Source organism: Hemitrygon akajei, chromosome 9 (genome assembly GCF_048418815.1).
Source record: "Hemitrygon akajei chromosome 9, sHemAka1.3, whole genome shotgun sequence".
In the NCBI taxonomy this organism is placed as follows: domain Eukaryota; kingdom Metazoa; phylum Chordata; class Chondrichthyes; order Myliobatiformes; family Dasyatidae; genus Hemitrygon; species Hemitrygon akajei.
This window is the reverse complement of record NC_133132.1, coordinates 148,568,843-148,842,762: the sequence shown is the minus strand read 5'-3', so window position 1 is coordinate 148,842,762 and position 273,920 is coordinate 148,568,843. Positions and strand designations below refer to the sequence as shown.

Below are 273,920 nucleotides of genomic sequence, written 5' to 3'. Positions count from 1 at the left end.
CATTTTTTAAAAATTCTATTTTACAGTGGGAAGAAGGTGAATATCTGACAAGTCATTTTCTTACAAGCATACAAAATAAATCCAATATCCATATTAGAATCAATGAGAGACTGCACCAACGGGGCAGACTGCCAGTGTAAATACAAAATGAAACAAAAAATTAATAATACTAGTGATAATGATAAATAAGCAATAAACAGTGAGACTATGAGATGAAGAGTGCTTGAAAGAGATAGTGATTTGTTATGGCTAGACTGTATTGCTGCCATAAAACAACAAATTTCACAATTGATATCTGTGACAATAAACATGATTCTAATTCTGAGTGTTTAATTTGTTCAAAGGTCTTGATAACAGGTGGGATACAAGCCATCCGGGAACCTGGCGGTATGTGTATCCTCTGCCTGATGGGACAGAGGAGAAGGGAGAATGACTGGGGTGGCAGAGCTCCTTGATTAGCTCTGCTGTGGGAGGTGTAAACAGTGTCAGAATCGGAATCAGGCTTAACATCACCGGCATACTCTATGTTGTGAAGTTTGTTGTTTTGCAGCAGCAGTACATAGTAATGAAATCTATAAATTACAATAAGAAGTATGCATATATTTTAAAAAAATAAATTAGTAGTGCAAAAAGAGAGGGAAGTAAATACTGAAGAAGTGTTCATAGGTTCATTGTGGATTCAGAAATCTGATGGCAGAGGGGAAGAAGCTGTTCCTGAAATGTTTAAGTGTGTGTTTTCAGGCTCCTGTACCTCCTCCTTGATAGTAGCAAAGAGAGGAGGGCACGTCCTGAGTGATGGGGGTTCGTAATGAAGGCTGCTGCCTTTCTGAGGCATCACCTTTTGAAAGTGTCTTGGAACTAGCACCCATGATGGAGCTGGCTAAGTTTACAACTTCCTGCAGCTTTGTCTCATCCTGTGCCGTGACCCCTCTATACTATACAGTGATGCAAACCAGTTAGAATGCTCTCGGCGGTATATCTGTAGAAATATGCAAGTGTCTTTAGTAACATACCAATTATTTCAAGCTCCTCATGAAATATAGCCATCCATGCCTTGTTTGTAATTGCATCAACATGTTGGGCCCAGAATAGATGTTGACACCCAGGAACTTGAAACTGCTCGCCCTTTCCTGTTCTGATCCCTGGAGTGTGTTCTCGCGACTTTCCCTTCTTGAAGTACACAATCAAATTGTTGCTCTTACTGACAATGAGTGCATGGCTGTTGTGACACCACTCAACTATCTGATCTGCAGTATCTCACTCGTCACCATCTGTAATTCTGCCAGCAATAGTTATGCCATCGGTAAATTTGTAGATGGCATTTGAACTGTATCTAGCCATACCATCATGGGTGTAAAGAGAATAGAGCGGTGGTCTGTGCATACATCCTTGAGGAGCACCAGTGCTAAGTGTCAGTGAGGAGGAGATGTTAATTCTGATCCACAAAGACTGTGGTCTCCTGCTGAGTAAGTCAAGGATCCAGTTGCAGAGGGAGGTACAGAGACCCAGCTTCTGGAGCTTATTGAGTAGAGCTGGAGGTATGATTGTGTTAAACACTGAGCTGTGGTCAATAAACAGCAGCCTGACGTAAGCATTACCATTGTCCAGGTGATCCAAGGCCGAGTGAAGGGACAGTGAGATTGCTTCCTCTGTAGACCTATGGTGGTGATAGGCAAATAGAAGCGGGTCCAGGTCCTTGCTTAGGGAGGAGCTGGTTCTGGCCATGATCAACCTCTCAAAGCACTTCATCATGGTAGATGTGAGTGCAACTGTGTGATAGGCATTGAGGCAGTTCATCCTGCTCTTCTCGGACACTGGTACGATTACCCTTTAGAAAAATGGAAAAATCTGACTACAGCAGTGAGAGATTGGAGATGTCCTTGAACACTCTCACTAGTTGGCTAGCACAAGTTTTCAGAGCCCTATCAGGTACAGCATCGGGGCCTGATGCCTTGTGAGGGTCCACAGGGTCAGCGGATGCTGCAGGGATTTGCATAGATGTAATTTTATTCTCCCTTTCAAAGCATCCATAGAAGGTGCAGAGCTCGTCTGGGAGTGAAGCATCACAGACATTCGCAATGTTACGTTTTGCTTTATAGGAAGTAATGGCCTGGAAAGCTTGTCAGAGTTGACATACATCTGATTCCTTCTCTAACCTAAAGTAGAATTGTTTCTTTGCTCTTAAGATTGCCCTCCATAGGTCAGACCTGGACTTCTTGTATAGATCTGGATCACCTGTCTTAAATGCCACAGATCTACCTCTCCACAGACAATGAATCTCCTGGTCCATCCACAGCTTTTGCTTTGGGTATGTCCAGTGTGTTCCAGAAGGTGCACACTCATCTGTACAGGTTTTGGTGAAGTTATTGACAACTGTGGTTGATTTATTCAGACTCAAAGATGAATCCCCAGATATTGTCCAGGTCCACTGACTCGAAACGGCTCTGTTAATGCTCCTCTGGCTTCTTCTTCTTCACCACTGTTGTGGTCTTTAGTCTCTGCCTATACACTGGGGTAGAAGTACAGCCCAGTGATTGGACTTGGGGGGGGGGGGGGGAGTGGGGTAGGTCTTAGGAATACCATCGCACTCAGATACAGAAGGATTCTTTGCTGTTTCTGTAACAATTTTGTTTTACCAGTCAGTGTTTTTAGCTCTGAGCTGAACCCCCGAACTTGGACCACTCTTAGTCTGGCTTCTACCTGTTGACCTGTTTGCCATAGGCGGCCCTATCAAGAGCCAAAGCATAAAGCCCTGACTGGCCAAAACAGTCCTCCAGATCATTGAGGAATGCAAGCCTTCAAACCATAACGGTTCTGGTTTCTATGGTACTCCACCCTGCTTCCTGACGTCAACAACTAGTTCCTTTGTTTTAGAACTGAAGAAAAGGTTGTTTTGACACCATGTCACTAAGGTCTCTGTGTCCTTACTCATCATTGTTTCAGACTCATCCCACTATGGTGGTACCTTCCTCAAACTTGCAAATGAAGTTAGTGCAGAATCTGTCCACGCAGTCATGAGTGCATAGGGAGCAGAGGAATGGGCTGAGAATGTAGCCTTGTGGGGCAAAAATGTTGGATAAAATCTGACCAACCTGCATGCAGTGGAGTGAATGGCCTTCTGTGTGTAAGCTTATGATTCCCTAATTCAAACAAAGTCCTTGTAATTTTATTTTTACAGCATGCATATCAAAATAGAATAATTATCATTCAAATAGATATTTGTGGTATTTTTTGAATTAAAGAAAGCAAAATCTAAGTAGACCATAAGACATAGGAGTAGAATTAGGTCATTCGACCTAGTGAGTCTGCTCTGCCATTCCATCATGGCTGATTTATTATCCCTCTCAACCCCATTCTTCTGCCTTCTCACCACATCCTTTGATGCCCTTAACAATCAAGAACCTATGGACCCCTGCTTAATCTCAATTATTTGATTTCCACAGCCGTCTGTGAAAATGAAGCCCTCTGTTGCTCAAGGTCAGCTATGGATGTTGTGTCCTAGCTGTCTACGTGAAATGCAAGCCAGGGCAGTATGACGTGGAGAGCAAGCTGTTGCCCATGCAGCTGACTTCCTCTCTCCACGCAGCTGATGAATCCAAAGGAACGGCAGAAACAGATAGTTCGGGAGTAGCAGCCTCACAAGGTTTGCCAGTCAGCGTTGAACTCAATTTAAGACTGCCTTAGGGACTCCAGCTCCCGATTTTCCCTCAGCATTTACACCCAAAGCTTTTCCCATGAGTGGGTATGGCCACAAGAGAGTGGAGGCTTGAGATCAGAGTTTTCCTTCTCTGGAAATGAGCTACCAACCACAGCTGATGAGCCCCATATGCCGAAGCGTCTGGTTCTAAGGTGCCAGTAACACAACTTTGCACTTTCTCCTGTCAGTAGAAATAATTCCACTGGGTTTAGTAGTTAAGCCATATCTGAAGGCCAGGAGCTGGACTTGATTTGTCAGAGGCTATTTGAGACACATGCCATTGGGAGCAGTTAACAAGCTGAGGGTGTTTATCCCACTACCTCTGCTGACTATGACAACCTTAAAGAACTGTGGTAATGATTCACCACCCTGTCATCTCTGTTCTAAAGGGACATCTTTGTATTCTAAGGCTGTGCCCTCTGCTCCTAGACTCCCTCACTATATAAACGGTAATGAGTAATAAGTAAAAAATAGTACAAACCGCTCAATTTCTGTTTGAAAAACTGTGGAAATACAAAGGATAAATTTAGAACATATGACCATGAGATACAGGAGCAGAATAAGGCCATTTGTCCCATCGAGTCTGCTCTGTCATTTCATCATGGCTGATTTATTTCTCTCTCAGCCCCAGTTTCATATCTTCTCCCCATATCTCTTCATGCCCTGACTAATCAAGAATCTCTCCACCTTTGTCTTAAAAATACATAAAGACTTGACCTGCACAGCCACTTGTGGCAATGAAATCCACAGATTCACCACTCTCTGGCTAAAGAATTCCTCCTCATCTCCATTCCAAATGGATGTCCCTCTATTCTGAGGCTGTGTCCTCTGGTCTTAGGCTCTCCCACCATAGGAAACATCCTCTCCACATCCGCTCTATCAAGGCCTTTCAATATTTGATAGGTTTCAATGAGATCCCCCCCTCATTCTTCTGAATTCCAGTGAGTACAGGCCATCAGACGCTCCTCATATGATAAGCCTTTCAAACCCGGTATCATTTGCGGGAATCTCCTTTGAACCCTCTCCAATATCAGTAACTTAGGTATATTTAAGCTAAGTCAAAACAGACTTGTTCAGCTTGGTATGTCCTGCAATAATAATGCTTTCTGTGCATTTTCTTGAATTAATTAAAAACAGACATCAGCAAAAGTTTTCACATTTGTAGGGAAACTTGCCAGTAGGATACATAGGGCATCCCAATACGTGTGACCATCAGGCAAGGCTCCAAACTTGAAAAACAGGTTTGTAATTCTATAATACAATCTCATCCTTTTCCAGCAAATGAGAAACGTTTTGCTAATGTGGTCATTTCCATGCTTCCTATCTATCTCATTGCATTTATTTGAATGAAAAAATCGTAGAGTGAGTGTTTGAAATTGCCGATACACACTCTAAGATTGAATTTTGAGTTTTGACATAATGGGTGGGTTCCTTTGTAAGCATTATGAAGTTTTTCATTCTAAACCCTACTTCCTGTTTTGATAGAGCTTCAAAGATAAGCCACTTCTAAAGAGGAACTTGTTCTATATTTATGTAAATACCAACTCATAACGTTAGCAACATACCGCCAATGAAGCTGAAAAATGATAAAATAACCAAAAAATGTTGAAATGTTGTCAATACATTGAAATATTTTTATCAGCCTCTGCAATCAATAAAGCCAATTTTATCAGTCTCTACAATCAATAGTCCATTTTTTATCAGCCTCTACAATCAATAAAGTAAATTTTATTGCCCTCTACAATTAATAAATTCAATCTTTATCTCTCTACAGTCAATAAAGTCTATTTCTCAGAATCTAAATGCTGTTAGTGAAATTTGTGTATTTTATGAGTCATGTTTGTCAATAGTTATTCTGTGCGAAAAATCTGAAGGTCTTTCAGAAATAAATTAAATTTGACTCATTAGTTTTTAGGTTTTCACTTCACATTTTGAAAAAAAAAATTAGTTAAATACAGAAAAAGCCAGAAATAGCAGCTGTTTGAAGAATGTGAAACAGGAATGGAGAGAAGTTTGAAGTTCTATTTTCTGGCACAAAGATGCCAATAACTTTGCAACTTCTGTGTTGTAAACATACATATGATTTCATAATTTAAACATAAAGGCTTTGTCATTTTATTCTCATGGCCTAAACATTAAAATATTAGTTAAATAGATTTTTCACACTTTTTTAAATTAGAAAAACATCCCTTTTCCTTTGATTTTTATTTTGGAAACATTTTATTTAATGAGCATTAGTTTTGCTAACACATGTATTTTGAAGGAAATGATGTAACCTGTATTTGAGATTGCATCAGTGACACTAATATCTCAGCGTGTTAAGGATTCATAATTAAACACAGCAGTTCGCATTGCCATTCAAGATTCATGATTGTTTAATGTCATTTCCAGTACACAAGTGCAAAGCAAAACAAATAACTGGAATTATTATTCCAGATCTGATGCCACACGCAAATAAAAATCAGATAAAGAACAATAATAGTTTGAAGATCATAATGAATATAAATACATATGATAGGTTATATACGTAGTGACACGAGGCACGGGAGTGTCCATACATGAGGAAATGATAAAGTAGTGGTGGTTGTGAGTGTGGAAGGTTTGGTTACTGGGTGGAGGTGTTTACAGCCTTATTGCTTGGGGAAAGTAATTGCTTTTGAGTCTGGTGTTCCTGGCATAGATGCTATTTAGCTTCCTCCCTGATGGGACTGGGACAAAGAGTCCTTGAGCAGGGTGTGGATAGGATACTTAATCATAATCGGCAAAACATAGTCATAGAAACATAGAAAATAGGTGCAGAAGTAGGTCATTCGCCCTTCGAGCCTGCACCGCCATTCAGTATGATCATGGCTGATCATCCAACTCAGAAACCTGTACCTGCTTTCTCTCCATACCCCCTGATCCCGTTAGTCACAAGGGCCATATCTAACTTCCTCTTAAATATAGCCAATCAACCGGCCTCAACTGTTTCCAGTGGCAGAGAATTCCACAGATTCACCACACTCTGTTTGAAGAAATTTTTCCTCATCTCGGTCCTAAAAGGCTTCCCCTTTATCCTTAAACTGTGACCCCTCATTCTGGACTTCCCCAACATCAGAAACAATCTTCCTGCATCTAGCCTGTCCAATCCCTTTAGAATTTTATACGTTTCAATAAGATCCCTCCTCAATCTTCTAAATTCCAGTGAGTATAAGCCTAGTCGATCCAGTCTTTCTTCATATGAAAGTCCTGCCATCCCAGGAATCAATCTGGTGAACCTTCTCTGTACTCCCTCTATGGCAAGAATGTCTTTCCTCAGATTAGGGGACCAAAACTGCACACAATATTCTAGGTGTGGTCTCACCAAGGCCTTGTACAACTGCAGTAGAACCTCCCTGCTCCTGTACTCAAATCTTTTTGCTATGAATGCCAACATACCATTTGCCTTTTTCACCGCCTGCTGTACCTGCATGCCCACCTTCAATAACTGGTGTACAATGACACCCAGGTCTCGTTGCATCTCCCCTTTTCCTAATCGGCCACCGTTCAGATAATAACCTGTTTTCCTGTTCTTGCAACCAAAGTGGATAACCTCACATTTATCCACATTAAATTGCATCTGCCATGAATTTGCCCGCTCACCTAACCTATCCAAGTCACCCTGCATCCTCTTAGCATCCTCCTCACAGCTAACACCGCCGCCCAGCTTCGTGTCATCTGCAAACTTGGAGATGCTGCACTTAATTCCCTCGTCTAAATCATTAATATATATTGTAAACAACCGGAGTTCCAGCACTGAGCCTTGCGGTACCCCACTAGTCACTGCCTGCCATTCTGAAAAGGTCCCGTTTACTCCCACTCTTTGCTTCTTGTCTGCCAACCAATTCTCTATCCACATCAATACCATACCCCCAATACCATGTGCTTTAAGTTTGCACACTAATCTCCTGTGTGGGACCTTGTCAAAAGCTTTTTGAAAATCTAAATATACCACATCCACTGGCTCTCCCCATCCACTCTACTAGTTACATCTTCAAAAAATTCTATAAGGTTCATCAGACATGATTTTCCTTTCACAAATCCATGCTGACTTTGTCTGATGATTTCACCTCTTTCCAAATCTGCTGTTGTCACATCTTTGATAACTGACTCTGGCATTTTCCCCACCACCGATGTCAGACTAACCGGTCTATAATTCCCTGGTTTCTCTCTCCCTCCTTTTTTAAAAAGTGGGGTTATATTAGCCACCCTCCAATCCTCAGGAACTAATCCAGAATCTAAGGAGTTTTGAAAAATTATCACTAATGCATCCACTATTTCTTGGGCTACTTCCTTAAGCACTCTGCGATGCAGACCATTTGGCCCTGGGGATTTATCTGCCTTTAATCCATAGCAGGAGCAGCTATGGGATTGCTTTGAGTCAATTGTCTGGGCCATGTTCAAGGGCTCAAATAGGGATCTGAATGTTGTTCAGATCCATGATTGTAGCTGACTCTGGATGAATCATGAGATCCAAAATCTGCTGAGAGCCAGATCAGAGGTAATCAAGTATGGAGACCCAAAAAGTTACAAGGGGCCAGGTACACTCTCCGGAAGGCCATCTCACTGGTGCGGTAACAATTCAAGATTATACTTGAATCAAAGAAGAATGCTTGATAGTTGTGGCTGGACTTAAATACTATCACCTCTTATAAAGTTAAATCAAGCGACATAGGATACAGCAGGGCTTTGCTTCCAGATGAGCTCAATAACTTCAATGCTCACTTTGACCATCAAAACATGGAGGAACCCTCACAAGTTTCCATATCCCCCAATGATCCTATGATTTCAGTCTCTGAAGCTGACATGTGAGTAGTCTTCAGGAGGGTGAACACACAGAAAGCTTCCAACCCAGATGGCGTGCCTGGCCAAGTTCTTAAGACTTGTGCTGATCAACTGGCTGGAGTATCACCGATATCTTTAACCTCTCGGTTCAGCTGTCTGAGGTATCCAGGTACTGTAAGCAGGCTTCAATTATTCCGGTGCCCAAGAAGAGCATGGTGACCTGCTTCAGTGACTATCACCCTGTAGCACTTACATCCACAGTGATGAAGTGTCTTGAGAGGTTAGTGATGAAACATATCAATTCCTGCCTGAGGAGCAACTTGGATCTACTCCAATTTGCCTACCAGCACAACAGGTCCTCAGCAGATGCCATCTCATTGGCTCTTCACTCAATCCTGGAACATCTGGACAGCAAAGTGGCATTACTAGGATGCTCTTCATCGACTCAGGTTCCTAAGGTTGGCATAGCCAGGGTGGTAGTGGGGATAAGTTCCCACTACCTATAAAGTGCTCCAAATGGCGTGTGTCTCTAACAGCCTCTGACAATCGTCCAACTCTTGGCCTTCACATGTGGCTTAGCTACTAGGCCTGGCGGAACTGTTTCTACTGACAAGAGAAGGAGTAAAGGCTGTCCACTGGCGCCTCGACACCAGTTGCTTCAGGCAGGTGGGGCCCGCGTAGGAGAAGGAAAACACTGATTTTAACCCTCCACAGCCTTGCGGCCATGCCCCCCCATGGGAAAGGCAATGGGAATAAATCTCGAGGAAAAAATCCGGCGCCGGGGTCCCTAAGGCAGTTTGATGTTGTTTACAACTTCACTCTGGCAACCTCTGCGATGACCCTATGCCAAGCTGTATGGGCGCTTGCCCTTCCCTTGGACTACATCAGTGAGATGGAGAGGGGGAATCTGCTGCATGGGCAACAGCCGGTTCTTCAAAGTTTCCTGCCCAGGCTTATGCCCTGGAGAGGACACAGTCCACCAGAGGCGCAAGCCCACGATCCCCTGGGATCAGCGGCTGGTTACTACTTTATCGACAATGGCTCAGCAATATCTGCTCAGAACCTTTCAATACATTCCAAGACCTTAACCTCAATACCGCCTTGTGCAAGTAGATCCTGGATTTCCTCACTTGTCAATCCCAGTCAGTTCAGATTGGCAACAACATCTCCTCCGTCAGCATAGGTGCACCACAAGGCTGTGTGCTCAGTCCCCTGCTCTGCTCATTTTACACTTATAACTGTGAGGCTAATCACCGCTCCAATGCCATAGTCAAGTTTGCTGATGACACCACTGTCATAGGCCAAATCAAAGGTGGTGATGAATCAGCACATAAGAGTGAGATTGAAAATCTGGCTGAGTGGTGTCATAACAGCCACTCACTCAGTTTTAGCAAGACAATGAGCTGATTGTAGACTTCAGGAGGAGGAAACCAGAGGTCCATGAACCAGTCCTCATTGGGGGATCAGAGGTGGAGACGGTTAGCAGCTTTAAATTCCTCGGTATTATTATTTCAGAGGACCTGTCCTGGGCCCAGCACATAAGTGCAATTATGAAGAAAGCACAGCCATGCCTCTACTTCCTTAGGAGTTTGAGGAGATTTGCAATGACTCTAAAACTTTGACAACTTCTATAGATTTGTCGTGAAGTGCATATTTATTGGCTGCATCACAGACTGATATGGAAGCATCAATGTTCTTGAACTGAAAATCCTTGAAAAAATAGTGGATATGGCCCAGTCAATCACAGGTGAAGCCCTTCCAACAACTGTGTACATGTACAAGAAAGCACTGTCGCTAATGAGCAGCATCCATCATCACCAACCCCCACCACCCAGGACATGCTCTCTTCTCACTTCTACCATAAGTATAAAAGGTACAGGAACAATTACTACCCTTCAACCATCAGGCTCTTGAACCAAAGGGGATAACTTCACTCAACTTCATTTGCCCCATCATTGAAATGTTCCCACAGTCAATGATCTCACTTCCAAGAACTCTTCATATCACGTTCTCAATATTTATTACTATTATTGTTTCTTCTTTTTGTTTTTGTACAGTTTGTTGTCTGTTGCACTCTGATTGAACACCCTAGTTACGTGGCCTTTCACTGAATCTGTTATAGTAATTATTCTACAGATTTGTTGAGTATGCCCATAAGAAAATAAATCTCAGGGTTGTTTATGGTGACATATATGTACTTAGATAATAAAATTTACTGGAAACTTTGAACTGTAGAAAAATTTGCCAAAAAAAATCAAAGTTGAGGACCACAATCACCTACGTCATTCGACAGGGCACATAATGAATAAATGAATGAATGAACCCAGTACTGATCATTACCCTCTGCCCAGGATAGATAGTATCTTTGCAAAACTTTCTGGAGGGGAAGACTTCAGTAAAGTAGACTTAGCTAAAGCCCACCTACAGATAGAGATGGAAGAAGAGTCCAAAGTGATCATAAGCACCTACAAAGGGCTTTATCACTATAATAGAGTTATTTTTAGGTTTGTGTCTGCACCTGCACTCTGGCAGAAGGCTATGGACCAGGTACTGCAAGGCTGGCCAGGCACTCAGTGTACCTGGATGACATCATCATTAGTGGTGAGGAATGACAAGCAACATCTCCAAATCTCAAGACAGTGTTAAAAATATTAGAAGATTATGGGCTCAGTGCACAATGCAACAAATGTGAATTCTTTAAACCAAACATCATTTAATGTGGTCATGCCATTGAAGCAGAAGATTTACACAAATGTTCTGAGAAAATCCCATAAGGACTCGAGTGTCAAAGTCGGGTTCAGATGGAAAGCAGATACTGATGTGTGTTTTCTGCTGCAGGATTTATGTGCAGTGACCTCACAGCTTTCTGCTGACATTTGTGCTATAAAACTCAACTGGAACTACTTTCTGGGCCTACAGTCACTTTCACTATCTTTTATAGAAGGCCACTTCCATCAGTCCTTTCACTCCCTTCCTCTGCATCTGTTCTTGTACCTCACAAATCTCTGCTCCTTAATACGTACCTGACACTGCTCACTGCCACACCCCCCACCCACACACACACACACACACACACACACACTCTTTATTGGCACACATGGTCCTGTACCCTGCAGTGCTTCATCCCAGATTTAGCCATATCCCATCCACATTCCTTTCATGCTCCCAACCACAATATGGACCAGAGCTCTTGCAGTAGACACATTAGGTTTTGAAGGCAGCTGTCACTAGCCTGCAGAACATAGTAAGGATATAAACAATGCTCTGGTCTTGACTTCAGCAATAGTGAAAACAGAAAACATTGAAAACATTCAGCTGATCGGATTGTACCTGCTGAAAGAGGAACAGAGTTCCCAATCAGAATCAGGTTTAACATCATTGGCATGCGTCATGAAATTTGTTAACTTTGTGGCAGCAGTACAATGCAATACATGATAAATATAGAGAAGAAAACTGAATTATAGTAAATATATATATATATGAAATGGTTAAATGGAAAATAGTGCAAAAACAGAAATCAAAAAAGTAGTGAGGTAGTGTTGATGGGTTGAACATTCATTTAGAAATCGGATGGCAGAGGATAAGAAGCTGTTCCTGAATCACTGAGAGTGTGCCTTCAGGCTTCTGTACCTCCTTCTTGACAGTAACACTTGTGAAGAGGGTATGTACTGGGCAGTGAGGAACCTTAATGATGGACACCGCCTTCCTGAGGCACTGCTCCTTGAAGATGTTTTGGATACTAGTGCCCATGATGCTTTATGTTAATGTTTCTTGTTGAAGATCCTCTGTCACAATATTTACAGTTTGACAGTCTTTAACTTGAAACATTAGCTCTGTTCTGTATTCCTCAGATGCTGACTCACCTGGTGGGTATGAATTCCATAGATGTTGCCTAACTTGTTGAACAACAGAAATCTTTTTGTTTTGGCCTTATCAGCAAAGTTTCTGCTCCTTCAAGATCATAGAAGAGAGACTAAAACTGGGTGAAGCAATTTGTGCAAGTCCGTACTAATATGCACACAAGCACAGGGTTGAAGTCTAAAACTGTCGCAGACAATCCTGTAATAAAATTACAGCTCCAGTAAATAATTGACATTGTTAAAGTGTTGCACATAATAAACAGCTCATTCTCTGAGTTACATCAATGGTACTGATACATCTATGCATGCTGAAAGAATGTAAAAGCATTTATAAAGTTATTAAAACATTCTGTAAAAATTAGTCAGGATTAGCAAGCATACTAAAAGTTCATGCTGTTCAAACTGTAAAGGTCAATGTGATTATTGAAGTTCATTTCAGAATTCTCAGCATGCTTGTTAGTATGTATGAGACAGGATGTTCAAAAACACAAAGACATTGAACAGATATGATCAGAGATGTCTATAATGGTTTTTCAGGAGACTTTAGATATTAAATGATATCTCTGCATATCATGCATATCATTCAATATGCAGAGATATATTAAATTTTATTTAATATATATAGAGAAACATAGACATAGAAACATAGAAAATAGGTGCAGGAGTAGGCCATTTGGCCCTTCGAGCCTGCACCGCCATTCAGTATGATCATGGCTGATCATCCAACTCAGAACCCTGTACCTGCTTTCTCTCCATACCCCCTGATCCCTTTAGCCACAAGGGCCATATCTAACTTCCTCTTAAATATAGCCAATGAACCGGCCTCAACTGTTTCCTGTGGCAGAGAATTCCACAGATTCACCACTCTCTGTGTGAAGAAGTTTTTCCTCATCTCGGTCCTAAAAGGCTTCCCCTTTATCCTTAAACTGTGACCCCTCGTTCTGGACTTCCCCAACATCGGAAACAATCTTCCTGCATCTAGCCTGTCCAATCCCTTTAGAATTTTATACGTTTCAATAAGATCCCCCCTCAATCTTCTAAATTCCAGTGAGTATAAGCCTAGTCGATCCAGACTTTCTTCATATGAAAATCCTGCCATCCCAGGAATCAATCTGGTGAACCTTCTCTGTACTCCCTCTATGGCAAGAATGTCTTTCCTCAGATTAGGGGACCAAAACTGCACACAATATTCTAGGTGTGGTCTCACCAAGGCCTCGTACAACTGCAGTAGAACCTCCCTGCTCCTGTACTCAAATCTTTTTGCTATGAATGCCAACAGACCATTTGCCTTTTTCACCACCTGCTGTACCTGCATGCCCACCTTCAATGACTGGTGTATAATGACACCCAGATCCCGTTGCATCTCCCCTTTTCCTAATCGGCCACCGTTCAGATAATAATCTGTTTTCCTGTTCTTGCAACCAAAGTGGATAACCTCACATTTATCCACATTAAATTGCATCTGCCATGAATTTGCCCACTCACCTAACCTATCCAAGTCACCCTGCATCCTCTTAGCATCTTCCTCACAGCTAACACCGCCGCCCAGCTTCGTGTCATCCGCAAACTTGGAGATGCTGCATTTAATTCCCTCGTCTAAATCATTAATATATATTGTAAACAACTGGAGTTCCAGCACTGAGCCTTGCGGTACCCCACTAGTCACTGCCTGCCATTCTGAAAAGGTCCCGTTTACTCCCACTCTTTGCTTCCTGTCTGCCAACCAATTCTCTATCCACATCAATACCATACCCCCAATACCGTGTGCTTTAAGTTTGCACACTAATCTCCTGTGTGGGACCTTGTCAAAAGCCTTTTGAAAATCTAAATATACCACATCCACTGGTTCTCCCCTATCCACTCTACTAGTTACATCTTCAAAAAATTCTAGAAGATTCATCAGACATGACGAATCTTTCACAAATCCATGCTGACTTTGATGATTTCACCTCTTTCCAAATCTGCTGTTATCACATCTTTGATAACCGACTCTAGCATTTTCCCACCACCGATGTCAGACTAACCGGTCTATAATTCCCCCGGTTTCTCTCTCCCTCCTTTTTTAAAAAGTGGGGTTACATTAGCCACCCTCCAATCCTCAGGAACTAATCCAGAATCTAAGGAGTTTTGAAAAATTATCACTAATGCATCCACTGTTTCTTGGGCTACTTCCTTAAGCACTCTGTGATGCAGACCATCTGGCCCTGGGGATTTATCTGCCTTTAATCCCTTCAATTTACCTAACACCACTTCCCTACTAACATGTATTTCCCTCAGTTCCTCCATCTCACTAGACCCTCGGTCCCTTACTATTTCCGGAAGATTATTTATGTCCTCCTTAGTGAAGACAGAACCAAAGTAGTTATTCAATTGGTCTGCCATGACTTTGTTCCCTATGATCAATTCACCTGTTTCTGACTGTAAAGGACCTACATTTGTCTTGACCAATCTTTTTCTTCTCACGTATCCATAAAAGCTTTTACAGTCAGTTTTTATGTTCCCTGCCAGCTTTCTCTCATAATCTTTTTTCCCTTTCCTAATTAAGCCCTTTGTCCTCCTCTGTTGGTCTCTGAATTTCTCCCAGTCCTCAGGTGTGCCGCTTTTTTTTGCTAATTTATATGTTTCTTCTTTGGACTTGATACTAGCCCTAATTTCCCTTGTCAGCCACGGGTGCACTACCTTACCTGGTTTATTCTTTTGCCAAACTGGGATGAACAATTGTTGTAGTTCATCCATGTGATCTTTAAATGCTTGCCATTGCATATCCACCGTCAACCCTTTAAGTATCATTTGCCAGTATATCTTAGCTAATTCATGTCTCATACCTTCAAAGTTACCCTTCTTTAAGTTTAGAACCTTTGTTTCTGAATTAACTATGTCACTCTCCATCTTAATGAAGAATTCCACCATATTATGGTCACTCTTACCCAAGGGGCCTCGCACGACAAGATTGCTAACTAACCCTTCCTCATTGCTCAATACCCAATCTAGAATGGCCTGCTCTCTAGTTGGTTCCTCGACATGTTGGTTCAGAAAACCATCCCGCATACATTCCAAGAAATCCTCTTCCTCAGCACCCTTACCAATTTGGTTCACCCAATCTATATGTAGAATGAAGTCACCCATTATAATTACTGTCCCTTTATTGCACGCATTTCTAATTTCCTGTTTAATGCCATCCCCAACCTCACTACTACTGTTAGGTGGCCTGTACACAATTCCACCAGCGTTTTCTGCCCCTTAGTGTTATGCAGCTCTACCCATATCGATTCCACATCCTCCAGGCTAATGTCCTTCCTTTCTATTGCATTAATCTCCTCTCTAACCAGCAATGCTACCCCACCTCCTTTTCTTTCCTGTCTATCCCTCCTGAATATTGAATATCCCTGGATGTTGAGCTCCCATCCTTGGTCACCCTGGAGCCATGTCTCTGTGATACCAACTATATCATATTCATTAATAACTATCTGCACATTCAATTCATCCACCTTGTTATGAATGCTCCTCGCATTGACACACAAAGCCTTCAGGCTTGTTTTTACAACACTCTTAACCCTTATACAATTATGTTGAAAAGTGGCTCTTTTTGCTTTTTGCCCTGGATTTGCCTGCCTGCCACTTTTACTTTTCACCTTACTACTTTTTGCTTCTACCTTCATTTTACACCCCTCTGTCTCTCTGCACTTGTTCCCATCCCCCTGCCACATTAGTTTAAAGCCTCCTGAACAGCAGTAGCAAACGGTCCCCCTAGGACATTGGTTCCAGTCCAGCCCAGGTGCAGACTGTCCTGTTTATACCGGTCCCACCTCTCCCAGAACTGGTTCCAATGCCCCAGAAATTTGAATCCCTCCCCCTTGCACCATTTTTCAAGCCACGTATTCATCTGAAATATCCTCCTATTTCTACTCTGACTAGCACGTGGCACTGGTAGTAATCCAGAGATTATTACCTTTGTGGTCCTACTTTTTAGTTTATCTCCTAACTCCCTAAATTCACCTTGTAGGACCTCATCCCGTTTTTTACCTATATTGTTGGTACCTATGTGCACTATGACCACTGGCTGTTCACCCTCCCATTCCAGAATGTCCTGCAGCCGCTCAGAGACATCCTTGACCCTTGCACCAGGGAGGAAACATACCATCCTGGAGTCTCGTTTACGGCCGCAGAAATGCCTATCTATTCCCCTTACAATCGAATCCCCTATCACTATAGCTCTCCCACTCCCTTTCCTTCCCTTCTGTGCCGCAGAGCCACCCATGTTGCAATGAACTCGGCTGCTGCTGCCTTCCCCTGATGAGACATCTCCCCCAACAGTATCCAAAACAGTATATCTGTTTAGGAGGGAGATGACCTCTGGGGACTCCTGCACTACCTGCCTACTGCTACGCTGTCTAGTGGCCACCCCTTCCCTTTCTGCCTGTGTAGCCTTTACCTGCGGTGTGGCCAACTCACTGAATGTGCTATTCACGATTTTCTCAGCATCATGGATGCTCCAGTATAAATCCAATCGCAGCTCCAGATGCTCAATGCGGTCTGCCAGAAGCTGCAGTTGGACACACTTCCTGCACACATAGTCGTCAGGGACACTGGAAGTATCCCTGATTTCCCACATGCTGCAGGATGAACAAACCACGGGGCTGATCTCAGCTGCCATGACCTACCCAATACTTGCCTCAACTTTTGAAACTTTCTCCTTTGAAAGGAACTTACCTGGCCTTACCTCACTTGGAGTGAAGCTCGTCCTCAGCCTCTCGAGTCAAAGCCTCAAATCTCCATTCCTTCACTGGCCCACGCACTCACTGGCCACTTTCCACTTTTTATATATTATAATTTCTTGTGAGTAGCTCGACATAGGTTGAATACTTGGCAAGATTTCCCTCAGATGAAGAGAATTGGAAATAGATCCAAAAATAAGTCCCTGTATTCTTCTTTCAGGACCTCCTCCCTTTTTCTACCTATATCATTGGTACCAATGTGTACCATGACTTCAGGCTATGTTAGTATTGGGGCCGCTACTTTTCACATTGTTTGTCAATGACTTAGATATTGGAAGTGATGGCTTTGTGGCAAAGTTTGTGGATGATATGAAGATAGGTGGAAGGGTAGGTAGCACTGAGGAAGCAATGCAATTGCAGCAGGACTTAGATAAATTGGAAGAATGGGCAAAAAAAGTGGCAGATGGAATACAGAGTTGGGAATTGTATGATAATGCATTTTGGTAAAAGGAGCAATAATGCAATTGATAGGTTTCAATGAGATCCCCCGAAATTCTTCTAGATTTCAGTGAGTACATGCCCAAAGCTGCCAAATGCTCCTCCTATGTTAACCCTTTAATTCCTAGAATCATCCTCATGAACCTCCACTGGACTCTCCAATGACAACACATCCTTTCTGAGATAAGGGGCCCAAAAATGTTGACAATACTCTAAATGTGGCACGACTAGTGTCTTGTAGAGCTCAGCATTATCTCTTTGTTTTTATATTCTATTCCCTTTGAAATAAATGCCAACATTGCATTTGCCTTCTTTACCACAGACTCAACCTCTGAATTAACCTTCTGGCAGTGTTGCACAAGGACTCACAAGTTCCTCTGCACCTCTGATGTTTGAATTTTTTCCCTATTTAGATATTAGTCTGCATCATTGAAACCTTTTTAAGACCAAAATTGGACCATTGAAGACAGAAACGGGTGAATTTATTATGGGGAACAAGGAAATGGCAGATGAGTTGAACAAGTACTTCAAATCTGTCTTCACTAGGGAAGACACAAACAATCTCCCAGATGTAATAGTGATCTAAGGAACTAGGGTAAAGGATGAACTGAAGGAAATTTATATTAGGCAAGAAACGGTGTTGGATAGATTGTTGAGTCTGAAGGCTGATAAGTCCCCGGGACCTGATGGTCTGCATCCCAGGGTACTTAAAGAGGTGGCTCTAGAAATCGTGGATGCATTGGTAATCATTTTCCAATGTTCTATAGATTTAGGAACAGTTTCTGCTGACTGGTGGCTAATGTTGTCCCATTTTTCAAGAAAAGAGGGAGAGAGAAAACAGGGAATTATAGACTGGTTAGCCTGACGTCAGTGATGGGAAAGATGCTGGAGTCAATTATAAAAGATGAAATTACGACACATTTGGATAGCAGTAGAAGGATCAGTCCGAGTCAGCATGGATTTATGAAGGGAAAATCATGCTTGACTAATCTTATGGAGTTTTTTGAGGATGTAACTATGAAAATGGACAAGGGAGAGCCAGTGGATGTAGTGTACCTGGACTTCCAGAAAGCTTTTGATAAAGTCCCACATAGGAGATTAGTGGGCAAAATTAGGGCACATGGTATTGGGGGCAGAGTACTGACACGGATTGAAAATTGGCTGGCTGACAGGAAACAAAGAGTAGCGATTAACGGATCCCTTTCGAAATGGTAGGCTGTGACCAGTGGGGTACTGCAAGGTTCGGTGCTGGGACCACAGCTCTTTACAATATACATTAATGATTTAGATGAAGGGATTAAAAGTAACATTAGCAAATTTGCTGATGACACAAAGCTGGGTGGCAGTGTGAAATGTTAGGAAGATGTTATGAGAATGCAGGGTGACTTGGACAGGTTGGGTGAGTGGGCAAATGTATGGCAGATGCAGTTTAATGTGGATAAATATGAGGTTATCCACTTTGGCGGCAAGAACAGGAAGGCAGATTACTATCTAAATGGAGTCAAGTTAGGAAAAGGGGAAGTACAATGAGATCTAGGTGTTCTTGTACATCAGTCAATGAAAGCAAGCATGCAGGTACAGCAGGCAGTGAAGAAAGCTAATGGCATGCTGGCCTTTATAACAAGAGGAATTGAGTATAGGAGTAAAGAGGTCCTTCTGCAGCTATACAGGGCCCTGGTGAGACCCCACCTGGAGTATTGTGTGCAGTTTTGGTCTCCAAATTTGAGGAAGGACATTCTTGCTATTGAGGGAGTGCAGCGTAGGTTCACAAGGTTAATTCCCGGAATGGTGGGACTGTCATATGTTGAAAGATTGGAGGAACTGGACTTGTATACACTGGAATTTAGAAGGATGAGAGGGGATCTGATTGAGACATATAAGATTATTAAGGGATTGGACACGCTGGAGGCAGGAAGCATGTTCCCGCTGATAGGTGAGTCCAGAACTAGAGGCCACAGTTTAAGAATAATGGGTAGGCCATTTAGAACTGAGATGTGGAAAAACTTTTTCACCCAGAGAGTGGTGGATATGTGGAATGCTCTGCCCCAGAAGGCAGTGGAGGCCAAGTCTCTGGATGCATTCAAGAGAGAGTTAGATAGAGCTCTTATAGATAGTGGGGTCAAGGGATATGGGGAGAGGGCAGGAACGGGGTACTGATTGTGTATGATCAGTAATTGTAGAACTTTAATACCATCACCCAGAGAAATGGAGAAGGTGTGACTGAGTGCACAGCATGGAAGTACAGGGTATTTGAAGAATTCTCATGGCTCCCAATCCTGGTAGGAACAACGTAGTTCTCTGGAAGAAGAGGGTCTTGGTAGTACCCTTTCTGCTACCTAGGAATTAGCATCTTATTTAGAAACACCAAATTTGCCAAAAGTGGGCAGAAGTGGACAGGTCAAAATCAAAGTCAAGTTAATTTTGTTATCAAAGTACGTATATATCACCATATACTCCCTTGAGATTCATTTTCTTGCAGGCATTTACAGGAAAATAAAGAAATACAATACAATTTATGAAATACATTATACATAAACAAAGACTGACAAACAACCAATGTACAAAAGAAGACACATTGTGCAAAAAATTAAATAGATGGATAGATCGATAAGAAGGAATGAAATCTGATGAGAAGGCTGCAGTGGATGGAGTAAAAATAATTCTGGTAAGCCACCAAGACACATGGGGCGAAATTACTGCAGTACAAAAAGCAAAGCAGGGCAGTGTAAAGGAAGTGCACAGTGCTCTGTACAGCGGAGGCAAACCCAACTGCTGGCAGTCATGGCAACAATACAAATACCAAAAAAAAAATGAATATAGGATGTGGGTGACCTCATCCATGAACATTATCAGACCTTGATAAATTGACTTGAGTTACACAATTGACATTTTAAATGGCTGCTGCTACGGAAACTCTTGATGAAGTAACATGAATCTCTATTCACTTGTGTGCGATGTTACCTTTGCATTCCTTGCTTGTGTTACGTACCCTGTAACTGGGTCACTTACCAGCAAAGATAGAGAGGTCCATTGAAGTCTGATGGTACTATATTTTAACAGTATTTATTGATAAAAATACACAAAAATAATATCAATGCAAACATACAGATAATATACGTCATCAATACTAAATCTAAAAGCATGGGTATAATAATAATCAATAAGGAATAGCTCTATCGTTGTCTAGGGGATAATGTATTGTCCGATGGAAATATAAAAGTCACTTTAGTTCATTCAAGCTGCAGCTTTTTGGTTGGAGAGAAAGACGGGTTAAAACTTGCCCATTCCTTTTATGATGTCAATCCTTCGAGAGTCGTTGGGAGTTGATTTCCCCATTGTTAGCTAAAAACCGTTCTTCCGTGGTAAAGGCCCACCGATTCTGGGGCAAATGGAAAAGGACGCACGTGGCCTTCCCACCGGCTTTCACTATTACGGGATCGCTAGCGTTTCTTCTGGTGCGTCTGAAAGGGCTGTTCCTCAGACCCTCTTTTATCCTGACTCACAGGGTCTCAGATGTCAATCAGGTTAGGATGATGCAATCCCTCCACCAATCCCCCCTTGGTTCATTGCCTGGGGGCTTCGATGCATCGTACAGTATTCAATACACAATCCCGTCTCCAAGAGACAATAGCCGTTATCCATGGTTCCGCCTTTCGGAGGCCAGGACACATTCCAAACTCTTTGTGGATTCTGCATGTCTTTCTCTCATTTCCTGGGTCTCCTGAACTGACTTAATAGTGATCTTGCGATTCTCAAAAAGGAGGGGGCCACGGACGTTACACTTGCAAGCATCCACTCTTTGTGCTCAGTATCACTTCTGCTCTGATGGAAATTGAAAATTATTAACCTTTGGTACTCTGGCTTATGGTATTGGAATTTTTCATTTCTGTAAGCTTACATTTTAATATTAGAAACATTTAAATGATGAGAATATGTTGCAGGTTTATAACCTCAGATGTTCTTGAAGCCATTGTGAATCTTTAAGCTCCTTTACCATTATGTTGACCAATGCAAAAGTAAATACATATGGATATCTTTTAGCCAAGTAATAACTTTCAGACAGGGAGAGCTGAAGCCAAAGGAGAAGTAAGAATTATGCAATGATCAACCTTAGGTAGAATCCATTTAACAAAAGTATTGAAAAATCTTTCATGTTTTTAATTTTCAAGGAGATTGGGATTTTCTTTGTCTAGAAGTATTATTTATGGCAAATAATTGAGGAATTAAGGTAGCAAACACATGAGCTAAAATGCTTGTGTTTGCTACGAACAGAGACTAACAAATTGCATACTGTGCTGATGGTAATCATGTCCCTCATGTCAACTGCACCACTGACACATATAGGAAAAGGAGACCATCATGTGATTTATAATAAATATCAAACTGATTGAGGAACTCAGTAGGTCAAAAAGTATTTGTTAGGTGATTGGAATCAGAATCTTGATCCAAAACATTGACAACTCATTCACCATCCCACCTCCATCCCAGCCCACAGATGCTGCTCAACCAACCTAGTTCCTTCAGTAGTTTGTTTTGTGCTCCAGATTCTACCCTCTGCAGACTCTTGTGTCTCCACAATATTTACTGTGTCTGATTCCTCCATTCCCCGTTCAAGTTAAGTCGCTGGATGTCCAGCGGAATTACACAAGAATTACAAATTATCAAGGGAGGTGAATAGAATAAAGGACATGGTGTCCACAGCAGCCAGTCTAGTGTATGTTTTGAATGGTCCTGTCAGCTGAGGGTCCCAGTGTAAATTTGTGTCCACCTGGTAAAATCTGGGCAGGAGCCAAAGGGAGAGATTGGTGGGGAGAATTTTTTTTTAAGTTAGTGTAATGTAATTTAGTGTATTCTGTTAGTCATTTGTCAGAGTTAACAAGGTTACTGATATATACTCTGTTAAAGACATTTGTCAGGATTTAACTAGATTACTGATTTATTCTATTAAAGTCATTTGTTTTCCATCACAGTTTCTTAGTGTGCTTACAGTATGTGTGAGCCAGAGTGAGTCACAAAGACAATTGACACAAATGGGCATAGTTCACTTTATCAATTTCCGATAAACCACTGGATTTGTTGTCCTGCTGTAACTGATATTTTTTTGAGAGTTTGAATAGTAAAAGTTCCCTCTGTGGTTTGTGATGAAGCTTTTCTGCTTCCATTTCACTCCCTACCACAATGAATGTGTAACACCTCATGTTTTTGTTGCACTTAACTGTCACTCAGTGTTACACATTCACAGTCAGCTCTACAGACTGGAGTTCTAAAAAATATTAGGCCTAAACCCATATGGTCTCAAAGTGCTCATACTTCCGGTGTTTTATATTGGATTTTCTAATGCAGTTTCATAGAGTCATAGAACACTACAGCACAGAAACAGGCCCTTTGGCCCGTCTAGTCCATGCCACATTATTAATCTGTCTGGTCCCATTGTTCAGCAACAATTATAAATGGATTGAGTAAAATTTCTTGTTACCTACTACACATGTTGGTGAGGTTACTTTTTTCCCCTCAAGAGGCTTCCTGACATAATGGTTCTGTTTTTGGCATAACATGTTAACCAATTAACTTGATGTGTCTTGTCAGTTATTACAGAAGGAGATGGGAGGTTTCCTGACTCATCAGTGGCAACATGGCTGAGTCATTCATCAGGATGTTGCACTTTGCCTGTTTCAGATGAGCCCCACCACTTTCACCTGTCCTCATAATCCTTAATGGCTTCTGTTGATTGGTTTTCAAGATGCCTGTCATCCATTCAAGTTCTATCTTTCATTATAGGGCTATAACATTCTAGTTTTCTCTTTCTTCTCTCTTTAAGAAGTGTACTCAAATTCACAACCATCAAACCCACAAGAAAAAAATCCAGAATCGACAGAACCTTGAAAACTGATAATTATAACTTCCACGTATTCTGGATACACAACTTTCACAACTAATCCTTGGGAGTTTTCAGCTTTCAAGATCACCACCTTCATTTTGCGACTTCTTTGGTTTCTCAGTCACTTGATTCTCAAATATACCTGGCACATTACATGTGTGTCTCCCATAAAGACAGACACAAGATACTTTTTTAAAAATTCTGTTGCCACTTCCTTCTCCTCCACGATAATTCTTCTATTTCTATAAGGGATCCCACTCTTGTAAGGGATCTCCACTAGCTCAGTGGCTCCTTTAGTATTGCTTGCATTTAGCTTTCAACCAGTAAGAACCACAAGCAACATTTCTTTTGCCTTCATTTTAGGACTTCCAGACATTCTGCTTCAAAACAATTTTTCATTGTTTCATGATGAAAATTTTGTTAGTACTTTAGCGACTATCATTAGTTTTTTAATACAATTACAGAAACAAATGAGATGGGTGACTACCAGGAAGGGCAGTAAGTGTTGTCCTTCTCGTTTTTCCCCTCTCAAACAGGTTAATAAGTTAGTCACATGGGTGTAATTGCACAGTGCAGGCTCATTGAGTCAAAGGGCCTGTTACCATGCTGTATCTGTAACTTAGTTTGGAAGCATGGGATGGTTGGCAGGATCAACTGTATTTATTTTAAAGCAAATTGCTTCATAGATAAATCAAATGAGCTGAGAGCTTGGATCAGCATTTGGAATTATGATGCAATTGTAATCATAGTTTCGGTAAGGGTAGGAGTGCTAGCTTAATCTTCCGTGGAGTGGAAGTTTTGGATGTAACAGAGGTAGAAAGGAAGATGGGGCTTTGCACTACTGATTAGGGAGAACGTAATGGCAATGTTTAGGGAGGATATCCTGCAGGGATCATCCTATGAGACCACTTCGGTTGAATTTAGGAATAGGGAAGTGACAGCCACATTGCTGAGGTTATACTATAGGCCTCCCAATTGATAGAGGGTATTAGAGGAATAAATACGTAAGCAAATCACAGAAGGATTTAAAAGCAATAAGCTCATATAGTGAGGTGAAGTGGGGGGGTAGTAGGTGCTGGTGGTTAACTTGTTAACTTTCCAGATATAAACTGGGATTAACCTGGTTTGGGGCTTAGATGGGGCAGAATCTGTTAAGTATGACCAAGAATGTTGGCATGAATTATCCTTGCCAAGTAAGATTAAAGGGAACCTCAAGACATTCTATAGGCATACTCAGAACAAAAGGTTAGCCAAGGAACGAGTGTGTCACTTCAGGAACCAAAAGGTAAATCTACGTGTGGAGCTAGGTGATGCAAGTGAGGTCCTCAATGAATACTTATTTGTATTCTTCAAACACAAGGATGTGGAATGTAGTGAGTTCAAAGAGGCATCCATGAATAATATGGGGCACATCAGCATTAAGAAGGAGGAGGAGTTAGATATTATGGGATTTAGGAAGGTTGATGAATCCCCAGAAATGGCACAAAAGCATAGTAGTTAGTGTAATGCTTTACAGTGCCTGCTGTAAGGTTGGGGTTCAATTCCTGCTGCTGCTTGCAAGGAACTTGTAAGTTTTCCCTGTGATTATGTAGATTTCCTCTGGGTGCTTTGGCTCCTCCACATTCTAAAGATGTAAGGATTAGGGTTAGTACGTTTTGGGCATGGAATGTTGGTGCCAGAAGTGTGGTGACACCTGCAAGCTGGCCCAAGCACATTTTGGACTGCATTGGTCATTGACACAAAACAACACGTTTCACTGTATGTCCCGACATACATGTGACAAATGAAGCTAATCTTCAATTTTTATGAGATATATCCCAGGCTTTTTTCAGAAGCAAGAGATAGTTTAAAGATCAAACGTTGAACTCCATTGAGCTGGGGCCCCAACAAATATTTTTGTATCTTCATTGGCCACAAGTGAGGTGCCAGAGACTAGAGAATAGCTAATGTTGTTTCTTTAGCTTTCTTCCCCTGCTGTGAAGGCGGCTAACAGAGGTATATAAAATTATATGAGGAGTAGATAGGGTGGATGGGAGCATAAAAACAAGGAAGCTTAGGTTTAAGATAAAAAGAAGTTGTTCTAAAGTGATTCCTAAACAGAGAGTTGCTGATTTCTGGAGTTTGCTGCCACAGAGGACACTGGAGTCAGATACAGTCACATTTGAGATACATTTGAGAGATATTTAGGCAGGTACTTGGATAGGCAAGATCTAAAAGGAATCAAACCTAAAGCAGGAAAATGGGGTTGATGTAGATGTGTAAAAGAGTTGGAATAAACATGATGGATTGAAGGGCCTGTTTTTGTGCTTGCACAAATTTATGACTCAAATGAATAGCAAATTGTAGCTCATTTAAAGTGTTCTTATTGAATTTTCAGTCATCCAGTCAAATGTTTAATAGGGCAAGCTATCTGAAAAATGATTACTTGTGCCAGTAAATTACTTACATTAGGTTTTAAGACTCACCTCAGATAGATTGCGTGCTATTACCACTAATAAATCTATAAATGAGTCAACTTAAGCCATTTATGCAGGCTCATATGTTCCCTGCGATAGTGTGGCTGTGCAGAACTTGTGGTTTAGAGGCATGAGCTCATATTCCAGCACAAGTCAATGGCCATCTCACCACTGCATTAGAGCAATGGTTTTATATGCTGTACACTACTGCATTATGAAATCTGATGTCAGATTCGGCTGTCCACTATCAAGGAAAACCACCAAAAGTCTCATGATAAATTGTTGTTAATCTCAAAAGGGGATTTCCATGTGTTTTTTTTTGCATGGGTGGATTATTACATTCAACCAAAAACACTCAAGATAAACTGGAAAAACCCATAGTTGTACAATATTTATCTTGTTCGACTGTATGCAAGACAGGCTGCCAAAAACTCACAACTTCTTCGGTATTTCCAGACAGTATAAAATACTTTGCAGTATGAATGCTTATTTCAGGAAGAAAAATATTCTTCTACCAGATGTATAGGTGTGGTATCTATTTATTAATTGAATTTCCTGTTAATCTATATCAGTATTGACTTAATATCTCCACCACAGATTCAAACATAAATGTGACGCATGGAAGAGTTGAGCAATGGGATATTTGGTTTAATCAATAATGAATTTGAATCATTATGTAAAGAGTTCCCCCTTGTGGAATTCATTAGCAATGAGCAACTATTTTCCAGATATAGAATTTTCTTTTCCTTGCGATACAGTATTTAAACATTCTGGGCCAAGGTATTCATGTTTTGTTTTACATAGTTATAGTTTCCTAAAATCTGTTTATTTTCTCAGAGTATTTGCAAAAGGCGTTCTAAATTAGTTCACTCTGTTCAATAGAAAACATTACAAAATGTCTCAAATTAAACAGAAGTCAAGATGCTGTCAGGATTGTTTTTAGAAATTTCTGGAGTAATTTTTAACAGCTTTTTAATAGCATGTCAATTTTAGCTTGGTGAGTAATTGTATGGGTTAGAAGCTAGAGTAAAGTTTATGGTATGTTTACTTTTATTCTTATGAATAGCTTCCTTGTACTTCAGAGTTAGAACTTTATGCAGGGTGTTCAGTCAGAAATGGGTTTGAACACTATAAAATATGCAAAATGTGAGATCGACACATAGGTAGCAGTGCCGAAGGGAGTTTTTTCATTCAATTTCTTGGCTTATTTACTTAATTGCGAGTCCAGTGCTTGGATACACAGTCTAAGGTTTCACCTTTGATTGGACTTCTTTTAGAAGCCATAAAGCACAGAAACAGGCCTTTGGCCCAACTCATCCAGGGTGTCTTTTGCCTGCATTTAGCCCATAAACCCTATCTATGCCTTGATCTAAATGTCTCTTAAACATCAGATCTACATCTGCTACTTCGTCTAGCAGCTTAGTCCTTATATTCACCACTCTCCGAATGAAAATCTTTCCCCTTAGGTCCCCTTATAGTCTTTCTCTTCTCAAACTTCTTCCCTCTGGTATTAGACTTCCCTACCCTGAGAAAAATATTACAACAATCCTATGTTATAACAGGGCCCTATGTCCAGCCCTGGCTTAACTTTCCAAAAAACATCTCTTCACCTTTGTTCCATCTGTCATTCCTTTACCCACTTTCCCAGTTGGTTCCTGCTGTATTAATCTTGTCACCTTCATTCTCATCCAAATTATTTATGTGTGTGTGTATATATATATGACAAACAACAAGGGACCAACATAAGATCCCTGTGGCAGCCCACTGGTCAGAGGCCTCCAATCTGATAAAAATAACCCTCCACTACCACCCTCTAACTCCTTTCACCAACTCAATTTTGTATCCAGTTGAGTAGTTCACCCTGGAACACATGTGATCTGCAGGACCTTGTCAAGAGCCTTGCTAAAATCATGTGGACAATGTCTATGATGCTATTCTCATCTAACCTCTTGGTCACATTTACAAATAACAATCAAATTTATGCGACAGGATTTCCCATGTACAAAAGCCATGCTGACTATCCCTAATCAGCCTATACTTTTCCAAAGGATCCATCCTATTTCTGAGAATCCTCCCACTTTCCAAAGATATGCAGATTAGTAGGTTGATTGGGCACATGGATGCAATTAGGCATCATGGGCTTGTTGGGCTGGAAGGGTCTTTTACCGTACTGTATCTCTAAATTAAGAAAAGTGATTAGAAATGAGGAGATGGTCTGAAGTTGTGTATCACCTTATTCTGCAATGATGTGTGAAATGTAATAGTTGAGTGACAAACCTATTTTGTTTCAATAGCTAGTAGAGTATACAAGTTTTAGAAATTGCAGTATTTAGGGTTGCAGCAGACCATGTGAAACATAGATCCAAGCCCTAATCAATAGAGATTGTCGGATGCAGAAGAGATGACAGATGCTGGAACGTGTAGCAATGATCAGTCTGCTGGAGGAGCCCATTGGGTCAAGCTGTATTCATAGAGGAAAGAAAACATCAATCAGTTGGGTCAAACAGAGGATGGAAAGAGGAGATGGCCCAAAATAGAGGAGATGGGGAGTGGTGAGAAGGGGCCAGTGGCGATCGGTAGACTGAGGGGTGGGGTGGGTGTGGGTGGGGTTGAAGCAAGATCAAGCAAGGTAGGTGAGGAGGAAGGCTGAGGTTGGGAGATGATGAGCCATAAGGATACTAGATGCAAACTGAGGCAGACGGAGTGAAGTGGGGGGGGGAAGGGAGGGTGAAAGTGACAAGAGCTGTTTGAGGGTGATAAGCAGGAACACAAAGGCTCCTGATGATTGAACCTGTTCAGCAGGAAGGTGAAAATGGGAATGATAGGGGAGCTGTGAAAAGCAAATGGAACCAGAACCAAATGAGGGAGAGGGAGGGAGCTGGCAGATGAAATGTGGGTTGATGGAATGAAGAAGTGGAGGGGGTGAAAATGGGTAATTCAGAGGGTTGGCAGTTAGGAGGATGTATGGAAAAAGGGAAAAAAATGGGAGAATAGAAGAGGATCCATTAGGATTGGGAAACTCAGTGTTCATACCATTGGGTTATAGGCAGAATATGAGGTGCTGTTCCTTAGGATTAGCATTGCGCCTCAATTAGGTAGTGTCAAAGGCCATCTCATAGATATTGCTTAACCCAGAATTCATAGAAACATAGAAAACCTACACCACATTACAGGCCCTTTGGTGAACAAAGCTATGCCGAACATGTCCTCACCTTAGAAATTACCTAGGGCTACCCATAGCCCTCTATTTTTCTGAGCTCCATGTACCTATCCAGGAGTCTCTTAAAAGACCCTATTGTATACACCTCCACCACCGTCGCCGACAGCCCATTCCACGCACTCACCACTCTCTGAGTGAAAAACTTACCCCTGACAGCTCCTCTGTACCTACTTCCAAGCACCTTAAAACTATGCCCTCTCATGCTAGCCATTTCAGCCCTGGGAAAAAGCCTCTGGCTATCCACATGCCTCTCATCATCTTGTACACCTCTATCAGGTCACCTCTCATCCTCTGTTGCTCCAAAGAGAGAGGCTGAGTTCACTCAACCTATTTTCATAAGGAATGCTCCCCAATCCAGGCAAAGTCCTTGTAAATCTCCTCTGCACCCTTTCTATGGTTTCCACATCCTTCCTGTAGTGAGGCGACCAGAACTGAGTTCTTTGTCCAACAGATTGTCTATTGCACCTGACCTTTCAGCTCTTCTCTTCCCACCATCCAGTGACTCAAGTAGTTTTTCCAGTCTTCTCCAATGTTAGATAACACACTTGATTTCTGTTTGTATGAGAACTCTCTATTGCCTACCATCGGGTTTGTCTCACCTACTGACTATCCAACATTAGCAATAAATTAGACAAAGAAGTGTAATCTGACTTTAACTGCCCCTTACCAGCCACATCAGTCAATCCAGATTCACTCGATCAGAAAAACTCCCTTTTTAAATTTTTTACCTGCCTCAATTTCTCTCTAACCCAGATGAACTTGTTTCTCTATTTCTACTTCTGACTGAACTGAATTGACTTTTTTTTTTACATATTTCATATACATGAGGAGTAATAATCTTTGTTATGTCACCATCTAAATGCACAATGTGCAATTTATAGTAATTTATCATAAATAGTATGTACAACAGGACAGTCAATATAACATAGAAATACAGTTGTGTCCGCATGAATTAATCAGTCTGATGTCCTGGTGGAAGAAGCTGTCCCAAAGCATGTTGGTCCTGATTTTTATGCTGCGGTACCATTTCCCAGATGGTAGCAGCTGAACGGTTTGTGGTTGGGGTGACACAGGTCCCCAATGATCCTTCAGGCACTTTTTACGCAGCTGTTACTTTAAGTGTCCTGAATAGTGGGAAGTTCACATCTACAGATGTGCTGGGCTGTCTGCACCACTCTCTGCAGAGTCCTGCGATTGAGGGAGGTACAGTTCCCATACCAGGAAGTGATGCAGCCAGTCAGGATGCTCTCAATTGTGCCCCTGTAGAAAGTCCTTAGGATTTGGGGGTCCATACCAAACTTCTTCAACCACCTGAGGTGAAAGAGGTTCTGTTGTGCTGTTTTCACCACACAGCCAGTATGTACAGACCACGTGAGATCCTTGGTGATGTTTATGCCGAGGAACTTAAAGCTGTTTACCCTCTCAACCCCAGATCCATTGATGTCAATAGAGATTAGTCTGTCTCCATTCCTCCTGTAATCCACAGCCAGCTCCTTTGTTTTTGTGACATTTGAGGATGAGGTTGTTTTCTTGACACCACTGCGTCAGGGTGATGGTTTTTTCTCTATTGGCTGCCTCATTATTATTTGAGGTTCAGCCAATCAGTGTAGTGTTGTCAGCAAATTTAATTAGCAAATTGGAGCTGTGGATGGTGACACAGTCATGGGTATACAGAGAGTAAAGGAGGGGGCTTAATACACAACCCTAAGGAGCACCTGTGTTGAGGGTCAGAGGTGCAGAGGTGAGGGAGCCCACTCTGACCCCCAGCCAGCGATCTGACAGGAAGTCCAGGATCCAGCTGCACAAGGCAGGATCAAGACCAAGGTCTCTGAGCTTCTTGTTGTGCTGGGATGGAACTGTGGTGTTGAACGCTGAAGTGTAGTCCAAGAACAGCATCCTCACATAAGCATCCTTCTTTTCCAGATGTGTAAGATCAGTGTGTGGAGCTGTGGCTATTACGTCATATGTGAATAAGTTGAGTCGGTAGGTGAATTTGTAGGGGGTCCAGTGTGGACGATAGCATGCTGAAGATGTAGTTCTTGAACAGCCTCTCAAAGCATTTGCTTGTTATTGAGGAGAGTCGTTCAGACATGTGACCTTGGTGATGAAGGGTCCAGAGCCTGAAACATTAACTGTGTCTCTTCTCATAGATGCTCTCCAGGTTGCTTTCTCAGCATCTTCTATTCTTATTTTTCAGGTCAATATTTCAGTTGCATTTCTTAGCCAGCTGAGAACAACAACATAAGTTAATAACCTTATTATATATTGCTTTGGCTGGACCATGTAATCAGAGTGGGTGGCAATGGTGAAACTATTTCAAACAAACCTATAATGCTGTCTGATTTTTATTCAGAATCTTTAATCAAATCTTGAAAGGATCAAACGCTGCACCTGAAATGGCATATTTCTGAAAGGGCAAATTTGTGGTATAAATCTTTGTAATTATCTGGAGTATCCATCTCTTAAAACAGTAAACAGCTTTCTTTGAAAATATTCAGTTGGCAATTTTTCATAGAGCTTCAAAGGACTGAGTGGTGTTAATCAAAATAAATCTAATAGACCTCTCTCGCGACAGATTTGTTTCTCTCTCTCTCTCCCACACACGCACACATGCGCAAAGTCTTGTTACGCTTCTTTCCTTCTTTGAGCACCTTTACAGGAATTAACTGGAAGTTTTGTGATTGTAATTACTAAGTGAAGCTATTCGAAACTGGAAGGCCAGATAGTTTCACCACATACAGTATTCTTTATATTGTGTTTGAATATTCACAAATTCTCCATTCGTCACCACGTATTCTTTTTGAAGAAGTTTTGGTTGGATGAAAATTGCACCAGAATAATTAAAATAATTTAAAAGTAATGAAGGAACAAATAAAAATCAAACAGAAAATGTGTGCATGTAGATTCGGTGTGGAGATTTCTGTGAATGCCATTGCATTTTGTAAAGGTACTTCGGATAAAGCCCTATCTACTCCCGGCAGAGGATTGTTGCATCAGGCCTACCTGAATGTTGTCAGTGAAGGCACGATTATCTCTTGTATATGGTTACCTTTGCTTGCCATGGGACGATCAATATTTGGCAGCAACCAATCCCAGGACAAAATTGCTGGAAGGAGCTCATAGGAATTGTGGTGATCCAGATGTTAAGTTTAGGGACACAATGAAAAGCCTTGGACAATGAAGCTTTGAGGAGGGTTGCTCATACATTAGAATATACAGTTGAACATAGTACATTGTAACACCGTACAGACTCTACAGCCCATGTCAGCACCCCTGGCAGGGCTTTCCATGCACCTCTACTCTTGGTGTAAAGAGCTCACCTCTGACATCCCCCCTCCTATTCTCTCCTCCAATCACTTCTAAGTTTTGCCCACTTGTATTAGCCTCTTTCACCCTGGGAAAAAGTCTTTGTCTATCCACTCGACCTTTGGCCCATCTTGTACACCTCTATTAAACCACCTCTTATTCTCCTTCACTCCAGTGAGAAAAGCCCTCACTCACTCAAGCTTTCCTCATGAGACATGCTCTGCAATCCAGGGAGCATCCTGGTAAATCTCCTCTGCACCCACTCAAAAGCTTCCCCATCCTTCCTACAATGAGACAACCAGAACGGAACACAATATTCCAAAGCAACACAGGACTGCTGAAGGGTCTTGGCCTGAAACATCAACTGTTTAATCTTTTCCATAGTTGCTGCCTGCCCTGCTGAGTTCCTCCAGCATTTTGTGTGCATTGCCTTGAATTTCCAGCACCTGCAGATTTTCTTATGTTTGTGACAATACTCCAAGTGTGATCTAACCTACTCCTTGTCGGCCAATCGTAAACAAAAAGTACACTGCAGATGCTAGGGTCAAATCAACACGTACAACAAGCTGGAGGAACTCAGCAGGTCGGGCAGCATCCACGTAAACGAGCAGTCAACGTCTCGGGCTGAGACCCTTTGTCAGGACTGAAGAGGGAGGGGGCAGGGGCCCTATAAAGAAGGTGGGGGGAGGGTGGGAAGGAAAAGACTGGTAGGTGCCAGGTGAAAAACCAGTAGGGGAGAAAGATCAAGGGGTGGGGGAGGGGAAGCAGGGCGGGGATAGGCAGGAAAGGTGAAGAAGGAATGTAAGGGGAAAGCACTAAGGGTAGTAGAAGGCGGAATCATGAGAGAGGTGATAAGTATCTGGAGGAGGAGGCAGAGTGAAACTGGGATGGGGGAAGGGAGGGGAAGGAAATTACTGGAAGTTGGAGAATTCAATGTTCATGCCAAGGGGCTGGAGACTACCCAGACGGTATATGAGGTGTTGCTCCTCCAACCTGAGTTTGGCCTCATCATGGCAGTAGAGAGGAGGCCATGTATGAACATATCCGAATGGGAATGTGAAGCAGAGTTGAAGTGAGTGGCAACCAGGAGATCCTGACTGCTGTGGTGGACGGAGCGGAGGTGCTTGACAAAGCGGTCCCCCAATCTGCGTCGGGTCTCACCGATGTAGAGGAGGCCGCACCAGGAGCACCGGATGCAATAGATTACCCCAACAGACTCACAAGTGAAGAGTTGCCTCACCTGCAAGAACTTTTTGGGGCCCTGAATGGTGGTACGAGAGGAGGTGTAGGAACAGGTGTAGCACTTAATGCTTGCAGGGATAAGTGCCAGGTGGGAGATCTGTGGGGAGGGACATGTGGACCAGGGAGTCACAGAGGGAACGATCCCTGCAGAAAGCGGAGAGGGGTAGACAGGGAAAGATGTGCTTGGAGGGGAAGAAAGACAACCTAGGAGGTAACAATGGGTGGAAAAGATAAAGAGCTGGAGAAGAAGGAATCTGATAGGAGAGGAAAGTGGACCATAGTGTTGGGCTTGAAATTCTGCCCTGTGTTCGTTTAGGAAGAGAGACAACCAACACTGGAATATTACAAAACTTTGGTTTATTGCAGAATTCGTAACTGGCACAGCGAATCGACGGAGTCGCTGGAGAAGGCGCGTTCTGACCTCCCCTTACAATCTGCTCTTATTTATATCCCTTTTCCCCCCAGCACAATCCCCCGCTACATATTAGGTAATATCGGGCACTTGTGTCCATCTTATTGGCCCGCAGCCATATGCTCACGAGTTACCTGTTTCTTTTGTTTACTGAACCGCGTGACACTGTTAGTTTCAGTGTAGCGGGGTCCCCAGTTTCACTCCCCCCTCGCTCTCATTACGTGAGCCACTCCTGACCTGTAATGGCAGTCTCGAATTAACCCTAACATTCCCTCCCTTGGCCTCCCAGAGGCCACACCCCTTACAAGCTTTTCCGCGGCTGCCGGGATCAGGCAGGGAGGTGAGCGTCCCCCGGCACTCTTTGGCGTGTCCTCCCTATTTGCTTATCCTGATTTGTCCGACCTAGGGTCACAAAATATGGGTAGGGGTTCCCTAAACATCCGCAATTTTTACAAGTAGCATGCAACATTTCAGAAAACTTATTCAAGAACAAATTCACAATCCCCCCCTTGCCATGGTCCATTTCAGTCCGTGTGCTCCCATAGCGCGTCCGCTTTCCGGGAGGGCCGTGTCCTCCCCTTCCACCGGGAACAAGGGTGCCTGGTACGCCGGTGGAGGTCCATCCTTTCCGCTCAAGGCTCGATCTATAGTCCCGCAACAACAACCACACGTAATAAAGATAGCAATTGAAATAGACAGTCCTAGAGCCGACTGTCCCAGAAACGCTCCCCACTTACCAAAGGTCTTATTTGGCCAGTAGAAAATGATGCCAGTTATTGTCCCCCTCCCTTCTTACCTTTTAATGCCCTGTTGGAGACCTCGGTGACAGGGTATGGACCATGCCACCGTTTTCCGTTCCAGGTGAGCTTCCCCGGGCCTCGGAGGAACACTTCCACTCCTACCTTGATGGTGTCCGACCCCTGCGGCTGCTCACTGTTAGATTATTGAACTCGCACAGTTATCAATTTTACCATATTTCTAAAAACTCTCATATACTGTTACTCAACACACAAATGTCTGAGTTTTGGTAACTCGAAATTGAAGTGCTCCATGGCTCCCTAGTACACAGAGAGGATCAAATGTGGGACGGTCGCCTTTCAAAACCTGACCTTCGCGTGGGAGATTTCTCCTCTTAACAACCAGTCTAAGGTAGGCGCCGTCAGTATCCCTGTGTACTACGGTGTACCGCGACACTTTTCACTCCTGAGACTTTTATGCCCATCGTGGGCGGCGGGTACCCTCACTCAGAAGACTTTTCCACGGGCGGAGGATCTTCCTAAAAACAGATAAGAGTTAGTACTTACCAGTCACGATTCTGCACCGGGAATGATCTCTCCCAGGGTAATTTGGGGTTGGTGAGGATCTGTCAGCAGACAAGATCTAACTCAGTGATTTAACTATCTAGTGGAAGTCTTCGATATAACAGGCACTTCCTGACCTTAGTCGAGCTTGCGGCCGCAAGTTGTCTGCTGTCGGACCCGCCAGCCTGTGTTGTCTCTCCCTCCCCACGTCGGGGTCACCAAATGTTGGGCTTGAAATTCTGCCCTGTGTTCGTTTAGGAAGAGAGACAACCAACACCGGAATATTACAAAACTTTGGTTTATTGCAGAATTCGTAACTGGCACAGCGAATCGACGGAGTCGCTGGAGAAGGCGCGTTCCGACCTCCCCTTACAATCTGCTCTTATTTATATCTCTTTTCCCCCCAGCACAACCCCCCGCTACATATTAGGTAATATCGGGCACTTGTGTCCATCTTATTGGCCCGCAGCCATATGCTCACGAGTTACCTGTTTCTTTTGTTTACTGAACCGCGTGACACTGTTAGTTTCGGTGTAGCGGGGTCCCCAGTTTCGCTTCCCCCTCCCTCTCATTACGTGAGCCACTCCTGACCTGTAATGGCAGTCTCGAATTAACCCTAACAATAGGGAAAAGGGGAGAAGGAAAGGCACCAGGGGAAAGTGATAGGCAGGTGACGCAAAGAGGTTGTAGGCCAGAATCAGGAATAGAGAGAAAGGGGGGAGGGAAAAGAACTACCAGAAGAAGAAATTGATGTTCATCCCATCAGGTTGGAGGCTACAAAGATGGAAAATGAGGTGTTGCTCCTCCACCCTGAAAGTGGCCTCATCATGGCAAAGGAGGTGGCCATGGACTGACATGTCAGAGTGGGAAATGGGATAGAAATTAAAACAGTTGGCCACCAGGAAATACTGCTTTAGGTGGATAGACTGGAGGTGCTCGAAAAGGCAATATACCAATTTACATAGGGTCTCACCATTGTAAAGGAGTCTGCATTGGGAACACTGGATACAATAGATGACTCCAACAGATTCACAGGGGAAGTGTTGCATTTCTGTCATGTGCATTCATATGTTCCAGGAGGGAAATTAGTGTGGATGGACGAATGGACAAGAGAATCATGGAGGGAGCAGAGAGAGGGGTTGAGAGGTAAAGATGTGTTTGGTGGTAGGATCTCATTGAAGATGGTGAGAGTTGTGATGAATGATGTGTTAGATGTGGAGTTTCATGGGATGGTAGGTGAGGACAAGAGGCACTCTATCACTGTTAAAGCAGTGGGAAGATGGGACGAGTGCAGATGTCCGGGCAATGGAATAGATGGGAGCAACATCAATAGCAGAAGAAGGGAAATCCCATTCTTTGAACAATGAAGACATCTCTGATGTCCTGGAAAGGAAAGCCAGGGAACAGGAGTGGTGGAGACAAAAGAACTGAGAAAAGGGAATAGCATTTCTGCAGGAAACAGCATGGTTTCAGGTATAGTTGAGATAGCTGTGAAAAGCAGTAGACAGTTTGTCTCCAGAGATGGAGACACAGCGATCAAGAAAAGGGAGAGAGGTATCTGAAATGGACCAAGTGAATTTAAGGGCAGGGTGGAAGTTGGAGTAAAAATTTACTGAAACTGATAAGCTCAGATTGGGTACATGAAGCAGCACTAATGCAATTGTCAATGTAGCACAGGAAAAATTGTGGAGCATTACCGGGGAAGGCTTGGAACATGGATAGTTCTACGTAGCCAATGAAAAGATAGGCATTGCTGGTGCCCATGCTGTTCTGTATTTAATATTTCAATAACAATTGAGTAATCATGTATATATGTTGTTCGATTAGGCATTCTTGTTCGTATAATAATTAATTATGGGTTATATGTAAAAATATATGTTAATTGCTTATGTCATCACACTGCCATGTGATAAGTGCACACCTCACTCAAAGTAAAGACAAAGTTACACCTGCATTCCCAGACTCCCGCATTTTCCTTTGAATTAGCTTAATTTTTTAAAGTCACAAAATATAACATTGGCGGCAAAGAATTTTAAAAATAAACCCAACACAGCTACCAGCTGGTTAAAGTGCGGCAACACATTTGAAATAAAATAAAATGCAGCAACGAATTACAAAAAGGACATGTTCTTTGGAAGAGAAGATGCAATCAAGTTTAGAAAAAAGGCCATAAATTGAAGAGTTCAGGTTTCATAAACCCACTGATAATAATCATTTTTAAAAAGTCAGAAATGGCTGGATACATCAGAAAGATTGATGAGCTTGATTGATCATGATGATGGCATCTGTTAGTCTCGTGAGACTGTGGATCTGCGCCTGGAAAGTCTTGCTTCAGTCTGTGTTGGTAGAGCAGCGTCTGTATAACCGGTAGACTGCTGCTTTCCATATTATGCTGTCATGGTGAGGCGACGCTGGAGTGTCCTCTCCAGGGTGCAGGCCTGGGCAAGGTTGTATGGGAGATCGACAGTTGCCCAAGCAGCAAGTCTCCCCTCTCCATGCCACCGACGTTGTCCAAGGGAAGGACAAGGGTCGATACAGCTTGGCACCAGTGACGTCGCAGGAGTTGCCAGAGTGAGGTTGAAGACAACGTCAAACTGCCTTAGGGACTCCAGCTCCAGATATGTCCTCAGGGTTTACCCCTGATGCCTTTCCCATAAGTGGGTATGGCCGCAAGGCAGTGGAGGTTTGAAATCAGAGTTTTCCCTCTCTTAGATGGACTGCCTTCCCCCACTGACGAGCTCCATCTACCCGAAGCACTGGTTTTAAGGGGCCAGGACCCACCTTCGCCCCTTCTGTCAGTAGAAACAGTTCTGCCGGGCTTAGAGGCTAAGCCACACGTGAAGGCCAGGAGTTGGACTTGGTTGTCAGAGGCTATTTGAGGCGCATGCTGTGAGGAGCACTTCTAGGTAGTGGGAGCTTGTTGCCACTACCACTCCTCGACTTGACAACCTTGGAACTCAATGGCTACTCAACGGTTAATGGCTCATATATACTGAACTGTGGAACAGTATATTGAAGCAAATAAAACAACCAATGAGAAATGAGTGCCCAGTTTACTAAGTGAATTGAATTTAAAGGCAGATAGTTTGCTTCAAAGTTTGACTGGTCCAACCAAACAGAAATGAGCTTACCTGCTATTGTAAAAGTAATGCAGGAACTTTTCGAGTCAAAGCCTTTGTGGATTACAGAATGCTTCAGGTTGCATAAGTGGAATCAAAAAGAAGGGGAGTCCATTTCAGCGTATGTAGCTGAATTGAAGAGATTATCTGAGCGTCATCAGTTCAGTAATGGGCCTGATGGGCCAATAGATTGTTTAGCTTGTGGAATCTTAAAAGAAAGCATTCAAAACAGGCTCCAAGCTGAATCACAGCTTACATTTAGAAGAGCAGTGGAGGTAGCTGTTTCAATGGAAACCAGACAGAAACTCATTTGACGTGCAGTCAGATGTAAAAGTAAGTGTGAACAAAATTGCATCAGCTTGGCCAAATAAATTGTGTTATCATTGTGGCTGGGGCTCATGTACACCAAACAAATGCAGACTTAAAGGCAAAACTTGCAGAAAGTGCAACAAGGTAGAACACACACAAAGAGTATGTCAGACAGGCAAAAGCAAATGGACTGCTCAAGGAAGCGAAAAAGCTAAAAGTTCAAGTTGCAGTTTCAAAAAGAGCACTAATTTGCACTCCGTTGATGAAAAATCTGATAATGATGAGAGTGACACAGGATTGTGTAGCCTTGATATTTACAATGTGAGAATTAACAATAAACAAGCAAAATGGCTTACAGCAGAAGTGAATGGCAAATTAATTAAAATGGAATTAGACACTGGTTCAGCTGTTTCATTCATTACACAATATGAGATTTAGAGGTGTTTGAAACATACCAAACTGAAGCCTGTAGATTTCCAACCAAATATTACTGGAGAAAACATAACTTCTAGAACATAGAAAACCTACAGCACAATACAGGCCCTTCGGCCCACAAAGTTGTGCCAAACACGTCCCTACCTTAGAAATTACTAGGTTTGCCTATAGCCCTCTATTTTACTAAGCTCCATGTACCATTCTGTGAGAATAACATTCATAACCATGAAGTACAACAACCAACAAGTCACATATGTGGTAAAAAATAGGACCAGCATTGTGGAGTTGTGATTGGCTGAGACAACTTCAACATCCCCTGTAATGAATCCAACTGAAAGCAAATTAAGAAGAGTACTGGATGATGACAAACTATCTCTATGCTGTACACCATGAACCATTGCCCAACAGAGGACAAACAGCTATTGGTGCCAACCTCTGTGCCTTTGGTTGGAAAGCATATTGAACCAAGGAAGGACCATGCTGCTCAGAGAAAGCATGAAAGTGACCAAAGCACTGGTCAAACTACAACAGTTTTTGTAGGCAACATATCTGAGAAAGCTTCTGATATGTTAATTGGGCAGTTACTTGCAAAATGTGGCTTGGTTTTAAGCTGGAAGAGAGTTCAAGGAGCTTCAAGAAAGTTGCAAGCATTCGGCTTTTGTGAGTATATAAAATCAGAATTTACTTTGCTTGGTTATTTCTTGGTCTTTCAAGTGGGAGACAAAAGCTGCATGTCAAAGTAAATGTAAAGACCAAAACTTTGCTGGATGAATGGAAAGCCAAAAAGAAAGGAGTTAATGGAGATACAAAAACAAAGGATTTATCAGATGATGTTGTGGATGAAGAAACCTACAGGAGAGATCAGGTCCTAAAGGGAGCAATAGAAAGATTAATAAGAGAATTCTCCAGTGAACTATTGAAGTAGATCCAGAGAGAGAAAAGGAGAAGAAATTTGTCCAGAACTGTCAGAACCACTTCCTACAGTTTTAGAGTCAACTCCTATGACCTCCATGGAGGAGGCTCCAGAACCTGAGATTGTTTTCACAACCATAAGTCTCAACTGCCCCTTGTCAGGAAAGACATTATCCCACAGGAGTAAGAAAGCCACCACAGAGCTGAAATCCTATTGCCTAAATGGGATAATTTAAAAACTTACTGTGCTTGTGGATGTCTGTATATAATAGTTGTATCATATGGTGTACTGCGTATACTGTTGAGATACATTCTCTACTGAGTTGGAGTTTATAGCTAAGCAGGGAGGAGTGTTGTGTATTTAATATTTCAATAGAAACATAGAAATCTATAGTACATTACAGGCCCTTTGGCCCACAATGTTGTGCCGGCCATGTTGTACTCAAGAAACTGCCTAGAATTTTCCTACCACATAGCCCTCACTCCATGTACCGTTATTCCATTTGAGTAACAATATTGAGTTACAAAGCATAACACATGTGGATGCCCATGGCTACATCTTAAGATTGTAGGTGTAGAAAGTAGATATAGGTGTAGAAAATGGAAGGAGCCTAGGTAGAAATTGTTGAAGGTGAGGACCAGCTCTGCCAGACAGAGGAGGTGGTGTTGGAGAGGAAATGGTTGGATCTTTTGTTGAGAAAGAACTGAAGTACTTATCTAAGACTTGATGAGTATAAGGATGTTTCAAAGCACAACCCAACCTCCTCGCTTCTAAATGAATTAGAATGAACTGGATAAATACCTGATGGCTACTGCCAGACAAAAGTTCAGTGATTCTAATCCCCTCCCAGACAAAATTGTCATAACTTTGTGCAAGCCTGATTGCAGAATTTTCTGTGTCTCTTTAAATAAGTTTTGTGAATGGGTATCCTTTCACTTCAACAGTCCAAACAACTTACTCGTCATTCTTACAAGAAACAGAAAAGACTATTTAAAAGGGAAGCTGATTAATATTTGAACATGGTGATGTTAGATTACAAAGAAATAAAAGGAAATTGAGACCAATTGAAGATTTGTAAAGGAGGCACATATTAAGACCTAGGATACTAGGGAATTTGAACAAGAAAACTAAATTGAAGTAAAGGATCAGATCAACCATGAAATTATTGAATGACTGAGAGATTTCTTACTCTTACTTCATTAAGTTTTTGTCACTGTGTTTCAGCTTCAAAGTTCAAAGATTTTTTTATCAAAGTACATACCACAATTAGATCAGAAGGCAGAAGTTGATAGATTCTTGATGAGTCAGGAAATGAAGGAATACAGAGGAGAATGAAGCTGAGAGGGATGACACAGTGGCACAGACTAAATGGGCCAAATGGCCTAATTCTGCTCCTATATCTTGTGATCTTATACATTACCATATACAACACTGAGATTAATTTTATTTTAATGGGCAGTCACAGTAGATACAAGAATCAGTGAAAGGCCATACCCAACAGGACAGACAACAAACTGTCGATGCAATGCTCCTCAGACAGGATGAAGAGGTCAATACTCCCCAGTGCCATTAGGCTTTACAATTCAACTGCCAGGACCTAAGAACTTTTTTTTTTTTTTTTTAAAGCTATTATTAATGCTTTTTGAGTTAGTGATTTAGATGCATATCATATTATTACTGAGTTAATTATTGTATGTAATGAGTTTTTGCTACAACAAGTGTATGGGACATTGGAAAAAATGTTGAATTTCCCCATGGGGATGAATAAAGTATCTATCTATCTATCTATCTATCTATCTATCTATCTATGTGCAAAAAAATACCCAAACAAATTGTGTGAATAAAAAAAGAAAAAGAATAATAATAATAATAATAATAAATAAACAAGCAATGAATATTGAGAACATGAATGAAGCGTCCTTGAAAGTGAGTCCATAGGTTGTGGGATGGGCTAAGTGTAGTAAAGTGAAGTTACCCCCTTTTGTTTCAAGAGGCTGATAGTTGAGGAGTACTAACACTGATTTTCAGACATAGTTAACCCCTATTGTGTTTTCTATAATGGTGCCCAAAATAAAACATGGAAAATGTGTGCAATGTTCAGCAGGTCAGGCCACCATGATGGTCTTCTGATTAAGTGTATTCATCCTGATACTCTAAATCTGTTTCTTTTCCTACAGGTGCAGTCTGACTTGCTGGGTATTTCCAGCATTTTCTGTTTTTATTTTAGTCTTCCAGACATTTTGATTTCCATATACTGATTCCAGTTTTACTTAGACACCATGACAAACATATTTTCTTCTTTCTTCGTGGTTTCCTTTCACGGGGTATAGGGAGAAATACTCAGTAAAAGACTCAGCATAAGGGAGGATGAAAGCAGAACTTGAATCAAATGAATAACAATGAAATTTGAGACAATTTACAGCACCATGAAAGACTTCCACTAATTGGATACCCTCTTCATATCAAAACTTTAGATATAGGAGCATAAGACCATTAGAAATAGGAGATTTAGGCCATTTGTCCCACCAAGTCTGCTCCACCATTTCATTATGGTTGATCCAATCTTCCTCTCAGCCCCAATCTCCGGTTTTCTCCCTGTATCCCTTCATGCCCTGACTATTCAAGAATCTATCAGCCTCTGCCTTAGATATATATAAAGACCAGGCCTCCACAGCTGCTTGTGGCAAAGAATTCCACATATTCACCACACTCTGGCTAAATACCTCCTCATCTCCATTCTAATAGACGTCCCTCTATTCTGAGTCTGTGTCCTCTGGTTTTAGACTTTCCCACCATAATAAACATCCTCTCCACATCACTCTATCAAAACCTTTTATCATTCAATAGGTTTCAATGAGATCACCCTTCATTATACTGAATTCCAGTGAATTCAGGCCCAGAGCCATCAAATGCTCTTTATATGACAAGCCATTCAATCCTGGAATCATTTTTGTGAACCTCTTTTGAACCATCTCTGGTTTCAGCACACCCTTACTAAGATCAGAGGCCCAAAACTGCTCACAATACATCAAGTGAGTCCTCACCAGTACTTTAAGAAGTCTCAACATTATATCCTTGCTTTTATATTCTAGTCCTTTTGAAATGAATGCTAGCATCACATTTGCTTTCCTCACCACAGACTCAACCCACAAATTAACCTTCACAGAATCCTGCACAAGGACTGCCATATCCCTTTGCACCTCAGTTTCTTTGTATTTTCTCTCCAGTTAGCAATGTTCTAACAATGTTAGCATTTGTTCTATCAAGGTGCATGACCATACACATCCTGACATTGTATTCCATCTGCCATTTCTTTGCCCATTCTGCTAACCTTTCTAAGTCCTTCTGTAGCTCCTATACTTCCACAGAACTACCTGCCCCTCCACCCATCTTCATATCATCTGCAAACTTTGCAACAAAGCCATCAATTCCATCATCCAAATCTGACACATAACATAAAAATCCAAATATGCAACAACAACAGGTTCTCCTTTATCTATCCTACTTGTTGTTTCTTCAAAAATCTCCAACAGATTTTTCAGGCGAGATTTTCCCTTGAGGAAAACATGCTGACTCCAAGTACTCTGAGACCTCATCCTTGATAATTGACTCCAACATCTTCCCAACCACTAGCCTATAGTTTCCTTTCTTCTCCCTCTCTGCCTTCTTGAAGAGTGGAATGTCATTTGCAATGTTCCAGTCTTCTGAAACCATTCTAGAACCTAGTGATTCTCGAAAGATCATTACTAATGCCTTCACAATCTCTTCAGGCATCTCTTTCAGAATGTTAGGGTGTACACCATCTGGTCCAGATGACTTATCTAGCTTCACACCTTTCAGTTTCTCAAGAACCTTCTCTCTAGTAATGGTAACTTCACACATTTCATGATCCCTAGAACTTCTGCCATACTGGTGGTGTCTCCCACAGTGATGACTGATGCAAAGTACAAACATACTTATTTAATTCATCCATTATTTTCTTGTCCCCCATTACTACCTCTCCAGCATCATTTTCCAGCAGTCTGATATCCACTCTCACCTCTCTTTTATACTTTATGTATCTGAAGAAACTTTTGGTAACCTCTTTAATATTATTGGCTAGATTACTTTCATATTCCATCTTTACCTTCTTAATGACTTTTCCATTTGCCTTCTGTTACTTTTTAAAAGCTTCCCAATCCTCTAACTTCCCAGTAAATTTTGTTCTATTATATGCCCTCTCTTTGGCTTTTATGTTGGCTTTGACTTCTCTTGTTAGCCATGGTTGTGTCATCTTTTCTTTAGAATACTTCTTCCTCTTTGGGATGTATATATCCTGTGTCTTCTGAATTGCTTTCAGAAATTCCAGCCATTGCTGCTCTGCCATCATCCCTGCCAGTGTTCTTTTCCAATCAATTCTGGCCAACTGCTCTCTCATGCCTCTGTAAATCCCTTTGTTACTTACTTGGATTTCCAGAAGGCATTTGATAAGCTGCCACATAAAAGACTTATCCATTAGATAAGGATGCATAGAGTTGGGGGTGATGTATTAGCATGGCTAGAGGACTGGTCAATAAATAGAAAACAGAGAGCTGGGATACATGGGTGTTACGCTGGTTGGCAATCAGTGGTGAGTGGTGTGCCACAGGGGTCAGTGCTGAACCTGCAACTGTTCACGATATACATTAACAATCTGAAAGAGGGGACCGAGTGTTTGCTAAGTTTGCGGATTACACTAAATTTAGTGGAAAAGCAAATTGTGCACAGGATATGGGGAATCTGTAGAGAGATATCGATAGGTTAAGTGAGTAGGCAAGGGTCTGGCAGATAGAGCACAATGTTGGTAAATATGAGGTCATCCATTTTGGAAGGAAAAATGGAAGATCAGATTATTATTTAAATGGTAAAAGATTGCAGCATGCTGCTCTGCAAAAGGACTTGGGAGTGCTTCTGCATGAATTGCAGAAGGTTGGTTACAGACTATCAAGAAGGCAAATAGAAATTGGCCTTCATTGCTAGAGGGATTGAATTTAAGAGCAGGGAGGTTATGTTGAAAATATACAGGGGACTGGTGAGGTTGCATCTGGAATACTACGTGCAGTTCTGGTCTCCTTACTTGAGGGAGGATATACTGGCTTTGAAGGTGGTGTGGAGGAGGCTCACCGGGTTGATTCCAGAGGTGAAGTCGTTAGACCATGAGGAAAGATTGAGTCACCTGGGACTGTACTGCTGGAATTCTGAAGAATGAGAGGAGATCTTACAGAAACATATCAAATTATGAAAGGAATAGATAAGATAGAGGCAGGAAAGTTATTTCCACTTGGCATGATTTACTTATTATTTAATTATTTATGGTTTTATATTGCTATATTTCTTCACTATTCTTGGTTGGTATGGCTGTAACGAAACCCAATTTCCCTCGGGATCAATAAAGTATGTCTGTCTGTCTGTGAGACTGGAACTAGTGAGCATAGCCTCAAGATTTGGGGGAGTAAATTTAGGATGGAGTTGAGGAGGAACTACTTTTCCCAGGAGTGGTGAATCTGTGAAATTCTCTGCCCAAATTAAGCAGCAGAGGCTGCCTCAGTAAATATGTTTTAAGACAAGGGGAATTAAGGGTTAAGGGGAAAAGGCAGGTAGGTGGAGATGAGTCCATGGTCAGATGAGCCATGATCTAATTGAATGGTGGAGCAGGCTCGGTTGGCCAGATGCCCTACTCCTGCTCCTATTTCTTATGTTCTTTTGTTCATTTTCTCCTCAGGTTTCTTTTACTTTTAAGCTCTCTAATCAATTCCAGTTCATTGCACAACACCCAGAATAGCTGATCCTCTAGAGGGCTCAACCATGAACTGCTTTAAAAAGCCATCTCATAGGCACTCTAGAAATTCCCTCTCCTGTAATCCAGCACCAACCTTATCCATGATTTTCCCAACCTACCTCCATATTGAAATTCCCCCTTGACTATCATAACATTGCCCTTTGGGCATGCATTTTCTGTCTCCCATTGTAACTTGTGGAACACATCCTTTGGGGGTCTGTAATACATTTCCTATCAGGGTCTTTTTACCCTTGCAATTCCTTAGCTCTCTCCACAAACTATATTAATATACTTCTTGCTCTACTTTATAAAAATCTAAAATAAATTGAAAATTCTACAATTTTAATATTTTGTTAAAATATTTTAATAATACCCTTTAATATTCTGAGGACCTCAAGTTTTCTACTACTTTGCAGAAATCTAAATTTCTATTGCAGTGCTATCAAAATGCTAATCCTGCAGCTCATTATGGTCGACTGTTGGAGATAGCAATCCCAACTTCAGGTAGAGTCCAATTCACAACACTAGCCTTGGGTAGGCTAAATCATCATTTTGAGAGAATCCAATTGGTCAGAGTCAAAATCTTCAATATGGACTCATGTCCTTTGCTGTGAGCTAATATATAACAGAATAAAACTATGGCAAGACAGCTACATTTTATGGTAATATCCATTACACTTTGGGTTTCAGCCCTCTGATCGATTAAGTGAAGTACACATTACAAATGCATGGCTTGATTCCAAAGTGTAAACAAAAGTGGAAATGATGTAGAGAAGTGCAGCGTCACTTCAGTGGCACCTCAGTATGTTTCTTACAAAGAAATGTGTTGATGTACCATTGAATTTGACAATGCTTTGAGTTTGGGTCTAATGGCAAAAGGCTCATTACCACAATTAGATCATAAGACCATTACATATAGGAGTAGGATCTGTCCATCTGGTCCATCATGCCTGGTCTGCCATTTGATCATGGCTGATTTATTTTACCTCTCCTGCCTTCACCCCAAAAACATTTGATATCCTGACTAATCAAGAGCCCATCAACCTTCACTTTAAGTATACTGAATGACTTGGCTTTCCACCCCTTTTGTGGCAATGAATTCCACAGATTCACCACTCCTGGCTAAAGAAATTCCTCTTAATCTCTGTTCCAAAGGGATGTCCTTCTATTCTGAGGCTGTGTCCTCCGGTCCAAGACTCTCTCTCCATTGGAAATATGTTCTCCACATTCAGTCTATCTAGTCCTTTCAATGTCTTGTTAGTTTCAATGAGATTCACCCCCACCCCCATATTCTTCTAAACTCCAGCAAGCATAGACCCAGGATCATTAAACATTCCTTATATGTGAACCCTTTCATTTCCAGGATCATTCTCATAAACCTCCTTTGGATCTTCTCCATCCTCATTAGATGTGAGGCCCAAAACTAATCACAATATTGCAAATTTGGAGTATTGCTTACGGTTATGGTCACCCCACCATCGGAGGGATGCTGAGACTTTGGAGAAGGTGCAGAAGAGCTTCACCAGGATGCTGCCTGGTTTAGAGGGCACGTGATATCACTTGAAGCTGGAAAAACTTTTTCTCTGGAGCATTGGAGGCCAAGGGGACATCTCACAGAGGTTTGGAAGATTATGAAAGGCATAGATAGAGAGAGTGTCTGTTTTCCAGGGTTGAAATATCTAAATCCAGAGGGCCTGCTTTGAAGGTGGGTGGGGGAGGGTGGTGTAGGTTTTTTTAACTCAGAGAGCTGTGGACGCCTGGAATGTACTGCCTGGTATGGTGGTAGAGGCAAATACATTAAAGGCTTTTAAGAATATTTGGATGGGCACATGGACATAAAGAGGATGAAGGTTTACGGACATGGTATAGGTATGAGGGATTTGTGCTTGCATGGTTTTTATTTGCTTTTTCGCTGGTTTGGCACAACACTGAGCTCAAAGACCTGTTCTTATGTTGTACTCTTCTATTCTATTCTATCCTATCCTATTTGTTCTGACCAGTGCCTTACAAAGCCTCAGCATTACTTCCTTGCCTTTATATTTTGGCCCTCTATATCCTATCTCAGGATTCTCAATTTCCTTTTAAGATTATGTTGTTGATCGCCAATAGATCAGCAACACTAGCACCGTTGATCACAGATAGTGTCACAGCTGCAGAAAAGGAGGAAGTCATGGAGGAATTGTCTACAGTCTCTGTGGGTGGAAGTTAGGAACAGGAAGGGGTCAATAACTCTACAGGGTGTTTTTTTATAGACCACCCAATAGTAACAGGGACATCGAGGAGCAGATAGGGAGACAGATTCTGGAAAGGAGTAATAATACCAGGGTTGTGTTGGGAGATTTTAATTTCCCAAATATTGATTAGCATCTCCTCAGAGTGAAGGGTTTAGATGGGGTGGAGCTTGTTAGGTGTGTTCAGAAAGGTTTCTTGACACAATATGTAGATAAGCCTACAAAAGGAGAGACTGTACTTGATATGGTATTGGGAAATGAACCTGGTCAGGTGTCAGGTCTCTCAGTGGGAGAGCACTTTGGAGATAGTGATCACAATTCTATCTCCTTTACAATAGCATTGGAGAGAGATAGGAACAGACATGTTAGAAAAGCATTTAATTGGAGTCAGGGGAAATACGGGACTATCAGTCAGGAACTTGGAAGCATAAATTGGAAACAGATGTTCTCAGGGAAACATACAGAAGAAATGTGGCAAGCATTCAGGGGATATTTGTGTGAGGTTCTGAGTAGGTACTTTCCAAAGAGACATGGAAAGGATGGTAGGGTACAAAATCCGTGGTGTACAAAGGCTGTTGTAAATCTAGTCAAGAAGAAAAGAAGAGCTTACAAAAGGTTCAAAAAAACTAAAACTAGATAATGATATGAATCTAGAAGATTATAAGGCTAGCAGGAAGGAGTTTAAGAATGAAATTAGGAGAGTCAGAAGGGGCCATGAGAAGGCGTTTGGTGGACAGGATTAAGGAAAACCCAAGGCATTCTACAAGTATGTGAAGAGCAAGAGGATAAGACATGAGAGAATAGGACCAATCAAGTGCGACAATGGAAAAGTGTGTATGGAACCGGAGGAAGTAGCAGAGGTACTTAATGAATTCTTTGCTTCAGTGTTCACTACGGAAAAGGATCTTGGCAATTGTAGGGATTACTGGCAATGGACTGAAAAGCTTAAGCATGTATATATTAAGAAAGGGGATGTGCTGGAGCCTTTGGAAAGCATCAAGTTAGATAAGTCACCAGGACTGGACAGGATGTACCCCAGGCTACTGTGGGAAGTGAGGTAAGAGACTGCTGAGCCTCTGGCAATGATCTTTGCATCATCAGTGAGTGCGGGAGAGGTTCCAGAGGATTGGAGGGTTGTGGATGTTGTTCCCTTATTTAAGAAAGGGATTAGGGATAGCCCAGGAAATTATAGGCTAGTGAGTCTTACTTCAGTGGTTGGTAAGTTGATGGAGGAGATCTTGAGAGGCAGGAGTTATGAATATTTAGAGAGGTCTAATACGATTAGGAACAGTCAGCATGGCTTTGTCAAAGGCAGGTTGTGCCTTACAAGCTTGATTGAATTTTTTGAGGATGTGACTAAACACATTGATGAAGGTAGAGCCATAGATGTAGTGTATATGGATTTTAGCAAGGCATTTGATAAAGTACCCCATGCAAGGCTTATTGAGAAAGTAAGGAGGTCGATAATCCAAGGGGACATTGCTTTGTGGATCTGGAACTGGCTTGCCCACAGAAGGCAAAGAGTGGTTGTAGACGGGTCATATCGTGCGTGGAGGTCAGTGACACATGGTATGCCTCAGTGATCTGTTCTGGGACCCCTAATCTTTGTGATTTTTATAAATGACCTGGATGAGGAAGTGGAGGGATCAGTTAGTAAATTTGCTGATGACTCAAAGGTTGGGTGTATTGTGGATAGCGTGAAGGGCTGTCAGAGGTTACAACAGGACATTGATAGGATGCAAAACTGAGTGAGGAGTGGCAGATGGAGTTCAACCCAGATAAGTGTGAAGTGGTTCATTTTGATAGGTCAAATATGACGGCAGAATATAGCATTAATGGTAAGACTCTTGGCAGTGTGGAGGATCAGAGGGATCTTGGGGTCTGGTCCATAGGACACTCAAAGCTGCTGCGCAGGTTGACTCTGTGGTTAAGAAGGCATACGTGCATTGGCCTTCATCAATCGTGGGACTGAGTTTAAGAGCTGAGAGGTAATGTTGCAGCTATATAGGACCCTGATCAGACCCCACTTGGAGTACTGTGCTCAGTTCTGGTCACCTCAGTATAGGAAGGACGTGGAAACCATAGAAAGGGTGCAGAGGAGATTTACAAGGATATTGCCTGGATTGGGGAGCATGCCTTAAGAGAATAGGTTGAGTGAACTCGGCCTTTTCTCCTTGGAGCGATGGAAGATGAAGGGTGACCTGAGAGGATGTGTACAAGATAATGAGAGGCATTGATCGTGTGGATATTCAGAGGCTTTTCCCCGGGGCTGAGATAGCTAGCACAAGAGGGCATAGTTTTAAGGTGCTTGGAAGTAGGTACAGAGGTGATGTCAGGGGTAAGTTTTTTTACGCAGAGAGTGGTGAGTGCATGGAATGGGCTGCTGGCAACGGTGGTGGAGGCAGAAATGATAGGGTCTTTTAAGAGACTCCTGGATGGCTACATGGAGCTTAGAAAAATAGAGGGCTATGGGTAAAGCCTAGGTAGTTCTAATGTAGGGACATGTTTGGCACAGCTTTGTGGGCCAAAGGGCCTGTATTGTGCTGTAGGTTTTCTATGTTTCTAGATTTCAATGAAGTAGTGGCATTGCAATATATAATCAAAATTTGACATTTATTACGCCACAAAAATTGATGGGTTTTGAAGCTTAGCCCTCACTACACTATAAAATGAGCATCACACAAACCATGAACACAGTCTTTCAGAAGAATCTGAATGCAGCCCTAAATCCAATCAGTAACTGATCAGTAACTTTCTTCTTTAATTTACTGCTGAAGATGGACCATAAGGTACAGGAGCAAAATTAAGCCTTTCAGCCCATCTTGTCTGCTTCCACCATTCCATTTTATAGGTGATATCTCTATCAATTCAGAACAGTGAGATCAATCTTCCTGGTGAGTCAGAGTCATCGAACAAACACCTGCTCAGAGACTGATACCATGTGTACTTCAGAAACTAGGTCCAGGGATGGGTCTTCCCATGTTGAATCTGACTTTTCTGCAGATTATATAGATGAGTTTATGTGTATGGTGTAGAATGGGTTCAGCTACGGAGCAAGGAGATCATTGTGCCAAACATGGACCAAGTGATTGATTCTATCAACAAGATAGTGGCTTTCAGCTTCTTGAAGACTTAACTGTGAGAAGGAGACATCTTGGCTTTGTAAGTCAGTGTTGACTTTATTTTTCGTGCCACTCCTTCCATCCAGCACCAGAAGCAGCTGCAGCAGTGGTAGTATATTTATGCTTGCAGTCCAACAGCTTCAATGGTGAACCATCACACAGTGTTAGGTGCAATAGCATGCTGGTTAAGTGGTTGGACAGGCAGCTTGAGTACAGGACTGAAGCAGCAGAAACTATAGTTTAAATTTCATCGTAGCAGCCAGGGAATTTAACTACAAGTAATTAAGTGAATAAGTAATTACTAGAAGCTGTTAGATTGTTATTAAGAACCTCTCATGAAAGAAAATCTGCCAGTTTTACCCATTTTTGTCTATATGGGACGCCAGGCTCACCAGTGAGGTGAACTCTTAACTGTCTGACCAGTTTATAAATGATTGGGAATAATAAATGTAAGCACTTCTAATGATATCCACATCCCATAAAGGAAGAAGTAAAATTAAAGCAGAGCTTCTTACTAAAACCATAAACTGATTTTCAGGTAAGGAAAAACATGACAGGATAAACAAGAAGTGCAGTCGACATTTCGGGGCAAGACCCTTTGTCAGGACTAACTGGTTAGTCCTGATGAAGGGTCTCAGACCGAAACGTTGACTGTACTTCTTCCTATAGGTGCTGCCTGGCCTGCTGCGTTCCACCAGCACTTTGTGTATGTTGCTTGAATTTCCAGCATCTGCAGATTTCCTCGTGTTTGCGAGGATAAACGAGATATTTTAAAAAGTTTTATTTTATGAGCAGTATCTTAAGTAGGCAACTAGTTTTCATGAATACCTCTCACGTGCACAGAGATATTTTGTACACTACGCTGACAGTGTATTATCAAATCAATCCTGAAATTCTTAAATTGCCTCCTCATCTTCCCCTTTTCTGCAATGCCCTCTCAATAACTCCACTCTCCAACCAAACTTTTAGTTGCTCTTCCATATTACAGCTTCCACTACTTGCACCATTCATCGTTTCCTTCAAACAGGGGTTTTCAACCTTTTTTTATGCCAGGGACCCCCTACCATTAACTAAGGGGTCCATGGACCCCAGGTTGGGAATGCCTGAATGGAATGGAGAACTAGAACTGGAGCAGAGTGTTTAAACCAAGCACAAACCAGCCGTGAGGATGTGAATAGTCGGGCAGGCTGGAGGGGCCTCAGGCCTTTAACTGCTCCTATTTTCATGCGTTCCTTTGATTAAAAAGGCAGTCATTTCTCCCAGGCAAATGATACTAATCTTTTAACATTCAAGTATACTGGATATTCATTATAAAGGATTTGTTTCTAACCTATTTATATAATGCTGAGTACTTTGTGTAGTTCCCTAAATAATCACTCATTTTAAAAACCATCACACTTTTAAGCAAGTTTCCTCTTTAACTAACTTCAATTAGGAATTCCAGTTGCTAATTTTAGAGTTCAAAATGTGAGAAGAATGACTGCATAAGACTCTAAAGATATATATGTAAAATTTCCCTTCACTGTTCACAAATCTGTCCAATGCACTTACAGCCATTTACAAACTACTTACCAAAAGCATTCAGGGAGCTAGAAGATACCCTGGCATTCTAGGTTTACAGCCCTTGCCCTCACCAGCTTGATTCCTATCCCACATTTAAACTGAAACTGTTTTATGATGATTATTTTAACATTAATTTTCATCATTAAATATTTGTCAGAAAACAAATGTGTGAATTATTCTATTGTAGTAAGGCACATTGATGGCTCATTTTGACAGTAACCATGCGAAGGATTGCCTGCTTTGAATTGTCAGTTTCCAAAAAAAAAAATTGATGTAATCATTTTCTGCTCTTGTTGTAGGAAGTATTCTTGCCCTAAAGCTAAGGTTTAATATATCTTTTTAGCTTACTTGTCAATTATATGAGAAGTTAACTGTGGTTTTCACTCTCTGCATGCTGCCTGTTTGCAGAGTCTCAACATTTTTGTTTGCAGGTTATATGCCTTGATTATTTAAAGTTTTTGAGTAACTGTTGATCAAACCTTTAGGTGCATTGATAATTGAGATAGAGTTTTATTAGACCATAAGACATAAGAGCAGAATTAGGCCACCTGGCCCATTGAGTCTGCTCCACATTTCAATCATGGCTGATCTTTTTTGCTCTACTCCTCAACCCCAGTTCCCAGCCTTCTCCCCCTAACCTTTGATGCCATGTCCAATCAAGAACCTATCAATCTCTGATTTAAATAGACCTAACGACCTGGCCTCCACAGCTGCATGTGGTAACAAATTCCACACATTCACCACCCTCTGGCTGAAGAAATTTCTCCACATCTCTGATTTGAAAGGGTGCCCCTCTATCCTGAGGCTATGCCCTCTTGTCCTAGACTCTCCCATCATGGGAAACTTCCTTTCTACATCTACTCTGTGTAGGCCTTTCAACATTCGAAAAGGTTTTAATAAAATCCCCCCTCATCCTTCAGAATTCCAGTGAGTACAGACCCAGAGCCATCAAATGTTCCTCATATGATAATGCTTTCATTCCTGGTATCATCCTTGTGAACCTCCTCTGGTCCCTCCTCCAATGCCAGCTTATCTCTTCTAAGATGAGAAGCCCAAAACTGTACACAGTATTCAAGGTGAGGTCTCACAAGTGCCTTATAAAGCCTCAACATCACATCCTTGCTCTTGTATCCTAGACCTCTTGAAATAAATGCTAACATTATATTTGCCTTCCTCATCACTGACTCCACCTGCAAATTAATCTTTAGGGTGTTCTGCACAAGGACTCCCAAGTCCCTTTGCACCTTAGATTTTTTGGATTTTCTCCCCGTTTTGAAAATAGTCCGCACATTTATTTCCATTACCAAAGTGTATGACCATGCATTTTCCAACATTATATTTCATTTGTCACTTTTTTTGCCCATTCTCCTAATCTGTTTAAATCCTTCTGCATCCTGCCTGTTTCCTCAACACTACCTGCTCCTCCATCAATCTTCATATCATCTGCAAACTTGGCAACAAAGCCATCTATTTCATCATCTAAGTCATTTATACACAGCATAAAAAAAAGTGGTCCCAACACCAACCCTTGCAGAACACCACTAGTCACTGGCAGCCAACCAGACAAGGATCCTTTCATTCCCACTCACTGCCTTCTTCTAATCAACCAATTCTCTAACCATGTTAGTAACTTCCCTGTAATACCATCAGCTCTTAACTTGGTAAGCAGCCTCATGTGCGGCACCTTGTCAAAGGCCTTCTGAAAGCCCAAATATACAACATCCACTGCATCCCCTTTATCTATCCTACTTGTAATCTCCTCAAAGAATTCCAACAGGTTCGTCAGGCAGGATTTTCCCTTAAGGAAACCATGCTGACTTTGTTTTATCTTGTCTTATGTCACCAAGTATTCCATCGCCATGTCCTTAACAATTGACTCTACCATCTTCCCAAAAGAAGAGGGCGGAGCTTAGTTATGATGGTGCTAAGCAGCGACTCCTTTGCTTGCATCTTTGGAAGCAGATCTATTTCCATCTTTAATGTTTCTATTTTTCCCTTTCAGGGTTCTTTTGAAGACCCTGACCTGGAGTTACACACTGACTTCAGTTCTTTGTTGGAATGGGACCAGCTCTCGGGATTTCATGGCTGGCTGTTATCCGACATGCCAAGGATGCGGCCTAAGAACTCAGCTTGCCTTTGGAGTTCCAAGATCTCATGGCTCTGGAGACAGGTGGACCAAAGGTCGGTGTCACGTCTGGAGATCGGTGTGTCGTGGGAGTCGGAAGATCTCTGGCTGTGTGCCCAGAGACCTGAGATCTTTGGGCACAGAGCTTGGAAAAAGCGACACAACAGATTTTTAACATTGTAAAACAGCGAGTTGTTTGTTATGTCTCCCCTCTCACTGTGAAATGGAGACACCTCTTTCTCCCTTATTAGGGAGAAAGAGAGGGAGCCTATAGTATGTTGAATACCGGGTGAATGAGTAGTCTTTGGGGTACTGCAAGTCTGGGTCTTGGCTGTTGCTTTGCTGCACACTTGTGATGCATTTTTTTTTGCTGTGGGGGGGGTGATCGTTGCTTGCTGCTGTTTATTTGTGGGGGAGGGGAGCTGGGGGTGCTTTGGGGTTCTAACATTTAACCGTCGTTCATTCTTGGGGGCACGCCTCTGTTTTTGTGGATGGTTGTGAAAGAAAAGCATTTCAGGATGTACTGTATATTATATACATTTCTCTGACCTTTTAAACCTTTGAAACCACTGAGGTCAGGCTAACTGGAATATAATTTCTTTTCTGCTGCCTTCATTCTTTCTTAAAGAGTGGAGTGACATTTGCAATTTTCCAGTCCTCTGGCACCATGCCAGAGTCCAATGATTATTGAAAGATCATTTCTAGTGCCGCCACAATCTCTAATGCTACCTCTTTCAGAACACTAGGGTGCAGTTCCTCCAGTCTGGGTGACCTATGTACTTTTAGGTCTTTCCACCTTCTCCCTTGTAATAGTAACTGCACCCACTTCTCTTCCTTCACACACTACAACATCTGGCATACTGCTAGTGTCTTCCACAGTGAAGACTGATGCAAAATACTCATTTAGTTCATCTGCCATTGCCTTGTTCCCTGTTGTTATTTCTCCTGCCTCATTTTCTAGCGGTTCTATATCCACTCTAATCTCTCTTTTATTTTTTACATACTTGAAATAGCTTTTACTATCCACTTTGATATTATTTGCTAGCTTGCTTTCATACTTCATCTTTTCCCTTCTCATGATTTTTAGTTGCTCTCTGTAGGTTTTTAAAAACTTCCCAGTCCTCTACCTTCCCACTAATTTTTGCTTTGTTGTATGCCCTCTCTTTCATTTTTACATTAGCTTTGACTTCCCTTGTTAGCCACAATTGTACTATTTTTGCCATTTGAGTATTTCTTCATTTTAGAATACACATGTCCAGCACCTTCCTCATTTTCCCCAGAAACGCACACCATTGCTGCTCTGCTGACATCCCTGCCAGCAGCTCCTTCCAATTTCCTTTGGCCAACTCCTCTCTCATACCACTGTAATTTCCTTTACTCCCCTGAAATACTGCTACATCAGACTTTACTTTCTCCCTATCAAATTTCATATTGTGGTCATTGGTTCCGAAGGGTTCTTTTACCTTAAGCTTACTAATTGCCTCCGGTTCACGACATAACACCCAATCCAATATAGCTGATCCCCTGGAAGGCTCAATGAGAAACTGCTCTAAAAAGCATGGGCATTCAACAAGCTCACTCTCTTGAGATCCATTACCAACCTGCAATTGACGTGCATGTTAAAATCTCCCATGACTATCATAACATTGTCCTTTTGGCACACCTTTTCTACTTCCTATTGTAAACTGTGGTCCACCTCCCAGCCACTGTTGGGAGGCCTGTATACAACTGCCATTAACGTCCTTTTACACTTACAGTTTCTTAATTCAACCCACAAGGATCCAACATCTTCTGATCCTATGACACTTCTTTCTATTGATTCGATGCCATTCTTTACCAGTAGAGCCACGCCACCCCCTCTGCCTACTTTCCTATCTCTCTGATTCAACGTGTAACCTTGGACATTTAGCTCCCAACTATAACCATCCTTCAGCCACGATTCAGTGATGGCCACAACATCATACCTGACAATCTGCAATAGTGCAACAAGATCATCCACCTTATTTCTTATACTACGCACAATTAGATACAACAACTTGAGTACTGTTTCATTTCTTCAATGAAATATTTGAAATCAATTTTAAGTGGGTCTCCACTGCTTTTCAGAAAAACAATATAAAGTAATTGTTTTCATTGTATCTCAATGAAAATTTCCTAGCTTACAACAATGTATCTTGCTTGCACGAAGATGGAAATTGGTAACACAAGAAAATCTGAAGGAGCTAGAAATCCAAAGCAACTCCACACAATGCTGGAGCTATTCAGCAGGCCAGGCAGCATCTATGGAAAAATGTAAACAGTTGACATTTTGGGCTAAGACGAGTCCTGAAAGGGAATTAGTTTTTCATAGAATACTCTGCTGCAAACGTCATTGCAAAGTCAATACATCGTTCTCATATTTATCTTTATACACTGTATATTTGGATATATCAAATTAGAATGTCTGGAAAGTAACGAAAATGTATTCACCATCTCAGAATAAAACAGGAGCAAGTTTTATTTGGATATATTTTGGATTCCCAGGATAAGAGAAGCCTAATGGAAGAATTAATCAGAATTTGCCCAATTCCACCCTACCCTCAACCTATTAAAATGTTGGCATATATTTTAGTGGACTCTTCCTTGCTCAGTATTTTTATGTGTGTTACTTGTAGACAATAAACTTGTTGAAATGCTACAAAAGGGAAAATGGACACAAATTTCTGGAATGAAATATTTAATCACACTTTTTTATGATGGCTATTATTAATTCTTGTCTGTGTACTTTAATTTGTTATGTTGCTGCTTATGCTTAAAATGAGACATTGGTAACAATGAGTTAAAAGTGATTGCACTTCACAGTGACTTACCAGAACTTCCCTTTCAAACTTGAGACAGAAAAAAAATCATTTTTAATAAATTGCTTCCAGACCCCTCCCTGCAGAGTTCCAAACATGGCATAGGCCACCTGTGTCTTGCTGGCAATATATGCACCAAAGACTAACAAGCCATTTCTTCCTGTTTATAAAAGTTGCTTGCGGGGAAATATTCACAGGAATAACATGCTGAGTGAGATTAATTTAAGTTTCTGCAGCAATGCAGTTGTTTTTCTTATAAATTCAACTTCTCCTCTGAAAATATTCCACCAACAAAAATTAGAAGTTAAAAGAAACGGAAGTTTAGAAGTTCCATCATGGAGTACCAGTATAATATGCCATGTACTGTTAACCATAGCCATCAAAAAGTTAGCTACAGGTTTCATCTGTACCATTGAGCTGAAGCCAAACTTTTCTCTACAGGAAGCTGAAGAAAATTACATGTCACATTGGGCCATTCTCGTGTAATTTCGGAGTGTCTAATTATGCTACAGTTTTGGCAGAGGTCTGACTCAGATTGTCTCGCCTTTCAGTCATTAATTGTGGCAGGAAACAAAATCTGAAAATAATGGTGCCAACAAAAGAATTTGAGATCCTGACACTGAGTTTCAGTGCACGATTTATTCTTGGAGCTAATTTGTGCTTTTCTCAGGATTCAGTATTATTCTGTAACTGTGTATGATTTAGATGAATGACCTGGATTTTCAACCTTCCAGCTCATTGCCATTATTTCAGTAGGTCTTCCAGTCTGGATATCAACTCCTTTAGTAATTGCCTGACACACCATTGTCTAATGCGATTTAGACTGAACATTTTCATTACATAGCTGCAAATTTTATATTTATTACATGAGCTGCAGTACTTGATTAAAATAATCAGTATGGCCGTGATCCTCAGTGTCACTGCAAAGTTTTTGTGCACTCTCTTTTCACTAACTCCACTCTTTTCATTAAATACTTTAAATTGTATATCTTTCAGTCCCAGGGACTTGGCACTAAAATTTATCTCCTCACCTTGTTACCTTACTACCTCTTCATAATCCAAAAGCCTTCTCCAACTCCTACGCTAAATCTGATTCTCACCATTGTTGTGCCTAGCACCAGGTTTAAAAATAACCTCATTAGTCTCCAGGGAATATGGAAAAAGTGCAGTTACTACATCGAGAATCCAGTAAATCATGGAACCTTTCAAGCTTATTGAAGTTTCGTCTTTATGTAGCAGCATTCTATCCTAGAGGGTCATGCCAGACTGTACATACATTTGCTAACCCAAGCAAACTGAATTTCCCTAAGCTTTACTGTCATTGAAAATAAATCTGTGTGATTTTATTGAGTGCTATTGATTTTATAGAGGGCATCAGCATCTTAGAGTATCTATCATGGGCCCAACATGCTGATGCAATCACAAAGAAGGTACGCCTGCAGCTCAATTTCATTAGGAGGCTGAGGAGATTTGCTATGTCATCAAAGATTTCTGGAAATTTCTGAAGTTGTATGGTGGGAAGTATTCTAACTGTTTGCATCACAGCCTAGATTGGGGCCTCATAGCAGGAGGCCACAGAGGGTTGTAGACTCAGCCACTTACATCATTGGGCACAAGCCTCCGTGCTGTTGAGGATGTCTTCAAGAAGCAATACCTCAAGAAAGTGGTATCTATCACTGAAGACCCTCACCATCCAGGACATGCCCTCTTCACCCTAGTACAACTGGGGAGGAAGTACTGGAGCCTGAAGACCCACACTCAATGTTTTATGAGCAGCTGCTTCCATTCTGCTATTAGATTTCTAGAATGGTGCATGAACCCAAGATGCCACCTTGTTATTTGTCTTCCGCATGATTTATTTATCAATGTTCGAAGTTTAAAGTAAAAGGAGGAACTGAACAGGTCAGGTAGCAACTATGGAGGGAAGTAAATAGTCAATGTTTTGAGCTGAGAACATTATTTGAAAAGATAGTTAAAGATGATTTCTTACACATTCAGTTTTACACTGAGTGTCCTCTCATACAGAAAAACAATGAAGAAGTGAATACATGAGGATCTGGACAAAGCAATGTTGAGAAAAGTTCAATCAACAAATTGATTAAAGATTTAACTATGGTCAATAGGCCACATTCCCTTTGATGATGAAGTAATGGAGGGCAAACTTAGAACTTTGACTGAAAGATAGTCAGGCTGCTATTAACTTCTAAAGAAGATTTTATATGATTCATGGAAAAAAAGTTGCAACACATTTACAATACAACACATTTCAAATAGACCATAAGATTTATAGGAACCAAATCAGACCATTTGGTCATTGTGTCTGCTCCACCATTTCATCCATTTTTCCTCTCAGCCCCAGATAAGACAATTCACTGCATTTCTTTATTTTGTAATTTATTTTTTTTATTGAAGTTCATCAAATATTTCCATAAGATGTATTTCAGACATTGTACATATATATCATATAATTATATATATCACAAAATCTCCACAAAGTATTTATCTGGGGTATACAGGAAAGAGTGGAAAGAAAAAACAAGCAAAAAGAAAGAACTATGTACAAGTAAATTTCATTGGAAATGCTTATTGCCATCAAAAATGTAAATGTACTGAGGGCTACAAGTGTGGTTAAAAGAGGGAAATAAAACCAGCTCACTTAAGGTCAAACTTTCATCTGGTAAAGCAAATAAAACACCTTCATTTAAAGGAATTGAAACATCTAATTTTTCGGTACATTATTTCAGATTAACAGAGTGTTTTTACATGATGTTTGTTCCTTGCTTCAGTTTTTACATGATGTTTGTACCTGCAGTTAAAGGACATACTAGATAACACTATGCTGCTACTGAATGACATCCCTTCCCATCCTCACAATGCCGTTTTACAGAGGATAGAAATAATTAATTAATTTATTTATTGAGATACAGTGCAGAATAACCCTTCTGGCCCATTGAGCCTCGCTGCCCAGTAACCTCTGATTTAATCCTGGCCTAATCATGGGACAATTTACAATGACCAATTAACCTACCAGGTGGTATGTCTTTGGACTGTGGGAGGAAACCGGAGCACCTGAAAGAAACACACACAGTCATGGGGAAAACGTACAAACTCCTTATAGGCAGCAGTGGGAATTGAACCAGAGTCTCCTGTTCTGTAAAGCATTGTGCTATCCGCTACATTACTGTTGTGACAAGAGTCCTTAATGAGGATGGCTTGGATCCAAATGCTGTAGTATCTGAAGCAGGGATTGATACATGATATCAAACTGGATGAGAACCGAGCACAAAATAAATGCTGGACGATATCATTTGTAGGGCTTATGATTGAGCCCTGAGGCGCTGTTCAGGTGCTCTTTAAATACTTAATTCTTGGTGGCCAAGACATGGTTGCCAATTAGTGGGAGGGGCTTGAATCTTTAAAGAGACAGTGCCAGCTATCCATATTCCAGAGAGTTAGGGTGTCTGACCCCAGAAGCTGACGCGGTGGGTACGTTTCGTAACACCATGCCACCCTTTACCACCACTTGTGACTTTTGCAAACTAACCTACACATCAGAGTCTGCATCTGCTCAAAGGAAATATCAAAAGCATCTTAATGAAGGAGACCATTTGCAACATCTATGGATGATGGCCACCATCCTTAATAAAGTGGCCAGAGTATTGCATGCTCTGAAACCAATCACAGGGTAAAATCAAACCAGATGTAAGCAGTGATAACAAGTTAAATGAGGAAGAAATTTCAGTTGCAGGCCCAGCAGAAATTGGATAGAAAATGGATGGAGGTAAAAATGTTGAGGTGGAAAACATTGAGGGATGCTGGACATTGATTCTGATAAATCAGTTGGTTTATGACAATGTCATTCCACAGTGTGTACACAAGTAGCCAACAATGTTGAGTTACAGTGAAGGAAAGCAGAAGAGCTGACTTCCACAGTGTGAGTCTTCTCAAATTTCAGTCTGCATCGAGGCACTGCTTGGCTACGCAGGGATGGAAGATGCCAGATAGTTCATTGAAAGTGTATCTCCACTTGTGCAACATATGTTGTTAAAAATTGCAAACCAATTGATTTATCAAATATGGCCGAGTATTTTAATGAACTATAAATATGTTTTGTACTTTGCTTTTGTTGCCTTTTAATCTAATTTGTGTTACTCTTATTTCTTGCATTCTTTCCATTATGCAAAATAGTTGGGAATGAACTGTAACTTAAAGCACCATTCTAGTCATCCTTTCATAATTCCTAATCCTTAAGTCGCTGGCTAAAATGAATGTGGATTCACTTTCCTCCATTGGGAGGAAGAAGAAGGCGTTGGGAGCATTCTTCTCTAATTTTTCTGGTGGCAGAAATTTGTTCTCATCTTGCATCTGCTTCCTGATAGCATGCAAACCACGATGTTAACCAAGGGACCCAAAACAGACCCCGTCTCAGTGCAGCCAGGTATCAAGAAAGCCATCACCTTGATGATAATTTAAATCTATCTCATTGTATTGCTGCAACTCACCTGTAAGAAGCTGCTCACCAGGACAGAGCTAATCCTTGGGACAAATGTGAGAACATCCTCCCTACATCCCTCCAATCTACAGCATAGGTGACACAAACTTCATTCACAGAGCTGTAGTCTCCAAGTCATCCTTGAGGAACAGGCAACGACTGGCCTTTAACTTAAGCCCATGCACAAAACAACCTGCTGGATCAACAAAGATCCAAAAAAAACCCGAAGAGCTACGAGACCATCTCGGTGGGGGATGGAGGTATATAGGGACTGGACGTCTATGGTGAAAATAAGACGGAGGGGGCCAGGGAACTTAAAATCATTGAAAAAATTCAAAACATGAGAAGTGTCACGAACATAGGTGGGAAGGGATTGAACAAGGGGGGATAAGACAGTGTCAAGGTATGCAGAAATGAGTTCAGTGGGGCAGGAGCAAGCTGAGACAATAGGTCTACCTAGACAGGCAGATTTGTGGATCTTGGGTAGGAGGTAGAAACGGGAAGCGCGGGGTGTGGGAACTATGAGGTTGGTGGCAGTGGATGGGAGATCCCCAAAGCTAATAAGGTTGGTGATGGTATAGGAGACAATGGCCTGGTGCTCTTTAGTGGGATCATGATCAAGGGGTAAGTAAGAGGAGGTATCAGAGAGTTGTCGCTGTGCCTCGGCCAGGTAGAGGTCAGTACGCCAGACAAAAACAGCTCCCCCCTTATCAGCAGGATCTCCCAGTGGCCACACATTTTAATTCCACGTCCCATTCCCATTCTGATATGTCTATCCATGGCCTCCTATATTGTCAAAATGAATCCAAACTCAGGTTGGAGGAACAATACCTTATATACCGGCTGGGTAGCCTCCAACCTGATGGCATGAACATTGACTTCTCTAACTTCCGTTAATGCCCCTCCTCCCCTTCTTACCCCATCCCTGACATATTTACTTGTTTGCCTGTTCTCCATCTCCCTCTGGTGCTTCCCCTTCCCCCCCCCACCCCTTTTCTTTCTCCTGAGGCCTCCCGTCCCATGATCCTGTCCCTTCTCCAGCTCTGTATCACTTTCGCCAATCACCTTTCCAGCTCTTAGCTTCATCCCACCCCCTCCGGTCTTCTATCATTTCGCATTTCCCCCTCCCCCCACTACTTTCAAATCTCTTACTATCTTTCCTTTCAGTTAGTCCTGACGAAGGGTCTTGGCCGGAAACGTCGACAGCGCTTCTCCCTATAGATGCTGCCTAGCCTGCTGTGTTCTACCAGCATTTTGGGTGTGCCAATGTGTTTTGATATAACTTGCACAACTGGCTGACTTTTAGTAGTTTTGAAAGCCATGGCCTACGTTGCTTTTTCATAATAAATCTCTTTTTATGTTGCAGGAATTTCTCTATGGAAAAAAATCTTGATAAAAGAATGGAACAGATTTGATCCTACCAGAAAGCACATGGTGAAATTCCTTGATATTAATTATTTACTCTTTCTGGTGCCTTGACTCACCAGGTCAACCATTCAGATCAGGTTATTTTAACTTAGATTGCTGGTCTCTTTAAACACCAAGTGATTTGATGGCCATCATTTAAATAGGAAGGACTTTCCAGTTGTAGCCAGAACTGATTTACAGGAATCATTTTTGCCCATTCACCTCCTTCTGGTACTTCTTTTCTTTTTTAAAATTTTCCTTCCCTCTTTCCTCTTCTTCTGTTCCTGACTCTAGCTTTTTACTTCTCCTCCTCAGCTGCCTATCAACTCCCCCTACTGCCCCTCCTTCTCTCCTTTCTCCCATGGTTCGGTCTCCTCTCCTATCAGATTCTTTCTTCTCCAGCCCTATACCTTTCTCACCCACCTAGCTTCACCAATCACCTTCTAGCTTGTCCACCTTCCCCTGCCCACCTTTTTATTTTAGCATCTTCCCCCTTCGTTTCCAGTTCTGATAAAAGGCCTCGGCTTAAAACATCAACTGTTTATGCAGTTCCATGGGTGCTCAGTTCTTCCAACATTTTGTGTAACTTACAGAATCCTGGCGATGAGATAGCATTACATTTAAGATGCTGAAGGTTTGAAAATAATTTTCTATTGTTCAAACTTAATTTCTTGAGGAGAAATATTTATTAATATTTATTTTGGAATTCGCCACCCTCAGCTCCAATCTGATAATTAAATTTGCTACATTGATTGGCCTTATCTCAAACAATAATGAGGCAGCCTACAGAGAAGAAGTAATCACCCTGACACAATGTGCCAAGAAAACAACCTCTCCCTCAATGTCAAAAAAACAAAGGAGGTACAGAGTTAGGCTAACCCCTATTAACATCAATGGATCTGGGATTGAGAGGGTGAGCAGCTTTAAATTCCTCAGCTTACATATCACCGAGGATATCATGTGGTCTGTATACACCGGCCTATTGGTGAAAACAGCACAACTGTGCCTCTTTCACCTCAGATGGTTGAAGAAGTTTGGCATGAGTCCCCAAATCATAAGGACTTTCTACAGGGGTACAATTGAGAGCATCTTGACTGGCTGCATCACTGCCTGGGATAGGAACTGTACTTCCCTCAACAGCCGGACTCTGCAGAGAGTGGTGCAGACAGTTCAGTGCATCTGTAGATGTGAACTTCCCACTATTCAGGATATTTACAAAGACAGGTGTGTAAAAAGGGCCTGAAGATGCATTGGGGACCCGAGTCACCACAAACTGTTCCAGCTGTTAACATCTGGGAAATGGTACCGCAGTATAAAGGCCAGGACCAACAGGCTCCAGAACAGCTTTTACCACCAGCCCATCAGACTGATTAATTCATGCTGATAAAATTGTTATTTCTATGCTATATTGACTGTCCTGTTATACATACTATTTATTACAAATTACCCTAAATTGCAGATTGCACATATAGACGGAGATGTAGTGTAAGGATTTTAACTCCTCATGTATGTGAAGGATGTAAGAAATAAAGTCAATTCAATTATAGAAACACAAATCTAAAATTTCATGGGAATATAAAAATTAATCCACAAAAGTAAGAATAATTTTATTTTGTATCCTAAACCTGAAATAACTTTCATTGGATTCTGTCTGATTTTAATGTATTCATAGTGTCCAAAGGTGTAGAAGCTGGGAAAATAAAGATATGGCTATCTTTACACTAAAACTGTAGATACTTAATGTTATCACTTGGAATGTCCATTTACTGCAGCACATTGAGAGAGAGAAAAACATACACAGTTCCTGCTGAGTTTCCTTGGCATTTTGCGTGTGTTTCTTTGGATTTCCAGCATCTGCAGACTTTCTCATGTCTATGATTTTCTTATGGGTTGAGGTTCTGGTCAGATGCCCAGTGATTGTACGTAATTTTGGCTATTTAATTTAAAATCTTACACACAAGTAAAGGAATGAAGGAATAGTGTAATATTTCAATTCCGGCCTCTCAGTCATTACCTGACTTTAATCACCCTTCTCAGTGGCCCTCACTTCTTGTTCTTAGGAAGTCCCAAAGGGCTGAGGATAACAAATCTCAAGTTTTGTGAGGTGACTGATGAGGGAAATATATGACCTGCAGACTGTCACGAGTGGTGAAGGAGATGCTTGATAAATGGGTGAAGAGGTATTGTGGGGCAGAATTCCTTAATCTGTTTTCACTGGGCTTCTTTGCACTTCTTTGAAGAAATTCAAGGTTATCTGTCCTATGGCAGACGCTCCTTCTCCTTCTCAGGCCAGGGATTGTTGCAAGTTCAGTGAGGATGTTACACATCTTCAGGCAGACTTTAACAGCATTCTTGGATCTAGACCATGATAGATATTGCAGAAGAGTGCCGGTTCCAGTTGTCCAGTGTTGGGTAGGCAAATGACATGACGCACACATCAGACACAGCTGAGGGCAATTAGAGCAAAGTCTGGTGAAGTCATGTGGGGCTGGTTTGCTTCTCCTGACAGTGGATTTGCAGGATTGTGTGAAGACAGTATTAGTGCACCATTTCCAATGATTTGAGATTCCTACAGTTCATTGTGTATCAGAAGTACATTGGAAGGCAGAGGACAGTGCTAACTTTGAGTTCTGAGGTTTGTGCAGAATTTCATATCCTGATTTATAAAATCTTTCTTTTCTTTAATAGATATATACTGGACTGGTGCATTGAAAGTGCTGCTGAAGTCCATCATTAATGTCTGCCTTCCTGAGAGATGGCTCCCCAGAGATGCAAAGTGTTCATATTTTCAAGATTCAAGATCGCTTAATGTTATTTTAGTGCACAAGTGTAAATGAGAATGAAATAATTGTTACTCTGGATCCAATGCAGCATTAAAAATTATAAAGAACATAAATATTAATAAGATATATATCTTATATTTATATTAATATATAAATATATTGAGAGTAGGGGAGATTCAAACAAGAGGACATGAGAGTTAGGGGGCAAAAGTTTAAGGGTAACACGAGGGGGAACTTCTTTACTCAGAGAGCGGTAGCTGTATGGAACGAGCTTTCAGTAGAAGTGGTAGAGGCAGGTTCGATGTTGTCATTTAAAAAAATTGGATAGCTATATGGACAGGAAAGGAATGGAGGGTTATGGGCTGAGTGCAGGTCGGTGGGACTAGGTGAGAGTAAGCGTTTGGCATGGACTAGAAGGGCCGAGATGGCTTGTTTCCGTGTTGTAATTGTTATATGGTTATAAGACCATAAGATATAGGAGCAGAATTAGGCTATTTGGCCCATCGAGTCTGCTCCACTATTTCATCATGGCTGATCCATTCCCATCTCAGGCCCAATCTACTGCCTTTTCTTCATGACCCTACATGCCCCGAGTAATCAAGAACCTATCAACCTCCACCTTAAATACACCCAATTACTTAGCCTCCACAGCTGCCTGTGGCAACAAATTCCACAGATTCACCACTCTCTGGCTAAACAAATTCTTCCTCATCTCCATTCTAAATGGAAGTCCCTCTATTCAGAGGCTGTGTCCTCTGGTCTCAGTCTCTTCCACCATGGAATATCCTTTCCACATCCACTCTATCCAGACCTTTCAACATTCAATAGGCTTCAATGAGTTCTCTGCACAATGAAGCAGTTGAAGCTACCTCAGTAAATATCCGTAAAATAAGGTTGGATAGACTTTTGCACAGTAGGGGAATTAAGGGTTATGGGGAAAAGGCAGGTAGGTGGAGATGAGTCCATGGCCAGATCACCCACGATCTTATTGAATGGCGAAGCAGGCTCAACGGACCAGATGGCCTACTTCTGCTCCTATTTCTTATGTTTTGCCTTCTTTCTTCTAAATTCCAGTGAGTACAGACCCAGAGCATTCTCGTGAACCTCCCCTGAGTCCTCTCCTACATCAGCACATCCTTTCTTAGATAAGGGGTCCAAAGCTACTCATAATACTCCAAGTAAGTGAATAGGCTGTTTCCATTGAGAGTAGGGGAGATTCAAACGAGAGGACATGATTTGAGAGTTAGGGGGCAAAAGTTTAAGGGAAACACGAGGGGGTATTTCTTTACTCAGAGAGTGATAGCTGTGTGGAATGAGCTTCCTGTAGAAGTAGTAGAGGCCAGTTCAGTTGTGTCATTTAAGGTAAAATTGGATAGGTATATGGATAGGAAAGGAGTGGAGGGTTATGGGCTGAGTGCGGGTAAGTGGGACTAGGTGAGATTAAGAGTTCGGCACGGACTAGGAGGGCCGGAATGGCCTGTTTCCGTGCTGTGATTGTTATATGGTTATATGGTAAGTGCATTATAAAGCTTCAACGTTACATCCTTGCTTTTATACTCCAGTCCTCTCAAAATGAATGCTAACATTGCATTTGGCTTCCTTAACACCTAGTCAACCTGCAAATTAACCTTTAGGGAATCCTGCACAAGGAGTCCCAAGTCCCTTTACACCTCAGATTTTGATTTTTTCCTCCATTTAGTCAATAGTCTATGATTTTATTTCTTCTACCAAAGTGCATGACCATACACTTTCCAACACTGTATTCCAACTGTCACTTCTTTGCCCATTCTCCTAATCTGTCTAAATCCTTCTATAGCCTCTGTTTCCTCAACACTACCTGCCCCTCCACCTATCTTCGTATCGTCCGCAAACTTGGCTACAAATCCATCATCCAAATCATTGACATATAACGTAAAAATAATCAATCCCAACACAGACCCTGTGGAATAGCACTAGTCACTGGAAGCCAACCAGAAAATGGTCCCTTTATACCCACTCTTTGCCTCCTGCCAATCAGCCAATACTTTACCCATGCTGGTATCTTTCCTGGAATACCATGGGGTTGTGGCTTGTTCAGCAGCCTCTTGAGTGGTTCTTTATCAAAGGCCTTTTGAAAAGCCAAGTACTCATAATGAAGTGGATCTGTGTGAAGTTGCCTCTTCTTCCTGGGCTCCCATTCACTGATTGGACACATTCCAAATATAAATACCTATATAAAGTAGCTGATATTTATTGAGAGATTGTATGTCCATAAAGTGACACCAGGCACAGAAGGTGACTCCGACAGGAAATGATAAAGCAGTGGTAGTGGGGGAGAGGGTGGAGGTATTGATCAGCCTTAACTGGAGGGGAAAGTAACCGAGTCTGGTTTACCTTTAACAACTTATACCCTTTAAAAAAGTCTGAAATTAAGCCAGTCAACAAATTTACAAGCTGTGCATTCTACTCTTACTAACTTAAAGGGTAAAAGATCTTCTCTTCACATCGATTTCCAATTATTTTAACTTTTTGTCTCAGAGTTTAATTTTAATTTGATACACTTTGAAACAGTTCAACATGGTACCATCTTGAAACTGGAGTCAGATCAAACTCATTATCTTGTTGAATTTTTGGTGGCTTTATTTTGAGTTATTTTTGGAAGTTCATCGTACATATCATGAAGATGTATAAACCCCTTAAGTTCTTCGCAAGTATAATTTTTATGAGAAGCGAATTATATTACTTCTTAGCATCGTCTGTGCTTTAATGATTTGCAGTTTATTTTAATTACACCTTTCTGAACGATCTTTAAAATCCATGGGCGTTTTTGAATGCGCCACTGTGTTTACAGAAAATTGTTTCGCAAATCTCTATTCTGTATTTGCAAACAAAACCACATGATGGCATAATTGGGGTCTCAATTATAGCTTCGCGTCACTAAATTGCTCCCAGGCGCTGCAGCTCACTGCAATTATGCAAATTACTTGAGTAGTATGCAAATAGAAAAGTTTTGCAAGTTGTTTTCGGAGATATATTGCCCATTAAAAACTCGATTAAGAGCCGTATCCGAAATTGTTAACACTATGCGTGGCATCGTTAGCCTACTATGGCTTAGATCAACGCTTATCATGGTATCATTGTAAACTTGCAAGTTTTTCTGCGCGATCAATAAAACGCAAACAAAGCAGACTTCACAAGCGACTAAAGGAAAACAACTGGAGACTAACGTCGGCTTGCTTCCTTCTCACACTACTTCCCCCCACTTCTCCTCAAGTCTCCCGCAAACAACTCTTTCGGCCGGAATCCTTCAGCCGGCGGCTGGCGCCTGCTACTGTCAATCTCGCCATTGCCACTCAAGCGGGCGGGCAACAGAGGAAGAAAGGGGAGGAGCGAGAAAATCGCTCCCCACCCACTGCCACCTCCGTTCCCTTTCGTCCCAGCTCGGACTGTAGTGGAGCGGGTCGCGGGGGCCGATGCTGGGACCATTGTTAAATCCTCCGCGCTGATCGCTCCGAACCGTGCAAGCAGCGGTTTGCAGCTGGATACGTTTTGCCAATTCCCCCTCCCACCTCAACGAATGGACAGCGCCGCCTGCGGATAGCGAGACGGGAAGGAGAACGAGTGGAGCGGAGCACCGCCATCAGCCATGGGTGAGGGCACGGCACCCGAGGGTGCGAGGTCACGGGGAGGGTGGGTGGGGAAGCTCCCGGGGGCTCGCCGCGCGACCCTTTGGCCGGGACGGTGCCGGGCGCGAGCACGAGCCGTGCGCGCGCATGGTGATGCCTGACCTGCTTTCCCAGGTAATGGGAGCAGCAGTCCCACCCCACGGTCTCGCCGCTGAATTATTCACAGCCTGCTGCACCTCGCCCGCTTCCCTCCTAACAGCTAACTCAACGCCACCAAACTCTGTCCTGCTGCTTCTATTCATGCTACTTTCCAGCTTTTTAAAAAAAAACTCTGCCTGTTCCAGGACTTCCCCCACCCCCCCATCCACTTTCAGCAGCGCTGGAGGTGTCGCCAAACTCCTGAAGGAGGCGGCCGCAACGTTTGGCCAAATGAAAACGGGGCGGTGGAGTCCAGTTGGGGGAAGGGGAAAGGCTTAGCTAACTAGGGAATGAAGTGAACGGGTTTCCGGTGGAATTTACTTACTTTGCCCATTAACCTGTTCGAATCTAACTTTTATATGACCTCCAATTCATGTATTGTATGCTGCCGTAATAATGGAATTTCCCTGTTAATGATTTACTTTGATAAATAGTTGTAGGCTGCGCCGCTGTTGAGTCATTGTAGAAAACAATGGCTAAATAATTACTTGTCCTGGTTGAGCCATTTAATTCGTATGACATACTTACATATATGCAGCTCTAAACTTGAAATAAATGAATGGTCCCACCAAATGAAATGTGGTTGAATACTCAATTTTTAAATTTACAACTTTTCAATATCACTAAGTTTGACAGCAGGAAAACCGGCCATTCAGCACATCGTGGCCATACTAGCTGGCCATGAAATACCTGGTTATGCTGATCCCATTTTCCAGCACACAAGTTAGTTTCAAGTGTTTGTTTAGGCACCTGTAAACATTCTGAGAGTATCAAGTTCCAGCAGCTTCTCAGGAATATCAGTTAGTGATAGATGATGCTAGCTTGTCCTTAATGTTGGGGTCTAATCTGCTCATTAGATGATATAAATTCCTTTATTTTCTCTTTGCATGTTGAAAGATGTTTAAAGGGCCTTCAGGGCTTTGGATAGAGATGGAAACCAAGTAGAAGGAAGGAAAGAGAAAAGCTATGCCTGTGTATATCAAAATTGAATTGAATGATCTTTATTGTCATTATACATAGGTACAATGAAACTCTGACTTCCTCTCAGGCAATCAAACAAAGCGGTAGATAAAAACAAGACAGTAATAGAAAAACGGTATTAAATAGTTAAGTAGCAGAAAATAAGTTACATCAGCACCAGAATATCACAGTAATGCACAAAGTGCCATTAGTGCAAGTATTTGAATCCTTGTGTGTGCTCACAGTTTCAGTCATTGTTCTGTGGGAGTGGTGTGATGGAGGCTACAGCTCTGGGGTAGAAGCTGTTCCTCAGTCTATTTGTTCTGGCTTTTCGTGTCCTGAACCTTTTGCTGGACGGCAGCGGGTCAAACAGGGAGTGGCCAGGGTGTGTGTTGTCTCTGGTTATGCTGATTGCTTTCCTCCTGAGTCTGCTGGAAAAGATGGTGTCCAGTCTTGGGAGCTCCATCCTGACAATTCGCTGGGCCGCCTTCACCACGCGATGCAGGTCTTGTCGCTCAGCGGCTGTGCAGCTGGCATACCACACTGTGGTGCTGTTAGTCAGGATGGTTTCAATTGCTCTTCTCTAGACATTAAGCAACAGCTTTTGTGGGCATTTGGCCTGTTTCAGCTTTCTGAGGAAGAAGAGTCTTTGTTGTGCCTTTTTTTTTTACAAGCAGCGAGGTGTTGGTGGTCCATGTCAGCTGCTTTAATTTCCCTCGGGATCAATAAAGTATGTCTGTCTGTAACAACATAACTCCAAGGATCTTTAGGTTTTTCACACTTTCCACTACCTCTCTATGTATATGGGGGGGGGGGGGGTGTACTCTCCTTTGATCTCCTGAAGGCAATGATCATCTCTTGGTCAAGAAAATACTGGTAGATGGGAAGTTTTTGTGTACCTGATGGAGAACAGGTGTAAAGATGGAAGAATAGAAGTTTCTCTGAATAGCAGTAGTTGTGAAGAATTAAAGCCACAAAATGATTGGAATCTGGAAGAAGATTGGCTTGAGGACATGGGTGATAACCACAAGAAAGATGCATTCATAACTAATAAAGACTAAGTTTTAGGTATATAACTTGAAATATTTAGCCACTAGAAAGCTAGAACAGAATGAGTTTAATCAAATGCGTTCCACAACCCAAGTGAATGTGAATGTTGTGATGGAATTCTAGTTATGAAATCGCTGTTTTGATTTGATGGGTTTAACTGTTAAATTATGTTTGCTGTTACACTGTTGACCTCTGTTTATTATGGGATCAGTGTCAATTAGCATTCGATCCATTTGAGAGTACTAAAGGACAAAAGGTGATGTACTTCAAATCTGTCTATTTTGTCGTCTTGTGCATATTATAGGTAAATTGATGTGTGACTTCACTGTACCGTAAAATGATGTCCCATTTCAGATTGCGTTTTGGAAGGTAGTGTTTATGATGTCAGAACTTTTTCCAAGGAAGGAACTGATTCATTTTCCCCCTCCTCATGTTGCTGGGGCATTGTACTTTTGTTTGACCCTGATAAGTTTTATCAAGATTAAATGCTCCAAAAAGATAAGTTGCTTTGAGACCAAACAAAAGGTGGGTGGCTCAATTTGATGTACAAGTTGTGCAATCAGTGTGGCAATTCCCTCAGTATTCACAACGTTTGTAGAAAGTACTCCAGCATATTAAGGGATATACACTTGAAAGGTGTCTTGCATATTCAGTATTTGACTAATTTAAAAACTAATTCTTTGAAGTATAAAGAAACCTTCCAGTTAAGGCTGGCCTGATTGTGTCCCTTGTTCCATTGTTTTTGACATGGGAGCAAAGTAGTTCGAGATGGCACCATTTATAGAAACGCAGAAAACCTACAGTGAAGTACAGGCGCTTTGGCCCGTAATGCTGTGGCAAACATGTACTTGCTTTAGAAATTACCTCAGGTTACCCATAGCCCTCTATTTTACTAAGCTCCATGTACCTAACCAGAAGTCTCTTAAAAGACCCTGTTGTATCCGCCTCCACCACTGTCACCAGCAGCCCATTCCACGCACTCATTACTCTGCATTTTAAAAAAAAACAACTTACCACTGACATCTCCTCTGTACCTACTTCCAAGCACCTTAAAAATGTGTCCTCTTGTGTTAGCCATTTCAGCCTGGGGAAAAGCCTCTGACTATCCACATGATCAATGCCTCTCATCATCTTGTACACATCTTGTATCATATATCTTTTTTAATGGAGGGGCCAATAAGCCAGCACATTGTAGAACAGAATAGCATTTACAGTATTTAAATCTTACATCCATTCCACAATGTGAAGGAGTAAAAAATCTTTGTTATGTCTCCATTGCAATATACAGGGATGTGAATTTAAAAGTCTAAAGGCTTGTAGAAGGAAGCTGTCCCATGGCCTGTTGGTCCTGGCTTTAATGCTGCAGTAGCGTTTGCCAGATGGAAGCAGCTGAAACAGTTTGTGGTTGGGATGACTGGTGTCCCCAATGATCTACCAGGTCTTCCTTCTGCACCTGCTGCTATAAATGTCCTCAATGGAGGGAAGTTCACATCCGCAGATATACTGTTTTCCATAGCACTCTCTGCAGTGCCCAGCGATCAAGGTTGTTGGTGTGGTTTATGCACCAGGCGGTGATATAGCCTGTCAGTATGCTTTCAGTGGTACCCCTGTAGAAAAGTCTTGAGGATCTGGTGCCCCATGCCAAACTTCTTCATTCACCTGAGGTGGAAGAGATGCTGTTGTGTTTTTTTTTGCCGCAAAGCCGGTGTGTTCAGTCCAGGTGAGATCATCAGTGATGTGTATGCCGAGGAACCCGAAACTTACCCACTCAACTGCGGACCCTTTGATGTTGATTGGGCCGAGCCTATCACTGTTATTCCTGTAATCCAAAATCAGCTGTTTTGTTTTTTTTTGGACATTGAGGGAGAGGTTGTTATCCTGACACCATTGTGTCAGGGTGTCAACCTCTCCTCTGAAGGCTCTGTATTCTCTGTAGAGAACACAGTTAACTGTGGAAGCATAGAATTCTGAAGTTGTTCAGTACTAAAGATTAAGACCCCAAACGGCATGTTATTGGCTTTGATATAAATAGAGAAAATTTGTTCTTAGGATTACGAAGACTTGTGTTTTCGCTGAATCCTTCTAGTGTGGTTCTTTGATTTGTACTACCAGATATAACACTGCACATAAGCTTCTGATTCACTCTGCTTCAAGCATCACTCCACAAATTTGTGTATAATAATAGTTGATGGATTCTTCATCATAGACCAGTGAGTGCTGCAGTGGAGTATGTGCTCTTCAGATGAGACATTAATTCAAGGTCTTAAAGCCTATTGGATATAAAAGATCAATAGTTCTCAAGTGTCCAAGATGATTCATTTCTTGATGATATAAAAGCTGAGTTATTTGGCTATTTACCAATTCACTTGTGAGATTTAGCTGACAGCTTTTGTAACTTTCACACCTATGAAATCAAATTTAAATGTTAGTCGAATGAGATTTTAGTTGCTTTGATTTTTATTTGCAATTTAAAACTTGTTTATAAACCTCATTCTTTACTAATCTTTCCAATTATTGTGATCTAGTTCTGCTTCATACATAATTAATACTATTATTCTTGCTGATGCATGTTTGTTCATAGATATCTACTTTGCTCACTCAATTAGTAATCCCTTTGCATTCAGTGACTAAAGTCTGTGGTGAATTTTGTTGAAATATATCTTGGAACTGATCTACTTTTCAATCAATGGACCAAAACATTTCACTGAGGTTTACATTTTCCTGATAGTTCAAATAGACTCTAGAGTGTTTAAACTTTTTTATTCAACAATAGAAATTAAATTGCTTCCGGCCTTCTTTGCCTTGAGTTTTCTTCTTGATTGATTTATTCTGATGTGTAAATCTGTTTCTTTCTTCCACTATCATATAGCATATTGTACTCAATAAATGTTCAAACTTGTCTTTCTCCTGCCTCTGCCTGCTCTGTTGTTCCCTTTTGACTTGCTGCATATTATATATTTTTCTCTTTATTCAGACTTCAAAGCTTCAGTTAGGCAAGTTTTGGTTGTCTCATGTCTTGCTCAATTGAGTGCTGCATTTGCTTTGTCTGCTGTTATATGGGTCCCTGGTGAGACTGCACCTGGAATATTGTGTACAAGTCTGGTTTCTCTTACTCAGCATGGTTATACTTAAAAAGATTTGATTCACCAGACTGATTCTTTGAATGGGTGCTGTTTGGCATTTGTGTTTTTAAAGAGGTTAACAGACTGGGCCAATGCTCAAGTTTAGAAGAATGAGAGGTAAACTCAACAAAGCGGACACAATTGGCAGGGTAGATGCAGGGCTCACGTGTTCACTGGCAGGAGTATGCTCAAAATCATCAGAAGGCTAGTTAAGGTGGGGAACTGAAATTATTTCATCGGGAAGATAGTGAAACTATCATCCTCTGTCTGAGGGGGTTGCAGAGATTTAGTCCTGTGGTCATTGTAAGGTTTGATATCATTGGCACATATCGTGAAATTTGTTCTGTGGCAGCAGTAACGTGCAAAACATAATACTAAAAATTGTAAATTATACGTGTATATATAAAAAGAAAATTAAATTAAATGGATAGTGCACAAACGCTGAGGTAGTGTTGATGAGTTCATTGTCCATACGGAAATCTGGTGGTAGAGAGGAAGAAGCTGTTCCTGAAACATTGAGTGTGTGGCTTCAACCTCTCGTATGATGGTAACAATGAGAAGAGGGCATGTGATGGGGTGGGGGGGGGGGGGGGGGAGGTGTCCTTAATGATGGATGATGCCTTTTTGAGCCATCACCTTTTGAAGGTGTCCTGGATGCTGGGGAGGCGAGTGCCCGTGATGCAGCTGGTTGAGTTTAGAACTTTTAGCAGCTTTTTCAGTGCTCAACAAAAGTATATTCCAGTCAAAAGTAAGGACAGTAAGTGTGGGGAGAGCCCAGCCTTGGATATCTATGCAAATAAAAGTTAGTATCAAATTAAAGGCTCATGTACAAAATCGCAAAGAATAGTGGGAGACTGGAAGATTGGGGAAAACTTTAAAAAACACCAGAGAACAACTAAATGAAATCAGGAAAGGGAAGATAGAGTATGAAAGTAAATTAGCACAAAATATAAAAACAGATAGCAAAAGTTATTATAAATATATAAAGCGGAAGAGGGTGGCTAAAGTCAATGTAGGTCCCTTGGAAGACGAAAAGGGGAAATTAATATTGGGTGATAAGGAAATGGCTAAGGCATTGAACAACTATTTTGTGCCGGTCTTCACAGTGGAGGACACGTCTAATATGCCAAAGAAGGATGTTATGGACGAAATGGGAGGTGAGGATTTTGATAAAAATCACTGTCACTAAAGAGATAGTGATGAGCAAACTAGAGGGCCTGAAGGTAGATAAGTCCTCTGGTCCTGATGGGATGCATCCCAGGCTGCTGAGGGAATTGGCAGAGGTTATAGTAGGCGCGTTGGTAATCATTTACCAAAATTCTGTGGACTCTGGGCAGGTCCCGGAGGATTGGAAGACAGCAAATGTCCCATCACTTTTTTAAAAAAAAGGATGTAGGCAAAACACGGGCAACTATAGGCCAGTTAGCTTAACATCTGTAGTCGGGAAAATGCTTGAAGCTGTTATTAAGGATGAAGTAGTGAAACATTTAGAAAGGAGTGGTTCCATTAGAGAGACACAGCATGGATTCAGAAAGGGCAGGTCTTGTTTGACAAACTTACTGGAGTTCTTTGAGGACATCATGAGTGCAGTGGATAGAGGGGAACAGGTGGATGTGGTATACCTGGATTTCCAGAAGGCGTTCGATATGGTGCTGCACAAGATACTTATAAATAAGATACGGATGCATGGAGTCGGAGGAAGTGTATTGACATGGATAGTGGATTGGTTAACTAATGGAAGGCAGAGAGTTGGTATAAATGGGTGTTTCTCCGGTTGGCAGTCAGTAGTGAGTGGGGTGCCGCAGGGGTTGGTGCTGGGCCCGCAGCTCTTTACCATTTACATTGATGATTTGGAAGAGAGGACTGAGTGTAGCGTAGCAAAATTTGCATATGACACTAAACTGAGTGGAAAAGCAAATTGTACAGAGGATGTGGAGAGTCTGCAGAGGGATATAGATAGGTTAAGTGAGTGGGCCAAGGTCTGGCAGATGGAATGCAGTGTTGGTAAATGCTAGATCATCCACTTTGGAAGGAATAATAGAAGAGCAGATTATTATTTAAATGGTGAAAGATTGTAGCATGCTGTTGTGCAGAGGGACTTGAGAGTGCTAGTTCATGAATCGCAAAAAGTTGGCTTTCAGGTACAACAGGTTATTAAGAAGGCAAACGGAATGTTGGCCTTCATTGCTAGAGGGATTGGATTCAAGAGCAGCGAGGTCATGCTGCAACTATACGGTAAACTTTGGTGAACCTCTCTGTATTAGGATCTTGCTCCTCTAACTTTGCCATCCCTGCTTCAATGAGCATTGCACATGTCCTTGAGGTGTGTCAATGTTTATGGTCAGGGATCCCCGCAGGCTGTGATCTCCCTATGTGGAAATCAAGGATCCAGTTGTAGAGGCCCTGATCTTGGGGCTTGCTGATCAATACTGAAGGTATGATTTTTGAACAATGAGCTGTAGTCAATATATGGCAGCCTGAAGAAGGTGTTGCTATTGTCCAGGTGATCCAAGGCTGAGTGGAGAGCACTTAATCACAGTAAATGCGAGGGTCACAGGGTGACGGTTGTTGAGGCAGCTGTCTCTGGCATGATTGTCCCTTTGAAGCAGTGGGAACCCCCGATGGCAGCAGTGAGAGATCGAAGATGTCCTTGATAGTTGGTTTGCACAGGTTTTCAGTGTCCTACCAGGTACACCATCAGGGTCTGATGCCTTCCAAAGGTCCCCCGCTTGAGGGATGTTCTGATGTTGGCCTCTGAGACAGAGATCATGGGGTCACTAGGTGCTGCGGGGATTTGCGCAGTTGTAGTTTTAATTTCACTTTCAAAGTGTGCAGAAAAGGCATTGAGCTCATCTGAAATTGAAGCCATTCATGTTAGATTTTACTTTGTAGGAAGTAATGGCATGCAAACCCTTCCAGAGCTGATGTGGATCCAATTCTGCCTCTAACCTCAATTGGAATTGTTTTTTTAGCCCTGAAAGTAGCCTTCCGTAGATTGTACTAGACGTCTTGTTATGTTCTGGATCACCAGTCTTGAACGCCACAAATCAAGCCCTCAGCTCACTATGAACATGCTGGTTCATCCACAGCTTTTGGTTTTGGTGTATCTGGAATGTCTTCGAAGGCACATACTTATCCAGGCAGGTCTTGAAGGCCAGTGACAACTGTGGAATCTTCATTCAGACTCGAAAGATGAATTGCTGAAATTTTCCAGTCCACCAAATCAAAGCAGTGCTGTTCTGCCTCCCTTGACCGTACCTTCTTGGTCTTTACCAAGACTGCAGATGTGCTGGGAGCGGAGGAACAGCCAGATGATTGGACTTACAGGTTATGTGTTGGTGGTAGTTGTTCAGAGACTTCTTCAGGCTGGTTGATTGAAATCTCCAGCAATGACAGGGAAGGCATCAGCATGCACAGTTCTATGCCTCCTGATTTTGTTGCTCAGCTCCTCCAGTTCATTCCTGACATTGGCATGAGGTGGAAAGTACACCGCTATCAAGATAATGGTGGAAAACTTGCTCTGCAGATAAAATGGTTGACATTTAACCACTGGATGTTTTGGGTTGGGTGAGCAGAACTGAGACAACCACCACGTTTGTGCATCATGGTGAGTTAATCATGAAACGCACTCCACCTCCTCTGCCTTTGAGAGACTGTGCAATCCTGTCTTTGAGGAGAATGGTGAAGCCATCGAGCAGTAGTGCTGCGTTCAAAATGGTGGGGGATAGCCACGTTTCTATGATGCAAAGTACGCAGCAAAACCTGATGTCCCTCTGGTACAGCAATCTTGCTCTGAGGTCTTCAGTTTTATTTACCTGAGACTCTACATTCGCCAGCAGGATGGTTGGGAGTGGAAGTTTAAGACCTCTGTTTCACACATTTCTCCAAACCAGCACAGTGTCCCTGCTTCCATTTTCTTAAAGAGAACTTTCATTCATGACCTGTCTGCTGTCTGAGGTTCGTCGATTTTGAGTATCGATAGATTCTTTTTTAGATGTCTTAAAGGGATGCTGTTTACTGAAGTTTTAATGGTTGTGACTGGATTTTTATGTAGTGGTCCTAAATGGGAGTATTTGATGATTCCCATCAGAGCTGCATGCAAACTGTTGCCACTTAATGGTGCCATCTTCATAGAATAGAGATCCATAGAACTTTTGGATATCAAGGGGCAAGAGGTTAGGGCAATTTAGTGGAACTGAGGTAAAATATGAACTATAATCTCAATAGCAAAGCCAGTGTGTTCAACTCATGGTCTATTTCTGTTAATTTCTCTTTCTATTGTAGCTTTATAGTCTGTTTACTCTGCAATGTCAAATCTATTTGGCTTATTTTCTTGTTGTATGTTACTTGCACTAGTCTTTGGTGATCCATGGAATGAATTAGAGTCCTCTTGGAAATTTTGATCAACCCTCTGCCTCCACAGATACTAATTCCTTTAGCAGATTTTCTTTTTATCTCTTGTGTGTCCATTCTGTTATACCAAATGTCTTTCTTGCAGATCTCCTCTATTTTTCCTTGTGTTTATTAGCTGTCTAAATTTCAATCTTCAAAGATTCAAAGTACATTTATTGTCAAAGTATGTATACAGTATACAACCCTGAGATTTGTCTTCCTGCAGACAGTCATGAATCAAAATCCATTCAAAGAAAACTTCTAAACCCAATGTACAAAAGAGATATGCAATCAGTAAAAAAAACACAAGCGGATAACAGAGTCTTAAACATCAAACTGTGGAGTTCTGGAAACGAAATGCTCGGTTCCAGTTAGCTCTGGGTTGTCCTTTGTCCGTAGGCTGCAAAGCTTGTCTGCATTTGAAGCGCCTCACTCGAAATTGTGCAAAATAGAAATTTTAAAAAAGAGTAAGCAGAAGCACATGTAACATGACCTATCCCATTTAGTTTAGAGGCTCTCCATCATACCAGCTGCTAAATCTCTGCATTAGAGTTGCTTGTGCCCTGTTTTCTGCTGCCCTCGTTACTCTCCATGATTTTCTTTGGCTATCAATTCTTCATGGAGCTGGGAGCACACTTTTGAAGAGATGAATTTGAAGCTTTGGATCAGAAACTTGAACTTGTTTTTTTCTAAAGTTAAGACGCATTCTTTTAATTTTTGCTGAATAAAACCTGAGCAGATTTGCACCTTTCAGTGCAATTTATAGCTTAGGGTGGAACTTCCCAGAGCTTTATAGCCAATTGATGTATACTCAGTGATATAATGTGGTTGGCATTTTGCATTTAAAATTCTCTTCTTTCCACCCCCCTCCCCCTGAAAAATAAATATCTTTGCAGATGAGAGAATTGTGAAGGCACCTGTCCCACCCTGAAAAGTGGCATGGAATGTATTGCATCCACTAAAGAGGCACTGGGTCCTTTGTTCAATCTTGTCTGAAAGATTCCTAATACTTGCTAAAGTAGAGAGTTGAATTAGCTTTTTAGCCCTTCATTTACTGTGTTTTCGACAGCAAAGCCCAGCTGCTCTGATTCATGTGACTTTTGATTTTTGAACTGACTTTGAGCTTTATAAAGTCTTTATTTTATGCTGTTATTTTATTTATGAATAGTTGACAAAGTAAAATCTTGAAATGATAAACTATTTAATTGGAATGTCAAGACATTAGATACTACATTTAATATAGGAAGTAAGCTGTTTTTGCGTTTCTTTGCTTATGGCAGAGTATTTGACAACAATTTCATATCCAGAACAGTTGATCTCTGTTCCTTTTGGATTTAAGTGGATTTTCACATGGCTTTAACAGACGTGATCATAGTTAGCTTTAAAGTTTATTCCTGTTGACAAAATGTTAATTGCAATGTTGTATGTTTTACTATTCTAAAAAAGGTGGTTTCTTAACCTTTTTAGATAGATTTGGGACGGGTGGGATAATAACTACTCTCTCACTTCATCATTTCTCGCAGTCAATAATTTGCATATTGATCCCAAGTACAACAATTAAGACTTTCTACCATTCAGAGCTAAGGTTCGAAATACTAATTTATTGATAGTCACAGCAGAGAACACTTCAGAGACTGTGATTTAAAGTTGGCTTTTGATACTGGTGTTTACCTGTACATTGTAAGTTTAAGCTGTTTACTTTGCAAGTAGATTGCATTTACAATTTTGAAAGCGGGTGTCAATGAATTTTCCTTTTTAGTTGTGAATGTTCTGTGTAAGCCCCAGCTCCACTGTGTGATTCAGTGCCTTTGTTAATGAGGAACAGTCTTACTGTGTTACATCCAGGCCTCTTTTGCCCTTGTGGACAAAGGCAGAGCTCTCAGGTTGTAAGAGTAACACTTCGTATTCTGTCTGTGAAACCTCCAACCTGATGACGTGAACATTGACCCTTTTCTAACTTGTGGTCATTCTTTCCCCCTCCCCTTTCCCTCTTCCATTGCCCACTCTGGCTCCCTCTTCTCCACACCTTCCTCTGGTAACCCCTCCTCCTTTCCTTCCTCCTATGCACTCATTTGTGTTTGCCGACACACCACTGTTGTGGGTTGAATGAAGGGTGGTGATGAATCAGCATGTAGGAGGGAGATTGAAAATCTGTCTGAATGGTGCCACAACAACCAGCTCTGACACAATGTCAGCAAGACCCAGGAGATGATTATTGATTTCAGGAGGAGGAAACCTGAGGTCCATGAGCTGGTCCTCATCGGGGGAGAGGGTCAGCAGCTTTAAATTCCTCGGTGTTACCATTTCAAAGGGTGTGCCCTGGGTCCAGCACGTAAATGCCATTACAAAGACGATGCGGCAGCATCGCTATTTAGAAGTTTGTGCAGATTCAGCATGTCGTCTAAAACTTCGACAAACTTCTTTGGAGAGTATACATCACGGCCTGGTATGGGAATACCAATGGCATTGAATGGGGAAAAAAAGTAGTGGAGACAGCCCAGTTCCTCGTGGGTAAAGCCCTCACCACTGTTGAGCACATTTACAAGCAGCGCAGTCGCAGGAAAGCATCTATCCTTGAGGATTTTCACCATCCAGGCCATGTTCCCTTCTCCCTGCCGCCACAAGGAACCAGGTGCAGGAGCCTCACTGAACTGATTCCACAGCCTATGGGCTCACTTTTATGGACTCTATAACTTGTGTTCTCAATACTTGTTAACTTATTTTTTTCCTCTTTTTGTATTCACACGGTTTGTTGTCTTTTTGCCTGTTGGTTGTTGACCTGTCTCTGTTTCATTGAGTCGGTTGGTTTCTTTGTATTTACTGTGAATGCACACAAGAAAATGAATCTCCAGGTAGTATATGGTGATATTTACTTTGAACTCCTCTCCTGTTAGATTCCTCCTTTGGCCCTTTACCTTTGCCACCTATCACCTCCCAGCTTCTCACTTAATTTCTCCCATCTAGTTTCACCTATCATCCAGTTTGTACTCCTTCCCCTTGCTATTCCTTTCCAGTCCTGATTAAGGGGCTGAGCCCCAGATGTTGACTGTTCATTCCTTTCCAGAGATGATCCTGCTGAGTTCTTCCAGCATGTTGTATACAACAAGAAACAAATAAATGCTCGGGAGATTTTCAGCTGCTTTGGTTTTGTTGCTTAGTGGAAATGTACATTGCTTAGGGTTTTTGAAAGTTTTATTTTCAGTAGCATGCTTTTTAAGAATAGACTTCTGTCATGAGAGAAGGCATCCTGCTTACTTCCCAAAATTTGACGTTGTGGTTGATCTACAGAATAAGACCAAGTTATTGTTAAATTTTTTTGACTAAGTTATTCTCTGGCAAGGTGAGGTTTGATTTCGCTGGTGTCTTTGAGCCAGTATATATGAAAGCACCAAAGGTTAGAGCCAATTGACTTCATAATTGACCAGCAATTTGAATGAAGATTTCAGTAACTTAAGTTGTGTAATGTTGTTTTGAGGTGGGATGAAGTGTTGGTCTTAAAGAGGTTGCCTGATTCAGGAAGTGATGGCTTTAAGTTCTACTTTGGCATTCTGAAGACGTAGTTGAGGTTAACCATGACTGCATTTTTTTCCCCCTTATTCAGTGGAAAAATAGTGAACATTCAGACAGAAAGAACCTAGATTTATAGGGATAGTTTCATGACTTCTGGGTATTAAGTGCTTCATGGCAATGACATGCTGCATCAGGTACGTGGATCATCTTTGTGTGAAATCCGGTAACACGTAGAAAGTGGCAGGCAAGTTTATCCTGAATTACTTTTTAACCTCAGTAAAATTGTGTTTGATTACCCTGTGTCCTTGGATCTGGGCCTGTTGTAATTAGTCAGAACTTGTACAATTAATGATCACCAGAACAGGGAGAAAGTGTAATTCAAATTGCAGCAGGTCCACTCAGAAAATCCGTATAAACTATGTCAATACATTTAAAATCAGACTGGCTGTGGAAATCTCTGTGCATACTTCAAAATTAAGGAAGGGTGAACATCCCTGCTTTCTTTTGATGGTGGCAAGGAATCCTTTACACTGAGGGTCTGAATGAAGTCTTGGTTCTGCACCTGGAAGAACTTTTCTACAGTGCAACACTGACTCTGGCAAATGAGAAGCTTTTAAAAGTGTGATTGGGAGAGTTCAGGCTCATCACGTTCCTGTTAGAGTGAAGGTCAAGGCTGGTAGGACTGACTGCTGAGGAGGAGGTATAGCAAAGAGAAAGGACATGTCAGGTAAACTTATGAAGAAAATCAGGAGGGCAAAAAGAGGAGATATCCTTGACAGGTAAGATAAAGGAGCATTGCAAGAGATTCTATATCGGGAGATTGTGGCGACCCACTTCCTGGCACACTCGAACCGGCTCACAAGTAGCCAGCGGGCAGGCACAAAGGCCAGGTCCGCAACAAAGGGAGAAAAGCCTGGGGGCGTTTGTGAGTACGTGTCTCTTGGAGCATCCGCGCCCGGGGGGGCGGGATGAGGGAGGCTTTAAAACAAGGCTGTGAAGTTCGAATAAAATTAACTTTGACTGCAGTTTACCGACTCCGTGTCGTTATTTTAGCGCTGCGTGTAGCACACCGCTACAATTGGTGACCCTGACGGTCCAAACGATTTTGGACCGGAGATGACCGACGCCGCATCTGTTCATGCAGTTTCGTTGAAACTGCCAAGCTTCTGGACGCTACAACCTCACCTGTGGTTTCAGCAAGCAGAAGCCCAATTCCACGTTTGGCAGCTGACCTCAGAGGACACCCGTTACTACTACGTGGTGAGCTCCCTCGACCAGGACACAGCGGCCCAGGTTGCGGAGTTCGTACAGTCTCCCCCGGCGGACGGCAAGTACACAGAATTCAAAGCCCTGCTCCTAAGGACTTTCGGACTCTCATGCTGCGAGCGAGCTGCCCGGTTACTGCACCTGGATGGCTTGGGAGACAGACCTCCATCGGCTTTAATGAATGAGATGTTGTCTCTGGCCGACAGACACACATCCTGCCTCATGTTTGAGCAAGCATTCCTAGAGCAGCTGCCCGAGGACATACGCCTGCTGCTGTCCGACGTGGATTTCAGCGACCCCCGGAAGGTGGCAGCCCGGGCGGACTTGCTGTGGAATGCCAAGAAGGAGAGTGGGGCGTCCATCGCACTGATCACCCGGCCACGCTCCCAGCAGCAAACCACTCCAGGCCCGGCCGCAGAGCCCGCTAAACCCAGAGGCCGGGGTGGGGAGCCCAACGAACAATGGTGTTTCTACCACCAGCGGTGGGGCGCAGAAGCCCGCCGTTGTAGCCCGCCCTACCAGTTCCCGGGAAACGCCAGGGCCAGCCGCTGCTGATGGCTACAGCGGCTGGCCTTCGGGATAGCCTCCTGTATGTGTGGGACAAGCAGTCGGGACGCAGTTTTTTGGTCGACACCGGTGCTGAGATCAGCGTCTTACCTCCGACGAGTTACGACACCCGCAACAGGGCACCGGGTCCCCCCCTGAGGGCTGCAAACGGCAGCACAGTAAGGACCTATGGCACCCATCAGGTGCAGCTACAGTTTGACTCCAGCCGGTTCACGTGGGACTTCACACTGGCCGCCGTAGCCCAACCGCTTCTGGGTGCAGATTTTTTGTGGTCTCACAGCCTACTGGTCGACCTGCCCAGGAAGAGACTGGTCCACGCCGAGACCTTTCAGACGTTCTTCCTGGGTGCAGCCCAGTTGCCAGCCCCTCACCTTGGCTCCATCACGCTGTCCGACAACGACTTCACCAGGGTCCTGGTGGATTTCCCATCGGTTCTGGCACCGCAGTTCGCGGCAGGCATGCCCCGACACGGCGTACAGCACCACATCCCGACCCAGGGACCACCCCTCCACACCCGTGCTCGGCGGCTTCCCCCGGACAAGCTCCGACTGGCGAAGGAGGAGTTCAAGAGGATGGAGGAATTGGGGATCATCCAGCGGTCCGACAGCCCATGGGCCTCCCCCCTGCACATGGTGCCCAAAGCGACAGGGGGCTGGAGACCGTGCGGCGACTACCGCAGGCTGAACGAGGCTACCACACCGGACCGCTACCCTGTGCCGCACATTCAGGACTTTGCAGCAAACCTGCACGGCATACGGATCTTCTCCAAGGTAGACCTCGTCCGAGGATACCATCAAATCCCGATGCATCCGGACGACGTCCCCAAAACGGCACTCAGCACCCCGTTCGGCCTGAAGAATGCCGCACAGACGTTCCAGTGGTTGATGGACGCGGTGGGACGCGACCTGGACTTCGCATTCATCTATTTGGACGACATCCTCATAGCCAGCAGCAGTCGTCAGGAGCATCTGTCCCACCTCTGTCAACTCTACGCCCGACTGAGTGAGTACGGTCTAACGATCAACCCGGCCAAATGCCAGTTCGGGCTCGGCACCATTGACTTCCTGGGCCACCGGATTACTGCAGATGGGGCAACCCCTCTGCCCGCTAAGGTACATGCAGTCTGCCATTTCCCCCGACCCACCACGATCAAAGGCCTTCAGGAATTCGTAGATATGGTCAATTTCTACCACCCGCTTCCTCCCTTCAGCTGCCCGGATTATGTGCCCCCTGCTGTCCGGTCCGGGCTGGGACATTACCTGGGACGAGGAGTCCACCGCCGCTTTCATTCAAATGAAGGAAGCCTTGGCGAATGCCGCGATGCTAGTGCACCCCAGAATGGACGTCCCTCCCGCCCTCACAGTGGACGCATCTAACACTGCAGTCGGTGGGGTACTGGAGCAGCTCATTGCGGGCCGCTGGCAACCTCTGGCATTTTTCAGCAAACACCTGCGGCCACCCGAGCTCAAATACAGTGCTTTCGACCGGGAGCTGTTGGCGCTATACCTGGCAATCCGGCATTTCAGGTACTACTTAGAAGGTAGGCCCTTCACCGCGTTCACGGACCACAAACCCCTTACCTTTACATTCACAAAGGTGTCCGATCCCTGGTTGTCCCACCAGCAGCGCCATCTGTCCTACATCTCTGAATACACGACGGACGTCCGGCACGTCTCGGGTAAGGACAATGTCGTGGCTGATGCGCTCTCTTGCCCTAACATTCACGCCCTTTCCCAAGGGGTAGACTTTGAGGCACTGGCAGAGGCACAGCAGGCAGATGAGGAGATCCCGAGTTACAGAACCGCAGTCTCCGGTTTGCAGCTCCAGGACCTCCCCGTAGGCCCAGGTGAGAGGACACTACTCTGTGACGTCGCCACCGGCCAGCCCTGTCCTGTCGTCCCGGCACCTTGGCGGCGACGTGTTTTCGACTCCATTCATAACTTGGCGCACCCCTCCATCCGGACAACCATCCGGATGGTCTCCAGCAGGTTCGTTTGGCACGGACTCCGCAAGCAGGTCAGTGAATGGGCCAGAACGTGCATGCACTGCCAGACGGCCAAGGTGCAGCGGCACACCAAAGCCCTGCCACAGCAGTTCCACCCCACCCACCGGCGTTTCAACCACATTCATGTGGATATCATGGGTCCCCTGCCAGTGTCGCATGGAGCGCGGCACCTCCTGACTATCGTGGACCGGTTCACAAGATGGCCAGAGGCGATCCCGCTCACTGACACCACCTCCGAATCTTGCGCCCGGGCACTGATCGCCACCTGGGTGTCCTGCTTTGGTGTACCGGCCCACATTACCTCCGACAGAGGCGCCCAGTTCACCTCCGGCCTGTGGTCAGCTATGGCCAGCCTGTTGGGGACACAGCTGCACCACACTACTGCCGACCACCCACAGTCGAACGGACTAGTGGAACGTTTCCACCGTCACCTAAAGTCGGCTCTCATGGCCCGCCTGTGAGGAGCTAACTGAGCGGATGAGCTTCCCTGGGTCCTACTCGGCATCCGCACGGCGCCCAAAGACGATCTGCATGCCTCGTCGGCTGAGTTGGTGTACGGCACACCCCTGGTCGTCCCCGGGGAGTTCATACCAGCCCCAAGGGGGCAAGAGGAAGAACCCGCAGCAGTCCTGGGCAGACTACGCGAGAGGCTCGGTGACCTGGCCCCCATACCCACTTCGCAGCATGGGCAGAACCCGACCTGCGTACCCACTGACCTGCAGAACTGTAAGTTTGTGTTTGTACGAAGGGGCGGGCATCAGCCACCGCTACAACGGCCCTACGAGGGGCCGTTCACGGTGCTCAGGAACAACGGGTCCACGTTCGTGCTGGACGTTGGGGGGAGAGAGGAGGTTTTCACGGTGGACCGACTCAAACCGGCCCATGTGGACCTGGTGCAACCAGTCGAGTTTCCGGCACCGCGGCGCAGAGGCCGACCTCCCAAACAGGGTCCAGCCCAGACTATGGACATTGGGGGGTGTATCGCCGGTTCTGGGGGGGTGGGTTATGTGGCGACCCACTTCCTAGCACACTCGAACCGGCTCACAATTAGTCAGCGTGCTGGCACAAAGGCCAGGTCCGCAACAAAGGGAGAAAAGCCTGGGGGGGGTTTGTGAGTACGTGTCTCTTGGAGCATCCACGCCTGGGGAGGGCAGGATGAGGGAGGCTTTAAAACAAGGCTGTGAAGTTTGAATAAAATTAACTTTGACTGCAGTTTACCGACTCCGTGCCGTTATTTTAGCGCTACAAGGTAAGTGGTAACTTGGGGGAGAGAATTGATAGTCTTAAGGTCATCTATGTTGAGCTACTGGAGATGTGAATTCTTAAATGAATCTATCCATAAGGCATAGCAGAATTAGGCCATTCAGCCTATCGAGTCTGCTCCACCTTCCCATCCCAGATCCCCGATCCCACTCAACCCCCCACATACCTGTCTTTTTGCCATATTCTTTGATGCCCTGACCAATCGGGAAACTATCAACTTCCACCTTAAGTGTATCCACAGACTTTGTATCCACTGCAGTCTGTCGCAGAGTCACCACTCTCTGGCTAAAAAATTTCCTCCTTACCTCTGTTCCAAAAGGCCACTCCTTAATTTTGAGGCTGTGCCTTCTAGTCCTAGATACCCCATCATAAGAAACATCCTCTCCTCATCCACCTTATCTAGTCCTTTCAAGATCTGGTAGTTTTCAATGAGACACACCCCTTCCCTCCATGAATACGGGCCTGGAATTTTGAAGAATGCCAGGTATCTTGTAGGTATTTACTGTAGAGAAGGTCATGGAAGTTGTGGAATTCAGACAAAACAGTAATAGTATGAAAGCAGAGGTGTTCATGGTCTTTAAGTGCAAAAAGGTGTATAAATCATCAAGGCTTGACTGTATTGTTGGGAAGAAATGGGATTCTGATAAAGTTTTTTTTGTATCATTTTTATACATGGGTGAGGTGCTGGAAGACTGGACTGTAGTTAATGTTGTGCCCCTTACATCAGTGGTGGGAAAGTTATTGGAGAGGGTTTTGAGAGACATTTAGAAAGGCAAGGTGACCTAATGAGAGGTTTATAAAATCGTGAGGAGTAGAGAAAAGATGTGGGGGCTTTGACCCAAAATTTTAACAAATTCTTTCCTTTCATGGATGTTGCTTGACCCATTTTCTTCCAGCAGAAACCATTGCATGGTTAAGATTGGATTGTTGTGGTCTCTACTTTAGGGCAGAGGAGTCTAAAGTTAAAGGGCATAGGTTTGGATGAGAGGTGAAAACTAAAAAAAAGAATCTGAGGGGGGAAGGTTTCACATGTTTGGAACAATCTGCCAGAGACTTTTGACCAGGTTCATGGACGGGAAACGTTTAGAGGGATGGGGTGAAATGCAGGCAAGCGTTCTCAGTAAGGCATCTTGATTGCCATGTTGAGTTAGGTTGAAGGTCCTTTTTCTGTGGTATATCTGTTAGAAACTCAGGACTTTGAGCTTGAAACCACAACTTTGAGTAAAGAGGGTCTGTTAATATAAATTAACACAAGACACTTTCATGTTGTTATCTTTAAGTTGGAAAAATTTGACATTTTGGGAAACGTAAGAAAAACGGTATGATCAGGTTTTTCTAATGTTATCTATTGTACACCAATGCAAGAGACCCATTGATTTTGAAGAGATATTGAAGTATTTCAAAGTCATGATGATGAGTGATTTGGGAAGGAAAACTAAAGGTGGTGATAGTCTTGTATGTTTGCTGCCACTGATTATTTTGCAGTTGGAGTTTATGGATGTTGGAGATACAGTCACTTGCAGCTTTGCAAGTAATCAGTGAAATTTTGTGGATTTTATGGGCTGAAACCCTAACAGGTGCTGAGATAAAAATGTATGATAAATTTATATTATTCAATTTTTATACGAAAAGTTTTTCTGCCTTGGAACTTTATTTTTGTTTCAACTTTGTTATGAATAATGGTTAAGGATGAGTAAAAAGAATTAACACTCTCAGGGTGGAGGAGCAACACCTCGTATTCTATCTAGGTAGCCCCCAAGTTGATGGCATGAACATAAATTTCACCTTCCAGTAAAAAAAAATCCTTCCCTTTTCTCTATTCTTCTATTCTACTTTCTAGCTTCATACCTCTTCTCATCTGAATACCCTGGTACCCCTCCTCCTTCCCTTTCTCCCATAATCCACTTTCCTTTCCTATCAGATTCCTTCTCTGGTCCTTTAGCTTTCCCATCTACCTGGCTTCACCCATCATCTTCTAGCTCGTCCTCCTTCCCCTCCCCCACCATTTTATTCTGGCATCTTTCCCCCTTTCTTTCCAGGCCTGCAGAAGATAGTCAGTCAAAACATCGGCAGTTTATTAATTTCCATAGATGCTGCCTCACCTGCTGGGTTCCTCCAGCATTTTGTATGTGTGTTGTTAGACTGCAGACCTTATTATTTGGAATCAAGTGACAAATGTCCATCATAAGAGAAGATGGGTTGTTTCTTGATTTGTACTGGTACAATGAGCCAAAGACGGACTTTGTGAGTACTCATTGGAGATCTAGGTGGAGTACTATGTGTAACTAGCCACCAGGTTTGCAGAAAAAAAGGTACTTTCAACAATCTTTACACCAAGGGAGTGCACTAAGGATCTAATATTGGATGGAATTGTTGTTTCCTGTAGAATTGGACATTTTTCTAAAGTCAGAACTCTTCACATAAGTTTTGAATAGCCCTTCAATTTTCATGATTTAGAACACTCAAGTTTGTAGCAATATCCAGAAGCAATTGAAACAAAATTGTTTTGTTAAAATTAATTATCATGGATCTGAATATAGACTCCAGATTGACTACAGCAGGAGAAAACCTGAGGATGTTGAGCCAGTCCTCATTAGGGGATCAAGTTGGAACGTCAGTAACTCTAAATTCCTTGGTGTTATTTTAGAGTGTCTTGGAGTAACATGTAAGTGTCATTACAAAGAAGGTACAGCAGTGGCTGTACTTAAAAGTTTGTGTAAATTTGACATGTCATGTAAAACCGTGACAAACTTCTGCAGATGTACAGTGGAGGATATCCTGACTGGTTGTATCATGGCCTGGTATGGAAACACCAATGCCCTAGAATGGAAAAGGCGACAAAGTACTGGGTAAAGCCCTCCACACCAGTGAGCACATCTATAAGGAGTGTTGCCACAATAAAGCAGCATTCATCATAAGGGGCCTCCACTGTCCAAGCCATGCTCTCTTGTTGCTGCCTTTGGGAAGGAGGTATAGGAGCTTCAGGTCGCACACCACTATATTCAGGAACAATTGATAAAAATATATATATATATTTTTGGGTTTTTTTGTGTTTGCACTTTATCTTTTGCACATTGGTTATTTGTCAGTCTTTGCAGTTTTTCATTGATTCTATTGTATTTTTTTATTCTATCGTGAGTGCTCACATGAAAATAAATCTCTGGATAGTATATGATGACATATACATACTTTGATAATAAATTTACTTCGAACTTTGTGACTTAGTAAGCTGTCATGTATGAGTCCAATGCCTGCATTGGAAAAAATGTTTGATCTGAGATCAAACCAAAAACAGTTAAGCCAGAAGAAATGAGTAAAGTTTGTGTGAAGTGCCAATTTAGAGATGGAGTATGTTGTCTAATTTTGTTACGGATTCAAGCAACAATAAATATATGAGTGAGGCAGGGGTTTTTATAACAAACAACACGTTTATTAAACACTGAAAACAAACCCCCCCAAAAGTAAACAAACCACTCACATAACCGGAAATCAGCTGCTGTGCGGCAGCTTAAACAGTTCTTAAAGCAATGAAGCTTAAACAGTTCTTAAAGTGATGTTGCAAAAACAGTTCTTCAAAGTAGTATTGCAAAAGTTCAAAATGCTTACAGTCAATTTAAGGGAGAGACTTTTTAAGACGATTTAAATTCTCTTTCACGTTGTGTTGCTTCGGTTCCCAAATCGAACTTTTCCCACGAAGAATTTACGGAGATGGACAAATGAAACGGCTTAAAGGCACTGACCTTTCCTTTACAACACTGTTCCCAATCCTTTCTGCTATTCACAGGGATTAACACGGGGACAGTCAATGAATTCCTTCTGAATGAGGATCAAAATTTTAGATGACACTAGTGGGCCGCATCTCAAGTAATGATGAATCGGAGTGTAGGAAAGAGATAGAGCCTTGTGACATAGTGTCATGACAACCTTTCCTCAATGTCAACAAAACAAAAGCTGGATATTGACCTCAGGAAGTGAAGTGGGGCAGTGCACACTGTTTTCACTGTACCACAGTACATGTGAAAATAACAAACCAGTTTACCAGATGGTAAAAGACAAGTTTGGAAGAACTTGCACTGATTCACCGTCGAAATCAACTTCCCTCGATCTTTTAACTCCCGAACTCTGATCTTCACTCTCCACTGATTCTCAACTAGCAGTATTATAAAGAAACTGTTGGCAATGACCTTTTAAACTTTAGGCATTAAATAAAACTCCATCTTTCAACTAAACTGCGTCATAACATTAAATCACGCAGTGGCATGAAGTCAACATGGCAAATCCAGCCACGAACTGCCCCTCCTCACAGGGAGGGGTCCTCCTTTTATACCCTGTTTTTAAAAAAAAACAAAAACCTGTCACATGACCTCTACTGGCGGGAAAATGACATCACTCCACCATCACAAGACCATTACCTCAAGTCCAGTATAGCTTCAACACCAGTCACGTGACAAGTACACCATTGTCACGTGTCACGGGTACGTAACAATTTGTTTTTCCAGAGTTTTGTGAACCTAAATGTTGCCGCATCATTGATGAATAAATCAAAAATCCGAACGCTATAAGACATTACCTGCAACTTGAAGGGAAGATTAGTTGTAGAGTTAGAGAGTCGTACAGCGCAGTAACGGGCTCTTCGGCACACAAAACCAGTTAAATTGCCTGCTCCCATTGACCTGCACCAGGGCCATAGTCTCCAATAACCCTACCATCCATGTGTCTATCCAAATTTCTCTTCAGAGTTGAAATGAAGCCTGCATGCATCACTTGCGCTGGCAACTCGTTCCATGCTCTCGTTGCTCTCAGAGTGAAGAAGTCCCTTCAACTTCGCACCTTTCATCGTTAAACCCATGACCTCTGGTTGTAGTCCCACCCAAACTCAGTAGAAAATGCCTGCTTGTGTTTACCCTATCTAGTACCCTCATAATTTTGTAAACCTCTATCAAGTCTCCTCTCAATCTTCTACATGCTAAAGAATACAATCCTAATCCAGTCGATTTTATAACTCGGGTCCTCCAGACCTGGCAACGACCATGTAAACTTTTTGTACTCTTTCAACCTTGTTTCCATCTTTCCTGTAGGTAGGTGAGCAAAACTGCACACAAGACTCCAAATTAGGCCTCACCAACATCTTATACAAATTCAACATAACATCCTACCTCCTGTACTCAATACATTGACTTACGAAGGCCAATGTATCAAAAGCTCTCTTTATGATTCCATCTACCTGTGATGCCATGTTCAAGAATGATGGACCTGTATTCCCATCCCTTTGCTCTACCACATTCCTCAGTGCCTTGTGTAATTTAATTGTGACCTTCAGTGATCCATACCATACGCATTTGCAGATCAGCAAGATGTGAATGTTGGGTGGACTCACTGCAGATACAACGCAGTTGGTACACAAGTGCAAGTTCTTCCAAACTTGTCTTTTACCATCTGGTAAACTGGTTTGTTATTTTCACATGTACTGTGGTACAGTGAAAACAGTGTGCACTGCCCCACTTCACTTCCTGAGGTCAATATCCAGCTTTTGTTTTGTTGACATTGAGGAAAGGTTGTCATGACACTATGTCACAAGGCTCTATCTTGTTCCTACACTCCGATTCATCATTACTTGAGATGCAGCCCACTAGTGTCATCTAAAATTTTGTAGGTGGAATTGGAGCAGAGGGTGGCCACGTGGTTGGGTGTATAGTGAGTAGAGAGAGGGGTCTGAACTTATGACCTTGTGGGGCACTTGTGTTGAACATTATCATTGAGGTGTTGCTGCCTTGAGTGATGTCAATTGGTCGCATAGTCAAGAATCCTGTTGTAAAGGGAGGTCTTGGAGTTTGGTGCTGAATTTGCTTGGAATTGTAGTATTGAAGGTAGAGCTGTAGTCCATAAATGATAATCTAAAATAAATATGAGAAATTCTGCAGATGCTGGAAATCCAGAACAACACACACAAAATGCTGAAGGATAATGAGGAAGTATTTATTGTCCAGATGCACCAGAGATGAGTGGGCTTGGGAGCTGGTATCCATTATAGACCTGTTTCCTGTTCTGAGCTTGGGAGAGTGGAATTGATCTGTGCCACGGCCAGTCTCTCAAAGCACATCATGACGGTGGATGCTGGAAGCACAGCGTGGCAGTCAGAAGCATGATACTTTTGTTTTTCTTATGTAGTGGGGTGACAAGTGATCATAAGTCATGTGGGGACCTCATATAGAGGCAGGGAGAGGTTTACAATGTCTGCAAGTACTCTTGCCAGCTGCTCTGTGTAGCACCTTAGTTCATAGCCAGGGCCACCATCTGGGCCTGATGATTTCTGTGGGTTCATTCTCCAGAAGGTTGATCTTGCATCTACATTGGTGACTGTGTATCTGCTTTATTCCTGCAGAGGTGATGAGCCTTTGCTTATCGAGTTCTTCTGTTGATTATAGCATCGCTGTCTATAGCTGTATCCAGTAATACAACTATGGCCTTACTGGGGCACTGCAGCTTTAACAGCATTACTGAGAGAATTAAACTCTACTAGTCTTGTATTACAAAGTTGTGTGTCAGTTCACCTCTCCTTCCCACTCCCACACTGGACTGTCTGTCCTCTGGCATATTTGTTACTAAGGGAGGCCAAACTCAAATTGGAAGAACACCACCACATTCTGCTTGGGTAGCATACATCCCAATGGTATGAATGTTGAATTTTTCTCTTGCGCATTTCTCTCCACCCAGGGGTCATCCTTGGTTCCTCTTTCCCATCTCCTCAACCACCTGTTTCAATTGTCTTTCCCAATATACCTGCAGCTCCCCCCCCCCCCCCCCCGCTCCATTTAATCCTACTTGATGTCTTCTGTCATAAGCCTCCTTTGTACTGCTGCATACTGGCAATCTGTTCTTCCTCAGTCTTGGTTCAAGGTCTTCCCTGAAGCATTGATGTACATTTATCTTTTTCTCAATCGATGCTGCTGACTTCTTCCATCATTCTGGTTTTCTTTTGTTCTGATTCCAGCATTGGCAATTTTATTTCTCTTGTACCTATCCGATTTACTTTGCTTACTAATAAACTATGACCATAGTGACTGATATGAGTCACTATCCATTTTTTTCTTGGCCTGTTTTAACTTTCTTTTCAAATGTATTTGTACTCATTTCTTTGCATGGCCAGCCAGTGTTCTCTGCCCAATGGTTAAAACTTCAGTATCAAGTGTAAAACTTGGAATATGCTAATTTGCTCTTTGTATTTCCATCATAATAGTGGGTTCTGAAATTTTTTCAGCAATTCATAGCAGTCCAAGGGAAAAAGTATAAATAAGTTGTTTTTGTCATTGTATGTTTCAGATTTACTTCTGATTAAAGTTGACCTGAAATTATAGGTATTCAAAGTGAATTGTTGTAGATCTTGGGAAGTAACTGAATTTTATGTAAACAACATAGGATTGCTGAAGGATTGTATCTTGTATGTAGGTTTGTTTTACAAACGTTTGTAGTTAGTTATTATAATTGTGACAGGTCTTTGGTGCCGTTTGAAACTTCAATTACTGGAGTAAGGACTTCAAATTCGGCAACAGACAATTGCACTGTTCAGGTTGATGTGGTTAGCCACTGGCCTTTTGGTTCATGAGACTGGATGCAAATTAAGCTCACAATGTGAGAATCTGCTTGTACTAAGGGCCATGAGTTCAGATCCAGGTTCAGGTGTAATGTAAGGTGTACGTTGAAACATACTGTGATATGTGTCATTTGCATCAACAGCCAACCCACCCAAGGATGTGCTGGCGGCAGTGCACAAGGGGTTGCCACACGTTCCAGCGCCAACATACTGTAGCATGCCCACCATGCTTGGAACAACACCGAACACAATAAAACGGAGAGCGAGGAGTTACAAAACAGCACCAAAGCAAGCCCCGTTCCTCCCTTCTGTCACCCTCCCGTACCGTCTTCCTATCTAGGACAGGCCATCTTCATACTGCAGCCTTCAGTGGGTGTGAATTTGCAGCCACTGGGCCTTTTGACTTCCCCAGCGGACTCCTAGAGATGTGCAGACTTGGAGCTCCTGCCATCGGGCCTTGACTGCTGATTTTCAATCAATTTTCGTTTTTTAATCTTTGATATTGAACTCAGGACCTGCTGATGATGGATGAGTAAGGACCGTGATTCTAGGCCTTGATCTCTGGCCCTCTTGCCCACACAGAACCAGCCTATGACTTGTTGATCTGGGTGGGGTGGGGGCAGGGTGGCATCAGCTCTTGTCCTTGCTGGTCTGCCAACACATCTAACCACATATGTCCTTTATCACAGATTTCATGTTGTGTGCTAATGTAGTGTAATGTCTGATACATGACGTGTCTTATCAGAAATCTTTGATTAAAATATCTTATCAAAGTCTTTTTTAAAGAAAATGTTTGCTTTTGCTCCAGGATAGCAAAATATATTTTCTTAATACCTTATATAATTATTTGTATTTTTCTTTGTCCATTAGCTAACGTAATAATCTTGCCTAAAGAAACAGCTCTCATTTTTTTGTTAGTGTTTGCTTAGATCACCATCAGTAATTACACCTCAACATTGACACATTTCCTGTAGCTTGGGACATAAATAGAGCACTGTTGAGCTATTGTGTCTTATGTAATGGATTTTATAAATTGCCATGACATAGCTACTTCTGTATCCTTTCCCTTGCACTAAGGCCCAATAATCCATTGGCCCAATTTGGACTGCACCGTTTTCAGTTTCTTTTGCTGATTTTGTTGGTTAATGTAACCTCGGGGCAGCTATGAAAGGAGAGGTATATGAACTGCAGAATGATTTTGGAATCGGGGCTAGACATGGATTGGTATCTCTGAAATTGGTAAACCAGAGAAAATTAATAAGTGGTCTTAGATCCTTTTTATCTTTACTTCTGTGTTTACTTTGGATTTCCTCATGACTTGCCCATTATCTGTTTATAATTTTGCTTGTAACTCTTGATCAATACTTTGCAATGTCATTGTTCTGAATTTTGCTGAATTACACTATGCACACCTCTTTCCTTCATCTGATTTATTATGGGGATTCTCTGATGTTTGATGTGCAGATATTCCCTCCAATTAAACTTTTGAGAGACAAAATGTGTTTGTAGGTTCTACCACAAAGGCTGTTCCATCACTGTAGTAATAAATGTTCATTTTGACTGTCCTTCAGCAACATTTTAACACTGACTAGAGTATTTGCTATATCGCTGAGATATAGTTTTAATGTAAAAGTTCCTAGCTTCCCCTCCTATTTTAGCTTTCAATCTGCAATTGTCTGCTTTGGCCTTTGGTAAGATAGCAATGGGGTCGGTTGCAGCCGCTTCTCTGGGTCCAAATAAAGGTGTAATTGTTTGTCTTCTATGTCTTTTTTACGATTGTAAGACACTTCTGGAAATTAAGAATATCAAGTAGTGCAGACCTACCCTATTGACGAACTTGCTTGATAGTGACAGAGCTGAACTTGTTGTGGACTGTATTGCCGTCTGCTAGAGCCACCCAAGGGGAAAGGCAGCAAACGGTGCAAATGATTATTTTGGATGTTTTTCTTTGATCGCAAGATCCTGTTGGACAATGGTAATGTAGAATAATGCAAGTCTGGTTCACTGTTTTGTTGGCAAGACCGGTGTGAGACCTGGGTTGGGGGCTGGCCCCACCCATTGATGTATGGTTGAATGAAAATTAAACTTGAACTTAATTTGTGCCTTTGTGACTTCTAGTCCCAGTTATTTCATTGTTTTCACCAGTTCCCAGCATTCATAGCTCATAATGTTTGCACAGAATCTAGCCTGTAGAATGTCTGAGTCCAGGAGTGGAACGTTACTTTAAATTGTCCCATCTTTTCAATAGCTATCTGTGTATCTTTGACTCCACCCCACCCCCCCCCCCCCCCCTTCCCCGATGCAAATAATTCTGGGCTCTGCTTTCAGGTGTGTCCCGTGATAGTGGACCCAATTTTGCTGATAGAGTGCTGTTAATTCTGTAAGGAAATATTGGCTAGCTGCAGCTTGCATACAAGTGTGTCATGATGCCATGACACAGTTCAAAATAGTTTATTATCAAAGTGTATGTTGCCATATACAACCTTGTAATTCACTTTCTTACAGGAAAAATAAATGCAGTAGAATTGTATGAAACTATAGAAAGACTGACATAGCCATCGCAAAAGAAGACAAATTATGAAAATAAATATAATACTCAACAAGAAATGTGAAGAGTCTTTGAAAGGTCATAGAATTTGTAGTCTTGCAGAATTTGTACATACTCTCTGTAGGTCATAGAATCAGCTCATAATAGTGGTGAATGAAATTATCCTCACTTGTTCAGGAGCCTGATGGTTGTAGTCTAATTCTTCAACCCGGTGGATTGCGACTGAAGGATTCCATGCCTCCAGACTGCCCTAGTGAGAATAGGTAATGGATTCGATGCTGGGAGTCTTTGGATGTTATTTTCGTGTGACAGCACTCCATATAAATATTCAATGGTGGGGAGGTTCTGCCTGTGATGGACTGGCCTGATGTATGTGCTTCTTTTTGTAGATTTTTATGGTCCCTGGGATTGCTATTTCTGTGCCAGTCTCCAATGCAACCAATGCGCTCCCCATTGTGCTTCTATAGAAATTTGTTAAAGTTTGTACTGACATGCTGAATCTACACAAACTTCTAAGAAAGTAGAGGCATTGTCTTGCCAAAGTGTTTTGGCCTGAAACGTCAACTATACTCTTTTCCATAGGTGCTGCCTGGCCTGCTGAGTTCCTCCAGCATTTTGTGTGTGCTGCTCGGATTTCCAGCATCTGTAGATTTTCTTTTGTTGGATGCATTGTCTTGTCTCCTTTGTAGTGATACTTGTGATGGTCCCAGGGCGGATCCTCTGAAGTGTTAGTGCTAAGGAATTTAAAACCACTGACACTCTCCGCCATTCCCCGAATGAGAGCCTCCAGCTTCGTCCTCCTGTAATCGATAATCAGCTCTTTGGTTTAGTTAGTATTTGCTTGAAGAGGTCAGATGTCAGTGCATTTCTGTTGCTGGAGTGGCACTAAATCCATCATGTCCCGAGCTAAATATACTTTGTGTCAGACATTTATTCCAGCCACAACATTGACGACACGGGCTGTCAGGAAACCATGAGGGAGGTCTGTGGGAATGGACATGTTTTTGGTGGACTTTTTCAGTGTGATTGGGTTGGAGGATGTTGGTGCTGTTCTGCTATGAAGGCACATATGACAGGAGGTAAATAGGGTTAGTATGCTGGGTCCACTGTAACCCAGCCTATAGTCCCAGACTGATAATATTCAAAGAATTTTGTTTTGATATCGATTTGGACATAGTCATATGAAAATTAATGACAACATAATCCTTGTTACCAGTTTTTAAAAAAATGCTGTTCCCTTTTCCCATTCCGTTTGCCTCTGCTGCGCCTGTTCCCAGGAAGATGTTGCTTTCCTTTCCAGGACATCAGAGGTGCCTTCCTTCTGTGAAGAATGGGGTTTCTCTTCCTCCACTATTGATGCTGCCCTCATCTGCATCTGCTCCACCTCCTGGGCATCTGTGCTCACCCCTATCCTCCGCCTCCTCAGCAGGGATGGAGTTCCTCTTGTCCTCGTCACACCATGAGCCTCCGCATCCGACAATTCATTCTCCACAACTTCCCCAATCGTCATCTGGACCCTGATACCGAACTCGCCTTTCTCCCCACCCTGCTTTTGGCTTAGGAGGTTAGAATGGAACTGAGGTATGTGGACCCGAGTTCAGTGCGGCAGGAGCAGGCAGAAACAATGGGCCTACCCAGGCAGTCAGGTTTGTGGACTTTGGTAAGAGGTAGAAACAAGCAGTCTGGGATAAGGGAACCATGAGGTGGTAGCAGAGAATGGGAAATCTCCAAAATTCATGAATTTGGTGATATTGCGGGAGACAGTGACCTGATAGTCCAGAGTGGGGTCCTTTTCAAGGGTTAAGTAAAAGGTGTCTCAGATTTACCCCCGACCTCAGCAAAGTAGAGACCAGTCTGCCACACTACACCACCATTCCCTTTGTCAGCTGGTTTGATGGTAATGGTGGGATTGGTGTGCAGAGAACAGAGTGGAGGGCAGTGCATTCAGAGGGAGTAAGATTGGAAGAGGTGAGTGGAGTCTTGAAGTCAAGCTGATTGATGTTTTGTCAGGAATTAAGAGGCAAAAAGATCCAGAGCAAGTAGAGAGCCAGAGCAGGTTGTTCAAGTGGGGGGGGGGGTTTGATACGGGAGAAGGTATCCTTGCTGTGGGGTGGGGAAACATTGTCCAAAAAAGTGATTTTTAAGTATCTCACAAGGAGAGGTTAACTCCAGTCGATCTCTGGAGTTATGGGATAGGTGGTGGTCTCATTAAAAGAAGATTCTGGAAGAATAGACCAGTTGCCTGCAAAGAGGCTTGAAACTGGTTTTTGAGTTTGAGTTTTGAGTTGAAGAACTGGTCATTTAGGATTGAGATAGGGAGATATCACTAACAAGTTATCTAAGATGTGGTTAAGAATATTAGTAATTTTCTACTCCAGTCTGCTGTAAATGTCCAATCATTGAGCGTATTCCAGGTAGAGTGAAATATTTGGTTACTGAAATCGGAGGAAAACTGGATTAAGCAGAAAGTGGGACTTGAGATGAATGGCAAGCCTTGAACATTAAATGACAAAATGATCTTTTGTGGCCATAAATGGCCTACTTTATCTTTGTGGGTCTTTCAGTTCCTGTTCACTGCAGGTCATGGTTGCCCCCTCCCCTCAGCATCTCAGCGTTGTTTGTTACGAGCAATAGTTTGATATTCAAAATTGTTTTGTCCTAGTATTTCCACTAACTGGCTTCCAGGGTGGATGTGAAAAGGCAGCTTCCATTAGTGGAAGACTTTTAAGTGAACGTCCTTGGAATAAAAAGATACCTTCTTGAAGTACCTATTATGAGGAGGAATTTCTTAAGCCAGATGGTGGTGAATCTGCTGAATTCATTTCCACTGGGGGCTGCGCAGGCCAAGTTTAATTGGACCTGTTTAAGGCGGAGATAGGTTCTTGATCGGTAAAGGGCTTAAGGGTTATGGGGAGAATGGGGTTGGGAGAAAATATGTTTGTTATTGAATGCTGGTGAAGCCTCACATAAGAACATAAGAGATAGGAGCAGGAGTAGGCCAATCGGCCCCTCAAGCCTGCTCCGCCATTCAACAAGATCATGGCTGATCCAATCTTAACTCTAGTTTTCACCGAATCCCACAAGGCAACAGTGCCAACCAACAGGGCACCATGCCGCCCATTTTATTTTATTATTCATCCCGCCCAAACCCATGTGATCACCCGGGGGGAAAAAAAATCCGAGTTGCCAATTGAGGAGAAAAAATCTGGAAAATTCCTCTCCGACCCATCCAGGCTATCAAAAACTGGTCCAGGAGATCACGTGGCTGATCTAAACCTAGCCTCATGTCCACTTACCTGCTCGCTCACCGTATCCCCTAATGCCATTTTTATCCAGGAAAATGTCTATCTCCGTTTTGAATTTATTGAGTGTAGTAGCTTCCACAGCTCTCTGGGGCAGTAAATTCCACAGCCCCACTACCCTCTGAGTGAAGAAATTTCTCCGCATCTCAGTCCTGGAACGGCATCCCCTTATTTTAAGATTCTGCCCCCTAGTCCTAGTTTCACCCATCATTGGGAACATTCTCCCCGCATCCACCCGATAAGGCCCCTTCACAATCTTATATGTTTCAATAAGATCGCCTCTCATTCTTCGGAACTCCAATGAGTAGAGTCCCAATCTACTCAACCTCTCATCATACATCAACCCACCCATCCCCGGAATTACCCTAGTGAACCTTCTCTGCACTGCCTCGAGAGCCAGTATGTCCTTTCTTAGAACTGCACGCAGTACTCCAGGTGTGGTCTCACCAATACCCGGTATAACTGCAGTAAGACCTCCCTGTTCTTATACTCCATCCCCCTAGCAATAAAAGCCAGCATTCCATTGGCCTTCTTGACCACCTGCTGCACTTGCATACTAACTTTTTGTGTTTCCTGCACCAGGACCCCCAGATCCCTTTGCACAAAAGCACTTCCCAGTTTCTCTCCATTTAGATAATAACTTGCTCTATTATTTTTCCTGCCAAATTGCAAGACCTCACACTTGTCAGTATTATATTTCATCTGCCAAATGTCTGCCCAATCACTCAGCCTATCTATGTCCCCCGCAGGGTTTCAATGTCCTCCGCACTCATTACACTCCCTCCCATCTTTGCGTCATCAGCAAACTTCGATACGTTGCAGTTAGTCCCTTTCTCCAAATCATTAATATAGATTGTAAAGAGTTGGGGTCCCAACACCGACCCCTGCGGAACACCACTAGTCACCAACTGCCAGTCTGAGAATAAACCATTTATCCCAACTCTCTGTTTTCTGTTAGAAAGCCAATCCTCCACCCATGCCAGAATATTATCCCCAATCCCATGATTTTTTACTTTAAGTAATAATCTTTGGTGTGGCACCTTGTCAAATGCCTTTTGGAAGTCCAAATACACCACATCCACTGGTTCCCCTTTATCTACCCTATATGTTATGTCCTCAAAGAACTCCAACAAATTTGTCAAACATGACTTCCCTTTTGTAAAGCCATGCTGACTTTGTCCTATTAAGCTATGTTTATCCAAATGCCCTGTTACTGTTTCCTTAATTATCGATTCCAACATTTTGCCAACCACAGATGTTAGGCTAACTGGCCTATAATTCCCAGCCTTCTGTCTATTGCCCTTTTTAAATAAAGGAGTTACATTAGCATTTTTCCAATCTGCCGGGACCATTGCCGAGTCCAGCGAGTTTTGAAAAATTATCACTAATGCATCCACAATCCCAACCGCCACTTCCCTTAAGACCCTAGGATGCAAGCCATCCGGTCCAGGGGATTTATCCACCTTCAGTCCCATTAATTTATCAAGTACCATTTCCTTGGTGATTTGCATCGTAGTTAGCTTCTCTCCCCCCTAGAGCCCCCTGTTTATCCAGTGTTGAGATATTTTGAGTGTCCTCTACTGTAAAAACTGATACAAAATATTTGTTCAGTATTTCCGCCATCTCCATGTCCCCTACCATTAATTTCCCGGTCTCATCTTCTAGGGGACCAACATTTACTTTAGCCACCCTTTTTCTTTTTATGTAACTATCTGCTTTTATGTGTTTCGCCAATTTACTTTCATAATCTATCTTCCCCTTCTTAATCAATCTTTTTGTTATTTGCTGCTGATCTTTAAAAGCTTCTCGATCTTCAATCTTCCCACTAGATTTAGCTACCTTATATAACTTACTTTTTAGTCGTATACTTTGCTTTATTTCTTTACTTAGCCACAGATAACTATTTTTTCTTTTACACCCTTTTTCTTCAGTGGAGTATATTTTTCTTGATAGTTGTAAAATAACTCCTTAAATATACACCACTGATCAAGTACCGATCTACCCTTTAATCTATTTTCCCAATCCATCTTAAGCATTTCCGCTCTCATATCATCATAGTCTCCTTTATTTAAGCTCAGTACGCTTGTTTGAGATCCAACCCTCTCATCCTCTAATTGAATATGGAATTTGACCATGTTATGGTCACTCATTCCAAGGGGATCCTTTACTAGGACATTTTTTATTAGTCCTGTCTCATTACACAGGACCAGATCTAAGACTGCTTGCCCCCTTGTCGGCTCAGTAACGTATTGTTCAAGGAACCCATCCCAAATACACTCAATAAACTTTTCTTCAAGGCTGCCATGTCCGACTTGATTAGTCCAGTCAATATGAAAGTTAAAATCCCCCATAATTATAGCTGTTCCCTTATTACAAGCCCCAACTATTTCCTGATTTATGCTCCGACCAACTGAGTTACAGCTGTTTGGAGGCCTATAGACTACTCCCACCACTGCTTTTTTCCCTTTACTATTTCTAATTTCTACCCAAATTGTTTTGTTATCCTGATCCTTTGAGCCAATATATTTTCGCTTTATTGCAGTGATTTCTTGCTTTATTAACATAGCCACCCCACCTCCTTTTCCTTCTTGCCTGTCTCTCCTAATTGTCGAATACCCTTGTATGTTTAATTCCCAGTCCTGGTCACCCTGCAGCCATGTTTCCGTAATTGCCACAATATCATAACCATACGTAATTATTTGTACCGTCAACTGATCAATTTTATTCCTAATACTACGTGCATTCAAATAAAGGACTTTCAAATATGTTTGACACTTATTTCCTACCTTTTCCTTTTGTACAACTTTACGCTTATCTCCATACATTCTTTCCCCTCCTGAAACACTCTGTCTTTTTATTCCTCCACTTTTACCTACATCCATTACCTTCTCCATTGTCTTTTTAATTATTTGCTCTCTAGAATCCTCCCCCCCCCCCCCCCCCACTAGTTAGTTTAAAGACCTCTCTGCAGCCCTAGTTATATGATTCGCCAGGACACTAACCCCAGCCCCGTTCAGGTGAAGCCCGTCCCTCCGGAACAGTTCTCTCCTGTCCCAGTACTGGTGCCAGTGTCCACTCACATGGTGTATTGCAAGCAGCTTAGGGGCCCCTTATTAAAGAAAGGATATACTGACATTGGAGATGGTTCAAAGGAGGTTCAGGAAAATGATTCCAGGATTGAAAGGCTTATCATCCAAGGAATACTTGATGCCTCTGGAGCCATACTCACTATTATTCAGAAGAATGAGGGGTATCTCAATATTGAGATACTCTAATAGAGTGAGTGTGGAAGGGATGTTTCCTCTGGTTGGAGAGTCCAAGACCAGAGAACACAGCCTTAGAATAGAGGGATGTCCATTTGGAATGGAGTTGAGGAATTTTGGTGTATCTGTGGAATTCATTGTCACAGGCGGCTGTGGAGGCCAGGACATTGTGCATATTTAAGGCAGAGTTTGATAGTTTCTTAATTATTCAGGGCATGTGGGGTTATGGGGAGAAGGCAGGAGATGGGGGCTGAGATGGAAATGGATCTTCCATGATGAAATAGTACAGCAGACACGATGGGCCAAATGGCCTAATTCTACTCCTATATCTACAGTCTTAAACTTTAGACATAATGTTTTAATTTTTTTTCAAGTACATGCTATTTAGATGCATTGTATTTGGTTCAAAATCTTGGTTGTCATCTCTGAAAGGTTGGATGAAACCGTGAGGTGTCCTATTGCTTTTGTTTGTCTCATTCCTCGTTTTATTTACGTAGTGTTGGTACAGAGGCGCTCCCAGTATTTTGAACCCAGCAACTACCTTGGCCAGTTTACTAGGGTCATTTAAATGTTTATGACCAGGTGTTGTGATTGACAGAAATTTAGCTGGCATTAAATATGGGAATTTTGTAATGTTTCTTCTGTTTCCACATGTTACTCCAGTGCAAATAATAATATAATATTTAAGCAAAGTAAACAGTTTGCTGTTTGCACTGGTGACTCATTGTCATGATGTCATAGAGGTTGAGAGTGAAAAACAGTAGAAAAAAATTGCTTAAATATTTTAATATATTTCAGGGGACAAAAATAGAATACTGGAAATATAAAGTCAAACTGAATTCATGGAGGGATTTAACATTTTAGGGGAACTACAAAATAACGAAAGGTCAGCCTTAAAATGCTTGCTTTTTTTCCCAGAGACAATGATTGATCTGCTGAGTGCTTCCAGGATCTTGTTTCGGTTTATTTTTCAGTATCTGTCGTACAGTATTTGCTTTTATTTTGGTGTATTTAATTAAAGTTCCTTGCAGAGACCTTGTTATGCTTGCGAATAAATTAAATTGAAATTCCCTGGGCCGCAAGAATCTGACCTCAAAATGGCATTGAATATGTAATTATAATTTTGCTCCTTGGGATTTATAAACACATTTTGTGCTTGATACCTACTGTATTATTTTTATCTGTTAAATTAGTATAGCAGAAACTTTAGTTTATTACTGTAATGTTTTAAAAGCTAAATGATTTTTGAAATAATATAGGTTTCGGGGTTTGCGTATTTTGTTTTCTTTTTTGTGCTGGGGGGCAGGGGAGTTGATGTCTTTTGTTATGAATGGTAACGTTCTAGAAACAAACCAGCAGCAAGAGATTTCACACTGAGTCTCGGTTCAATGTTAAAACCACTATCTTTATTAGTATCTACTCATAATATAGTAACTCAAACAAGATAAACAAAAGTTAACACTGTTATGTGTATATATGTGTATATATAGCTCGCAACTATCGAGAGTGGGGGAGCAAAGCTTAGATTGTTGAGATGGTAAGTAGGGAAGTTCAGTCATCCATGGAATAAATGATGGGAGAGAGATATTTGTAGTCCACGTTGTGATGGAGAGAGAAGGTAAGTACGAAGTATTCCACAGGTTCCACGCTGGTAAAACGAGATAAGTCGCCGTAGATCTTGTCCGTGGTGTCATTCCAAATCCACATACGAATTATCACCAAAAATGACCTGTCACAGGAATATCGTCTTCGAGTGGTTACCACACAATATACCCAGGCAAGGGCTAACACAAGTGGTCCCACAGGATATCCCAAAATCCACTCCTATGGATTATACAATAGACAATAGGTGCAGAAGTAGACCATTCAGCCCTTCGAGCCTGCACCGCCATTTTGAGATCATGGCTGATCAATTCCTATCAATACCCGGTTCCTGCCTTGTCCCCATATCCCTTGATTCCCCTATCCATAAGATACCTATCTAGCTCCTTCTTGAAAGCATCCAGAGAATTGGCCTCCACTACCTTCCGAGGCAGTGCATTCTAGACCCCCACAACTCTCTGGGAGAAGAAGTTTTTCCTTAACTCTGTCCTAAATGACCTACCCCTTATTCTCAAACCATGCCCTCCGGTACTGGACTCTCCCAGCATCTGGAACATATTTCCTGCCTCTATCTTGTCCAATCCCTTAATAATCTTATATGTTTCAATCAGATTCCCTCTCAATCTCCTTAATTCCAGCGTGTACAAGCCCAGTCTCTCTAACCTCTCTGCGTAAGACAGTCCAGACATCCCAGGAATTAACCTTGTGAATCTACGCTGCACTGCCTCTACAGCCAGGATGTCCTTCCTTAACCCTGGAGACCACATGTCACACTGCCACCCAGCTTTAGTATCATCAGCAAATTTGCTGATGTTATTTTCTGTGCCTTCATCCAAATCATTAACGTAAATGGTAAATAGCTGTGGTCCCAATACCGAGCCCTGTGGCACCCCACTAGTCACCACCTGCCATTCCGAGAAACACCCATTTACCGCTACCCTTTGTTTTCTATCTGCCAACCAGTTTTCTATCCATGTCAATATCTTCCCCCCGATGCCCTGAGCTTTGATTTTACCCACCAATCTTCTATGTGGGACCTTATCAAATGCCTTCTGAAAATCGAGGTACACTACATCCACTGGATCTCCCCCATCTAACTTCCTGGTTACATCCTTGAAAAACTCCAACAGATTAGTCAAGCATGATTTACCCTTGGTAAATCCATGCTGGCTCGGCCCAATCCTATCACTGCTATCTAGATATGCCACTATTTCATCCTTAGTCATGGACTCTAGCATCTTTCCCACCACCAATGTCAGGCTGACAGGTCGATAGTTCTCTGTTTTCTCCCTCCCTCCTTTCTTAAAAAGTGGGATAACATTAGCCATTCTCCAATCCTCGGGAACTGATCCTGAATCTAAGGAACATTGGAAAATGATTACCAATGCATCCGCAATTTCCAGGGCCACCTCCTTTAGTACCCTAGGATGCAGACCATCTGGACCTGGGGATTTGTCAGCATTCAGTCCCATCAGTCTTCTCATCACCGTTTCCTTCCTAATGTCAATCTGTTTCATTTCCTCTGTTACCCTATGTCCTAGACCCATCCATACATCTGGGAGATTGCTTGTGTCTTCCTTAGTGAAAACAGATCTAAAGTACTCATTAAATTCTTCTGCCATTTCTCTGTTTCCCATAACAATTTCACCCAATTCATTCTTCAAGGGCCCAGCATTGTTCTTAACTATCTTCTTTATCTTCACATACCTAAAAAAGCTTTTGCTATCTTCCTTTATATTCCTGGCTAGCTTGCGTTCGTACCTCATTTTTTCTCCCTGTATTGTCTTTTTAGTTAAGTTCTGTTGTTCCTTAAAAACTTCCCAATCATCTGTCCTCCCACTCACCTTAGCTCTGTCATATTTCCTTTTTTTTAATGCTATGCAGTCTCTGACTTCCTTTGTCAACCACTGAGGCCCCTTTCCTCCCTTTGAATCCTTCCTTCTCTGGGGGATGAACTGATTTTGCACCTTGTGCATTATTCCCAAGAATACTTGCCATTGCTGTTCCACTGTCTTTTCTGCTAGGCTATCCATCCAGTCAACTTTGGCCAGCTCCTCCCTCATGGCTCCATAGTTTCCCCGTTCATCTGCAACACTGACACCTCCGAGCTGCCCTTATCCTTCTCAAATTGCAGATAAAAGCTTATCATATTGTGATCACTACCTCCTAATGGCTCCTTTACTGCGAGATCGCTCATCAAATCCTGTTCATTACATAACACTAAATCCAGAATAGTCTTGTCCCTGGTCGGCTCTCGTACAAGCTGTTCCAAGAATGCATCCCGTAGGCACTCTACAAACTCCCTATCCTGTGGTCCAGCACCAACCTGATTCTCCCAGTTCACCTGCATGTTGAAATCCCCCATAACTACTGCGACATTACCTTTGCCACATGCCAATGTTAACTCCCTATTCAACTTGCACCCAATATCCATGCTACTGTTTGGTGGCCTGTAGACAACACCCATTTGGGTCCTTTTGCCCTTACTGTTCCTCAGTTCTATCCACACAGACTCTACTTCTCCTGACCCTATGTCCCCCCTTGCAAAGGACTGAATCTCATTCCTCACCAACAGGGCCACCCCACCCCCTCTGCCCACATTTCTGTCCCTACGATAGCACGTGTACCCTTGTACATTCATTTCCCAGGTCTGATCTCCCTGCAGCCATGTCTCCGTTATCCCAACAACATCATAGTTACCCATTCGCACCTGGGCTTCAAGCTCATCCGCCTTATTTCTGACACTTCGTGCATTCAGATATAGAATTTTTAACCCATTTCTCCTCTCTCTGTTTGAATCTCTGCCTATTGTGCTTAACCCAGCTCCCCGAACTCCCATCGGGCTATACGCCCCTAGAATTTTGTTGTCCTTCCTACATTTACTTATTCTTTCAACACATTTAACTCCATGTTCCGTCAGACCATCCCTCTGTACACGAGTCCTCCTTATCACTTGTTCCGCCTCACCTTCCTCTACTACACACTTAATATTCCGGAACCGTGTTGTCCCCACCTGTCTTTATCCTTCCTCTCGCTATCCTCTCTCACATTCTGGATCCCCGCCCCCTGCAAATTTAGTTTAAACCCCCCCCCCCCCCTCCCAAGAAGCTCTAGCAAACTTCCCTGCAAGAATGTTAGTACCGCTCCAGTTCAGGTGTAAACCGTCCCTTCGGAACAGATCCCACCTTCCCTGGAACAAAGCCCAATTATCTACAAACCTGAACCCCTCCCTCCTGCACCATCCTCTCAGCCACGTATTAATCTTTATAATCCTCCTGTTCCTTGCCTCACATTATATGAAGTGACAGTCCCACATTCGTTGTGCACCGTGTACCAATGTTTAACCCAATCTTTTGGGCTTAAAAGAGTTCCAAACCATTGCAGTGACCAGCTGAAGTTCTGGCAGATGTCTCTCTCTGTCTACTATGACTGAAGGTCTCTCTGTCTTTCTGTCTGTGTAAAAATCTGAAGCAAACTGCTTCAGCCTGTGACTGACATCATAGGCCCACCTCACTCAGGCGCTCTTAAAGTCACACTCCCAGTACGACTGCAACTTTTCTTTCATCAGCACCTGTGGTCTTTCTGTATTTCGTGGCCATTTGGAGAAAGCAAAAAACAGTTGTACATGCATACTCTGACAATAAAATGAACCTTTGATCAACACAAACCAATTGCTTGGCCTCACCTCGGAGATCTTATTTATGTGATGTTATATATGTGGAATAAGTCTACAGCAGAAATGACTGGACAAAGCTGCATGTGATGGGCAAATAGACACAGGAAAACGGCAGGAGCTGGTCACGCAGTCCCGTGTGCTTGCTTCAGCATTCATCGTGGTTGTGGGGGACTTCATTCTCCAAGGCAATATTCTTGCTTTCTCCCTGTGTCCTTTTGTCTAAAAAATCTTATCTCTTCCAATATGTTTAGTGACTTGGTCTCCTTACTTGTCTGTGATAGGGATTCTCGCAGGTTCATCACTCTCTGGATGTGAAGAAATTGCACCTCAGTTTCATATGTCTTGCTCCATATCTTGAGACCTGCCCTTTCTCCCCTCAAGCCAGTGGAAATGTCCTCCCTGCATCCAACCTGTCAAGTCCAGTAAGAATTGTGTGCGTAAGTGAGATGTGATTCTGAATACTAATGGGAAGAGCACAAGTCTATTCGCTATCTCTACATTAAATAAAATTTTCTACAACTGTTGCTAGGTCTGGTGAATCGATGTTACATTCCCTTGATGGTCAATGTATTTTTAGATAAGATTGAAAGCTGCACAACTGCTCTGTGGTATCAAGTGTAGCATTAATGTCCTAAAAACTGTTTTCTCAAGTACTCGTGATAGCTTGGAATGATGTTGGTGTGACACTTGCCCTTTTAAGTGCTTTCGTCACATGATATTTCAGTGACTGGGTCACAAAGACGTGCGGTTTCATTTCTGCGTCAAATTTTCATTTTTCAGTAATCCACCAAACCATTTGACAACAGCGTTTGATCACTCACTCGTATTGATTGATTTCAAACCTGTTTTGTACCATCCTCCACAATTCCCAATCAGTTAGCAACCAGTGCAATATTACATTTTGGTTTCCTCATTCAAATTATTGATCTATACATACCACAAACGCCTGATTTGTGAGAATTGATCATTACAACACCCCACTAACTCACAGCTGCGTCTCTGAGAAGCCCCCAGTTATCCTCTTTTCTGATTCCTGACTTGCCAATCGATTTACTTAGTGAGGTGCTGCATGGAATAGGCCCTTCTGCCCCTTCAAGCTATACCACCCCCCAGCAGTCCCCTGTTTTAATCCTGGCCTAATCATGGGACAATTTACAATTAACCTATTAACTGGTATGTCTTTGAACTGTGGGAGGAAACCGGAGTGGCTGGGGAAAACTGACAAGTTCACAGGAGAACCCTACGGGCAGTGGCCGGAATCGAGACCAGCCTGCCTGTACTGTAAAGCGTTGTGTTATCCACTACACTACCACGCCTCCCTATTTCGCACCTGCTGGTTCCCAGTTCCACATGGAAAAAACTGATCGTTACGCGGGTGCCCGATCGGCATAGGGTGCAGCAGCCCAGAACTCCTGACCTCGGGCAATCCTGCGGCATCCGCCTCCGGGCAGCCGGTTAACAGGCTTTGACAATGTTATTTCCCAGTCTCAAGTGCTTTAGCTTTACACGTCAACCTCAAGTTGGTTTTTATCAAAGACTTTCCGATCACCCATGGAGAATTGCATCTGGTGACTGTTCCTTATCTGTTCTACCAGTTGTATCCTCAAAAAAAAAATCAAAGTACATTGGTCAACATCTCCCTTTCATAAATCTGCAATAATTTAGCATAATCTTGTTGAAACTTGAGTGTCTCCATTATCACATCCCTTATTATAGATTCTAGGATTTTCTGTGCTGTTTTTTCGTCACAATGTCAGGACTAGGAACTGTTTCTACAGAATATTGAGAAGTGATAATGATTGCAGCTACATTCTTTGGTTTCAGTTGAATACTCTGGGATGCTAGTTTTCTGGCTATGGGTGTTTATTTGTTTTCTGTTCCATTTGATTTTACCTGTTCTACTTTTTCAACTATACTAATGTGCTTTAGGGTCATTACACTCTTCATTCTCTAGCATTTCTGGGAAGTTATGTGTGTCCTCGGAAGGCAGAACCAAAGTATTTGTGTGATTGGTCTTCCATTACTTTGATTTTCTTATTTAACCTCAAGTTTGTCATCTGGCTGTGCATGTATACAACCAAATGAAACAATGTCCCCTGGCTCAGGGTACACACACACACACACACACACACACCACCCCCCCCCCCCCCCCCCTTGCTGTCCTAGTGACGAGACCTGCTGATGGTAGGTTATTCGTAAATTGGGGTTGAAAGCTGCTACCCAGTTTGGTGGCCCTAAATCTGATGCTCCTGTTCTTTCTTCTTGACCGTAGTGGGTCAAAGAGATTGTGAAATGAATAGTAGGTTTCCTGAAAAATGCTTCAGACCCTTCATATATAATTTCTGACACAACTGTTTTGTGTGCAGGTAGAAGCTTTTACAGTCTGTTTTACGTCTGTTTGGAGTTGACTCTGATGTTTACTTTTTGCTCTTTAATCAATCTCTTGATCTATTTTATTGATCAATTCTGACATGCTGCAAACCTTGGGTTTCAGATTCCTGGCAATGCTGCATGATGCATCTTTGGATCCATATAAAATAGCTGGAGTTTCTTTTGCTTATTTGGGACAGTATGTTGCTTAAATAGGACAGTAGACAGTTGCCGAGCAGTTTCTAACTAATGTCAATCACGTGCACTTTTACAGCAGTTAGACACTACATCGTGCTTGGAGCGAACAGTATTTAAATAGTGTGTGTTTGTGTTCAAAAAGCAGTGGTTTTGGTCACTGATAGTTGGTGAGAAATAAGCACTAAGGCAATTCAGAACTGCCTTGCTCACTGCTGTTGCAAGCATTCAGGCTCAGAAATGCCAGAAACGGCTGGGAGTAAAAATGAAATGATTACACTACTTCAAGTTAGAAACTACAAAGAATTTGAAGGTATCGACAATCATCTTGAATGTTAACTTACAACTCTCCACCAGACATTCAACTCTCACCTGTGGCTCCAAGTGGCTGTTTGTATGCAGTGTCAGCCACACACCTGCTTTGACAGGTGAGCTAAACAAGGTGAGGGTAGCCAGCAGGTATCATACTGAGATAGGGACATGCAAAATCAGCTCCGGTGGACTGGGTAGATAAGATCTACAGTGAGATCGAATGACCCGGAAAGCGGTTCTGTAATGCTCTGTGGAGAGCAAAGGGCATGGTGGGACACAGAAGAAGTCATGGTCATGCACTGCAACCAGGGAAGACCCCAGCTGTGACCTGTATTCGTACCACTGGACCCCGATTCTGAGGTTCAGAGAGTGGAACTGCCCCAGGTTAAATGGCTTTTCTACTTTATAAACTCTCCTGCACAGGTTTCCTGTCATCGCTGAATATGACAGACAATTTGCTGTAGTATATTGGTAGTGTTTTAATTTGTTCAGCATTTCATTTAAATACAGGTTCCCCCCGCTATCCGAAGGTAGAGCGTTCCGATGGAACAGTTTGTCAGCCGAAATGCCGTAAAGTGAAGAAGCAGTTCCCATTAATTTATATGGGAAAAATTTGTGAGCGTTCGCAGACTCAAAAAATAACCTACCGAATCATGTCAAATAACACATAAAACCTAAAATAACAGTAACATATAGTAAAAGCAGGAATGATCTGATAAATACAGAGCCTATATAAAGTAGAAATACTTTTCAGCAATCATAGCAGCACTGTCCACCGTCGCGAAAATCTCACGGCTCTCGGCAGAGACACTGAGCACAAGCGCTCTCGGTAGAAGCTCTCTCTCTAGTAACTTTTAAGCTATGAAGCTGCCAAGTCATACCAAATAACACAAAAATACACAGCCTATATAGAGTAGAAATAATGTATGTACAGTGCAGTTTCACTTACCGGAATCGGGAAGACAGTGAGCACACTGATGGTGGTGTGTTAGGCTGAGTCGTCGGAGGTTGGGCTGGTGGGACACTGGGGTGTCATCTCATCGTCGTCTGTTTCCATCGGGGCAGGTAGGTCACCTTCTACGTCTGCCTGCCTCGATGTCGAAGGTCGAGGTTCGGCGTCTGCTGTGGGTGATGTGGAAGGCTTGAAGAACGACAATATGCTTGACTGCTTATCCTTGCGCATTTTTCTATCGTACAGTTCTTTGTAAGCACTCAAACCATCCTGCAAATATGCCCTAAACCTGCGTACCATTTCAAAATTGAAGTCATTCTTTTCTGCAATCATTGCAGCGTTGTCAGTCGCAGTGAAAATCTCACGCAATTGCCTCAAGGTCAGTTCCTGGGCGACTTCACTTTCGGGCCATTCGCTACTGCGTTCGGTTTCGATTGTTATCCTTTCCTCTTGCAATTGCATCAGCTCTTCATCTATCAGTTCTTGGTCATGGGATGCCAAAACCTCTTCAACATCATCTTCGTCAACCCAGCCTCCTTAGCCAAACTCACTATGTCCTTACTTCATTTACCACGATTGAAACGTGTAATTATGTCTAGTTTTACGCTAAGTGTAACACCCTTACGAGCTCTTGTAGGTTTTTCCGATACTTTGGAACTCATCTTGCTCACGAATGCACAAAATAAATCAACATAAAGCACAGATGCTCGCAGGGACGTGTTTAAGCAATGGCAGCTAAAATGCAGTTCTGGGGGAGTTGCTTGGCTGCTCGGGGTGCACGCTGCCTTTTTTTTGTAACGGTGAAAACACCTTCTGTTAGCGAAAACAGGTCTTTTGTAACAGTGAGGTGTCGTAAAGCGAACGTTCAAAAAAAACGGGACACCTGTCTGTAATTTGTTGCTCAGTTCAAAGGTAGTTTGTCTTTTTTTGTATATCTGTTTAACTATTTCCATGACACTTCGGCTAATTGGGGCAGCTGCCAAACGTACTGTCCTGATGTGCCCCAGTTAACTGCAATCCAGTGTACCTGCAGAGGGAAACGTCAGCAGTGCTGGCTGATCCCTGTGAACAACAAAGAAATTCTTTTGAAGAATGAAGCTGCGTGTGGTATGTTAGTGGAATCCCAATCTTCAAGAAGCCACATAGATAATTTAAAGATGCTTCTATTCACTCAATAGACTAACAAACAAGTGTTAGCAAACTAAGTATTTTCTCATTTGGAATTCTGTATCTGGGGAATGAATATCCTCCATATCTCATGGATGCTGGATGCTTGAGGGCATACAATTTAAATGCCCTCAAACTATTTTAATCTATATTTCTGTTTTTTGTACAATTTTTAATCTATTGAGTACACATATACTGTAATTGATTTATTTGTAATTATTTTATTTTTCTTCTATATTATGTATTGTACTGAACTGCTGCTGCTAATTTAACAAATTTCACGTCATGTGCCGGTGATAATAAACCTGATTCTGATTCTAATGCAACATATTTAAAAAAATATCATTGCAAGATGACAAAATTTTCACTTCCTGGCTCACTTAGAGATTTTTTTTACAATTTATTTTAATCAGAAAAGGCTACTGCATGTTCTGTATCTGTTCTGTGCTGCTGCAGATTTGTTTCTTGGCAGTTCACGTAAATGTTTGTATTTTAGCCTGGAATATAAAGGTGGTTTGCATTGTATGAGGTAGCAGTTTCATTGCATAATGAGGTTAAACAGACTGCCTTGCCTGTCTGTACCTCCATTCCCAGCTTCCAATATAAATTTATTTTAAATGAAAGGGCTGGTTAATATTGGTGGCTTTGGTTCTTTTGAAGTACTGTTCCTGCCATGTGTTGCACAAAAATTCTAGGGTACTTCCTACTACCTAATCCATTGTCCCTTAATTTCATGATCTTGTATTTTTTTTGCGAGTTGTGCATGATTTTATCAAGTTTTATTGATCGGTCTTTGGAACAGCTGGTTTTCAGTAATGAACTTTGATTGTATAAGGATTCCCTGGCATTTTGTTGTGGAATCCACTTCTGTCGTCCTCCATCAGCCATAGCTTGCATAGGATTGTAATCAACATTCATTTCAATGAGTGTTCACAAACTGGACATAAGGCAAAGCCATTTTCAGTGTTTTGTAATTATTAATTTTTATTTAAACCAAGAATAGTTTTTGTGACAAGACTTTCAAATACTCTTGTAAAGCTGTGGCAGCCATTATCAGCAGGTGAGTTTCTGCCCATAGCCTTCAGGGCTGTCAGCTCATCTTGGCCATGGGATCTTGGTGCAAAACAGCTGGAGAAACTTGCTGGTCAAACAACATTGACAATTTGAATTGTCGAAGTTTCGGCACCTGATGAATGGTTGTTATTTAAAGTTGGTGATTTCCCTTCTCTTTGGTCTCTTCCCTTCCCCCCTCCCCCACAGATACTGCTCGAACCACCCGGTTCTGAGTTTCTCCAGCAGTTTCTTTTTTGATCTGCTTAGACTTTGCTGCTGCTTCTGGCCATTTGACTCTAGGTTAGAAGATGCAGGACTTTTTACCAGGAGTGTACAGGCACGAGGAGCATGCAGGGAATAAACTGAGCAAGTTGGCCCATTATTAACATAGCCATCATATTAATACTGCAACTTCATGGTAAACTGACAATATATGTAAATACTACAGGGATATGGAGTGGTGGAAATCTGTACTGGGTGACCTTGTTCATATCAATATTAATACTCATGGTTAAATTGCTCACAGAAAACCTCCCTGTGATCACTTCGCCAGGCTAAAATATTGGGGGAACCAATGGCTTCTAGGGAGATGGTACTTTCTATTTTCTGAGGCGGCCGAGGAGAGCTGGACTATGCACGTCTATACTCACGTCATTCTACAGATGTGTAGTAGAGAACATCCTAACAAGCTGTATCACTGCTTGGTACGGAAGCTGCATTGTGATGGGCAGGAAGGCTTTATAATAGTTGGTCTAAACCGTCCAATGAATCACTAGCGTTAGCCGACCCACCAAGGTTGTGCACAGTCAGTTCTGGTTAATTGGGGCATATCGCAATCAGTACATTTTGGCCCAATTATGTAGCTGCCCCAATTAGGCGAAGTTTCATGGAAGTAGTTAAAAAGGTATTTAGAAAGAAAAAAGCTGAGCGACCATTTAACCAAGTAACAAATGATGTATTTAAATGGAATACAAAACAAATTAGAACAGTACAAATACCATTACAGAACTATAAAAGTGCGCATTGATTTCTAATAGTTATCAGTGGAGGAATTCATCCAGTGTACTGTACTGTTTTCTTTCGACTGTATGTCCTCTCCATGGAATGTGTGGTTTTTCTCTGGGTCCTTTGCTTTCCTCCTACGGCATCGGAACCAGAGTAGCAACTATTTCATTCTCATTTACACGTGTGCACTGCAAATAACACTAAACCATCTTGAATCTTGGTAGTTACTGCATTCAACCTCAACAGATGTGATAGTGGTTTTGACTCATTTAGAAATCTGATTCTGTTTTTAAAATGAGCTGCAGGAATTATATACCACTTTTCCATTGCACAGCATTGTTACTTACGGAATGCATGTAGATTTCTATATATAATTCTTTTATTTCTGACTTTAGTGAGATGTAGCCTTTAATGTTTAGGTTATCTTCAAAGAATTGGTAATGTTTGCACAATGTTGTTACCTGAAGCTGGACCTTGGTCATGGTGCTTTTTTTAAAAAAAATGTCTTATTGCTGTCTGATTCAGTTGCTTTGATCAGCCAAATCCCAGTGTTTACATAATTAAATTCAGTTCCTTATCTCTGCAACAGATTTTCCCTCTGGGAACTGAATTTAGATAAGCCAGCTGGTACCTTTAACTCATTTATACTGCAGTCTGCTTTAAATTGGCAGAGGAAAAAACTTAAAATGCACATAAGTAATTTTTTTTACCCTTTCAGTTTTTATGAATTTATACAGTCATCCTGAGAATTCAGTCTGTGACAATTTTTCTTTGCCACAGTAGGTATTGAGCCATTTTCTTTTTATTCAATGCTTGGTGCCAAGTCTTGATCTTAGTCTTTCTATAATTAAGTGTCATAACGTCATAATTAAAGTTTTTTTAAATTTGGAGTGACCGGAAGGGGCGCATTGAGCCAGGTGAAATTCCACACCAGATGGACTTTGCTGTGCACTTCTGCATGGCATTTCGGGCTATCTGACTGAATGACTCAGGGTGAGATGTGATTAAGCAGCCCAGGCACAGCCTGCCTCACAGCTGATTCACATTGTAAAACTTTTAATTTGATAACTTCAGTAGTATTCCTTGCAATAGCAGGCAAATGCAAGGTACTGCAGATTTAAAAGAAATTGTGAAGCCTTCCAATTTTTTGGAGAGGATCTTTTTTATTATTCCAAAATAAAGCTAGAGAATTTCAAGTTTTGTTGCTTTATGGTTCAAATTTGAAGCAGGCTGATAATTTTTTTTTCTTTTGGCTCGAGCAGTTGTACATTTGCTCTAGGAATGCCTTGAGAATTTGAAAGTATCACTTTTATCAGTTCTGACAGTTCATTGGGATGTATAAAATCTGCCTGTCTCGTACAAGGAGTTCTACTGTGCCATTAAGGTCACATGCTAAGTACTGTAGCTTGTAGCCACAATTGAAATCTGATTATCAACCAAAGAAATGGTGGAGGGAAAATCCCAATAATTACAAAAAGAAAACCTTTTCTAACTCATTTATGTTTGAAAGTCATTGACACAGTCACAGTCTATCCATTGAAAGGAAATTATTTAGTGAACAACTACACCCTGTGCTAGTGCGTGAAGTTGCATTAGTTAGAATATCTCAGCCATAACAATCGAGCAAAATGTCAGCTTTTCCTGGTTAATACTTAACCAAGAATTTCGGTGCAATTTGGAGTATTCTCGAGTTTAAGGGAAATGAAACACTTGTGTGACCTTTGGGTTCTGTCGGCTGCGTAAGTCCAGGGAAGACTATGTCTGGCCCCACTAAGTGTATGAGGTCGAGGTGCAAAACCTCCTGTTTGTGTGGATGCTGCGTGACGTGTTGCCTCGTTACAAATCAGTACCACAAAATAACAGACAGTCCACCATATGCAATTAAGCAATTTAGCTTTATAATTCTTAATTTGACAAGAGCGTTAGTAGAGAAATAGAAAAGGGCCCATTTTAATGAATTAGTGCACGTTAAGAGCTCACAGTTTCCTGTCTGTTAGTCCTCCATTGATTTCCCCCGGGTGTCGTTGACTCACAGCCCCACTCCAAGTCCACTCCTTTCCGGCATCTTCTCCCTTCATCTTCCGCTGAACAAGAGACCCAGATCACCTCAGTCTCAGGCACACAACAAGAAAAAAAACCGCTCCCTTCATTGGACGGCACACATTCCAAAACCCCCATTATCTCCAGCCATAATGAAACACTGCTGCTACAGGAAAACCATTACATTAGCAGTGAAACCTTTCCCAGAATGTTACACTCGTTAGTTTAAAAATAATGTTTAAAATTAATTTCTTTGAATTAGATTTGTATTACTGAATTTCTTCTTTGTGAATAGTATGCTGCTTGGGGCTGATGCATGCAACTGCCAGTGGGATTAGCTGGAGATGTTAATCTAGAAATATGTACTGTACAAGTGTGACATTATCTTGGAGGGACAATATAGACTGTGCCATGAGTATGTTTGTTTAAGAATTATAAGTGTATTAGCCATCACATAACTTTGTTTACTAGTGCAGTACTGGTAATTTAAATGTATTCTTTAGTCAATGTTAACTCTTTAAACATTCTGCTTTTGAAGTAAGAGTATGTACTTTAATTTTGACTGTATATTTATTTTCTCTTTCAGTGGAGGTTACTGTAGAATATGATTATGATGCTGCACAAGAGGATGAGCTGACCCTGAGAGTTGGTGATGTCATTAAGAATGTTAGAAAACTTGAAGAAGAAGGATGGTGCGAAGGAGAGTTAAATGGGAAGAGGGGATTGTTTCCTGATAACTTTGTCAAAGTGAGTAACAATAAAACATTTTGCTAAATCACCAAGGTTTTGCTTTTTTCCCCTGTTGGAGTGTTAAGACGGGTTTCACATTTACACCTTTGCTTCAATCCTCAGCCCTGCTTCTATTAATTTTCTTTTCCATCCCCTTTTTCCACTCTCTTCTCTCTCCTTGCCACCGACCTCACTTCCAACACATCTGGGATGTCATGTGACTGGTCTGTACAATGTGCATGTTTGCTCATATCCTTGTGTAAGAGATAGATGACAACTGAGTTGATTGTAGTTGCCCAGCTGATTTCTTTCTTCTGTCTAGAGTCTATTGAGGATATTTCACTGAATTGAATATTCTTTAGTGTAGCTCATGTTATCTAATTTAATTAGCAGAGCATAGAATTTCAACTCCATGTGAGAACGCTGTTAGGAGTACTTGGAGGGGCCCTAACAAGATCTTTCTCCACTGAAAGCTCACTGCAGATACCCTGGATACTTTAGCCTGTTGAATACATCTTTTGCATCCAAACTAGTTGAGTGTTGGGTGACTGTGCTAGAAAGTCTTGACCTATTATTATCCAGACTTAAGATCAGAAAGTGTTTGTTGTGTTTCGATTTATTCCTTTGCCAATTGCTCACGTTCTTTGATGAGAGCTCGGGACTGTGCCAATACTGAAAATGTTGTCAGTGAATCTTGATAAGCTGTCCTGTTGATAAGCAGTCAAATAATATCATAGTATTCCACAATTTAATCACATCTTCATGGTCTGTCGTTGATTATATTGGTCTTTCATTGAGTAATCGAGTATGGATTTATAGAATACGCCAGCAAGAAAATGAATCTCAGGATTGTATAAGGTGATGTGTATGTTCTTTGATAATAAATATATTTTGGACCTTTGAACATTCCCAAAATCTCCTCCACTCCTGTCAGTGATCTTATGTACAACCTAGCATCGCTTCATGGGCATACAAGCCACACCACGTAGCAATCCCCGATTTAACATTAGCAATCGTGGGACAATGTACAATGACGAGTTAACCTACCAACCGGTACGTCTTTGGACTGTGGGAGGAAACCGGAGCACCCGGAGGAAACCCACGCAGTCACAGGGACAATCTACAAACTCCTTGTAGTCAGCGGCGGGAAATAAACCCAGGTTGCTGGTGCTCTAAAGTGTTGTGCTGATCACTAGGCCACAGTGCTGTTCCATGTAGTATTTTTAAATAATCAAATTTAGTTATTTTTCTAAGGAAATCCAATAGCCTGCGCAGTCATCAAATCAACATGTAAGTAAATGCACACTGCTCTTTGTGGGCTCAGAGTTGATAGAATGTTGTTTATTGGGTCAGATTTTGCCAGAACGGTGAATATTCTTTGCTGTTTTTTTTTATCACTCCTGTAATAAGCGGGTGGGGGAGGTAATGTGAGGGTTGAGTGCACTGGGGTGTTTGGGGAGCTTGACCAATAGTCCAGATCAAATGTGTTTGTTTTGTAGCTTCAGAACATTAAACTACTTCAAAGGAAGACATAGGAGTCCGAAATGTGGGTTTAGCTTCAAGTTTACTTTTAGTGAGGTGTGCGTATATCACGTGGTAGAGAGATGACCTATGCAATTTGCATATTTTGTGGCCATCTTCATTTAATCAAAACGATGCTTGTAGATGAAGGTGATGACACTGTTGTATAGGACACCATCAAGGAGCAGTGCCATAGGAAGGTGGCATCTTTTTATTTCCTTGTATCTTGTCTATATTAAGTGTGTGGGAGGTCAATTATATTGGTGTTGCCTATAGTTTGTACTCACATGTATTAATTGCCAACAATGTAATCCCACTCCCTTTGAACTATTATAACCACTATGTGTTTGTCTAGAAAAATTCAGTAAAAAGATTGAAAAAGAAAGGAAGGTGGCATCTGTCATTAAGGACCTCCATCACCCAGAACATGCCCTTTTCACACTGTTACCACCAGGAAGGAGGTGCAGAAGGCTGAAAGCGCACACTCGGCGATTCTGGAAGAGCTTCTTCCCCTCTGTCATCTGATTTCAATTGAACCCATGTTCCTCACTACTTTTATTTCTGTTATTTTTGCACTTTTAACTTTTTAATAGACATATATGCACTTAATGCAGCTCGGGTTTTTTCCTCTATAGTTACTATCTTGTTCTGCTGCCGTGAAGTTACAAGTTTCATGACGTATGCCAGTGATATTAATTCTGATTCTGAATACAAAACAGATTAGTGTTGAAGGGCTCTAGCACCATTAGAAATGAATGTATCTCAGCTGTTAAAGGAAACTGAGTGTTATTTGCTAACTTTTATTGTTTGCATGATTTGTTTGCTTCTCTGCACATTGGGTGGTTGACATTCTTGTTTTCAGTAGGTTCTATTGTGTTTCTTTGTTTTGTGGCTGCCTGTAATGAGACAGACCTCAAGGTTGTACGTGGATATTTTGATAATAAATGTACTTTGAACTTTGAATCGGGAAGAGAATGTGGAGGCTTTAAGATTTTTCTTTCTTTCCTGGAGGTTGCTGGAGTATTGGGAGGACAGAAAATCAGATTGTTTGATAAAGGAGGAACAGATAAACCAAATCAACTGTACGCCAGTTAGTTTAACTTCAATGGTGGGCAAACTATTTCTGAGGATTCAAAGTAATGGTTATAAGTATTCATAAAAATACAGTTGAAAAGGGGAATCGACATAGAGTATTGCGATTGACTGGGAAGTTAACACAGCAGATCTGTGACACTGCTGGTTTTAGTGCAGTGTACATAGATTTTAGTGAGGGTTTTTGACAAGCTGCCATCTAGCAGGCTGGCCAAAAAAGTAAAGCCTAATTGGCTCAGTGATGGGAAATGAAAGGCTGTGGTTGTTTTTCTTTTGTGTGACTGGAAGACTCACATCAGTGGTTGGTCCCTTTCTAAAATATGTACTGCTGATTTTTGACTTGCATGATATGTTTACCAGTGAAGCCTGTACATTGGCTTCATTATCGGCAATGAAAAAGAAAGCAGTGCAATGAAGGAAGAAGTGTGGCAAATAAGAGTTTAATCCAGGGAATTATGTGGCAATGTGTTGGGGGAGCTGTGGACAGGGTATGGGAAAATGCAGTTTTTGGGAGGATATTAAGAAATGTGGGGGTGGAGGGGGATCTTGCTGTATATGTTCACAGTTCCTTGAATGTGGCAGGTCAAGGTCATTACTGTGGCTGAAAGACCCTCTGGGATTGCTTTTTAGTCACAACATCAAATTCGAGTCAAGACATTTTGGCTTTTTTTTACATAGCGCAGATTGAGTACTATTATTGGAAAGATCTAATAGCACTGGAGGTGTGCTGAGGTTTCTAAGTATGTATGCTTCTGGGAGGGTAAACTGTTTTGAAGGAAATAGATTAAAGTAAGGAGAATCCTTTTCCGTTTGGGTAGGGGTCTAAAACTTAGCAAGGATGTTGGGTGATAGATTGAGGGTCAATGACAGAGATTAAAAATAACGTGGAAAGATGAGAGAGAAGGAAAGATCTTTTCACACAGAAAGTAATAGGATTTTGGAACAATGCCCAATAGAGGCAGAAATCCCATTTTTTTTAAAATGTGGAAATGCCTTGAGGCAATGCAGCCTAATCTGCCAATATTTGAAAAATACTTTGGTTTGTTATTCTTGGATCCAGTGGGACCTCATTGATGATAGGTGTTAGTTTTCTCTACTTACTGGCTCTTTTACATCCATCTGGCCAAGCAATGCTGTAACTGGGTCATTCATTCTTCAACACTCAATTGTTAATACTTTAATTTTATTCAGATTGGATTGTTTCATTAGTACACCTTTTGGTGTACAGTCTAATCACTGTTCTCGTTTGGTTTGACATCAAATTTAGTTACAACCAATAGACAGTAGACAATAGGTGCAGAAGTAGACCTTTCGGCCCTTCGAGCCTGCACCACCATTCTGAGATCATGGCTGATCATCTACTATCAATACCCGGTTCCTGCTTTGTCCCCATATCCCTTGATTCCCCTATCCATAAGATATCTATCTTGCTCCTTCGTGAAAGCATCTAGAGAACTGGCCTCCACTGCCTTCCGAGGCAGTGCATTCCAGACCCCCACAACTCTCTGGGAGAAGAAGTTTTTCCTTAACTCTGTACTAAATGACCTACCCCTTATTCTCAAACCATTCCCTCTGGTACTGGACTCTCCCAGCATCTGGAACATATTTCCTGCCTCTATCTTGTCCAATCCCTTAATAATCTTATATGTTGCAATCAGATCCCCTCTCAATCTCCTTAATTCCAGCGTGTACAAGCCCAGTCTCTCTAACCTCTCTGCGTAAGACAGTCCTGACATCCCAGGAATTAACCTTGTGAATCTACGCTGCACTTCCTCTACAGCCAGGATGTCCTTCCTTAACCCTGGAGACCAAAACTGTACACAATACTCCAGGTGTGGTCTCACCAGGGCTCTGTACAAATGCAAGAGGATTTCCTTGCTTTTGTACTCAATTCCCTTTGTAATAAAGACCAACATTTCATTAGCCTTCTTCACTGCCTCCTGCACTTGCTCATTCACCTTCAGTGACTGATGAACAAGTACTCCTAGATCTCTTTGTATTTCTCCCTTACCTAACTTTACACCGTTCAGATAATAATCTGCCTTCCTGTTCTTACTCCCAAAATGGATAACCTCATACTTATTCACATTAAACGTCATAACGTCATTAACCAGTTTAGTTAACTTTTGCACTTAAGGCCTCACAGTTGTTTTGTGGGAATATCTTCATACTGCAATTCCAGTTTGAGATTTGTATTTAATGGAGCATTAAGTCTTGTACAGTGATTATTGAATGAATGAATATTTGAACACTAAAAGGAAACCCAATATCATTACTATTCACGAGGAAATCTGCAGATGCTGGAAATTCAAACAACACACACAAAATGCTGGTGGAGCACAGCAGGCCAGGCAGCATCTATAGGCGAAGCACTGTCAACGTTTCGGGCCGAGACCCTTCATCCTGACAAAGGATCTGGACAGTGCTTCTCCCTATAGATGCTGCCTGGCCTACAGTGTTCCACCAGCATTTTGTGTGTATCATTACTGTTCCTTGGCTTTGAATATTGGCAAGTAAACAGTTTCAAGTTCAATTTCAGTTTATCGTCATTCAACCGTACACATCTATACCACTAAATGAACCAACATTCCTCTGAACCAAGGTGCACAACACAGTTTAGATAACAAAGCAATGTTATCACTAGCAAATTAACGAATAAGACGGTACATTTATGACACAAATTAGAAAGTAAACAGCATAGCGCCACTGGCGCTTCATATGCGATGAGACCTGGATGGTGGAAGGGAGTTCAGCAGTCTTAATTATCTGGGGGAAGAAGCTGTTTCCCATCCTAACAGGTTTTGTCTTAATGCTATGCTGTTTCTGACCTGACAGTGGGGTGGGGGCGGGGGAGAATGTGCAAAGAGATTGTTGGATAGATTCTTGGAGCAATCAGTTTGAAAAGATGCAGACATCATGATGTTCTTTATCGATTACAGCTCAGCATTCAATGCCATTGTCCCCTAAAAATGAATCAGTAGGCTCCAAGACCTTGGCTTTAATACCTCCTTGTGCAATTGGATCCTGAATTCCTGTTCCCGCAGATCCCAGTCAGCTTAGATTGGCAACAACATCTCCTCCATAGTCTCCTTCAACACGGGTGCACCACAGACTGTGTGCTTGGCCCTCTGCTCTAGTGGCTTTACATCTATGATAGTGGCTAAGCACAGCTCCAAAGCCATATTCAAGTTTGCTGATGAAACCACTGTTGCGGGCCTTATCAAAAGTGATGATGAATCGGCATACAGGAGTGAGACTGAATGGTGCCATAATAGCAATCTCTTGCTCAGTGTCAGCAAGACTAAGGAATGAATTGATTGTGGACTTCAGGAGAGGGAAACCAGAGGTCCATGAGCCAGTACTCATCGGAGGATCTGAGGTGGAGAGGGTTAGCAACTTTAAATTCCTGGATGTTGCTATTTCAGAGGACTTGTTCCGGATGTAAGCGCAATTGTGAAGAAAGCACGCAGTGCCTCTACTTTCTGAGGCGTCTGGAAATTTGGCATGACCGCTAAAACTTTGATGGACCTCTATAGATCTGTAGTGCAGAGTGAATTACTGGCTCCGTCAAAGCCTGGTGTGGAAACACCACTGCCTTTGAATTGAAAATCCTACAAGAGATGGTGGATTTGGCCCAGTGCATCATGGGTAAAGCCCTACCCAATCACTGAGCTCATCTACATGAAACGTTGTCATAGGAAAGCAACACCCATCATCAGAGATTCCCCACCACCCAGGTAATGCTCTCTTCTCACTGCTGTCATTAGGTAGAAGGTACAAGAGCCTCAGGACTCGCACCACCCGGTTCATGAAGTTATCACCCCTCAATGCCAGGCTCTTGAATGAAAGGGGATAACTACACTCACTTGCCCCATCTTTGAAATATTCTTACAACGGATGTTCTCACCTTAAAGACTGTTTATCTCATTATACTATGTTCTCATTATTTGTTGTTATTTATTTATACGTACATTTGCACAGTTTGTTGTCTTCTGCACTCTAGTTGATCTTTCATTGATCCTGTTATTATTCTGTAGATTTGCTGAGTATGCCTAAAAGAAAATGGATCTCAGGGTTGTATATGGTGATATACATGTACTTGGATAATAAAATTTACATGTAACTTTTGAATTTTGAAATCAATTCTGTCTGTGTTATTGCAAGGTGGTGTGATTTTGTATTTAGTCTTTTTGTGCCTTGAGTGAGTTGCAGGTTTTTGCTTGGTTCTGAGATGTATTTGATTAAGTGGATGCTGGATAGAATATTGTACGATACTGCCCAATGGTGCCTGCTTGGAAAATAATCGAAGAACATCATTCTCCTTAGTTTGAGCCTCTGTGAGGAAACTTTAAAAGGCTGTTGATGTTGACGTAAACCAATTTCAGATTTTTGTTGAGCCACAAGGGTTGTTTGTGTATTGGTAACCTGGAGATTTGGAACAAAACGTTGTTTAACTCCTGTTCCATAAGTGAAAGGTGGAGCTTGAATTAGTGGTTTAAAAAAACCCAAAACATTTAATATTTGACAAGATTCAATATTTGTTGTTGGTTTGTTTATATGAGAGCATTACTTTTAACTTGAATAAAATGTTAAATCCTTGGAATGTTGATGGCTCAGCATTAGTGTTCTTAAATTTGGTCCCTGCCAATTTGTAAGCAGTTAACAGTAGAGCCAAAGTTTTAAAACTGAGCTAATATTAGGCCTCAGACTGTTTATTTCCTTCCATAGATGCTGTCTGACCTGAGTTCATCCAGCAATTTGTGTTTTGCTCTGGCTTTCCAGCATGTGTAGAATGTGTTGTCTAATATTTTTATTATTTCCAGCTAGATTTTCTCGCTCCTGTTGTGCATGAGCAGAGATTACCAAGCTTAATCTTTGTTCTTCCCTGACTGTGGCGAAATCCAGTCTTTTTCTTGGGAGGAATCATGATGATAATTGTTTCTTACTCTACCTAACAAACTAGGTTCTCTTCATTTTTTTGGTTTAGCAAATGTGTACATTTTATTCTAATTCAGAGGCCTACTATATTGCTATTGAGTTTCAGTCTTGTAGAAGGTGACGGTTGGGAAATGCAGAAGGCCAGAGTAAGGTGGCATACTCGTTTGTGGTGGAGAGGTCTGTCTGCCAGAAAATGCAGTTGTCAATTCTGTGTGAACATTCTGCACAGCCATTACGCAGAATTTTACTGGTGAACCTGTAGCAGTTGTTTGAACGTTTAAAAGGTTGGCTTCAGATTTGGTAGAGACCGTGGTACATTAAAAATGCCGTCCTTTTCTAGCTGGTTTGGAAGTGCAACAACACAACTTGCAACGCAAACCTAACTGATTCACAGGGCTCATGGGGCAAAAGGATGATTTATAAAGGGTTGCCAGTGACTTAAGAACCATAAACAACATCAAAATTTAATTTTGTCTCAATTTATTTCTGGACCGATTAGAAATGCTTAAAAGAGAATGAGACTTCATTCAAAGTTCAAAATAAAATTATTACCAATAGGTATGTATTTGTGTTACTAGATACTACCTTGAGATTCATTTTCTTGTGTTTACAAGAAATAAAATAATACAATAGAAGTTATGAAAAGACAAACTGCATATAATATTGAGAACATGGGTTGTAAAGAGCTCGTGAAAGTGCATCTGTCGGTTGTAGAATCAGTGCAGAGTAGTGGTGGTTGAGGTTATCCATGCCAGTTCAAGAGCTTGATGGCAACTGGGTGATAACTGTTCTTGAGCCTGGTCTGTCTGCTTAATTATTTCTGAGAATGTGCTGAACTTCCCTCACTGACTTCGAATTTTCTGAATTTCTAATATGTTTTGGGTATTCAGCAACTGAATAAGACAAGCTGTTTCTCTTTGGGAACTGTAGGAAATGAGGGAGAGAAAATTAAGAACACTTTCCTAGTTCGCCTTGTATTAACACCAGGGAGAACGCTGGGATCAAATTTTAGGAAGTTGGAGTAACAGGATGTTTGTGGAAAATAGTAATGAAATGAGTAAGAGTTGGCTGGCTTTATGAAAGGGAAATCATATTTGTCAAAGCTTTTGAATTTGTTTAGGTAGTGACTAGCTGAACAGATAATGGCAAATCTGAAAGGAGGTTCCTTGTGACACCAGGCAATAAAATTTTTATTGATTGGCTGCAAGGAAACACTTTTTTTTAAAAAGAGCTTGTTCTTGTTATAGAGTTAGGAGACTAACCTTTTAGGATGTTACTGGGGTCAGTGCTCTGTTTCATTGATCTTCGTAAAAGGACGGAGTGTATTGAACTTTAAATCAATGCAGAGCTAAGTGATAGAGTGGGCAGCTCTAAGTATGCAAATTGGTCAAATCAGTACACGGCAAATGAACAAGGTCACGGCAGCTTGCATATCATGAGAAAAGTGTGAAGTCATGTACTATAGCTGGAAAAAGTATAAATCTGGACTATTTTGAAATGATAAATTAGAAAAGTATAGGTGTTTTGGGTGTATTGAAATGGGAATCATTGTAGGTACATCAAACACTTTAGAAGGCAGAGGGGTCTGTTGGCTTTATTTTGCAATTAGATTTGAGTACAAGAAAACAAGTATCTTATTCCATTTTTTGAAACCTTAGCGAGACCACTGGTGCAATATTGTGCAGAGTCCAGTGTCTGAGTCTTTGGGAGGAGTTACTTGCAATTAAGGGAATACAGTACAGGTTCACCAAATTCATTGCCAAGGGCAGGTTAAGTCTTGATACATGCCTAAATTAGAAGACTGAAATATGATCTTATTGAAGTGTATAAAACTCTTAGGTAGCTTGATTGACTGGAAGCCAAGATGATTTTCCTTGAATAAGTGGCCAGAGCTATGGGCCATTGTCTTCCAGAATTTTCCATCCAGATCAGCGGTTTCCAACCTGCTATATGACATTGACCAATGCTATTAAGCAAGGGGTCCATGGACCTCAGGTTGAAAACTGCTGATTTAGATACTGGTAGCTGTTGTTTGGAATACACCACCCAAGAGTGATATGGAGGATCAGTTGCACCAGTGATGAATTTTTTGGTTATAAAGGGAACTGAGGAATGTAGAGCTTGTCTTGGCAAGTGTTGCTACGGTATGAAATCTGTTGGGATCTTCTTTGACTCTGAAGTTGGCATAAGTATCCAGATTGTTTCCTGTTTCTGGGCATAACTCTTGTTGCTCACGAGAACATGTGGGCAGAGGCACGGTATGTAAATCTATGAGGAAGACTAGTCCACACCATGTTAGATTTGCTTTTTTTTTTGCTGCTAACTCCAGCTTCAATTTGGGACTATTAAGCACAAGTGAACATTGCAACGTACAAATAAGGTAAAAGGCAGTGGGAACAGGAAGCACAGAAGCTAGGTTCCAGAAACCAAAGCGAATTGGTCAAAGAAATGGTCAGAATCATTTGGCTGCAGGACAGCATTTCCTTTTGAACGGCTATACTGATGACAACTGCTGGCCGGCAATTGATTTTTAAAAATTGTATATGAAACCTGATGAATATTCTATGGAGAATGGGAGGTTGAAGCCAAGACATAGTTTTATATTCTTTTCATGTTTTGACAAATAAATTGAATGTGATTGTGAGGACCAAAGCAGAAAAACCAAACCAAAATCCAAATATGACAGAGAGTAAGCTGTAGGTGTACAGGAAAGTAAGGCAAGGCAGAACAGGATGGTACACCAGTTCCCAAGTCCCTTTACCATAGGTGCTGGCACAGATTGGCTGTGTTTGTCAGATGAGATCTTCCCTGGGACTGCAGTTCATCAAAAGGAACTGAAATGTTTGGACAACACATACAAAATGCTGGTGGAACGCACCAGGCCAGGCAGCATCTATAGGAAGAAGTACAGTCGACGTTTCGGGCCGAGACCCTTCATCAGGACATCTTTTTGTGAATTACTTCTATTTATTCATTTGGTTCAGGTCTCGGGGAGAACACCGTGCAGTTTGCCAGCACCTGCATATTACTGTATATGACTTAGCTGTTTCAAATCATTAATTTGTCAGCTTGCCTTAGTTGGGAGCACTTTGCCCTTGAGTCAGGTGGCTATGGGTTTCAGTTCTATGTAGGATTAAAGTCCAGAAACTAGTTCTGTTTTGATTTGAGAGATTTTTATGATATGAATACATACACCTGGCTTGGATCTGCAGCTTGTCAATTTCTCATGTTTAAGCTATGATTGCTGGGCTGAAATATTGAAATTAGCTTATAGTTTGAGCATCAAATCAATAATGTACCCAAATAATGTCTGCCCAAGGGTTTTGGCCTGAAATGTCGACTGTACTTTTTTCCATAGATGATGCCCGGCCTGCTGAGTTCCTCCAGCATTTTATGTGTGTTGCTCGGATTTCCAGCACCGGCAGATACTCTCTTGTTTGTGATGTACCCGAATACTTGTGTTTTCTGCTTTGTATTAGATTTGGCCAGTTCTGGTATAATGTCATTAATGTCTGACTTTGTTTTTTCTCTTGCCTTTCTCTGTACAGATCCTGTGCAATATATTGTGTTTTTCCAAGGTTCTTTGGATATCCAGCAACTTTTCCCATCCTTTGTTACCACGTACAGATCTGCAGTTAACAAGTCTTTACCATCCTCTCCCAGCTAACCCTGCGACTGTTAGTATAATTTTGTGTCTTACCCTATATATAAATAAATATATATAAAATATATATAAAAAGGAGAGAAGGAGTGAGGTAGTTCTCTTTTGGAAGAGGACAGCGAGGCTTTGAGAAGAAGTGTGGCGGCGGCCATTTTCAAATTGCTTCTCAGATCGGAGTTCTGAGAGGCGGGACTGCGCAGGCGCGTGAAGGAGGCCTGGGAAGGAGGGAAGATATAAAAAGAACGCAGCCTTAAGCAGCGGGCAGCTTCGTTTGCGGGCAGCGGAGTGAGCCGGGAGCAGAGTGTAGGGCTTGGGCTCAGAGGGCTTAGGCGGAAGAGGGCACAGTAGGCTTATCTTTTAGTTCTTGTTATTTTCAGTTATTCGGGAAGTATGAGTGTAAGGGCAACTTGTTGTTCTCGGTGTCGGATGTGGGAGGTCCTGGAGTCTCCGAGCCTCCCGGACGTCCACATCTGCGCCAGGTGTGTCGAACTACAGCTCCTGAGGGACCGAGTTAGGGAACTGGAGCTGCAGCTCGATGACCTTCGCCTGGTCAGGGAGAGTGAGGAGGTGATAGAGAGGAGTTACAGGCAGGTGGTCACTCCGGGGCCACGGGAGGCAGATAGGTGGGTCACGGTCAGGAAGGGGAAGGGGCAGGTACTAGAGAGTACCCCAGTGGCTGTACCCCTTGACAATAAGTACTCATGTTTGAGTACTGTTGGGGGGGACAGCCTACCTGGAGGAAGTGACAGTGGCCGGGCCTCCGGCACAGAGGACGGCCCTGTAGCTCAGAAGGGTAGGGATAGAAGAAAGAGGACCATAGTAATAGGGGACTCGATAGTCAGGGGTTCAGACAGGCGGTTCTGTGGAGGTGATCGGGAGTCCCGGATGGTAGTTTGCCTCCCTGGTGCCAGGGTCCGGGACGTTTCTGATCGCGTCCAAGATATCCTGAAGTGGGAGGGTGAGGAGCCAGAGGTCGTGGTACATGTAGGTACCAATGACATAGGTAGGAAAGGGGAAGAGGTCCTGAAACGAGAGTATAGGGAGTTAGGAAGGCAGTTAAGAAGAAGGACCGCAAAGGTAGTAATCTCGGGATTACTGCCTGTGCCACGCGACAGTGAGAGTAGGAATGGAATTAGGTGGGGGATGAATGCGTGGTTGAGGGATTGGAGCAGGGGGCAGGGATTCAAGTTTCTGGATCATTAGGACCTCTTCTGGGGCAGGCGTGACCTGTTCAAGAAGGACGGGTTACACTTGAATCCTGGGGGGACCAATATCCTAGCGGGGAGGTTTGCTAGGGCTACAGGGCAGACTTTAAACTAGTAAGATGGGGGGGGCAGAAATCAATTTGAGGAAACTATGGGAGAGGAGGTTAGTTCACCAGTAGAGCAAGTAAGTAGACAGTGTGTGAGGGAGGAAAGGCAGGTGATGGAGAAGGGATGCGCTCAGCCCGAAGTTGTAGGGGAGAAGAAAGAAAAGGATAATAAATTTGAATGCATTGCTAGGGATGAAAAGAGAGGAGGAGGTGGAGAGTATCTTAAATGTATCTATTTTAATGCTAGGAGCATTGTAAGAAAGGTGGATGAGCTTAAAGTGTGGATTGATACCTGGAATTATGATGTTGTAGCTATTAGTGAAACATGGTTGCAGGAAGGGTGTGATTGGCAACTAAATATTCCTGGATTTAGTTGCTTCAGGTGTGATAGAGTAGGAGGGGCCAGAGGAGGAGGTGTTGCATTGCTTGTCCGAGAAAATCTTATGGCGGTGCTTTGGAAGGATAGATTACAGAGCTCCTCTAGGGAGGCTATTTGGGTGGAATTGAGGAATGGGAAAGGTGTAGTAACACTGATAGGAGTGTATTATAGGCCACCTAATGGGGAGCGTGAGTTGGAAGAGCAAATGTGTAAGGAAATAGCAGATATTTGTGGTAAACACAAGGTGGTGATTGTGGGAGATTTTAATTTTCCACACATAGATTGGGAAGCTCATTCTGTAAAAGGGCTGGATGGTTTAGAGTTTGTGAAATGTGTGCAGGATAGTTTTTTGCAACAATACATAGAAGTACCGACTAGAGATGGGGCAGTGTTGGATCTCCTGTTAGGGAATGCGATAGGTCAGCTGACAGATGTATGTGTTGGGGAGCACTTCGGGTCCAGTGATCACAATAGCATTAGCTTCAATATAATTATGGAGAAGGACAGGACTGGACCTAGAGTTGAGATTTTTGATTGGAGAAAGGCTAACTTTGAGGAGATGCGCAGGGATTTAGAGAGAGTGGATTGGGTCAAGTTGTTTTATGGGAAGGATGTAATAGAGAAATGGAGGTCATTTAAGGGTGAAATTATGAGGGTACAGAATCTTTATGTTCCTGTTCGGTTGAAAGGAAAGGTTAAAGGTTTGAAAGCGCCATGGTTTTCAAGGGATATTAGAAACTTGGTTCGAAAAAAGAGGGATGTCTACAATAGATATAGGCAGCATGGAGTAAAGGAATTGCTCGAGGAATATAAAGAATGTAAAAGGAAACTTAAGAAAGAGATTAGAAAAGCTAAAAGAAGTTACGAGTTTGGTTTGGCAAATAAGGTGGAAGTAAATCCGAAAGGCTTCTACAGTTATATTAAAAGCAAGAGGATAGTGAGGGATAAAATTGGTCCCTTAGAGAATCAGGGTGGTCAGCTATGTGTGGAGCCGAGGGAGATGGGAGAGATTTTGAACGATTTCTTCTCTTCGATATTCACTAAGAAGAAGGATATTGAATGGTGTAAGGTGTGGGAAACAAGTAAGGAAGTTATGGAACCTATGACAATTAAAGAGGTGGAAGTACTGGCGCTTTTAAGAAATTTAAAAGTGGATAAATCTCCGGGTCCTGACCGGATATTCCCCAGGACCTTGAGGGAAGTTTGTGTAGAGATAGCAGGAGCTCTGACGGAGATCTTTCAGATGTCATTAGAAACGGGGATTGTGCCGGAGGATTGGCGTATTGCTCATGTGGTTCCATTGTTTAAAAAGGGTTCTAAAAGTAAGCCTGGCAATTATAGACCTGTCAGTTTGACATCAGTGGTGGGTAAATTAATGGAAAGTATTCTTAGAGATAGTATTTATAATTATCTGGATAGGCAGGATCTGATTAGGAGTAGCCAGCATGGATTTGTGCATGGAAGGTCATGTTTGACAAACCTTATTGAATTTTTTGAAGTAGTTACGAGGAATGTTGACGAGGGTAAGGCAGTGGATGTAGTCTATATGGACTTCAGCAAGGCCTTTGACAAAGTTCCACATGGAAGGTTAGTTAAGAAGGTTCAGTCGTTAGGTATTAATGCTGGAGTAATAAAATGGATTCAACAGTGGCTAGATGGGAGATGCCAGAGAGTAGTGGTGGATAATTGTTTATCGGGATGGAGGCCGGTGACTAGCGGGGTGCCTCAGGGATCTGTTCTGGGCCCAATGTTGTTTGTAATATACATAAATGATCTGGAGGTAAATTGGATTAGTAAGTATGCTGATGATACTAAGGTAGGAGGTGTTGTGGATAATGAGGTGGGTTTTCAAAGCTTGCAGGGAGATTTATGCCGGTTAGAAGAATGGGCTGAACGTTGGCAGATGGAGTTTAATGCTGAGAAATGTGAGGTTCTACATTTTGGCAGGAATAATCCAAATAGAACATACAGGGTAAATGGTAGGGCATTGAGGAATGCAGTGGAACAGAGAGATCTAGGAATAACAGTGCATAGTTCCCTGAAGGTGGAGTCTCATGTAGATAGGGTGGTGAAGAAGGCTTTTGGAACGCTGGCCTTTATAAATCAGAGCATTGAGTACAGAAGTTGGGATGTAATGTTAAAATTGTACAAGGCATTGGTAAGGCCAAATTTGGAATATTGTGTACAGTTCTGGTCACCGAATTATAGGAAAGATATCAATAAATTAGAGAGAGTGCAGAGACGATTTACTAGGATGTTACCTGGGTTTCAGCACTTAAGTTACAGAGAAAGGTTGAACAAGTTAGGTCTCTATTCATTGGAGCGTAGAAGGTTGAGGGGGGATTTGATCGAGGTATTTAAAATGTTGAGAGGGATAGATAGAGTTGACGTGAATAGGCTGTTTCCATTGAGAGTAGGGGAAATTCAAACGAGAGGACATGATTTGAGAGTTGGGGGCAAAAGTTTAAGGGAAACACGAGGGGGTATTTCTTTACTCAGAGAGTGATAGCTGTGTGGACTGAGCTTCCTGTAGAAGTAGTAGAGGCCAGTTCAGTTGTGTCATTTAAGGTAAAATTGGATAGGTATATGGACAGGAAAGGAGTGGAGGGTTATGGGCTGAGTGCGGGTAGGTGGGACTAGGTGAGATTAAGAGTTCGGCACGGACTAGGAGGGCCGGAATGGCTTGTTTCCGTGTTGTGATTGTTATATGGTTACCCTGTCACAGATATTTCCCATATGTTCACCATCCCTCTCGTTTTCTGCAGCTTAACACGTTATTCTTCTGCAGATTTCCTCATTCTGATGAAATGTCATTGACTTGATATGTTTACTGTTTCTCTCAGAGATGTTGGCCGACCTGTTTGTTTACTTATTACAACCGAGGAAAACCAATTGGGCAAATGGGCCCAAGTCATCTGCCAAAAGCAATCTCTTCTGTTCCATTTCATCTAACTGTAGTCCTCAGTTTATTCTCTGTTTAATGTGCATCAATTCTCCCCTAATTCTTTTCTGATATGGGAGGAACATTGAGCACCTATAAAATCCAGGTGTAATGCGGAGAATGTACAATCTCCACACGATACCTAGCATTGAGTACCCTGGATCCAGGGTACTTGAAGAGAATGTCTGGTGTGCTTTCTCTTTCTTAACAAGTTGCACAATATTTAAATTGGGAGTTTTTTTTTTGGTTAATCTGTTATAACGGTTCTTGATTGTGAAATACTTCAGTCATTAAGCCATGAATGTAAAGTTTTGTATAAGGAGATTTATGATATGACTTTAAATTTCTTAGTAGCCCAAACAAAATAGTCTCATTAACTCCAGCATTTAATGGCATTATCTATCAATTTACATAACTTAAGGACAGGCAAAATGGCTTTCTTTGATTAGCATTGCTTTAATTGCATATTGTGGGTGCTTGTAATACAAAATGGCACCACAGAAGTGTGGCGGTTAGCACATCGTAAAATACAGCTCAGGGCATCGGAGGTTGGAGTTGAATTCCGGAGTCGTCTGTAAGGAGTCCAATTTGTGGAATGCGTGGGATTCCGCCCCGCCCCTCCCCAGATGCTCTTGTTTCCTTCTCCAGTCCAAAGATAGATCAACTAGGTTAATTGGTCATTGTAAACTCTCCTGGGATTAGGTTAGGGTAAATGGGATTGTTGGTGCTGCTGGTATGATGTGGCCTGCAGGGCTGGAAAGACCTACTTTATGCTATAATCTCTAAATAATTAGTTTTTTAAAACCTTTTGTAGGTTAAACAATGATTCAGATGTCATTTTCTCACAGATTTCAAATTAGATATCTAGCATTAGATTGACACTAGATAAAACGATAAATACTAGATAAAATGATTAACTATCAAATATACATTGATTATTGATGGATGATCATTGTGGAACTTGGCAATTACCACACTATCCTGAACACTTATAATATGATTACATAAGAGAAAAACATTGTCCGCAGTTTAAAAATAGAACCTCTACATTTACGCCAGAGTAGTTCAGGGTAATGTCTGGTTTAGTCTTCAGTGCATAGCGAAAAATGAGAGTTGGCATTTCCGTCAAAGCCTTTTAGAGCTGGTAGCCAGATTTGAATTGATTTTTGATTTTAACCAAACAAGAACTTAAAATTATTATTGTATTTGGTATTTAAGAGATCTTTTTTAAAAAAAATACACACAAACCTCAATATTTGCTTCTGCAATAGTAAGTTTCTGTTTCTGTACTGATATTCTGAAGGTCCCTTTAGAGAATGTCTGAATTTTGGAACTTGTAGCATAGTGCTCACATTACTTGATAGCACGAAGGAAAAAGAAATCTGTCCACTTTAATTTACCCTTTGTAGTTGAATTATAGATCTCCTTCCTTAGTCTTAACTGGTTTGGGTAACTTAGCTAAATGCTTAAAGAGGATCAAGTATTTGGCCTTGGTGTAATCTTTTGGGTCAAATTTTTAATGAATGAATAACAATTTTTAAGAAAAGAAAAAAGATTAATACTAAATATATACTATTTATAGACTATTACCGCTGTACCATTGAGAGCATACTCACCAACTGCATCTCAGTGTGGTATGGCAATTGTCCCGTATCAGACCGCAAAGCACTCCAGCGTGTGGTGAAAACTGCCCAGTGGATTATCGGCTCTTAATTGCCCACCATTGAGAACATCTACCGTAAACGCTGCCTGGGTAGGGGAAAAGCATTATCAAGGATGCATCTCACCCAACCATGGACTTTTTACTCTCCTCCCATCCGGTAGATGCTACAGGAGCCTCCGCTCCCACATCACCAGGCACAGGAAGACCTTCTTCCCTGAGGCTGTGACCCTGCTGAACCTCACATCACAGCGCTAAGCAGTATTGCACCCATATTGTACTGTCTCAGTACTTTTATATTTGTGTGCTGCAGCAATTTTTATTCGCAGTTATTTTGTAAATAACACTATTCTTTGCATTTCTGGTTAGATGCTAACTGCATTTCATTGGCTTTGTATCTGTACTTGGCACAATGACAATAAAGTTGAATCTAATCTAATCTAATATGCTCCCAATGGTGTGTGTCTTAACTAGCCTCCGACAACCAAGTTCAGTTTTTGACCTTCATGTGGCTTAGTTACTAAGCCCGGTGGAACTGTTACTGTTGACAGGGGAAGGGGAAGGGGTGGTTTACTGGTGCCATAAAAACAGTTACTTCAGGCCTATGCAGCTTGTCATCTGTGGTTGTCAGCTCTTCTAGGAAAAGAGAAACACCCATCTCAAACCTCCACTGCCTTGTGTTTATACAGGCTCAAGAGAAAGACTTTGGGAGTGAACCACGAGGGGAAAAAATCCACAGCTGGAGTCCTGACGGCAGTCTTACATTGAATTTGACGCTAATTGGCTACTCCTGTGTCACTACCGGTGCCAAACCATATTGCTCTCTGCTGTTCCTTTGGTTACATCAGCTGCATGGAGCGGGGGAGCCTGCTAGGTGGGCAACAGCTTGCTCCCCATCTCATACTGCCCTGATTTGCATACCAGCTAGGATGCACCATCCATGGTCCACATTGACCACGGAAGGCCTCAACTTCCACGATGTAGAAACGTGGAAGTAGCCATCAGAGGTGTTGTTCCACAGGATGTTGTGTTGCAGCTTTTAGACACGGCTTTTAGGGATTTGTAGATGTGATACTGACTCTGAATGCACTGTGCCCGAAGTACGTGATCTATGAACGCTTAGCAGATTGGATTCAAAATTGGCTTGGCCATAAAAGACAGTAGTGATTGGAGGGTTGTTATTCTCACTCACTCGGTCTGTGACCAATATGCGTAGAAGTGATTAAGTGGGCTTAAATTTGCGGTCAACACCGAATGGTGGGGTTCTGGTACTAAAGGATGTTGTCAAAGGTTTCAGCAGGATACTGAACTGTTTAAACTGTGAGCAGAGAAATGTCAGATGAATTTTAATCTGAACAGATGCAAGGTGTTATACTTTGGGAGGAAAGTAAATGATAAATGGCAGGAACTTGTGGGAGCGTTGATATGCAGAGAGATCAAAGTCACATTGCGGTTGTATAAAACTTGAGTTAGGCCACATTTGGAGCATCGTGTTCAGTTCTGGTTGCCGTATTCCAGGAAGAATGTGCAGGTTTTGGATAGGGTGCAGGAAGGCGTTCACCAGAATGTATAGAATCGAGGATATTAGCTCAAAGGAGAGATTGGACAAACTTGATTTGTTTTCTTTGGAATGCCAGAGGCTAGGGGTTGACTTGATGGAAGTTGAAAAAGTATGAGCGTCTTAGACGGGGTGGTCCTTTTTTAAAAAAAAAATCTCCTCATGGTGGAAATTTTGAATATTAGTGAACAGAGCTTTAAGGTTAGAGGAGGAAAATTTATAATAAATGTGTGGGGTAAGGTTTTGTTTTCATATAGTGGTAGCTGCCCGGGTTAAACTACCAGGGAAGAGCAGGAAGCAGATACATCAACATTTGGGGGTCATTTACGTAGACACATGACACAGAGTGAAGTGAGGGATGTAGACCATGGTCGGGCAGATGTGCAGTTCGTAACTGTCCTTATGATGAGCTCCCAAGGGTTTGTTCATTGTTGGACTGTTCTGTGTTCCACTTCTTCTGTGAAAGCTATAGGTACTGTAATATTGAGCCCTACTGAAAGAGGTTCACTCCCTACACACTGATAATAACGCTGAAACACTGTTCCTGAATGTGGTGTGTGAGCCGAGAAGAAGTTACAGGAGTCTCCGGACTCTCACCACCAGGTTCAGAAATAGTTATTACTCCTCAACTATCAGGCTCTTGAACCAAAAGGGGATAACTTTTCTCAACATCACTTGCCCCATCACAGAAATGTTCCCAAAACCAATGGACTCACTTTCAAGAACTTTTCATCTCATGTTCTAGATATTTATTTATCTATTTATTTATTATTTGTTTCTTTTTATATTTGCACACTTTGTCTTTTGCACACTGGTTGAATGCTCAAGTTGTGTGGTACTTCATTGCTTCTATTGTTGTTATTCTACTATGGATTTATTGAGTATGCCTGTAAGAAAATGAACCTCCAGGATTGTATATGGTGACATTTATGCACATTGATAACTTTGAACTTTTGAAAATGTTTGTTTAATCTTCAGTTGATTGGAAGCTTGGCTAGTTATTTTTCTTTGGTGCTGTGATGTTTTCAATGAAAATGTCACGCTTCCCTTTCACACTCAGTGACACAATACCCTCTGTTAGAAAGAGGATGCTTCAGCAAATGCCCCATTTTTATTGTGTACAAATCACAAAAATTGGTTATTTTTCAAAAGCTGACATTGTAGATATCCACTTATAAGGCATAGTAAACAAGTAGTAGGCAGCCGTCGATCCCAGGGGGATCATGAGTTTGCGCTGCTGGTGGAACATGTCCTCTCCAGGGTGCAAGCCTTGCTGGGAAGATTTGGAGAACCGGCTGTTGCCCATCAGGCATGTTCTCCTCTCCATGTCAGTGATGTAGTCCAAGGGAAGGGCAAGTGCCGATACAGCTTGGCACCGGTGTTGTGGCAGAGGCTACCAGAGTGAAGTTGTAAACAACATCAAACTGCCTTGGGGACCCTGGCTCCAGATTTCTTCCTCAGGGTTTCCCATGGGTGGGTATGGCTGCAAGGCAGCGGAGGTTTAAAATCAGCGTTTTCCTTCTCCTAGGCGGGCTGTCGCTTAAGGCGGACGGGTCCTACCTGCCTGAAGCAACTGGTTTTGAGGCACCAGTGGTCTGCCTTTGTCCCTTCTCTGGTCAATAGAAACAGCTCCACCGGGCCTAGTAGCTAAGCCAAATGTGAAGGCCAAGAGTTGGACCTGTTTGTCAGAGGCTAGGTGAGTCGCATCCTGTTTGTAGCACTTTAATAAACAAGGAACCACTTAATATTTATCCATTTAAGTGATTAGGAACTTGGTGGGAAGTTCTGTGTCAAACCGTACCTCTGAAATGCTTGCAAGTTCTGTGGTAGTTGGTTGGCTGCACTTGAATGGGTGTCAGCATGTGGGGTGGAGATAAAGGGTGAACTTGCTGCAGAGCTGCAGGTGGGGAATCTGCACTGCATGGGCAAGCACTTTCATTTAAATCGAGGGGATAATCTGTGAAAGTTTAGTAGTAGCTTATTTGCATTTTTACTTGGGGTTCAATGTTTTTAATTTGTTTTTTTCAAGTGATGAGATGCTTATTTTATAACCTGATGCTTTATGTATCAGGTTATGATAAACATCATAATCTTATGTTTATGATCAGATGCTGTCTGATCTGCTGAGTTCCTCCAGCATTTTGTATCTGTGTTGCTTAAGAAAGTGGAATGCAGCTTTTAGAGTTCAGACCATTCTAGGCATTTTCATGGGTGTGTTTTTTGGTTGTCCAGATTGTATATTGTAGGATGCCATTTAGAGCCTTGGCCTTTTCCATCAAAATCTTTCCGGCAGGTTAACATGAGGAAAAATGTTTTTCACAAATGTGTCGTGCTGCTGGCAGTGTCCTAAACCACTGTTTAAACTCCATTCAATTTTTTTTTCGCTTTAAGATCTTGAATTCTTTTAAAATGAATTAGAAGAGGGGCGGTCCTGAATGGTGAGGGTCCTTAATGATGGATGCCTCCTCCTGAGGCACCACATTTTGAAGCTCGCTGTGTCTGCAGTCTCTCTCAATCCCGCACATAGGAGCCTCCATAGCAGGTGGTGACCTAATCTTCCAGATTATCCATCAATAAAGAGCGTCATTATCTGAGATGTGCCCCCTTTGCATTGCTACCCTTGATGAGTAGCACCCACAATCAATATTTTAAGAATAACTTCTTCCATTCTGCCATTAGATTTCTAATGGTCCATGAACACCACCTCATTATTCATCTCTGATACTGTTTGCATATTTTTGTAACTTGTAGTAATTTTTGTCTTGCACTTTGCTGCTCAAAAAAATATTTTCACAACATCTGCTGAGGAGGTCCTAGTGGACTTCAGGCATGCTAGGAGCCACACTCACGTCCCCATCTACATCAGCGGAGCTGTAGTGGAGCGTGTATCAAGCTTCAAATTAATTGGTGTCCATATTACCGAGGATCTCACCTGGTCCCTGAACTCCTCCATCCTGATCAAAAAATAGCGCCTTTATTTCCTGCAGAGCATCAAGAAAGCTCACCTCTGTCCCAGGATACTGACGGACTTTTACCGCTGTACCATTGAGAGCATACTCACCAACGGCATCTCAGTGTGGTATGGCAATTGTCCCATATCAGACCGCAAAGCACACCAGCACGTGGTGAAAACTGCCCAGCGGATTATCGGCACCCAATTGCCCACCATTGAGAACATCTACCGTAAACGCTGCCTGGGTAGGGGAAAAGCATTATCAAGGATGCATCTCACCCAACCATGGACTTTTTACTCTCCTCCCATCTGGTAAGCGCTACAGGAGCCTCCGCTCCCGCAGCAGCAGGCACAGGAAGAGCTTCTTCCCTGAGGCTGTGACCCTGCTGAACCTCACATCACAGCGCTAAGCAGTATTGCACCCATATTGTACTGTCTCAGTACTTTTATATTTGTGTGCTGTAGCACTTTTTATTCGCAGTTATTTTGTAAACAACACTATTCTTTGCATTTCTGGTTAGATGCTAACTGCATTTAATTTGGCTTTGTATCTGTACTCGGCACAATGACAATAAAGTTGAATCTAATCTAATAAATTTGATGCTGATTCTGAGTTCAGCTGCCATCCGGGACCTTGGCAGAGGTCCTACTAAAGTCCATACAGAAAAAAACCACTGCCATACCCCCTTCAATATCCCTTCAAAAAAAAATTCAAAGATTTGTCCAACATGACCTCCCACACACACAATCATTCTGACTAATCCTGATTAGGCCTTGACTATCTAAAAGATGGTAGATCTTCAGAATTCTCTCCAATGACATCCCTGCAAGTGAAGTTAGGTTCACCATCTTGTAGTTGCCTGGTCTGTCCTTGCCACTCGTGAACAATGGAATAACATCAGCCTCACTCCAGTTTTGTGGAACTTTACCAGTGGTTAACAACAAAATAAGTATCTCTGAGAGTCTGCCTGGCGAAATAGCTCAGCCAGAGCTGATAGTCAGACCTTCTGGTGGTTCTTTGAAGTGTTCCAGGAATTGGAATGTTCCTGCTTCCAACCACCAATGGTGGGGTTGGTTGAAATTTTGCCATATTCCAGAGGGAATTGAAGTATTTTTGGCTTTTAGCACTCTGCCCTTGTAATTAACTGCTCCTCCCAAGCTCTTTGAATGTTCTCAGACTGATGAAGTACGCAGCATTGGATCAAAGCAGTGGGTGTATGCTCCTAAATCATACAGTGCAGAAACAGGAACTTTGGCCGCCGCGTCAAATTAGCTACCAAGCGCCTACCTTATACCAACTGAAATAACTTTTCCATTTTAGTCCCGGCGACTGCGCCCGAGGTAGGTTGAACCTAGATCTTTGGAGCAAAGAGGTGACAGAGACCTGGGTTCAATTTATTGTCATATGCATCAGTGCAATGAAAAGCTTACAGCACTTGTCCTTGAGCTGCTCCCACTGCTGCTGGCGATGTACCTGCTGGTCATTTTGGCGGGAGACTTCAGCTTGTATCGTCGATGTGGCTGGACAATCCAGTAGTGCTGACAGCAGGCTGGTCTTCACCTCCAGGCTCCTGACGGAAACGGTTAAAGTAGCCAAGCACCACTGCTGGCGGAACACAGCTCAAACCCAACGTCGTGATCGGATGGCTCAGCCCATTCCTATATTGACTTCCACCGTTATGGTCAGATCCACCGACGTCACGCTGGTGTTCCCAATTTATGTTCTGCAAGTTTGTCATTATCGACAGACTAGCTGTGCTATTTCATGGGTGCATGGCAGCCATTTTATAAGTATATTGTTTTGTTTTTGATGCCAAGCCTATGGCCGTGTTGGATTGGAAAGATTTAGTTTGGATGTATCTTTGGCAGTTGTGGTTTATTGTTATTGGTTGCTTTGTGGTTTCGTGGACCTGGTATGGTTTCTGAAATGGCCAATTGAAAAGAAAGTTTATGATATCTTTCCCCAGGAACTGGTTGCAAGAGACATGAAAGGTGACTTTGAAGTTCTGTGGCAAACTGGATACATGAGCTCAGATGCATCTTTATTTCCTCTTGAGGAAGCTGGAACTTTACCACTATTTGTTCTTTTTTGCACGTATGACCATTTCCCATTGCTTAAGGGGTCATATACTTCATCAGTTAACCCAAACCTGAATCATTTCAGAACCTTTGTCAATATTTAAATGTAAAAATAGATTTTTAAGGATCTGTGTTATCTCAATTTAAAATGAAAAGCTAAAGGAACCTTGGCATATTTGTTGTTTCACTGTTAATTTGACAAGCTGCCATTAGAATGAAAGAAAATTTACAACTGACATGGAAACTATTGCAACCCATTATGTCTGTACTTCATTGCAAAAGAACTGTGCATCTTGCTCTGCATTTGATGGCTTTTGCACATAGCCCTAAATATTATATAAATATTTTGATGCTATATCTTGTGGTCTAAATATAATGGAAGTTTGAGAATGGTCAACAGAAAGTAATTAGTATAATTGTAAAACTGTAAGTTTATTCCTTGTCTAGAATAGGAGTTTGACTTGTTGATAAACTTTTCAGTTGGTGATTACTTTTCATTCGAATCCTCTTTTTGTCATGTTATATTGAATGTACATGTATGTGGCCATTCTGGTTAGCAGTACAACTTGAACTTATCAATCAGTTATTCTAAATTTACTTTGGATGAGCTTGCTCGAGCAAGTGTATTTTTGGTTTGTTGTTATGTCTGGGTGGCTGTCAGCATCTATTTAATTGAAAAATGACTCATTTGGTTTGAGTCTGGATGTTACTCCTTTTTCTTAGAAAAAACACAACTTATGTGAAACATTTGGATTTGAGATTCATTCAGTTAAATCAGGGGTGTCAAACTCATTTTAGGTCACGGGCCGGATTGAGCAAAATGCAGCTTCATGCGGGCCGGATCAGTCGGACGCGTGCGAACGCAGCTTTCATTGCCTCCGTTTTTTCAGCCTGCTCTCATGTGTCTCAGTCTCTGCTGTAACTACAAAGTCTTTCACTTTACAAATTCCATTTCTTATGAAGAAGACTGCCGAATAAACACTAAAAACCCTGAAAACCTGGTACCTGAATAAACTCAGCATTAGCCATATCATACGCCATAGGCGCTTCGATTACTGGGGCCAGCTTTAATAGTAATTAGATATTATCTCGCGGGCCAAAGATAATTCCACCACGGGCTGGATTTGGCCCGCGGGCCTTGAGTTTGTCATATATGAATTAAATGCTCCTGTCCCCAGAAATGCCAAAAGAGGAAGTGAAAGTAGACATGCTATTTAAAAATTAGTGTTGGAATGAATTGTGATTTGAGCAGTTATACCTTAGAGCAAGAAATAATAGATTTGTTATTTAGTTCTTTGAAAGAACTAATAATAGTTAATTCAGTATTAAAATACCTATTACAATCATTGCACTTGACATAGAATTAAGAGTCAAGCGGGTTTTGAAGAATTTGCTTTAATCATAGTGTTCCAATGGATAATGCACAAGTTCCACAAGTCTGGACAGGGTTGTACACTTAGTCTTTTGCAGTGTTTTATAATAACCTCATTTTATCCCTAGTAAATTTTATTCTTAAAATCTTTCAAGCCCTTTAAGTTTAATGTCATCTTCCATTTCTCCATTAGTTTGTGGTATATACAGTGCCTATAAAAGATATTCGCCTCCCTTGAAAGTTTTCATGTTTTAATGTTTTTACAACAATGAGTTACAGTGGATTTAGTTTGGTTTTTCTTCGACACTGCAACAGAAAAAGACTTTCCTGTCAAAGTGAAAAGTGATCTCTACAAAGCAATTTAAAGGTATTACAAATATAAAACACAAATTAATTGATTGCATAAGTATTCATCCCCTTCGAGTCAGTATTTAGTAGACACACCTTTGGCAGCAATGACAGCCTTGAGTCTGTGTGGATAGGTCTCATCAGCTTGACACATTTGGACACTGCAATGTTTCCTCATTCTTTAGAAAATGCTCTAGCTCTGTCAGATTGCGTGGGGATCGTGAGTGAACACCCCTTTTCAAGTTCAGCCACAAATTCTGAATTGGATTGAGGTCTGGACTCTGAGTTGGCCACTCCAGGACATTAACTTGGTTGTATTTTTTTTAAGCCATTCCTGTGTAGCCTTGGCTTTGTGCTTGGGGTTGTGTTTTGCTGGAAAACAAAATTTTTCCCCAAGTCAGAGTTCTCTTGCAGACTGCATCAGGTTTTCCTCCACGATCTCCCTGTATTTTACTGCATTCAATTTACTCTCTACCTTTAGATAGATAGATAGATAGATACTTTATTCATCCCCATGGGGAAATTCAACTTTTTTTCCAATGTCCCATACACTTGTTGTAGCAAAACTAATTACATACAATACTTAACTCAGTAAAAAAAAATATGATATGCATCTAAATCACTATCTCAAAAAGCATTAATAATAGCTTTTTAAAAGTTCTTAAGTCCTGGCGGTTGAATTGTAAAGCCTAATGGCATTGGGAAGTATTGACCTCTTCATCCTGTCTGAGGAGCATTGCATCGATAGTAACCTGTCGCTGAAACTGCTTCTCTGTCTCTGGATGGTATAACCCTTCCAGGGCCTGCTGTAGTGAAACATCCCCACAGCATGATACAGACACCACCATGCTTCACGGTAGGATGGTGTGTTTTTGATGATGTGTGGTGCTTGTCTTCCGCCAAGCTTTGCATTTAGTCTGATGGCTAAAAATCTCAGCTTCGGATTTATCAGACCATAGAGCTTTCTTTCAGCTGATTTCAGAGTCTTGCACAAGCCTTCTGGAAAACTCTAGCCAAGATTTCATGTGAGGTTTTTTTTTCAACAGTGTATTTCTCTTTGCCACTCTCCCGTAAAGCTGTGATTGGTGAAGCACGTTGTTGTATGCACAGTCTCTCCCATCTCAGCCACTGAAGCTTGTAAACAACTCCTCCAGAGTTATCATGGGTCTCTTGGTTGCCCCCCTCACTAGTCTCCTTGTAGCACGGTCACTCAGTTTTTGAGGATGGCCTGCTGTAGGCAGGTTTACAGCTGTGCCATATTCTTTCTATTCCTTGGTGATTGACTTAACTGTACTCCAAGGGATATTCAGTGACTTGGAAATTTTCTTGTATTCATCTCCTGACTTGTACTTTTCAAGAACCTTGCTGCAGAGTTGCTTGGAGTGTTCTTTTGCCTTCATGGTGTAGTTTTTGCCAGGATACTGACTCACCAGCAGTCAGACCTTCTAGATACAGGTGTAAACCTTGATTGTACACTAGTGATCGCAGTTAAACTATTATGTGACTTCTAAAACCTATTGGCTGCACCAGTGATGATTTGGTGTGTCATATTAAAGGGAGTGTATATTTGTGCAATCAATTATTTTGTTTTATATTTGTAATTAATTTAGATCACTTTGTAGAGATCTGTTTTCACTTTGACATGAACGAGTCTTTTTTTCTGTGAATCAGTGTTTAAAAAAAAAAGCCAAATTAAATCCACTGTGATTCAATGCTGTAAAACATGAAAACTTCCAAGGGGGTGAGTACTTTTTATAGGCGCTGTATATATAAATGCTGTGCACGGTACACCTGCAGAAATTTCCAAATCTAATTGGTGACCAAATCTCTTCTATAAATGTAGTTGTTGACATGCTGCCTTCGTAATTGCATCTGTATGTTGGGCTCAACATATTGGATAGATCTTCAGATATGTTGACACCCAGGAACTTGAAACTGATCACCCTTTCTATTGCTGAACTGCCGAAGAGGACTGGTGTGTGTTCTCTTCACTTTCCCTTCCTGAAGTCCACAATCGGTTCCTTGGTTTTATCAACGTTGAATGCAAGGTTGTTATTGTGACACCACTCAATGTACTGATCTATCTCACTCCTTTACCCTCTCTCGTCACCATCTAAAATTCTGCCAACAATAGTTCTGTCATCGGCAAATTTGTAGATTTTCAAGGGAGGTTCATGAAAATTATTCCAGGATTGAATGGTTTGTCATATGAAAAGTGTTTGATGGCTCTGGGCCTGTACTCACAAGAATTCAGAAGAATGAGGGGTGCCATTATTGAACCCTATCAAATGGTGAAGGGCTTTGATGTATTTGATGTGGAGAGGATATTTCCTATGGTGGGAGAGTCTAAGACCAGAGGACACAGTTCAGAATAGAAGGGTGTCCTTTTAGTACGGAGATGAGGGAGAATTTCTTTAGCTGGAGAGTGGTGAATTTGTGGAATTATTTACCACAGGCAGCCGTTGATGCCGTCATTAGGTATATCTAAAGTAGAGGTTAATAGATTCTCAATTGGTCAGGGCACAAAGGGATATAGGGAGAAGGCAGGAGATTGTGATAAAATGGTGGTAACTCAATGGGCTAAATGACCAATTTCTGCGCATGTATCTTATGGTCTTAAGGTCTTGATGTTCCATGTCGTGTGAGTTTGATTTGATCTTGATGCATATTCCCCTTCATCTCCCTTTAAGATTCAACTGCCCTGTCTTTAAAGTGAATTTTGAAGTCATCAAGTGGCAATGCTGTGTCTGAAGTGGTGTGGGTTAGTCACGTTTTTGTGAAGCAGAGTACATAGTAGTCGCTGATGCTCTGAGGTCTTCAGTTTTATTTTGTAGAGACTACATTCACCAGCAGGATATTGTGGTGTGGTGTGGTGTGGTGTGGTGTGGTGCGTGCGTGCGTGCGTGCGTGCGTGTGTGTGTGTGTTTGTTTTAATTGCACCTGTAGCCAAGTGCCTACCCTGTTTCCCGTTGGAACTGCACCCAGTGAGTTGCCATTTACCAGCGCAGTCTTGCTGATTGCTTTGTTCTATGTCTCAGGGTGTAGTCTGATCCTAACAGATTACACTTTATGGTTTCTCACTTAATGAGTATAAAAAGGATAAAAACAAACTTCTCTGCAGTATAAGTATAAATATGTCACGGTCGCCATTGCCTTACTTTTTAGTAATTGTCAGTTGAATGCCAAATAAATCCAAACCAATGAATTTAAGCCACTTATTCTAGGACTCTCTCAGATGTTAAATAAGTGGTTTAATTTCATAATGAGAACAAAACACTGTTTGGAGCCTGGCTTCAAAAATTCTTGGTGCATTATTCACTGGTCTGTGATCCTATAAAAATGTAGTTTCTTTTGAATGGAATTGCATTGCCCACTTAGAAATACCTTGTGATCTTCTGAATAACAAAATGGATATATGCAGAACAATAAAAAACCTTTTCCTTTAAAAGCAGAGAACGTAATCCTGCACAGGATTTGCCAGTGGCATTTTCTGTGTGTTAGCCTGCAGTCAATGAATGGCACAATGCTAAGTTGAACTAAACTGAGCATTCCCAGACTGTTTCAAGGCCCCTGCAGTTTGATGTTTAATATTCTGTGTGTTATTTACTCATTTTTTGCCACTTGCGCAATATGTTCTTTTTGCCTATAGGGTGTTTGATGCGTTCCGTGGTGTTTTGTGGCTGTCTGCCGGAAGACGAATCTCATGATTGTCTATTCTGTCACAAACGAGAAAATCTGCAGAAGCTGGAAATCCATGCAATACTGGAGGAACTCAGCAGGCCAGGCAACGTGTGTGGAGAGCAATGAACGGTTTACTGATGAAGGGCCTGGGCCCACAACATTGACTGTTTACTCCTCTCCATCAGTGCTGCGCGACCTGCTGAGTTACTCCAGCATTTTGTTGCGCAGCAACATGAATTTTTAAAAAAACTGTGTTAAGATGCCTTTCAGTTTGATTTCTTCATGAAGAAATGTAACATCGACATCAACAATTGGGAAACCAATGCCAAGGACAGGAAACTCTGGCAAGCCATCATCCGAGAAGGAACAGCAACTTTCGAAGCCAACAGATGTGCAGAATTAGAAGAAAAGAGAAGAAAATGGAAAGAGAGGCAGCAACAACCAAAGCCCGAACTGCCATCTGGAACTACCTGTCCTGAATGTGGAAGAACTTTCAAAGCCAAGATTGGACTCATAAGCCACTTGAGAGCCCATAAATAGATCAACAGAACAAAGTCCATCATCCTCGACCTCAAGGGATTGCCACGACGACGAGGAGTTAGATTGTTCTGGTTCTACTTTTGAACAATGATTCTTCTATTTTATAGGAAATAGAAATGTAACTAAAGCTTCTGTAGTGCCTGTGACAATTGTATCTGTTGTAGACACGGGTACTGCATTACTGATGAACCATCAATAACTCTCTGAGACATGAGGCGAGATATCAGCTTTTATTGACTGGAAGAAAGAACAAGCAGTAGTTGACCACCATACTACATCCTGGAGACTGAGGGCCGGGCTCAGGCCTCAATCGCCTTTATACCGGGGTCTGTGGGAGGAGCCACGGTCAGTGGGAGGGGCCACAGGAGCAGTCAGCAGGGGGCGTGTCCAGAACAATATGTAATATGTAGTTCACCACAATTACTACTAGCTTAAACTACCAATTTACGTAGTTCCAATGTCACTTTGAGGATGGTTTGTAGTATTTAATCACTTAACTATATGAAAATGCATACTATTCTCTATTTACTGCTGTCTACTGTGGGGTTCTCTGAAAGTGATTGCTTGCCTGGGAATTGATATTTGTGAGTTGACATATCTTCTGTTTACATTCTGATCTTCATGGTGCCTTTGTAATTGGTTTGTCTTCGGGGTGATTGAAGTTAGTTTCCTTAAGTTAAACTTTAGACATGAAATTGGGTTGATTTACTGTATCAGAATATGAAATGGAGAATGTACCAATTTGGTTCCATTACATCTGTGGATGCTAGGGACGTATATTTGTATGATGAGGGGTAGAGAGTTTGATTTCAGTGTGGTTTATTGGAAGTGCCACAGGTGAGTTGTTGAGACTAGCAAAGAATGAAACCGACATTGTCTTGGCTTGTACAGGAATGTGATTGCACAGCTGCATGCTGGTGCCGTAAAAAGCCACAGGGTTTGTCTCAGAACCGCCTATTGAACTTTGTAATTTTGATCGTTGTCAGCGTGTGCTTGTGGCAAATGTCTTCGCTGTCGGTAAGTTCCAGCCGTTCTTCAACTATTGGCATCAGTTTGGTGATGTTTATTCATTTGGAAGTTGATTCATAATTGTGCTGACTACCTGTTACAGTGAGCTGATACAATGTAGAGTAACCTGAAACTATATTGTTATGTGTTGTATTTCATGGAAGGCTGTAGCCAAAGATTTACATTCTGTGCGCATTAGTCATTTGCAGGCCCATATTATACTGTGTGTGATAAGCAATACAGATGGGTAAAACTCCAAGTTCCTGATTTTGTTCTTTTAACTGACTAAAGCCTCAGAACGTTCTGTATGTTGGTTCTTGCTCTCACTGAACATTGGTGGTTGTGACCATTTACTTGGTTTACTTCAGTGTAGATTTGCATTAATAATTTTACAGCAGTTTAAGAGTGTCACTAATCTGGTTGTGGGCTCTGAATCTTATTGTCATGAGTAACTGGAGAAAAATAAGTTTCTCCAAATGACCTGCTAGGAGTGTATTTAATTTTATCCAGGCTACTTTTTCTGCGCAGATGATGGCGTAGCAATGAACTCTCATCGTACTGAAAGGTATTTGACGTAGCTGAAAAGTTTTGCTTTGATGTAGAGCAAGGTGCGGCACAGTGGCAGAACACCTTTGCAGCAGCTGAGTTCAATTCCCACTGCTGTCTGTAAGTAGCTTGTATGTTCTGCCTGGGATCGAGTGGGATTCCTTCAGTTGCTCCAGTTTCCAAAGATGTACGGGTTAGAAGGTTAACTTGTCATGTGGCTGTAATTGGGCAGCATGGGCTCGTTGGGCCGGAAGAGCCTTTTATTGTGCTGTATGTTTTCAAAAAAAAAATTACAACCTCTTTTGAGATGCATGGTTCCACACGAGCAATTTGATAGTGCCTTGCCATGGTTATTTCTGTAGTTCAATTTGAAACTTGCCCAATAACATCAGCAACAAATGTTGTGCCATTTTTTTAAATTTTTTTTTTTAACCCTTCCAGCATGATCTTCAATTCCTCTGGTCTGAAAAATGAAAGTGGTTACTTTATTCAAAGAATGACTAATATTTCTCAAATCTCCCAGATGAACTTACAGCGACGACTGCATTCGACCTCTGTTCTTTGTCATTCTGTTTTTTTGGTACTGATGGGCATTCCTAGCAACAGCAGATATCTCCCTGGCAACCTCTTGCCAAAGGCAACTGATCATAGACTGGAAAGCTCCCTGTGGCCCTTGAACATGCAGGGTTGTGCTTGTAATATTAAGTCACAAACATGGTGTGACGTGCTCAGCATTTCCAGCATTCTCATTCGGGATTCATATCTCAGCAAGAGCACCCACAGGGTTTGCGTGTCCTCTTCTAAAAAGCAGAAAATGCTGGAAGCACCTCAAAGGCACCATCTGTGGAAAGAAGAACCTATTGGAGCAGACTGAATGGGTCTAATTCTGCTCCTATGACTTACGGTCTAAAAGTAGTTAATATTTCAGATCCGATACATAAGATTTCATCAGAATTCAGAAAGAGAAGTAACAAGTAGTTCTTGGTAGGAGAAGGTGGAGGAAGGATTGGTAGAACAAGGAACGTATCTCTGATTGGGTTGGGCCAGTTGGGTTAATAGAGGCTGTCCCAAGTGCATAGTGCTTCTTTTGTCTTTTTAATATTTTGTTAATGGTGAGCCTGTGGGATATGCTCAGCATGCCAGACTATATAATAGAATTTTAAAAAACACTGAATATTTACAGAGCAAAATCCACACAAAATGTTGGAGGAACTCATCAGGCCAGGCAGTATCTATTGAAAAGAGAACAGTCGATGTTTCCGGAGTGAAGACCCTTCAGCAGGGTTAAATGGTCAGTTTTAGTAAAAGATGAAAGAAGTTATGCAATTTGATGTTGTTTGGAAGGTTTTTGAAAATAGAATTACTGTACCCTGCAACACTCAGGGCTGCCGAAAAGTACAAAATGAAATTCTAGGTGCCTGCTTTCACTCAAAAGACTTAGTATTTTCTGTGACCAAATTCAAATATCTCTTCCTAGGTAAGTCGACCAAGGCAATTTACACGGCCTTTAATGAAACAATTGTACTCTTTCCAAACTTGCTACAATTTTATTTCTTGGTTTTTGGTGAACCAGGTTCCTATTAGAAATTATAGAGCAATACAGCACAGGAACAGGTTCTTTGAAATAATTAAATTAGTAATCTAATGCCCAAGTAAATTAATCCCTTCTGCCGACACCATGTCCATATCCTTCCTTTTCCCTCGCATTCCTATGTACCTCGGAGTTTCTCGAATGCTTCTGTCATATTTGACTGCATCGCCATCCCAGGCAACCAGCACTCCATGTGTAATTAAAAAAAATACCTTGCACACCTCCTTTGAACTTGTCCCTCTCATCTTAAATGCATGAAATTTATTTGACATTTCAAACCTGGGAGAAAAAAATGCAGAAATAAAAACACAAAATGCTGGCAGAACTCAGCAGGCCAGACAGCATCTATGGGAGGTGGTAGTGATGACGTTTCGGGCCGAAACCCTTCATCAGGAGTGAAGTAACATGGAATGGTCGAGGAGGGATGAAGTAGAGAGCTGGGAAATGATAGGCTGGAGGGAAATGGGCTAGGGGGAAGATGGAGAATTATGGGAAATAAAAGAGAAAGAAAGGTAGGGCTGGGGGGAGATTATAGTGGGGGGGGGGGGGAAGAGAGAAAGAGAAAAAAGAGAGAGAAAGAGAACCAGACTAAAATAATAGATAGGGATGAGGGTAAGGGTGGGGGGCAGGGATATCAACGGAGGTCAGTGAGTTGGATGTTCATGCCGGCAGGAAGGAGGCTACCTAGGCAGGAGATAAGGTATTGCTCCATTGACCTGCGTGTGGCCTCATTGTGATGGTAGAGGAGGCCATGGACAGACATGTCGGAGTGGGAGTGGTCTGTGGAATTGAAGTGTGTGGCCACAGGGAGATCCCGCCACTGCTGGAGGACTGAGTGTTGGTGTTCGGCGAAACAGTCTCCCAGTCTGTGGCGGGTCTCCCCCATGCATAAATGGCCACATCGAGAGCACCGGATACAGTATATCGCCCCAGCTGACTCGCAGGTGAAGTGGTGCCTCACCTGAAAGGGCTGTCTGGGGCCTGGGATGGTGGTGAGGGAAGAAGTGTGGGGGCAGGTGTAGCACTTCTTCCGTTTGCAGGGATGAGTGCCCGGAGGGAGGTCGGTTGGGAGGGATGGGGGGGATGAATGGACAAGGGAGTTGCGTAGGGAGCGATTCCTGCGGAAAGCCGAGAGTGGGGGGGAGGGGAAGATGTGGCTGGTGGTGGGATCCCGTAGGAGGTGGCGGAAGTTATGGAGGATTATACGTTGGATCTGTAGGCTGGTAGGGTGACAGGTGAGGACCAGGGGGACTCTATCCCTGGTGGGCTGGCGGGGGGATGGGTGAGGGCAGAGGTGCGTGAAATACGGGAGATGCGATGGAGGGCAGAGTTGATAGTGGATGAAGGGAAGCCCCCTTCTTTAAAAAAGGAAGACATCTCCTTTGTCCTAGAATGAAAGGCCTCATCCTGAGAGCAGATGTGGCGGAGGCGGAGGGATTGAGAGAAAGGGATAGCATTTTTGCAGGAGACAGGGTGGGAGGAGGAATAGTCTAGGTAGCTGTGGGAATTAGTAGGTTTGTAGTAGACGTCGGTGGATAAAAAATGCAGGCTCTTTATCTGTGGATCTCTTGATCTTAGATACCTTTATCAGATGTTTCCTTAGCCTCTGCTGTTCCGGAGAGATTGCTGTTTAGATCGGGACCGCTTTGCCGAGCACCTCCGCTCCATCTCCAAAATGTGGAAATTGCTAGCAGCCAATGATTTTAGTTCCAACCGCCATTCCTGTTCTGACATGTCAGTCCACAGCCGCCTCTTCTGCCAGGGTGAGGCCACTCTCAGGGTGGAGGAGCACTGCCTTATATTCAGTCTAGGTGGACTCCAGCCTAATGACATGAACATCGATTTCTCCAACTTCTGCTAATTCTTCCCACCCTTCTCCTTTCATCTTTAATTCCCTACTCTGGCCACCTGCCTCTGGTGACCCTCCTTCTCTTTCTCCCATGGTCCACTCTCATCAGATTCTTTCTTCTCCAGCCCTTATGCCTTTTCCAGCCTTCACCTCTTATCTTCCTACTTCATCCCACCTTCCCCACCCACGCACCTTTCTCCTCACCAGGTCTCATATCACCTGCCAGCTTGTCCTCCTTACCCTCCCTCCCCACCTTATTCTGGCATCTTCCCCCGTCCTTTCCTGTCCTGATGCATGGTCTCGGCTTGAAATGTTAACTGTTCATTCATTTCCATAGATACTGCCTGACCTGCTGAGTTCCTCCAGCATTTTCTGTGCATTGTTTAGACTATTGCAGGAATGGTAGAAATATTGTAATTTCTAGTCTACTGCCTGTTCCCACGTTCTGTCATCTAGTGTGCTTAAATTTGAATGGAATTTCCTTTATTGTTACTCCACTGCTCCAAAGGTGCTAACACGCCTTTGATTTTTTTTCTCTGACAGTAAACAATTACAAATGTGATAGTGCTGTTATTTTTTTTGGACCTGACAAACTAGATTTGTTGCCTAAGGTGCCTTGTTGTGTTTATCTATCCACGTCTCCCCATCTGTGTGTCTCTCTGAATGACATTTACATACGTCTCCTGGTATTGTACCCTTATCCAGTATTGGTTGGTTGTCTTCAAAACCTGATTACCCAGTCTGGCGTCTGTCATTATGACTTTGATTTCCACAGCAAGTTGAGAGTTTATTTCAGCAGTGGCGCCTGAGAAATCACCAGATAACTCTGAAATCTCTTCTGGTTCATTCAGACCTTTCAGGAAGGAGGTCTGCTATTCATCCTTGCCTAGTTTGGCCTCTGTGATTCCTTAAACACAACAGTAGTTACACCCTTTTGCAATAAAATTGCAAAGATATTGGCATGGTCGCTAAAGCGCATGCCCCATGAAGGAATAAATATATCTATAAATATAAAAATAGTCCGCATGCCCCTTGAAATATAGAAAGGGTCTGGGGGAAAAAAGTCAAAACATGAGAAAGTCTGCAGCTGCTGGAAATCCAGAGTAACGCACACAAAATGCTGGAGGAACTCAGCAGGTCAGGCAGCGTCTATGGAAACGAATAAACAGTCGGCATTTCAGGCCTGGACTCCTCATCAGGACCTGTGCGTTGCTTCAGGAGAAAAAACACCAAATTAGAAAGATATCATTTGAAATGACTAGTGAAAATGACTGGCAATAACCAGTTCGCTATTGGTTTATTTTTGTCACATATACCAAGCCTCAGTAGAAAACTACACACACAAAATGCTGGTGGAACACAGCAGGCCAGGCAGCATCTATAAGTGGAAGCACTGTCAACGTTTCGGGCTGAGACCCTTCGAAACTATTGGTTTGAGTGCCTTCCACACAGGTCATGCTGTAAATAATTACAGCAAGGTAGTAAAAAGAAATCAATAGAGGGTATAGTGTTTCAGTTGCAGAGATCGAATGTTCGTAATTTAGGGACATGAGAAACCCAGACAAGAGGCTGATAAGTGGATAGGTGCCTGTCCTAGAGCACAGTGATTTGGTTTCTTAGGCTTTTGTGTCTTCTGCTTGATGGGCAAGGAGACTATAGGAAGTGAGGGTGGGATGGGCCCCTGATTATGGTGGATGCTTTTCTGAGGCAGTTGGAAACGCAGATGGAGAGGTATTGGTTTCCCTGTTGGACAGGGTTGCATTCAGAACTCTGAACCATTTCTGCAGTATTAGGTAAAGTGATTTGCCATTACCGGGCTGTGATGCATCCATGTAGGATGCTCTCCATGATGCAGCTACAGAAATTGTCAGAGTCATTGGGGAGATGCCGAATTTTCTTTGCCTTCTGAGGAAGTAAAGGCATTGGTGTGGTGTTTGTGTGTGTGTTTTTTTTTGTGTGTCTGGCCTTAACGTCCACATAGATGAAACAAATTGTTGGTGATAGTTATTTTGTTTACAGTAACAGGTCTTTCTGACCCAACAATCTATTTACACCCATGTGACCAAATAACCTACTAACCTGCTCATCTCTGGGATGTGCAAGGATACTGGAGCACCTGAAAGAAACCCACGTGGCCATAAGGAGAATGCATGAACTCCTTACAAACAACGGCAGAATTGATCCCAGTCACTGGCAATGTAATAGCATTATGCTGAGCACAACACTGTCGTTGCATCTTGAAACTTGGAACAACAAACCTTCTCCACCTCAGCACTATCGATGCAGATGATTACATACTCCACCCTGTTTCCTAAAGTTGGCAACCACCTCCTTCATTTTGTTGACATTCAGGGAAAGTTTGTCTTGACACCCTGCCACCAAGCAATCTCGTTCCTGTATTCTGTCTCGTTGTTGTTTGAGATCCGGCCTGCGTGGTGATCTTATCTGCTAATTCAGGGAGTTGGAGTGGAATTTGAACACCCAGTCACATCAAAGTAATTGCCATTTGTTTTAAATGATAAAGCTACCAGTTTCTTTCGAACATTGGGACCCAGATTTTTTTCCCCTCGAAGTTTCTTAGAATATCCAGTTATGCAAAACTTTGGCCAATACTTATCTCAACATGTCAGTCTTTTGGTATTTCAGGACTGATTTAATCTCAGTATTTTGAAACAATAAGTTTGGATACTGCACGTATCTTCCTCTAGGATGTCTGTGTTTTTGCTTTGAACATAATTTGGGGGGAAAATGGCTTGATACATAACCTTAGTAGGTCAAATTGAAGCGTTTTCTTGCTTAATTAATAATAATTATTACTATAAGAACAAGGATGTAATGCTGAGGTAACACGAGTGAATCTGCAGATGCTGGAATTAAATAAAAACACAAAATTCTGACAGAACTCAGCAGGCCAGACGGCATCTATGGGAGGAGGTAGTGACAATGTTTTGGGCCGAAACCCTTCATCAGGAGTGCCTCAGTTCATCAGACCCTCCTGATGAAGGGTTTCGGCCCGAAACGTCGTCACTACCTCCTTACATAGATGCTGTCTGGCCTGCTGAGTTCTGCCAGAATTTTGTGTTTTTATGTAATGCTGAGGCTTTTTAGCGCATTGTTCAGAACATGCTTGGAGTATTGTGAGCAGTTTTGGGCCCTTTCACTGCACTGTATGTAGTCAAAACTACCCAACGAATACCTGGTACCAGCCTACCTGTCATCAAGGACACGTATACCGAAAATTGCTGCAAAAGGACCAGTAACACCATGAAGGACACCACCCACTCTGCTCCTGGACTGGTTTTGTCCCACTCCCATCAAGGAGAGAGGCTATGTAGCAGTCACAGCAGAACCACCAGACTTGACAGTTACTTTCCCCAAACACCTCCACCCACTACCCCACCCCTCTGCACCCCCAACCACCACTACTTTCCACTACTTTATTATTTTCTGTCAGTCACCTTATGTGCCTAGCGTCACTTAATGGACATACAATCAATTTACGTATATTAGCTATCTTATGTATTTATATATGTTGGGTTTTATTTTTATTTGTTGTCCTTATCTTATTGTGTTTTTCTTTGTGTTTAATCGGATCCAGAGTAAAAATTATTTTGTTCTCCTTTACACTTGTGCACTGAAAAGATGCGCTGGTACTGGAGAGGGTCCAGGGAAGGCTTATGAGGATGATTCTGGGAATGCAAGGGTTAATATTTGATGAGTGTTTGATGGCTGTGTCCTGTACTCTTTGGAGATTAAAAGAATGAAGCGGAATCTCATTTTAAACCTACTGAATATTGAAAGGCCAAGATAGAATGGACATGGAGAGGATCTTTCGAAAGGGCACAGCCTCAGAATAGAGGGATGTCCATTTAGAACAGGGGCTCCCAACCTTTTTGCCATGGACCCCTACCATTAACCAAGGGGTCCATGGATCCCAGGATGGGAACCCCAGATTTAGAACAAAGCTGATGATATTTTTTTAAATCAAGGGGGCAGTGAATCTGTGGAATTCATTGCTGCAGATGGTTGTGGAGGGCAAGTCATTGGGTATATTTAAAGCAGAGGTTGATGGGTTCTTCGTTAGTCATAGCGTCACAGGTCTCCAGAAGAAGGCAGGAGAATGGGAATGAGAGGGCTAATAAATCAGCCATGATGGACTGGTGGAGCAGACTCAATGGGCCAAATGGCCTAATTCTACACGTCTTATTGTCACATCCTACCCTTACACCACTCTCCCACTACCAACTCGTTCACCTCTGAATATCTGTGCCATTGGTACAAAATATTTGATGCATTTCTGTTTCTCTCATAATCTTAAAATTTGAAGAAAAGATTGTTGTTGCCAAGACTTTTTATGCATGCATCTTTTTAAAAATCATATTGATTGAATTACTGAAGAATGAAAATACTGAATGTGAATGAGGCATAATCCCAGATCATCCTGGGCAGCACAACATTCCAGCTATTGGACCTGTTGCCTCACAGCCTGGGCAGTCTGGGACTAGTCCTGATATCTTGTCTGTATGGAGTTTACATGTTCTCTCTTTGGCACATTCACTGAAAAATACTTGGATAGCATTAAAGCATTATTTAAACAAATCAACAACATTATCGATAAAATATCTATTCAAAAGGTTCAAAAATCATCTGACTTCAATAAAGAGGAGGCGGCTGCTCTCTTCACATTTCCATTTAGATTAGTGGCTGTGTTGCTTTTCCACCAAATTATGGTACTGTAGGTCGAACATCAGAACTGCCAACCGGTGTTGGCCTATTAAATCCTAAGAAAAATCCATCACCAGTTTCTCAGGAATAACAGCTGGAGTAAGAGATTTTGTGCTTCTGTCTTCACTTGGGTCCAGAGCTTTTGCCCAGGCGTGTGAGCAAATGCCTCGATCTGCTCTGTTGTGCGTGGCAGATTGAGGCCGTTATTGTTAAACTTTTCGTGGGAGACATTATCTTCTCTTCTCCATCCTGACCCGTCCTCGTCCCCTTTCACCAGATTGCCTCATATTTTTCTCTCTCGCGCGCTCTCTCTCCCCCTTGAATTTATTTGAAACAATGTGCATTGCAAGTATAGCTAATAAAGGAAAAAAGAACTCATCAAAAGAGTGGAATTTGTAGATATCTGTGCAGATTGAATATTTTAGAGGCCATTTGATATTGTTGCAAATTGATTTATTTATTTTGTCTAATTTTTGCATAATTTAATTTAATTTTGTTTTTCTTCTGAACGTCACATCTCTAGTATTATGTGTCCGTGCTACTGCAGCAAGCAGGTTTCTTGTTGCACCTGTACTTGTGCAAATGATAATAAACTTTGACAAATGCTGGCAGTTTTCTGAGTCCATTTCAAACACAACTTGTGAGGAAAAGCATCTGGTACTTTAAACTGCATCAGAAATTCACATATACCCCCTCCAGCTTGATCTGTTGCATTCAGTGCTTGCAATGTGGCTTCCTTGGCGTCAGTGAAACCAAATGTAGATTATGCAACCATTTTGCAAGGCACCTGCATTCTGTCACCGACACCCGCCTTGAACTTCTAATTTAGTGCCACTTTAACTTCCCCTGACTTTCCCACACCAATTGTCCTCAGCCTTTTCCGCAACCATAGAAAAACGCCACCTTGTATGCTGCTCAGACTGCCTGCAATCCAATGACGTAAATGTTGAGTTTTCCAGTTTCAGGGAATCGTCGTCCACTAGTTTCCATTTCCAGTCTCACTGATCCCTTTGTGTTCACTCGCCCTTTGTTCACTACGATCCTGCATCTGATTGCATCAGTCCATTGCCCAAATACCCATCTAGTTTCTTCTCCTATGGTTTACCTTTCAGCCCACCACACCTCCCTAGGTTCCATTGATTACCTACCAGCCTCTACCTTGCCCCCCCCCCTCATTTCTATATAGTGGGCATCTTATTTCTATCTCTCAGGGTCTCAACTGAAGATGCTAGCCATTTCTTTGGCTCCACAGGTGTTGCTTAACCTTCTGAGTTCTTCCAACATTTTATCTTTTGCTCTTGATTCAAGCATCTGTAGTATTTCTTTCTGCAAGCCCTTGTAATTGGCCTGAAGCATTCCATAGTGTCCACCACTCAAAATTATAAATATATAACCAAAATAAAGGGGGGGAAAAGCCCTATGCAGTGACCCGGTAAATCCAGCATGAGATGTATATTTCAGTTCGTCTGCAACTAGTGAAGCTAATTCTGGGAAGAGCATTAAATGTATGGTCCGTTCTGCTACTGACATTGCTTTCTTAAAGTCTCTTCCTTACTGAAAGCCAGTCATACTAATTTCAGCCTCTTGTATATCGGTGAGACCCGACGTAGATTGGGAGACTACTTCGCCAAGTATCTACGCTCCATCTGCCAGAACAAGTGGGATCTGCTAGTGGCCACCCATTTTTATTCCACTTCCCATCCCTATTCTGATATGTCCATCCATGGCCTCCTCCACTGTCGGGATAAGGCCACACTTGGGTTGGAGGATCAACACCTTATATTCCATCTGGGTAGCCTCCATCCTGATGGCATGAACATCGACTTCTCAAACTTCCAGTGATGCTGCCCCACCCCTCACCATTTCCCATCCCCTTGTCCCTCTCTCATGTTATCTCCTTGCCCGTCCATCTCATCCTTCTTCCCCCCCCCCACCCCACTTTTTCTTTCTTCCATGGCCTTTTGTATCTTTCACCAATCAACTTCCTAGCTCTTTGCTTCATCCCTCCCCCTCAAGTTTTACCCATCACCTGCCGTTTGTCTCTTCTCCTTCCCCCACCTTTCAAATCTACTCCTCAGCATTTTTTTCCTGTCCTGTTGGGGTCTCGGCCTGAAACGTCGACTGTACTCTTTTCCATAGATGCTGTCTGGCCTGCTGAGTTCCTCCAGCATTTTTTGTGCGTGACACTAATTTGAGTATTAGTGTTACGTAAGCCAGCAAGCAGACCCAGAGCTGCCAACCCTTTGGCAAAAAGCACTAGTGTGCCAACTGATGTTTCAAGAATGCAAACCATGGTGAGATCTTTGAATATTATTTTTATTCCAGGCATGAAAAATGTCCTTTTTACTCAGTGTGTGCTAATGAATGCATTTCCTGAAAGGTTGATTCTTAAAAGAGAACTGCTTTAATAGGATTATTGGGAAAGAGCTGGAGGAGGAAGCTGATTGGTAGCTAGTTACAAAGCTTGAACATATGTGTAACTAGCTGCCTGGCCTCCTGCTTATGGTTTGTATCCCATGAATATGGGATTAATTTCAAAAATAAAGAAGTGCAAAAATCTCGAATAGAAACAGAAAACTTTGTAAGTACATCTCAACCTTAAATATTAACGCTGTTTCTCTTTCACATTTGCAGCCTGGCTTGCTGAGTATTACAATTTTCTGATTTATTTGCAAAATATCCACATTTCCACAGTCCATAGTCACTGAAGGTGAATGAGCAAGTGCAGCAGGCAGTGAAGAAGGCGAATGGAATGTTGGCCTTTATTACAAAGGGAATTGAGTACAACAGCAAAGAAATCCTTTTGCATTTGTACAGGGCCCTGGTGAGACCACACCTGGAGTATTGTGTACAGTTTTGGTCTCCAGGGTTAAGGAAGGACATCCTGGCTGTAGAGGAAGTGCAGCGTAGATTCACGAGGTTAATTCCTGGGATGTCCGGACTGTCTTACGCAGAGAGGTTAGAGAGACTGGGCTTGTACGCGCTGGAATTAAGGAGATTGAGAGGGAATCTGATTGCATCATACAAGATTATTAAGGGATTGGACAAAATAGAGGCAGGAAATATGTTCCAGATGCTGGGAGAGTCCAGTACCGGAGGGCATGGTTTGAGAATAAGGGGTAGGTCATTTAGGACAGAGTTAAGGAAAAACTTCTTCTCCCAGAGAGTTGTGGGGGTCTGGAATGCACTGCCTCGGAAGGAAGTGGAGGCCAGTTCTCTGGATGCTTTCACGAAGGAGCAAGATAGGTATCTTATGGATAGGGGAATCAAGGGATATGGGGACAAGGTAGGAACCGGGTATTGATAGTAGATGATCAGCCATGATCTCAAAATGGCGGTGCAGGCTCAAAGGGCCGAATGGTCTACTTCTGCACCTATTGTCTATTTCCCTTTAAATTACATAGTATGCATTTGAATATTTTGCTGAGCCATATGGTGCTTTAAAGATTTTACATCATCTGAAAAAGTTATAGCAATGAAAATTCATCATTTGAGACTTGAGGAATTTCAAATTCTTTTAGGAAAAGTCTTTGCATCACAAAGGTAGAGGTCCAATTTAGGACAATTTTGTTTAATTTAGCATTTAGCAATATCAATTACTTTGGTTTTTCGGAAAATGTCAGTGAAAAAAGGCATAATTTCAACCTCCAGCTGCGAATAAAATAACGTATACATCAAAGGGCATTTCAATTGACACAAAACCAGGTGAAGGAGAGGTTCACATTGTACCTATTATGGGTACAGGTTTCCCCCGCAATCCGAAGGTAGAGCGTTCCTATGAAACCGTTTGCAAACTGAAATGTCATAAATTGAAGAAGCATTTACCATTATTTATATGGGAAAATTTTTTGAGCGTTCCCAGACCCAAAAAATAACCTACCAAATCAAACCAAATAACACATAAAACCTAAAATAACACTAACATATAGTAAAAGTAGGAATGATATGATAAATATATAGCCCATATAAAGTAGAAATATTGTAGGTACAGTGTAGTTTCACTTATAAAAATTGGGAAGACAGCGAGTCAAAATTGATTTGGAGGAAAAAAAATCGGCATGTACACGCATGCGCAAACAACTGCCCTCACAAGTCTTCACGGTCATTGTAATCTTTCTCGGGGTAAGCACACGTATAAAGTGGGCGTCTTTTTTTTCGTAAAAGTGAAAATCCTCTTTGGTTAACGAAAACAGGTACCAATATAGGTCTTTCGTAACAGCGGGACATCTTAAAGCGAACGTTCGAATAGCGGGGGACACCTGTATTCCCAAAAGCATCATAATGGCCAATACTGGTTATTATGCAGGCTTCACTTTTCAGAATTCGCGTGCTGCGGATACTGACACGTAGGCACCATTCAGTGTATTAATCTGCAGAACGTCCGAATCTCATTCTTGTGCAAAGCAGTTGAAGTCTAAACTGTAATTTCCAAAGGTTTGAGCAAATCACTTTTTCATTAAAAGTGAATCTTCATTGCCTCACTTAAATACCTTGTTATATGCCATTCATTAGCATTGAACAAAGAAAATACAGTGGATTCTGCTTAATTGGGACATACTGGAACCGGTACATTTGGCCCATTTAAGTGGCTGTCCCAGTTATCTGGAGTATCATGGAAATGGTTTAAAAAAATGTATATACACGACAAACTGAGTATCATATTATGTGTTTAAATGAAGTATAGAACAATTAGAATGTAATCAATACTGCTGCAGTACTGTAAAACTGTGTTAATACTTATCGATGAAGGAATTCATCAGCATCACGTTCTTTTAACTATATATGTACAAAATCAGCAGACACCTAGTGCAGGTTATGGACTGCCTTCACAATGAATCCTCCAAATGCTCCTTTTCATTGCAACATTCAAGATGTTGCCTTCAAAGTAGAAACAACAAAGAATTTGATACCTTCAAATTCTTCATGGTTTCTAACTTGTTGGAAGTAGTGAGATCATTTCATTTTCACTTCCCTCTGTCTCTGGCATCTCCAAGTCTGAATGTTTGATACTGCAGTGAGGAAAACAGTTCTGAATTGTTACTGCTTTTTATCCCTTGCCAATCATCAGTGACAAAGTTACCTGCTTTTTGAAGACAAACATGCGAACAGATGCTGTTTAAAAATCTGTTTGATTGCAGCACAGCATTGCGTCTAAAAGCCTCGCAAGTGCAAATGGTGAATGCTCGTTCAGAATTGTTCGGCAACGGGCACCTGACCCATTGAAGTGGCGTAGAGCCCCAAATAAATAAAGGGAATCCTGGTTATTTTGTTGATTCGTTTTGTTTTTTTAAAACAAAGTGTTGTCCCAAATAGGTGGCTGTCCCCAGTTAACTGTACTTGGCATTTGTAGTTTGTATGAACGGTGGGTGGCTTAGTGGAGCAAAGATTTCAGACCATGTCCATTGTGCTCTGCATGGTAGCATAGTGGTTAGCATTACACAATTACAGCGCCAGAGATCTGGGTTCATTTCCGCCACTGTCTGTATAGAGTTTGTATGTTCTCCCTGTGACCACGTAGGATTTCTCTGGGTGTTCTGGTTTCCTCCCACATTCCAAAGACATGCGGGCCGGTAGGTTGGTCACAAGGGTGTAACTGGGTGGTGTGGGTTTGTTGGACTGGAAGGGCCGGTTATCGTGGTGCAGTTCAAAGTAAGTTAAAGACTTCATATTTCAGTTGGTATAGTTTTAAACTTTTTCCCAGGTATGAGCCTAGTGAATATTTAATGGATTCAAATGGAGATGATATTCTGTTGCAAACGTACAGTGAAAATATAAAACGCTCCTCCATATCCTTCAAGGTTGTTGAGTCCAAAGAATTTTTGTTCTTGAAACGCTATCACCCAGCGGAAATTTTGTGAACAGTCTTCAATTTTGAACCATACAGTTCTTGGCCTCTCAGAAAACCACTGAGTTTGTGACTGACAGCATAAGGGGAAAAAAATGCTAATCCTTTTCCAAGTTGTTTGTAATTTGGCTCCCGCTTTCGTTTAAATAAAGAAATCCAATTTGATTATAAAGGGATGAATTAAGATCATCCTTTATGTTGGTGTCTGACTAATGGCAAATCCACCACATGTATTACTGTAAAGTGAGAGGAACTTTGTGTATCATTCAACTTCTAGAATCAGTATGAGATGTATCACAGCAGCTAATGATTTTCTTTTTAATGTATTGAGAACCTTTCCAAGCAGTGAGAATAGAGTGAAGACAGCAAGCGTGTGTAATTTTCTTTGTTGACCGGAATGAAATTTTAATGTTAGATCTCAACACCTATGAACGTGAACATGCCATACATCTTGCCTCTTTACAAGGGTAACGTTTTGTTTTCTTTCTTCATTTTTGAAATACATCAACAATCTTTTTCTAAATACTTTGGAAAATACTTGTTTTAAAACTAGCATATATGTGACAAATTTTGCTGCTGGGACTTTTTTGTGCAATAAAACAAGATTTTGTTGGTAATCATAAAATTGGCACTCTATAGTATTCGTAGGTTTTATGTCAAATGCTTGTTTGATATTTATTATTTTTGAATTTAAGTGATTAACTGAGAAAATCAAAGGCAGAAGTGGGATTGTACTTCAGTGTAATGATTCTACTCCATGAGGATGATGTGGTCATGCCTATCATTTGGTGTTCATTGTTGAATCTCTAAAGCCACCATTGCTATTAGCTCAATCATATAAATCTGAGGAATATGGTACGTGAAAATGGATGGAGTTCAACCCAGATAAGTGTGAGGTGGTTCATTTTAGTAGGTCAAATATGATGGCAGAATATAGTATTAATGGTAAGACTCTTGGCAGTGTGGAGTCTTGGGTGGAGTCAGTGAGGAATCTTGGGGTCCGAGTCCATTGGACACTCAAAGTTGCTGTGTAGCTTGACTGTGTGGTTAAGAAGGCACATGGTGTGTTGACCTTTGTATTGGTACCTATGTGCTGGACCCAGGACAGATCTTCTGAAATGATAACACCAAAGAATTTGAAGTTGCTGATCTTCTCCACCTCTGATCCTCTGATGAAGACTGTATTATAGCCCTCCAGTTTTCCTGTCCTGAAATCAATAATCAGCTGCTTAGTCTTACTGACATTGAGTGAGAGGTTGTTGTTATGGCACCACAGCTGTGTTCATCCTCACAGACATAAGTATAAAGTGAGTAGAGCAGGGAGCTAAGCCTTCTGGCACACCCATGCTGATGGAGGTTGTGGAGGAGATGTTGCCAATTCAAACTGACTAGGGTCTACAAGTGAGGAAATCAAGGATCGATTGCACAATGAGGTATTGAGGCCAAGGTCTTGAAACTGATTGATTAGTTTTGAGGGGTTGATGTATTGAATGCTGAGCTGTAGTGGATAAAGAGCATCCTGATGCATGAATATTTGTCGTCCAGTTGTTCCAGGGTTGAATGAAGAGCCAGTGAGATGGCATCTGCTGCGGTCCTGTTGCTCTTGATAGGCAAATTGTAGTGAATTCAAGTCGCTTCTCAGGCAGGAGTTGATATGTTTCATCACCAACCTCTCAAAACACTGCATCACAGTGTTGTACAGTAAGTACTACTGGAGGATAGTCAGAGGCTGGTTGCCATCTTCTTCTTAGGTACCTGTATAATAGGAGCCTGCTTGAAGCAGGTGGGTACCTTAGACTGCCAAAAGGAGAGGTTAAAGATACCAGTGAACACTCCAGCCAGTTGCCAGCACAGCTCTTTAGTACTCAGCCAGATATTCCATCTAGGCTGAATGCATGTCATGGGTTAACTCTCCCAAAGGATGTTCTCAGGTTGTCCTTAGAGACCGAAATCACAGGGTCATTGGGGGCTGTGTAATTCCTGGAGGTTCTTCCATGGTTTGATGGTCAAAGCAAATGTAGAAGGCATTGTGATCACCTGGAAATAAAGGCATCTTTTCACCCATGTTGCTTGGTTTCTCTTTTTAAAAGAGGCAATAGCTTTCAAAGCCTGCCACAGTTGTTCAGCATCCTTCATTGGGTCAAGTTTGGTTCAGAATTGCCACTCCGCACATGAGATGGCTTTCCAAAGATTGTACCTGGACTTTTGTATCTTGATTGCCAGACCTGAGTGCCACTGATCTGGCCCTGAGCAGATTCTGGCTCTCATGGTTCATCCAGGACTTCTGGTTGAGGATTCAGAAGACTCTGAATTATTTTGTGGGGACACACTATCTGCGACTGTTTTCATAAAGTCTGTGACAGTTATGCTGTATTCACTCAGATTCTCTGTGTCCTTCAACACGGCCTAGTCCACTGACTTGAATTAATCCCGAAGCTGCTCTTCTGCCTCCAGTAACCACTTTTGTTGTCTTTATCTCTGGAGCCTTGCTCTTCAGCCCCTGCCTGTATGCAGATAGGAAAAGGATAGCCAAGTGATTAGATTACCCAAAATGTAGTCTCAGCGTGGAATTCCAAATTGTTATAGCAGCGGTTGAGTGTGTTGGGACCCCTAGTGCTGTAGGTAATACGCTGATGATAATTTGGCAAAGATTTCTTCAAACAAGACTGATTGAAGTCCCTGACTGTGATTAATACCAAGCAAGAAACATCTTCCTTAATGTTGGAATGGACTGTTTCTTGTCTGGTGATGGCAGCATTCAATATCTTGAGTGCCTGATAAATGTCAACTTTTGGCAGAGGAAAATTCTTTTGGTAAGTAGCATACTTTCCAAGGGATTTGTCAAAATATTTCACAAGGATGTTGGCAAAACTATTTTTTTAAAATTTTTTTTGGCATACTTATACTAGATAACCCCGAGCTCAGGGTTTGGCTTTGATTCAAGAGAGATTTTTATTCCGAGAAGACCAGTCAAATGAGTTCTGATACCCTCTGGATTTATTCCCTGTAGTCTTGATACTGTTTCTCTGTTATGGTCTCCAGCAACTTCCCTTTCTGATTGTCATTACTTTCCCATTTACAGAACCTTTTTACAGTTTTGGGAATTTGAGTGAAAGCCCAGGCCATCACGTGAAGAGAAGCAAACTCTGTATAGACAGCACCCAAGGTCTGAAATAGACCTTGGAATTTGGCTGACTGCTACACCACTGTGTTGCCAATCAATACTATTCATCTCCAGAGAACTTCTTTTATGACTGCTATGCTTCCAACCTGTCAAAAGTCGAGGTGTTGGATTAGGTGTTTCTAAAAAGACAACAAAACACTTTGAAATTAAATCATAAGGAATATTAAATAAAGTAGTCAGAAATTCTACAGGCTCATGATGAAGAAAAGCTGGGACAAGAGGTCAAACTACTCAGGAATAAAATCTTTGAAATAGTAGAAATACTAATTCATTGTTTATCTGGAAGAAGGGTAGTTTTAGAGAGCAAATTGCAAATTATATGGTGTATTTTGACTAAAGGTAAAGTATCAGATGTACAATGCTAACTTGTGGTCTGATGTAACAGCTATAGATTTTAAAAGATTCAAAGAAATGGAATAAAGGGCATAAATATGCATGTCAGGCAAAGTCTGGTATTGGATGACCAGTGAATAGCTAATGTTCCATACATTCTTAACAAGACAGGCAGAGTATATCAAATGAACTACGGAACCCTCAGCTTCACGTTACTGCAAATTTTTCTTCCTGCAAATAAGATTCAAAATATTGATTTCAAAAGATAAAATGGGATAACCCGATTATACTGGTTTCCTTGGAGATGACCAAGAGCAGACAGAATCCACGGCTGCCAAAATGTCTTGAAATGTTGCCAAAATGGTCTAATTTTAGAATCAAGAACAGAAGTTTCTAATTTTGTGATGGAACCAAATTAGTGTGTGAGAATTGGACTGGGGATGATTTTCAAAAACTTCATAATTGAAAGGTGTAACCATATTGAAAGAAATACATAAACTTTAAAGGGTTTTGGGTAGAGACCCTGCACAAGGACATTTTTAGTTTTAACCTGAACCATTGGAAAATCCCTGCCTTCCTCAGCTGCTGTTTGACTCCGAGTTCTTCCAGCAGATGATTTACCACTCCAAATTCCAAACATCTGGAGCAGGTGTTCCCAACCTGGGTTCACCATCCCCTCGGTAATGATAGGGGTCCATGGCATAAAGGTTGGGGAAACTCTGATCTAAAGTCTCCTGTGTCTTCAAGGGATTCATGTAAATGGGTATTTGATGGTCCATTCAAGTTTGGTGGGTTGGAAGGCTGTTCCTGTATCTAAATAGACAGAGTACCAAAGAATCTGGAGATGCTGATCACTGAAAACAACACTGATGAGTCAACCCATGAAATCAAGTCAAGTATGTAAGACCTTAGTTAGACCCCACTTGGAGTACTGTGTTAAGTTCTGGTCATCTCATTACAGGAAGGATGTGGATACTATAGAGAGAGTGCAGAGGAGATTTGTAATGATGTTGCTTGGATTGGAGAGCGTGCATTATGAGAGTAGGTTGAGTGAAGTTAGCCTTTTCTCCTTGGAGCAACTGAAGATGAGAGGTGACCTGAATAGAGGTGTATAAGATGATGAGAAGCATTGATTGTGTGGATAGTCAGAGGCTTTTTCCCGGGGCTGAAATGGCTAACACCAGGGGCATAGTTTTAAAGTGCTTGGAAGTGGGTACGAGGGGGATGTCAGAGGCAAATTTTTCACGTAGAGAGTGGTGGGTGTGTAGAATGCACCGCCAGTGAAGGTGGTAGAGGTGGATTCAATATGGTCTTTTAAGAGCCTCTTAGTGAGTTACTTGGAGCTTAGAAAAATAGGGCTATGCGGAAAGGAAATACAAAGCAGGTTCTAGAGTAGGTTACATGGTTGGCATAACATTGTGGGCCGAAGGGCCTGTAATGTGCTGTAGATTTCTATGATTCTAAGTACTGAGTTTATTTCTAAAGTAGTACCACTTGAGATTTTTTTAATTCATGGTTAGAACATGCTGAGTCTATTGGTTATCGTCTGAAGATGGCCATAGAAGAATAATGTTGGTTACCATATGACCATAATCCAGATGCACAAAATAGGGTTACATAATAGATTTGTGAGACTATCATCAGAATTATGAGGGCATGCTGCCTTGTAAAGAAAGGAATGAGGGGTTGCCTAATGGAGGTCTTGAAAATGATTAAGGAGACAAAATGTGTAGTTTGTGTGTAGAGCACATTTCACTGCATAATGTTCACCAGAAAAAAATCAGAATTTGAAGAAACTTCTTGACTGTGAAAGTTTGCTAGTGTGGGAAATGATTGGGGGGAGTGAGAAAGGAGAGGCATGATAATATTTTGAGTGGGAAGAATGCTGGGTGTTATTTTTGATGGACAAGGCAACTGGAGTAGACATAATTTTGGGCATGTTCTGTTTTGAGTAAATGGCTGTGTGGTCTCATGGATGTCATTCCAACAAGCTAAATTGACATTAAACCAAAGATGATGATATATGTTATGACTCCTGTAGAACAAGCATTAACATGAAGAGGCTGTACAACAGATTATTAGTGACAAAAAGGGCAGTGAGCATGAGAAGTTGAGGAAAGGATTTACAGCCTTTAGGGTTGAGTTGTAGAGGACAAGTAATATGCTGAAGACACTGGGGAGATGCAGAAGAATTGGAAGAATGTTGTGCTTTGTGGTTGTTGGGCTAAAAGAGATGTAACTAGTAGACTGGATAGGGGAGAGCCAGTAGATGTGGTATATTTGGATTTTCAAAAGGCTTTTGACAAGGTCCCACACAGGAGATTAGTGTGCAAACTTAAAGCACACAGTATTGGGGGTATGGTATTGATGTGGATAGAGAATTGGTTGGCAGACAGGAAGCAAAGAGTGGGAGTAAACGGGACCTTTTCAGAATGGCAGGCAGTGACTAGTGGGGTACCGCAAGCCTCAGTGCTGGGACCCCAGTTGTTTACAATATATATTAATGATTTAGACGAGGGAATTAAATGCAGCATCTCCAAGTTTGCGGATGACACGAAGCTGGGTGGCGGTGTTAGATGTGAGGAGGATGCTAAGAGGATGCAGGGTGAGTTGGTTAGGTTAGGTGAGTGGGCAAATTCATGGCAGATGCAATTTAATGTGGATAAATGTGAGGTTACCCACTTTGGTTGCAAGAACAGGAAAACAGATTATTATCTTAATGGTGGCTGATTTGGAAAAGGGGAGGTACAATGAGACCTGGGTGTCATTGTACACCAGTCATTGAAAGTGGGCATGCAGGTACAGTAGGCGGTGAAAAAGGCAAATGGTATGTTGGCATTCATAGCAAAAGAATTCGAGTACAGAAGCAGGGAGGTTCTACTGCAGTTGTACAAGGCCTTGGTGACACCGCACCAAGAGTATTGTGTGCAGTTTGGTCCCCTAATCTGAGGAAAGACATTCTTGCCATAGAGGGAGTACAAAGAAGGTTCACCAGATTGATTCCTGGGATGGCAGGACTTTCGTATGAAGAAAGACTGGATCGACTAGGCTTATACTCGCTGGAATTTAGAAGATTGAGGGGGGATCTTATTGAAACACATAAAATTCTAAAGGGATTGGACAGGCTAGATGCAGGAAGATTGTTTCTGATGTTGGGGAAGTCCAGAACGAGGGGTCACAGTTTAAGGATAAAGGGGAAGCCTTTTAGGACCGAGATGATGAAAAACTTCTTCACACAGAGAGTGGTGAATCTGTGGAATTCTGTGCCACAGGGAACAGTTGAGGCCAGTTCATTGGCTATAATTAAGAGGAAGTTAGATATGGCCCTTGTGGCTAAAGGGATCGGGGGTATGGAGAGAAAACAGGTACAGGGTTCTGAGTTGGATGATCAGCCATGATCATACTGAATGGCGGTGCAGGCTCGAAGGGCCGAAGGGCCTACTCCTGCACCTATTTTCTATGTTTCTATGTAACAGATAAAGGCGAGTTAATGAACAGACTTGAACAGTGGTATTTTTATGCTGAACAGAGTTAATAAGGGAGTACCGTAGATGTCGGATTATAAGCCGCTACTTTTTTCCCACATTTTGAACAGCTTTGAACACTGCGGCCTTTACTACGGTGTGGCTAATGCATGATTTTTTTTCATGCCGCCAAAAACATTTTGCCTCGTAACAGTAGACCAATAAAATTGATGAGTAGTTCACAGAGGTCCAATGAAATTGTACGATAAATCAAGCGCACTTTCACAATTAAATTATTGTAAATCAGTCATTTGTACTCACCCTCATCAACATGGAAAACACTCGAAGAAAAGCATTGTGCTGCCTTTATGGCAGTTATTTAGTTTCTAATATTTTCGCTTAGTAATTCATTTTCTAGTTAAAGTTAGAAGTGTTTTAACTATATTTGTTTTCTGTACTACATCACGGGATGCTATGACGTCACACCCGGTTTCGCCGCGTCTTGTGGGAAAAATACCGGTTTGCGATAAACGGGAAGGAGGGGGGCGAGCGCATTACGCGAGCGGCATTAGATCTGAGCGAACGCTGCTTTTAAGTTAAAGGCGATCAATAACTTTTCCTGGTAGGCTGCAGTATATATATTTTTTACCAGTCGTTAGGAGATATTGGAATGTTGTTCAGTAAAAAAGTATACGCAACGTATATTTAAAAGTAGCCGCGTTACAGGCACGGTTCGAAAAAAAGCATTTGCAATATGTATTTGTTTATGTTACCATATGGATTTAATTAAAAGTTAAAAAATCCTCACGTGTAATATCTTTCCGTGTAAATATCTCATATTACAATGTGGGACACCTGCGGCCGAAAATCCGGTGCGGCCTAAAATCCGGTGCAGCTTGTACAAGTACAAAATTGATTTTCTTTCTAAAATTAGAGCCAGCGGCTTTTAATCAGGTGCGCTCTGTAGTGCGAAATCTACGGTATGTCTTATGCAGAAAGATATTTTTTGTATTTGCTGACCTTGGGAGTAGTGGAGGTGCAAATCCAACAGGGAAGAATAGGATTAATGGATTCTTGTGAACATAAAAATGAGTCAGAGGATTTCCACAACGAATATATAAAAACATAAGAAATAGCACGTCACCAGTCTCTTTCAGTCTGTTCCACCAGTCAGTAATATCACTGTTGATCCGATTTTGGCCATTGTTCCATCTTCCCGCTTGTTCCTCTAATCGCTGACTCCACTGTTACTCGAAGCTTTGCCTGATTCACTGAACTCTTTGTCAATGGTAGACGTTCTGTAGCTAGTCATTACGTATAATACTCAATTTTATTTAATAAACTGAAGTTCTGTGCATATCCTTTAAAAGGAAAGTACCCAGTATAACATTTTTAATTTGAATTTGTTTCTTATTACTAGAAACTGGGAAATGATCTTCCGATTCTTTGCGTGTGCAGGTGAAAATTCTTTCGCTGTGGGTTATTAACTTTTTTGCACGTCAACATTCTGAACCCTATATATTTTACTGAAGAATCTTGTAGAGAAGCTAAGGATAATTTAAATAAATTCATTGCAGTTCAATGGTATTGTCAACTTTCTTGTGTTTGAAAGAGTTTGCTTGCATTACGTTGTTACACCATGTTCATCTCTGCCGTTTTTATTCCAGGAAGTAAAAAGAGATACGGATGCTAAAGAAGAAAATCAAGTGAGCAAACGAGAAAAACCAGGAAGCGTTGCAAATCTGGTGCAGCGTATGAGTACAATCGGGCTTCCAGTCTGCTTTCCATCTCAACCCAGGTCTCTCAGAAGAAGTACGTATAGAATTTATCAAACTGGTTGTGCTTTTAAACGTTAATCGTTTTCTGCTGGTGTTCAGGTTTGTTTATTTATCTCACTAACATTGAAACCTGTAGTGAGGTGTGTTTTCATTAATAACTAACACAACTGGTGAAGCAAAAAGGGGGCATAGCAGTTATAAGCAGGTAGGAACAAATAAGGTGCTTATGGAGTACAAGAAATGCAAGAGGGTTAAGAAAGACATGAGGGTTAAGAAAAGGTATGAGGTTGCCTTAACAGACAAGGGAAAAAATTGGTCCTCTGGAACATCAGAAGGGTAATCCATGTGTGGAGCAAAAAGAGATGGAGAACTTAAACAAATTATTTGCATCACACTGTCTATAGAGGTGAGATAGAGCAGTGACAACTTCATGGGCCCTGTACAGATTACAGAGGAGGTGGTGTTGGCTATCTTGTAGCAAACTAGGGTGAATAAATCCCCAGGGTCTGACGAGGTGTTCCCTCGGACTCTGCAGGAGGCAAGTGCAGAAGTTACCAGGGCCCAGGCAGAGAGGCACAGGTGAGATACCAAAGGGTTGTATAGCTAATGTTCCACTATTTTAGAAGGGCACTAAAAATAAACCAGGAAGTTATAGTGGCAAGTTTATTGGAAGATGCTCTAAGGGACTGGATATACGAGTGTCTGGATGGACATGGACCGATTAAGGATAGTCAGCATAGCTTCCTGTGTGGTAGGCTAAGTCTAACCAATAGAGTTTTTGGAGGAAATGACCAGGAATGTGGATGAAGGCAAGGCAGTGGATGTTGTCTACATGGTCTTTAGTAAGACATTTGACAAGGCCCCACATGGGAGGCTGGTCAAGAAGGTTCTGTCATTCAGCATTCAAGATGATGTAGTAAATTGGATTAGACGGTGGCCTTGTGGGAGAAGCCAGTGTGGTATCAGAGGGTTGCCTCTCTGACTGGAAGCCTGTGACTAGTGGAGTGCCACAAGAATCGTGCTGGGTCCATTGTTGTTTGAAATCTGTATCAGTGGTCTGGGTGATAATGTGGTTAACTGGATCAGCAAATTTGCGGATGAAACCAAGATTGGGGGTGCAGTGGACAGTGAGGAAGACTATTGTGGCTTGCAGAGGGATCTGCATCAGCTGGGAAAATGGGCTGAAAAATGGCAGATGGAATTTAATCCAGACAAGTGCAATGTGTTGTATTTTAGCAGGACCAACCAGTGTACGTCTAGCATGGTGAACGGTAGGGTACTGAGGAGTACATTAAGTACAAAGGAATCTGGGAATACAGGACCATAATTCATTGAAAGTGGCGTAGCAGGTAGATACAGTCGTAAAGGAAGCTTTTGGCACATTGGCCTTCATAAATCAAAGTACTGAGTAAGGGAGATGGGATGTTAGGTTGAAGTTGTATAAGACATTGGTGAGGCCTAATTTGGAGTATTATGTGTAGTATTGGTCACCTATCTGCAGGAAAGATGTAAACAAAGTTGAAAGAGTGCACAGAAAATTTACCAGGATGTTGCTGGCTCTCAACCACTTGAGTTATAAGAAAAGATTGAATAGGTTAGGAGTGTGTTCTTTTAGAAGATTGAGAGGAGATTTGATGGAGGTGTACAAAATTATGAGGGGTAGAGCTGGGGTAAATGCAAGCAAGTGTTTTCTACTGATGTTGGGTTGGACTACAACTGGATGTTTACGTTAAGGGAGAAAGGTGAAAAGTTTAAGGGGAACATGAGGGTGAAATTTCATTCAGAAGAGTGTGGAATTAATTGCAAGCGTGTGAGCTTGATTTCAACATTTAAAATGGGTACAGTGTACATATTTAAAAACATTTCACAGCCTCGCCCTTGTAAGTTTTCACTTTTATAGCTTTACAACCCTGAAATCACCTTGGATTTAATTTGATTTTTTTTTTAACACTGATCAACAGAAAGGCTCTTTCATGACAGAGTGAAAACAAATTTCTACGAACTGGTCTAAATTTATTTCAGTTATTAAATACAAAATAATCGATTGCATAATTACTCAGTCTCTCGTCAGTATTTAGGAGATGCACTTTTGGCTGCACTTACAGCCTTGAGTCTGCGTGGTTAGCACTTAGCCACTCCAGGACATTAACTTTGGTGTTTTTAAGCCATTAGAACATAACATAAGGAGCAGGAGTAGGCCATCTGGCCTGTTGAGCCTGCTCCGCCATTCAATAACATTGTGACTGATCTGATTATGGACTCATCTCCACCTACCTACCTTTTCCCCATAACCCTTAATTCCCCTACTATGCAAAAATCTATTCAACCTTGTCTTAAATATATTTATTGAGGTAACCACTGTTTCATTGGGAAGAGAATTCTAGATTTGCCACTCTGGAAAAGCTGTTCCTCCTCATCTCTGTCCTAAATTGAGTCCCCCAAACCTTGAGGCCATGTCCCCTAGTTCTAGCCTAATCTACCAGTGGAAACAATTTTCCTCCCTCTATCTTATCTATCCCTTTCATAACTTTATGTTTTCTTTAAGATCTCCACTCATTTTTCTGAATTATATCGAGTACGGTCCAGGCGACTCAATCTCTCTTCATAGTCTAATACCCCCCCGTCTCTGGAATCAACCTGGTGAACCTCCTCTGCACCGCCTCCAAAGCCAGTATATCCTTCCTCAAGTCAGGAGACCAGACTGCTCACATTTCTCCATGCATTCATTCATGTGTAGCTTTGGCTTCGTGCTTGGGGTTATCGTCTTGCTGGAAAACAGATCTTCTCCCAAGTCGCAGTTCTCTTGCAGACTGCATCAGGTTTTCCTCCAGGATTTCCCTGTATTTTGCTGCATTCATTCTACCTTTGACCTTCACAAGCATTCCAGGGCCACTGCAGTGAAGCATCCCCACTGCATGATGCAGCCGCCACCATGCTTCACGGTAGAGTTGGTGTGTTTTTGATGATGAATGGTGTTTGGCTTATGTCAAATATAGTGTTTAGTCTTGTTGGCCAAAAAGCTCAACTTTGGTTTCATCAGACCATAGAAGCTTCTTCCAGCTGACTTCAGAGTCTCCCATGTGCCCTCTGGCAAACTCTACCTGAGATATCATTTGAGTTTTTTTTTCCAACAGTGGCTTTCTTTTTGCCACTCTCCTGTAAAGCTGTGACCGGTGAAGCACCCAGGCAAAAGTTTTTGTATACGTAGCCTCTCCCATCTCAGCCACTGAAGCTTGTAACTCCTCCAGAATTGTCATGGGTCTCTTGGTGGTCTCCCTCACTAGTCCCTTTCTAGCACGGTCACTCAGTTTTTGAGGATGGCCTGCTCTAGGCAGATTTATAGCTGTGCCATACTTTTTCCATTTATCGATGACTGGCTTAACTGTACTCCAAGGGATATTCAATGACTTGGAAATGTTCTTGTATCCATCTCCTGACTTGTGCTTTACAATAACCCTTTAATGCAGTTGCTTGGAGTGTTCTTTTGTCTTCATGGTGTAGTTTTTTGCCAGTATACTGACCCACCAGCAGTTGGTCCTTCCAGATACAGGTATATTTTTACTACAATCAATTGAAACACCATAACTGCACACAAGTGATCTCAATTTAACTAATTATGTGACTGAGAAACCAATTGGCTGCACCAGTGATGACTTAGTGTATCATATTAAAGGTGAATACTAATGCAATCAATTATTTTGTGCTTTATATTTGTGATTAATTTAGATCACTTTGTGGAGATCTGTTTTCACTTTGACATTAGCAGCTGTTTTGTCTCCAGACACCAGTCCCTGGCCCAGACTTGTAGATCTCAAATGGTGAAGTGAGTAAATCTTGTGCCAAGATGAGGTAGAGGTGCAACACCTTATATTGCATCTAGGAGGCCTCCGGCCTATTGGCATGAATATCGATTTCATCTTCTGGTTTAAAAACAATCCTTCCCCCTCCCCTCCTCTTCTATTCTCTACCCCTGGCCTCTTTCCTCTGCTCACCTGCCTGTCACTTCCCCCCGAGTCCCCTCTGGCCTCACTTATTTCCTAGCTATTCTTCCTCACCCCCCACCTTTTTATTCTGGCTTCATCCCCCTTCCTTTCCAGTCCCGAAGAAGGGCCTCTGCCTGAAACATTAACTCTGTTCACTTCCAGAGATGCTGAGTTCCTCCAGCATTTTAAGTGTGTTGCTTTAAAGTAAATCTAAAGGTTAGCTTTCTAACTTTTGATGGTTTAATATGCATCTATTTAGTTAACATCCTGGAAATAGTTCTGCACCTTTAATAGTGTTATCAACATTCTAGTTTCAACCTGTTATCAGATAGCAGTATAAATTGCTCGCCTTTGGTATTAGTAGTACCATGGAATTGTATGCTGATGTCTACTTGATTTCCATTCCAAACTGATGGGATTTTGTTAACTGAATGCATTGCAAGCCATCATGTGCTTGGACCAAACCACGAGCAGACCCTCAAGCTGAAATAAATTGGCATTTGGGAAGTCAGTGCCCCTTGTTTTTGTCAAAAGCATCTCCATGGCTCTGCAATATAGAAATTTCCAAAAATTCACAGCTCTGAGAGGCAATTCCTTCTCAACTCTTGTGGGGGAGGGTTGGGTGGAGAGTATTAAAATATTTTACTCATTTACAAACAATTAATACCATTGAAATTAAGTCAATAAAAATATTATACGTAGCTTGATCCTTGCAGCTGTAACTTGCCCTTGAAATTAATGGATGCCAATCACTGGGGGATTTCTCAAGAGTAATTGCTGAGAAATCCCACACTTTTATACTTCATTATAAATAGTCAAGAGTCATATAAAAGAGATGGGAACAGTAGAAGGTTGTCCTGTTCCGATTCTACCAATCAAGACGATCACAGAACATAAGATGTATATAGTGAAACAGTATTCTGTTAGCGCACAGAACACTGTACGGCACAGTATAGGTCATTTGCCCACGGTGTTTGCTAACCTTTTAACCCTATGCCAAGGTCAATCTAACCCCCTCTTCTCACATAGCCCTTCATTTTTATATCCAGAATCGGGTTTAATATTACTGGCAAGTATTGTGAGATTTGTTGTTTTGCAGCATCAGTACATTGGAATGCACATTAAAAAAAAAGTATAAATTACAATTTTGTGTGTGTGTATATAATATGTATATAGTGTGTGTACGCGTATATGTATATAGTGTTGGCGCGTGGCCTAGTGTTGTATATGTGTATATAGTGTTGGCGCAAGGCATCAGACTAGTAACCTGAAGGTCACTGGTTCGAGCCTCAGCTGAAGCAGCGTGTTTGTGTGTCCTTCAGCAAGGCACTTAACAGCACATTGCTCTGCGACGCCACCGGTGCCAAGCTGCATGGGTCCTAGTGCCCTTCCCTTGGACAACATCGGTGGCGTGGAGAGGGGAAGGCCTGCAGCTTGGGCAACTGCCGGTCTCCCATACAACCCTGCCCAGGCCTGCACCCTGGAAACTCCAGGCACAGATCCATGGTCTCTCGAGACCGACGGATGCCACCACCAGTGTGTGTACGTATGTGTGTGTATATATATATTGTGTATGTGCACGCATGTGCGTATATTCTAAATTCCAGTGAATACAAGCCCAAAGCTGCCAAACGCTACTCATATGTTAACCCCTTCATTTCCGGAATAATCCTTGTGAACCTCCTCTGAACTGTCTCCAATCTGACAACACATCCTTTCTGAGACAAGGGGCCCAAATCCGTTGGCGATAGTCCAAGTGTGGCCTGACTAGCGTCTCGTAAAGCCTCAGCATTATCTCCTTGCTTTTATATTCTATTCCCCTTGAAATAAACATCAACATTGCATTTGCCCTCTTTACCACAGACTCAAACTGTAAACTAACCTCTGGGAGTCTTGCCCGAGGACTTCTAAGTCCCTCTGCACCTCAGATATTTGTATTTTTTTCCCGATTAGGTATTAGTCCGTACTGTTGTTCATTTTACCAAAATGAGTGGTTATACATTTCCCAACACTTTATTCCATCTGCCACTTTTCTTGCCTACTTTTCCAGTTTGTCTAAGTCCCACTGCAATTGCCTTGGTTCCTCAGCATTACCTACCCGCCAACCATCTTCATATCACCCGTAAACTTTGCCACCAGCCCATCAGTTCCACGATACAAACCATTGACAAACAACGTGAAAAGTCGCAGTCCCAATACTGAACCCTAAGGAAACACCATTAGCCACTGGCAGCCAACCAGAAAGGACCCCTTTATTCCCACTCACTGCCTCCTGCCGGTCAGCCATCTCCTGCCTGATGGTAACATAGAGACATAGAAAACCTACAGCACAATACAGGCCCTGCAGCCCACAAAGCTGTGCCAAACATGTCCTTAGAACTTACCTTAGGCTTACCCATAGCCCTCTGTGTTTCTAAGCTCCATGTAGCCATCCAGGGGTCTCTTAAAAGACCCTATCATTTCCGCCTCCACCACTGCACCTTAAATCTATGCCCTCCTGTGGTAGGGGGTCAGTTTGTTGGTTAGATGGGAGGGGTCGGCCCTGTTCCTGATAAATATCTCTGATCAGTAAAAGAGAGACCCTGATGATCCTCTCACCACTTCCTTGAGTGGTGAGTTTATTCAAACGTAATGTTCTAAGTAAGCTTGATAAGGTTGATGTTAAGGTAATTTCACTAGCGGGAGAGCTATGATAAGGGGACATAACTACTGGTCATTTAAAACTGGAGTGCATTGAAATCTTCTGCTGCAGGTAAATCTCTGAAATTCTCTGCCCTAAATGATTATGTAGGCCAGATCATTAGGTATATTCAAGGCGGCAGCAAAGGTGTGAAAGATAGATTAATTGAAGGTTGAGGGGAACTATTTTCTTGTGTTATTCTATACATTGGCTAGTGCTTCAGAGTTAAGCCCGACATGAGAATTAATTGCTGAGATCAAAAAAATCTGAAGGTGGTTTAACCCAGAAGTTCATTATTCCTTTTGGGTCTGGAGTATATGTGGCTTTATGATCTTAACTGGAATAAGTCTGTTTTTGTGCTGATCAGGTGAAGCTGGTACTGGCTTAGACCTTCCACAGATTGTGAATGGGGTTTGGTCAGGTACCCAGGGAATGGGAACAATTAGATTTAATTCTGTGCCCCAATTAATGCACTTTTCCGCAATTTTAGTTCTCTGCGAACAGTGGATATTCCTCCTAAGGCATTTCTTTAGGAACAAGGATGATTTTCTTTTACTTGTTCCAAGGTAGTTGTTGAGGCCCAAGTGACTCTAACCTGTTGTTCCGCGGATGAGATGAGGTGTAAGTCTGGATGAGTGGGTTTAGGTAGTGGTCCACTCCTGCTGTTTACAGTGGCTTCTTTGTGCTCCAGATGAATGGACTTAAGGTCCTTGGTGCCATCCTGAACGTTTCTTCTTCATTTGTCATTGGCCTGGGATTATAACGGTCCCAGAATACTCTGAGGTATAGTTACTTTCGTAAGGTAAGAAATTGGAGTAGCAATTGCTGCGTCTTAAAACTTTTTTGATTTTGCCTGAGTGAGTGACGTAAGTTAGCAGATTTTCCTGTTTCACATTGAGTAGTTCAGTAGAATCTTTGCACATCTAACTAAAAAGGCGGAAGGTCTCTGGCAATTTGCACAGTGCACCTTTGGGTTAATATTAAAGTTGTGCTGTGAGTATATAAAATAATTAGATTGAAGAAACTTTTATTTAGGCTGTTAATTTCTTTTAAGAATTTGGAGACTAAGAACATTCAGAAGATTTTTTTTAAGAATCTATATTTCTTTGGAGTTGATAGGATTCAGGTAGAGGGGTGGTGGGCAGGGTTCATGTAGAAATTAAGGAGCCTATTTACTAATCTTGATGCTCCTGATGATGGTTATACAAGTCAGAGCCTGTGGAAAAACTGGACTGGACTACCACATGTTACAACTGCTCTGTCCTTTGTACCATTAGAAATATTATGTATCTATAATATCTCTGTTTCACTTCTAATCTTTGTCAATTTAATCTTTTCTGTTGTGCTGTGATTAGACTTCCAATCAATTGGTCCGGAGAGTGAAGACATAACAAATATTTGTTGTGTGAATTCCAAGTGGCCAATGATGTTGTTTCTGGACAAGTATCCTCCAAACACACAATTCTGAGTGTCATCAAAATAATGTGGAATAAATGACAGCGATGTAAAAAAAAAAGAAACTTTGTCAACTCCTGTGTGGTTCATTCATGTCCTGCAATGGAAGGAAATCCACAATTGTATTTTTGATATAAAAACCTTCTTTATACTATAGATTTCCTGCAGTGAGTGTCAGGCAGCAGCTCACATTGGGAAAGGTGTAGCCACCAGCCAGCTGGCTCAGTTGTTTTGAGAGGTAATTGCTATGCTCACCAGCATATTTAGGAGAACTTCTAATAGAAGTGTAAACATTATTCTATAAAGATTATACATAAATTGCTTGTTTCGGCAAGAATTCCACAATGCTTGTATAACTGACGGTACCACGGTAGTGTAGCAGTTAGTGTGACACTATTACAGCTCAGGATGTCGGAGTTCAGAGTTCAATCCTGGCTTCATCTATAAGGAGTTTTTACGCCCTCCTCATGGAATGCATGGGTTTTCCCTGGGCGCTCTGGTCTCTTCCCACAGTCCCGAGATGTACTGGCTGTGTTAATCGGTCATTGTAAGTTGTTCCGTAATTGAGTTGGGCTTAAATTGGGGTTGTTAGAGGTCATTGGAACAGCGCAGCTCAAAGGGCCAGAAGGCCTTATTCCGTGTTGTTTCGCTAAATATAAATAAGTGTTCTAGTAATCAAGATAAACGGAGAGCATTCTATTAGCTGTGTGTATACTCATTGTACCTGTCTATGAAATTTTAATGGTCTGTGGATCTGCAGCACTCTACAATTTCCCACTTTAAACCATTGAGGAGGTAGTCTCTTCCTTCCTTAAAGGATATATAGACCTTTCAAATATGCACTGTAACAGAGATAAAAGAGAAATTACATTACTTATAGTTTTTGTTGGGATGTTAGAAGTGGGTAGATGATAATTTTTCGGATGTCATTAGGATAAAGAAATACTATTGGGAATGGGAAGGTCCAAGGCTGGAGGCATATTATTTAAAAAAGATGCTTTCTAGGAATTACTAGAAAACACATCCTTATGTGAAAAATAGACTCTTTTCTCCACACTTCTCTAAGCTGAAATTGATAAGTAAATCATTAATTTTAAACCTAAGTATCTAAGCAAGTTATTAGAACGTGGATTTCAGAAGCAGGTTCATGGAGGGGGGTCCCAGATCCTCTCAGTAGCTGAATGCACTCTGTAGGCTAATTGCACGTGTTCTGCACTGATCATTGATATGAATTCAGGGATTCAAAGGTTCATTTATTATCAGAGTATACGACTCTGAAATTCTTCTTCTCCTGATAGCCATGAACTCAGGAAAGAAAACACAGCACAATCATCAACTCGCCCATCCTCTCCTCCCCATACAAATAAAAACGAAAACAGAACAGGCACTTTGACACCCAGTTCTCCTCCCCCCGCACAGAGCAAAAATGAGAAAGATTGGGTGAAAAACAGAATATAACAATCTATAAGACTGAAACAACTCTATAGTCCAAGTCCACATCCAAAACGCAGAAGACGTGGGTAACATTCTCCAGGTACAGCGGCAGGCCTTTCCCTCTCCGGAAGCAGAGCGATCCTACCATTTCTCCGATAGCAGAGCAATTTCCCCAATGTACAAAAGGCAGTGTCCCCATTCTGATAGCAGAGAGATCCCTCAGCGATCAGAAGGCAGTCACCCCTCTTTGGCAGCAGAGGGATCCCACTAGCGATCAAAAAGCAGGCAACTGGCAGTCACCTTCCGTATTTGCCTCTGTTTCAATTTTCCTCGTCACTTTAATTGGAGAACAATGGAAACTTTAATTGACAAAATGGAATCAAACATCAGCTAGAGCCCCGTCACGCAGCCTTCTCGTCGCAACGTTTATACATGCTACCCCTGCCTCCCAGAATCCCCTTGGAGACTGCAGGGCCCTGAAACACCCAAACGATCTCCAAACTGCAAATCATAGGCTCCAAATGTTCCAGAATGACGTTCAAGGTGAAAAACAAACATAAAAGACAGAAAAGAAGTGAAATGTCATTACATGATCTGTCCAGAAGATGTTGACCGTAGAAGCGTTGTACACAGGCCGGAATTGCTGTGATCTGTTCCATGGTTTAAAGGTCTAATAGCACAGAAGTGGATACTGTTATTTTAGGCCAGGTTGATTTCAGTATTTTCTTCCAAAAACTTTATGTGGATCTTTTGTAATCAAACAAATTGCTGAATTAATGCATTTGGGACAGATTCCCAGACCTTTGAATTATGGATAAATTAACATAGTTAATTTAGTTAGTAAATTAACCTTTGAGACCTTACTTCCACTCCCCCCCCCCCCCCAGCGGGAAGACAAACCAATAGTTTGGAATAATCTTTTTGGCTTTTTGTTAGATTGTGAACAAGTTCAGTTCTGTTCTCACCTGACTGCCAGCAAATGTGCACATTCACAAGTGATTTCCTCTCAGTGATGGAGAGCTGTAATCCTGATTGACACATTCCCTTAACAGCATAAAGCCTCCCCCGGATTTGAATGATCATCAGATCATTATAGGCCAGTGAAAATAAAACAGTCACTTTGGGCACTTCCTCCCCCAGCTCAGGACCACCATTGCAGTTGATGTATCTTTTTGGAAGAGAGAAACAATATTTTCATTTTTGAACAAATATCTTTTAACATTAAATGTACAGGAATTAAATTTCATTTGCTGACAATTTCTTCCATTCATTGAATGTTTGGTACTTTTACCACAAGATATGACGAGAATCAATTCATCTCATTTGATTATTTTCAAGTCCAATATAGGTATCACTGTGGCTTGTACACAAAAGTAGATAACGTGAAGACTGTTTTGTTCAGTGATTGTGTTTGCTCAGGTCTCTTTACTGCAGAGTTTTGAAATGGCAGATGGCAGTGTAGATTATTGCAATGCAAAGTGCGAGTCTTTGATTATTTATTGAAATATTGCTGCCCAGTAATCCCCTGATTTAATCCTAGCCTTATTATGGACAATTTACAATGCCAGTTAACCTACTAATAACTGGTATGGCTTTGGACTATGGAAGGAAACCCACATGGTCGTGGGAAGAATGTGCAAGCTCCTTGCAGGCAGTGTTGGGAACTAAACCTGGGTCACCTGTACGGTAAAGTGTTGTACGAACCACTACAATATTGTGCCGCCCTCTTAGACTCTTAATCCATTGATTCATGTCTCTCAAAATGTGGAGGAGACCAATTTGTGAACATTGAATGCAATACACCAGATTGGAAGAAATGTCAGTGAGTCATTGCTTCATCTGGTGTAGGAGCCTTGCTTTGTCTGTTTTCTATCTTCATTGTCTTCTGTCTTGCGAGTTTACGATGTGTATTATGGTAACTAGTCCAATGAGTGGTGGTGTGGTAAAAGCGAAGGGAATAAGTTATTTTTCGTGCTTTGTCCTGGGCATTTTGGGGCCAAGGACGGACGTATATTGGATCTTTTGTTGATTGCTTCGTTACAGCTAATTTACGCTTAATTTAGCTTAAGTTTCATTGGTCTACGATTGCATGTTTTTGCACGTTGCCAATAGAGGATCAAATACAGTTCTTCGACTTTTTGGAACATCATTATTGGAGTGATTAGAGGGCATTTCGTACAAGCATAGCAATCCGTGAGGGTCGCTCGCCAGTGGCGGTACACCTGGAATGACTTGTTTGCTAGGTGGCTGGGGGAAGTAAAGGGAAGAGGTGAGCAGGCTATTGTAACCCTTGCATTTGCATGGGAATTACCAAAATATGCAGAGTGTTTCACTTAGGCCAGAGAGCACATCGGGGAGTCCACAGGAATGGTTACCTAGAAAGTCAAAAGGGGAGAGAGGAATATGTGTCTGGTGGAATTTAGAAGGAGATCCAGAAAAGGAAGGGGGTTTCAATAGTGGATCACGTTAAGCAGAGAGCAGCAAAAGCAATGAAATTCTTTGAGCTCTTTCAGACTGCAGGAAACCGCAACAGTGCAGTCACTGATGTACTGGAAATAAAAATTAAGGGGACAGACCCAATTAGGACTGAAGCAATCTATTCTTTCTTTCCCAGGAAAAGACAGGTGTGCCTCAGATCGATACGAGTTCCCGCAGGTACAGCTTTGATCTGAGGGAAAGGGAATGGTTGTGTAAGTTCAACTCGTTGAAAGGGTGTCTTGGTTGGGGTGGGGGGTTGACCCTCAGTTAGTAAAACCGAGGGCACTCCAACCTTCTTGATTATGGGTTGGAGGTATAGAGGGTCTTGCCTGCCAATAGTAAAGAGGAACTGATTAGAACTGTTACGTACCCTGTAACTGGGTCACTTACCAGCAAAGATAGAGAGGTCCGTTGAAGTCTGATGGTACTAATTTTAACAGTATTTATTAGTAAAGATTCACAAAAATAATATCAATCCAAACATACAGATAATATACGTTGTCAATACTAAATCTAAAGGTGCGGGTATAATAATAATCAATAAGAAATAAGCTCTATCGTTGTCTAGGGGATAATGAATTGTCCGATGGAAATGCACAGTTCACTGCAGTTCCACAAGCTGCCGTCTTTTGGTTGTCGTTGTGTTGCACTTTGTTGGAGAGAGAGAGAAATAGGAATAGAATGGGAACAGTTACCCTGCGGGTTTTCCAACCTTTATGAGTTCGATCCATCGGAGTCTCGTTGGGTGTGGCCGTTCACTTGTGGCCTCTCCTTTAGCTAAAGCCGTTCTTCCGTGGTAAGGCCGCCAATCCCAGGCAAGGGAAGGACGCACACGAGCCCCCCACCGGCTATCGCTCTCAAACGCTGTCACAGGATTTCTAGCATGTCTTTTGGTGCGTCTGAGGGGCTGTTCCCACAGACCCTCGTTTATCCTGACTCGCAGGGTCGCAGATGTCAATCAGGTTGGGGTGATGCAATCCCTCCCTCAACCAGCCCACTTTGCCTGAGGGCGTTCACGTAGCATAGTCTCCAATCCACAAATTCGCCTTCCGGAGACAATGGCCATGTCCCGTAGCTTTACATCGCCAGGGGGAATGAGACATTCCGCACGTCTCTCTCTCATTTCCTGGGCCCCCTGACCCAACCCAACAGTGATCTTGCGATTCTCACAAAGGAGGGGGCTGCAGACATAACAGAACCAAGACATTGGAAGCGGTAAAGTGGCTGATTGTATCCAGAACATCACAGCTGCAGGTAGGAAGGGGATGCATCTGAGGAAAGGATGAATTGATGGTCAGGTGGAGCAACAATGAAATGAAATGATGGGTCTGCCCAAACCATTCTGCGGTGGCCGCTGGACAGAGGGCCTAAACAGATCATGTGCGGACTGGGCATTTTAAGATTGGAAGCTGTCGTGGGAAGATCTGAGTGAATGAGATCTGTAACTGTTGCTCAGAGCTAAGTTGTATCCAGAGAGAAATATTAGACTATATCTGCAAAGTAGATGGTTCTGCTTACAGAAAGCTCAGTTTTGTTCTACCTCTGTGCTGAAGTTGTGACAAATATAATGATTACAAGTTCTGTTGTCTCACCTCGTATGTAACAATTCATTATTTTTAATTCTAAATATAGTGTGCTGTGTTAGTACCATCTCCTTTCCTGCCATTCAAAAGTTAATGTTTGCCTCTGGGCTAGACTCAATAAATTCCTGCATTGGCTCTCCCTCTTAGGCTTGCTGTAAATGTAGGTCATTCAGAATGCTGCAGCATGTGTAACAAATAATGCAAAGTTAATGTTCCTATCCATAGTGTTTCGGAAACAAGGTGTTCTATACGTGTCATGGTGCATCTTTCAAATCATTCTGTAGTCTAACTATCCCAAACTCCATATATCCTTTAATGCATACTGTGCTTTGTTAGCTGTTTTTTCAGAATGCATAATAATTTTAATATATAATAGCTGCATTTGCGAGTTTGTGTCAGCCTTGTATTGAATGTTTGGATAAGAGTTAGTGAGCCACTTGATAGAGCCAAAAGGGACAATAGGCATTTGGGTTGGTCAATGTGCCTCATGGGTATTTCATGGTGAATTAAAATTATCTCGTATTAATTATTATGTAAATTTATTGATGCACTACATTTGACTGTTGGAAAGAAATACTTTAATGTAAGCTGCAGGTCTTGGGTCTTACAAGAATTCAAAATTGGTTTTGTTTCAAAATTACTAATGGAAGCAAAATTTTTTTCAACTTTTTGCACGTTTGAATTTGCCAAGCTGACAGTACTTTATGACTGACTAACTGACTTGATTGTGTAAGACCTTGCATGCAATAATTTTTTTAATTGCCCTAACATGCCTAAAGAATTAGTAGTCATTAGCTATTTTGAGAAAAGCAGTCTCTGAATAATTTCAGTGTCTAGTCATGAACATTTTTGCTTTTTAATCTCAAGTGTGTGTTCAAATTGTCAGAAGCTGGCAAGTCTTTCTGGAACTTGAAGTTCTGACTTCAGAGGGTGCACACTTCAGTCATTGAGGATATTCAATTCTCTGATATATTTATCGATATCAAGGTAATGGGGGTTGAGGGGAGACGTGGACAACGGGCATACAATCATATATAACTAGCTTAAAGATGGAGTGAGGCCATGGTCGATGAGAGCTTCTCTTCAGTTTCTTTTGTTTGAGAATTGTGAAGTATTTTGATCAGAACAATTTCTCCATTTATTTTTGTGACAGAATTGCTGAAGACTAAAGTAAACAGTTAAGGTTCTTTGCAAAGGTACTTTTTTAGTAGCCTTAAAAAATACCAATCTGTTGCAATTCTGACAGATCAAATACCTCCTGTGCAATATTGTTTTACTTTTGATTGGTTGTACATTTGTGCAATATTCACATTTTTTTGAAGGTTCTTAAAGTGAGAAATATCAGAATCAGGTTTATTATCACTGGCATGTGACGTGAAATTTGTTAACCTGGCAGCAGCATTTCAAAGCAATATATAATCTAGCAGAGAGAAAAAAATAATAATAGTAAATAAAGTAAAGCAATAAAAAACTAGTAAATCAATTACGTATATTGAATAGATTATTAAAAGAAGTGCAAAAACAGAAATACTGTATATTTTTTTTAAAAAGTGAGGTAGTGTCCAAAGCTTCAATGTCCATCTAGGAATCGGATGGCAGAGGGGAAGAAGCTGTTCCTGAATTGCTGAGTATGTGCCTTCAGGCTTCTGTATCACCTCCCTGATGGTAACAGTGAGAAAATTGCATACCCTGGGTGTTACTATCCTATAATTCTTTTAGCTAGTGTATAATGGAGTTTTGGGTGGCAGAATGGAGATGCAACTCTACCAAAGGAGGTATAAGGTGCTCCTTCCCTGTTAGCCTGCAGATCGCCCTTGGGCAAGATGTAGCACCTGCTTAGCCCCCCCCCCCCCAGTCAGGCTCGTGTGAAGCCATGGGGGCAGGTAGTGGATGGTTGTATGAGCAGCTTGTGCACATCACGAGTTCTGGTTAAGTAAGCCACTCACTGATGCTAGGCAAACCATTTCTGAAGAGTATTGATAATGGCTGGGGTCACCTGACTTGTAAATGTACTTAGATATTTATTGAGGTAAGTGTAAAGTAGGCCCTTTAAGCCACACCACCCAGCAACCCCAGATTTAACTGTAGCCTAATCACAGGACAGTTTACAATGACCAATTAACCTATCAACTGGTACGTCTTTGGACTGTGGGAGGAAACTGGAGCACCCAGAGGAAACTCACATGGTCACCGTAGAAAGTACAAAGTCTTACAGGTAGCAGTGGGAAATAAACCCAGATCTCCTGTACTGTAGAGCTTTGTTACCCTAAAGACACTGTCCAGAAGAAGGCAATGGCAAACCACTTCTTTGGAAAAATCTGCCAAGTACAAGTATGGTTATGGAAAGACTATGATCACCCACATCACACAAAATGGCACATAATGAGCAATAATGGAATTATTGAAAGATCTCAATTAAAGATGTGCCAGCTGGTGATGTAGCCGCATCCACACCGGACTTTGACCCGTGTTCCAAATTCAGCCGGCTCCATGCACGCTTTCCATGTGAGCTGGGCTGAATGTCGAGCCAGCAACTCTGCCTTGTAAATAACAACAGACAGATGCAAAAGAAACGGCAAGGTTGCTGCCAGACGTGCCACAAGGTACAGGGAGGAACGACGTCGTCAGTTAAAAGCAGTACAAAGTAAATGGCAGGATACTCGGTAGTGTGGAGGAGCAGAGAGATCTGGGGGTACATGTCCACAGATCCCTGAAAGTTGCCTCACAGGTAGATAGGGTAGTTAAGAAAGCTTATGGGGTGTTAGCTTTCATAAGTCGAGGGATAGAGTTTAAGAGACGCAATGTAATGATGCAGCTGTATAAAACTCTAGTTAGGCCACACTTGGAGTACTGTATCCAGTTCTGGTCGCCTCACTATAGGAAGGATGTGGAAGCATTGGAAAGGGTACAGAGGAGATTTACCAGGATGCTGCCTGGTTTAGAGAGTATGGATTATGATCAGAGATTAAGGGAGCTAGGGCTTTACTCTTTGGAGAGAAGGAGGATGAGAGGAGACATGATAGAGGTGTACAAGATATTAAGAGGAATAGACAGAGTGGGCAGCCAGCGCCTCTTCCCCAGGGCACCACTGCTCAGTACAAGAGGACATGACTTTAAGGTAAGGGGAGGGAAATTCAAGGGGGATATTAGAGGAAGGTTTTTCACTCAGAGAGTGGTTGGTGCGTGGAATGCACTGCCTGAGTCGGTGGAGGCAGATACACTAGTGAAGTTTAAGAGACTACTAGACAGGTATATGGAGGAATTTAAGGTGGGGTTTGAGGGTCGGCACAACATTGTGGGCCAAAGGGCATGTAATGAGCTGTACTATTCTATGTTCTATTATGAAAACACAAAATTCAGGGAATAGTAGGTCATGCACACCTGTGGAGTTTCTCTCTCCGTGATGCTACCCATCATGCTGTGCATTTCTAGAATTTTCTTGAATTTATTTCTGATTTCCAGCTTGTGCTGCTTCGCTCATTAGCAAGAGTGACAGACTAAACAAAGAAAATGTTTGTTTCCAGTGTGGAGTCTAGCTGGAGGCTGAACTGTCAGATTTAGCTGTGTGAGCTTATCAGCGAGCACTGGACACAGGCATTGACATTGCCTGCAGGTAAATCTGTTAGAGTTTCAGTGGATGAACATCAGCAAGCTTTGGTGCAGTGCTGTGCCAGTCTTGGTGTGAAATTATTTTTGCCAATGAAAACTTTTGGCCATAAAATTAAAAAAAATGTAGTCCCAGCAATATCTGACATCGTACTTGAGCTTCCGTGCAATGACATTGGAAGTAGTGCTGTTTTGCTTTAATAAATGATGTCCTTCTGTGTCTTTTTCATGTTACTCTTCAATGTAATTCAGAATAAAGTCATGAGGCAGGCAGTGTTGTTTCCATATATAAAATGTATTTTTGACTGCATGGAATTTCACCATCAATTAACTACTGCAGTATTGTTCTATGGTTTTGACTGGCTGTGCATATGTGCAATATTCACATTTTTAATGTTCTTAAAGTGAGAAGTATGATCAGTTACTACCCTATAACCCTTTTAGCTAGTTTATAATGGAATTTTTGGTGGCGGGTTGGAGATGCATCTCTACCAAAGGAGGTGTAAGGCTCTTTTGCACTTCACCCTTGAGCAAGGTGAAATCCATTGAATATTAACTAGTTAGTGATTTCATCAGAGCAAGTTGTACATACTTGTGTTCATCCTCATATAATGTATTATGCTGCAGCTACAAAGACTAATTTTTATGGCATTTATACCCTGTGTATGTATATCTATGACAACAAACTTGAACTTTTACAGCGTTTGGATTCCATCACATAATAAAAGTTAGTATTTGACATGAAGAATTTTATAGTTGAGGCATAGTTAATTACAAAATTCAACAGGTATTGATGATTAAAGTGCTGAACGTTTAGATTAAAATATTAGCAGTTGAACTGTTAATTTGGTATTATTGCCTTTGAAATTAGATAAAACAATTTAACAATAGGATTTGAAAACAGACTTTTGCTGTTCAAAAAGTTTTCAACAAAATAAATTTCAGTTTTTCTGAAAGTGGAATTAATTAGGGTCTAAAACTGTTACAAGCAATTACAAAATTCACCAGACATTGATATTCAAGTTATAAGCATTATACTGCTGAATCAAATGCAATATTGCTGTTATTCAATTCCAGTTTTCTGAAGAAAGTTGATTAGATTGTGAAAAGAATTTTAGAGTTAAGTTGTCATTACTGTAAGCTAAGCTGAGCAATGTGAAATCTCAAGCAACACACACAAAATGTTGGAGGAACTCAGTAGGTCAGGCAGCATCCATGGAAATGAATAAACAGTTGAGGTTTTGAGCTGAATCCCTCTTTCAGGACTGGAAAGGATGGGGAAGACGCCAGAATTAAAAGGCTTGGGGTAGGGCAAGAAGGATGGCTAGAAGGTGATAGGTGAATTCATGTGGGTCAGAGAGATAACGGGCTGGAGATGAAGGAATCTGATAGGAGAGGAGAGTGGACCACAAGAGAAAGGGTAGGAGGAGGGGCACCAGGGAGAGGTGATAGGCAGATAAAAAGAGTTAAGAGTCTAGAGTAGGGAATAGAAGAAAAGGGAAGGAAGAGAGAATTTTTTTTTACCAGAAGAAATTGTTATTCATGCCATCAGGTTGGAGGCTAACCAGATGGATTGTAAGGTGTTGCTTCTTCACCCTGAGCATGGCCTCTTCTTGGCACAAGAGGAGACCATGGACTGACATGTCGGAATGAGGATGGGAATTGGAATTAAAATGTTGGACCACCAGGAAGTTCCCCTTTGGAGCGGAGGTGCTTGAGGATGTCGTCGACCAATGTACGATGGGTTTCACCAATTGGGCTCCTTCCTTTTCTGCCATTAGTTCATTCTCCTCTCATCTCTAGCCCGTTATCTTTCCCACCCACCTGGCTTCACCTAGCACCTTCTAGGCATCCTTCTTCCCCGCCCCACCTTTTTTTTTATTTTGCCATCTTCCCCCTCGAAGAGTCTCGATCCGAAACGTCAACTGTTTATTAGGATGCTGCCTGACCTGCTGAGTTCCTCCTGTATGTTGTGTGCTTTGCTCTGGATTTCCAGCTTCTGCAGAATTTGTTTATAATATTAAATCATTTCAGATGCTATTAAATATAATTTCTGTTGTGTCAATTCCTACAGGAAGATCAAAAAAGCGACATTGTGAGGCAACTTTTGATTACATTCCCCAAAATGAGGATGAATTGGAAATAAAAATGGGTGATGTCATAGAAGTAATTGAAGAGGTAAGATATTTTTGCCAATTTAAAGCTTGTTCATGGTTTAATGCAACATTTAAAAAATTTCCTAAGATCCTTTTCATTGGAGAGAAAATGAGTTTGAAATGCAGAGTCAATATTTCTATTTGACAACCACCTATATACATATTGTCAAAGATAAAAATAGCCACATGCTTTTATTTTTTTCATTGAACTTCATTCTCAAGTCTATTATGTTACAAATATTTTTCGGTCTGGGCAAAGTTGAATGCTGCCAAACTGGTTCAAGAATTTCTGCTGGTATTTATTATTGGTAAGTATTGCTTTAGGGTGAACAGGTTGCTATTTTCCAAATACGGATTACAATAGAAGTTGGTTTGGGGCATAGTGCAATTTATTTATTTATAATTATGCAGTTGATAGGACAGTTACTAGCCAACAATAATAATTCACTAATTAATCCTGCAAAGTCATTTAATGTTCTCATAAGCAGATCTTTCCAATCCTTCATTTCCTTGTGTTCATAGCTGGATGGGCAATGTTATACTTGTGTGAAATGGTAATTTGAGTGAGCAGTTTACATCTTTAATTGGCTCAAAGTCATGTGGTGATGGTAGAAAAAGTGCATCATGTGTCTTGCAGCTTTGCTCATTAATTGGCGTATTAGTGAGTTTGCATTGGACTTTCAGTAGTTTATTTTCTGCTTTGTCTATTACTTTATGTATTCCTTCCCCATCCAATCTCTGGCTTTCTCTTGTGAAGTTATCGGTCCTCGAGATGTCTCAAAGAAAATTGCTGGTGTTTCTCTCCGGTTCTCGAAACAACTGTTCTTTGGTTTCAAACATTATAAATGTTTCAAACACCTCCTTCAGAGGAAAGCACTGGATTCCTCTCCAGGAGGACATGCATGAATGGCTGTCAATCTCTTTGCACTAACTCAAAAGAGTGCAAAATCTCAAGAAGTATTTGACTCTCCACTTTGCTGTATTTGGTCAGATTTATGTTCTACCAGTAGGTGTCTGAATGTAAATCTGACATGAGAAAGCCAGAGCAAAATAGGGAGTCAAATCTTCATTTTTTAAAAATTTTGAGCTGGTAGGAAGAAAGTTCAGATGTAGTTACAGCACTCTGTGTGTCGCTCCAAACGTAATGTCATCTTCTGTCCATCGATCATAGCAATCCCAGGAACAGAATGGATAAAGTGAATGTATAAACATTGCTTGTTAATGTGTATGTTTATATCCCATGCACTTTGAATGAAGCTGGGACAGGAAGCTGATTTTGTTGCAAGTCAAATCTAGCAGCTGCTAGGAATTCTTTTCATTCTTACTTGCTTTTCAACAATATTTAGCAATGGAAATCAAATCAACATTTTGGTTTTCTTCTGTTGCCAGCTCAGTGCTATTCCTTTTCTTATATGTGCAGCTGGCAAGACATGCCCACTACTGGTGGCATTATAGTAATACACAGAGCCCTTTATGTCTTCAATGTATACTTCTGATCCCATGAATCTCAAAGCGAGGAAACCTTGTGATTCACATTGGCTGCCCTCAGCCAATGAATCCTCAATAATGAACATCATTTTGAAGAGGCATTAAAAAGAACAGTGATGGATTCAGATATGTATGGTACCATAATACCATAGCTGCATGTTGCTAAATCATAATTTGCATATCTTGCTGTAAAGTTAATGGTAATTTTAACTTTGACTTTGGTTTGAAGTGTGTTTTGTGGCAGCCGTACAGAACAAAATGGTAAAAAAAAAATAGTACAAAAGAAGACCAGCTGGGTTAGTGTTCATGGACCATTCCAAAATCTGATGGCAGAGTGGACAAAGCTCTTCCTAAAATGTTGAGTGTTGGTCCTGTACCCCTCAGATGATGGCATTCCAAAGAAGGCATGTCCCCTGATGGTGAGTATCCTTAATGATGGGTGACACTTTCTTGAAATGCCATCTTTTGAAGATGTTCTCAGTGGTGGGAGGCTTTTGCCCATGATGGAGCTGGCTGGGTCGACAACCATCTGCAGCCACTTTCTGTCCTGTGCATTGAAGCCTCCGAATAACGCAGTGATATAAACAATCAGAATACTCTCCACTGTACATCTGTAAAAATTTGCTGGAGTCCTTAGTGACATCTCAATCTCCTCAAGCTCCTAATGAAGTATAGCCACTGATGTGCCGCCTTTGCGATTGCATCAATAAGTTGGGCCCAGAATACAGTAGATCCTCTGAGGTGTTGGTGCTCAGGAACTTAAAGCTGCTCACCCTTTCCACCGCTGACCCGTTTGAAGACTGCTGTGTGTGTTCTCCCAATCTCCCCTCCCTGTAGTCCACAATCAATTCCTTGATCTTGCTAACACAAGTGCGAGATTGTTGTTTCGACGCCCCTCAACTCGCTGATCTGTCTCACTCCTGTAAGACACCCTATGGCAACAACAGTGATGTCATCAGTGCATCTATAGTTGGCATTTGAGCTGTGCCTAGCTACACATTCATAAGTGTAAGCAGAGCAGAGGGCTAAGCGAACTTCCTTAAGGTGTGCCAGTGTTGATTGTCAGTGATGAGGGGATGTTATTACAGATTTGCACTGACTGTGGTCTCCCAATGAGAAAGTCAAGATCCAGTTGCAGAGAGAAGTATAGAGGCCCAGGTTTTGAAGCTTATTGATTAATACTGAAGGGATTAAGTTGTCAGCTCTTCAAAGGGTTAAAGTGCAAATCATAGAACCATAGAACACTACAGCACAGTACAGGCCCTTCAGCCCTCCACGTTGTGCCGACCCATATAATTCTTAAAAAAAAGTACTAAACCCACACTACCCCATAACCCTCTATTTTTCTTTCATCGATGTGCCTGTCCAAGAGGCTCTTAAATAACCCTAATGTTTTAGCCTCCACCACCATCCCTGGCAAGTCATTCCAGGCACTCACAACCCTCTGTGTTTAAAGAAAAAAACCTTCCCTCCCTTAATTTTGTACATGCCATATCTAGCTTCAAGATTGTTTAATGTCATTTCCACTACGCAATTGTGAAGGAGAATGGGACAAATCGTTACTCCAGATCTGATGCAGCACAAAAATTAATAAGATGAAGAATACAATAATAAAACACAATAAATATCAATACGTAAGATAGCTTATATACATTGATTATATGTCCATCATTAAGGACCCCCATCACCCAGGGCATGCTCTCTTCTCATTGCTACCATCAGGGAGGAGGTACAGAAGCCTGAAGGCACACACTCAGCAGTTCAGGAACAGCCTCTTCCCTCTGCCATCAGATTTCTGAATGGATGTTGAATTCATGAACACTACCTCACTACTTTGTTTTCTTTTTGCACTATTTATTTAATTTAACTTTATATACTTTAGATTTTAAATTTTGTATTGCAATGTACTGCTGCCGCATTACAAGTCTTACGACTTACGCTGGTGGTATTTAACCTGATTCTGACAGTGTTGCATGGGGCACAGGACAGTCTTTGCATAAGGTAATGATGTTATAAAGCAGTAGTGGATGGGGGTGAGGTGTTGATCAGCTTTACTGCTTGGAGAAAGTAACTGTTTTTGAATTTGGTGATCCTAGCATGGATGCTCCGTAGTCTCCTCCCTGACAAGAGTGGGACGGACAGTCCATTAGCAGGGTGGGTGGGATTGATCCTTCACGGGCCTTTATCTGGCACCTTTCTGTATATATGACCTGGATGGCCGGTGGTGCGTTGAGATGTTTTGACTACCTGCTTTGGAGCCTTCCTGTCTGCTGTAATGCAATTACAGTACCATGCAGTGATGCAGCATATTAGGAAGCTCTCCACTGTACATCTGTAAAAGATCATGAGCTTTGATGTACACAGTGTAGCTCTCTTCAGCCTCCTCAGAAAGCAGAGCGTTGGTGAGCTTTCTTGATTGTGCAGGATGTGTTCTGGGACCTTGAGAAATGTGCACTCCCAGGAGTTTGAAACTGCTCAGTTTTCACTGGTGTGCCACCGATGTAAAGTGGGTTGAGAGTGGAGCAAGGTCTCCTGAAGTTCATAACTATCTTCTTCGTCTTAATGGCATTGAGAAAGAGGTTATTTAAGAGATTATTTAAGAAGGAGCAGAGTTAGGCCATTTGACCCCTAGGGTCTGCACCAGCATTTCATCATGGCTCATCCAGTTTTCCTCTGCCCCGATCTCCTGCCTTCTCCCTGTTTCCCTTCATCAAGAATCAATCAACCTTTGCCTTAAATATTCATAAAGACTTGGCCTCCACAGCTGCCTGTGGCAATGAATTCCACAGATTCACCACTCTCTGGCTGAAGAAATTCTTTCACATCTCTGTTCTAAATGGATGTCCCTCTATTCTGAGGCTGTCCTCTGGTCTTAGACTCTCCCACCATAGGAAACATCCTCTCCACATCCGCTCTATCAAGGCCTTTCACCATTTGATAGGTTTCAATGAGGCAGCAGGCCCAGAGCCATCAAACGCTCTTCATATAACAAACCATTCAATCCTGGAATCATTTTTGTGAACCTTCTTTGAACTCTCTCCAGTGTCAGCACATCCTTTCCAAGATAAGGGGCCTAAAACTGCTCACAATAGTCCAAGTGAGGCTTCATCAGTGCTTTGTAAAGTGTCAATGTTACATGCTTTCTTTTTATATTCTAGTCCTTTTGAAATGAATACTAACATTGCATTTGACATCCTCACCACAGACTCAACCTACAAATTTACCTTTAAGGAATCCTGCACAAGGACTCCCAAGTCCCTTTGTGTCTCAGTAATTTGTATTTTCTCTTCACTTAGAAAATAATTACCGTAGATGTCGGATTATAAGCCGCTACTTTTTTCCCACATTTTGAACAGCTTTGAACTCTGCGGCCTTTAATACGGTGCGGCTAATGCATGATTTTTTTCATGCCGCCAAAAACATTTTGCCTCGTAACAGTAGACCAATAAAATTGATGAGTAGTTCACAGAGGTCCAATGAAATTGTACGATAAATCAAGCGCACTTTCACAATTAAATTATTGTAAATCAGTCATTTGTACTCACCCTCATCAACATGGAAAACACTCGAAGAAAAGCATTGTGCTGCCTTTATGGCAGTTATTTAGTTTATAATATTTTCGCTTAGTAATTCATTTTCTAGTTAAAGTTAGAAGTGTTTTAACTATATTTGTTTTCTGTACTACATCGCGGGATGCTATGACGTCACACCCGGTTTCGCCGCGTCTTGTGGGAAAAATGCCGTTTGCGATAAACGGGAAGGAGGGGGGGAGCGCATTACGCGAGCGGCATTGGATCTGAGTGAACGCTGCTTTTAAGTTAAAGGCGATCAATAACTTTTCCTGGTAGGCTGCAGTATATATATTTTTTACCAGTCGTTAGGAGATATTGGAATGTTGTTCAGTAAAAAAGTATACGCAACGTATATTTAAAAGTAGCCGCGTTACAGGCACGGTTCGAAAAAAAGCATTTGCAATATGTATTTGTTTATGTTACCATATGGATTTAATTAAAAGTTAAAAAATCCTCACGTGTAATATCTTTCTGTGTAAATATCTCATATTACAACGTGGGACACCTGCGGCCGAAAATCCGGTGCGGCCTAAAATCCGGTGCGGCCTGTACAAGTAAAAAATTGATTTTCTTTCTAAAATTAGAGCCAGCGGCTTTTAATCAGGTGCGCTCTGTAGTCCGGAATCTACGGTAGTTTTTTTTCGACGTACTAATCTTTTAAATTTACTTACTTTAACCATTGTACTTTATTTTTGGTCATTATTATTAATCCTTTGAAAGTGAATTTTTTTTAACGGTTTGATATATATCCTTTTCATTTTTTGTGTGACTAAGATGGCGGTTTCTTCTCTAAAATATTTCTTGCTCTTTTTTTTGATTTCGCCATTTTTTTTCTCGTCTTCTTCCTATAATGCATTTCTTATCACATTTTAACTTTTTTTGTTTGGGTTTTAACCCGATTTATAAGTTACTAGTGTTTATATTCTTTTTGGGTTTTTTTATTAGCAATTATATTAAGAAGTTTGTTTTAGTATAGTGTTAATTACTTTTTTGGAGTTTAGGTGGATCTCTTTTTTCCCTCTATTATATATTTGGAGTTGCCTTCTGGTGATAAGGGGGTGGATTTAGTATCATTCTTTTTTTTTCCTGGCCTTTTCCAGGCTCAGGAAGGGTTTTTTATTCATGGGTGGGGGGTGGGGGATTCTTTTCTGACTCTATTTCTCTTTTTACTAGTTTTTTTTTGTTTTTTCATTTGGGCTGATTTTAAACTACTAAAATGTCCGTGGTGTCGTCACTTCCAGGTCCGCCCCTTATTTTTGTTCCTCTTTTGGGTGCATGAGTTCATAATTTGGTTAACTCTTTATATACCAAAGGGTTGATTTTAGAAATATGGCTCAGACCATTAATTTTGTCTCTTGGAATACTAATGGTTTAAACCATCTGATTAAACGGAAAAAGATTTTCAAAGTATTCCAAAGACTGAATGCACATATTATTTTTGTACAAGAAACTCATGTGAAGAAAGAGGACAATCATCATCTTTTTAGGTTTTGGAGGGGTCAACAGTACCATTCAAATTCGAATGCCAAAGTAAAAGGAGTTTCAATTTTTATTGACTCCTCGATTACATTTGTCCAACACAATATTATTTTGGATCCGAATGGCAGATTTTTGTTAATTACTGGGTTACTTTTTAACAAAAAGGTTGCTATAGTTAATGTTTATGCTCCAAATGTGGATTATCCCGATTTTTTAAAGTCCTTATTTACTTCTCTACCTAATCTAAATGAATATATGTTAATAATGGGTGGTGACTTTAATTGTTGTTTAAATCCTTTGCTGGACAGATCTATATCTACTCAGACTTTACCTAATAAGTCGGCCACTTACATTAATTCTTTTTTGACTGATAATGGAATTTTTGATATTTGGAGATTTCGGCATTCTGAGGACAAAGAGTTTTCATTTTTCTCACGTTTATCATTCTTACTCGAGAATTGACTATTTTTTCATTGACTCTGGTTTTATTCCATCTGTAATTGGTTGTAATTATGACGTTATAGCCATCTCCGATCATGCTCCCTTGAAACTTTCTATTAAATTAATGGATACAGCTTCTAGTATTAGGCAATGGCGATTTGATTCTACTTTACTGCAAGATCCGGATTTCATTAAATTTATGAAGGAACAGATCGATTTCTTCTTTTCAACTAATTCCACGGATGACATTTCTTGCGGAACACTTTGGGACACTTTTAAAGCATATATACGTAGACAGATTATCTCCTATTCTGCTGGTTTGAGAAAACGTATTAAGAAGGAAACTCTTTTATTGGTTGATAAAATTAAAGAAATTGACAAGAAATATTCGACTGCTCCTAGTAAGGAGCTTTACAAACAAAGGGTTGAACTTCAAATGGAACACAGTTTATTACTTACATCTTCGATTGAAAATCAATTAATGAAAACCAGATCTGATTTTTATATACATAGTGATAAATCAGGTAAACTGTTAGCTAATCAATTGAAGAATGCTTTGGTTAAACGTCAAATTATTAAGATTCGTCAACAGAATGGTGAATTGACAGTTAACCATGATGAGATAAACAAATCTTTTCAAGATTTTTATACCTCCCTGCATCATTCTGAATTCCCTCATGATCATAATACCATGCATGATTTTCTTGGGAAATTGAATTTTCCAAAATTATCATCAGATGATCTTTCAATATTAGAAACTCCTATTACGGATGCAGAAATTAAAGGGATTATTTCCTCTATGAATTCTGGGAAAGCACCAGGTCCAGATGGGTATACAGTGGAATTTTTAACCCTAAGAAAATCTACATTTTTTCATTTCACTCCGACATTTATATCCTGGATTAAACTGATATATCATACTCCAGTAGCCTCGGTTTTTTACTAACAATCAAAGATCTCCCTTTTTTCATTTATTTTGGGGTACCAGGCAAGGCTGTCCTCTTAGTCCATTATTATTTGATATTGCTTTAGAACCTTTGGCAATTGCTATTAGAGAATCAACGAACATTTTTGGTATTACTCGTGGGATGGATATACATAAGTTATCATTATACGCAGATGATTTATTATTATATATTTCTGATCCTGAGAAATCCATTCCTGTAGTTATATCATTGTTGGCTCAATTTAGTAATTTTTCCGGGTATATATTAAATCTTAATAAGAGTGAATTGTTTCCTTTAAATAGACAGGTTCCAATTTATGGAAATTTACCTTTTAAATTAGTTAATGACTCTTTTATATACTTAGGGATTAAAATTACAAAAAATTATAAGGAGTTATTTAAGGTTAATTTTTTACCCTTAATTGATCAGATTAAATGTTTGTTCACTAAATGGTCACCATTATCTTTATCTCTGATAGGTCGGATTAATGCTATTAAGATGATTATTTTACCCAAGTTTTTATATATATTTCAAGCGGTACCAAGTTTTATTCCGAAATCTTTTTTTGCTAATGTTGATTCAAAAATTTCCTCATATATATGGCAGAATAAAAATCCTAGATTAGGTAAAAAATATTTACTGGAGGGAAGGTGGATTGGCATTGCCTAATTTTAGATTTTATTATTGGGCAATTAATATCTGATATTTGATATGTTGGTTAAAGGATTGTGATTTATCTTTTAGCCCTCATTGGGTAAACCTGGAAACTAAATCTGTACAAGGATTTTCATTGGGTTCTATTTTAGGGTCTTCGCTTCCCTTTGCTCTTTCTAAATTGCAGAAACGAATTGACAATCGGATAGTTAAACATACTTTACATATATGGTTTCAATTTCGGAAATTTTTGGGTTGAATCAATTTGTTTTAACTATTCCTATTGTATCCAATTTCATTTTTCATCCTTCTATTATAGACCAAGCTTATTCAACTTGGAAGACTAAAGGATTACTATGATTTTCCGATTTATTTTTGGATAATTGTTTTATGTCTTTTGAACAATTATCTAATAAATATAATTTGCCTAGATTTCATTTTTTTAGATATTTACAGATTAGGAATTTCTTAAACACTGTACTTCCTACCTTTCCAAGTGTTGAGTCTTCGGGTATTTTGGAGAATTTGTTAGAACTAAATCCTTCTCAGAAAGGTGTAATATCAAAACTCTACAATATAATTATGAAAATACGTTCAGAGGCCTTTTATAAGATTAAAAATGATTGGGAAAGAGAACTTAACCTTACTATCCCTATTGAGAATTGGGATAAAATTCTTCAATTAGTCAATTTATCATCTATATGTGCTAAACATTCATTAATACAGTTTAAAGTTGTGCATAGGGCTCATATGTCCAAGGATAAATTGGCTCGTTTTTATTCCTATATAAATCCTATATGTGACAGATGTCAATCTGAGATAGCGTCTTTAACTCATATGTTTTGGTCGTGTCCGCTTTTGAAAAAATATTGGAAAGACATTTTTGATATTATTTCCACGGTATTGAACGTTGATTTACAACTCATCCTATTACTGCAATTTTTGGTTTACCAATGATGGACTCAATCCATTTATCTTCTTCTGCTTGTCGAATGATTGCATTTCTTACATTAATGGCTAGAAGATCTATTTTGTTGAATTGGAAAGAAATTAATCCCCCTACCGTATTTCATTGGCTTTCTCAAATTATGTTATGTCTAAATTTGGAGAAAATTAGAAGTGTTGTATTTGACCCTTCTATTAAACTTGAAAAGACATGGAGACCATTTATTCAATATTTTCATATGATGTAATTTGACCCTGTTCCAAACCTATTCGTTTTTCCGGTTTTGATTATATATATGTTGAGAGGATCGGAGTTGGCGACACTGATGATTTTGTATTTTTTAAAAATAGATACTATAAACAGCCCCTTATTCATTTTTTTTCTTTTTTTTCTTCCTTTTTTTCTCTTTATTAGTTATTAGGTTGTTAGATTAGTTTTTCTTAGGGTTAAAAAAAATTTTTTTCTTTTTCTCTTTTCTATTTTTTTTACATATAATATGATATACCTAGTTTTGCTTTGTTTATTTGATATTTGTATCATTCATGATTTGGGAAGACTTAACTATATTGTAACTATTGCTTGTGTATCCTTTCATGTTCAGTTTAATTTTGTAAGTTTGTAATCCCACTATCTATGTATTAATCTTATCATGTTGATATTAATAATAATAAAAAGATTGAAAAAGAAAGAAAGAAAATGCTGGTGGAACACAGCAGGCCAGGCAGCATCTATAGGGAGAAACGCTGTCGACGTTTCGGGCCGAGTGTTCCACCAGCATTTTGTGTGTGGTGTTGTTTGAATTTCCAGCATCTGCAGATTTCCTCGTGTTTGCTGGAGAGGTAGAACTGGGGGACAATGAAATAGCAGATGAAGTGACTAAGTATTTGGCATCAGTCTTCACTGTGGAAGACGCGAGCAGTATGGTGGAAGGTCTAGGTGTCGGCGGCATGAAGTGTGTTAAGTTACCATAACTACAGAGAAGGTTCTTGGGAAACTGACAAGTCTAAAGGTGGACAGGTTACCTGGACTAGACAGTATACACCCTAGAGTTCTGAAAGAGATGGCAAATGAGATTGTGGTGGCATTAGTAATGAATGATCTTTCAAGAATCACTAGGTTCTGGAATGGTTCCACAAGACTGGAAAATTGCAGGTGTCACTCCACTCCAAGAAGGGAGAGGCAAAAGGAAAGAAACTATAGGGCAGTTTTTCTGACCTCAGTGGCTGGGACGATGTTGCAGCTGATTATGAAGGATGAGATCTCAGGATACTTGAAGGCACATAATAAAATAGGCCATAGTCAGCATGGTTCCAAGGGAAAATTTTGCCTGACAAATCTGTTGGAATTCTTTTAAGAAATAAGAAGCAGGATAGACAAAGGAGAATCGGATGCTGTGATGTACTTGGATTTTCAGAAGGCCTTTGACAAGGTGCCACACATGAGGCTGCTTAACAAGCTATGAGCCCATAATATTACAGGAAAGATTCTAGCATGGATAAAGCAGTGGCTGATTGGCAGGAAGAAAAGAATGGGAATAAAGGGAGCCTTTTCTGGCTGGTTGCCAGTGACTAGTGAGTTCCACAGGGGTCTGTGTTGGGACTGATTCTTTTTACGTTGTATGTCAATGATTTGGATGATGGCATTGATGGCTTTGTTGCAAAACTTGCAGACGATATGAAGATAGGTGGAGGGGCAGGTGGTTTTGAAGTAGTAGAGGCTACAGAATGACAGATTAAGAGAACAGGTAAAAAAAAAATGGCAGATGGAATACAGTGTCAGAAAGTGTATGGTCATGCACTTTGAAGAAATCAAGAGGGTACCATAAACTTAGCGGCTTACACGTTGGTCAGTCTCTAGCCAGACGAGTCTTCCTGCTTTATGGTGACTGCAGGCAGTGGTATCGTGCTTCCTTCCCCTCTGTCAGGGGCAGGTCTTCATTTTAGGGGTAGTTGGGAATAAAATTGTATTAGCTTCTTGATGCACCATCAATAACTCTCTCTGAGACGTGAAGTCGAGATATCGGCTTTTATTGACTGGAAGAAAGAACAAGCAGTAGTTGACCACCATACTACATCCTGGAGAATGAGGGCCGGGCTCAGGCCTCAATTGCCTTTATACCGGGGTCTGTGGGAGGAGCCACAGGAGCAGTCAGCAGAAGGCGTGTCCAGACAGGTATATGCAGTTCACCACATTCACCCCCCCCCCCCTTTGTTTTAAAAGGGAGTCCCCATGGGGCGCATTTTCTTACAAGTATATTTACAGGTTAAGTCTATCAGGTGGTCAAATCTGTTGCTGCAATCTACGTAGCACCGGCTGTGATTGCACAGATGCCGGAGGTGATTGCACCGGAGACGGTGGTTGTGCTGGTTCCGGCCTAACTGGAGGTGTCAGCCCACTAGGCGTCAGTGATCCCTCATGCGTGTGCGAGGCGCCTGGTATATGCGCGTATGAGACGCCCGGTATAGGAGTGTCGTGAGGAGTCTGTGTAGGGCTCGGTGTGCGCAGTGTCACCTCAGGTACAGGGTTCATAGTAACCGTGGAGTGTTCGGGGTAGTGGTCTGCTGCTCCTGTGGGCGCCAGGTCGCGGACGGAGACCGTGTCCTCCCGCCCATCAGGTAAGACCATGTAAGCATACTGGGGGTTCGCATGTAGAGGGTGAATCCTCTTGACCAGCGGGGAGTATTTATTACTCCTCACATGTTTCCAGAGCAGCACTGGCCCTGGGGACGTCAGCCAAGCTGGTAGGGTGGTCCCAGTGACAGACTTCCTGGGAAAAGAGAATAGGCACTCGTGAGGGGTGGCATTAGTGGACGTACATAACAGGGAGTGGATAGAGTGGAGTGCCTCGGGGAGGACCTCCTGCCATCGGGAGACCGGCAACCCTTTTGACTTAAGGGCCAAAAGTGTGGCCTTCCACACTGTGGCATTCTCCCTCTCCACCTGTCCATTTCCCCGGGGATTATAACTCGTGGTCCGACTAGTAGCAATGCCCCTAGTCAGCAGGTACTGGCGCAGCTCGTCACTCATAAAGGAGGACCCTCTATCACTGTGGATATAGCAGGGATATCCGAACAGCTGGCGCAGGGCTTTAATGACGGACGTGGTAGTGGTGTCGGGGCAGGGGATGGCAAAGGGGAACCGCGAGTACTCGTCGATAATATTGAGAAAGTAGACATTGCGATCGGTGGAGGGAAGGGGACCCTTAAAGTCAACACTCAGTCGCTCAAAGGGGCGGGTGGCCTTGATAAGTTGCGCCTTTTCAGGACAGTAGAAGTGCGGTTTGCACTCAGTGCAGACTTGGCAGTCCCTGGTCATCGTCCTGATGTCCTCAAGGGAGTACGGCAGGTTCCGGGCTTTCACGAAATGGTAAAATCGGGTGACCCCCGGGTGGCAAAGATCTGCATGGAAGGCGTATAGCTGGTCGAGCAGTGCGCTGGCACACGTTCCCCGGGATAGGGCATCAGGGGGCTCATTGAGCCTTCCAGGCCGGTACAGGATATCATAGTTGTAGGTGGAGTTGCTGAACATGAATGCAACCGAGCGCTGGTCGGTCAGCAAGGTGAACCTTTTGCCGGCGAGATAGTGCCTCCAGTGCCTAATAGCTTCCACTATGGCCTGGGTTTCTTTCTCCACCGCGGAGTGCCGAAGTTCAGAGCCTTGAAGGGTACGAGAAAAGAATGCTACTGGCCTGCCTGCCTGATTGAGGGTAGCAGCAAGCGCAAAATCGGAGGCGTCACTCTCTACTTGGAAGGGAATGGTCTCGTCCACCGCATGCATCGTTGCTTTGGCAATGTCCCCTTTAATGCAGCTGAAGGCTGCGCAGGCCTCGGCAGAGAGGGGAAAAGTGGTAGACTTGACCAGGGGGCGGGCCTTGTCTACGTAGTGAGGGACCCATTGGGCATAATAGGAAAAGAAGCCTAGGCACCGTCTGAGGACTCTGAGGATGGTGGGAAGAGGGAGTTCTAACAGGGGGCGCATACGGTCGGGATCAGGGCCAATGACCCCGTTCTCCACGACATACCCAAGGATAGCGAGTCGGGTGGTTCCGAACACACACTTGTCCCTATTATAAGTAAGGTTCAGGGCTTTGGCCACTTGGAAAAATCGTTGGAGGTTGGCGTTGTGATCCGGCCAGTCGTGACCACAGATGGTGATGTTATCCAGATAGGGAAATGTGGCCTTCAGTTGGCACTGGTCCACCATCCGGTCCATTTCCCTCTGGAAGACCGAGACACCATTTGTGCCTCGAAGGCGATGTAGGGGCGGTCCTCTGGGCGGATGGGGAGCTGGTGATAAGCCGATTTCAGATCTATTGTCGAGTACACCTTGTACTGAGCTATCTGGTTGACCATATCCGCGATGCAGGGTAGGGGGTACGTGTCAAGCTGTGTGAACCTATTGATGGTTTGACTATAGTCCATGACCATCCCATTTTTCTGCCCGGTCCGAACAACAACCACCTGGGCCCTCCAAGGGCTTGTGCTTGGCTCAATGATCCCCTCCCTGAGCAGCCGCTGCACCTCTGACTGAATGAAGGCCCTGTCCCCCGCGCTGTACCTCCTGCTTTTAGTTGCCACAGGTTTACAGTCGGGGGTCAGGTTGGCGAACAGCGGTGGGGGAGGGATCTTGAGGGTGGAGAGGCTGCAAGTGGTGTCAGTGGCGCAGCTGTCGGCATGGTGCTGGGTGGGATGTGTGGTTCGGTGTGTGTGTGTGGTCAGTAGCGGGGTATATGGCGAGGTCCCACAAAACTGAGGATTCTTGACAGTGAGTGGAGGGAGGTGCCCGTCATATGCCATAGTCACACTTTCGAGATAGCTCTGGAAGTCCAGCCCCAATAGCACAGGCATGCACAGTTGAGGCATGACCAGTAGCGCAAAGTCCCGATATTCTGTGCCCTGCACCACCAATGTCGCCACACAACCCACCCGGATGTCTGTGGAATACGACCCAGAAGCCAAGGTGACCCTCTGGCTTACCGGCCGTGTCACGAGTCCGCAGCATTGCACAGTGTCCGGGTCAATAAAACTCTCAGTGCTGCCCGTGTCAAACAGGCAGCTAGTCCTGTGCCCCTCCACCAGGATGTCCATCATTGACCTTGCAAGCTGGTGTGGGGCACTTTGGTCGAGGGTTACGGAGGCCAGAGTTGAACCGCCGTCTTGGTGCCCGGTAAGCACCGGCGGGTCGGGGGCGGGGCATGTTGGCGCCGACAAAGATGGCCGCCCCCATCCGGGCATGCAAGATGGCGGCCCCCGTGCCTCGCACGAGGCGGGAAGGCAAGATGGCAGCCCCCATGCCTCACACGCAGCGCTGCCCGACCCCACTCGTGGTTTAGACTTACAGACCTTGGCGAAATGGCCCTTCTTCCCGCAGCTGGAGCAGGTAGCAATAAAATTGATGCACCATCAATAACTCTCTCTGAGACGTGAAGTCGAGATATCGGCTTTTTTTGACTGGAAGAAAGAACAAGCAGTAGTTGACCACCATACTACATCCTGGAGAATGAGTGCTGGGCTCAGGCCTCAATTGCCTTTATACCGGGGTCTGTGGGAGGAGCCACAGGAGCAGTCAGCAGGGGGTCTGTGGGAGGAGCCACAGGAGCAGTCAGCGGGGGGTCTGTGGGAGGAGCCACAGGAGCAGTCAGGGGGGGTCTGTGGGAGGAGCCACAGGAGCAGTCAGCGGGGGGTCTGTGGGAGGAGCCACAGGAGCAGTCAGCAGGGGGTCTGTGGGAGGAGCCACAGGAGCAGTCAGCAGGGGTCTGTGGGAGGAGCCACAGGAGCAGTCAGCAGGGGGTCTGTGGGAGGAGCCACAGGAGCAGTCAGCAGGGGGTCTGTGGGAGGAGCCACAGGAGCAGTCAGCGGGGGGTCTGTGGGAGGAGCCACAGGAGCAGTCAGCAGGGGGTCTGTGGGAGGAGCCACAGGAGCAGTCAGCAGGGGTCTGTGGGAGGAGCCACAGGAGCAGTCAGCAGGGGGTCTGTGGGAGGAGCCACAGGAGCAGTCAGCAGGGGGTCTGTGGGAGGAGCCACAGGAGCTGTCAGCAGGGGGTCTGTGGGAGGAGCCACAGGAGCAGTCAGCAGGGGGTCTGTGGGAGGAGCCACAGGAGCAGTCAGCAGGGGGTCTGTGGGAGGAGCCACAGGAGCAGTCAGCAGGGGGTCTGTGGGAGGAGCCACAGGAGCAGTCAGCAGGGGGTCTGTGGGAGGAGCCACAGGAGCAGTCAGCAGGGGGCGTGTCCAGACAGGTATATGTAGTTCACCACACTTCTTACCGTTGGCAGGATGTTTTGAGCTGAAATATTGCATCATGCTCACAAGTAGATCAAATCACGTTTCATATTGTGTGAATTTTTTTTGACTCAAGGAGGGGAGAGAAATGAGGTGGTGTGAACCAAAGAGGCCCTGATTACATTCATTTTTGATTTGGTAAGCATAAGCTTCCTATTTGTGGAAATAGCAATATTTTTGGAGCCAAGACAAAACTTTCCTTTGAATTGCCAGGGGCAGCTATATTCTGAGCTGATCTTTATTGGTGCATCTCTGCTATGGAAACTGGTGATGTGACATTTTCCTATTGGTCACGAGTTGCCAGCAAGAACTTGAGCAAGTCTGCTGCAAGGATTGGCTAAGAAATGTTGTTGCTTAAGAACAGTTGGGTCATATTACCACTGATATCCATAATGTATTTTAACTCAGAGAGAGGGAAGTTGCTTTGAGATGTTATATTTCTCTACAAAAATGCCTTGACTGCTCAGCTAAATGTAACCAATAAGCTGTTCTTTTTCCACGTTCAGCAGTTATTCATAATAATTGCACAAAAACCCTTAATTTAATAAATGTTAGCTGGCAGTCTGGGTATTCAGCATGTAGTGTTTTCAGACAGCTCACATTTGATTCCTCTCTCACACAGTTTCTTCTGTTTTTTTAATGTATATGTTCCCTGGAGGAAACCTGCACAGCAAGTTATGTTAACAATTCAGCTTGTGGATTCTCAAACTTTTATCTGATTTACATCTTGTAGGTGGAAGAAGGCTGGTGGAAGGGAATCCTAAATGAGAAAACTGGGTTGTTTCCATCAAATTTTGTTAAGGAATTGATTGATCAGAATGAAGATGGAGAAACCGATGAAGTGCTGATTGAACCAGGTAAAGGTTTTTGCAAAGAAGCAAATACTGGAAATCTGAAATAAAAAGCAACTGAATTGCTGTGGCATCCGTGGAGAGAGAGAAACTCCACTGGAGGGGATTGCACAAGAAATGGCAACTCACTTCCTCTCTCCGTGGATGCTGCCAAGCCTGAATGTTTTCAGCATTTTCTGTCTTAATTTTGGATGACGGTTTGCATACAAACTATCAGAACTCTTTAAAGGATCATCGTTTCTGCAATCATTGCACATATTAAATTGTAAGAGAAAAGATCTCAATTAGGCATTGGGGAACAATAGGTTTCTGCTTATTGAGACCTTACTTCCGGCGTGCTGCCCAGTAGCCCCCCCCCCCCCCCCCCAATTTAATCCGAACCTAATCACGGGGCACTTTACAATGACTAATTAACCTACTAACAGATATATTTTTAGACTAGGGGGTGGGCAAACCGGAGCACCCGGAGGAAAACCGCGCGGTCATGGGGAGAACATACAAACTCCTTACAGGCAGTGGTTTTTAATTTCACCGGAAGGGCAGATTATGGTTTATCTTCCTGATATTCAGTGTACCCCACCTATCACCTACCTACCTACTCAGTTAGCCAGATGATTAACAATGCATCCTTATTGATGAAGTTGCTGAGTCCTTGCCAACTTCTTTCCATATGATTGTCATTCTCTCTCTCATGACAAAATGCTAACTGGCTGTATGTGAGTGGAGAATTTTTGGCCAGGCACAGTGCTACCCGATGATCGATGGCTAGCACCTTGGAGTTTATTAAAGAACCCTTGGTGTTGTATTCCATTTACCAGCCGGGAGAGCGTTGAGGAAAGTTATGCTGCTCTTTCTGGTATCATTTCAAAGGCAGGAAGTCAAGAATTTGGCTTATTTTTCCTGTACTTGGGATTGCAAAATGAGAAATTTCAATGGTTTACTAAGGATGTAACCTCTGTCACAACAGTCCTGCAAGTTTAAGAACTTTGTGTAGCTCCCAAGTTTGCTCACAGATACTAAGAATGTGTAATGATTATAAATCAAGAATGCTCTCGTATTTAATCAAGCTGTGTGTTTTTTTTTAAAGTATAATGGGTAATTTGTTCAGTCCTCAAGTCAGCTTGCAGACTGTAAAGGTATCTAGTCTTATAATCTGCAACATGATGCTGTGGGCTTTCCCGCTGCTGCAGTCCAGGAGAGGAGATGTCTGAGGCGATGTAGCACACCGTCCCGCGCTTGGTTGGAGGCTGACGTTTCCTGTTAGTACTGCCCTCCAGTGTTCGACTGGTGGAATTACAAGCTGGTTTGCATGCGTGTGTTCATCTACAGCCTGCCAGGGAACAAACACACTGTCAGTTTGCGGGACGTTACTCGGGGACTTGGGCTATGATTTTTTTTCGAGTGACTGGAGGCGCACCGTTTCATTCGGCTGTGTTTGTGTATGATTCAATGATAATTAAACCTGAACTTGAGTTAATACCCTTGTGAATTGATTCGCTGAAGATTTGTTTTCTGTGTATTCTGTATTTGAAAATTAATTTGTTATTATTAACAATGATGACCACTTGAGACGTATATAGTTTTCTGGTTGCAACAGATGTTCCCATCAAGGATTTGATTGGATTAGGACCTTTATCGCCAACATCACCTTTAGATTCTACAGGAATTGAGAGCTCAGCAGGAACAGGAACAACATTCCAATCAAAGAAAATTCGTGGCTTGGGGTTTGGAGATATATTTAAGGAAGGATCTGTAAAACTAAAATCACGGTTATCTAATTCTGAATCAGAAGATAAAAAATCAGAAAAGGTAGGCAGATATTTTATTGCTTTTCCCTTGAATAGTCAGTATGCAAAATGAAGAAAAATGTTGTTCAAAATGAGTCATATTTGCCACATCCATCATTGAAATTTATGGAATTTGGCGATAGATTACTTTTGTGTTCCATGAATGCATTTGTCAGGATTGATTATCATCCTGGCTTGGTATTGGCCTACAGACCTTTTGCATTGAAGGGTTTTTTAAAATCTAAGTTGTGGGTTTGAATCCTACTCCAGGATTTGAACGAAAGTACAGTGTAGTAACAAGGGAGATCTCTGCTGTTGAAGTTTTAACCTTTTGATGAACCCAAGAGTATTTTTGTTGAACGATCATGATCCGTTGCTGGTATTTGAAAGGGATTTTGAATCTCTGCAGGTGTGTTTAACCAGAGTTTGGTCTGTTTTGACAGTATCTGCTTCACTGCTCCTCCTAGCCTGTTGAACTTCCTGGAACTTTTTGTTCTCTGTGTTTCAGCCTTTAGAGTGTAACTGAATTTTCTTTGCCCCATTGTATGCGGTTGGGTCTGTAACTCTCCTGACCCAGAGCCTTGTTGCAACTTTTTTTTCTTAAACCTAGCTCTTCCATTTAAATATTCTTCTTAAAACTTATCTCCTTGACCAGAGTTTTACTTGTTTTTCATTTCTCCTTTTGTGGTTTCTTTGACAATTTCCTGTGAATTACCATAGGGCAGGTTAAACATTAAAGATTTCAATGTTGACTTGTCACAGTGTTGATTATACGACTTTGCTGCTTTCAAATTGGCTGACTCACCCAGTTAGGAAATAGACATGACTACACGTGAAAGGTTATGTATTAATTCTTAAGCATTTTTTTAGATCTGCAGTTGAAAATAAATTCCTTTCTTGAACAAAGTGTATTCTGTCCCTTCACTGAGTTTATAGAACATAGAAATCTACAGCGCATTACAGGCCCTTCGGCCCACAATGTTGTGCTGACCATGTAACCTACTCTAGAAACTGCCTAGAATTTCCCTACCGCTTAGCCCTCTATTTTTCTAAACTCCGTGTACCTATCTAAGAGTCTCTTAAAATAGCCTATTTTATCTGCCTCTACCACTGTCACTGGCAGTGCATTCCACTCACCCAACACACACTGTGTGGAAAAACTTACCTCTGACATCCCCTTTGTACCTACTTCCAAGCACCTTAAATATATGCCCCCTCATGTTAGCCATTTCAGCCCTGGGAAAAAGCATCTGGCTATTCACACGATCACTGCCTCTCATCACATCTATCATAAGGTCACCTCTCATTCTCCTTCACTTCAAGGACAAAAGACCAAGTTCACTCAATCTATTCTCATAAGGCACGCTCTCCAATCCAGACAACATCCTTGTAAATCTCCTCTGCACTCTCTCTATAGCATTCACATCCTTCCTGTCGGGAGGTGACCTACTCCATGTGGGGTCTAACTAGGGTCTTGTGTAGCTTTAACATTACCTCCCTGACGTTTAATAGGCTAGGAGTAGTAGTCAATCTGTAGAATTCTCTGCCCAATGAAGCAGTGGAGACTACCTCAGTAAATATTTTTAAGACAAGGTTGGATAGATTTTTGCATAGTAGGGGAATTAGGGATCTGGGGAAAAGGCAGGTAGGTGGAGATGAGTCCATGGCCAGATCAGTCACAATGTTATTGAATGGCGGAGCAGGCTCGATGGGCCAAATGGCCTACTCCTTTTTTTTATGTTATGTCAAGCAAACACTATCAATATAGGTGACACTGTGGTTAAGCACACCTGCAGAAATTCAAAATTCCCCTCAAGTACCAGCAAGTGATCGTGTTTATGATGATTATACCAAGCAAGCCAAATAAATGGCAAAGCAGTTATGCCAGGACGTCTGCTGTCTAGAATTCCATGTGCCTAAGCCGGTTGTGATTGAGCCTACCTCTTAGTCTTTGCTTATAAGAATGAAAATGAACTCTGATAGAATGACATATCCTCTTTCAACCATCTGCTTGAAGTACCTGTCACCATGGTTGGCAATCCTCTGTTAAGAATGATACTGAGATCTGGATGATGGAGAGTCTGCATTACAAGTTTCATTGATTACTGTCAAGAAGCGCTCATGGAAGCATTAATTTAAGCATGCACTTTCAGCAAATGGCCCATACGCTGTGACCTTGTGACAGATGCTGAACAACCACCAGCATTTTGATTATTTTGTTTTTGAGATAGGCCCTCAACAGGTCCTTCGAGTCACGTTGCCCAGCAACCCTCCGATTTAATCCTAGCCTAATCATGGAACAATTAGCCCACCAACTGGTATGACTTTGGACCGTGGGAGGAAGCCCATGCAGTCACAGGGAAAATGTGCAATCTCCATGCAGGCAGTGGGCGGGAATTGAACCCGGGTCACTGGCACTATAAAAGTGTTATTCTAACCACTATGCTACCATGTTGGGTAGAGATTCTCTGGGGCTCTGTAAGTGAGATGTTCTGTCAGACTTGTGTCTTGTTGATAAGTACTGAAGTCAAAAATTGTTTATTAAATGTATTAAGTTTTAATTCTTGAAGTACCAGGAAAGATGACTGAGTAAATAAACCACAAAAATTGAAAAAAAAATCCAGGAGTAAGTAAGCATGCAGCCAGTTTAATTGAACACTGGCCTTGTGTGTCGAATGATAATTAGGCCACCCTCAAGTGTCTTCTATAATGCAACTTCAGCTGCTTTGATCTACACCTATTCATTAATTGCATGCAATTTTATGTAATTTACAGCCATCCATTCCAGCAAGTAATACAGAGATTGTGAAAAATGAAGCAGAAAATAAACATAAAGGTAATGACATTAACGATTTTAAATGACTTTTGATCCGTGTTTCAGATTTAGCAGCGATGGGCGGGTAGATAGCAAACTCAAATGACCAACAGATTCACCTGACGTATCGTATGGTAATTAAAAATTGGTGCCCAAAGGCAGGGAATATTAATCCTAAAACGTCTAGTCATGCAGATTTTATTGTATGATCTCTTATCAGCTGTTTTTTTGAGTGGTTTTGTTCAGATGTATATAGTAATTTATTTCTGCTGTACTTAAAAATGTAATGCTGCTACCCTCTAGAGGAACTTGTCGTTTCAGCAGTACGTGAATCCAGTTGTCTGTGAAAGCTCTGTCTGGCATAAGCTAAGTAGATTAAAAAAAGAATGTTTCAGCCGACAGCAGTCCAGTTGAAGTGCAACTAAGTAGATTGAAATTGTTAAATATCTCCTTTCATAATGTTGATTTCTGGGGAGTAGAAAATTCCAATCTTGAAGGCAAATTGAGATCTCAAGGTACTCTCTGGTGATATATATGCACTTTGATAATAAGTTAACCTTGAGAAATGAGATGTGTCCAAACTCTTGTATTTTAGTTGCTCCGAATTACTTGCACCTTTGTCCTATTCAGATGAAAAGTTACAGTGGCCCGAGGGGAAAGAAGTCTATAAATCTGACCCTGTTGAAAGTAACAAACTGTGTTGGTGCATCGCGGCAAATGTGACATCGTTGAAAGTGAAACCTGGAATTGGTACACGTCACTACTGGACCCGTAGCTTGTAGCATTGAGAAATGTAAATTTTAATTCTAATGTTAGCTTGTGATGGTCAGTTCTTTAAGGCGATCACTGTTGGAATATTTTACTGACTTTATAACCTATGTGAGAGTAGCTGAATTTTGGAGTTCAGTGTTGTTTTCCAGTTCCTCTTTATAATAAAATTGTCCTCTTTAATTTGAACTTTTATAAATTGGTATTTTTTTTTATCTTGTTTGCAACTTCATTGGTGTAATTTAGATTTCCATTAAGCAAGCAAAAGTTGAACGTGAGTGAAGAGTTAGATGGCAAATTGATGGAAGCAAGAGTGTTTTGTCATTTGATTGTGATAGTATCAGATGAAAATGACTTGAAATTTGCTGTCAAGGTTTTTTTGATGGCCTTAATCTTACCAGTTTGTAGATGAGAATAAATTTAAAATGCGTGTGTGTTTTTTTTTTTGCTTAGTCAAATTATTTTGGCATACTTTTGAGCAGGTGAATTTTAAAGCTGAGAAATGGATTAACTGAATTTATTGGTTCAGCTAAAATTTTAAAATTACAAGTTAAGGGCGTAGTAGTAGTGCAATCAATCGAGTCGAGTGTGATGTTCTGCTAAGGGAGTTGTCTTGGTGAGTGCTCAGCTCGCTGTAGAGTCTGGTCTGGGATCCACATATTCTAGTGCAGTGAGGGCAAGAGTAAGTGGTGGCTGTGATAGTTTTTATTGGGTGTTCAGTCTCTCCTTTTTCAGCTGCTGCTTGTTCTCTGCAGCACGGCACAAGTTGCCCTCATGTAGCGTAACTCCTTTTTTTTAAAAAACTTTTTTTTATTGTGTTTTCAAATAGTTACAGAATAAAAGTGTGTGAAAAAGAAAATATGTGTTACCCATCCCCCCTCCCCTTAACCTCTGCCCCCTAACATCCCTATTGAAAGAAAAAAGAAAGAAAAAAAAGGAATGCCTGGATATTGGAAGATCCCCACATGCTCCATGGAGTTCGTAATAACTTTAGTATATATATTTATTTCTTTCCCCAAGTAACCAAAACTCCTCCTTGAAGAGGTTTCCTCCAGGTGTATCTGCTGGAAACACCTTTTTTAGATGTATGTCTTTCCATTTTTTAGATGTATGCTGAATTTTGTCAGGCTGATTTTGATGTTCTCTTTGAAGCGTTTCCTTTGCCCACCAGGGGCTCACTGGCCTTCCTTCAACTGGGAGTGAAGGATTTGTCCGGTCATGTCATTGGAAATATGCAAGCTAGGCATCCAATCTATTATTGGAGTTGTTGTTACTTTATCATGGTGGAGATGCAGTTCATGTTGGAGAATGCTGGTTTTCGTGCGTCTGAGCTTCCAGTGATTCTCAAAGTCTTTCCTAAGCATCTTTGGCATTGTTCCAGGGCTTTCAGAGGCTCTGGGGGTACATCTCCACCCTCAGAAGGTTGATGGGTTCTTAATTAGTAAAGGTGTCACAGGTTGAGGGGAGAAGGCAGGAAAATGGGGTTGAGAGAGAAAAGAAATCCGCCGTGATTAAATGACAGTAGATTTAGTGAGTTAAGTGGACGAATTCTGTTCCATTTCTTGTGGTCTTAAAATTTTCAGACTGTTTAGGTTAAGTCATCTTGTTAGAAATCATGTTAACAGAGAAATGTGCAACAGAAGTATTTAATTTGCTGCCTTGGAATTGAATTGATCCGTGGATGTTGGTCCAGTGAATCACTCAAAAACTAATAATAACAAACAAATAAATACTTTGGACAACACTGCCAACATAGTGTACAGTGTGCCGGTGTTGATGACCTGTGGAATCTAGTGACTGTAGCAGGATGATCTTACAAGCTTACTTTGCACTGTAATTGTGCAAAATCTTACTTGACAGTAACTATCTTCTGAACCATGGCATAAAGCAATGTGAAATAATTTATTCAGTAACTTCGCCTTTCAATTAGTTTGAATTAATAATTCTCCACCTGTATGCCTTTGAAGTCGTGGGCCAATAGCAAGAATATGCCATTTATTCCCTCGTGCCTGCTTCCCTATTTAATGAGTTCATCCTGCTGGTTTAGGGCAATCCTTGATACAAGTAATCCTCAAAAATCTAGTGATCATCTGTTGACTGTACTCAATGACCAAGTGCCCACGAGCATCATGAGTAGACAGTTCCAGACATTCACTACCATCTGAGTGAAAAGAATTCTCGTCTCTTTCTTGAGTGCTTGATCCCTGATGTTGACTCGTGATTCCTACATTCTATACAAACAAAATTGGAAGAAAATTGTATCCCTGCGTTTTCCTGGTCAGTCCCATTTAAGAATCTGTACGTGTCGATAGGATCATTTCCCTGGTGTTTATGAAGGGGTCAATTCAATCTATATCAGTTTTTTTTCTTGTCACAATCTTTACCACCACTGCCTCCAAACAAAAATAAATGCAGTGAACTTCACTCCTTGTTACAAACATATACTTAACTTCAGTAGTTTTTGTTTGAATTTTTTAAATGCTTAACAATTTAACTACTTTGGTTTTAATTCATTTAAGCTCACATTGACACCCTTGTACATTTATTTTTGTAGTGGAGTATTGCAAAGGAGTTTTTGCATATGAAGCAACCAATCCTGATGAACTTAGTATTAAGGAAGGTGATCATATTCTTCTAATCAGTAAGGTAAGCGTTTTCTTGGATAGAAACAGACAAGTAGGCAGTTACTAATAACTTCATAGAAATATCTCTCATTGTGAGGGTTTATAGTCCATATTTTAGCAGTCCTGTTATTGCAATATACAACATTTAAATTTGGGTAACTGATATCATCGGTGTTCCATTTGCATACATAGGGACTGGATAATCAGGAATGATGAAATGAAACTGCTTCATATTTTGAATAAGGCTGAAATCATTTGATGATTTGTTCTGCTATATTGTTTGACGAGTAATAGTGTATATTCAAAGTACTAATCCTGGAGACCTCAGTGATAGCCTTCTGTAACAATATCAGGCAAATGTAGAGGGTTAAGTTCTAGACAATATCAGGCAAATGTAGAGGGTTAAGTTCTAGACAATATCAGGCAAATGTAGAGGGTTAAGTTCTAGAAAGAGAAAACTGATGTAAGGATCACCGGGAGGAACTAGTCTACACCTTGGACAAAGTGGGCATCATGGTGACTTCCAGCTCTCTGTTAATCTTGATGGTTTTGGTATCAAGCCTGAGTTGATTGTACTGTTGTTTGGACAGATGCAGCAACAAATGGTTCTGATTTATAAGTTCTAGTTCCAATTAAAGCCGGCTTGCACTGCTTATAGTTGGCCTGCATTTAAAGGAGAGGGGTGATGTGACTGCATCAGCTACTAATATTGGTGCAGATTGTGAATCTGATCGAGGCAGCATCATCACGTGGGAGAGAGCTGACTCCAAGGTTTTTAAACATGATACTGAAAACCTTGTAGGATTAAGTAGAAAAGAGCTGCAAGAGGCAAGGATGCCCACCGTACAGATGTTCTGAAAGCAATAAAAGCGAATACTCATGAAGGCCAAGGTTTTATCATTGAGAATCTGATTGCAATACTGCATATAATTTATTGTCCACAGAATTCACAGTGTCCCTGTTACTCAGTAATCTGAAGTTGAATAATGTCTGCCTGAGAAATTCCCTGGGTATCAGAAGAGTGAGCACCCAAAATGGGAGGATGTCACCTTTCACTTAAACCTGGAGATGCATATCCCAGGCAAAACCACCATTTTTTGGTGTCCCTAGTTGCTCCTGCACTTTCCAAGATGATGCTGGCTTTCTCAGAGGGCATTGAGGCAACCAGGTTGCTGAGGGCCAGATTTGCATATGGGCCAGACCAGGTAAAGTCGGGAGACTTCCTTTCATAGAGGATGTTAGTGGAAGGGATGATGGTTAGACCGATCATCGCGATCTAGGGGGATGTATTGGTTTTAGAAGAACTTGTACCAGTGTAATAATGGGATTCCAGGCCTCAGTTTGCCGTGCTGTAGTCCTTGGTTAAGATTCAAGATTATTTAATGGCATTTCCAGACGACAAGTGTAAAGGAGAACAAAATAATTGCTACTCTGGATCCGAAGTAGCGTTTTTTTTTTAAAAGTAAAGAACACAATAAATATAAGTACATAGATGGCTTATGTACATAGACTATATGTCCATAAAGTGACACTAGGCACATGCGTGTCTGTACATAGGTGACTGACAGGAATGATAAAGTAGTGATGGTTGGGGTGCAGAGGGGTGGGTTAGTGGGTGGAGGCGTTGATCAGCCTTACTGCTGGGGGCAAGTAACTGTTTTTGAGTCCAGTGATCTCGGTGTGGATGCTACCTAGCCTTTTCCCTATTGGACGAGGGATAAACAGTCCATGAACAGGGTAGGTGAGGTCCTTCAGGATGTTACTGTCCCTTTTCTCTGACACCTTTCTAAGTGGTGGTGCATGCCAACTTTGAAAAGAGAATTCAGACAGCAGGGAAGTATAAATGATGTTAGGTTAACTTAGAATGTCGGTTATGGAATTATTTATGTAATGTTGGATAATTTAATTTACAAACTGGTGGTGTGACTGACTAAAATGAGCCACACAGAAGCTGTAACTGGAATATGTAAAATCGTTACTGAGCATAGCAGATCTTCTGGAGAGAATATTTATGTCTGCTGTTCTGACAGAATGTTTTATACTTAAACATAAAATGATAAACAATTACAGTTTTAATGGCTATAATTACATAAATAACTTTTAACTTTTATAGAATTGTATATTTACAATGGGAGCAGATTTCAACAAGCAGAGGCACTTTGAGTACCGTAGATTCCATACTACAGAGCGCACCTGATTAAAAGCCGCTGGCTCTAATTTTAGAAAGAAAATCAATTTTGTACTTGTACAAGCCGCACCGGATTTTAGGCCGCAGGTGTCCCACGTTTTAATATGAGATATTTACACAGAAAGATATTACACGTGAGGATTTTTTAACTTTTAATTAAATCCGTATGGTAACATAAACAAATATATATTGCAAATGCTTTTTTTCGAACCGTGCCTGTAACACGGCTACTTTTAAATATACATACGTATCAGTAACACACAAATTACGTTGCGTATACTTTTTTACTGAACAGTGCACGAACAACATTCCAATATCTCCTAACGACTGGTAAAAAAATATATACTGCAGCCTACCAGGAAAAGTTATTGATCGCCTTTAACTTAAAAGCAGCGTTTTCGCTCGGGTCTAATGTGCTCGGGTCTAATGCACTCGGCTAATGTGCTCGCCCCCACCTTCCCGTTTATCGCAAACCGGTATTTCCCACAAGACGCGGCGAAACCGGATGTGATGTCATAGTATCCCAGGATGTACAGAAAACAAATATACTTAACACTTTTAACTTTAACTAGAAAATACTAACAAATGAATTACTAAGCGAAAATATTATAAACTAAATAACTGCCATAAAGGCAGCACAATGCTTTTCTTCGAGTGTTTTCCATGTTGATGAGGGTGAGTACAAATGACTGATTTACAATAATTTAATTGTGAAAGTGCGCTTGATTTATCGTACAATTACATTGGACCTCTGTGAACTACTCATCAATTTTATTGGTCTACTGTTACGAGGCAAAATGTTTTTGGTGGCATGAAAAAAAATCATGCATTAGCCGCACCGCAGTAAAGGCCGCAGTGTTCAAAGCTGTTCAAAGCGTGGGAAAAAAGTAGCGGCTTATAATCCGACATCTACGGTATTCAAAAACTGGTGACTGACCTGGAAACTTCTGAGCACAAACTCCAAAATATAGCTTCTTTGGTACAGTGTTGAGCGATGGCTCCCTGAATATTAAGTTAATACTATTTAATAATATATTAATATAATATAATAATTATTAATATTAATAACTAGCCAGAATATTAAGTGACAAACCAGCCCTGTCCTAAACTGTGCATTAAATGGCAGGGTTAGGCCTTTAACAATCCAGTAATATAGGAGAAGATCACTTATGCCTTCCCTAATCTCATTCTCGAGTTTTCAATGACTACCAATTAACATGAACATCCATTTGCTCAATGGTATAAAAACAGTTTGTCCTGATGAAGGGTCTCAGCCCGAAATATCGACAGATGCCGCCTGGCCTGCTGAGTTCCTCCAGCACTTTTGTGTGTATTGCTTGGATTTCCAACATCTGCAGATTTTCTCTTGTTTCTGTCCCAAAATCTATGATTGATTTCAGTAGGCTTAAATGTTTCAACTGAAGTTAAATTGTGAATCGGTTTTATTTCCTAAAGACTGTTTGTCATTTTAATTCTTGCCTGCAATAATCTCCTAACTCCAGAATAATCCCCTAACACTGGGTTGGACAGTTTGTACTGCCTGGTCTTTCATCGTTGTGTTAAAATGGACACTGATCAGTAATGATGATGGAACACTTAGTGACTGGAAATTGAGGCTAAGAATTAGTGTGAACCATTCACTCTTCAGTGAATGTTGCCTCTTACTGAGAACCCTTTTTGACACAACCCCTTCCCTATCCTCCCAACTTAAGCCTGAAGTAGAATTTTTGCCATTTTTACCCATAAAACTACCATATTATGTTGGATTATGCTTGATCTTGCTCCTCTATCCCATGCTGTTCCTGCGGCTGCAGGTTTCACAGCCTTTTGAATCCATTCAACCTCTGGGCCTTCCTGCTGCTTCTGTCCCATAAACACCAGTCCCCAAACAGCAGCCAAGTCTCGGGTGGTGAATGCAGAGGCCCAGCCCCTATCAAAACCCTTTGGGATTACTTTTAAATGTCTTTGGTAATGTTGAAAAGGATTTAAATAACTTTTTTAAAATTTACAGGATATCCATGATTTAAAAACAACCTTAAACATTTAGGTTAAAAAGTATTTCTCTGAACCCAGCTTTACAGTCAACGTCAACAATGTCATTAGAGTGACTGGAACCCATGGCAGACACGCTGGGGAGACTCCCATGGGCAAGGGATCAGGCAAGCTGACACATGAAGAAACTCACTATTAGTTCTCCCAGGAACCATTGGCAAAAGCTATGTGCTTCAGGCCTTTGAATGTAGGCTTGAAGATGCTCTTCAATTGATTTCATGTTTCACTTCTGCTAGTGGAAAGATTTGTCACCCAATCTGTATCATTCGCTTCCCAATAGTCTTTTTAAATTGTATTTAAAGTTTAAAAAATCTTATACTCTTCATTTCTTTGTTGTAGGATACAGGAGACAGGGGATGGTGGAAAGGAGAACTAAATGGCAAGCAAGGAGTTTTCCCGGACAACTTTGTTGTCTTGGTTTCAGAAACTGGAAGAGAGGTATGTTTGTGTTAAGCAATAAGAGGAGTTCAGGGAAAAGCCTCTATCTTTCTCACTTAGGTAATTACCTTTAATTTGTAGGGTTATGTAATTAGCTTCTTGTGTTCTCGGGGTTCCGCTGGGTCCTAAAGACCTCCAGACTGAGACAGGTTAAATAAGGGACTTGAGCATCCGCGTTTTTTGATATCCGCGGGGGGTCCCGGAACCAATCCACCGCGGATAAGGAGGGCCGACTATATATTCGCTTCATTCCCTTTTCACGTTTCCAAAAGGAAAATTCCTTTCGCAAATCCGTGGCTCACTTCCATCTTCATTACAATTTCCAGGGAAAGCTAAACTCTTAGCTGTTCTGTTTTCACCATAGTCACTCGTGGTTTTTGAATGTAAACCACTCATGATTTACACCAGGGGCATAAGCACTCATTTGGTTAAGTGTAATACATTCATTGGCAAAACCAAATGCAGGCCAAGTGACTGCTTTGTAGAATACATCTCCTCAGTAGTCTGGGTTACTTTGAGTTCCAGTTGCCTGTCTGTTTGATTCTCTGTCCCGCTGTCTTAGGCATGCTACAGGAATCAGCATTGAATACAGCAATTTCAGATATTGCCAACACAGATGCCTTGTGCAGGAAGGCACAGAGTCGACTGTACTTCCTTAGAAGGTTGGCGTCATTCAATGTCTGTAGTGAGATGCTGAAGATGTTCTATAGGTCAGTTGTGGAGAGCGCCCTCTTCTTTGTGGTGGTGTGTTGGGGAGGAAGCATTAAGAAGAGGGACGCCTCACGTCTTAATAAGCTGGTAAGGAAGGCGGGCTCTGTCGTGGGCAAAGTACTGGAGAGTTTAACATCGGTAGCTGAGCGAAGGGCGCTGAGTAGGCTACGGTCAATTATGGAAAACTCTGAACATCCTCTACATAGCACCATCCAGAGACAGAGAAGCAGTTTCAGCGACAGGTTACTATCGATGCAATGCTCCTCAGACAGGATGAAGAGGTCAATACTCCCCAATGCCATTAGGCTTTACAATTCTACCGCCAGGACTTAAGAACTTTTTAAAAGCTATTATTAATGCTTTTTGAGATAGTGATTTAGATGCATATCATATTTTTTTACTGAGTTAAGTACTGTATGTAATTAGTTTTGCTACAACAAGTGTATGGGACATTGGAAAAAAGTTGAATTTCCCCATGGGGATGAATAAAGTATCTATCTATCTATCTATCTATCTATCTATTTAGCTTTTCTAATATGCAAAAGAACTGTCCACTTGTAATGCAAGGTGAACAGTGAAGAGTATTAACATTTTTTTTAAAGTTCTACAGATGCTGTGTCAACCAGCTGGGATTTCCAACATCCATTTAGACTTCACAAATAATTTATTTATAATATAAATAATTTCCTGTGTTAGCAATCTTTTTTCTCTCCTATCTATGCTCATCATCCCCCCCACCATTAATACTGCCTCCAACCAGATTACCACCCACTGAAACGTCTTTAACTACCCTTTCTCAGTCAATGCCAAACTGTGCCTTCCATTTTTCAATTATTGTGTTTTTTCAGTATTTCAATGTTATTGCTAGTGCAACTAAAACTGCAGTGCTTCTTTGAACACAGGTTATAGCTGCTCCAAAAGCTCCTTCAAAATTACCCCCAAAACCAGACCTTGATGATGTAAGTTGTTTCTTTCAATAACCAAGTTCTTTTATGTTTTGTAGCAAGCTTTGGTGTAACTTTAGTATTAATGAGCTGTGCATGCATATTACATGCATATTTTTAGATAAATCTAAATATTGCAGAACATCAATGCTTTCAAAAGCAGAATTGCACAAATTTTAAAATGTATCATTTTTTGCAAGGTTTAATATTCAGGTCTCATTAGAAAATGGATGATATTTTATGAACATATAGAAAAGAAAATGAATTAACTGAGGAAATTTAAGTCAAATTGTTAATTTTAAACTGTTCATTAATTCCTTTAAATGTATGAGGGCCCTGGTATGTTCAGTGCTCCATTTAATAGGATGGTATGTTTTTTGGAATATTGGTATAAATACTTTACACTTCTACATATTTTTCTGTGAAACAAACACTAAACATGTATTTCCACATTTCTTTTTAATTTCTCTTTTGTATTCCACAAGATTCAATTATCTATTTCATCTATTAAGTTAGATTAATTAGTACCTTAATTTGCAAAGTCTTCAAATGTGGAAGCTTATGCCTACGTGAGTCCATTGATTTGGAAAATACAAAAGCTCAGCCTTATTTTTCTACTTGCATGTAAAGTGCAAATGAACAAGACTATTTTGTTGCTCTGGTAAGCAAGACGGAAATTGAATGGTAAACTGCAAGTGTGCTTATTCTTGCAAGAGGACGGCAACTAGAGTGACTGACTAGGAACTGGGGTTGTTGCCAATTTATTTAAATATTTATAAAATATTTGTTTTAGGAAGGGGAATGAAGAATGGTTCTCAGGTCACATTTCCTTGAAGCTAGTCAGCATCCTTAGATCATAAGACATAGCAGAATTAGGCCATTCAGCCCATCGAGTCTGCTCCGCCATTCCATCATGACTGAACCTGGATCCCACTCAACCCCGTACACCTGGCTTCTCACCATATACTTTGCTGCCCTGACCGATTAGCAAGCTATCAATTTCTGCCTATGGCACACTGCTAATGAAGACGTGCTAAGTACCGTTAAATTCATCAGCCATGTCTTCGTCCCCCATCACTACCTCACTAGCATTATTTTCCAGTGGTCCAATATCAAATCTCACCTCCCCTTTACTCTTTATATAACTGAAAAAAGCTTTTGGTATTCTGCTTTATATTATTGGCTAATCTGCCCTCATAGTTCGTTTTTTTCCCTTATAGCTTTTTTAATTGCTGTTTTTTTTGTTGGATTTTAAAAGCTTCCCAATCATCCCACTTCCTGCTCACTTTTGCTACCTTATATGCCCTTTCCTTGGCTTTTACACAGTCCTTAACTTCCCTTGTCAGCCACAGTTGTCTGCCCCTGTCATTTGAGAACAACTCCTTCTGTGGGACATACCTATCCTACGCGTTATTAACAATTCCCAGAAGCTTCAACCATCTCTGTTCTGCCATCATCCTCACCAGTATCCTCCTCCCATCCACCTGGGCAAGCTCCTCTCTCATACCTCTGTAACTCCCTCTATTCCATTGCGATACTGATACATGTGAGTTATGCTTCTCCCTCTCAAATTGCAGTATGAATTCAATCAAATTATGATCACTGCCTCCGAAGCTCACTTAGCTCCCTAATAAGATGTGGGTTATTACACAACACCCAGTCTAAGATAGCTTTCCCCTGAGCAGGCTGAAGCACAAGCTGCTCTTAAAAAACCATCTAGTAGGCATTCAACAAATTCCCTCTCTTACGATCTGACAACAACCTGATTTTCCCAATCCCCTTGCATATTGAAGTCTCCCATTACAACTGTGTCATTACCCTTATTACATGTCGTTTCCAGCTCCCTTTGCAATTTCGACCCTACATCTTAGCTCCTATTTCGAGGCCTATATATAATTCCCATAGTGTTTTTTTTTGCACTTGCACTTTCTTAACTCCACCCACAAAGATTGACCATTCTCTGACCCTAGGTCACCTCTTTCTAAAGATGTAATTCGATGTTTTACCAACAGAGCCACACTACTGCCTAGGCCTTACTGCCTGTCATTTCAATAGAAGGTATATCCATTGAGGTTAAGCTCCCAACTATGGCCTTCTTTCAGCCACGATTAAGTGATGCTCACAATGTCATACTGACCAATCTCTAATTGCACCATGAGTTCATCCACCTTATTACAAATGCTATTAAATACAGCACTTTCAGTCCTGCATTCTTCGCCCTTTTGAATTTTGCCTTTGTGATACAATTTAACTCTTTGCTCTGTCTGCTGTTGTACCCAATCATTGGCTTGTCCTTCCTTGCATTCATGTTACCCGCATCATCTACTCGTAAACCTGCTGGCTCGTCCTCAGCTCTGTCATCCTGGTTCCCACCCCCCGCTACATCAGTTTAATCCACTCCCAATAGCGCTAGTAAACTTGCCCATAAGAATATTGGTCCCCTCGGATTCAAGTCCAACCCGTCCCTTTTGTACAGGTCCCACCTGCCCCAGAAGAGGTCCCAATGATCCAGAAATCTGAATCCCTGCCCCCTGCTCCAGTTCTTCAGCCACACATTTATCCTCCACCTCATCCTATTCCTATCCTCACTGTCGCGTAGCACAGGTGGTAAGCTCATGATTACTCCCCTTGAAATCCTGCTTCTCAGCTTCCTTACTGACTCCCTGTATTTTTTTTCAGGACCTCCACCCTCTTTCTTCCTGTCATTGGTGCCAATATGTATCATGACTTCCAGCTGCACACCCTTTTCAGGATATTGTGGACACGTCCAGAAACATCTCAGACCCTGGCACCCAGGAGGCAAACTACCATCTGTGTTTCTTTTTCACGTCCACCAAATTGCCTATATGTCTCCCTCACTATAGAGTCCCCTGTTACTGTTGCCATCCTCTTCAGTTCCCTACCCTTCTGAGCCACAGGGTCAGACTCAGTGCCAGAGGCACGGCCACTGTTGATTCCCTCCCAGTAGGTTGTTTCCTTCCCCCCCCCCCCCCCCCGCAACACTACACAGTACTCAAAATGGAGTACTTGTTTTTGAGACAGACGACCACAAGGGTGCTCTCCACTAACTGACGTTCTCCCTTCCCTCTTTTGCCAGCCAGGCAATATGAACAAAGAGCAAATTTATTGATCAGATGAACTGGCAACTGAGAGATAAATAGATTGGCACTTTGAAGAATGAGAGCATAGAACACAGAAACTTACAACGCATATCAGGCCCTTCGGCCCACAATGTTGTGCTGATCATGTAACCTACTCTGGAAGCTGCCTAGAATCTCCCTACTACATAGCCCTCTATTTTTTTCTAAGCTCCAAGTACCTATCTAAGAGTCTCTTAAAAGACCCTGTTGTATCCACCTCTACCGCTCACCGGCAGTGCATTCCACACACCCACTACTTTCCATGTGTGGGAAAACTTACCTCTGACACACCCCTTGTACAAATTAACTTGTACACTCTATTCCAGAAATGAAGTTATGGTTTACACTTTTAGACTTCTGTGGTTCTTTGCTTTCATTAACTGTAAAGCATGTTGAAATGCACGTCCCAGTTGTCACATGCTGCAGGAACCATGGAAGATAAAATAGTGATGAAGTGACATGCTAAGGTGATAAGTTTAAAGCCAGTTTTACTTAACTTGTTCATGAAATGTCCCTTCGTGGGTGATGTTGCAGTCCAGCATCCAATGGGAAGAACTTAACTTGAGGATAAGATCATTTTTAGTGCGTTGATGTAAGATTCAAATCATTGATGAGGACTGGCATCTTCCTTTATGATATTACAATCAAAAATGAGAATGGATTGATAACGAAGCCTCTAATTTAGCAAACCCCACCTTTTCTAGAAATGAAGCAGTGTAGAATACAGAAAGAGCTAATTATAATTGATGCTCTAATAATTCTAAGCTTTCTTTAGTTTATTACATTTCATATAGCCTACTTCTTCCAAGTAACTTGTGTATTCCATGTTAGGGTTCACTTGCTATGTATCTTCTCATGCTTCAGCAAAGTCAAACTCCACATCAAGTTTTGCCGCCTGCCTTGTGTTGGGTAGATTTATTTTGTTAGGTGTGTTCTTATTTTTGTGACAGATAAACGAATAAAAAGAAATCATGAGATGTATTATTTTAAAATAAAATTAAGAATTCAGAAGAACTAAACGTAAAAAGTTCCTGTTAGGCATTTGTACTAAAACAGTTCAATCCTTTATCACTGTTTAAATTCTGATTTTATGTTTCTTTACAGAAACCAAAAAAGCCACTGCCCCCTACAAAAGTACAAGGTATGTCCTTACGGCCAGCTGCTGAAGTGTATTTTGTGAGTTTGCGCCATAAGTAACAGATGGGCACTTTGCTTACTGTAAACTTTAAAGGAGCCATTCTGGAGAGAAAAGCAACTGATAGTAGCATTTACTTTAAACATTGTTCAAAATACTACTTGGCCTGTGAATGCTGTTGTCACTGTTGCAATGGAGACAATCGTGGTAGCAACAGTTCACAAAAGCTGAACAGGCACAACCAGCTTGATTGTTTTTGATGGTGTAGCCGAAACTTTAAAAAAAAGTGCTGGGACTCTGCACAATTCCTTCATCCTGCGGAAAGCTCTTAAGCTTTTGATTCTGAGCTTTAGTGTGCTGCAATTAAGCCTGTATCCATTCACGTTGCATGTAGCAGAAAAGTTATTTTAATATGTTTTTAATGAAATAAAGTCATAGAAGAGTACAGAAACAGGGCCTGCATTAAATTCCATCTGCCATTTTTCAGCCCATTTTCCCACAAATTTGATGATCCAGTTAACCACATATTCATCCAGATCATTGATATAGATGACAAACAATGGATCCAGCATCAGTCCCTGCGGCACTCCACTAGTCACAGGCTTCCAGTCAGAGAGGCAACCCTCTGATACCACACTCTGGCTTCTCCCACAAGGCCACCGTCTAATCCAATTTACTACATCATCTTGAATGCCGAATGACAGAACCTTCTTGACCAGCCTCCCATGTGGGGCCTTGTCAAATGTCTTACTAAAGACCATGTAGACAACATCCACTGCCTTGCCTTCATCCACATTCCTGGTTATTTCCTCCAAAAACTCTATTGGTTAACTTAGCCTACCACACAGGAAGCTATGCTGACTATCCTTAATCGGTCCATGTCCATCCAGACACTTGTATATCCAGTCCCTTAGAGCATCTTCCAATAAACTTGCCACTATAACTTCCTGGTTTATTTTTAGTGCCCTTCTAAAATAGTGGAACATTAGCTATACAACCCTTTGGTATCTCACCTGTGCCTCTCTGCCTGGGCCCTGGTAACTTCTGCACTTGCCTCCTGCAGAGTCCGAGGGAACACCTCGTCAGACCCTGGGGATTTATTCACCCTAGTTTGCCTCAAGATAGCCAACACCACCTCCTCTGTAATATGTACAGGGCCCATGAAGTTGTCACTGCTCTATCTCACCTCTATAGACAGTGTGATGCAAAGAATTTGTTTAAGTTCTCCATCTCGTTTTGCTCCACACATGGATTACCCCTCTGATGTTCCAGAGAACCAATTTTTTCCCTTGTCTGTTAAGGCAACCTCATACCTTTTTTTAACCCTCATGTCTTTCTTAACCCTCTTGCATTTCTTGTACTCCATAAGCACCTTATTTGTTCCTACCTGCTTATAACTGCTATGCCCCCTTTTTGCTTCACCAGTTGTGTTAGTTATTAATGAAAACAGCACGTCTCACTACAGGTTTCAATGTTAGTGTGATAAATAAACAAACCTGAACACCGGCAGAAAACGATTAACGTTTAAAAGCACAACCAGTTCGATAAATTCTATACGTACTTCTTCTGAGAGACCTGGGTTGAGATGGAAAGCCGACTGGAAGCCCGATTGTACTCATACGCTGCACCAGATTTGCAACACTTCCTGGTTTTTCTCGTTTGCTCACTTGATTTTCTTCTTTAGCATCCGTATCTCTTTTTACTTCCTGGAATAAAAACGGCAGAGATGAACGTGCTGTAACAACGTAATGCAAGCAAACTCTTTCAAACACAAGAACTGCAATGAATTTATTTAAATTATCCTTAGCTTTCTACAATGAATTAGAAGATCAGTTCCCAGTCTCTAGTAATAAGAAACAAATTCAAGTTAAAAATATGTTATACTGGGTACTTTCCTTTTCAAGGATATGCACTGAACTTCAGTTTATTAAATAAAATTGAGTATTATACGTAATGACTAGCTACAGTCAGAGAGACAATCATCTACTGCCACTCTCTGGCGTCTCCCACAAAGCTAACGTCTGATCCAGTTTACTCCCTCATCCTGACTGCTGAGTGACTAAACCTTCTTCACCAACCTCCCACGGGGGACCTTGTTAAAGTCCATGTAACAACATCCACTGTTTTGCCTCCATCAGCCATGCTGGGTAGCTCACCTGTTGCTAAGGGTGATTTGAATATCTCTGCTTGGGCCCCTGCAATTTCTACTTGTCTCCCACAGGGTCTGAGGGAACACCTTGTCAGGCCCTGGGGATTAATCCATCCAAATTTGCCTCAAGCCAGCAAACACCTCCTCTGTAATCTGTATAGGGCGCATGAAGATGAAGTTGATGCTGTTTTGCCTCATTTCTATAGATTCAGTATCTGTTTCCAGAGTAAACACAGATGCAAAAAATCCATTTAAGAAATCCCCACCGCCCCCCCCGGTTTCTTTTGGTTGCATTGGGACCAATTTTGTCCCTTGCACTCCTTAATATATCTGTAGAATCCCTTAGGATTCTCCTTCACCTTGTCTGCTGGAGCAGCCTCGTGCCTTTTATCCCTTCTGGTTTCTTTCTTGTGTTCTCTTGCATATCTTGTATTCCATAAGCAGTTTCTACTTTTTGTCTCTACCTGCCTATACCTGTAAAGCACCTCCTTTTTTTCTCTTAATCAGGGCCTCAAGATCTCTTGAAAACCACATTGCCTACAACTTTTATCTTTACCTTTTTATTCTGACAGGCACGTGCAAGCTTTGTGCCCTCAAAATTAAGACTTCTATGTACTGATTAAGAAAACTTTCCTGAACATGTTTGACATGCTCTTTTCAATCTAGCCATTTTTCAGTATGGGGCCACCAGTCAGTATGTGGAAAGTTTAAAATCACCTACTACAACATTCTTATTTTTCTTGAAACAGTCTGTGATCTCTCTACCAATTTGTTCCTGTAAATCCCGCGCACTGTTGGGTGGTCTGTAATATATCCCGATAAGTTGTCATACCTTTCTTATTCCTCAGTTCCACCTAGAACACCTCACTGGATGAGTTCTGTGCTGACCATTGCTCTGACATTTTTCCTGTTGAGAAATGCCACCCCTCCTCCTTTAAACACTCTAGCTCTGTCATGTCTTAAGCAACGGAAACCCCCCCCCCCCCAGAATATCGAGCTGTCAGACCTGCCCCTCCTGCAACCAAGTCTCACTAATGGCTACAGCATCATAATTCCAGGTGTTGAACCGTGCCCTGAGCTCATCTGCATTTCCCGTGATATTTCTTGCATTGAAATATTCGCAGCTCAGGGCGTTAGTTGCACCTTGCTCAACTTTTGGATTCCTAACTTTGAGGTCTTAACAACATGTTTCCACACCCTGTTCTGGCACTCTGTTTTCAACCTCTACCCCCACCCCACACCCCCAGCAACTCTTATTTAAACCCTACCCCACCATGCAGCATTAACAATCCTTCCCACTAGAATATTGGTCCCTCTCCAGTTCAAGTGCAAATGTCTCTTCTGGAAGGGAGCCTAGTGAACCAAAAATCTGATGTCTCCTCACCAACTCCTTGGCCATTTCAGACTTCACTAGCACATGGCACGAGTATCAGTCCTGAGATCACAGTTCTGGAATGGAAGAATGGAGAGTAAATGGAGCATACTCATAAATATTTTCAGCACTTTTTCCGGTATAACCACATCTTTCCTATAACAAAGTTACCAGAACTGTACACAGTACTCTAAATTCAGCCTCAGCAATGACTTGTAGATCTGCAGTATAATGTCCCAGCTCCCATACTCAGCGCCCTGACTGAAGGTCAGTATGCTAAACACCTTTTCCTCCACCCTGTCTAACTGTGATGCCACTCTCAACCAGCTCTGCAGTACACAAGCTATACCGACATAAATTAGGGATTGGGCGAGGCCACCCTCAGGGTGGAGGAGCAACACCTCATATTCTGTCTAGGTAGCCTCCGACCTGATGGCATAAACATCGATTTATCCCCTGCCAGTTAGTTTTCCCCCATCCCCTTCCTCTTATATTCTTTACTCTGGCCCTCACCTCTTCTCCTCATCTGCCTATCCCCTGGTACCCCCTCCTTCCCTTTCTACCATGGTCCACTCTCTTTTCCTACAAGAGTCCTTTTTCTCCAGCCCTTTACCTTTTCAGCAACCTGGCTTCACCTATCACCTTCCAGCTAGTTCTCTTTCTGCTCCCCGCCCCCTCCCACATTTTCATTCTGGCAACTTGCCCCCTCCTTCCAGTCCTAAGGAAGGGTCTCACCCTGAAACGTGAACTGTTTATTCATTTCCCTAGATGCTGCCCGACCTGCTGAGTTCCTCCAGCATTTTGTGTGTGAAATTCACTCTTACTCCTAGGTGTCAATACACTTTTGTGCCCTACCATTCAGTCCTAGTTGTCAATGCACTCTTTCATGCCCTGCTGTGGATTGACATTCCAAATGCATTGCCTCACACTTGTCTGTATTGAAATTCATTTGCCAGTCCTCATCCATTTCCCTCAAAAATCAATATTTGGAAATAACTCTGAAACCGTGTGTCTCAGGTGGGTGATAGTTGGGTTGAGTTGTTCTCCAACCTTGCAATTCATTTGCAAATGGAATGCCAAGATCAGAGAATAATTCAAACCAAAATCAATATTCCCCTGTAGTCTCTGAAAACCAGCCTCCATTCCAGGATACAACCATCAACAATCACCGTCTGATTTTTGCTGCCAAGCTAAGTGTGCGTGCATTCTACAACCTCGAGATTCAGGCAGCCACAAAACAAGAAATCCAAAAGAACCCCTTTTATATTAAAAAAAATGACAAACACAAAATGTGCAGAGAGAGAAAAATAACCTACAAATAATAAAAGTAACAAATAGCGTTTAGAATGAAAGACACGCAGCCCAGAGCAGGTCATGGCCTCAGCCCAAGTGCAGCGAAGAGTGGAGTGAGCTGAGTCAGCCCAATCCTAGCCTCTGATCCCAACACTCTGCCTTTTCAATCCATCTGGCCCAGGGTTGAAATCATCCCAACATCGGGCCATTTGTCGCTTTAGGACCTGGGCCCTGTCACATCGGTACTCTTTGGGCCTGTACACAACCTTTCTAACTCAGTCTGGTGCTTGGATCGATCAAACCTTACTCTCAGTAAGATGGACAGGTCCTGGATCTTCTGCTCCTACTTTGCTCTGCTTGCTTGCCCCGACTTTGCCTCAAATGTGCCTTGACCTCACCTTGACTTCTGGAACCAGCCTCACCTTGACTTCTGGAACCAGCCTCACCTTGACTTCTGGAACCAGCCTCGCCTTGACTTCTGGAACCAGCCTCACCTTGACTTCTGGAACCGACCTCGCCTTGACTTCTGGAACCGACCTCGCCTTGACTTCTGGAACCAGCCTCACCTTGACTTCTGGAACCGACCTCGCCTTGACTTCTGGAACCAGCCTCGCCTTGACTTCTGGAACCGACCTCGCCTTGACTTCTGGAACCAGCCTCACCTTGACTTCTGGAACCAGCCTCGCCTTGACTTCTGGAACCAGCCTCACCTTGACTTCTGGAACCGACCTCGCCTTGACTTCTGGAACCGACCTCGCCTTGACTTCTGGAACCAGCCTCGCCTTGACTTCTGGAACCGACCTTGCCTTGGCTTCTGGAACCGACCTCGCCTTGACTTCTGGAACCAGCCTCACCTTGACTTCTGGAACCAGCCTCACCTTGACTTCTGGAACCGACCTCGCCTTGTCTACTTGAACCAGCCTCGTGCCCGCGTGCTTCACCCCTTCGGCCCCAGCCGTCTCTGCTCACCAGGTCGTAGTTTGCGGTGATCTTTTTTTTTAAACGAAGAAAGATTATCAATAAAGTATTTAGTTGTATTTCTTTTTAACCATCAGTAAGTTCTTGCTAAGCTTCAGCAGCGCCATCTTAAACCGGAAATTTTAATAATCCACCTAACTCCTTGGGTTCCATGAGACCTAATCTTTCAGATCAGGACATTGTCAAAGACCATGCTAATCAGGCTCTTGTCTATCCAAAGCTGGTAAGGTGCACGCACCCAAGTAATCGCATTGTTACGTTCACTGATGACATGGCAGTGGGGGGGGGGGGGGGGCTCATCACCAACAATGATGAGACGGCCTGCAGAGAGGTGGCGGAAGAGCTGGAGGCCCGGTGCCGGGCACATAACCTCTTCTTCGATGTCAGCAAGACAAAGTAGATGGCTATAGAATTGAGGAGAACTTGCATCACTCACTCTCCCCTTTACATGTTGGCATAGCGGTGGAAATTGCAAGCAATTTCAAACTCTGGGAGTCCACATCTCACACAACCAGTCATGGTCCCAAAACACATCTTACATAGTCAGGAAAGCTCATCAAAGCCTCTACTTTCTGAGGGCGCTGATGAAAGCTGGACAATGTACTTGCGTCATTCTACAGATGTGCAGTAAAGAGCATCCTAGCAAGGCCTCACTGCTTCGTATGGAAACTGCGCTGTGGTGATCAGGAAGACGCCACACTGGGCACCAGCCTACATGCCATCAAGGGCATATGAACAGAAAGGTGCCAGAAAAGGGGCCAGTAAAATCGTAGAGGATCCCACCCACCTTGCTCATGGACTGTTTGTCCCACTTCCAACAGGGAGGAGGCTACTTTACATTTGCGCCAGGACCACCTGACTCTAAAACAGCAGTAAAGCTGATCAACACCTCCACCCACTAACCCCCCCCCCCCCCCATACCCCCAACCACCGCTACTTTATCATTTCCTGTCAGTCACCTTATGTATGGGCACTTCTGTGCCTAGTATTACTTTACGGCCATACAATCAATTTACATATGTATAAAAGCTATCTTATGTATGTACATCTATTGTATTTTTAAAATTTAATATTATTGTGTTCTTTATCTTTTGTGTTTTTTTGGGCTGCATTGGATCTGGAGTAACAATAATTTTGTTCTACTTTACACTTGTGTACAGAAAATGGCATTAAACAATCTTGAATCCTGTTCCTCGGAATTCATTCTAGTAGCTTCCCTATTAATATCAGATTATACAGTAGTTTCCTGTCTTTTACTTACTGCCCTCCTCAAACAGAATATTAGCCACTTTCCAGTTGTCTAGGACATCACCAGTAGCATCTCTGCAAATTCTTTAGCCTACCACAAAGTCTGAGGGGGCCCTTGATCAGGCCCGAGGTGTGGGGGTGGCAGTTATCCACCTTATTGCACTTGAAGGCTGCTAATACCCTGACCTTGTTAATACTGTACAAATGTTCTCCAAAACATCTCCACTTTCTTCCCTTGTCTCTTAAGCAAGCATGATTTTCCTCTCAGTAAACAGAGGAGAAACGTGTTTAAAATCTCACCAATTTCCCGCAGCTTGAGACATGGGTGGTCTTGCTGATCTCTCGGGACCACTCCCCTGCCATCCTTTTACTCTTAACATAGCTATGAACCTCTTGGGATTTTCCTTAACTTTACCTGTCAAGTTCATCTGATATCCATTCTTTACCCTCCTTGTTTCATCAAAGCAATACAATCTCTTTATAGCTAGCAAGGGACTCATTCATCCCTGACCTCCTAAACCCAATGTATGTTTCCTCCATTTTTTTTTTTTACCAGAGCCTCTATATCTCTCTTTAGCTAAGCTTCCCTAAACTTGACATTTTTACCCTTTACCTTCACCTACTCCTGGACCCTTGATATCACACTCTTAAAAGCCTCTCACTTTCTGTTGGTTTATTTCCCTTCAAACAGGCTCACCTCATCAACCTCTGCCGAATCCTGCTTTGTTCCCTCCAAATTGGTCTTGTTCTAGTTCAGGGCACTAACTTGTGGGCCTGCCCTATCATTTTCCATTGCTCATTTTCCAGATGGAGTTCTGATGAGAGATCTATTAATAAGCATTTGTCTAACAAGTGGTTCAGCAATGATGCTTGCCGTTTTTATTTTATTGACATACAGCACCTTCAAGCTACACTGCCCAGCCAACATCCCAATTTAATCCCAGCCTAATTATGGGACAATTTACAGTGTTTGGACTGTGGGAGGAAACTGGAGCACATAGAAACCCACATCATCACAGAGAGAGCGTACAAACTCACTACAGGCAGCAGTGGGAATTGAACCCAGATCGCTGGTACTGTAAAGCATTGTGCTCACCACTACATTTCTGTGCCGGTTTCTGTTCCGACCTATCCTTTTAGGGAGATGTTTTGGAGTGCTAATGCTCTTTTCTGGTATTGATGCTGTTAGGCTCCATATCAATTCCAGTTAGAGACAAAACCAAGTAATGGTTAATATCAAATTTTAAAAAATCATTTCAAGATGATCTGTGGTCAAAGGGTTGCTCTATATAATTGCATCATTTCCAATCCAAAAATAAATGTTTGTAAGATTTTTATATTCATGAAAATTATCATGGATTGTTCAGCAGTTAACTCGCATAATTCAAGTTGTATTTTGAAGAAAAATTTTTAAAAAGTAAATAGTTCCGGTGACTTGGACCAATAATTTTAATTATCTTGGACCAATAGCTTTAATTCTTGTTTCAAAGTATAACTTCACCGTGTGTCACGGGTTCCTTCATCAACGTAGCACTTTCTGTGTGCAAAGGTCAAGTAGCAACATTTGAAATCTTAGTTTAAATAAAAGATGTAAACTGATCTCAAACACACAAAATTAGTATGGCTGGGTAATACTAATATTAAATCAAAGGTAATGCAGCAGAGATCATCGACAGTAAAGATGGTTTCCTTTGTGCCTTTAAGTGAAAATTGATTTGGTGCATATGCAGAATTTGATTGAATAATTTTCCGTATGTACTGCAATACTTCCGATTCGGTGTTTAAACTTCACTGTGGAATGGAATGTACATTTAATGTTGTAGGCACACTCTTGACTTTTTAAAATTCCTGCCCCTGTTTTCTTATTGGTCAGTCTGTATAACACAGGAAGCTTGTACTTATTGCACGGAGATAACATAGCTTAAAGTATCGTTCGGTTTAACATCACTGTCATTTAATTATTGAAAATCAGTTTAATTGAAGTAGGCTAAATGGAAGAACACATGTTATGAAATGTTGCCTCTTCCAGTTTCAAAACCAGAACCACCTCCGGCTGAAAAAAAGATTGAACTGAAAAAGGTTCATCCAGACAAAATTGACATGGTTTCTACAAGGACTGATGAAAAGGGTAAGCTGTGATGTTGGCTAAATACTTGTGTACGTTAAACTGTGTTTCTGGTAACTGGAAAATGGCCTGTAGTGTCTGCAGTAAGAAGTAATTTGATCTTTTTACCTATACTACGTAAATTCGTTTTTTTTCTGTAAGCATTTTCAGTACTTCATCTAAAAATGACATCTTCAGTGTACCCTCTCTTTTCTCTCGTACTTGCTTTGTCAGTGCACATCTCTGCAATTAAATCTGACCCCGCAACCTTCTCTTACCCGGTCATGATGCCAACTAGTGAACTGTAGCTGATGGTCTTGAAGTTGGTTTTCAACTGCAGCATGAGTGGCAGTTTACTTTCCATAATATAAATAGTGGGAAAGGCTTGTAATTCTGTTTTCCACTCTCTAGTAGTTGTATAGGCTGCAGGTAAATCCACTACGACTGCTCTGAAGGAGTTGGTGTGTATGGGGGGTAAGGGACGTAGGAAGAGAATGATTTATGGGAAGAAGTACTTATGTACAAGTATACATTATGCTTGTTTGAGAATAGTTTTAAAAGTTGGTTCATGATTTCTCATTACTATTATGAACATGTTGATTTTAAAAAAATTTGAAGTAAAGCTTGTTTCATCAATGAGAACAAAACAATGGATCAAGAAAATACACAGTCAAACAGTTATAGCATGGTTAATCACTTACTCTTTTGAATATTAAGATACAGGAAGCACTCGTCAGGTCAGAAACACGGAAGGTGAAACATGATTAACTTTACAGATCCATGGTCCCCTACCTGCTGATCGTTTGCGGCATTTTCTGTTTTCATTTCACATTATAATGTTTTTTTTGTATTTTGGCTTTCGTTTTCCTTTCAGTCTGCATATTTCCCCCCAGTGTTTTCCCCACATTATGTTCTGCCTAAGTTAGTTCAACCTTAGGACATCTCCTCTCTTCAAAGCTTGAGACCATTTCTGTTGGTATTGAAGCCTGAAAAGACTGGATTCGGTGTGCTTATTCACTAAAACATCTGGTCATTGACGCTGTTCTCAAGCAAATCTTCTACCTGTCCAGAAATGTATGAATACTGCTGCAGTAGATCTTGTTGATTCAGAGCTGAAAAATGTTCACCACTGGAACCCTGAGGAGGCTTCTCGTGTGCTGTAGACATCTGGCTGGAATGAGGTTTTCTGCATGAACTGCTTGCACATTTTGTAATGGCCCAATCTATCTCAAATGACCTCTATCAGATGGAAGACACTCTGCTTATGATAACTTGCAAGACAACAAGAAAGTAATGCTCTGCCACAATAATGCACACTGCCTTGAATCTGGTCAGGAAGTGGTTTTGACAGTACAGCATAACTTTTCTCTAGGGGTTTTGATCAAGAATTGGGTTGCAGTTTTCACATTACTGTTACCATATCTTTTGGAAAAAAAATGCTTTCAATAGCAATTGTTTATGACTGTTAAGTGTTTTCAAACATCTATATTTAGTCTTGATGGGATTCTCAAATAAAATGGAAATGGTAGTGTTGCAGAATGTGGTTTAGATAGTTTGTGACCCAGAATATTAATTAATTGGAAGAGGGAGCAGACTGTTCAATCCTTTGAGCCTGTTCCATCGTTCAAAGAACCTTGCCTGTGCTGCATATTGAGCGCGGTGACCATTTTCTTTTGTACTGGGCTATTCAGTCCTTCATGCTTGTTCTAACATTCAGTGATGTCAAAGCTGACCTTTACCTCAGTGGTATTTTCATGCACCATCTGCATATCTAGTGATTCACTTAATGTCTAAAAAAGTAGAGCAATGGACAGACTATTGAGCCCACTTAGTTGTATTGATCATGATGCTAATTTATACTAAATTTCTCCTGCATATCATGCGTAGCCCTCCATTTCTTTTTTTTATTCAAGTGTAAGACCTACCTGGGGGTACCACGCCACTGGCTCTGTGTCAGGCCCTGTGGCTCAGGAGGGCAGGAAACTGAAGAGGATGGCAGCAGTAACAGGGGACTCTATAGTCAGGGGGACAGATAGGCGAATCTGTGGATGCAAAAAGGAAACACGGACGGTAGTTTGCCTCCCAGGTGCCAGGGTCCGTGATGTTTCTGATCATGTCCACAGGGGGAGGGTGAGCAGCCAGAAGTCGTGGTATATATTGGTTCCGCTGACACAGGGAGAAAAGGGGAAGAGGTTTTGAAAAAGAGTACAGGGAGTTAGGAAGGAAGCTGAGAAGCAGAACTTCAAGGGTAGTAATCTCAGGATTGCTGCCTGTGCCACGCAACAGTAAGTTTAGGAATAGAATGAGGTGGCGGATAAATGTGTGGCTGAGGGATTGGAGCAGGGGGCAGGGATTCAGATTTCTGGATTGTTGGAACCTCTTCTGGGGCAGGTGGGACCTGTACAAAAGGGACGGGTTGCATTTGAATCCGAGGGGTCCAATAACCTTGCGGCCAGGTTTGCTACAGCTGTTGGGAGTGGTTTAGACTGATACGGCAGGGGGATGGGAACCAGTATGATAGGACTGAGGATGAGCCAACAGGTTTACAAGTAGATAATGTAATATGAATGCAAGGAAGGACAAGCCAATGATTGGGTACAACTGCAGACAGAGCAAAGAGTTAAATAGCACCACAGATTCATAAGGGTGACGTGAAGAAAGCAGGACTGAAGGTACTTTATTTAAATACATGGAGCATTCAGAATAAGGTGGACGAACTCATGGCACAAATAGAAATTGGTCGGTATGACTGTGGGCATCACTGAGTCGTGGCTGAAAGAGGGCCATAGTTGGGAGCTTAACCTCAAAAGATATACTTTGTATCGAAAAGACAGGCAGGAAGGCCTAGGCAGTGGTGTGGCTCTCAGAGATGGAATTACATCTTTAGAAAGAGGTGACTTAAGGATCTTTGTGAGCGGAATTTAAAACCTCCAGGGGTAAAAAAAACACATTATGGGAATCATATATACACCTCCAAATAATAGCCAAGATGCAGGGTTGAGATTGCAAAGGGAGCTGGAAAGGGCATGTAATAAGGATAATGACACAATTGTAATGGGGACCAATATGCAAGGGGATTGAAAAATCAGGTTAGTGGTGGATTACAAGAGAGGGAATTTGTTGAATGCCTGAGAGATGGCTTTTTAGAGCAGCTTGTGCTTGAGCCTACTAGTGGAAAGGCCATCTTAGACTGGGTGTTGTGTAATAACCCACATCTTATAAGGGAGCTTAACGTAAAGGAATCCTTAGGAGACAGTGGATCATAATGCGAAAGAATTTATACTGCAGTTTCAGTGGGAGAAGGTCAAGTCACATGTATCAGAATGGAATAAAGGGAATTACAGAAGCATGAGAGGGGCTTGCCGAGTGGGATTGGAGTGGGATACTGGTGGGGATGATGGCAGAGTAAAGGTGGCTGAAGTTTCTGGGAATTGTTCACCAGGCGCAGGATGGGTATGCTCCACGGAAGTTGTTCTCAAATGGCCGGCCTAGGCAACCGTGGCCGACAAGGGAAATTAAGGACTGCATAAAAGCCAAGGGAAGGGCATATAAGGTAGCAAAAGTGAGTGGGAAGTTGGATGATTGGGAAGCTTTAAAATCTAGCAGAAGGCAACTAAAAAAGCTATAAGGGGGAGACAATGAAATATAAGGGCAAACTAGCCAACAATTTAAAGCAGTGTACTAAAAGTTTTTTTTAGTTATATAAAGAATAAAAGGAGGTGAGTGTTGATATTGGACCACTGGAAAATGATGCTGGTGGATAGTAATGGGGCACAAAGAAATGGTAGATGAACTTAATAAGTACTTTGCTTCAGTCTTTACTAGCTGTATGCCAGAGGTCTGTGAATGCCATTGCTATTACAGAGGAAAAAGTGCTAGGCAGACTGAAACGTCTTAAGGTGGATGTCACTACATTCCAGAGTCCTGAAAGAGGTTGCTGAAGAGATATCAGATACATTGGTCATGATCTTTCAAGAATCACTTGATTCTGGCATGGTCCTGGAGGACTGGAAGATTGCAAATGTCACTCCACTCTTTAAGAAGTGGGGAAGACAAAATAAAGGAAATTATAGGCCAGTTAGCATAAGCTCAGTGGTTAGGAAAATGTTGGAGTCCATTGTTAAGGACAAGGGTTCAGGGTACTTGGAGACTAATGATAAAATAAGACAAAGTCAGCATAGTTTCTGTGAAGGGAAATCTTGCCTGACAAATCTGTCCTTTGAGGAAGTAACAAGTAAGGCGGACAAAGGAGAGCAGTAGATGTCATTTATCCTTGTCTCAGAAGGGATGTGTTGTCATTGGAGAGAGTCCAGAGGAGGTTCATGAAGATGATTCGGGGAATTAAGGGGTTAATGTATGAGGAGTGTTTGGTGGCTCTGGGCCTGTACTCACTGGAATTCAGAAGAATGGGGAGGTGGGGGGAAGATGTCAGTGAAATGTTGAAAGGACTAGATCAGATGGATGTGGAGAGGATGTTTCCTATGGTAGGGGTATTTGGAACTAGATAGATAGATAGATACTTTATTATTTATATATTAGACGGCACAGCCTCAAAATTAAGAGGCAACTTTTTAAGAACAGGAGTAAGGAGGAATTTTTTTTAGCCAAAGAGCAGTGAATCTGTAGAATGCCCTGCCACAGACTGCAGTGGAGGTCAAGTCCGTGGGTATATTTAAGGCAGAAGTTGATAGTTTCCTGATTGCTCAGTGCTTCGAAGGATGTGGCAAGAAGGCAGATGTATGGGATTGAGTGGGATCTGGGATGATCCATGATGGAATGTGGAGCAGACTCCACCTGTAAGGCTTTGCCAACTTGATAGCTCACTTTGTAATCCAGGCAGTGCTCTGGTAAGCCTCTTCTATACCCTCTCCACCGTCACCACATCCTTCCTATAATGGGGTGATCAAACTACATGCAATACTCCAAGTGTGGTCTGACCATATTGCATGACTTCCTTGCTCTTATTCTCAACACGCCTAGTAATGAACACAAACATGCTGTAGACATTCTTCACCAACTGATCCATTTGTGTAGCCATATCCCGACGAGTTACATCTCTTCAAATGTGCATGAATTCAGGAAACTGCAGAGTAGTGGGCTCTGTCTGCCCAGTACATCACAGACACAACATTGATGGTATCTGCGAAGGCACCATCTCAAGAAGACAACATCTATTGTTAAAGACCCCCCCCCCCCCCAACCATCTGGGCCAAGCCACCTTTATGTAGCTCCTTTCAACCATTCAGTTCTTGAACCCACTGGGATAAAGTTAATCACCAGTACAGTTTAGTAGCACAGTGACTACTCTGATCACTTTGCCAGAGGATGGACTTTTTATTGTTTTAATTGTTTGTTTCTTTTGTAAAAATTCTATTTAGCTTATGTAATATGTGCTTTTCCTGTGATTACTGTTTATATGATATTATGTCCCTATGATCCTGCTGCAAATTAAGTTTTTCACTGCATTTTTGCAAACACATACAGTACTTTGCGTGTCAATAAACCCAATGTTAACTTTGGTTCTTCACCCCAGCCCTTGAAAGATGAATCCTGCCTTTATCCTATTGTTGCAGTTAGTTGAAAACAAACCATAACTGCTAAGAGGCTGATTGTGGGAATTGACACAGTATAAAGTGCTCCCAATATAGTTTAAGTTTCAAATTTAAGAAAATGTGTTTGATCCTCTATTACAAAAGCAGCAAAAACAATAAAAAAACTAACAAAACTAAATTGGTGATTTTGCAAAATCAGAATAACTAGTGTAATTAAATGTCATTAACAACAGAGTTCCAATTAGCAGTCAACAAAAAAAAATCTCACTCCCTGGTTGCCTCTAACTCTGAACAAGACTAAATTAACTAAAAGAAACCATGAATATGTAACCATGCTCATACTGCATCCGGTGCTCCCGGTGTGGCCTTTTATATATTGATGAGACCCGACGCAGACTGGGAGACTTTCACTGAACACCTACGCTCGGTCCGCCAGAGAAAACAGGATCTCCCAGTGGCCACACTTTTTAATTCCACGTCCCATTCCCATTCTGATATGTCTATCCATGGCCTCCTGTCAAGATGAAGCCACACTCAGGTTGGAGGAACAAGACCTTATATACCGGCTGGGTAGCCTCCAACCTGATGGCATGAACATTGACTTCTCTAACTTCCGTTAATGCCCCTCCTCCCCTTCTTGCCCCATCCCTGACATATTTAGTTGTTTGCCTGTTCTCCATCTCCCTCTGGTGCTTCCCCTCCCCCCCCCCCCCCCCCCCCCACCTTTCTTTCTCCCTAGGCCTCCTGTCCCATGATCCTTTCCCCTCTCCAGCTCTGTATCACTTTCACCAATCACCTTTCCAGCTCTTAGCTTCATCCCACCTCCTCCGGTCTTCTCCTATCATTTCGCATTTCCCCCTCCCCCCACTACTTTCAAATCTCTTACTATCTTTCCTTTCAGTTAGTCCTGACGAAGGGTCTCGGCCCGAAACGTCGACAGTGCTTCTCCTTATAGATGCTGCCTGGTCTGCTGTGTTCCACCAGCATTTTGTGTGTGGTGTTTGAATTTCCAGCATCTGCAGATTTCCTCGTGTTTGCTCTTAACATTTTAAGTTATTGATCTTTCATCTTAAAAGGACTTTAAGGAATGTAAGAAGATAGAACTGTACTGTATGTAAAAACTGGAGATTTTTTCCAAAGATGCTGCTGGATCATCTAAGTGCCTTTCTTTTTTAATTATTAATGTTTTGTGTATTTGAATTTTCAAATCTCACCTAATTCCTGAGGGGAAAAATACTGTTGTTTATCTGCGTCAGACACTTTCAATACCATTGACTTCATACGTACTGCATGTGGTTTCGTGTGTGTTTCTGTTGATCTTAATGGAACAGAAAGTAAATGGGCGGAGGAAACTGTCTCTCACTTATTGGCATTGGCAGTCATAACTAATTTATTTCTTATCCGCCATGAGCAAAACCACACACCAAGTTTTTGTACTATTTTTATTCCAGACACTGAATTCCTGTATGGGAACATTTTGCCCAAACACTGAAAACAGGAACAGTCAGGGTGGGTAATAGTTTCTTCCCTCAGGCTATTAGGCTTCTGAATAACCTGCCACATTGCATTTCCTGTCACTGGTTAACCTGTTACATATTTTACAACATGCACCTTGATTTGTTATTTATGTGTGATTCATCTGTAGAATTTATTCTTGCCCTCATAAGTTATTGTGTGTTATGTGTAATACTGTGCTTTACATTCTGATTTTGAAAAGCGCTGTCTTGTTTTTATAAACATTATATACATGTATATAATTAAATGACATTAAACTTGACTTAATCCGATCAGTCACATTTACAACTCTGCTGTTCTCATCAGTAATTACTGTGCCTCCCAATGGAGTTTTTTTTCCAACAAAATCATGAAATAATATGTGAAAACAGTCCTTCCTCACAGGCTTTATATTGCTTTAAAACACACACTTCTATTTTCTAGTGCATAAATTGGTAAATTACTGATGGTCGATTTCTCAGTGTATCATTACTGAGTTTCTTTCAGCGAAAAATGAGAGAACTGTGAAGAAAATGAAATGTTCTTCCACTTGGTCAGGTCAAAAAATTATTGTGGTAATTTTCATCTGAGTGAAGCACTCTGCAGTCAATACCACTTTTTGTTTTACAAGCGGTGACCCAGTTAATTGTTTATCTTAACTCATTGGGTTTGTACTTCACGCATCATTAAGCAGTTACTTTAGCAAGTTGAAATGATGAGCTCGCACCTCTCTTCCTTGAGAGCCATCAGTTATCTTAAAATTACTTTTACTCTTTCAATGAGTAGCATTGTGTGACATCAGAGAACTGAGAAAAGGGGCCCTCAAATCCCAGTGTCAACAAAACATCATTTTCCCATAACCCCTCATTCCTGCTGTCAACAAGCACATACCCAGTTCCATCTTGAATCTCTCAAAGCAGTAAATTTCACCTTGTATTTCGTCTTTGCCTTTGGACTGTTTATATCCTCCCTCCTTTTTCATGCAGTGTTAGGCTCCTTTTTATTAATTCTGTGAATGTTGTTTGAAACGTATTTGCCTTTTAGATTTCAAATTTTTTAAAAAATGTTGCAAGCACTCAGCAGTTTAATCAGCACAACAGAAGGAGAAATAGTGAATGTATTAAACCCAGGACCCTTGGTCAAAATTTTTCTTTCACACATGCAAGTAACCAACTCAGTGTTTCCAGCATTTTTGTTTTGATTTTGTTTTGGGTTTCTAGCATCTGTAGTTTAAAAAAAAATATTTCCCCCTTTGGATCTTCATTAGTTCTCCAGTTGTCTCCTGAATCAAAATTAAAGGTTTGGAGTTTATCCAGGCAATTTTCCCATTCATTCAGCCACGTTATCTTAACAGCAAAACTGACGCAAAGTTCTTTGTCAATGTCTAAGTGACTCTTTACTCAGCAAAGGGTCCAAATACCTGAAGGAGTTGGGAATCTGATTCTGAGGAGCAGGAATGATGGCCAAGGTGAAACACAAGTCCAGAAGATAGCAGCAGTACCCTATGTCACCTCTTTCTAATGATTTGATTTCATATTTTTTTTTACCAACAGAGCAACGCCACCACCTCTGCATTCCTGCCTGTCCTTTCGGTTCAATGTGTATGCTTGGCCATTAAGCTCCAGCTATAATCATCTTTCAGCCGTGACTTTTAATGCCAACAACATCATACATGCCAATCTGTAACTGTGTTACAAGTTCATCTACCTTAGTCCATACATTGCATGCGTTCAGGTATAGCACCTTCAATCCTGTATTCACTCTTTTCAATTTTGTCCACGTTTGATATTACAGCTCATCCTGTTGACTGCAATTTTGTCCTATCATCAGCCTCTCCTTACTCGGAATCTCACTGCACAATGCCTTTGTTTGTATCCAAATGGCCTCATCTTCAGCAGTATCACTCCAGTTCCCATCCCCCTGCCAAATTAGCTTAAACCCACCCAAACAATTCTAGCCAACCTGCCAGCGAGAATATTGGACTTCCTCCAGTTCAGGTATAACCCGTCCCTTTTTGTACAGGTCATACCTTCCCCAGAGGAGATCCCAATGATCTAGAAATCTGAAGCCCTGCCCTGGCACCAGTTTCCTAACCATGCATTCACCAGCCAGATCATCCTATTACCCTCACTAGCATGTGGCTCGGGCAGCAATCCAGAGATTACTGCCCTGGAGTTTCTGTTATTCAGCTTTCTACATAGCTCCCTAAAATCTGTCTTCAGGATCTCCTCACCTTGTCACCTAAGTCGTTGATGCCAGTCTGACGCTCACCCTTGCCCATGAGAATGCCACAGACCCAATCCGAGACACCCCTGATCCTGGCACTAGGGAGGCGACATTCCATCTGGCTGTCTCCATTGTGCCCGCAGAACCTTGTCTCAGTTCCTCTGACACAAGGAATCTCCTATCAACACTTCAGTCCTCTTCACCTCTCTGCTCTTGTGAGCCACAGCTCCAGGCTCAGTGCCAGAGACCCGGTCACTGTGGCTCCTACTGGTAGCTCGTCTCCCTCAATAGTAATACTAGTATTGAGGGGAACGGCAACAGGGGTGCTCTGCACTGGCTGTACGTTTCCCCTCCTCCTCCTGACAGTCACCCAGTTACCTGCCTCCTGTTATCTAGGGGTAACTACCTCCCCATAGCTCCTGTCTTTCACCACCTCGTTCTCCCATATGAGTCGAAGGTCATCGAGCTGCAGTGTCAGTTCCTTAATACATTCTCTCAGGAGCTGCAACTCGGGTGCACCTGGTGCAGATGTGTTTATTTGACTTCCCACACCGCACAGAGTACAAAACACTGCACCCTGGAGCCATTCTTACTATACTATGCATGAACAGGTGAGGAATGAAGAAATAAGGACAGAGAGTGTGCATAATTTACAAGGCAGTGTACCTCGCCTAAACCTAATGAGCCAATGCCTCCCTAAACACTGGCACACTCCAAGTAAATGGCCACTCCATTTGAGTTATTCCTACTGGCTCTTTCTAATGATACCCTCTTGCTGATTGGTCACTCCTCAACTCAGAAGAGCTTCTGTGAGGCGCTGTCTTCAAAATATCGATCACTGTCCTGATTTTTAAAAATTAGCTCTTTTCCTCACCCCGGCATGGATTGTCCAACTCAGAGAAAACTGGCTTGAAGCTCTGCTTTTTGAATCTTGAATGCGGACCTGATTGAAAGTAGCTACTTTTACACACCTTGCTGATTGGTTGCTCCTCAAAAAGTAGCTCTTTTCACATACCCCTGCTGTGGATTGTTCCATTTGATCCAGAGATCCAAAATATTCTGCCTGTCACGATTGATGTACAGGGGTCCAAGAGAAAATGTGTGCAATGTAGCCCGTGTCTCCAGAGTCCCTTTTAACTGTTTCCATCGATCCTTTATTTTCAGTTACTTCCACCTTTTTTAAAGCAAAAAAGCCACATTTCATTCACCGAGATTGGCACATTGACCTCTTGTCCACCAAACCCAACCATCCTTCAGTTCTCCCATAACAATCCTGGATCTGCATCTCTCCCTTCTCCTATGTATTCACTGAGAAAACTGTGCCCTACTTTTCACCCATAACCAGTTGACTTTGTCACTGGTTCCTCTCCTTCGTTATTGTCAGTTTTTCATTTGAAGAGACTGTCATCAGTTCCTTTTAAACTAAGTTACTTTCCATCTACTGTTCCTAATAAGGATTGAAACTTTCTGTGGAGTCTCAATTCTGTGCCCATCTCTCCTTGAGCGTTTTGAACTTGTTCCAAATAGCTTCTGTCATTTTCCTCTGCAAAGGCACCTGACCAGTGTCATCACATTTGTGCAGTAGGTAACTGGCAAACTATCTTCTTTAATGGTTTGCTGATCACATTTTTTTGGTGTATTTCCTCCATTAAGTTCAAAGTACGTTGTTATCAAAGTACGTACACATTATACAGCCTTGAGATCTGTCTCCTTACAGGCAGCCACAAAACAAAGAAACCCCATAAGAACCCATTTAAAAAAAAGAGCATTAAACACCCAGTGTGCGTTGAGGAAAGAAATCGTGCGAGGAATAAAAGTAGGCAGATAGCATTCAGAACTAAAATTTCACAAAAGAAAAGAAACCAGGCATCACTGCAGTGGGAGTAGGTCATAGCCTCAGTTCATCTCAGAGCCGAGGGAATGTCGTGGAGCACAGATGTGAAGCCAGCCATCGCTGCAACGGGAGTAGGCCACAGCCTCACTTAAGCACACAGCTGAGTAAATGTCCAGGAGCAGCAAGCAAAACTGGCCCGTCCCTTGCCCTCAGTCCCGACAAACTGACCTTACAGACTAGTCTGGTGCTTAATTCGTTCCTCATTCTCCAACAGCTCTGGGGCCTGGACCCCATCACCACAATTTGGCCCTGTGCTTAAATCGATCAGACGTCGGGACTTGCCACTTGTTCCCGCCTTTGCCTCCTCTCCTCACCTCTGTTCATCTCTGCACACCTCTTCATTTTTAGCAGTGATTGTTATTAATAATGTATGTAGTAGTTTCATTTGTTTTATCCAGCTTGGTAGGATTGCCCTTCATTTGAAGCTACCTTGTAAAGAAACACAATCTTTCAACTTTCGCTAATTACTTGAGTTCATAATTTCTTTGAATTCAGCTGACCTCAGATCAGCTTCAACCCACACAGATTCTGAAAACGAAGTTAGTTATGCTGCTTCCCCGAGGAGAATAATTGTTTATTTATTTGTTCTTCGTTGCTGACTGAATTTATTCAAGTAGTCGTTGTGCAGAGAAAATGTACAAGGATATTCCCAAGAATGGAGACTTGTGTTATAGGGAAAGGTTGAATAGGTTGGGACTTCATTCCCTAGAGTTCAGGAAGGGTTTAGATAGGGTAAATGTAAGCAGTGCTTTTCCACTGAGGGTGGGTGAGCCTCGAACCTGAGGTCACGGGTTAAGGGTGAAAATTGAAATGATTAAGGGGAACATGAGGGGGGAACTTCTTCACTCAGAGGGTAGTGATTGTGTGGAACGAGCTGCCAGTGGAAATGGTGGATGCGGGGTTCAATTTCAACATTTAAGGGAAATTTGGATAGGAACATAGATAGGAGTGGTATTGTTCAGGTGCAGGTCAATGGGACTGGGCAGATTAATAGTTTGGCATAGACTAGATGGGCTGAATGGCCCTTTTCTGTGCTGTTCTATAACTCTCACAGATTGAGTAGTGACTTGTGAATTGTGTAAAAGTGAATTTCTTTAATCTGCATGGCCATAAAGTGACAATTATCTCCTGTTGTTTCTCAAGCAAATTGATTCTCACTACGTTCCCTTTTTGAGATGTCACGAACACTTTAAAAATATCCTTGAATTGTTTCTTCTTTCCACCAGGTAATCTCGTGCTATTGCGGTCATCGGTAGAAATTTTGCTGCAGTGTGTGCTGACTGTCTCTATTCTTAGATCCCATTATGGTGGACCATGGAAGTCTGTGGCAGATCTTACTGATCTTTCATTTCCTTTTCCACTGTGTCTGTGTTCTGTAGGTCACAAGTTTTCTGTTGGGCCTTGGTCTGCAGGTTGGATTTCAGTTTGCTCAGTCTTCAGTTTGTCATTGATTGGCCCGTAGACCTCCTGGTCGTTCTCACCAATCTAGTCTTGCTGTTTGATCCATATCCAGTCTCTACACTGGTGCTGATTATGGGGAACTTCAGGGCAGCTGACACACCACGTGGCTCCTGTTGGTTGAGAGTCATCAGGTTGTTTAGTACTGATGTCTAAAAGGAGATGCACTTTAAGATGGCGCTGGTGAAGCACGATGACTGTTAGCTGGTAGCAAACAAAACTGTAAATTACCGTAATAATCACACTTTTTCTCGGGTATATAGTGCAATCAATAGCCTGTGATTTCCCTTTCGGAGCTGAGCTTTTGAACCACCTGTACAACCTGACATTAACGGGAGACAAGGCTGTATATAGTACAGATACTTCGTGCATTTTGAAATTTGAGCTCTTAGCGGGGATCCTTGGAAGTTCAAAATTGACTTTTTGTTTTCTTGCGGCTGTTTCTGTTGCCTCTGCTGTTTTGGAGCCAAATTTTCAGCAGATTAGGCAGGCCAGCAGTCATAGGTACCAGTCGTGACATGGGTGGTGCAGATATCTTGGTCAGTTCTCAGTATGACACTGAATTAATCTAATAGGTGCCAGTGAAATAAGAATATTAACCCACCAAGGAAATGAGCAGAGTCTAGATGAGACAACCGGTGATCAGTGGTGGATCTGATCATCTCAACAGAACAAATCTGCACCATCTTGTTAATGCTGGTATGGAAACTGAGGGGTGCCCACATCAGATTTCTCTGCCATGCAAACAACAAGATATACTGGCCATCTCTCATGTTGAAGATGTACTAGTGTTCATTGCTGATAAATTGTGGAGGTTCATTTCACTAAGCCCTTTAAATTGTAAGCTTGAACTGTATTTCGGGATCACGTAAAAGAGCCTTCCTATTATCTCATTTTAAAAGCATTCCATGACTACGCTGGGCAACAAAGATTTTGCCCGCTGAATACTTTTTTGGTGCATCTTATGGATTTTGGGCTGCTGATCATGAAAATCGACGTGAAACTTCTCTATCACATGCCATTTTTTTTTGTAATTGCCTAGATTTGTTATTTCAGTTCATAATTCAAGTCAATTAAAATGTGCCCACAATATAATCTGAAAAGTTTTCTGTCTTGTCCAGGCATGTTTAAGCGGGGCAGATGCTACATGGCAAGACAGATACTAGAAAGGCTACAAAAGCCCATGCACACACCAATATATACATTATGTTTACATGTATATTGTTTGCAGTCACGTTGATGCACATGCTTTATCATATGTACTCATTATGATAAAATAATTGTATTTTCAGGAGTACTTGTGATAGCAAAATGTCTTATCAGTGTTGCAACAGCCGCAATCCTTTCTATTATATTTGTGGCAAGTATACATTTGAAACTCAAAGACGGAGATCATAGACTCCTCTTATCAAGAAAGTCTATGATCTCTATTTTGGGTGCAAAATTGGCGACCAAGGCAAAGCCTGGGCTTCTCGCATTTGTTGTGCAGCATGCGCTGTTGATCTTTGAGCTTGGCTCAGAGATAATCGAAAGTCAATGCCATTCGCTGTCCCGATGATACGGCGAGTGCAGAAGGATCACGTGACAGACGGCTACTTTTGTCTGACCATAGTGTCTGGTAAAAAACCAGAGATCCCTTCAATGCCCCAATCACTCTTCAGCCACGAGACCCGTGCCACATGACGATGATCTTCCAGTACTGAAGCCAGCAGGAACAGGGAGTCTGGAGGAGGCAGAGGAAGACGCCATGATGCACGAGCCAGGAATGGAAAGCGGCAATGGTACTGATACAGATTTTGAACCCTTTGTGTCGAGTGTGACTCAATCTTAAGTTAAATGACCTGGTCAGAGACTTGGGTTTGTCAAAGGCAAAGGCAGAATCGCAGGGTTCAAGGCTGCAAGGATGGAATCTGCTGTCACCAAGCACAAAAATTCCCGTGAAGGATTTTGATATTTGAGAATAACTGATGCTAGTTATTCTGATGACAAGATTAAGGAAGCCATTGTTGTTGGTCCACAAATCAAACAGGTCGGCAATGACAGGCGATTTGAAGAACTTCTAGTGAGACCGGAGAAAATCACCTGGAAAGCATTCAAGGGTGTTGTTGAAAATGTTCTTGGTAATGGCAGAGCAACAAACTATGTGCAGCTAGATGACAACATGTTTCAAGCAAACAAAACCATGAAGTTCAACGTGTTACTGAAGATTCATTTTCTGCATTCCAATTTAGACTTCGTCCCTGCAAATCTTGCCAGTGACGAGGACAGTGAAAGGCTTCATCAGGACATTGCGGTCATTGAGAAACGGTATGAGTGCAACTGGAATCTTATCAGTGCTGCCTCATTATTGTTGGACGCTTAAGCAAGAAGCCTCAGACACTGAGTACAACTGAAAATCATCAGCAAATTTTATAGCCTAGTTAAACAATTGTAAAGCTTCAGCACTGTTATGCAATTAACCGCATTATATTTGTGTTCAGCTTCAAGCGGACTACCATAACCAAAATAAAAAATTCTGAGGAAGCAACACCTTTGGGGGAAAGGATTTGCTGTCCAGTGCTATCAGAGTAATTTACAAGATCTGTAGCCCAGTTAGAATACTGTGGGAAATCGAAAAGAAAATTGCAATTGTTGGAAATCTAAAGTGACAACTGGGTGGGGGGGGGGTGGTGGGGGGGGGAGCTGTAAGTACCCAGCAGTTCAGGATGTGTGTGTAGGAAGAGAAGCCAAGTTAACATTTCAGGTCTGATCAGGGGTCTTCAACCTGAAATGTTAACTGCTGCGTTCTTCCACTGCTTTCTGCTCGTATTTTAAAATTCCACGACTGCTGGAAAAGTAAATCAAGGCGACAGATGTGATCAACGCTTGCCTCCGATCAGGCTGTGTCTGCACAGACCAGAGGGGCGTTGATGCCTGTGTCCTTAGCAGCACGTCAATTGCTCTGCACACGTGCACAACTGAGTCAGCATCTTTCATCTGAGTTGCATCTTAGAATTTAGCTTGTACTGTTTGTAGAGCAATATTCTTGCTTTATGTTAAATCCTGACGTGTACCAATAAAACAAGTCGAATCTGTTTGTGGGGCAGAGCTGTGTGCAGGTTGGTCATTGTGTTTTCCTCCTCAAACAATGGTTACCAGTTCCACATGATCAACTATGAAGGGCTCTGGCATCTCCTGAGATTACTAGTTATTTATGTGTAGTCAGGGAAACTCACTTATTTCTTTATTGAACATTTAATGTAATTTGAAGCTTTTAAATGCTTAAGAACACACAAAATGCTGATGGGACTCAGCAGGTCAGGCAGCATCTATAGTGGGGGAATAAAGAGTCAATGTTTCAGGCCTACACCCTTCCTCAGGACTGGGAAGAAGATAGGAAAGGAGAAGGAGTTACAAGCTGGAAGGTGATACAAGAAGTCAGGTGAGGGGGAAAGGAGGGGGCGTGAAGTGAGGAGCATGGAGATTGTATATTGCATTGCATTAAGTTTCTGCATTAAATTTTTATCACTAGTTAAAATTAACTGTTTGGCTGGGTGCTATGTGCATCAAATTCTGCGCATAGGTTGTTAGAAATAGTGTTCAAATATGAGGTTTTGTTATGAAAAAGCAAAAATAACACCTGCTGGTGCCTGAAATCTGAAATTAAATCTAAAGGTTCTGGAAGTACCAGATTAGGCAGAAACAGAGTTCATGTGTCAGGTACATAAACTTTCATCAGAACAGAAGTTAGAAACAATTTCAAGCTTTAGAAAGGGGAGAGGACTGGAGAGGACAAAAAGTATGTCTGTGATTGGGTGAAGACAGCACCTGAGGGTAGTGAAAGTTTTTTAATTGTAGTGGATCTATCTGCCATCACTTACTAGTCACAGTTTTAAAAAAACACCCTTTCACTAACATTCTTTTTCTCTTCTCCATTCCTGCTTTTGCCCAATTTAGTTGTAGCTTTTCTCAGTTCTGATGAAAGGTCATCAATCTGAAATGTTAACCGATCTTGTCTCCCCAGGTACTGCCTGACCCACAGAGATTTCCCAGCATTCAGCTTTTCGTTTCCCAGTGTCTTGGCCGTTCATTGAATCAGCCAGCAAGTTGAAGTGAATAATCTAATTGTGGTTTGTGCTTTTGTGTCTGTGTAGATGATCAGAAGTCCACGAAACCATCTGCCCCAATGGTCCCGCCCAAAAAACCCAACCTCCCTATGAAGCATCATCCCTTCAAGTCAGCCACCCCTCCCAAGCGACCAGAGAAACCCACCGTGCCTCCTCCTCTATCCAAGTAAGATATCTTTAAGGTTCTTGTACTGTATGATTTGTCATTGTTATAAATGTACACATGAGGTGAAAAAATATCACACAAATTATTAATAATGTTGGACTGAAGTCATTTTGATTTTTGCTTCAAATGTTTACAAAATTTCCCAAGTTTGGTGAGGAGCTTTTAAGCATCGTATATTCTCATGGGAAGGGATTGAAAGAAACTGGAACCTTTCTCATAACATTGGTTTGACTTTTAAAAAAACAAATTGACCAATAATATCTATGCCAAAACTCCTCCAAGGTTGGCATCAAAGCCTGTTAGAATATTTGCATGCAGGACCTTGGTACAATGCCACTGAGACTTCACTGACTGATTTCAGGGTCCTGAAAGCAGTGGGTTTGACCATCTGTGGTGAGTGGCAGGTAGTGATTTCAGGTTGTGGGCGAGGTTCAGCCCTCTGTCCGGAATGTTCAATCTATAACAGTGGTGGAAGTGAAGTTCATAATGGGAAATAGTTGTAAAGGGGAACAGTACATGCCTGTAGGGACAAAATGCGAATGTCTTTAAGTGCACAGCACAAGCTCAGAAGACAGAATTTCTACTCTTATGTACTCCAGTCCTTTTAAAGGAGAGCTTTCCTGACTGGCATCACCTTCAAGTTATTTATGAGACATTTTCTTTCATATTACAGCTTGCTCTAAACAATGGAAGCAGTCCAAAAATGTAATCTTTGTTTTCTTTTTAATTTCCTTTGCTTCAGTATAAGAAAATAATTTGCCTGTCAATCATTTAAGGCTTAAGCATTATTTTTGATAGATTCCGACAAATCTTGCTGCCACTTCTTGTGCTCTTCATACCCCAATGGGTTTTGAAAAAAAATCAACACAGGCTCCTTATATCTGTACATAGGATACCAAGAATCCTCGTCTTTTCTCTAATGTTGCTTATTTCAGAGTGTTATCTGTCATAGGTATCTATGCACCAAGGCTGCTTTGTTTAAAACTGGTCTTTTTATGGACATTTCTTTCCCTATTATTTACAAAACTGGCTGCTTCACATTATTCTGTGGTTGTCAGTTGTCTGTGCAATCAGTGTGTCTTGTCATCCTGCTGTCTTTCACAATCCACATCACAGTTGGCTTTGCATCTTAGTACAAGTTCCTGGTCTTCCTGTGATTAGGCAATTGAAACTGCAGTGAAGAGTGCTGTTAAAATGTTGTTGTGTATCATTTGCACTCAAAAATCAATTGTGCCTGAGTTCCCTCGCTCTCCTTCACTACTTCTGTGGTATGCATGTGTGACAGCGTAATGCATCAATTTGCCCTGCAATTTACAATACTGCCTGTTCTGAAATTGAATGGTAAAAGCAGTCTTTTTAAAACCACCATTGGTGAACTAAAACACATTGCTTGCCACTAGTCATTTGTACGTGAAGGTCAGTCTATTTGAGTGGGCTGCTTTGTACATTGGTGCAGTGAGCAGCACTTTCGTTACAGAATAAATTCCATGTTATGTATTTATCTGTGCTCAAATGTTCAGGTCTCATTTACTGATTTTAATTTTAACATTTATAAACAGGATTAGAGCTTTAATTTATGTCTCTTGATGCCTATGAGAAAGTACCTATAAGATCATAAGATGTAGGAGCAGAAGTAGGCCATTCGGCCCATCGAGTCTGCTCCGCCATTCAATCATGGGCTGATCCAATTCTTCCAGTCATCCCCACTCCCCTGCTTTCACCCCATACCCTTTGATGCCCTGGCTAATCAAGAACCTATCTATCTCTGCCTTAAATGTACCCAATGACTTGGCCTCCACAGCCGAAGTTGTACCTGAACTTGTACCCTTTTTATCTCACTTCAGTATTGACACAACTGAACTTGCAGATAGCAAGTATATTGCAAATGTTTAATTATAACTCACGTCAAAATCGTTGATTTTTTTTAAAAGAAAATATTTGAGAATGGATCCTTTGCTGAACCAACTGCCCATGTGACTGGATGTGGAAACTTTCTGAGATGGCAGACCTAAATGGAAGGCAGGAGATAGGGACTGAGAGGAAAAATGGATCAGTCATGATGAAATGACAGAACAGACTCGATGGGCCAAATGGCCTAATTCTGCTCCTATATCTTCTGTTCTTATAAATACTAATATTTGGTTATGTCAAGTGAACCAATTCCAGTCAAACTGGTTAGGGTATTGCAATTAGTTTCTCCCAATGAAAGCTAGCAACTTTTTTTCTGCTCCAGAGAAATAGCTTAATAACAGTAGTAATAACATCAACAAAGGTCGTGAAGCATGATGTGTTACGTGATCTGGATTATTTTTCATAATAGCGCAGAGCAGACACTCTGCTGCAGGAGGAATTGAAAACTTAGGTTGAACAATTACATAAAGATCTTTGGCATGAATTGTTCTGCCCCTTTGTTGTTCTCTTGGTCTTTCTGAGCAACATTACTCGCCAGTCAATTGGTGCAACATTGGAATCTGCCCTGCAGTAGTCCACATCTCCAGTCTACTCGTAGAGAAAATTATCTAAGTAATAAGTCCCTGGTTTCGGTAGTGAATGCTTCTGGACATCTTGTGAAGATTCACTTCATTTAATATCAACAGGAGTATACTTTCAAAGATCGATCAGGTGTCATATTGATGTTAAGCAGGTTAGCTCAGTTTTGTGTAGCACTAGAATCTGCATGATTAGGACAGTAAGCAAGGATTGCATACATTCCATGACTGGGGTTGGATGTTCCTCCGTCCCAATCTTGGATTAGTGGCAAGTCTAGGAATGCTATCGCATGATTGTTTGACAGTGCTGTCGGATCAATCAGTTTCGTCAGCAGAAAGACTTGTCCTGGAAGAATGTAATAACTCTGGATTTTTTTTTTGAATGACTCCTTGTATGTGAAATTATAGGCTCTGTAATCATGGATAATTATGCCCTTAAACATACGATCAATCACTTAACAAGTTCTGTTCTCTTTAATAGGGTAAATGGAGAGGTGCCTTGCAATCGACCAAAGCCAGACCTCGATTCAGCAGTGTTTAGACCAAAATCTGAAATTAGTATTCGACCAAAGTCAACAGAAATAGTATTTGACAAAGCTTCTGATATAGGTAAGACTGAGTAGATTTAATTTGTTTAGTTTTTTATTTTTTAAAAACTGTGAATGATTTGAATGAAGATTCTTTTGTAATGAAATTTTCTTCTATAATGAAAACTTATGCATAAATACTCATGTCTAGTTCCAGTAGTTTTGTGTATCTATAAGGTGACGCCGAGCTGCAATCCCCGTTGAGTCACGGCTCAGATTTAGTTGCTCTTTAAGGGTTTTTAACTTCGTAAGGATGGTTTTGGGTACAGAGAGGAGTTAGCATTCAGGTTAGGGGATTAGGGACAGGGATGTGGGGGGAATTAGAGGTCAGGCCGGAGTCTTAAGTCTCCACTCCACATTCAGCGACCGGCGACACGGGCACGGGACATCCACAGTTGAATGTCGGGCCTGCAGAGTTTGAGTTCCGTGTGGCTGGGGGGGGTTCGAGTTCTGATGACTGCAAATCAGTGAAACTGGAGTTTGAAGTGTAGCGTTCAAGGTCCCATCATCGTTGTTCGATGATTGGTGTGTGCTGAGGATCGAGGCCCAAGGTTTGATTCGGAAGGCTAGAAGTTGAGGCCTGTTGGCCAGAGCTGCATCTGTGAATCTGAGTGCACTGGGAAAGTTGGAGCCCGGTGTCTGCCAGCCTGACCTCGATTTGAAGGGCTGTGTGTGAGTGGGAGGAAGGATTGGGGATCATTTCATTGCTTGTTGTGTTCTGCGTTGTTCTGCCCAGTATTATGGGCGTGCTATGTTGGCACTGGATTGTGTGGCAACATTTGTGCGCTGCCCTCAGCACACCTTCTGGTGAGTTGGTTCTTAATGCACACGCAGCATTTCACTATATGGTTTGATGTACACGTGATAAATAAACTAGAATCTTCAGTATGGAACCCAACCATTTGTGTCCAATATCAAAAGATCGCTGATTCGTTAACCTTAGAAACTTCAAAATTAGTTAAAACTTTCAAATTTCCTGAATGTTCAAGTTATCTCTGCTTCAAAATTTTAATTTAGCTTCAAGACACTACAGTGAGTTTTTTTAATTTGGTATGTTGTGCAATATTGTTTATTCTATTAAATTCTTGTAATGTTATTTTAAGCCTATTAGCTCATCCTTTTGGCAGAATATGAATTGCAGTGTTTTTCTTTTTGAGCAGCATTCTTCAGACGGCATTTCAGATTCCATGTCACAAGAGTTTTTCCAAAGCTTCTTTGTCGATTTTTTTTTTTGTGGAGTTACTGAATTATCGTTCAGAAAATTAATGAATCTTTTATGTGCCTGGTTTCTTCCATTAATTTCTCTGCTGTTCCCAAAATAGTTGTTATTTTGTTGTGGTCCCACCTAAGCCATTTATTATCTCCTTTAACTCCTAATGAAATATTAGACTATAAGACATTGGGACAGAATTAGGCCATTCGACCCAATGTGTATGTTCAGTCACTTGATTGTAGTTGATCCATTTTCCTTCTCAATCCCTACCCACTGTTGTGCTGCCTTTGTAATTGCATTAATATATTGGCCTAGGATAGATCTTCAGAGATGTTGACTCCCAGGAGCTTGAAACTGCTCACCCCTTCCACTTCTGATCCCTTGATGAAGGCCGGTGTGTGTTCCCTAGACTTCCCGTTCCTGTTCCACAATCAATTCCTTGGTCTTAATGACGCTGAGTGCAAGGTTGTTGTTGCAACGTCACCTAACTGGCTGACCTGTCTTGCTCTTGTATGCCTTCTCGTCACAATCTGAAATTCTGCCTACAGTAGTCATGTCATTGACAAATTTAAATATGGTGTTTGTGCTGAGCCTAGCCACAGAGTGATGTGTGTAGAGAGAATAGGGCAGTGGGCTAAGTAGGGAACCTTTAGGTGTGCCGGTGTTGATTGTCAGTAAGGAAGAGATGTTATTTCTGTAGTTCCCCAATGAGGAAGTCGAGGATCCCGTTGCAGAGGGAGGTGCGGAGGTCCAGGTTTTGGAGGTAGTTGATTGGCATTGTGGGTATGATGGTGCTGAACACTGAGCTGTAATCAATAAACAGCAGCCTGTTTGTCCAGGTGGCCCAAGGCAGAGTGGAGGGCCAGTGAGATTGCATCTTCTGTAGACCTGTTGTGGTGACGGTTAAATTGCAGCGGCTTCAGGTCCTCGCTTAGGCAGGAGTTCATTCTGGCTATGGCCAACCTCTTAAAGCGTTTCATCACAGTAGGTGTGAGGGCAACTGGGTGATAGTCATTGAGGCAGCTCACCCTGTGCTTTTTGGGCAGGGTGAGATGCCTGATCATACACGATGGCCGTGGAATATGGTGACTCTCTTGTGCAACTCCGAAGGGAATCATCAGTTATTCCCATTTAGGACTACTACAGCTGACATGGGCACTTCAGTAAGAATCATCATTTTAAGACGTTTATAAAATCTATTGATCCCTGCAAACTGCCATTTGTGTGGTCTGATTGTGGAGAGCTGATCTTATCTGACCTATCACACTCTTCTGTTTCATGACAAATAAACTTGACATGCTATTATTGCTATAAAAGATGTTGGCTCTTAGTTAAGCAAGGCCTTGAGTTTGAAATTGTTGGTTTTATTATTAAGACCATGGCCCTGCAGATGTTAGTGATCCTCCCATTCCAATTCCTTGATTGGCTGTGAAATTAATCAACTACTGAAAACCTCTTCTCAGGATCCAAAGCTCTTGCTTAAATCTCCACTTCAATTTTCTATCTCTTTTGATGTGCCTTAAAACCTAGCTCTTTGACCATTCTCCCCTGTTGACTGGACTAGCCCTGATTGTTTTATTGGTCAAACGAAACCCCATTATGCTGTAAATGCACCATAAAAATAGAATTGGTGGTTGTGTTAATGACGGTATTATTATTGGTTGCTTATTGTCACCTGTAGAGGAACAGTGGAAAGCTGTTACACATGCCATCCTTATGAGATCATTAGTACATTGAGTAGTACAAGGGGAAAGCAGTGACAATGCAAAAAAATGCAGTGTAACTGCACACTCAGGTGCAAGGCCATACAAACGTAGATTGTGAGGCTAGGGTTCTATCATAGCATACTAGGGGACTGTTACAACAAAATGGAAGCTGACCTTGAGCCTAGAAGTACATGCGTTCAAGCTTTTGTATTTTCTACCCAATGGGAGCAGGGAGAAGAGAATATCTGGAGTGAGTGGGGTCTTTGATATGTGGGTGGCTTTTCTGAGGCAGCGAGATTCCCATCCTGGGGTTCACCAACCCCTTGCTTAACGGTATTGGTCCATGGCATAAAAAAAGGGCTGGGAGCCCTTGATGCAGACAATTCATGGAGGTGAGGAAATCTGGCAGGTTTCTGTGATATGCTGAGTTGCATCCCCAATTCTCTTCTATCGTCATAATAAGCTGTGATGTATCCCAATAGGATGATTTCTGTGGTGCATCTGTAATTACTGGTGAGGGTCAAAGTGGACATGCCAAATTTCTTTAGTCTCCTCAGAAAGTAGAGGCACTGTTGCATTTTCTTGGTCATGGCATTTACATGGTTAGGGCGGGACAGGCTATTGAAGATGTTCACTCCTAGGTGGTTAACGCTCTGAACTCTTTTGACCACTGTACCATTTGATAGTAGTTCTAGTTCAATTATTTCACTGTCAAAATTTATTTTGTAATATTCTGTACTAAATAGAACCTAAGCTTTATAGCTCAGTTGTTAAATATTTGATTGCTATTTCAATGCTAATTTAAAAAATATTGGCATAACAGGTCCTATTCATTATAATTTGCTGTATTTTATAAATAATAATATAACAGAGGTTGTTTCTATTTCAGATCTCATCAGTTTTGACACTGTAGAATCCTCTAGTGAGAAACTCTCTCACCCAACAGCTAGCAGGCCAAGATTGCCAGGGAGAAGGCCTCCCAGCGTTTTTATGGTTAGTCAACCTGAGTTCTTTTTGATCAGCGGAATGTTATTTAACTGCTTTATTTGTTTATACCTGTACAGAATTATTAGTACAATTCCCAGTGACTTCATGGGATATTGGGCCATAAAAGCCACACTTTGGGCACACAAAGTCGCATCAGTAACTTGGCACAGGCCACAAGTTCACTTTGGGGCCTGTGCCAAGTTACTGATGCGACTTTGTGTGTACAGGAAAGGAAGAGTTGACAGTTCTTGATTGTTACTGACTAGCTGTCACTTTGAAATGTTAGACTAAGGGATAATGAAATTTGGTTATGTAGCCTCAGTAAAATACTTGATACATGATGATCACTCTGCAATAAATGCCAGTTTGCTAGAAGCAATGAAGAGCTGTGAACTTGTACAAGTCACAAAGAGCAAGCGGCATCAGGAAAACATGGCACAGTCTGGGCCACAAAGTTGTACATCTGTGGATTGTCTCACTGGTTCTAGCAGCCTTAAGATAGAAAGGGTAAAGAGTAGCCTGAGGGAAAGGGAGAAACTGAGGGCTAAGGTTTGCATGGAAGAAGTTTGGTTATAGCATGATAGAAAAAATTGAGGCTGAGGTAGCAAATAAGGCAGCACTTAGCAAAGACCTGAAAACAGTTACTAGCAAGGTAATGGGAACAAGATTGAGCTGATGACAAAAACTATGAAAGTAAGTTGTTCCACTTCCAGTAAGATGGCTGCAGGCTCGGTTGCTGCAGCCTCTCCGGAAATGTTCTTGTCTTTTTAAGCATCCTTTTTTACAAGCACAAGACACTGCTGGATTTTGGTAGCTCCAAGTGCTACAGGTCTACCCCATCAGTGAGTCGATTGTTTGCGGAGGAGCTGGGCTTGGTGCGGACTGTGCTGCTGCATGCTGCGAAAAGGCGTCGGAATCAGTGGATGAAGGCAGTGTGCATTATAACAACGAGTGATTGTCTTGGACATTTTTCTTGTCAGCTCTTGCTGACAACATTCATGCTCCATCAATCTACAGGATATGTCACTTGGGGATTTGGGCTATATTATATCTTTTTTGTGTGACTTATGTTTGCCTTGATGCCGGAGGAACACTGTTGCATTTGTCTGTATTCGTAGGTATTCATATATGCTTCAATGATAATTAAACTTAAACTTTTCAAGAGCTGTGTGGGAATTCATAAACTTTAAGAAAAGACCTTTTTTTTGCATCATTTTGACAGTTTTTTTCTCTATTTGAACCAATAAGAAATAGGAAGGTGGTTGTAATTTTATAAAACTTAATTTTAAAAAATCCCGGGTAATAAGCCATTAAACCAAAATTTACATGGCAACAGCAGGCACACAGTGTTTATGACTTGATTCCCAAAACGGTGCTCTGAAACTTCAGTATTTTTCAGTATCATTATTCTAACCTCCAGCAACCTCCCAAATAGACAAAGGAAAAGGCTTTCAATATTCAAAACAGAGTGGAGCAAGGGGCATGCCTTTCAACCTGCTCTTCACATATATGCTGAACCACACAATCAAAGACATTGAATGTGGCGTCTACCTGAAGTACAGAGTTGATGGGTCATTCTTCGATCCGTGTGATTGCCAGAACAAAAATAGTCAAGAAACTCAAACTTGATGCCCTCTACGCCAATGACTGTGCTATGATGGCTCACACTGAGTCTGACCTTCAGCTGATAGTCAACAAATTTGCCGAAGCCGCACATCTCTTTGGTCTTACCCTCAGCCTAAGCAAGATAGAAGTCCTATTTTGATCAGCTACGACCAGCCCCTCTATCACTATCGAGGGAACAAGAATGAGAACAGTGGGAGAATTCAATTATCTCAGCTGTGTCAGTTGTAGTAATGGCTTACCAGATAGAGACATCAGCATCAGATGCGCCAAAGGAAATAGTTACTATTGCATTTCCAATTGGATCATTGTTTTTCACAAGCATTAACTTTTAGATTTAGAATTGAGTTATATTTGTGAGAACCAATTAGTAACTTTGCTAACATTGCTAAGTTTTCTTTAGTTTATTTTTCACTTGCGTGTAACTAAAAAGTAAACATGGTCTCTTTGAAAGTCAATGGAGAAGCAAAGCAGTATGTCATATAATAAATAGTTTTCAAGCAGATTCCTTTTAACATCTTAAAAAAAAATTTGACAGGTTTTGGGTGAAAGTCATTTAGATAAAAAATCTAAATCAGTCAAGGAAGAAGATGAAGAAGAAACTATCAAACCAAAGCCGTCAGAAATAATTAAAAAGGTACATATTCAGTTTTTGCACATATGTAGCGTGGCATGACTGCAAATCACTGTGGTTGAGCTCAGCATATTTGAAAGATATGACTTTTTGATGCAGTATGATTGAGAGAGATATATATATTTATATATATTTGGGTTTCCGCATAGTGACCTAGCAATTGTAAACTTGGACAACTTGTAACATACCTGGAACATTATGACGCACAGAGCTGCATACTCAAGTTATTTATCGTTTTAAGCAATATTGAAGGTCATGCATTTGATTGGAGTACATTGTACAGCATTATTCAATTTGTTATAGTTATCAAACATTTCTGTACATATCTAAGATTTTTGATGTACGGTTGGGATGCGTTGTTCTCCAATATTGGCAAATCACCTGCAAGCATTTCGTCGCCATGCCAGAAGACATTGTCAGTGTACTGTTGATTGTGGTGTGTCCTCTGAATGCTTGGACTTTATAAACTTTTCAGCCGATCGGATGTCATTTTGGAAAGTCGGTTGTGATGTGGGGACCAAGTCTCATTGCTAATTGGCTGTGTGGCGAATTTCATACACTGTGGTCTGGAATTTTGCACACATCAGCTCATAGATAGGATCGAGGTCTACAATGAAGTTTCTGAAATGACTCAGCTCATTGGAAAGTATATAAAGGCCAAGCATTTGGAGAACACGCCACAATTAACAGCAAGGTCTCCTCGCATGGTGACAAAACATTTACAAGTAAATTGCCAAGCTCGGAGAACAACTCAGCCCAACCATCAATCACCCAAGCTACACATCTTCCAAATTATTTCCATTTTGACATAATTATTATAGCAAGCTGCTGAAGTACATTTTCAAAGTTGTTCAAAATGGAGAAGCTTATGCAGTCAATGATTAGTAAACAATCCTAATGCCAATTCAGAATGTTTCTGAAATCTTCGTATTTATCCAACTCGTTACATATTCTTCCACCATATTTCAGCCATCGTTCAAACAAAATACTGGAATAATGAATGCTACTGAGGTGAAGGAGGTGACTGAAGTAGATGATAGGAGCAAGACTACCATAGAAGACGTTAAGGCACAAATAGCTGACCTGATGATTTTGGTTGAGAAACTGAAGATCCAGCACAAGTAATATCTTTTGCATTCTTTAAAATTATTAACAGCAAATATAATTTACTTTTTGGTGTATATTTATTACCTTTGTTATTTATTTATTTATTCATTCATCCATCTTTTCACCTTCATGAATCCTTCCTTCTAGATCATTAGGGCAAGTAGGTAACCAAAAGTCTCACCCTTACCTACTATTGTAGGTAGTCTTGAAGTTGTAGTTCAGTCTTGAAGCCCGAAATGTTGACCGTTTGTCTATTTCCATAGATGCTGTCTGACCTGCTGAGTTCCTCCAGCACTTTATGTTGCAGATTTTCTCAGGTTTACGATTTACAACTATCGTTACTGTTGGATTAGATGATCTTTTATATGATGGTTGTTCACAGCTCAACCTGAATGTATACTTAAATAACACCATAGTTCTGCGCAACCGAGCCATTGAGTTTTTGAATTGGCCTTATTACATCCTCTACATACGTGAAGAGTAAAAATCTTTGCGTTACGTCTCCGTCTAAATGTGCAATGTGCAGTCATAGTAATTTATAATAAATAGAACAGTCAGTGTAACATAGAATACACTCAAATCAGCGTGAGTTAATCAGTCTGATGGTCTGGCGGAAGAAACTGTCCTGGAACCTGTTGGTCCTGGCTTTTATGCTGCAGTATCACTTCCCAGATGGTAGCAGCTGGAATAGATTGTGGTTGGGGTGACTTGGGTCCCCAATGATCCTTCAGGCCCTTTCCTCACACCTGTCTTTGTAAATATCCTGAATCATGGGAAGTTCACATCTACAGATGCACTGGTCTGTCCGCACCACTCTCTGCAGAGCCCTGCGATTGAGGGAGGTACAATTCCCATACCAGGCAGTGATGCAGCCAGTCAGGATGCTCTCAATTGTGCCCCTCTAGAAAGTTCTTAGGATCTGGGAGCCCATACCAAACTTCCTCAACCGTCTGAGGTGAAAGAGGCGCTGTTGTGCCTTTTTCACCACACAGCTGGTGTGTACAGACCACGTGAGGCCCTCAGTGATGTGGATGCCAAGGAACCTAAAGCTGTTTACCCTCTCAAACCCAGATCCGTTGATGTCAATAGGGGCTAGCCTGTCTCCGTTCCTCCTGTAATCCACAACCAACTCCTTTGTTTTTGCGACTTTGAAGGAGAGGTTGTTTTCTTGACACCACTGTGTCAAAGAGTTGACTTCTTCCCTGTAGGCCACCTTGTTATTGTTTGAGATTAGGCCAATCAATGTAGTGTCATCAGCAAATTTAATTAGCAGATTAGAGCTGTGGGTGGCGATGCAGTCATGGGTATACAGGGAGTAACGGAGGGGACTTGGTACACAGCCCTGAGGGGCTCCTGTATTGAGAGTCAGAGGGGTGGAGGTGAGGGAGCCTACTCTTGCCACCTGCTGGCAAACTGGTAAGAAGTCCAGGATCCAGCTGCACAAGGCAGGGTCAAGGCCCAGGTCTCTGAGCGTCCTGTCGAGCCTGAATGGCTAAGTAAATGTGAACATGAGCATGAATCAAGAACTGTAGCATTTGGAATATAAATTTAGGTAGATTTCACTATTTTTCAAAAGCACTTGAATATTTCAGTTCTTAAAGATAACTTTCAAAATATTAGTGTCAATATATTACCTTAAAATTGGCAAATAATTATGGAGTCATTGCAAATAATTACATGAATAGCTTTATAATTTTCTCATTTATTTATTGTAAGCTATATACATCTTACTTATCATTTGTGTTTATAAGAGTCCACAAGGCATCAAAAATAAATCCCTTTTACCTTGTTACTTTAATTTGTTCTTTGAGTTTGCTGAGTTTATTTTAAAAGAAGCTGCATCCCTGGAGGAATTGGTGGAAAATGGATTGGAGATTTCTGCACTCCATATTATTTAATTCCAACGAAGCAGGAACGATTTGATGCTTTTGTTAATAAGAATGAAATTATCGCTGAGCTATCTAAATTGTTCTAATACTACACTGTAATGGTGTACAAATGCAAATTGGAGAGCACAAAGTTCCAATACATAACTAAATGCAACTTAATAACTTGATTAATTGCGGTTTTGTTTTAATTTCACATTTTTGGCATTGCTAGCTTCGGGTCTCATCCGTTTACCTCTTCAGATGCTGGCATTTCCATGAGTTAATGTTGGAGGGCTTTTAACTTGATTCAGACTTGCCTCCAAATCTTAAGTGCTGGAACATTAGACCTAATGAGGTTAAAATGTGACAGGCAAGTCTGCTTAATTATATCTGATGGAGGAAAAGAACCGCCAATGTTTTCTGAAGTAATAAGACATTTATCTGTTGTCCACAGAAGAGAAATAACTGAGCTAAGGCTTCAATTTGAGGAAGAAAAGAAACATCGTATTTCCTTACAGGTAAAAGTGAAAACCATGCAGATTAATATGCCCCAAGGAAACTTCTGTCATTATAATTTAATTTAGTTATCCCATTTATTTTGCTGAACAAGATTTGCATTTTTACTGTTGGATTGTTTTATAATTCAAAAGGTGAATATTCATACCGTTTGTGCCTTTTGTAGATTGCTGATAGAACTAATGCTTGGTCTCATTCACATTTCAAATTTTCTTTAAGGATTTCTCCAGTTCTGATTTTAAAAATCATAGATTTGCTGTACTAGTTGTATCAGTTCTTACTGAAGAAATATCTGCTAGTCATTTCAGATTCTTTTTTCTACTGTTTATGTTTCTGCATTTAGCTGTAGATTTTTTGAGTAATGGATCCTTTTTTATTAAGCATTTAGTTAAATTCTTCATAATTTTGAATATCTGTCAGATTTTCACACCTTATATTTGAAGGACATGACCTTGACCTACTTATCGAGTTCTACTCATCATTCAAGTGCATAATTCATGGTTTTGCATTTGCTGAAGTACATAGAACAGCTTAGTATGTTGTGTGAACCTTGTGACCTACTCTAATATCAATCTATTCTTTTTCTCCTACATAGCTCTTGATTCTTCTATCATCCATATTCCTTTCTCAGAGTTTTAACTGCTCCTAATATAACCGCCTGTACCTCCCCCACTCCCCAACAGGCTGTTCCATGAACTTACTACTCTTTATGAAGACCTTACCTTCAATATTCCCCCCTGTACTTAACTCTAATCATCTTTAAAATTTCTACCGGTATTAGCCATTACTGCCTTTGGAAAAAGATTCTGGCTATCCACTGATCTATGCCTCTTATGAAATTGTACACATCTACCAAGTCACCTCAATTCTCCTTTTCTCCAAAGAGAAAAGCCCCAGCTCGCTCAACCGATCCACATAAGAAGTGCCTCTAGTCCAGGCTGCATCCTGATAAATCTCCTCTGCGCCCTCTCTAAAGCTTCTACGTCCTTCTTATAACGAGGTGACAGAACTGAGCTCAATGTTCCAAGTTGGTAAACCATAGAGCTGCAAAATTATCTTGTGGCTCTTGAACCCAGTCCTCCCCATGCATAGAACAGAATGCTTAATGCTAACTACAGCATATTCGATAACTTTCATTGTGGAATATCCTACCAACTTCTTTCAATTTCTGCATGAGTGAAGAATATCCATTTAGATATTTTCTGGAAATTAATTTTAATTATCTTCAAGATCTGTGCATCAGTAACATTAATAATATTTAACTATTTACAGCTGGAGGTAGACAAACTGAAGAAAGCAGTTCAGCCTCCATGAACTACATTTAATTCTCTACTTGATACAACTTGCCAAGCTTCAGATGCTGCTGCAAGTCCCCCAGAAGACCAGTACTTAGAAATGGCTTTTCCCTTTTATTATAATTATGGTCCTTTTTTGAAAATGTTAAAGGCTACAATCTTTATAGAGATGGGTATAATTGTATGATGTAAATTTCTTGCCAATGTGAATTAATGAGGCCTTATCTTGTATTGTGCTGGACTCTCAGATCACACATTCATGAAGAATGTTTGCCTACTGTACTACTGAATCTGTATAAAGGGGTAAGATGTTAAATTTTTAATTAAGATGTAGTTTAATTTTTTAATGAATCTGCTGTTGTAGTTATGCAAAACATATATAAGATTTACACAAATATTTTCTGCTCAAGGGGAAGGAGCTTAAATAGATATTAGATGATTTGCCCTCTACACAGGAAAGGGAATTTAATTTTGCTGTATACAATGTATTTTAGCATTCCTACCGGGTTAAACACTATTGTGCCTGATTGAAGCCTGCAGATGAAAGTATTAAATAAATATATAAAGTTTCTGTTCAAGGGGCAAAAGATTGAGGACAACAGACCAATTACCTATGCAGAGTAGACTGTGTATTTTCATATAGAAGATTATATTACAAATGTATTGGTTATTTGCATATTACTTGCCATAAAGGGAGCTTTTGACATTAATGGATCTGAGGAAATTAGCAAACACCCCGTGTATCTTTAATACACTCTTTTGATGAATTATGGTTCTCAACTTTTCCAGTTTTACCTGTGTTCCTAGCTTTCAATTCAGTCAACATCTCAGATCCAATCATAAACCAATCTTCTGAAGGGGAAAAAAAAAGTATGTATTACTGCATTTACGCATATGTGTTTGTTTCCTCAGCCAGCTACTCCTGGTGTGGTTTAAAACCAAGTGCTCTTGGGGACTGCTTTTCAACAGTTCTTGCTGCCATTAAGCTCAAAACAAATAATCAGGAATGACAATCATTTTTTTTTAAAAAAAATCGATGTGTTTTTCTCCTCTGTTACACAGCAATACCAAGATGGTGCAAGCCATTGTGTAAATTCCACTGTTATATTTGGATGTTGTAGTTTTCTGTTCCTTGTAAACACATTCAAATTATATTTTTCCTTTTGGCTTTATTTTCAAGAGTTATCTTTCATTAAAGAATGAATTTAATACTTATAATCCATGACTCAAATCTTTGTAATTGTGGCTTCTACAAGAATGCGTTTACAGATGCTGTATAATAATGCATGCTTATTCTGAATTTCTTTTACATGTCTATATTAAAATGAAAATATTGATTTGTCTTATTTTTTTCCTTGTATTTTTAACGAGCTATAATGGAATAATCCTGAATTCTGTAAAAGCTATGTCGAGATTACATCAAGATAAATATTAACTATATTTATTGAGCTACTTTAATACTGACAAAAACAAAAAAGGCTTTGACATTATCACTTATAGAGCAGTTATACTCAAACGTAAATCCTATTTGATTTGTAACAAATAATCTTCTCAGTTGTGTAATATTTTGCCAGTTACCTTTTCCCAATCTTCCTTTTGTTGTGACTATTAGTCTATCAGCATCAGTTGCTGTTCCACCCTGATGTCATGGACTGTGCACATCACTTTCCCAAAGTAACGAATAAATAATAGCGTCAACACATTATGTTTCAGACTCCCAAATCTTCCAACAATGACTCGGCCCTTGTTTTGCTTCTGAATAAAAGTCCCTTGTTTGCTTTAAATTCAACAGTCAATGTTGATATGAGAAAGACTGCTTCTGCTTGGGAGTCCTTTCTCTGGCAGGTTTACCAGCCAAGAGTTCTACCAGACCTGCGATTATGTTCCAAACACAATCTGGTAACTTTGCAATCATTGGAATCTTGGAGATAAAGAATTCCAGCATTAAAATTTGTTTGCAATAAGGGCCAATATACCGTTTACCTTTCCAGTAATCAGGTTCATTAATAGTTTCTAAAAGGTTTTGTACCATCTGTACAGGTTAAATGCAGCAGCAATAACGTTCAAACAAGTCTAGACCATGGAAAAATAGTATGCATTCCTGCCACCCATATGAAAAGACATTGCCTCAGAAAGGGGACCTCCATTATCCAGAACAAGTCCTCTCATTACTACCATTAGAGTGGAGGTACAGGAGCCTGAAGACACACATTCAACATTTTAGGAGCAGCTTCTTCCTCTTCACCAGCAGATTTCAATGAACCCATGAACAGTACCTCACTATTTATGCTCTCTGGGTCTGTACTAATTAGTTACTATCAATTAAAAAAAATATTTTTTTATGCATTGCACTGTACTAGTCCCACAGAACAACAAATTTCATGACACAGGTCAGTAATAATCAACATGAAACGGAAAATCCACTGTAACCTTACTGAGGCGCTGGAGCTGCAGCATACTGGGTATGAATGTGTTGCAGTGCATTGGTTATCAGACTAATCTTCCAGCAACCTAAGCTGCTAATAAAAAGATTACACTCGTATCTGACCATGGCAGCAATCTAGTTAAGAATCAGAAATGTTTAAGAAACAGCAACTTGATAATGATGACTACAAATTGTCAGAATGTCATTGAAACATCTTCAAGGGAAATAGAGGGTTATGGGGTAGTGTGGGTTTAGTACTTTTTTTAAGGATTATATGGGTCGGCACAACATGGAGGGCTGAAGGGCCTGTACTGTGCTGTAGTGTTCTGTGGAAGAAATGTTCCACTCTTGACCAATTTCTATCAGACTTTAGAGGAACCATATGGTTTACCTTTGAATGTATTAACAGCTTGTAGCATTGTCACTAAATTGAAACTGGTGTGACCATTTAACAGCCCAGGCACTGAATTTGAACATATCAATTCAACATCCCGACACTTACAACACATCTGACCTGAATGTTCAGTTGGAAGAAAAATTTGGTGAACTCTTTGCAATTACCTGGCTTTCTGCATTAATTACTCAAAATGTGATCTGATCTTCATCTAAGTTACAATAATAGACAAACAGAATCTGCCTATATGAATAATACACAAACAATTGTACTTCCTCATCAATCACTGAGTACACCATTTAAACAATCACAGTCTAGGTTCAAAACAACCTCAGGGGTAATGCTTTCTACAAAAGCTATTTGGAGTCAGCTGTTCCAATCAATGAGATGTTATTGGAGGTGTGAGTTGAGGAGGTGCCCTGCCCTATTAAAAAGACGCACAAACTCAGGTTATTGATAGTCTGCTCTTCTCGAGAAAGATCTGTTTATGTGCACCATCACTTGAACTAAACAACTTTCAGAGGATTTTAGAAGAGGAATTGTAGTTGGAAGCTGCAAAAGGCTACAAAAAGATTTCTGAAGAACTGAGTGTTCATCAGTCCACAGTAAGAGAAACTGTCTACAAATGGAGGAAGCTCTGTACTGTTGCTACTCTCCCTAGGAATGGGCATCCTGCAAAGGTACTCCAAGGGCATAGTGTGCAATGCTGAAGGAGGTGAAAAAGGACACAAGGGTAACAGCAAAGACCTGCAGAAATCTCTAGAACTTGCTAATGTCTGTTCACATGTCCACTATAAGAAAAACACCAAACACATGGTGTTCAGCGAAGGACACCACGGACGAAACCACTGCTCTCCCAAAAAAAAACATTGCTGCACGTCTCAAGTTTGCAAAAGACAACCTGGATGCTCTGGGACAATGTTCGGTGGACAGATGAGACAAAAGTTGAACTCTTTAGCAGAAATGCACACTGCTATTTTTGGAGGAAAAAGGCACTGCACACCAAAACCTCAGCCCAACTGTGAAGCATGGTGGAAGGGGCATCGTGGTTTGGGGCTGCTTTGTTGCCCCAGGGCCTGGACAGCTTGCAGACATTGAGGGAACGATGAATTCAAAATTGTATCAAGGAAATTTAAGGAGAATGTTAGGGTAGTGATCCATTTCCTGGTGCTTAGTACAAGTTGGATGATGCAATGATTCAAAAGATGAGTAAATCAACAGAACAGTTTAAAAAGAAGAAAAACTGTGTTTTGGAATGGCAAGTTGGAGTCTAGACCTTAATCCAATTGATTAATTGCTGCTGCAGTTCTACACTGCAGTCATTGAGTCTGTCCTGTGCACCTCCATCATTGTGTGGTTTGGAGCCGCCACCAAGCAGGATAGAACCAGACTACAGCGCACAGCGAGGACTGCCGAGCGCATCATTGGAGCCTCCCTGCCCTCTATTGTGGACCTGTACTCTTCCAGGTTGAAGAAGAGGGCGGGGAACATCATAAAGGACTCCTCCCATCCTGCGCACGGACTGTTTGATCTGCTTCCGTCTGGTAGGCGCTTTAGATCCCTCCAGACTAAGATGAATAGGCACTGGAGAAGTTTTTTCCCTACTGCGGTCACTTTGCTTAACAGTTAACTGCCGGTTAACTGTCGGCTAACTATTACTTGGATTGCACTACCTGTATGTATAATCTATATTTTCATTTATATTTATCATTATTATTGTTATGAGCAGAGAGACAACATCTGCCGAAAGTAAATTCCTTGTATGTGCATAGGTACTTGGTG

General features: G+C 41.7%; 1 protein-coding gene across 3 annotated transcripts; it reads left to right on the top strand.

The window, feature by feature from the left end:
- The first annotated feature begins 69,895 nt into the window (after window positions 1-69,895).
- Window positions 69,896-270,656, top strand: cd2ap (CD2-associated protein). Of its 3 annotated transcripts, XM_073057251.1 has the most exons (19): window positions 69,898-70,150; window positions 120,122-120,282; window positions 174,512-174,656; window positions 193,916-194,019; window positions 210,535-210,658; window positions 212,250-212,461; window positions 215,215-215,275; window positions 218,577-218,668; window positions 223,226-223,324; window positions 224,938-224,994; window positions 229,224-229,260; window positions 238,324-238,422; window positions 255,156-255,294; window positions 258,265-258,392; window positions 262,179-262,282; window positions 264,438-264,536; window positions 265,503-265,654; window positions 267,963-268,026; window positions 269,297-270,656. In XM_073057251.1, exons 1-19 carry the CDS (start codon window positions 70,147-70,149, stop codon window positions 269,336-269,338), a joined length of 1,923 nt encoding a protein of 640 aa, XP_072913352.1. In that variant the 5' UTR covers window positions 69,898-70,146; the 3' UTR covers window positions 269,339-270,656. The 3 variants fall into 3 exon arrangements, with proteins under 3 accessions (XP_072913354.1, XP_072913352.1, XP_072913353.1); XM_073057253.1 differs by lacking the exon at window positions 238,324-238,422 and having other exon boundaries at window positions 69,896-70,150; XM_073057252.1 differs by lacking the exons at window positions 69,898-70,150; window positions 120,122-120,282 and adding an exon at window positions 151,227-151,316.
- Window positions 270,657-273,920: the final 3,264 nt, after the last annotated feature.

Coding starts and splice junctions, on each gene's coding strand:
- cd2ap (XM_073057251.1), top strand. Junction 120,283..174,511: donor TTCCTGATAACTTTGTCAAA/GTGAGTAACAAT, acceptor TTTTTATTCCAG/GAAGTAAAAAGAGATACGGA. Junction 223,325..224,937: donor TTTCAGAAACTGGAAGAGAG/GTATGTTTGTGT, acceptor CTTTGAACACAG/GTTATAGCTGCTCCAAAAGC.